Source organism: Scyliorhinus canicula, chromosome 2 (genome assembly GCF_902713615.1).
Source record: "Scyliorhinus canicula chromosome 2, sScyCan1.1, whole genome shotgun sequence".
In the NCBI taxonomy this organism is placed as follows: Eukaryota; Metazoa; Chordata; class Chondrichthyes; order Carcharhiniformes; family Scyliorhinidae; genus Scyliorhinus; species Scyliorhinus canicula.
The window spans coordinates 77112414-77400771 of NC_052147.1; the positions used below are offsets into that span (position 1 = coordinate 77112414).

General features: G+C 46.9%; 3 protein-coding genes across 5 annotated transcripts; 1 reads left to right on the forward strand and 2 right to left on the reverse strand.

The window, feature by feature from the left end:
* Positions 1 to 46674: 46674 nt before the first annotated feature.
* On the reverse strand, positions 46675 to 197908 carry sec23a (Sec23 homolog A, coat complex II component). Its single transcript, XM_038780953.1, has 20 exons — positions 197771 to 197908; positions 156383 to 156624; positions 155351 to 155408; positions 151521 to 151607; positions 149250 to 149486; positions 134089 to 134168; positions 117531 to 117675; positions 98466 to 98624; positions 95695 to 95810; positions 93539 to 93662; positions 91804 to 91884; positions 91163 to 91252; positions 63819 to 63925; positions 55198 to 55351; positions 55005 to 55082; positions 54635 to 54796; positions 51478 to 51564; positions 50999 to 51154; positions 49494 to 49559; positions 46675 to 47287 (listed from the first exon to the last, which is right to left on the reverse strand). The coding sequence occupies exons 2-20, from the start codon at positions 156601 to 156603 to the stop codon at positions 47198 to 47200; spliced, it is 2298 nt and encodes a 765-aa protein (XP_038636881.1). The 5' UTR covers positions 156604 to 156624; positions 197771 to 197908; the 3' UTR covers positions 46675 to 47197.
* On the forward strand, positions 66116 to 161597 carry LOC119955092 (histamine H2 receptor). 3 transcript variants are annotated; one of them, XM_038780974.1, is made up of 4 exons: positions 66116 to 67128; positions 79838 to 79988; positions 84063 to 84153; positions 161534 to 161597. In XM_038780974.1, exons 1-4 carry the CDS (start codon positions 66429 to 66431, stop codon positions 161573 to 161575), a joined length of 984 nt encoding a protein of 327 aa, XP_038636902.1. In that variant the 5' UTR covers positions 66116 to 66428; the 3' UTR covers positions 161576 to 161597. The 3 variants fall into 3 exon arrangements, with proteins under 3 accessions (XP_038636902.1, XP_038636894.1, XP_038636910.1); XM_038780966.1 differs by lacking the exon at positions 161534 to 161597 and having other exon boundaries at positions 84063 to 85072; XM_038780982.1 differs by lacking the exons at positions 79838 to 79988; positions 84063 to 84153; positions 161534 to 161597 and adding an exon at positions 156008 to 156372.
* Positions 197909 to 202790: 4882 nt separating the features above from the next.
* Positions 202791 to 228367, reverse strand: srp54 (signal recognition particle 54). Its single transcript, XM_038780995.1, has 17 exons — positions 228270 to 228367; positions 227982 to 228186; positions 227763 to 227868; positions 226286 to 226377; positions 225201 to 225285; positions 225017 to 225121; positions 224235 to 224301; positions 221357 to 221414; positions 220227 to 220377; positions 219992 to 220140; positions 218524 to 218624; positions 218357 to 218443; positions 218202 to 218275; positions 217880 to 217988; positions 215887 to 216057; positions 214518 to 214613; positions 202791 to 203362 (listed from the first exon to the last, which is right to left on the reverse strand). The coding sequence occupies exons 3-17, from the start codon at positions 227838 to 227840 to the stop codon at positions 203271 to 203273; spliced, it is 1515 nt and encodes a 504-aa protein (XP_038636923.1). The 5' UTR covers positions 227841 to 227868; positions 227982 to 228186; positions 228270 to 228367; the 3' UTR covers positions 202791 to 203270.
* Between the last annotated feature and the right edge of the window lie 59991 nt (positions 228368 to 288358).

Here is a 288358-nt window from a genome sequence, read left to right on the forward strand (position 1 = left end):
GCCTGACTCCACCCAAGCCCCCCACTCCATCCCCTCACCTCAGCCCCCACTCCACCCCCCACTCCATCCCCTCACCCCACCCCCTCACCCCAACCCCCACTCCACCCCCACACCCCAGCCCCCACTCCACCCCACCCCCTCACCCCAGCCCCCACTCCACCCCACCCCCTCACCCCAGCCCCCACTCCACCCCACCCCCTCACCCCAGCTCCCACTCCACCCCATCCCCTCGCCCAAACCCCCACTCCACCCCCACAGCCCCCACTCCACCCCCTCACCCCAGCCCCCACCCCACCCCACCCCCTCACCCCAGCCCCCACTCACCCCCTCACCCCACCCCCCACTCCACCCCCTCATCCCACCCCCTGACCCCAACCCCCACTCCACACCCTCACCCCAGCCCCCACTCCACACCCTCACCCCAGCCCCCACTCCACACCCTCACCCCAGCCCCCACTCCACGCCACCCCCTCGCCCCAGCTCCCACTCCACCCCACCCCCTCGCCCAAACCCCCACTCCACTGCTCACCCAAACCCCCACTCCATCCCCCCCAGCCCCCACTCAACCCCCTCACCCCAGCCCCCACTCCACCCCACCCCCTCGCCCAAACCCCCACTCCACCCCCTCGCCCCAGCCCCCACTCCACCCCCTCGCCCCAGCTCCCACTCCACCCCGTTGCCCCAGCCTCCCACTCCACCCCCTCGCCCCAGCCCCCCACTGGACCCCCTCGCCCCAGCCCCCACTCCAACCCTCACCCAAGTCCCCCACTTCACCCCCTCACCCCAACCCCCACTCCACCCCCTCACCCCAACCCCCACTCTACCCCCTCACCCCAACCGCCACTCCACCCCCTCACCCCAACCCCCACCCCAAACCCCACTCCATCCACTCCCCCTACCCCCACTACATTCCCTCACCCCATCCCCCACTACAGCCCCCCCACTCCAGCCCCTCACACCAGACCCCACTCCACCCCACCCCCTCACACCAGCCCCCACTCCACCCCACCCCCTCACCCCAGCCCCCCACTCCACCCCCCTCGCCCCAGCCCCCCACAACCCCCTCGCCCCAGTCCCCCACTCCACCCCCTCACCCCAGCCCCTCGCCCCAGCCCCCACTCCACCCCACCCCACCCCACTCCACCCCCTCGCCCCAACCCCCACTCCACCCCACCCCCTCGCCCCAGCCCCCACTCCACCCCACCCCACCCCCTCGCCCCCACTCCACCCCACCCCACCCCCTCGCCCCCACTCCACTCCGCCCCACCCCCTCGCCCCAACCCTCACTCCGCCCCAGCCCCCCGCTCCACCCCCTCACCCCAACCCCCACTCCACCCACTCCACCCCACCCCCCTCGCCCCAGCCCCCACTCCACCCCACCCCCTCGCCCCAAACCCCCACTCCGCCCCACCCCCTCGCCCCAGCCCCCACTCCGCCCCAGCCCCTCACCCCAGCCCCCACTCCGCCCCAGCCCCTCACCCCAAACCCCCAACCCCCACTCCGCCCCACCCCCTCGCCCCAAACCCCCACTCCACCCCACCCCCTCGCCCCAGCCCCCACTCCGCCCCAGCCCCTCGCCCCAGCCCCCCGCCCCAGCCCCAGCCCCCACTCCGCCCCAGCCCCTCACCCCAAACCCCACTCCGCCCCAACCCCTCACCCCAAACCCCCACTCCGCCCCAACCCCTCACCCCAAACCCCCACTCCAAACCCCCACTCCGCCCCAACCCCTCACCCCAAACCCCCACTCCGCCCCAACCCCTCACCCCAAACCCCCACTCCGCCCCCTCTGCCCCAGCCCCCCACTACACCCCCTCACCCAAACCCCCACTCCGCCCCACCCCCTCGCCCAAACCCCCACTCCGCCCAAACCCCCACTCCGCCCCCTCTGCCCCAGCCCCCCACTGCACCCCCTCGCCCAAACCCCCACTCCGCCCCAGCCCCCCACTCCTCCCCCTCGCCCCAGCCCCCCCTCCACCCCCTCGCCCCAGCCTCCCACTCCGCCCCCTCCCCCCACTCCAGCCCCTCTCTCCAACCCCCACTCCACCCCATCACCCCAGCTTCCACTCCACCCCCCACTCCACCCCCTCACCTCAATCCCCACACCACCCCCTCACCCCAGACGATGGGATGACAGCGGGCTCCCAGCAGCTGCAGACGCAGGTGGAGGACTCCATCCGCGTCCAGGAACAGGGAGTGGTGCCGGACATGGCTGCCACCCAGGCCGACATCGCACGGGTGGCATCCACGGTGGAGGCAATGGGAGCAACGGTGTCGGCCCTGGGTCAGGTCATGCAAGGAATGGGGCTACATGCGTCATCCATGGCCCAGGACATGGCTGCCCTCTCACAGGCAGCCATGTGCCAGAGCCAGCTGGACATTTCAGCCGTGCTCCGCAGTCTGGCCCAGTCTCAGCAGGCCATGACCCAGTCTCAGCAGGCCATTGCTAAGAGCATCGGTGACATTGCCCACGTGCTGGATGGCGTCGCACAGGCACAGGCGGAGATGGCGCAGTCCCGGATGGGGATGTCGCACTCCCTGAAATCCATCGCTGCTGATGTTCAGACCCTGGTCGATACCACAGTAGGTGCCGGTGGTGCCTCCGGGCTTGTCTCCGCTCAAACCCAGGGGCTGGGGACACCCCGAGTGAGGAGATGCTGGGGCCCGTGCCGGTAACTCCTGCAGGCGAGGTCCCGGAACACCGCAGCACCTCGGACTCCCCCCGTTCCGTCCCTGGTGCATTTGGTGGACAGCGGGCAGAGCAGAGTGGCACCACCCCATCCAGGACGCCCGAGGAGCAGGCTGGTCCATCCAGGTTGGGACGCCCCAGGAAACGAGCGCCAATGGGGAGCCAAGTTGCAGGGCAGGAGTCTCAGCAGTCTTCCTCCACTCATGCTGTACCATCTGGGGAAGCACAGAGACGTAGTGGTAGGGCCCGTAAGGCCAGGAATTTAGACACCTAGTAAGTTGCCACGGGTGCAGGGCACAGTTTAGTTATCGGGGCTAGGGCACCTGTACATAACCTTTCTAATTAAACTCACCGTTACACCAATGCAAGCTACCTCTGCGCTATGTCCGATGCTTGCGGGGTCGGGTAGGGGACTGAGTGCCACTGTGGTCAAGGGGTGATGGAACGCTGAGCCCCAGTGGGTGTAATGAGCGCGTCCTCCCCCGGACGTCCACGCCGCCCCGCCCCCAGCAATTCGACAGGGCCATCTGATGGAGTGTCCAGCCCGCATACATAGAACTTACTGTGCAGAAGGAGGCCATTCGGCCCATCGAGTCTGCACCGAACTAGTTAAGCCCTCACTTCCACCCTATTCCTGTAACTCAATAACCCCTCCTAAACTTTTTTGTCACTAAGGGTAATTTAGCAAGGCCAATCCACCTAACCTGCACGTCTTTTGACTGTGGGAGGAAACTGGAGGAAACCCACGCACACACGGGGAGGACGTGCAGACTCCGCACAGACAGTGACCCAGCGGGGAATCGAACCTGGGACCCTGGAGCTGTGAAGCATTTATGCTAACCACCATGCTACCGTGCTGCCCTTAATATCCTGTCAATCGCACCCCCCACCCCCCATCCTCCCTCTGCTGGGATATATTGTGCGGCACACAGCACAACGATACGGCTGACCCTCTCCGATGAGTACTGGAGGGCCCCACCAGAGCGGTCCAGGCACCTGAAGCGCATCTTCAGCAGCCCAAAGCACCTGTCGACCACACCACTGGTTGCTGCATGGGCCTCACTGTAGCGGTTGTCCATGTCGGTCCGTGGCCTCCGTATAGGCATCATCAGCCACGGGTAACCCCTGTCGCCCAGCAACCAGCCCTGCAGCCAGTTGGGGTGGTGTCCCTCGAAAATGGCTGGGATGAACGATTGTGCCAGGATAAATGCGTCATGTACACTGCCCGGGTACCGGGCGCAGATGTGCAGGATCTCCATCTGGTGTCACAGACCACTGAATGTTCATGGAGTCGGCCCCCTTCCCGTTCATGAACATCGCCCGGTTATCCGCTGGTGGCCATATGGTGACGTGAACCCCATCGATCGCCCCCTGTACCATGGGAATCCTGGCAACGGCAGCGGAGCCCGCTGTCTGGGCATCCTGGTGGGCGCGGTCCACCAGAATGTAGCGCTCTGCAATGTCATACAGGACATCCATCACTGCATGGATGCACCGGTGCACCGATGCCTGGGAGATGCCAGACTGGTCCCCACTCAGCAACTGGAACGATCCCGTGGCATAAAAGTTCAGGGCCACCGTCACCTTGATGGCCTCCGGGAGAACATGTCCACCCCAGAGCCATGCGGTGGCAGGTGTGCCATCAGGTGGCAGATATGGGCGACGGTTTCCCGGCTCATCCGGAGTCTCCTCCTGCATGCCCTGCCGGGCGGTCCTGGAAGGACATGCGGCGCCGGTAGACACGAGGCCTAATCGGGCGCCTCCGTTGCTGTGGTACCATCACCACCTCCTCCTCCTCATCGGTATCATCATCCTTTACCTCGCCCTCGCCATTGTCCTCCTCCTGTTCCTGTCGGGCGGGCGGCCCTCCAGCCTGAGCGGGTGCCACCTGGCCCTCTGCAGCCTGTCCCTCTGCTGCAGCCCATCCCTCTGCTGCAGCCCATCCCTCTGCTGCAGCCCATCCCTCTGCTGCAGCCCATCCCTCTGCTGCAGCCCATCCCTCTGCTGCAGCCTCCATCGCCTCTCTGAGCCGCCTGCACTGATGCTGCCACAAGGCTGCATGCAGGCAGCGGCCCCCGCCACGGCGGCCAACATCGCTGGCTGGTGCCCAAATATTATGATCTGCAGGGAGTAGGGAGGGGAGTGTTACAGGTTTAACCATGGCGCATGACCTGCTCCACAACCAGGTGCCATGGGCTACATGGCCGCCCTGGTTGGCAGCTTGCGCCACAGCCACGCATGCCCCCCACCCCTGCCCGCACACTCAGTGCCCCGACTCCTGTTGCCAGTCCCTCCTGCAAGCACCACCGTTGGATGGCAGTGCCCTCACTGGGGGCTGCGTGTGTGTGGCCCTGGACCTACCCGCCGGCGGGTGCCACTGGTTGGGAGGCCCCCCCCCGCTGGGGGGGGTCGAGCACCCATCCGCACGGCCGGGGGCTTGCCCTCAGCCAGCGCCCAGGGTCGGTGCCCATCAGCCTGGCTGCCATAATGGCATCCGTGGTTTTGGCACCGCCCCGCCATGGCAGGCCGTTCCCGGCCGTAAGGGGCTGTTCTCCCCATGCCCCTCCCCCCGACCTCCCCCCACCCCACCACCACTCCAGCCACGGCCGTGCCCGTCCCGCCAGCCATAGGTCCCTCCCACGCCGACAACTCACCTCCTGCTGCTGCATCGTGAACCAGCACGACTGGCTGATGATTTTTAAAAGCAGGTTAGATCGGCACCGGCGTGACCTCGGGTCACGACGTCGGGACTTGAGCCCATCCGGGTCGCAGTATCGCCGGGAGCACGGAGAATCGCTCAGCGGACCCCCTCAGGCGATTCTCCGGGCCGTGCAGCGCCGTTCCCAACCACGCTGTTTTCGCTTCCTCGGAGAATTACGAAACGACGTTGGAGTGGCGTCACGTGATTCGCGACCCCACCCCGGTGATCCTCCAAACCGGCACGGGCTCGGAGAATCCCGCCAATATTTTTTCCGGATCAATGCCATTGTTGGAGACGAGTGACAAACTGTGGGGTTACTGACAGCCGTCGGTGGACCAACCTATCCGCTCATCAAAGGTTTAACCCACCCCGATTTGCCAGATTCCCAGTTCTTTGCTGCACTATTAACACTGGTTGAGGAACACCTTAATCCAAAGCCGCCCGTTATTGTCTGCAGGTTACGCATCCATACTGCAACCCAGGCTGAAGGAGAGTCCAGCAACAATTTTGTGGCATGATGGCCGAGACTTGTGAAATTGGGCCTGCTCTGAATGATTCTCTGCGTGACCGGTTTATCTGCGCCATCCGTGATGCAGCAAAAACCTCTGACGGAAACTCACATGACACTACAGCAGACATCTGGCATTGCAATCTCCACGAGGCACTGAGCTGGGGGTACAAGAACTCCAAGGGATGGTAGTCCTGAGCCTGGGATGCCCGACCAAGAGCCGACCAGCTTTCTGAGACCCGAGGAACGGGCACCCGACAATGGGACACACGTCGCAGAGACGGGAGTCGCTGCCACAAGGCGGCCGAGGGCCACCAAGGCAGCTCTCCCGAACAAGGATACCAAGATGGCAGCAACAGGCAGCAGGCCGGACACTGGTACCTAGGCCCTAGATGGTCCCGCGAGGACCCAGCGCCCCACCGTCCCTCCTAACAAGAACGCTTCCTTCGTGACCGGCATACTATGTGGATGATGAGGACAACTCCTTTCAACAATTACACTGCGCAACCGCACTGCGAGTGGCCCTGATCCAGGTGACATTGTTAGTGCACAGGCAACATTCAAGATAGAACTCGACACCGGAGCAACAGTCTTGGTCATTAGCCGCCGCACGTTCAACAGAATCCGATCCGGCCTCCAGACTCTGACCCTGTGGAGTGATGGCCCAGATAAGCATGGACCCACTGGCACAGCCCTGTTATTTCCGTGCTCGACTGGTCCCGTACGCTTTGCAGCCGAGAGTGGACGCCGAGTTGGACCACTTGGCACGGTTGGGCATCATCTGCCTTGTTCAGTTCACCGACTGGGCCGCCCCCGTAGTGCCTGATGATTCCGTACGCCTGTGTGGCGACTGCAAGATGTCAACCATGTCTCCTGCCTGGACTGTTATCTGGTCCCCAATATCGAGGACCTTTACATCAATCTCAGTGGATCCTTTACAAATCTAGAAATGAGCCACGCGTACCTGCAATTGATTCTGAACCCCGGCTCCCGGCATTTCATCATAATAAACACTGACAGAGGGTTATACGAGTATACCTGACTGCCATACAGAGTTTCCTTGGCAAGCTTGATTATCCAAAGAGAGATGGAGAACATCCTGTGGGGTTGCTCAGGGTGGCGGTCTATCTTGACGATGTTCTCATTACCGGTTCGTCCATCCAGAAACATTTGGAGAACCTGGCCAAAGTTCTCCAGTGCTTCGAGTTAGCCAGCGTCTAACTTCGTCAGGAGACATGCATTTTCAACGCCCTCGAAATCACGTGCTTGGGTTATAGGATAGAAGGACATGCTTTCTGTACGCGAACGCTAAGAATCATTCCGAATGGCCTTTACGGGGTGCTGGGGACTGCCCCCACCACATAGGGTGATGTGTTGTCTATAGCACCAGCTTGGAAGGGTCGTAATGGGTGGGCATAGGATGGACAGACATGACTTATGCCCAGTGGAAGGCGAGGTATCAAACAGGCCCCTGTCCCTGGGAGTCAGACAGAGTTGAGTTCTTTCTTGGGTTTAGTTAATTATTATGGGAAGTTCATCCCAAATCGGGCGACTCTCCTCAGCCCCCTCCACCAGTTATTGAAGAAGGGGCAGCCTGGGGAATGGGGCCCAGCTACAACAGCAGACTTTTACTGAGGTGAAATGTCAGTTGCCCTACTCCAAGCTTCCCACCCATTACGACCCTTCCAAGCTCACGCTATAGACTTGCAACACATCACCCTGTGGGGCCGTCCGCAGCACCACATGGCGGCCATTCGGAATGATCCATAGCCTTCGCGTCCAGAAAGCTTGTCGACGGGGAACGCAATTACGCGCAAATTGACCTAAAGGCTCAAACCTCAAAGATTCCAGAGCTTAGCGTTGAGGACCGCATCATCCTGTGGGGACTCGGGTGGTCGTCCCAGAGCACGGGGCGCACCCATTTTGCTACACTGGCACCCAGGGGTGTCCAAATGAAGATGCTGGCACATAGCTATGTCCGGTGGCCCGGAATCGACAGGGATGTCGAGAAGCTGGCTCAGCTTTGTGGACCATGCCAAGAGAATCAGAAGGCTCCCCCAGCAGCGCGGGATTGGCCTGGCTGACCATGGTCTCGCCTCCACATTAATTTTGCCAGCCCTTTTCAGGGGGCAATGTTCCTGCTTATAGTGGATGCCCACACAAAGAGGTTGGAAGTCCACAAAATGGTGGCAACCACCGCAGAACGACTGTGGAATATCTACGGCACACGTTCAGCATCCACAGCATTTCTGAAGTGTTGGTCTCCGACAACGGGACAACATGCGGAGGTTGGGGCTTTTATCATTGCCATCAGTCACTTGCGAATTCCCCGTATCACCCGACCTCTAATAGGTTGGCTGAGTGGGGAGTCAGACATTCAAGATGGGCATGAAGAAACTGACCACCGGGACTTGGGAGGCACAGGTAGCCCGGGTTTTCTTTTGCTACCGAACTTTGCCAAACGCTACCATGTCGCGCCGGCCCGGCGAGTTCCACATGTGCCCATACCCAAGGTTTCCCTGACCATTCCCATAGGTGCAGCGAGGCCGAATGTGGGAACATCTGGTGCTCCAGACACAAAGGACACTGTTTTGCCAATTTCTCAATGTCAGTGTCACGCTTGAGCCACCAGGCTTGGCTTCTTGCGAGCATCTTCACCTTGGAGACCCCTGGTGACCGTTGTGTGGTTCCATCGAGATTGGGCACTGACCTGGGCACAGGATGACCATTCGGGCTCCCCATAAGATGATGCCATGTCCCACACAAAGAACAAAGAGAACAAAGAACAAAGAAAATTACAGCACAGGAACATGCGCTTTGGCCCTCCCAGCCTGCGCCAATTCAGATCCTTTATCTAAAACTGTCTCCTATTTTCCAAGGTCTACTTCCCTCTGTTCCCGCCCATTCATATACCTGTCTAGATGCCTCTTAAATGACGCTATCGTGCCCGCCTCTACCACCTCCGCTGGTAAAGCGTTCCAGGCACCCACCACCCTCTGAGTAAAAAACTTTCCCCGCACATTTCCCTTAAACTTTCCCCCTCTCACCTTGAAATCGTGACCCCTTGTAACTGACACCCCCACTCTTGGAAACAGCACAAAGGATATCCCAGGATGCAGGCCATTAGGTCTGGGAACTTGTCAGGGTCAAGTCCCATTACTTTTCCCAGCAATTGTCCTCGAGTGATTGTGATTGCTTTAAGTTTTTCCCTCCGCTTTGCCTGTTGATTTTCAATTACTCTTGGGATGGTTTGTGTATTCTACTGTGGTGACAAAACAAAATACTTGTTTAAAGTCTCCTCCATTTCCCTGTTTCCCATTATTAATTTCCCAGTTTCATCCTCTAAGAGAGAAATGCTAATTTTAGCTACTCTTTTCCTCTTGTATACTTTTACTGACTGTTTTTATATGTCCTGCTAATTTTCCCCATACTTTAAGTTTTCCCTTTGCCCCCTTCACCCTGGGCGCGATTCACCGCCCCCCCACGCCAGGTGGGAGAATAGCGGGAGGGCCTCCCGACATTTTTCACGCCCTCCCGCTATTCTCCCCCCCCCCACGCCATTTCTTCCATTTCCCTGTTTCCCATTATTAATTTCCCAGTTTCATCCTCTAAGAGAGAAATGCTAATTTTAGCTACTCTTTTCCTCTTGTATACTTTTACTGACTGTTTTTATATGTCCTGCTAATTTTCCCCATACTTTAAGTTTTCCCTTTGCCCCCTTCACCCTGGGCGCGATTCACCGCCCCCCCACGCCAGGTGGGAGAATAGCGGGAGGGCCTCCCGACATTTTTCACGCCCTCCCGCTATTCTCCCCCCCCCACGCCCGACCCACGCCACGAATCGGCGCTCGCCGTAAAAAACGGCGAGCGGCGATTCTCCGAGGCCGATGGGCCGAGCGGCTGGCCCTTCACGCCTGTTCCACCACGGCAGCAAACACACCTGCTCGCTGCCGTCGTGAAACAGGCGCCAGATGCCCGTTTGGGGCATCTAGAGGCCCGATTGGCATTGGAGCACCACGACTGTGCTCGGGAGGGGACAGGCCCGCGATCGGTGCCCACCGATCGTCGGGCCAGCGTCCAAAACAGACGCACTCTTTCCCCTCTGCCGCCCGGCAAGATCGTTGTCCAACCTGCGCATGCGCGGCTGACGTCATCGGCCGCGTCAGCCGCCGTGACGCTTGACGTGCGGCCTTGACGACCGTCGTCAAGGCCGCACCGCCGCGACGCACGGGGCCGCGCTCCTAGCCCCGCCCGGGGGGGGGAGAATCGGCCCCGGAAGTGGCTGTGAAGGCTGCCGTGGTCACGGTCTGTCCCACGGCAGCCTTTACGATTCTCTGCATTTGCGGAGAATCTCGCCCCATATTTTTAATCATCCTTTGCTGGTTTCTAAACATTTCCCAATCGTCTGGCCTCGCACCTAATAATAATAATCTTTTAAATAATAATCTTTATTGGTGTCACAAGTAGGCTTACATTAACACTGCAATGAAGTTACTGTGAAAAGCCCCCAGCCGCCACACTCTGGCGCCTGTTCAGGTACACTGAGGGAGAATTCAGAATGTCCAAAGCACGTCTTTCGGGACTTGTGGGAGGAAACCGGAGATCCCGGAGGAAACCCATGCAGACACAGGTAGAACGTGCAGACTCCTCACAGACAGTGTCCTGAGCGGGAATCAAACCCGGGTCCCAGTGCTGCGAAGCAACAGTGCTAACCACTGTGCTACCGTGCCGTTAAACTTCACAGCGTCGAAAGCCTTTTCTTTCAGTTTGATACCAGCCTGAACATCCTTAGTTAGTCACAGAAGTTACATTCTTCTCATGGAGTCCCTCTTTCTCAACTGTCTTTGCTGCAAGTTATGAATGATCCCCATAAATATCTCTCACTGCTTCCCTATCATCTTTTTATACTATTTCATGATTCATTTTAGCCAACTATGACTTCATACTCTTGTAATTGCCTTTAAGTTTAAAACATTAGTTTCAGACCCATATTTCTCACCTTCAAATTGGATTTGAAAGTATATTAAATCAAAATTGCTCTTGCCTAGATGATCCTGTACTACAAACTTGTTAATTAATCCTGCCCAATTACACATTACCAGGTCTAATATAACATGTTCCCTGGTTGGTTCCAGAACATATTGTTCTCAGAAACTGTCTCAAATACACTCTGTGCTCATTCAGCCCATCAGGTCACTCTTTTGAAGAGCAATTCAGTTAGTATTACTCCCCTGCCCTTTCTTATACAATCCTGAAATTTCTTTTTGTTCGTTTTTATCCAATTTCCTTTTGAAAACGATTGTTGATTGTGTCTCAACCACTCTGTCCAAGTGCATTCCAAATCCTAAACCACCCATTGAATAAAATATTTTTTTCTCGTGTCGCCTCTGGGGTTTTTTGCCAATATCTTAAATCAGTTATTAACACTTCAGTTATAGAATATATCCTACCTAAGCTCTGATGGAACCATCAATTCACTAGACACGTGCTTTAAGATATGAACAGTGGTTTTAATGTACTTACAACAGAGCCAGCGTGTTCCGCGTTGAACTCTCGATGAACTGAACGACTGGCTCTGAGCATTGGTATTTATACAGCAGTCCAGGGGGAGGAGTCGTAGGTGGAGCCCTGTACAAACTCCTAAGCATTCCCAGCGCTACTCCCCCTAGTGGTCGGGCAACGCAACTGCGCTTACAAATGCATGGTCTCATGTATATACAATAGTGTGAATTACGGAGTTACATTCACCACAAGCTCTTCATGATTTTAGCACCTCATCTTAATCATCTCTGTTCAAAGAACAATTCCAGATTTTCCAGTTTGTCCACGTAACGGTATCTCCTCGTCCTTCAAGCCATTCTACTAAAGGTCTCTTGTGCCCTCTCCAAAGTCTTCACATCCTTCCTAAAGTATGGTGTCCAAAATTGAGAACACTACTTGGGCCCAGACTAGTGTTCATATATGTTTGGTTGAACTTCCTGGTTTTTATATTTTATGCCTTTATTTATGAAGTCCAGGATTCCATATGCTTTAGTAATTGTTTTATTAATCTGCTCTGCCAGCTATAAAGATTTGTGTAGAAATAGTTCCAGATCTTTCTCTTGTTGCAAGTTTTCAACCCCTTTATAATTGTGCCATTTAGCTTGTATTGTCATCCATTCCACTAGCTTGTCTAAATTCTCTTGAAGTCTTATTATCTTCCCTACATTTCCAAGCATTATTTCAAATACCTAAATGGTGTCCTGCACGCTGCCACCCCCAAGTCGAAGTAATTAATGTATATTAAAAACAGCAATGAACCTAACAGTCAACCTTGGGAAACTCCACTGTACATCTCTCTCCAATCCAAAAAATAGGTATTCACTGTTTGGAAAGAGTCAATGTTCCTGCGTGCTTATGTTAGAATTGGAGTATTAATTGTTTAATAGACCACACTTATTGCTTGATGGACTGCACACATATATAAAGGGGATACAGGTGACACTGTGGTATTGGATAAAAGTGATTATAGAGCACAATAAAATTGGAGTAGGAGAAATCAAGACTTGCTTATCAGTTTTTTATTACAGAGATACCATCTGGGCTTAACATTCACCATAACTCTGTTTTCTATCCCTTTTGCATCCATGTGTCAATTTTGTCAACAAGCCTATTATGTCGTACCTCCACATTTATGCAATCTATATAAAAATACCAAAGATTCCACAGTGCTGGCAGAATCAAACATTCTCGTGTGATCATTTCAAAGTCTTGCGGAATTTGAGAAGGATTTTGGCTTTGGACAAAACCTTTTCTCTGTCCCTGCAAACCCTTGCATTAATAACCATTAATATTCTTACGTATACAAGTAAATGCAAAAACGTCATCCCCTTTGATTAGCACACCATCAGAAACCTTAACAACACAAAAGATATCAAAACAGTGCTATCTAATGGGAATTGCTGACTTCACATAGTGTGAATATGGTGACAACGTTTTAACAATACGCACACATTTTAGGAGAAGGTGTTTTACGCACACTCTCGCAATACAGGTAAATATACTTCAAATTGTGCATATTTACTGAACAAACATCTATCGCTGTTCCGTAACCAAGAAATAAAAAGTACTCACTCTGCGCAGGACTGCTGGTGTTCAATTCGAAGTGCATATGAAACAATATGAAATCCAAGAATCTGCCTTCATTATATATTGTTCATTAAAATATTCAGATGGGGCTTTAGATGAAATAGCCATATAGAGGTAATGGGTAAGAGCTTTGATTATCGCTGAGAAGCAACATAACATCAGAACGATATCTACATGAGGCGGCAAGGTGGTGCAGTGGTTAGCACTGCTGCCTCATGACGCCGAGGACCCGGGTTCAATCTCGGCCCCGGGTCACTGCCCGAGAGGAGTTTGCACATTCTCCCCATGTCAGCGTGGGTCTCACCTCAGTAGAGCATTGCTCTTCTTGGTTACACATTAAGGCAAGTGAGAAAAGAAGACAAAGCATTTTTTTAAACCAGTCTCAAATGGCCTGAAACACAGATTGAAGTACATGTGATACATGTTGTCCACAATTCTTGCCAAATATGAAACTGGAGTCATCAAACAGACTTTGGGACCCTATTGTACCGATCAAGTTGTGGAACGCTTTGTCTAAACAGGTGCTGTAGGTACTCAGAATTGGACACCTGGGATCCTGCCCAGAGATTGGTCCTCCCTCAAGTGCATTTCTCTCCCTGAAACAGGTGTGATGGGGAACAATTTCTTCTGCCACAGATCTCCAGCATTGGTTCAATTGTTCTTTCGGATCAAGTTGTAATTACAACTTTAGCATTTTTTTCATTAAAACCATGGAACGTTTTAGTTAAATGCAAATATTGTTGTCAAACAAGTCTACTTTTCCTTAATCGAGGCAGACACAGTTTTACGGTAGCACAGTGGTTAGCACTGTTGCTTCACAGAGCCAGGTCTCAGGTTCGATTACCACTTGGGTCGCTGTCTGTGCGGAGTCTGCGCGTTCACGCTTTGTCTGCATGGGTTCCCTCCGGGTGCACCAGTTTCCTCCCACTCGTCACGAAAGACGTGCTGTTCGGTAATTTGGACATTCTGAATTCTCCCACAGTGTACCCAAACAGGCACCGGAATGTGGCGACTGGGGGCTTTTCACAGTAACTTCATTGCACTGTTAATGTAAGCCTACTTGTGACAATAAGGATTATTATTATAAGTTCAGTCATAGTGAGCACAAAACATTAGTTCAGCCATAATTCATATACAAGCTGAGTCAGAGATCATAAAGGTACTTAGTGAGAAATGGAAAATAAGATTTAACATTTACTTATTAAAAACTTTTTCCAAATAAGGGGCAATTTAGCGTGGTCAATTCACCTACCCTGCACATATTTGGGTTGTGGGGGTGAGGCCCACGCAGATACGGGGAGAATGCGCAAACTGCACATGGACAGTGATCGGGGGCCGGGATGGAACCTGGGTCCTCGGCGCCCTGAGACAGCAGTGCTAACCACTGCGCCACCATGCCACTCCAAGATGTAACATTTACCACGAGTATCACCATTGAGTTCGGAATTATTTCAAATTATTGAAGGAGATTAATCTGTAGCTGGCCCAAATTATACGTGACTTCAGAGCACTTCTGCAGAAACCTGAGGGCTAAGATTGTGTTGGTGGAGCAGGTGCAGCACAACCAGTGTATCAGAGGGGCAATTCATGCAACCAATATAGGAACAGATCTTCTCAGATCTTATAAGGTACCACATTAAAGGTGAATGCACAAGATAAGAGCTCCGTGTTGGAGGTAATATATTAGCATGGATAGAAGACTGACTAACTGACAAAACAGAGGGTCATTTTCTGGTTGACAAACTGTAACTAGTCGGATGTCAGAGGGGTCAATGCTGGAGCCTCAAATATTTACAGTCTATATTAACTTGAATGAAGAGACTGAGTGTATAGTTGCCAAATTTGCTAACAAATCAAAGGTTGGCAGGAAAGCAAGTTGTAAGGAGGACACGAGGGGTAGGGCAGCACGGTAGCATTGTGGTTAGCACAATTGCTTCACAGCTCCAGAGTCCCAGGTTCAATTCCCGGCTTGGGTCACTGTCTGTGCGCAGGGCCGGCCCAAGGCACCGGCAACTCGGGCAGTCGCCCGGGGCGCCATGTGCTAGGGGGCGCCAGAGACTCGGGTCCCGCACATGCGCAGTTGGGCCGGTGCCAACCAGCGCATGCGCGGTGGCCGCCCTCCCCCAGGGCGGCCCCCTCCGCCCCCCCCCCTCCCGCCCCCCTCCGTCTGCCCCCCCCCTCGGCCCCGCCCCCGCGCCTCGGGCCCGCCCCCCCCTGCCTCGGGCCAGCCCACCCCGCCTCCGCCTCGGCCCCCCCCCGCCTCGGGCTCGCCCCCCCGCCTCATCCTCGGCCCCCCCCCCGCCTCGGGCCAGCCCACCCCGCCTCCGCCTCGGCCCCTCCCCGCCTCGGGCTCACCCCCCCGCCTCATCCTCGCCCCCCCCCCCCCCCGCCTCGGGCTCGGCCCCCCCCCGCCTCAGGCTCGGCCCCCCCATCCCCCCCCCCCCCGCCTCGGGCTCGGCCCCCCCCCCGCCCGCCTCGGGCTCGGCCCCCCCCCCCGCCTCGGGCTCGGCCCCCCTTCCCCACCTCGGGCTCGGCCCCCCTCGGCCCCGGCCCCCCTCGGCCCCGCGCCCCCTCGGCCCCGCCCCCCCTCGGCCCCCGGCCCCGCCCCGCCCCCCCACCCCCCCGGCCCCGCACCCCCCCCCGAAGGGCGCCGAAGGGCGCCGAAGGGCGCCGAAGTTCAGCTTGCCCGGGGCGCCAGCAACCCTAGGGCCGGCGCTGTCTGTGCGGAGTCTGCACATTCTCCCCGTGTCTGCATGGGTTTCCTCCGGGTGCTTCGGTTTCCTCCCACAGTCCAAAGATGTGCGGGTTAGGTGGATTGACCATGCTAAACAAATTGTCCTTAGTGCCCAAAACTGCCCTCAGCTTTGGGTGGGGTTACTGGGTTATGGGGATAGGGTGGAGGTGTGGACGTTGGGTAGGGTGCTCTTTCCAAGAGCCGGTGCAGACTCGATGGGCCAAATGGCCTCCTTCTGCACTGTAAATTCTATGATCTATGATTCTCCTGTCTCTGACGGCGAAATCACATTTGGTCATCGGCTGGAGAATCCATGTTGGCACCAAAATTGGGGTGGTGCCGTTTTCACGATGCTCTGTCCCCTCCAAAGTGGGGTACTCTATGTGCGGCCACGGACTTGCCAATTCTCCTCCCGTATCGGCAGCTAGAGCCAGGTGTTCTCCGCTGCGTGCCCGCTAGCTCCCCCACCAGACGGAGGATCGGTGGCCGTTTTGCGCTGTTTGTTCAGTCGTAAAAAGCCACCGTTCCCACACCACCCTCAGGACAAAGGGCGAGATTCTCCGACCCGGTGCAGGGTCGGAGAATCCCCGGGGAGAGGCGTGAATCCCGTCCCGACGCCCCAACGCCGGCTTCCCTATTTTCTGGCTCCGTTTTCCGGGCGCCGGCGGGATTCCCATTGCGCCAGTCGGGGGCCGTTGACAGCGGCTCCCCCGGCAATTCTCCGGGCCTCGATGGGCCGAGTGGCCGATGAGTTTTGCCCAGTCCCGCCGGCGTAGATTACTCACCTCACGCACGGCGGGACCTGGAAGGTGAGTGTGTCCTGGAGGGAGGGGCTGGGGGATCCGACCCCGGGGAGGCCCCCATGATGGCCTGGCCCGCGATCGGGGCGTACTGATCGGCGGGCAGGCTGGTTCCGTGGGGGCCTACTTTACTCTGCGCCGGGCCCCTGTAAGGCTCCGCTATATTGTTCGGCGGCCGGTGTGGAGAAGGGAACTCCCCACGGACGTATGCCGTTCGCCGCCGGCTGGAGCTGCGGGAGCCACTCCGGCGGCGACCTAGCCCCCATAGAAAGGGGAGAATTCCTCACTTTCAGGGTCCGTTGATGCCGGAGTGGTTGCCGCTGGTTTTCATGCCGGCGTGGGGACATAGTCCCATTGTTGGGGAATACGGCCCATAGTCTCCAAATCAGAGAATCCAGCCCAAAGAGTCTGCAAAGGGATATGGATAGATTTAGTGATGGGCAGAAATTTTGCAAATAGCGTATAATGTGGGGAAATGTGAGGTTGTCCACTTTGGCAGGAAAATAAGAAAGCTAAATATTATTTAAACGGAGTGACTACAGAATGCTGCGATACAAAGGTTCTAGGTTTCCTCAGGCATAAAACTTAAGTTGCTTGCTTGTAGGTGCAGCAAGTAATTGACATTGTAAGAGTGTAGACACCTTGCTGCAACTTTACAGGGCATTGGTGAGACCACACCTCAGAGTACTGCATATAGTTCTGGACTCCTTCTGCAAGGAAAGATACACATGCATTGGAGGCAGTTCAGCAAAAGTGTTGTAAAGGAGAGATTTAGCCATGTTGCTGAAGAATGTTCCAGTCAGTTGGACTGTGTTTGATTGGCAGTACCTCATCGAAAGGTTTGTGCAGAAAAAACACCTTTGATCACAAATCCATCAGGCAGTGTTCCACACAAAATGTCCTCAAAGCACTCATGAGAAAGGAGATGAGAGGTCTTTTCGGATGATTCCCTGAGCCGTTTGGAAGAATGTCTCATTTGGAAGAATGTCTCATTGCCACAATTTTCAAACAAGCACCAAAACGTAGCTTGGCTGGAGGTGAGGAGGCCACCCCATCAGATCCTTCATGCATACCTGGGTTCTCAGCATCACCACACGCTGTCCTTAAGGTGACTGAAGTGCCCAAGAGCCTGTTACCCAACTTCATCTGGAATGTGCACTTCCACAAATTGTATAAACGAAGAATATCTTTGAAAAGAAATGTTCTGGGAAGTTTCACTAGATTGCTTCCTAATCGTGTATTTGTCGAAGATGTTATCACCTCAGGAAAGATTGAGAAAATCATATTGGAAACATCTTCTCAACATCCACTCTATTTCAATATCCACAGTAATTCTGTAAGTTCCAATGGGATGCCCCCACATCCTTCTGAACTCCAGCGAGTACAGATCGCAAATCCTTAAACGCTCCTCATATGACAAGTTCTTCATTCCCAGGATCATCCTTGTGAACCTCTTCTGGACCCCCGACTACGCCAGCACATCCTTCCCTAGTTACAGGTCCCAAAACTGCTCACAATATTCCAAATGGGGTCAGGCCAGAGAATTATACATCCTCAGTAGTACATCCTTGCTGTTGTATTTTAACCCTTGAAATGAATGCTAACATTGCATTTGCCTTCCTAATTGCCAACTAAACCTGCATGTTAATCTTAAGAGAATCCTGAACTAGAACTCCTAAATCCCTTTGTGCTTCAGATTCCCGAAGCCTTTCTCCATTTAGAAAATGATCTATGTCTCTATTCTTCCTACCAAAGTGCATAATCTCACATTTTTCCACATTGTATTCTATCTGCCACTTTTTTGCCCACTCGCCAGGTCCTTCTGCAGCCTCTCCGCTTCCCCAACAGTACTTGACCCTCTACATATCTTTGTATCATCTGCAAATTTAGCAATAATGCCTCAGTTGCTTCTTCCAGATCATTAATGTATATTGTGAATCCTTGTGGTCCCAAAAGTGAACACTGCGGAACATCACTAGTCACCAGCTGCCATCCTGAAAAAGTCCCCTCTATCCCCACTGTCTTTTGCCAATCAGTCAATTCTCTATCCATGCCAGTACCTTGTCCATAACAACAATAAAGAACAAGAACAACAAACAAGAAAAGTATAGCACAGGAACAGGCCCTTCATGTATCACAGCTCCAAGGTCCTAGGTTCGATTCCGGCTTGGCTCACTGTCTGTGCGAAGTCTGCACATCCTCCCCGTGTGTGCGTGGGTGGGTTTCCTCCGGGTGCTCCGGTTTCCTCCCACTGTCCAAAGATGTGCAGGTTAGGTGGATTGGCCATGATAAATTGCCCTTAGTGTCCAAAATTGCCCTTAGTGTTGGGTGGGGTTACTGGGTTATGGGGATGGGGTGGTGGTGTTAACCTTGGGTAGGGTGCTCTTTCCAAGAGCCGGTGCAGACTCAATGGGCCGAATGGCCTCCTTCCGCACTCTTCCCTGTCTAACTTTCTCATTACCTCCTCAAAGAATTCTAACGGATTTGTCAGGCATGACCTCCCCTTGACGAAGCCATGCTAACTCAGTCCTATTTTACCATGCACTTCGAAGTACTCCGCAATCTCATCCTTAATAATGGTCGCTAAAACCTTACCAAAGGCCAAAGTCAGGCTAACTCGCCTATCATTTCCTGTCTTCTGCCTCCCTCCCTTCTTAAATAGGGGTGTTACAGTAACCATTTTCTTTTTTTTTGTAAATATTTTTATTCAAAATTTTTACATCATAAATAACAGAAAAGAAAAATAGAAACAAGAAAAAACAACCCCCCACCCCCCACCCCTGAACAGAGCAATGAAAACAGCAAAAATAAATAAACAACTAAACAATACAATGTACAATGAACAATAAACAATAATAGATTCCCAACCAAACATAGACAAACCCCCCACCCCCCTCCCCCCCACCCCCCAGGTTGCTGCTGCTACTGACCATCTCCTAACGCTCTGCCAGGAAGTCTAGGAACGGTTGCCACCACCTGAACAACCTCTGCACAGATCCCCTTAAGGCAAATTTCATCCTTTCCAATTTAATAAACCCTGCCATGTCATTGATCCAGGATTCCACACTTGGGGGCCTCGCATCCTTCCACTGAAGCAGAATCCTTCGCCGGGCTACAAGGGACGCAAAGGCCATGATACCGGCCTCTTTCGCCTGCTGCACTCCCGGCTCTTCTGACACCCCAAATATTGCAAGCCTCCAACATGGCTTAACCCTGGAGTTCACCACCTTTGATAGCGTCCTCGCTACGCCCCTCCAGAACTCCTCTAATGCTGGGCATGCCCAGAACATGTGGGTGTGGTTTGCAGAACCCCCCGAACATCTCATACACCTGTTCTCACTCACAAAGAATCGGCTCAGCCTTGCCCCGGTCATCTGCGCCCTGTGCTGGACCTTATATTGTATCAGGCTAAGCCTGGCGCAAGAGGAGGAAGAATTCACTCTTCCCAGGCAGTCGCCCACGTGTCCTCATCGATCGGCTCCCCCAGTTCCTCCTCCCACTTAACTTTTAGCTCCTCCACCGAGGCCTCCTCCTCCTCCTGTATCAACTAGTAAATTGACGAAATCCTACCCTCACCAGCCCACACCCCCAACAGCACCCTATCCTGAACCCTGCATGCCGGGAGGCATGCCACCTCCAACCTCTTACACGCCGCCCCCTCCCCCCTCCATTACCCACGCGTGCCATCTCCACGTTGGCAGCCCAATAATACCCACAGAGGTTAGGCAATGCCAGCACCCCCCCCCCCCCCAGTCCGCGTGTCCCCCCCCCCCCCCCCCTGTCCACGTCCCCGTCCCTACTCCACTCCAAAAACACCCTTCTCACACTCCCTGAGGATCCTCAACACCTCCGGCATTCCCCCATCGGGTCCGCCACATACATTAGCAGATCGTCTGCATACAACGATACCCGGTGTTCCTCCCCCCCTGCACCAACCCCCTCCAATTCCTAGACTCCCTCAAGGCCATGGCCAGGGGCTCTATCGCCAGACCAAAGAGCAGGGGGGATAAGGGGCACCCCTGCCTCGTTCCTCGGTATGGCCGAAAATATTCCGACCTCCTCCTGTTCGTAGCCACACACGCCACCGGGGCCTCGTACAGCAGCTTCACACAGCTGACGAACCCCTCCCCAAACCTAAACCTCCTCAACACCTCCCACAGGTATCCCCACTCCACCCCATTGAAGGCCTTCTCCGCGTCCATAGCTACCACGAGCTATCTCCCCCTTCACCGCCGGCATCATAATTACATTTAGGAGCCTGTGTACATTGGTATTCAGCTGCCTCCCTTTCACAAAACCCGTCTGATCCTCGTGTATAATCCCCGGGACAGAGTCCTCAATCCTCATAAGCAAAATAGGCCTATACGACCCGCACTGCAACGGGTCCTTGTCTCGCTTCAAGATCAGAGAGATCAGTGCCCTAGATGTCGTTGGGGGCAGGAACCCCCCCTTCCCTTGCCTTATTGAAAGTCCTAACCAGCAGTGGGCCCAATAGGCCCATGTATTTCCTATAGAATTCCACCGGGAACCCATTTGTGTCTTCCCCGCTTGCATGCTCCCTAGTCCCTTAACCAGTTCCTCCAACCCAACCGGCGCTCACAGCCCCGCCACCTGCTCCTCCTCTACCCTCGGGAACCTTAGCCGGTCCAGAAAACGACCCATCGCCTCCTCCTCCGATGGGGGCCTACACCGATACAGTCCCTCATAGAAGTCCCTGAAGACCCGGTTAATCCCGACCGCACTACGCACCGTGCTCCCCCCTCTTTCCCTCACTCCCCCAATCTCCCCCGCGGCCTCCCGCTTCCTAAGCTGGTGTGCCAACATCCTGCTGGCCTTCTCGCCATACTCATACACCGCCCCTTGCGCCTTCCTCCACTGCGCCTCCGCCGTACTGGAGGTCACAAGTCAAACTCGGCCTGAAGGCTGCGCCGCTCCCTGAGTAACCCCTCCTCAGGGGCCTCTGAGTACCTCCTATCTATCCTAACCATCTCCCCCACTAGCCTCTCCCTCTCTCTCCTCTCCTCTCCTTCTTTATGGGCCCTGATGGAGATCAGCTCTCCCCTGACCACCGCCGTCAACGCCTCCCAAACCACCCCTACTTGCACCTCCCCATTATCGTTGATGTTCAAGTACCTCTCTATGCACCCCCGGACCTGCCCGCTAACATCTTCGCCTGCCAACAGCCCCACCTCCAAACGCCACAGCAGGCGCTGGTCTCTCTCCTCCCCCAGCACGAGGGCCACCCAATGTGGGGCATGGTCAGAGATGGCTATCGCCGAATCCTCCGTGTCCTCCACCCTCGGAATCAGTGCCCGGCTCATTACAAAAAAGTCAATCCGAGAGTAGGCCTCATGAACATGGGAAAAGAATAAAAATTCCCTGGCCCCCGGCCTCGCAAACCTCCACGGATATACCCCCCCCCCCCATCTGGTCCATAAACCCCCTCAGCACCTTGGCCGCCGCCGGCCTCCTACCCGTCCTAGACCTAGAGCGATTTAATGCCGGGTCCAGCACCGTGTTAAAGGAACACCTGTCCTACCCACCCCTTCCTTAGCCTTACCTGATGTGCCACACGTAGATGCGTTTCCTGAAGCATGACCACATCTGCCTTAATCCCCTTCAGGTGCGCGAACACATGGGCCCGTTTGACCGGCCCATTCAGGCCTCTTAGGTTCCAGGTTACCAGCCCCCCTCCCCAACCGACTAGCCATAACCCTTCCAGGCCAGCCTTGTGTCCGCCCCCCCCCCCCCCCCCCCCCCCCCGCACTTCTCGTTCTTCCCAACGGCAGACCCCCGCCCAAACCTCCTCTACAAACTCCAGCTCCCCTTTTGGCCATTCCAGCAGCAACCTGGTTTCCCCCCCAAGCCAGGTTTCCCCCCTAGCTGTATTGCTCCCCCCATTGCACTCCCGTGAGACAGCGACTCCTGCTGACCCCGGCTATTCCCGCTGTTCCAACAACACCCCCCCCCCCCCAGCGTAGGAATCCCCCTTCCCCCCTCCTGTCCATCAGCGGGCACTCCCCGCCCCCCCCAACCCCACCTCTTCCATCTTTAGCGTGGGAAAAATCCCGCACTTTCTACCCGTCCGACCCCGCCCCCTCTGGCCTAGTTTCCCTTCCAGGCCCAGTCCCAATTTCTCCGGCTCTGGCCTCCCCCAGCCCCTCAGGGCCCCATCCCCAATTCCAGCCACCGATGCCCAAATGCTTTTACCTGCCCAACCCCCTACGAACCTGCCCGACAGACAAAGGATACACAGTGATCAACCCAACCACAAAATCCCCCCAAAACACAGCACAGCAGCCCCCCCCCCCCCCCCGCAGCGTCCCCTCGTCCACAGTCCTCAGTCCGAGTCCAGCTTTTCAGTCTGAATAAAGGTCCACACCTCTTCTGGCATCTCGAAGTAATAATGCCGATCCCTGTAGGTAACCCACAGTCGAGCCGGCTGCAACATGCCAAACTTCACCCCTCTCCGGTGCAGCACCGCCTTAGCCCGGTTGTACCCAGCCCTCTTCTTAGCCACCTCCGCACTCCAGTCCTGGTAGATCCGGATCTTTGCTGCTCCGCTCTTTCTTGGCCCACCTTAGCACACATTCTCTGTCCGCCAACCGATGGAACCGCACCAGCACCGCCCGCGGCGGCTCACTGGGCTTGGGCCTCCTTGCCAGCACTCAATGGGCCCCCTCCAACTCCAGGGGCCCCTGGAAGGACCCGGTGCCCATTAGCGTATTCAGCATGGTGACCACATAGGCACCCACATCTGAACCTTCCAGCCCCTCCAGGAGACCCAGAATGTGAAGGTTCTTTCTCCTCGACCGGTTCTCCATGTCCTCGAGCTTCGCCTGCCATTTCTTATGGAACGCCTCGTGCGTCTCCACCTTCACCGCCAAACCCAAGATCTCGTCCTCGTTTTCCGAGACCTTTTATCGGACCTCCCGGATCGCCGCCCCTTGGGCCGTCTGGGTCTCAAGCAGCTTATCAATCGAGGCCTTCATCGGCTCTAAGAGCTCTGATTTCAGCTCCGTGAAGCAGCGCTGGAGAAACTCCTGCTGCTCCTGTGACCACTGCTCCCAAGCTGCCTGGTCTCCACCCGCCGCCATCTTGGCCTTCCTCCCTCACACCTGTCTCTGCTCCAACTCCACTTTTTCACCACTCCACTCCTTGTCCAATCCATACAATTCCGGGGGAGTGATGTTATCCCCTTCCCACACTGGGGATCATCGAAAAAGGGCCCTAAAAAGAGCATAAAAGTCCAATTCTAGCGGGAGCTGCCAAATGTGCGACTTAGCTCCGCATAGCTGCAACCGGAAGTCCCAGTAATCATTTTCCAATCCACTGAGACCCTCCCTGACTCCAGTGATTCCTGAAAGATCACCACCAATGCCTCCACTATCTCCTCAGCTATCTCCTTCAGAACCCTGGGGTGTAGTCCGTCTGGTCCAGGTTATTTATCCATCTTAAGACCTTTCAGTTTCCCCAGAACCTTCTCCTTAGTGATGGCCACTACTCTCACCTCTGCCCCCTGATTCTCTTGAAGTTCTAATATGCCGCTGGTGTCTTCCACTGTGAAGACTGATGCAAAGTAACTATTCAGTTCCTCTGCCATTTCTTTGTTCTCCATTACTACTTCTCACATCCCTGTTACCTTTTATATATCAAAATAATCTCTTGCACACTACTTTTATATTACTAGCTAGCTTACGATCTTATTTCATCTTCTCCCCCCTTATTGCTTTTTTAGTTGTCCTCGGTTTTCTTTTAAAGGCTTCCCAGTCCTCCAGCTTCCCACTGATCCTCGCCACATTGTATGCTTTTTCTTTAGCCTTTATGCTGTCCTTGACATTCCTCATCAGACATGGTTGCCTTCCCCTCCCCTTAGCACGTTTCCTCCTCCTTGGGATGAATTTCTGTTCTGCCTCCTGAATAACCCCCAAAACGCCTGCCATTGCTGTTCCACTGTCTTACCTGCTCGGCTCCCCTTCCAATCAACTCTGGCCAGCTCCTCTCTCATGTCTTTGTAGTTACCTTTATTCAATTGTGAAACTTATATCTGATTCTAGCTTCTCCCTTTCAAACTGCAGGGTAAATTGTATCATATTGCGGTCACTTCCCCCTAAGGGGTCCATAATCAAGTCTGCCTCATTAAACATCACCAAATCCAGAATTGCCTGTTCCCTAGTGGGCTCTACCACAACCTTGTGATGTTCCTTGTAGAGTTATGTAGCTCAATTGCCTGTGGTCCAGCCATTGTTAAAAATAATGCAAGTTTTCTGTTACCACTAGCTGTATCTAAATTTGAGGCAGAGAGATACAGTTGAAATTGCTGCTTGAAAATTTTACAATTAACATCATTTTACCAGAAGTCCAGAACTGTTTCAGAGTCTGCAGTTTCTCGAGTTGATGTAACAGGGCTGAAAGCAGTCTCTACCGTCGAAGTCTGAGCACGTGCTGATATTCTTTCTTCTTAGATTCTATCTAATTTTAGCTGAATTACTTCAGTAATTATCTGGTACCATGTGAGAATTTTCCACTTCTGGTGGCATGTGATGTTCCTTGTATAGTTCTCCAAGATAGCTAAAAGTTGCAGTGTTTACAAAGAACATCAAGCTATGTATTTAGAACAAAGCTAGTTTATTTTACACTACTTTAAATGGTTCTTAGTAATAGCTAACAAAATAACTGTATGAATCTATGTTACAGTAATATATTGTGTCCCTCTAATACGGGGTGGGCAAACTTTTCCGTGCAAGGGCCACATTCAGAAATTCACAATTTTAAAGGGCCGCATAGTATATTAAGTAAAATAATTACTTCACCCGGTTATGATTCTGGGCGCAATGATTCTATAGAACATAGAACAGTACAGCACAGAACAGGCCCTTCGGCCCTTGACGTTGTGCCGAGCAATGATCACCCTACTCAAGTCAACGTATCCACCCTATACCAGTAAGTAACCCAACAGACCCAATTAACCTTAAAAAAAAAATTAAAAATTAAAAAAAAAATGTTTTTTTAATGACTTGGTGGGCCGCATAAAGACCTTTGGCGGGCCGCATGCGGCCTGTGGGCCGTAGTTTGCCCACCCCTGCTCTAATACAACCAACAGTCTATGTCAACCTCGCACTGTCCCTCTCCATTAGCGTCTCCCAGAATGCTTAGAGACTGCCTTTTATAAGACTACTCAGTGATGAGATATAGGAACATCATCTTGTTAACCCTTTACTCTCCTTAGATTATACATATCATTACAAAGCTGTTCCAAAATAACATCTTAGACATTCCACAAATTCCTTTTCTTGGGATCCGTTCCCAAACTGATTTTCCCAGTCCACCTGTATGATTAAGTTCCCCATGACTATTGCCTTTTGTGGTAAACCACTGTATTGATTGTGTTGTGTTGTATATGCCTGGGCTTGTCCCGGCTGGCTCCGCCTCTGGCTCCTCCCCTCGGGCTCATGTATAAAGGTGGCTAGTCTCCGCCCCCGCCCCAGTTCGGGACCAGAGGTCAGGAGCCTTACTGTTTAGTGTATTAAAGCCTCAGTTACATTCATCACTCGTCGTGTGTTTATTGATGGCATATCACCTTTCTTATATGCCTTTTCTATCTCCTGATTTATTTTCTGCCCCACATCCTGACTACTGCTGGGGGGCCTGTCTATAAGTCCCATCAGAGTATTTTTTCCTTTGCGATTCCTCAACTCTACCCACATAGATTCTACTCCTCCCGACCCTATGTCATTTCTTGCTACCAATTTAATTTCATTTCTTACTAACGAGGCTACCCAGCTCCCTCTGCCTGTCCATTCCACCCTGATCCCCTTGCAGCCACTTCTCTGTGAAATCCAAAACATACCTATCAATTCCAATGTGCACTACAAACTCATTTAGCTTGTTTCATATACTGCGCATATTTAAGTGCAACACTCACAGTCCTGTGTTGATCGCACCCCCCCCCCCCCCCTCATAGTTGTCCCCTTTGGATTCCTGCTGCTTTGTACACTCTGTACTATTACTGGTTCTGGAATCTTTACTAACCTCTTCCGAGCCTTGAGATGATATGCATCACTGCAAATACACAAGGGGTTAATATAAATCCACGTAGACTAGATAAACACTAGAGGGAGCACCAGAGACATGACACACAGACATTTGACCAATAGGCCAGTAAGATAGGACACGACCAATGGGCATTCATGACACACACAGAGGTGACACTACCACATTACACCAACCCATATATTTTTTTTTTCTTTTTTTAAAATAAATTAAGTGTATCCAATTAATTTTTTTTTCAATTAAGGGGCAATTTAGCGTGGCCAATCCACCTACCCTGCACATTTTTGGGTTGTGGGGGTGCCATTGCGGGTCCAAGAGCAGCTGAAATTCTTTGAGACCTTCAAATACTCAAAGGGGCAAAACTGGTTTAGCACACGGCTAAGTCGCTGGCTTTGAAAGCAGACCAGAGCAGGCCAGCAGCACGGTTCAATTCCCGTACCAGCCTCCCCGAACAGGCGCCGGAATGTGGTGACTAGGGGCTTTTCACAGTAACTTCATTTGAAGCCTACTTGTGCCAATAAGCGATTTTCATTTCATTCATTTCAAGAGCGATTTCCAGGCAGTCCTGGACAAATTCCAAGAATTCTGCGAGGAACAGACAAGAAAAAACGGTAAAAGAGGCGCCAAAACTCACCACGAGGTAGGCTTGCAACAACAAACAGCAGTTTTGATTTGCAGCCATCTCCAAGGAGCTGCACATACGCTGTTGCGCGAAGAGCGCACAGAACGGGAAGGTCCGTTTGCGCATGCGCAAGAAGCCACCCATGCGCAATTGCAAAAAAGGCCCCAAGTAAAGGACCAGCAATCTGCGCATGCGCAATCGCTTCCTACAACCTAAGTCACACGCTTCGTGATGGCAGAGGCCCCGGACCACGTCCACTTAAAGGGGAAATGTCCCAAAACATGGAAAAAAAGTTTTAAAACCGTAAAACCCGATTCTTTCACCTGGAACGACAGCACAATGCCTGAAATTCGGCCAGTAGCTGCAAGTAACCTCTGCAGAACTCTGAAACATGCAGTAAGCACCACCCTAGAAGATGATATGATCTTGGAAGACAACGACTCAGACGAAGATTTAATCTTGGGAGGTGGTTACCCCAGTACCAAATCCGAACCGCAACTAGAGGTGTTGTACAATGAAGACCCTGACGACAAGTTCTTCGGATTGGCGAATCCTCAGCCCAGCATATATGACATCCCGACTCGTGAGTGCAGGGTTATGCTGCAGCCTGACACCAAGAGACAGAGAGCGGTACAAGCCCACACAGAGCGGCCTGCTGCCACACAGAGAGTGGTCTACGCACCGCGAAGAGTCCCCGACTCCACACAGAGAGTGGTCCACGCACCCAGCCTCCACACAGAAAGCAATGAAAGACTCCACAGCGAGACAACAGGAAGTAATTCCAGTGACACAAGCCTCACAGTGAGCTCATGGACACCCTCCACGATGGATGGAACGCAAGACTCCAGAGCTTGTGTCACTGGAATTACTTTCTGTTGTCTCGCTGTGGAGTCTTTCATTACTTTCTGTGTGGAGGCTGGGACCCTTTGCATGAACAAGACCATGAGGGTCCAGCAACCTCCTCTGAGCAACCAGCAGCAGACAATGCAGGTCTGCCATGCTCAAGTGAACAACAGAAAGACTATGACAGTCTACCCCTCTCACGTGAACAACAAAGCGACTATGACAGTCCACCCAGATTCTTTGAGCCACCAGAAGAAGACTCTGACAGTCTACCCAGCTCAAGTGAACGGCAAGAAGACACTGAGGCTCCACCCACTGTATGTGCGACAAGTGACGACAGCATCCCACTTCCCATACCAAATGTGCAACGTGACAGATCTCAGCTATTGTGTACAGAGGAACTCGACAATCACAGTGAGATTACTGGTGACTCCGGTGCCACCAGGTTACTTCAAACCTCATTCGCTCGAGCCTCTCCACAAGCAAATGCATTCCTGAACGTTTTGACTCTGGACGTGGAGCATCAAGAAACCTCAGCTGATTCAAGTGAACCTGCAATGACTCCGGACGGGGAGCAGCAAGAAACCAAAGTTGATTCAGGTGAACCAGAAAGGGCTCCAGACGGGGAGCATCGATAAGCCAAAACTGACACAGGTAAAACAGACCAGACTTCAGACAGGGAGAATCGACAAACCAAAGCTGATTCGAGTAAGCCGGACATGACTCCAGATGGAGTGCACCACGAACTCAGTGACAGCACGCTCAGAGAAACAGCAGATGCCACAAAGCACGCTGACACGAGAAACTGTGTGAAGGACTCATATTATCCACAGAGTGTGGTCCTTGAGCGCAGCAAACACGGCAACAAAACCAACCAACACAACAACATCAAAGACAATAACAAGAAGCGTACCGAAGGCAACAACGTCGACAACAAGCACAACAAACACAACGCCACTGGAACTACAACTGGTACAACATAGTATGGCTCTGCAAATGCGGGACACTTACTGCTCAGCTCAGTACAATGACATACCATGGCAGGACGATGCATCTGACCAATTCCCATTTGCTATACTACAAACAGGCAACCCAGCTTTCAGGACAGATGCCATCAAGAATTGCTACCATAAGTATCGAAAGAAAAAAAGGCTCCAAATCAGTCAATGAAGTGATTTGAACACTTGAACACCTCCTGATGACCAAACATCAGGACACTGATGGCGTTCACAGTGGAATGACAACGTCACCACTGACACTTCCATACCAGACCATAAAATTCATGAACTTTGGACTCATAACTTTTATTTTGTATTGTCTTATCCTCAAAGTCATTGCAATTATTATTTGGTCTTGTATACTATTGTATAGTCATCATAATCATCATAACTTGTACATAGCATCACTTATCTACCTGTTTTTGTTCAATTTTCTTAAACACTGTACAGAACATATGTAACACGTAAAAAGGGGTGATGTAAGAACTGGGAGCAGGAGTAGGCCATCTGGCCCCTCGAGCCTGCTCCGCCATTCAATGAGATCATGGCTGATCTTTTGTGGACTCAGCTCCACTTTCCGGCCCGAACACCATAACCCTTAATCCCTTTATTCTTCAAAAAACTATCTATCTTTACCTTAAAAACATTGAATGAAGGAGCCTCAACTGCTTCACTGGGCAAGGAATTCCATAGATTCACAACCCTTTGAGTGAAGAAGTTCCTCCTAAACTCAGTCCTAAATCTACTTCCCCTTATTTTGAGGCTATGTCCCCTAGTTCTGCTTTCACCCGCCAGTGGAAACAACCTTCCAGCAACTATCCTATGTGGTGATATGCACCACTGCAAATACACAAGGGGTTAATGTAAATACACGTAGACTAGCTAGACACTAGAGGGAGCACCAGAGACATGACACACAGACATTCAACCAATAGGACAGTACGATAGGACACGTCCAATGGGCATTCACAACACACACAGAGGTGCATTACACCAACCCATATATTAGGACACAGCACACATGACCTTCCTCTTTCCGGTGGAGACACTTAGTCAGCACACAAGGTTGATTGAACACATCACACCCACCACGTGGATTGTAGCAGACTGGTTCGTCAATCTGAGTAGCTATAGCAGGATTAACAGGAGAGTCGAATCCAAGTAGGAGAATTGTTAACAGTTTAATAAATGTGTTAAAGCTATCTCCAAGTCTGAACTTTCCTTTATCAGAGTGCACATCAAGGAAGCAGCTTATGCTACGTCAAGAGCATAACAAAACAAGCCTTTAACTAGTTTAAAGTCCTCATCAATAATATGCACTCCTATCTTCTCCTTTAGCTTTGATTTTCTAATTGTCCACACAACTGAACCCCCTTAGACCTAAACACATTGCAGTTTACAAAATGAGAAGTGATATTATTGAACCATATCGGATTTTGAGGGGATTTGACAGGGTAAATTCTAGGATGGTACTCCATGTTAGGAATCAATAAATAGGAGGTTTAGTTCCAACATAAAGGGTTTCCCCTCTCGTAGAATTACTGCAGTTCAGAAGAAGCTATTTGGCCCAACGAATCTGCTGCAACCCTCTGAAGGAGCACCCTAACTTATCTTCCTTTCTGTATCTCCCTAACTCCACCCAACCTGTACATCACTGGACACTAAGGGACAATTTAGCATGACCGATCCACAGCACCTGCACATCTTTGGACTGTGAGAGGAAACCGGAGCACCCGGAAGAAACCCACACAGACACGGGAGAATGTGCAGACTCTACCCAGTCACCCAAGGCTGAAATTCAATGCTGTCCCTGGCACTGTGAGGCAGCAGTGACAGAAATAAAGATCAGACATTGAAGTCCCCCACCCAGAGCATATTCTGCGCCCTTGCCACCCTCAGTGCTTCCTCCAAGTGGTGTTCAACATGAAGGAGGACTGATTCATCAACTGATGGTGGCGGGTATGTGGTAATCAGCAGGAGGTTTCCTTGCCCATGATTAACCAGAGTTAATGTTGAGGACTCCCAGTGCAACTCCCACCCGACTGTGCTGTCACCTCATGGTGATAGTGGTGTCTGTAAGGTATGATTCTGTTAGTATGACTAAGTGAAGCTTTTGCTTAACTAGTCTGTGAGACAGGTCTCCCAACTATGGCACAAACCCCCAGATGTTAGTACAGAGGGCTTTGCAGGGTCAGCAGGGCTGGATTTGCCATTGTTGTTTCCGGTGCCTGGTGGCCCGTCCAGTTTCATTCCAGCTTTGCGTTTTCGGAGCGGTGAATACAACTGAGTGGCTTGCTGAGCCATTTAAGAGTCTGGAGTCACATGTAGGGCCAGGCCAGGTAAGGATGACAGTAGGACATTAGTGAATCAGATTAACCTTTACAACAATCGACAATGGTTTCATGGTCATCATTAGACTTTTAATTCCAGATATTTTACTGAGTTTAAATTCCATCACCTGCCGTGGTGGGATTCGAATCCGGGTCCCCAAATCATTATCCTGGGTCTCTGGATTACTAATCTGGTGACAATACCATTCAACCACCGCCTTCTTATGGGAGCAGGCAGGAAAATGTAGTTGAGGCCAAGGTCAGATCCAGCCATGACAACACTGAATGGCAAAGAAGGTTTAAGGGGCTATACGGTAACTCCTTATCTTCATAAATTCAACAATCTTGGTGGTTGACAAGTTAAAATCTGATGTTATCTCTGAATATTCTAGTCTGGCATAGCAAACACATTCATCTCAACCAGCTACTTACAGGGTATGTCTCCTCATCTTTGAACCGAAAGGCATTCGCCGTCGGGCGCATGCGCCGGCGGTGACGTCAGCGGCCAGCTGCCGCTGACGTCACCACCGGCGCATGCGCGATGTGGGTTTCTCTTCCGCTTCCGCCATGGCGGAGTCCGTGGCTGCGGCGGAAGAGAAAGAGTGCACCCAGGGCACTGGCCCGGAGTCTGAACGGGGGGCCCCGATCGCGGGCCTGGCCACCGTGGGGGCACCCCCCGGGGTCCGATCGCCCCGCCCCCCCCCCCCAGGACCCCGGGGGCCCGGTCGCAGCGCCGATCCCGCCGCCACCAGAGGTAGTTCAAACCTCGGCGGCGGGAGAGGCCTCCCAGCGGTGGGACTTCGATGTACGAAGCAAGTTTTTTACACAGAAGGTAGTGGTGCCTGGAACTTGCTGTCGGAAGAGATGGTGGAAGCAGGGACGATAGTGACATTTAAGGGGCAGGAAGTGTCGAAGATTTTAGTTTAGACGGGCAGCATGGTCGGCACAGGCTTGGAGGGCCGAAGGGCCTGTTCCTGTGCTGTACTTTTCTTTGTTGTTTGTTTTTTGGTTCAAGAGAGTGTCACAACTACCACCACCTTGGGCAGCACGGTAGCATGGTGGTTAGCACAACTGCTTAGGAGCTCCTGGTTCCCAGGTTCGATTCCCGGCTTGGGTCACTGTCTGTGCGGAGTCTGCACGTTTTCCATGTGTGTGCGTGGGTTTCCTCCGGGTGCTCCGGTTTCCTCCCACAGTCCAAAGATGTGCAGGTTAGGGGGATTGGCCATGATAAATTGCCCTTAATGTCCATAATTGCCCTTAGTGTTGGGTGAGGTTACTGGGTTATGGGGGTAGGGTAGTGGTGTGGGCTTGGGTAGGGTGCTCTTTCCAAGAGCCGGTGCAGCCTCAATGGGACGAATGGCCTCCTTCTACACTGTAAATTCTATGATTCACAAAGACAACTATGAAAGATCAATATTTTCTAGCCTTTCCATAGATGCCCAGATACCATGAATTAATAAAAATAACTCTGCTGCTTAGATTTACAAATTATGCTTTCACATTGTTTGGTTGTGTTCCTTCCATTTCAAATCAATAACTTAAGTTGAAATAGGCAGAAAAATATGGCACGGGCCCTTTAAATTACCTATTGACTGATGATGAAGGCAGGCTAGAGAAAGTGTTTTTCTCAGCTGAACACAAAATTGAATAATTTTTAATACATAAAGGGAGACTGTGAGGAAGCAATGAAATTTATACATTATATGGAAGTACACATGTTCTCATCCTGGTAACTGAACCATGGCCACAATATTGCTATTTATTTTGCATTTAAGTTCTATAAACACAGGGGTAGTAAATCATGACTTATACAGAATGTCTACTTACTGCAGTATTCATTAGCAGTGCGCCATTTACAACTTCAAACAGTAGCATCTGGTAGTTATTTCTAATTTGCTCACTGCCTAGTAACATATTGAAAGCTTTTTATACCTGACAGAGGTGGATTTACAATGAAACACACTATGCCTAGGCACAGGGCCCCGACCAATGGGGAGGGGGAGGGGGAGGGGGGGAGGGGGGGGGGGCGTGCTAGCTGGTGTCTGTGGGTACCACAGCCTGTTTACTCTGCATTTACTGAACCTATCAGCAGGCAATGCAGAGCAACATCAGACTCTGATTGGTTGAGTACTTAGAGCGGGAAAACCAACAGGTCCAACCACTGAGGTGGGTGCTTGCGTGCGAGGAATGAGAGGCGACTAGGCCAGGAGGGAGAAAGGCAGAGGCAGAAGATCCTGTTTTACTTTTGTGAAATAAGGTACAACCGGCAGGTTTCTCGACCTAGGGCTGAGGGCAGGCCAGCCACGGAAGGCACCGAATCAAGCCTAACCAGCACAATGATATGGCGAGTGAGGCAGGAGGCGGCCTTGAAGACCCCAAGCAAGCAGCATTAGTGAGAAAACAAAAGCACTAGCAATTTGAAAATAATAAGGGCCGCCATTTTGAGCAGGCTGCCCAATAGCGAGGCCCAGTGGCAGGGCTGCCTACTCCCCGCAATGCAATTCTGCCCCCCCTCATAATACGAGGGTGTCCTGATCACCCTCCCCTCAGCACCACCGGAGAAATGAGACCTCTGCCTGTTGGAGAACAGTCCAGACAGTGGAGATAATTACTGCTTTAATCATCACCTGATCTTTAAGACCCCAGGCAAGTGAGGGTAGTGACAAAAGTACTTTGATCTCTCACTTCCTCGTATTCTCTGTAGAAAGCACTTAACTGCCTTTGATGTGATCCAAGAGCTGTCAATCTTAGCTAGATGTTTATAAACATTGCGGACAGTTCAATAGCTGGGTACTCAAGCGTGAAGGGAAATGAGATTAAACAATCTACACAGCTGGCTGTGTATGTAAGCTGTCAATCATAGCTGAGTAAAATTAATTTCACATAGATGTGAATGAAAGTCTTGCAGATCAAAGATCTGAGGGGGTTTAAAACCAGCTTATGTGGTTTTCCCTTTCCAGGTGCTGCTTTCTCTGCCTGTGCCAGCAGATGTATTGCACAGTGAGTTTTAGGCAGTGATTTATTTCCTCCACTGTATCTTCTGGATTTTTCTCTGCCATTCAGTCAGAGGTCTGTGTAAGGAGAGGCTTCCAGGCAAGGGGCTTCCTTATGGGGTGGGGTGGGGGGTGGATTCTGGAATGGTGAGAGCACTTTCTAGTGGGGGGAGCCAGTAGAGTGGGCAGGATTTAAATTCTGGACGGGACCCTCCAATGGACTTTTGGGGCAACTCCCTAAAAGAGTTAGCCCCCAACCCACCACGCCAAGCCCACGCGGGGAAAGATTTGCGCCAAATCCCGCCCATGCAAATCCCGCCCCAGAGATTATCACAGGCTTGGAGAATCTGCTGCCCAGCCCGTTAATAGGATACAAATGGTAATATCCTCCCATTGCCACGTTGCCAGCAGGAATGGCATGAATCCCGTTTTTTGGCTGACGCTGGATTCTCCGCCATATCGGGAACTCCACTACTGGCAGTGGAGAATCCGGCCCCAGGTCTTTTATGAAATTGATGCTTTATTTTAAATGAAATGAAAATGAAATGAAAATCGCTTATTGTCACGAATGGGCTTCAATGAAGTTACTGTGAAAAGCCCCTAGTCGCCACATTCCGGCGCCTGTCCGGGGAGGCTGGTACGGGAATCGAACCGTGCTGCTGGCCTGCTTGGTCTGCTTTAAAAGCCAGCGATTTAGCCCAGTGAGCTAAATAAAGGATATTCTTAAGGCAATCACCTTTTTGAAAAAGAATTGATATGAAGGTAATATTGTTCGCATGCGTGACCTGATTTGTTAGGAACCCTGCAGTGAATGTTTGCCGACAGATGAATAGTGGGACAAAGCATCGCAAAACATTATAAAAGTAGAACATTTCAAATTCCTAAATGTGTAAGCACATTTGTATATTAGTGTATTTCTGTGGCATGCACCATCGAGTCTGTGGGGCTGGGAAAGGCATGATGTCACAATGGTGGGGGCAGAAATAAAGTGAGTGCGGGGCCCCACTAAGTGTAACTTCGCCTCTGATACAGGATGCATTTCAACACGAGCTACCCAACCAAAGTCCTGATTTCAAAAAATACACAATCATTATTACTATTTAATAATCAACATTGCACATCATTATTTAAGGTCACCTTTAGATCAAACCTGCCATGTCATTTTAACTAAAACCATTTTGTTTTTGTAATCTCATTCAGTATTTAAAACTGTCAAAGTGGATGACATGGATATCCAAATGCTGAGTAGGAACTACTTCTATGCAGATTTTTCATCACCAAAAGGTAAGACACCCAAAGCAATCTCAAACACTTCTTTGAAGTAAGCTCATGGGCGGCAAGAAATGAAGCCTTCCGGCAGCTTCACCTCCCCACTTCCTCAGACAATGCAACAAGCTGCAGGAGGAACGTAGAGTTCAGAAAAAGATAGCCAAAACAACTTCAAATATATTAAAACGTACAAATCAAGCATTTCCCCCCAAAGCCAGCAATATAGCATACTGGACAATTAATAGAATGCAATGCTAATTATGTTTTTAACTTCACAACCCCAATAACGGCTTCTTGATTTTGTTTCTCTAACTTCTCGTTTCAACAAACTTTGCAGTGGAGGAACCACAAAAACCTAGCACGTTTTTGGAAGACAATTCAGCAGCATAACACACCCATCTGTATCTCCAGATTGTTTTTCGATAAAGAGAAGCAAATTTAAGATGTATTCGGATTGTTGTGACACACATATTTTGCAGAGAACTAAACTGGCATGTTCTATCAATTTGTGTCCAGAATGCTTGCAGAGAAAATGGTTTCTTCTAGGTGTAGCCTGCAACATATTTGAGTCGCTTCATTCATGGAAGGACATGCCTAATTTTCTATTTTGCCAAGCTAAATATGTTTACCAACATGCATTCCTTCTGCAATCACCAGTGGTGAGGCTCCAGTTCCTTGCTACTATTTAGATTGGCATTCAGGTCAAATGGCTTGCTACCTTGAATTACTTTAAGAAAAACAATCAGTTACTCCCTCATATCCTTAAGCCCCATCATCAAACCTTCACTCATCATTGCTGGGTTACTTGGAAAACCATTGTATGTTACTTGAAGAATATTCTCAAAACGTGTGCCTCTTAAGTTACTGTCCTATGTTCTCCCTCATTCCCTTGAAAATCTTGACATGTTCCTCTTCCCACTAAAGTAATTCATTTTATTCATCAAATATGTTGCAGGACACGAGTTGAGTTATGGCCTATTGCTTCTTCATCTGTGATATTTTCCATTAATCAAACATTATCCATGTACCAAACTGCATTTGTTTATTGTATATTGTGTTTAATTCTATACAGGTGGTGGGCATTAATTGGGCATTCACTCAAGTAGCTTTAAATAGCCAGAATAAAACTGTGATCATTGGGGTTAGGATAAGTATGCTGGTAATGTTATTCAAAATGTATGGGTGTAAAGATTGACTCCAGTTCAACACTTCAGCAATTGCTTTCTGGATTAGAAAGTTATCATCAAGTATAAAAGCTGGATATTTGAATCTTCATCTGCTCCAGATCCTTGGATAAGCAAGGGAAATGTTTTTTCTTTTATTCTTCAAACTTAGCTTGTTCAGTCCTGAAATCTAACAAAATCTCACCATATCCTTTATTTGACAACATTCTTAGTTTCGATCTATAACTTCTACATCTCCATTTCTAAAGCTGCCTCCAAAAAGCAGTGTTTCCCTTTTATGCTAAACATTCTCCCCTCAACAACTTCAACTTTCTAGTCATGATCTGTTAAACATTCATATCCATTGAATCTTGTCATCATAACCTTTTTCTTCATTCATCCATAATATTGTTTGTTCCCTTTTGATCTACACGAGGCAAGCTATCCCATATTTCAAGTGTCAAATTCAGATATTATGGACACGTTCCTACGGCCAGGCTGTGCCCAAAAAGCAGCTCGCCATGGCCAATAAAAGCCAGGAGACTCCACTCCCAGGACCTACCCAGGTCGTAATGCCTCCCGAGTTCCAACACGATCTCGCGAGATGTGGTGATGCAAATCCCGCCTATAGTGGGTGGGATTACTTTTTGGCAAATCTGCATATTAGAACGGGACAGCTAGCCTCACTCGATGTGTAGATTCCAGAGGTACCTGAGGCTTTGGGATTCATCCCCTTCACCTCAGAGACCTCGGGCGAGTGCTGTTCAGTACTGGTCCCCGCAAGCAGGCACTAGACGGAACACTTGTGGGGGTCTCCGAGGGGACTGGAGGACTCCAGCTGTGTGGGCAAGGTGGCGCCACCTGGGTTCCAGCATGGCACTTCTAAAGTTCCCAGGTGGCATTGCCAGCTGGAATGGGCACTGACAGGATAACAGGTTGGCACTGCCAAGGTCTAAGCATTGTTTTTGCACGCGCGCGATCGGGCCAGGGGTGCCCTGTGTGGGTCTTGGGGGAGGGCCAGAGATTGCTTCAGGGGCCTCGGGGATCACGACGCCATTAAAAAATCTCTCTCGGCATTGGGGAATTCCGGCGAGCGGAGATCCCCACTGTACAAAATGGGGCTATGTGCGGCCTCAGCCACACGTTCCCGGTGAGGCCCCTGATACAGCGCGAGTCGTGTTGAATAGCCGTGTGTTTCTCGGCACTGTGAGCCCCTGGAAACTTGCAGCTAAGTGCGTTCGCTATGCAATTTTGTTCCCATTTGGGTGAATCGCACCCTTTGCATTCCCTGAAAGGGAATCTTTTCTTGTTCATTAAAGTTAATGCACTAATGCAAGAAGCTAATATGGCCACAAGGGTTGCAACAATGAGGCCTGTTCTTTGGGAAGCCAGTCACTCTGGTCATGTTGACCACTGACAGTACCACAAAAAATCCTGCCAACTGTACAAACACTTAAATATGTGATAATTCAGTGAGTATTATGTGGTAGCGTGGCTATAGCTGCTGCAAAATGAATTTGATCAGCAACAATTGAGTCTTGTCCAGATGAAAGAAGTGGTGGCCCAGTGGCATTGTCAATAGCAATCAAGAGACCCAGGGTGATGCTCTGGAGAATCATAGAATTTACAGTGCAGAAGGAGGCCATTCGGCCCATCGAGTCTGCACCGGCCCTGGGAAAGTGTACCCTACCAAAGCCCACACCCCCAAACTATCAAACCCTATCTAACCCTATCCAACCTTTTTTGGACACTAAGGACAATTTATCATTGCCAATCCACCTAACCTGCACATCATTTCTCACTGTCAACAGGGGTGATACCAGGGGATTGGAGAGTGGCGAATGTCGTGCCCCTGTTCAAAAAGGGAATAGGGATAACCCTGGGAATTACAGGCCAGTTAGTCTTACTTCGGTGGTAGGCAAAGTAATGGAAAGGATTTCTGAGCATCTGGAAAAACACTGCTTGATTAGAAATAATCAGCACGGATTTGTGAGGGGTAGGTCTTGCCTAACAAGTCTTATTGAATTCTTTGAGGAGGTGACCAAGCATGAAGGTAAAGCAGTGGATGTAGTGTACATGGATTTTAGTAAGGCATTTGATAAGGTTCCCCATGGTCGGTTTATGCAGAAAGTAAGGAGGCATGGGATAGTGGGAAATTTGGCCAGTTGGATAACAAACTGGCTAACCGATAGAAGACAGAGAGTGGTGGTAGATGGCAAATATTCAGCCTGGAGCCCAGTTACCAGTGGCGTACCGCAGGGATCGGTTCTGGGTCCTCTGCTGTTTGTGATTTTCATTAATGACTTGGATGAGGAAGTTGAAGGGTGGGTCAGTAAATTTGCAGATGATACGAAGATTGGTGGAGTTGTGGATAGTGAGGAGGGCTGTTGTCGGCTGCAAAGAGACATAGATAGGATGCAGAGCTGGGCTGAGAAGTGGCAGATGGAGTTTAACTCTGACAAGTGTGAGGTTGTCCATTTTGGAAGGACAAATATGAATGCGGAATACAGGGTTAACGGTAGGGTTCTTGGCAATGTGGAGGAGCAGAGAGATCTTGGGGTCTATGTTCATAGATCTTTGAAAGTTGCCACTCAAGTGGATAGAGCTGTGAAGAAGGCCTATGGTGTGCTAGCGTTCATTAGCAGAGGGATTCAATTTAAGAGCCGTGAGGTGATGATTCAGCTGTACAAAACCTTGATACGGCCACATTTGGAGTACTGTGTGCAGTTCTGGTCACCTCATTTTAGGAAGGATGTGGAAGCTTTGGAAAATGTGCAAAGGAGATTTACCAGGATGTTGCTTGGAATGGAGACTAGGTCTTATGAGGAAAGGTTGAGGGTGCTAGGCCTTTTCTCATTAGAACGGAGAAGGATGAGGGGCGACTTGATGGAGGTTTATAAGATGATCAGGGGAATAGAATGAGTAGACAGTCAGAGACTTTCCCCCCGGGTGGAACAAACCATTACAAGGGGACATAAATTTAAGGTGAACGGTGGAAGATATAGAGGGGATGTTAGAGGTAGGTTTACCCAGAGAGTAGTGGGGGCATGGAATGCACTGCCTGTAGAAGTAGTTGAGTCGGAAACATTAGGGACCTTCAAGCGGCTATTGGATAGGTACATGGATTATGGTAGAATAATGGAGTACAGATTAATTTGTTTTTAAGGGCAGCACGGTAGCATTGTAGATAGCACAATAGCTCCAGTGTCCCCGGTTCGATTCCCGGCTTGGGTCACTGTCTGTGCGGAGACTGCACATCCTCCCCGTGTGTGCGTGGGTTTCCTCCGGGTGCTCAGGTTTCCTCCCACAGTCCAAAGATGTGCAGGTTAGATGGATTGGCCATGATAAATTGCCCTTAGTGTCCAAAATTGGCCTTGGTGTTGGGTGGGGTTACTGGGTTATGGGGATAGGGAGGAGGTGTTGATCTCGGGTAGGGTGCTCTTTCCAGGAGCTAGTGCAGACTCGATGGGCCGAGTGGCCTCCTTCTGCACTGTAAATTCTATGATAATCTATGATTAATCTCGGACAAAGGTTCGGCACAACATCGTGGGCCAAAGGGCCTGTTCTGTGCTGTATTTTTTTCTATGTTCATTGGGCTGTGGGAGGAAACCGGAGCACCCGGAGGAAACACACGCAGACATGGGGAGAAAGTGCAAACTCCACAGCCAGCGACCCAAGTCGAGAATCGAACCTGGAGCGATGAATCAATTGTGCTAACCACTGTGCTACTGTGAGAGTGGGGATCGAATCACATCGTGGCAGATGGTGCAAGTTGATTTTTCGGACAGCACGGTGGCATAGTGGTTAGCACTACTGCCTCAGTTCAAGGAATCCGGGTTGAATTCTGGCCTCGGGTGACTGTCTGTGTGGAATTTGCACTTTCTCCCCGTGTCCGCATGGATTTCCTCCGGGTGCTCCGGTTTCCCCCCACAGTCCAAAGATGTGCAGGTTAGGTGTATTGACTATGCTTAATTGCCCTGTAGTGTCTGAAAGATTAGGTGGGATTAATGGGATAGGGTGGAGGCGTGGGCTTAGGTAGGGTGCCCATTCCATGGGCCGGTGCAGACATGATGGGCTGAATAGCCTCCTTCTACACTACAGGGATTTTATATGCCATAATTTATGCAAGCAGGCAGCACGGTGGCACAGTGGTTAGCTCAGCTGCCTCACGGCTCCGAGTTCCGATCCCGGCTCTGGGTCATTGTTCGTGTGGAGTTTGCACATTCTCCCTGTGTTTGCGTGGGTTTCGTCCCCACAACCCAAGATGTGCAGGGTAGGTGGATGGGCTATGCTAAATTGCCCCTTAACTGGAAAAAATGAATTGGGTACTCTAAATTTACAAAAAAAATTATTTAGTGCAGGCAAAGCAAAAGCCCAAGCTCCCAATGCGCACTTACAACAAAACAAACGTGACTGGGAAGGGCAACTGCTTTTTTGACCTTAGCTGCAGAACCAAGGTGAAGTTGAAAATCTCCCCCATTGTGCCCTATGTATGGTCGCAGCATGCACTGTAACTCATTAATGTTACTTTGCCAACCGTGAAATGCCTTGCAACCTCAATCAACAATAAAGAGGAGCAAAAATGTTGTGGGCATGCCATCTTGACTTGTGTAAATATTGCCACTTTTTATTGAGGTTGGATTTCTCTGCCTTGCACCATCAGTAAAGATTCAAAGAGAAAGTCCATCATCACCTCCTCTGGGAAACTAGGAATGAGCAATAAATGCACCTATGCTGCCTTCACCCACATGTACAAATAAATATTGCATCTTTCCCTTCTTTGAAAAAGTATGTTCAAGTGCTAGACCTTAGCATAGATTATCCCACTGGGCCCCTGACACGAGACAATAAGATACCTAAAGTGCACTGCTCCTCTTCAGTCTCAGGGTAGCCAACATATTCTGCTCTAGGCTACCTACAGGGCTCAAGTGCACCCCAGCACAGATTGACCTCACATGTCACAGCGCCAGATGATCAGAAAAATTAGGTGCAGCTTCAGGCAAAATCTTACAAATCAGCATATTTTGTCTACTGCTGGAATGAGCCTGGTTCCAATTGAGCATCCTTGGATACTAAAGTACTGAGAGCTTTACAGAAATCTTAGGCCTACCTCAGATACCCCACAGGATTTTCCACTGACTAGAATTCTGGAGGCAGGCCATTCATTCTGTTGGAGAACTGAACTGGCGTTCAATCCTCAATTGTTATCTTGTTTCGGGAGTTGGGTTTTCTTACAACACATCAAGGAGACTGGAGTGAAGTGTTTTTAAAAGATGAACAGGAATGCAGGTGTCGCTGACCAAACCTGCAATTATTGATCATCCCTATTTGCCCTTGAATCGTAGAATCCCTATAGTGCAGGCCATTAGGCCCATCAAGTCTGCATCGACCCACGGAAAGAGCACCCGACCTAGGCCCAATTCCCCCACCCTATCCCCGTAACCCTACTAGGGGCAATTTAGCAGTCAACCCACCTAACCTGCACATCTTTGGACTGTGGGAAGAAACCCACGCAGACACGGGGAGAATGTTCAAAGTCCAGTCACCCGAGGTTGGAATCAAACCTGGGTCCCTAGCGCTGTGAGGCAGCAGTGCCATCGAAGGTGGTAGTGAGCTGCTTTGTTAAACCATTGCAAGCATAAAAGTTTGGTGCAGCCATTGCAGCGGGTATGGAGTCACATGTAGGCCATGTCATGTAAAAGCAACATTTATTTATTTCCGTTCAGTTGTGATGATCGATTGGAGAGAGGATTTGAGAGCGATGTTCAAAATCATGAAGCGGCTGGACGGAATAGGTATGGAGAAAGTGTTCCTGCTCCTAAAAGGATCAAGAACGAAAGGATACAGATTTAAAGTGATTTGCTGAAGAAGAAAATGTGACGAGAAAAAACTTTTTCACAAATCAAGTGGTTCGGGTTTGGAATGCACTGCCTGGAAGTGTAGTGGAGGCAGGTTGAATTGAGGCATTCAAGAGGGCATTAGATGATTACTTGCATAGAAACAATTTGCAGGGGTATGGGGAAAAGCTAGGGGAATGACACTAAGCTGGTGCAGATACGATGGGCCAAATGGCCTCCTTCTGCGCTGTAACAGTTCTGTGATTTTGTAACTTTCGTGAACCATCAGTGGTTAACGATGAGCTTTATGACAACCATTACTATCTCTTTACCCCATAATTAATTGACGGAATTTAATTCTCCAGCTGCTGTGGTAGAATTTGAACTCGTGTCCCTGGATCATAATCCCAGCCTCTGGATTACTAATCCAGTAACATAACCATTATGTTGCCAAATCCATACTGTGCACAGGAGAGAATTTGAATTTGATACAGTAAAGTGAATAAGAACACAAGCACAGAAGTAAGAGAAATGATCTTTCCTAGAGTCAGTGGCTTTTCCACTAAGTCGCCTCCTCAAGCAGTGGGTGAAAATTCATTGCAAGCACTCACAGATGAACTGGTTAAATTGCTGGAGGAGGCTGATGTAAAAAAGCTAGGTGGGGATGATGTACCTCATGGTTATTCTAACTCCTGGAACTGATTTCTGGTCAGCTTCAGAGGTCAGAGAGAAATTATTTTTTTTCCAAATTGACATTTGGCTTTTCTTTAAATCTAATTTCCTTTCACTTGTCTAAGGAGTTGGTGTATGGGGAGTACTGCGAGTGGTCTTTGTTATCCAGTCTCATTACTGTTTACTAGGTCGATGAATGAGCACGTCTTTTACTGCATGAACTATTTTTTTCCTGTGTTCATATGTCAGTCTTGGATAGAGTGAACACAATAAAGATGACAAATATCCCCTTGCTCCTCTACTTTTTTCAAATATTACTCAAAGATGGGAGCGGGATTCTCTCACCCTAGGGTCGGGCTGGAGAATCACCGGGCTGGCGTGAATCGCGCCATACCGTCCCGACGCTATTCCACCGATTCTCTGCCATTGGCGCCAGTCGGGAGCCGCTCTACAGGGTCCCCGCGGCGATTCCGGGTCGCGCAGCCACTGAAAAAAAGCCAAGTCCCGCCGGTGCCATTCACACCTGCTCTTACCTGGCGGGACCTCGGCGTGGATCCATCTGGGGCGGCCTGGTTGGGGGGGGGGGGGGAAGAGGAGGGGTTCCTGCCCCGGGAGGGCCTCCGCTGTGGCTCCTGTAGCCCTACACCATGTTGCGTCAGGGCCGTTGTGGAGAACGGAGTCACTGCGCATGCGAGAATTGGCACCGGTCCCACTGCGCATGCGCAGACCCGTGGTGCCCATTTGATGCCGAGGATTGGCAACTAGAGCGATGTGGGTCGCTCCAGTGCCATGCTCGCTCCCTGTAGTGGTCAGAATCGCTGCTCCTGAGGCAATGTTGACGCTGTCGAGAAACACGATGGAATCCCGCCCTGGAAGCTACAAATTCCATGACACGTTCAGTCATACCTCCCAGCCTTCTTGGCAGGAAAAAGCTATTCAAAGATCTCCATATTGTAAGACAAATATGGTAAATAGCCACCTGAACCTGGCATTGTTAATGGGAAGACCAGATCTAATGGAGGCCCCTAACCACCTGACAAAAGTGTATGCCTGAAAGGCGTCATGCGAGAGTACCTTTAAGAAATGTACCTTTAAGAAATGGGTATTATCAGTGATGTCAGAATGTGGGTGGAGCTGGGCTGTCTGTCAGCTTTTTACTTACGTTTTAGGCTGTTTGCTGCAGGGTGTGTTTTAGTTTCATTTTCAGTGTTGGAGCTGAAGCTAGACCAAGCAGGTGTACTGCTGTTCTCTCTGCCATCAAAGGGCTATCTCTTGATCATTTGGTGAATTCAGAACTATAAATGTTCTCAGTAGTGAATGTAAATCTAATGTGCTTATGTTGAAAGGTGTTTCTTCTGTCTTCTGAATGTTGTTTGGAAAGTTATTAAGGATTACTTTGTGTTGTATTCTTTGGGGGTTGTATTTGAATTAATGATTGCTAAGATGTTCACTGTATGTTATAAAAGGTTAATTTGAGTGCATAGAATAAACATTGTTTTGCTTTACAAAATACTTTTCCATTTCTGCTGTACCACACCTGTAGAGTGGGCCGTGTGCTCCCCATACCACAATGTATTAAAAGTTGTGGGTCAGGTGAACTCCATGATACACTTTGGGGTTCTCTAAACCCTGGCCCATAACAAAAAGGGAAGTGGAGAAACTTTCCCCCACCCTCACTGTATGGTTGACCATTCATAAATGCTCAGAAGAGATCGAGAGAAACAGAAGTATAGTCACTGCAACTGCCTCAGGCTGTAAACAGGTATATCGAAAATCCTGGTTTAATCAGTCCTCGCCACCATCTGCACAATTGGGCATACCAAGGAGATTCATCTCCCACTAATGAAGAGGGTACTGCAAGAAAGGGATCCCATATTGTCCGGCTCCTGCAGATTTTGCCCCTCCACCAGTCATTCAAGAAATGTCACATCTCCAGCATGACAATAGCTGTATTTTCAGACAAAGCACACAATTCTCAGATTTCAATCTAAACTCATCCCTTTGGAATACAAATGCAAAATACTTTGGATGTTGAAAATCTAAAATAAAAACAGGAAATGCTAGAAATGTGAGAGTTCAGGCAACATGTGCGGAGAAAGAGAGAGTTGTTTCAAGTTGGTGACTATCTAACAGACCTTGACAAAGTTAAAGTTGCAACAGGCTTTAAGGAGGGTCAGAGATAAGGAGCGGAGGAAGGAAAACAAGGAGGGAGGATTTGTGAGAGGGTGGAAGACAGGCAAGATCAAGAGCCTACAATGAATTTACAAGGCAAACAAAAGTTGATTGCAAGTGGACCGTTAAAAAGAAATAAAGGGCTGATTAGCTCAGGCGGTTAGAGATGTGCTTAATAACACCAGACGTATGCGTTCAATTGTGACATAATGCTGGAGACAAAAATGGCAGAAGATGATCTGTTAAATGTGGAAATGGGTAAAAGGAGAATTATCATGAGTCTCGGAGAGGAAGGGATGGGAGTTAAAAATAACAGACACAGTCCAGGAGCCTTGCCAACCATGGTGGAGGGTATCGTTGGCTGAGGAACATACTGGAAGTATGGAAGGAGGCTTCATCACAACAGATGCCAAAGAGGTAGAGAAAGTGAGAGAAGGCAATAGCAAGTTTAGAGAAAGACGAGTGGGAGCAATTGTGGTCAAGGTATCTCAGGTGGTGGTCAGCAGGCTTAGATATTGGCTAGAGACAAAATAAACCATCTAGCAGTTATATACAAATTAAACCCCTATGTATGAACAAGCTTGGGTTTGGGGAAGCAGCACCACAGTTGTACACAAAACCCCAAACCATCAGCAAACTCCAGACACATACATAATATTCAACAGCTCCATCCGTTACTATATCTACCCATTTCTCTTCATTCCTTCATAAAAAAAATTGAATTGAGACAGCAATGAGATGCTGGAAAGGCAATATGCATTATCACATTTGAGGTTCAGAACAGTGTAAAAATAAATTTGAATCCTAACACAGATTATAGAATGAGTACTTTGCATTCAGTAAAATGACACTGTTTGAAAAATGTTTATCAATTATAAGCTGAGTTTTAAACTAATATTCATACTGTTTTACACCATTGAATGTTTAACATCCAATTAACATTCAACCGATTTTTATGCATTACAATGGAGACAGGTGGAAGTTTCATTCAAATTCTATGAATATATCTGTGCCATGATGAAAGCTGAATAAAATTGAGTATCAAAGTTTACTTAAGGTAAAGTTGGTGAGAATACCTTAAAATATTATGTTTTATCAGAAATATTGTATTTCTAATGCTCTATAACACACCACAGAGCTGTTTAAAACTGCAGCCAAAACAATAATTGTGGAATTTGGGAGAATTGTATTTAATGACAAAAATACACTACAATCTTTGTAAAGTCTAAATACTTCACAGGTCAGGTCTCTCCACAATATTCACAAATTTTATTTGATTGTTGATAAGAGCTCTGCATGAAGTTGCACTGTTATCAGTTAGAAAAAAAGAAATAGGAGCAAATGAGATACATTAAAAGTAACAATACTGATGTGGATATTTGTTTATCAAGGCAGAAACTGGAAACTCTGAATCAGTGATTTTCACTGTAGTGTATATGGAAGCACTAATTGTAGAACATCCCTAGGTACTAGATAGGACAAAAGCAATAATATATTATCCAATGAAGATAAGTGATTCATTAAGTCCTCCTTTGGTGCATTACCAACTCAGTGTAAATCTGTTGTCAAAAAAGCCAAGTTACACAGATGTAGATGCTGATGCTTTATATAATCTGCACGAATAGGTTTCTGAGTCTCTTTGTCCTGCTCGTTACAAGGGCCACATGTTATTTCACCGCCATTCTACATTCAGGTAGCACTAGAGACTGCTAACTTTTTCAGATGATCCATGAACACTTGCAGGCTGACATCATCTGTCAGGATTGGTGCTCCAGCCTCCTATGGAAAAGATTCACATAATGGAAGTTAATTATACAAACATAGTTGACACTTGTGACAATAAATCTGCTAGATTTTTGGGCACATGAAAGAGAGCACTGTTCTTCATGCTTTTAATAGATGTAAATAGCCTGCTATACCTTGATGAACTTTTATGCTCACTATATAATTATAAAGTCATATCTTAAAGAAACAAAACTATTATTCTAAAACAGTCCAGTATTGAGTGATTCAGTGCTCCTTACAAATATGAGGCAAAAGTCTTAGCTAACGATTAACTGATTAACACGAGTTTATTGTATTCCCTGTTACCAATTTATTGTGCTGTTCATGAATAAATATTTGAGATAATATCTTCATCTGATCAGTAAGTGTTTTAACCACCAAGCAGAAGTGAAACTAAATATGAATCCTTTTCTAAAAAAAATATTTCTTTATTCTCCTCCTTTTCGCATTTTCTCCCAAATTTACACCCACCAACAATAATCAGTAACAAATATGTCAATCCCCACATCAATAACAACGATCCCATCCTCCCACCAAACACAAAACATTCGCCCACATGTTCACTTAAACAACTGACAAAAACGAATCAGGAATTCCCTATCGCCCCCATTAACACCCATTGCCCCCTCCCCCCCAACCTATGTTAGATGTTATCCAGTTCTTGAACGTGCATAATGAATAATGCCCATGAATTGTAGAACCCCTCCATGCTTCCCCTCAGTTCAAACTTAACCTTCTCAAGAGTCAAGAATTCCAACAGATCCCCCCACCATGCCAGGGCACAGTGTAGAGAGATTACTCTCCAACCCATCACGATCCACCTTCGGGCGATCAATGAGGCGAAGGTTAAAACATCTGCCAAACCATGGCTGATCCGACACCCCGAATATAGCCTCCCGGGAGCCCGGGTCCAGTTTCCCGTGCACCACTTTAGAAATTACCCTAAAAACCTCTTTCCAGTAATCCTCTAGCTTTGGATAGGACCAAAACACATGAACGTGATTAGCGGTGCACCCCCCCCCCCCCCCCCCCCCCCCCCCCGCAACGTCCACACACATCTTCAACTCCTTCAAAGTATCGGCTCATCCTCGCCCTCGTGAGGTGTGCTCTGCATCAGCTCCAACCTCGCGCACGAGGTGGAGGCATTCACTCTCTGGCACACCTCACAGCAGAACCCATCCTCCATATCCTCGCCCAACTCTGCCTCCCACTTTGCATTGATCCCTTCCAGTGGTGCCTTCTCCTCTTCCAAAATAGCTCCGTAGACCGCTGACACTAACTCCTTCTCCAGTCCCCCTGTTGTCAGCACCTCCTCCAGCAATGTGGAGGCTGGCTCCTCCGGGCAGTTCTGTATTTCCTTTCTGGCAAAATCTCGAACCTGCATGTATGTAAACATTCCCCCCTGCTCCAGCCCATACTCCGCTTCCAGCTCCTTCAATCCTGAAAACCGACCCCCAAGAAACAAATCTTTTAGTGTCTCAATCCCCTTCTCCTCCCATATCCGAAACTTTCCATCCCACCTTCCTGGCTCAAATCTGTGGTTCCCCCAAATCGGCATTTCCCTTGACCCTGCCCCCAAGCCGAAGTGTTGGCGAAACTGCCTCCAAATTCTCAACGAAGCTATTATTACTGGACTCCCTGAGCACTTCTCCGGGGCTATCAGGAGCAGCGCTGTTGCTAGTGCTTTCAATCCTGACCCCCTGCACAAACTCTCCTCCATTCTGACCCACTGGGAATCAATTGCTTTTACCCAGCTCTGCGCCTTCTCCACATTCGCTGCTCAATAGTAATACATCAGGTTCGGAAGACCCAAACCCCCTGCCTGCCTTCCCCTCTGTGGTAGCACTTTTCTAACTCTGGCCACCTTCCCTCCCCATATGAACGACGTAATCCTTCCCTCAGTCTCTCTGAAAAAAGCCTTTGGCAGGAAAATTGGCAGGCATTGAAAAATAAACAGAAATCGTGGCAACACGTTCATTTTAACCGCCTGTTACCGACCCGCCAGTGACAGAGACTAAATATGAATCCTAATTAAATTTCTAACTTATTATTTAAAATACATAACTATGTCCCCAGATCAGAGTATGTCATACACAATGGGATTAAATCATTAGATCCTAAGTGATATTTTTTTAGTAAATTAAAGTAAAATCTATCAGTTCATGTTACAAATTAGTGTTTTAAAAATAAGTTGGTTTACCTGTCCCCATGCATACATGTTGTTGTGGGTCTGTGAAGGATTTACTTTGGACAACAAGAAACGAGCCTGTTTATAAAACATATATATATATATATTAATGAAAGAAAAAGGATTTGCACTTATATAGCACATTTCATAACCTCAGTAGGAAAGTACAATCAAGGAGTGTATTCACTGCTGTAATGCAGGACAAATAGAGTAATTGCTGGTACAGATGTCATTTGGCCCATTGAATCCATGTCAGTTCTCCACTGACTAATACAGTCAGTCCATTACCCCACTCTGTCCCCATAGTCCTGCAGGTTTACTTCAAGTATCCATCCAATTTCCTTCAGAAATTATTGATCGTTTCTGCTTCCATCACCCTCATGAGCAGTGAGCCCCAAGTTACCATCACCCACTCCGTAAAAAGGTCCCTCCTCACATTGCCCAGCATTTTCCACCCAAAACCCCAAGTGTACATTCCCTAGTCCTTGCACTATGAGCTAATGGAAACAGTTCTCCTTGGCCATCTTATCCAAACATGCCTCAATTCTATGAAATCTCTTTCAATGTCAATTGTACCAAAAAAAAACAGCTTTTCCCATTGAACCTTGTAGCTAAAATCCCACACATTCTTTTGTGCATGGTGCAGGCAAAGAATAAACACATATTTTGTTCCTTTAATGACCAAATAAAAACTGTCTCAATAAAGCTCCTGTAAGGAGGCCCGCTCTCATATTCTGTTCATGTTACAATTTAAAATCAGTTGTTCTAATAATCTTGGTTCCTTCACACCTAACTAGTAACTTATAAATCACTTTTACATTTGTTCAATATAACTCTGGGATATCCGAAAATAATAAATATCACGATGTCATTAAGGTTAAGCAGTTTCTCAAATTTTATCTGGAGCAATAGATAAACCCTAGCAAACAAAATTGTGAGATTAAGCTTTGGAACCAAAAGGTACCAGTGAAATTAACAAACTTTAATGGTATCTGCAATGTGCCACGATGGAATCAATAGAATCCTACAGTGCAGAAGGAGGCCACTCAGCCCATCGAGCCTGCGCCGACTCTCTGAAAGAGCACCCTAAAGAGCTCCCTATCTATGTCCATCCCCCCCCCCCCCCCTCCCCCCCCCCCCACCCTATCCCTGTAACCCAACCTCACCTGCACATCTTTGGGCATGAGGGACAATTTTAGCATGGCCAATCCACCTAACCTACACATCTTTGGAATGGGAAGAGCTGCTTTTAAGAAAGTATGGACAAGTAGAACATTCCAAAGGACAAAGCATCCATCACCTTCTGCATTTGTACAAGGGAGCTGGCACTAACACTAAATGTAGAATGTCCAGCATAGTTACTAATTTGCAACCTAAGAATTCCAGAAACAAAACAATAATTCTTGAGCATACTTCTTCCACCCCTCCAAATGCTTGCAATATAAAAGAAATACACAAAAACAGGAATTGCTAAACATTAATATCAAATTGTAAAATAACACAAATGGAGAAGGTACCTGGCTTCCTCCATGCTCTGTGTCAACATAACGTGGCATTGGGAATCTGCTATGCAGAATCTCTTGGGCATCGTCTACAGGTGCTTGTAGTAAATGTCGGAAATTTTCATACTCAGGCATGTCATGATAGCCAGCCTTGCGCCACTGAGCAATGGTCTAGGAAGAATGGTTAACTGCTTTGTTACTACGTACCATTTTAATTTATTGCCATAAAAAGGTAAAAATTATTTAGTAGCTACATGAAATGAACAGGTATTATCCTCCAATTACCTGTAAAATTAAGGTAACTTTAGTAGTTCATGGTGTGTAATAAATTGTGATACTTCAGTAATTTTTGCCAAAAATCAAATTAATTATACTTTTCAGGTTTTCTTTGAAGATATTATGGATTCTTCGTTGGTTAAGTTGAAATGAGATAATTCAAATAATGCTGACGATAATGTGAGTTTCTCAGTATGTTTAAAGTGATATGCTCTTACCTCTCCATGGTAGATAAGTATCTGGAAGAAAGTGTCCATCAGAAGAATTCGATCAGGGAGGATACTGCTGCTGTCCAGAAGAACAGGCTACACAAAAGCAGAGAAAAATAATTCATCACAACTTGCTCACGATTACAGAAAATCTCACGTTCCAAAAGGAATTAAGCTACCCTCAAATGTAAGCAAAATATGCTTTCTCATAACTGTTGGTGGGGATTATGCTCAGAATTGAATAAACTCATGGTTCCCAGTACTCAAAAGTCTCAAATTTAAAAGTTTTAACCATGTGTTTGGCTCCAACTTGTGCTGTACGTCTCTTGGCCCCCATAGCTGTCTCCACTCTACGACCTACAAATCCCGGATTCTCCATCTCTGGCCTCTTGCACACCCACACCACAAATAGACAATGGATTAAGTGCCTGTGTTCCACACTCTGCCATTGCCTCTCTAAAAAATTGTCATCTCATCTCCCCATGCTCCTGTAAGAGCCTCCTTAAAATCTATTGGATCAAACTTTGAGGTAACCCTTCTAATCTTCCTCCTTTGACTTGGTGTCAATTTTTTGGCCATGTTACATACCTTGGGGCTTTATGCCAACTTCTGCAGAATTGTGGGCAGTTTTGTATTATGGACTCTCGGGGTACCATTATACCACGGCTCTGAATTTTATCAATACTCTGTAGTGGGTAGATTAGGATGGGTGTTGCGTTCACAATGGGATTTGATATAGCATGAGCATGCCAACTCAAAGAAATTGCCCTATTCCTCCAGCCAAAACAAATGCTCATTCTATTTTGGGCAGGACAATTTCCATCCTATAAGCAAACCACAAATTCATAAAAGTAAAAATCCAAGGCAGCATTGAATGCCAAAGACATAAGGAAAAAAATGTGAGAATGTGGTTTTATGTCTTATTACAATCTCATGTGCCTGTCCATATGTAGGTAACACTCTTCTGTACTCACTCTGTGCAAGGCACAAGTTAGCCAGGAAAAGGAGCAGAGGCTTGGAACAAATTGGGTTACATTCCAGTTTCATCACATTCCCACCTAAAATGCAGCACTATCTCCTATAATTTAACATCAATGTGAAACAGTTTCTACTTTGCATCAATGCTTCCTTGTTTGACTCAATATAATTTCATGACAAAGCAAGGTTCACACGTGAGCCACATACATATAACCCTTTGACGATAACAAAGAACAGTACAGCACAGGAACAGGCCCCTCGGCCCTCCAAGCCTGTACCGGTCATGATACCAGCCTTGGTCAAAACCCTCAGCACTTCCTAGTGCCGCATCCCTCTGTACCCATCCATGTATTTGTCGAAAGATCCAACTGAAACCTGTTTAGACAGACAACAGTTATACAGTAGAGCAGGGCTTTTCAAAGTGGGCGTTGTGGAGCAATCGGTCGTAGCAGTCCCAACTGCAGGAGAAGTACCCAATAAGTGCTACTGGCATTTAAGTTGAAAACGGCAGCCGCTACCGAGCTTTTAACTAAGAACGAAATGAGACTGTGCAGCCGTCCGACTATAAACAGCAGTAGTGAGGTCATGAGCCCTGCATGTACATTTGACGTCAAGCGCCCTGTATGTACGTGTTTTTGCTGTGAAATCACGCAGGTGAGCTTCTTCCATTTTTTCGCTGTTAGCAAGCAAGGCAAGTGGACTTTGAAAGTGGATCATTTTGTTACAAGGAAGAGATGGCCAGAGCACAAACAGGTAGAGTACCTACTGGCCAGGATCACATATCTGAATTTGCTGGAGAGTCCATGGCAGGACAGAGCAGTGAGAGTGTTAGCTTTATACAAAGATCCAGAGCCTCAGGTGAACAGCTTTATACAAAGATCCAGAGCCTCAGGTGAACAGCCTACAAAGAAACATCAATCGAAGTTTCAAAGAGAATATTGGCGATTTCTTGGGGTATGGTTTTGTCAATTGTGCCACTGCAAATAAGGATGCAAAGCCCATGGGCGGGATTCTCCGAGCTAGGGACGGCGCGAAGATGGCCGTGATGCGCATGCGTGGACCAGCGCCAGCCGTGACGTGCATGCGCAGACACGTGTAGGGCCGGCTTTCAGTGCCGGAGCAGCGCACAGCACTCCACCGCCGTTCTAGCCCCCGGGGAAGGGGAGAACGACTGGGCCTATTGATGCTGGCGTTGCTCGCGCCGGTTTTGACGCTAGCGTCAACACTTGGCTGGGATTTCGGAGAATCCCGGCCCACGTGTGTCATATGCAGGGAAATATTGACGAGAGAAGTTTCAGATTTTGAACAAGAAGTGGTAGGTGAAAAAGTCTTTTTGAGGTTGAGACCCGAGTCAGGTATTAACTTATACCTGACACCAAATGAAAAGACTAAGCTGCTGTACCTGACCTGCGACAGCATATTTTAAAAAAGCCAAAAGTCCATGTGACTGTCAGCATTCTGGAGTACCATCTCCCAGGAACATCCAATGCTGAGTAAAACAAGAACTTTGGTTGCAATTGCCCTTCATGACGATCTACATGTGCGAGGTTGGATTTTCCATTCTCACAAAGGTGAAGACAGCACAAAGGAACTGGCTGAACTCTGAACCTGATATGTGCATTGCCCTTTCCTTCTGTGAACCCGATTGGAGTGAGATTGTGAGGACCGAGTAGGCTCCCCTTTCGTTATGCGAACGTGGTACGCGAACATGGCAAGTGTCGTGAAAGTTGGTCAGCGGGGGTCATGAAGGTTGGTCGGTTATCAAAAGTGGAACTCAGCAAAAAAGTTTGAAAAAGACTGCAATAATGCAACCCTGTATAGCACAAATTATGGTGAACTGTCCAAACACACTTCACATAGGATCCACACAATTTTTACAGAGGAAAGATTATTCATCATCAGTTTGGGTTGGATAATAATCAGTACCTCACACTGAATTGTGCATTCAGCTCCTCGAGCTTGTTCTTCCACTCAATTAGATCATGGTTGCTCTGCACCATAACTCCAACTACCTACCTCAATTCCATAACCCTCCCATGCCTCACAAAAATAAGTATGCCATCAAATTCTTGCTTGACTATAATTTTAGTGCAGATGAGCAATCTTTAGTGTTGCTGAATTTTCTCATACTTAAACTGACAATATGAAGCCCAAGAGCTGCTCAAACTTTTGGAAACAGTTTTCTCACCTCTGGAGGGCCATTGAAAGAATAGGCATAAAGGATGGGTTGAATCATGATGAGAGATTGTGTAAGATCCTGGCGCATGAAATGGTGACGGTAGTAAGAACTCTCATCCGGGCTGTTATTAAAAACTTGCAAGAACGGAGATCTTCTGAGATGAAACATAAACTAAAGCGGAAAAAAAAATAATTGGCATATTTATATAGTAAACCTAGGCTCCTGCTAACGTGGAAGTTTTGTTAATGATTGCAATGAAAGAATTTAAGCTCCCAGTGCACTGAGTACACATTGAAATGAATTTAACAGTTCAAAAGCTATTAATAAACTAAAATATATGAGAAAATGCATAGATGAAAATAGACTTCTCACTTCATACCTGAGGGTACAAAGAAAATGTTTCAGAAAATTTGAAAGAGGCTGGATCGTCTTTATGATAATCTCCAAATTTCTGACACTGTAAAAAGATGATAGAATTTATTACATATTATTTTTCAGAAGTATAATAACTTAGATCAAAGTAGGCATTTCTTCCCATTTCGCTCCCTCGCCGCCACAAAAATGTACAGTACCAGTCGTATAAGCTGTCTGTCCAGCCATCGGAGAACGTCAGGCCCCTCCTCAGTCTCTGCTCTGTAGACCGCCAGTCTTGCCATGAGAACAGCTGCTGCTTCCTGGTCAAAGGATGCAGCAATATTCTGGATCTGTGTTTGTGCATCTGCCCAGCTTTATAAAAGGGGAAAATAGAAGCAGAATTTTATAAACTAGAATCCAAAACAATATGAAAGGAAAAGAATTCACACAAATGTAAATTAGTAATGAAACGTATTGTCAGGATTTGGCTTCATGCTTTGGATTTCAGTTGAAATATTTATTAAATATATTGTATACAAAGAAAAGAAAACAATCTGTAAACAGGCTGGAAATAAATCTTCATGTTTATCTAAATGAATATGTTTACGTGGTCAAGACAACGGAGTCAAACTTCAGAACAAAAAAAAAAATTAATAGTTCCCACCAGAAACAATATTTTACAGGAACATTCTCCTCTACCAACTGAAAGAGCGGAGTACAAGAAAAACAGCATGGGAAGTTTAGAAAATAATTTGCCACACAAATGCTGGACCACTGTTCTGCAGAACACAAAGATTTAGTAAAATTCCATTCAGTGATCTGGTTAAGTTGCATGACCAAGTTAGAACAGTAGATATTAGCAATTTCATTAGGGATTGGAATGGGAACGGTGGCCTTATGTGACCGAACATTCGGTGCAAAACAGCTACTGATCCTCCGTTTGGCTGGGGACTAGCAGGAAAGCAACATAGAGAACCTGGTTCTAGCATCCGATATGGCCTGGAGAATTGCTGGGTCGTGGCTGCGCATGCACATGGCGGTGGCCTGCAGCGGCCGCGTCGTGCAACATGGTGCCGGATGCGCATGGACCCGGCCTCCAAAATAGTGCCCCCTCTTTGGCCGGCTTGTCAGCCCCAGGCCACCCCCCAACAGTGCCCCCAGCTCCTGCCAAAGTCCCACCTGCCTGCGGATTGGCTCTCCCCCGACTGTGGCTGCGCGTCCATGAGACCTATGCCGTCGGGAACTCGGATCGGTCGGGGGGGCACCCTCAGGCAACGTCCTGAGGCCATCGATATGGCGTGCGGCGTACTCCTAGAGTGTGCCACTTTGGAGGGGTTGGAGTATCAAAAAAATGGCGCCGCCCCCGATTTAGTCAGAAACGAGGATTCTCCAGCCGATCGCCGAACGCAATTGCCCATCATGTTAACAGGATGCGAATGGGTCAATTTGACATATTTGCATCCTCCTGCTGGTATGGGGCATGAGCCTCGTGCCGGCGCCAGTGGGGGAATGGGTTCAGCACTCGTTTGTTTGTACAAAAAACTGTCAGAGACAGGTTTTCCCACAATCTTTTTCTGCAAAACACTTGCCATTATCACCTGTCTTCTGTTTTCGACAGTAGTTGCTTAAAACGATCGATTATCCCTCACCTTTGAGGACATCCATACAAAAAAATGCAACGGTCACATAATTACTGCAGATTTGACACAGACATAGAACATACAGTGCAGAAGGAGGCCATTCGGCCCATCGAGTCTGCACCGACCCACTTAAACCCTCACTTCCACCCTATCCCCATAACCCAATAACCCCTCCTAACCACTAAGGGGAATTTAGCATGGCCAATCCACCTAACCTGCACTTCTTTGGACTGTGGGAGGAAACTGGAGCACCCGGAGGAAACACACGCAGACACGGGGAGAACGTGCAGACTCCGCACAAACAGTGACCCAGCGAGGAATCAAACCTGGGACCCTGGCGCTGTGAAGCCACAGTGCTATCCACTTATGCTACTGTGCTGCCCAATAGTTCTAGTTAATGACAGAAAATGCACGATATACAATATTATAAATTGTTTGAACTCGGCTTCCTACTTCAGGTATAATCAATAATAATCTTTATTAGTGTAACAAGTTGGCTTACATTAACACTGCAATGAAGTTACTGTGAAAACCCCCTAGCCGCCACACTACGGCGCTTGTTCAGGTATATTGAGGGAGAATTCAGAATGTCCAATTCACCTAACAAGCACTTCTTTTGGGACGTGTGGGAGGAAACCGGAGCACCCAGAGGAAACCCACGCAAGACATGGGGAGAACGTGCAGACTCCGCACAGACAAGTGATCCAAGCCTGAAATCAAACCAGAGTCCCTGGCACTGTGATGCAAGAGTGCTGACCACTGTGCTACCATGCTGCTATAACTGGTCACGATAGAAAATTTAAAAAAAGTTAATATAACTTGTATACCTTCCAGAAATAAATTGCAAATATCCAGCATTGTATTGATTCAATTGCATTATTAGTTAACACGTTTGACTTACATTCCTATGTGACACATTCATCAGTTACACATGTAATTTTCTGATCAGAATTCTAACCCATTGTTACAAAAGGCAAAGTGCAGGGCTAAATATGGGGTTAAGACTGAACAAAGATAATAACTTAGCTACATGGACATCAATTAATTCTGTATAACAAACAGAAGTTTAATAATAAAAAATAATGGGGAACTAATTAGTGACCCTTTGCGAGGGTCTCTTGTCCACTGGTGTTGCATAGACAAGGGGCAGGATTCTCCGAGCCTCCCCGCCGAAATCGCGCTCGGCGTGGGGGCAGAGAATGGGACGTCAGACCCGCAATCAGGTCTGGCAACCTTCCCGCGATTCTCTGGGGACCCGTGGCCAGAAATGCAGGGCCCCGTTTCGCCAGCTGGAGCTGCGTGGACGGCTCCGGGGCCCTGCTGGCCCCCTTCAAAATGGAGAATCACTCTGGACTTTCTCCACAAAAGTCCAGAGTGATTCATGCCGGTTTTCTCGCGGGCGTGGGGACACAGCCGCATTATCAGAGCCCTGGGTCATTCGGTTTAAAATTAGCATAGGAATTGGGAAAGGTAGAGATTGACTATTATTCCCAAAAATATGTTTTTCCCAGTAAAAGGGAGAGCATTGAAATTATTAATACTTCCATCAGGTGAATAAAACGTACAACTTTATGGATTTTGGATGTATGTAAGATAGCCAAAAAAGTAGTTTTGCGAGAAAGTGAATCTCCTTTTCCTAGTCAATGGGATTAAAATCATTCAAGAACTGAATGAAAGTGGACCATTAATTTACTGAAACAATCATATAGTTATGCCAAGGACATTAATTGATAAAGTTGTAGTTTCAACATGTATGCAGATTTTGCTCTAATTATTCAATACACTCGCACCTTTTCACTGGATAACAGGAAGCTGTTAAAATCACCAAAGAGCATCTCTTTTATGGCAATTTCATTCAAAATCAATTGTACTTCTGCTGATACTGCTAAGCAACTGCAAACAGGCTGTATTAAATTCTAAGCTAGTTTCTTCTTAAATATATTTTTTTATTGAGGTATTTCTTTGGCATTTCAACAGCAAAAAAATCAACAATATACATAACAAGGAAAATATAAACATAGTGCAAATTCCACCCCCCGCCCCCCCACAGGTCTTGCCATTAATTACCCCCCTAACCTACGCTAACCTAACCTCCCCCCCCTTTCTGCTGACGATTAATTCTCCGCGAGGAAGTCGACGAATGGTTGCCACCTCCGGGCGAACCCCAACAGAGACCCTCTCATGGCGAACTTAATTTTCTCCAGGCAGAGGAAGCCAGCCATATCTGAAAGCTAGGTCTCCGATTTCGAGTCCCTCCATGCCAGCAATACACGCCTCCGGGCTACCAGGGAAGCAAAGGCCAGAACATCTGCCTCTCTCTCCTCCTGGATTCCCGGATTCATTGCCAACCTCATATTTAATACCGTTGGCATGGCGTCAGCAAACGCCTGCCAAAAACCCCTCAGTTTAGGGCATGCCCAGAACATATGGACATGGTTCACTGGGTCCCCAGCACACTTCACACACCTGTCCTCCACCCCAAAGAATCTGCTCATCCGTGCCACTATCACGTGAGCCCGGTGAACAATCTTAAATTGGATCAGGCTGAGCCTGGCACATGTTGCGGTAGCATTGACCCTTCCTAACGCGTCCGCCCAGAGGCTCTCCTTTATGTCTCCCCCCAGCTCCTCCTCCCACTTTCGCTTCAGCTCCTCGGTTTGGGTCTCCTCCGAACCCATAAGCTCTTTATGTATGTCTGAGACACTCCCCTCTCCTATCCATCCTCTAGAGACCACCCTATCCTGAATCGCCCTTAGTGACAGGAGTGGGAAGGTTGGTACCTGCTTCTGCAGAAAGCCCCGTACCTGTAAACATCGGAATTCATTTCCCCCAAGCCAATGCAAACTTCTCCCTTCTTGATTATTTTTAAACAATTTAGATATATGCACAGGTTGCAGTGTTTCAATATGAAAAGCTATCCCCCAAATATAAAAATTGATGTAACTCTAGAATGTGGTAGCCATAAAAAAAAATTGTAATCATGTGTGTAACATCAAGCCATTTTTCAAATGGCAAAATTATTATTTTAGGCAATAAATCTTATACGTATAGGACATCCTTTGATGCCCATGCAAAGAATATTCATATTGGGAATCTATAAAGACTATTTAATATATAAAATATTTCAGGATTAAAAACCTCTCTTAACCTTTGGTTACATTATTGCATTTTCAAGTTTTATTATATTTCATCTACAGAGCATTAATTCAACAGTACATTGCATAATACAAAGCTTTTCATTGAAACAATCTACCTTATCTTTTAGGGATTGTTCTGAAGTTATGAGATATCATAAACACAATATAATTAAAATGGAAAAAAAAGTAGAGCAAATAAAATCTCCCTGGGCAACTCAACCCAAATAGACCTTAAGAACGATAAGCATAAAATTGTTTGCAATTGGTGAACATTTGCCAATAATTAATATCCACATACATGAGGCATTAGGTTATTGATTTAAGGCTACTAATTCTAGCACCATTAACATTAATTCACATGATTCCCAAGGCCTGATCATCAATATCAGCAAAACATGATTGTTTACTAGTTGTTCTGTGGTGGAACACATCTCTCCAAAATAACAAATTGCCATTTATATTAAAATAATTTTGCTTGGTGTTGAGCTTTCAAACTTTATGCCATCCACATAATTAGAAATGTCACATCCTGCAGCAGTGCATAATTAAAGCATTTTACTTATCACCCTGCTTCACATCACTGAGTGCTCTTTATTATTTAAATAAAAAATCAATTTCTTCACACAATTAGATTAATTCAGCAACATATTGCATGATTTCTTTATTGGTTCCTCGCTGTCTCTAGTTTCTTGCCACGTATCTTATATCTTCTGAATATTCGGAGCCAGTATTCAATTTAATTTGGTTTTACCATTTCCTTAGTCTTGTATGCAAACACCCTGGTGTGAATGACATCCTAAATGTAGTGATGACTGATATGGATGGATTCAAGACTTGGGAAACTGAAAACTGGGGTGGATACATGAACATGCTTAAGGCAAATCGGGCCAAATTTGGAGTCGTGTTGGGCAGGGGTGGCACATTGGCACAGTGGTTAGCATTGTTGCCTCACAGGGCCAGTGAACCAGGTTCAGTTCCAGCCTTGGGTCACTGTCTGTGTGGAGTTGTATGTTCTCCCTGTGTCTGCATGGGTTTCCCCCGGGTGCTCCAGCTTGCTCCCACAGTTCAAAGATGTGCAGGTTAGGTGGATTGACCATGCTAAATTTCCCCTTAGTGTCCAACAGTTAGGTGGGGTTAATGGGTTACGGGGAAAGGCTGGGAGCGTGGGCCTAGAGAGGGCGCTCTTTCAGAGGGTCGGTGCAGACTTGATGGGCCAAATGGCCTTCTTCTGCACTGTAGTGATTCTATGTGGCCATGTTTACAACAAGCTAAAACAAATAAGGTTCGAGTTGACGGGATTGCATCAAATGAATTTGGCAAGCACTGATGCAGATAGTGTATCCAGATGCAAGCACATTTTTTATGGTTATTGAGAATATATATATTACACCAGTATCCCAGGGAAAGAGTTAAATGATGCAATCACTATTTTATACCATGTTCTGAAATAAAAGGTCCACTCCCCAGAAAAGACCAGCAATCTAATGGGAAGGAAATCAAGGTTTGTGTTGTTTTTCTAGAACTGAGGCATTAAGCATAAAAACAATGGATTCACAATTAACTGTGCTATTAAAGGAAGTCTCAAAATTTGAAAGCAACTCATAAGCCATTCATGTGGCCTTATATTGAATAAAACTACAGTTAATTCAATAAACTAACCTTATTGAGCAACGAGTTAAGTCTAAACATCTAGAATTAGCACATTGTACTTAATTTCATAGTTTCATAGAATTTACAGTGCAGAAGGAGGCCATTCAGCCCATCGAGTCTGCACCGGCTCTTGGAAAGAGCACCCTACCCAAGGTCAACAACTCCACCCTATCCCCATAACCCAGTAACCCCACCCAACACTAAGGGCAATTTTGGACACTAAGGGCAATTTATCATGGCCAATCCACCTAACCTGCACATCTTTGGACTGTGGGAGGAAACCGGAGCACCCGGAGGAAACCCACGCACACACGGGGAGGATGTGCAGACTCCGCATAGGCAGTGACCCAAGCCGGAATCGAACCTGGGACCCTGGAGCTGTAAAGCGATTGTGCTATCCACAATGCTACTGTGCTGCCCCAGTTGTTTATTTTGTTTTAGGAGGAATGGATATTTTATTTCTCACTTGATTTGTGCCTGGGTAAGCCATTTGTAAGGCAAGTGATGTCGCACAGCAAAAATGGCCAAAGATCTTAGTCACTGCAAGTCCCACCCTCCACGATAGCTTTCTTTCAATCAGCAGCATGATTAACTTATCAATTTCTGTTTCTCAAATTTCTAGCTTAGTGTGCCAACTGACCTGCAATGTTTAAAACCAAAGCTAAAAAGTGCCAGTACATTTGTATTTCTGAAATTAAATGATTTACTTGTGTAATTTCACGAAATGCTTACATCTGCTACCGGATGTGATAATTTAACACACTATTACTGGGACATTTTTAAAAACTATTTACAGAAGGCCACTATCTTGAGGAGAGACAGCTTTGCACTGAAAATTTTGACAGAATTCTCCCATCCAGGAATATGTCCCACAACGGGAGCAGGGACAGGGCATGTTTCCTGTTGCACAGGCGGACAGGAGGCTGTGCCGATGTAATTAATTATGGATCAGGGGAGTTTGCAGCATCTTCCTTGGTGGGACGGGTCTGCTGGCACGCACCCTGCCATTGTACCCAGGTGTCATATTGAAAAGGCACCCAACATCACTGACCCAGTCAGAAAGAAGATGGACCTCCAAAAGAAAGAAGATGGACCTCCGCGAAGACACTGAATCTGGAAGATCCACCTGAAAAATGCTTCCCCCCCATCAGTGCTGTGGTGTTCCAGGGCCCCGTGTCATGGACAGCCCCCATGCCGAACTCCGAAGGCAGCCCCAGGCCTTCTTCAGTTAAGTCCTAAGTTTTGCATGCCACGTTGGTCCAGGTGTGTTCTGGAATGGCGTGGTTTTCCGCATCCTATTAGCGGGTGCAAATCGGTTTCATGAAGGATTCCTGACAGCCATGGTAGGTAGGATCAGATAATTCCTCTGTAAACATCAGGCTGGCGTGAAACCGATTTTTGGGCCTCCTGCCAAATTCTCCTCCTGCACCCTCCATTGATCCTGCATGGAGGGCATGGGAGAATTCCACCCATAACATCAGATCCTTATATTGACAATGTTTGAACTGTGTTATATATTCATCGAAAAATCATCAGAATTCAGCTTGCTATGAAATACAAATACAAAGGAAAACTTGAAAATTGGGTCCTTGTTTATAAAAACAACACAGATAACAAAGGGCAGGTGGGGGGAGGTGGGGGGGGGGGGGGGAGATGTTGAAATTCAAATTCCATAAAAATGTGCAATGAAAAGTCTAATGATGACCATGAATCCATTGTCGACTGTCGTAAAAATCTATCTGGTTCACTAATGTCCTTCAGGAAAGGAAATCTTCTGTCCTTACCTGGTCTGGCCTACATCCGGCTCTAGGCCCATGGCAATGTGTGACTCTTAAATGGCCAGCAAGCCACTCAGTTCAAGGGCAATTAGGGATGGGCAATAAATGCTGACCCAGCCAGCGTCAACCTCATCACATGATTTAGTGCATTAAAAAAATATTTAAATGCTTAAAATAAAAGGGTGGAACATAGTAAACGGAAGCAGCAGTTTCCAGTAGTTGAACGACCATGAATACAAGATTAAAAAGCAAGATCTAGAAGCGAGACTTTTTTGGACAGTATTGTGAAGCTGAGGGTGGTGAAGCAGCAATGGGAGATACACAAAAATAAAATCTCACACACCTGATGCAGAGAATTAGAAATCTAAATTAGATGCAGTGCCTCAGTGACTAAAAATCATAAGTAAACTCAAAGAATAAAAGAGCAACATAGCTATAGACTCGTAAATTTTAAATGGAATTTATAAAATTGGGAATGTGCTGATTTAAACAAAGTACCAGATTTGTACTAGCACAAACCTGCTCTGCATCTCTATTAAATTCGCTCAATAATGTGCACCTAAATTCTCCACTAAAAATACAAGTTAAAATTTCAAAAATAACTGGGATAGGCATTTAGGTTTTACATACTTACTTTCTGGCAATTGTGGCAACTCTGATGCGCCTTTGTCCACTAGAATGCTGAAACTGTGTCACAAACTGAATTGCACCTCGACCACCTTGAGGAATTGGAGCATTGTGCTGAGATTAACACAAAATAATATTTGGTGTCAGAAAGCTTGCTATATAAAAATGCAACAATCATGAAAAAAAAATCAATGGAATAAATTAGTGCATAACACTGTAGCATTCAATTTTACCTTTGGATGCAATGTTTTTTTAGTTCACCACCCACTTCTCACTTCCAGTTCATAAGCAGACTCACTCAGCTGCCTAGTGAATACGAGACTGGAGAGGATGCAACTCGTCTTATGATTGCTGACCCAAGGCATGTTCCAAATTACTGTTTATGTGAAATAAGTGTTTCTCAAATCAGTGGATTTACAAGGCATTAAGCATCCATGAAAAATTGAACTAGGGTTTGGATCTGCTTTTGTACGTTCTTCAGACTAAGAGTGAAAGCCGCTGTGAAAGAGGCAAACAAACCTGCATCTACATCATCTGTACGATCATTATTTATCCAGGTAAATTCTCAATTCTAAGTTACTTAAGGTCAGAACAAATGTATCAAAAATGTAAGATACACAAACATTTCACTTCGGTTTTACAAAAGACACGTTTTAGAAAGGAGCAATTCAGTATGGTTATTCCTGGAGAAAATAAATGAAACTGTCATACCTCACATATATAAATGTCAGCCATGTGTGGAAAACAAAAGAGTGATGCACACAGTAGAGAATTTAAAATATGTTAAGTCACTAAATTTCAAACAGCTACTCAGATCGCATCCAAATGAACACTTCAAATTTTAGTTTTGGCTTTGTGCGAGTAAAGATATACTCTGCATGATCAATACTTTAATTTGGAAAAAACAGATCTATCTATTGCAGTAATTTACAGAATTTTTAAAAAAAACTTTGTTCTTTGATCTTTATAAAAGGTCTTTTGGAACTTTACTAAATACTAGCTCATTTAAGTAGTGGAAAATAGGAGTAGAAATCAGGTTCATACCAGGGGCTGTTGAAAAATTCTACTGCTTTTCATCATTTTTATTCTCCCACAAAACCCTTGTTATTCCTTTACTCATTTAAAAAGACAATGCACCTAAAAATATTAAACAACCAAAATTGCTTTATGACAGTTTTAAGATTTATAAGTAGTATGTTGCAATAAGTTTTCATCTTCGTGACTGCACCGTAACAATTTTACAAAAATCTCAAATTTGCAATGCAAGTTACAATTCTGAAAATGCAGAAGAGCCAATTAGCTTCTTGGCTATTAAACTAAAACCATTACCAAGTGACAGCTGTTTTATCTATCATATAGTGCACTTAACTGCAAAACTGTCCATATTTATTATCCAACATGCTATTTTATCTCGACTCAGTATTTACACATTGATAAATATTGAACTGGAGAACAAAAATAAAACTGTGCCCTTTGCGTGCAAGTAATGCTAAAAAGTATTCAAAAATAATCTACAAGATTTGAATCTCTGTGCCAAGAGATTTTAGAGAAAAGATAGTTTACCATCTTCGGTGTTCATTTTTCAGTCTACCCCAGAAGCTTGCGCGTACATGAAGAATATTCAATGGTATAATATTGAAATAAAAACAAAATGCTGGAAACACTCGGCAGGTCTGACAGCATTATGTTTCTCTCCAGATGCCTAATTTTTTTAAACCGTTCTGATAGCTGGAGGTATAACAGATTTTAAGCTGGTGCATAGTAGGGAAAGGAGGGGAATGAAAAAAGACAAAAGAGATGGTCTTTGATGGGGTGAGAAGTGGAAAAGACTAATTGACAAAATGAGCGAAAGGGACTGTGTAACAAAAGCGAGAGATGTAATTGGTCAAACAAGGAAACAATTGATGAGTCTGAAGGAGGTATAAATGGCAATAGCAGAAATATCAATAGGTTCTCTCTGGAAAAATGGGATCAATGGCTGCAATCTGAAATTATTACATTCACCATAGAATCCAAATGGACATGAAGTGCATAATTGGAAGATGAGATGCTGTTCCTCAAGCTTCCAATAAACTTCATTAGTACAGTGTTAATAGGCCAAGAACAGAGTGATCAAAGTGGGAGTGGGTGGAGAATTAAATGACAGGCAACCGGAACCTCAGTCATGCTTGCAGTCTGAGCAAAGGTGTTCTGCAAAGTAATCACTCCATACATAGAGGAGACAGCATCATGAACAACAAATACAGCAAATTAAATTGAAAGAACACAAGTAAGTTGCTGTTCACATGGAAGGAGTTGAAGACTACTGGGTGAGGTTTCAAAAGGTTGTTGGTGCCTATGGAGCGGAATGTGAGAAACCTTTCCCTATTTTCCTGAATGTAGCATAATCTACACAATATGCAATTATTTTCGATTGAAGAAGTTCTGTTTAATTTCAGAGAGTCTACTTTTTTTTTTTAAAGTGCAGCCAAGGAGTACTGAATGATTCACAGTGAGACTTCAACAATAATTTCTAGCTGCTTGATTATATACTGTAGCTTCTGACTGGAGTACCTTTATCTGTGCGAACCAGGGTTGAAAAAACAACAATTTCTTCAGACCACTTAATGAATTTTTAATGAAGATGCTCTCCATTACAGTTCTGTATACCTGCCTAATGATTCTTACTTGTGTTGGATCCATTACGGCAAATATTCTATTGTTGTTCATACTTGGATTCAACCAAAAGTTGCAGAAGGACACATCAGTACTTATATTTAACCTCAGTATCTGTGATTTGATCCTGGGACTGTTAGTGATTCCTGTAGGAGTGCACAATACTCTGTTTGATGGAGCTGGTTATAGCAGACAAGATGCATGGTGTCAATTCTTTGCTTTTTTCTATGTACTGCTGCAACTTGCCTCTGTTCATTCTATGACCTGCGTGACAATCGATAAATTTGCTGAAATCTGTTTGCCTCTCAGTTATGTACAACTGTTTACAAGACGACGAGCTTGGGTAACCATTTTCTCTGTCTGGATCTACTGTATTCTAAATGCAAGTTTACCCTTTGTAGGTTTAGGACAATACACATATGAAGAACACAGATATATCTGTGCACCAAGTTTCAATTCCTCGTTAAAAGCCTATTGTGTGGTCACTATAGTCATAGGAATATTTCTTCCAATAATGATAGTCTGTTGCTTAGCCATTTACGTTGTACAAATTGCAAGACATCAAGCAATACGAGGAACATTTGAATGCAACGAACAACACTGTTATTCTGTGCCAGAAAAATGCTATCTGAAAAGCACAATCATACTGGTTTCAGCAGCATGTAAGTTGCCTTTTAAAAATCTGTTCTCTTTTGTATGACACTATAAAATCTTTTTTACATTTTGAGCAGCATGACCTATGCAAAGTAATGTTCTTTTGTGGACAACACTGGGGAAAAACCCACACTTGGCCAGATTTTCTTGTCTTGGAGGAATTGTAGTTTTCTGGAATTAAATCTTATTTGGTTTGGATTAAAGGTTGGTTGATGCATGTGTTTTCCAAAATGAAATTAAACTTCAAAGTGTGTTCAACTATCGTCATTAAGCTACAAAACCTTGACATTAAATCTCAAGGCTACATGAAGGATTGTTCGCAGAAAACAATGTTACTGTATTCCATTTAATGCCAAATCAAAATTGGAAGCTCAGCAACTTGGGGCTCAAAAACAGTTATTTAAAATGGCATTACATAGCTAGGTTTTCATTTTACAATGGTAATGTGTTTACCAATTAACTCTTGAATGTATTATTATTTAATTCATGTTTAAAATTCAAAAAGTCTCAGAAGTAGTTTTGGGTGGAAAAATAATCACTAACTTTCTGTATACACTGTAATCAATTAAATTCAGTAACATTGAAAGTACAATATTAGTTTGCAGCTAGGTCATGTAATACACTTTTATAATAAAAAGAGTATTGCATCATATAACATATGTAGTATTGCTCTTGTGCTATGCTAGCCCATCCCTTTAATGCCCCCAAATCGAACTTGTACAAATAAACAAGGCTTGATGTCAGAGTTTACAGTTTGCAAGGTCCTTTTAAATGAAGGGACCCGCACATTCCATTATTATTAGTTACCCTTAGAGCAGGGGTAGTGTAGTCTTAATTTCGGTTTGGAACTGATCGGGTTTAATTCTTCCACTACTATCTAAAACATGGCAATACAATTCTGTTCCTGGGACTTCACTCAAAGTTCAATTACCTCAATAGCAATACATCTGACTTTTTGTTGACAGAGTGTACATGTTATATAAATATACATATTAGACATAAAAAGACATACAAAAACATGCCAGTGTTGCATTCCAACGTTAGCCCTTATTATGCAATATAGTAGTCAAAGGATTTAGTTTTAATTGTCTTGATTAAGGAAAAAGTACTAACTATCTTCATATATCAGTAAGTCGATACCATATAACTGTATACATAAAAGGAAAATGATCATATACATAAATAGACTCTCTAGAAAATAGTAAAATCCTTTGAGGTTTTTTTGAGTTTGTCACGATTGAGGAATAATTCAGGTAACACCTATCACATCCCACAATATTGCTTTCAAAGATACATATTTCTGTCATGCTTGTAGTATATACTTAAATTAAGATACAGTTGTACTGTGTAATAATCCACAGGAGGCAGGAGTCCCGTCACACCAATATTTATTTCCAATAACTAGATACAAGAGCAGTTCCGAACAGTGCTGCTAGCATTCCAGTCAACTTAAGACTGGGGCACAAAGCCTACACAGGTGCTTATATGCGCCCCCTCAATGAGCTATCATTGAGGGAGCTCATACTCCAATTGGCCAACCAATAATGCCAATTGGTGGTCAATACACCCCCCCCCCCCCCCCCCCCCCCCCCCGAAGGTCCGAGGAATTAGGAATTCCTGCCAGCTGGCATTCCTCTGAGCTTCTTCCTGCTCCTCATGTCCGGGTCTGTCATCTCTATGTCGTCCGCCGAGTCGTTCTCCGACGTGGGCGGGGTGTACCTTATAGGTGTCCGTCTTTTTCTTGTCGACCTCCTTGGAAGTTGTTCTTCCTCCTCCTCGAGGAGAGGTGTCGCAGCGGCCTCGTCGAACGTGTCTATCTCCGACTCTGACGACTGGATGACGGGGTCTGGAGAAATTGCTCGGGGCTGGGGTGTGGGTATCTTTTCCGTCTGTGCCTCCAGGTGTGGTTCCGCTGCCCTTATTTGGTCTAGGTGTTTCTTCAGCACCTTACCTCCTATCGAAACTTCATAGGATATGGGCCCTGTTTAGGACTCTACCGTGCCTTTGACCCACGTTGGTCCATTCCCATAATTCTTGACCCAAACCGGTGCCCCCACCTGGAAATGTCTCTGCTGCCAACTATTATCATGCCCCCTGCGTTGGGCCTCCTGTTGTTTTTCCACTTTCCCCGTTAAATTTGGGAAAAGGAGACTCAGTCTCGTTCGCAGCTGCCTTCCCATTAAGAGTTCAGCTGGCGGTATGCCCGTTGTGGAATGCGGTGTGGTCCTGTAATCAAACAGCCAGCGAGAGAGCTGTGTGTCCATTGACGCTGCTGGCTGCTTCTTGAGTCCCGCTTTTAGTGTCTGGACCGCTCTCTCTGCCAGGCCGTTGGACGCTGGATGGTAAGGGCCCGTTTTGATGTGGCGGACTCCGTTTTCTTTTAGTAATTTTCCAAATTCCCCACTTGTGAATGCCGTTCCGTTGTCCGACACCAATACCTCCGGAAGTCCACGTGTTGCAAATGAGGCCCTGAGCTTTTCGATTGTCGATGCTGTGCTTGCCGTGTTTACCCGGTGGACGTCCAACCATTTGGAGTGGGCGTCCACTATCACCAAAAATATTGAGCCCATGAAAGGGCCGCGTGGTCAATATGCAGGCGGGTCCACGGTCTGCCTGGCCATTCCCACGGGTGCAATGGCGCAGCTGGTGGCACTATTTGCCCCTGTTGGCACTCCTGGCACTGACGTACCAAGGCTGCTATGTCTGTGTCCAATCCTGGCCACCAAACGTAGCTTTGAGCTAGCATCTTCATTTTAGACACCCCTGGGTGTCCGTGATGTAACTCGGTTAAGATTGCCCGACGGCCCTGAGCTGGGACTATTACCCGGGCTCCCCATAGTAGGATACCGTCTTCAACGGTTATTTGGTCCCTTCTGCTCCAGTATGGGTGCATCTGGTCTTTCCAGTTCCCCTGTTAGCAGTAAATGCTTCATCTTGGCTAAAACTGGGTCTTTGTGCGTCCACTGGTAGGGTGTCCAAAAAATTTAGAGTCATTACTGTCTCCTCTACTTTCAGTATTAGCGGCGGGGTGTCCGGGAGGGGAAGTCTGCTCAAAGCATCTGCATTTACTACTTGCGTTCCCGGTCTGTGCTCCAGAACGTATCTATACGCCACCAGTAGCAACGCCCAGCGTTGGATTCTAGCTGATGCGATCGGGGGTATTGACTTGTCTTCTTTTAATAACCGTAATAACGGCTTATGGTCCGTCACTATGGTGAATTTCCGCCCGTACAGATACTGGTGAAATTTTATTACTGCAAATATCACCGCCAGTCCTTTTTTCTCGATTTAGGCGTACCTTCTCTCAACTGCCCGCTTCCACGCTGGAAAATTTTCATCCAATCTAATTTTAGGCTTTCAGCCAGTTCCGTCCAATTAAGCCCTCTACTATCGTCAACGGTAATTTGAGCAATTGTTTCTCATATTCCACGAGTACATGAGTCGTGCCTAGAACTTCAAGGGGTTCCCCCGTGTAGGTTTTAAGTTTCGTCGATGTTTTTGTTAGGGTTAGTGGCTGGAGTCCATCTTTGCTTATTTTAAAATGCTGCCACTCCCATTACTGATACGGCCGCCCCCGTGTCTATTTCCATTATTGTCGGCCGACCGTTCACCCGTGGGGTAATCTTAATAGGTTCTGCTTTCTTCATCGTAATATTGTAGAATTGTTCCCCTTCGGAGGAGGATGGGGCGTCTAGGTTGTATACTTCCCTGCGTCCCCACCTGCTATTCCTCTTTTGCCACCTCCTTCTAGGGTTTCTGTCGCTGTTACCCCACTCTGTCTGGTGCCAAAAACGGTCCTTCTCTGTTGGGGGAGCCTCAGCCGGTACTTCCCTCTGTCTCCAGTTAGTCCTAGCAGATGTGGGGGCAGTTCTGGGGTTTTCCTTTGGCCCTCTATTCCTCAGGCTTTTCCTGAGAGCGGCTATCTGGTAGCTGGACCCTTTGTGGTAGTCCCTCTCACAGGTATCTACCTCCATTGGCGTGCCCTGTAGTTCCTGCGCCCCACTTGCTGCCTTTTCTAGGGCCAGTACGAGCTCTAACGCCTGCCTGCAGTCTAGCTGCGTTTCCGCCAACAGGCGCTTCTGTATTGTGAGGTTCTTTATGCCACACACTAACCGGTCCTGAAGCATTTCATTTAGCGTCGGGCCGAACTCACATTTTTCCACCAGCCTTCTCAGGCAGGTCAAGAAATTTGTGACTGACTCCCTGTCTTCCCGCTTCACTGTGTAGAATCTGTAACTACGCAAAATGAGGAGTGGTTTTGGGTCGTAGTGCTCTTTCACCAATTCCGTTAATTCTTGGAAAGAATTTGTGTCCGGCGCATCGGGATAAGTTAGACTACGTATAATGGTGAAAGCTGAGGGTCCGCACACCGACAGCAGGATAACCCGTCTCCTTTCGTCCGTAATTATATCATTGGCCTGGAAGAAGTAACATTCTCTCCGCATACTGGGACCAGTCCTCAATAGTCGGGTTGAATGCATCTAACCTCCCAAAAAACGGCATTTTTGAAATAGCAAGGCTTACCCTCCGAGTGCAGCAGCTGGTCTCCACAAAGTTCTTTGTTTACCTCGTCGCCACTGTAATAATCCACAGGAGGCAGGAGTCCCGTCACCACACCAATATTTATTTCCAATAACTAGATACAAGAGCAGTTCCGAACAGTGCTGCTAGCATTCCAGTCAACTTAAGACTGGGGCACAAAGCCTACACAGGTGCTTATATGGACCCCCTCAAAGAGCTATCATTGAGGGAGCTCATACTCCAATTGACCAACCAATAATGCCAATTGGAGGTCATTACATACTGCCTCAAGCCCTCAACCTGGCTTAGTCTTCTTCCCCACAGCAAGAATTTGAAAAACTAAAATTATATTTCTTGTTTGGAGGCAATGTCAAACAGATAGTTAGTAAGAAAACAAACTTTGTTTATAGATGTGGTATTCTACAAGCTTTAATTATGCAATTTAGATGAGGTGGTGGCATAGTGATGTCATTGGACTAGTAATCTAGAGGCCCAGGATAATGCTCTGGGGACACAAACTTCAAGTTCCACCATAGTAGAGTCATAGAGTCACAGATGTTTACAGCATGGAAATAGGCCCTTTGGCCCAGCTTGTCCATGCCACCCAATTTCTATCACTAAGCTGGTCACACTTGCCCGCATTTGGCCCATATCCCTTTATTCCCATCTTGCCCATGTAACTGTTTGTTTTTTTCTAAGGCATAAATTGTACCCACCTCTACCACTGCCTCTGGCAGCTCATTAGGGGCAGCACGATAGCATTGTGGATAGCACAATCGCTTCACAGCTCCAGGGTCCCAGGTTCGATTCCGGCTTGGGTCACTGTCTGTGCGGAGTCTGCACATCCTCCCCGTGTGTGCGTGGGTTTCCTCCGGTTTCCTCCCGCAGTCCAAAGATGTGCAGGTTAGGTGGATTGGCTATGACAATTTGCCCCTAGTATCCAAAATTGCCCATAGTGTTGGGTGGGGTTACTGGGTTATGGGGATAGGGTGGAGTTGTTGACCTTGGGTAGGGTGCTCTTTGCAAGAGCCGGTGCAGACTCGATGGGCTGAATGGCCTCCTTCTGCACTGTCAATTCTATGAAAAATTCTAGATGCTCACCACCCTCTTGTGTGAAGAAATTTCCCCTCTGGTCTCTTTTGTATCTCTCCCCTCTCACCTTACACCCATGCCCTCTAGTTCTAGACTCCTCTACCTTTGGGAAAAGATGTCGATTATCTACCTAATAAAAGCAAATTACTGCTGATGCTGGACTCTGAAACAAAAGAGAAAATGCTGGAAAATCTCAGTAGGTCTGGCAGCATCTGTAGAGAGAGAAACTAGCTAACGTTTCGAGTCTGATGACTCTTTGTCAAAGCTAACAGAGAAAGTTGGAAATATTTATACTATGGAATTCAATGTTCAACAACTTCAGATGATCAGCTCTACCCCACCTCGACCCATTTGTTTTCATCCCATTTCATTTTAATTGTCTTTTACCATTTCTTTCTTTCTTAATATATATTTAACCCCCCCCCCCCCCCCCCATCTTATCAACCTTTCTCCTCTTTGCTTCTCCTTCCCCTCCCCACACATCTACAGTTCATCCTCTGATGTTAGTTTTTCTGCTGTTTGGCCTTTCACATCTTTTGTTCTCTCTGGGGACTGATATTAGCACCCTTTCCCCTTGGTTTCTGTGGCCATTAGCACCCAATTTCCCAGTAGTTTCTGTGGCTATGACTCATCTTTCATTCTCACTCCACAGTATAAATATTTCCCACTTACTCTGTGTTAGCTTTGACAAAGAGATATCTTTTCTCTCCCTACAGATGCTACCAGACCTGCTGAGATTTTCCAGCATTTTCTCTTACATTTACTATCTTATCTATTTTATAGACCTCTATAACTTCACCCGTAAGCCTCCTATGCTCCAAGGAAAAAAGTCCCAGCCTATCCAGCCTCTCCTTATAGCTCAGACCATCAAGTCCTGTTAGCATCCTTGTAAATCACTTCTGCACTCTTTCTAGTTTAACAATATCCTTGCTATAATAGGATGACCAGAATTGAACACAGTATTCCATGTGTGGTCTTACTAATGTCTTGTACAACTTCAACAAGACGTCCAACTCCTGTATTCAATACTCTGACCAATAAAACCTTGCATGCTGAATGCCTTCTTCACCACCCTGTCCAACTGTGACTCCACCTTCAAGGAGCTGGAGCTATGAACCTTTACCCCTAGATCTTTTTGTTCTGTAACTATCCCCAACTCCCTACCATTAACTGAATAGGTCCTGACCTGTTTTGATCTACCATCATCTCACATTTATCCAAATTAAACTCCATCTGCCATTCATCGGCCCACTGGCAATCTTATATAATCTTCTTCACTATCCACCAATCTTGGTGTCATCTTCAAACTTACTAACCATGCCTCCTACGCTCTCTTCCAAATCATTAATATATAAAACAAATAACAGTGGACCCAACACCGATCCTGAGGCACACCGCTGGTCACAGGCCTCCAGTTTGAAAATACAACCCTCCACAACCACCCTTTGGCTTTGGTCGTCAAGCTAATTTTGAATCAAATTGGCTACCTCACCCTGGATTCCGTGAGATTTAACCTTTTGCAACAACCTACCATGCGGTAACTTGTCAAAGGCCTTGCTAAAGTCCATGTAGACAATGTCGACTGCACTGCCCTCATCTACCTTCTTGGTTACTCCTTCAAAAAGCTCAATCAAATTCAAAACACATGACTTTCCCCTTACAAAGCCAAGCTGACGTTCCCTAATTAGCCCTTGGCTGTAGATCCTGTCCCTCAGAATACCTTCTAAAAATTTACCCACTACAGAAGTAGGGCTACCACCAGTAGCTGGTGCTTTTTAAATTCATATATCTGAAATTAAAAGCTAGTCTAAGGTGACCACAAAACCATTGTCTATTGTTATAAAGACTCAATTAAGGAAATTTGCCATTCTTACCCTATGTTTGACTCCAGACCCTTGTGGTTGACCCTTAAATACCCTCTGAAATGGCCCAGCAAGCCACTCAATTGTATCAAACTTCTACAAAGTCTAGAAGGCAGCACGCCATAACCTTCTCAAGGGCAATTAGGGATGGGCAATAAATGCTTGCCCATCCAAAAATGCCCACATCCCATGAATGAATAAAAACATTCAAGCTGCTCTACACCCCAATGACACCCAGTGCCCATCTGCTATATTTTCTTCAAATTTGTTGTCATTGACATAATTACTGTATGGTCAACAGTCATCACAGGGCTGGCTGATTTTGCACTACTAAATTCGCACAAAATGAGATGACTGGTAAAATAATACAGCTGTTATTATTTTATTGAACCTATTTAGGCTTTAAAAAGTCAACATTTTAAAATGCCCAACCAATCATTAGTTATGAACGGCTCTCATTTTCCTTCATCCATTGCTGCGTCCTGAGCTTCCCTACTTGGGCTCTGCATCAACTCGAGTGATCAGAGATGATGCACTCTGTTATTTTTTCTCTTTTACACTTTTTGTTGCAGGTGTTCTATTGTTACAGACTTTGGCAATGTCGCAATCTATGAGGGTACCATTAAAAGTCTTACATATGGCACACACTCCTTATCTATAAACCTCCTAATTTTTGATTAACATTTCAACATTTATAACAGCAACTCCACATAACAGAATCTTGATACCAACAATTTACTGGTTACTATTATGATCCTGCACCAGACCCCAACAATGGCGAAGATACTGGATTGAAACCCCAATATTTAATTTTAATTTTGTAAGACTGTGAGAAAAGGATACGCCACCACAGGATTGATTTCACAAAGAAATAGGGAGATGGTATTTAAAACAAACTTTATTACTAACACAGTATTAAAATCTTTAACATCACATGAGAAAATAGCTTACAATTAATCCTTAAATAATACTACTCAACATAGTGAATACAATATGAAATGAAATAGAAAATCGCTTATTGTCACGAGTAGGCTTCAATGAAGTTACTGTGAAAAGCCCCTAGTCGCCACATTCCGGCGCCTGTCCGGGGAGGCTGGTACGGGAATACCCGTATATTCTACCTGTATTCCCACTTAAAAAAAAGAAAATAGACCATCTTAGCTCTCAATCCACCCTAAATACCAATGGCAGAGAGTAATACTGCTTTCCAGGGTTATTCTTTAAGAAATCTCTACAGAACAGATGTGACACTGGTCTGAACCCCTACAGGAACTCTGGCTGGATATCTTCAAATACTGTTTTCAACTGGCTTGTTTCAGCTTCCCCTTGTCCTCAGACACATCTGCACTGTTTTAAAGACAGTTTATCTCTCAACGCGATGGTGCACAACATCAGCTAGATCAGAACTCAACTGAAAAACATTTTCTCAAAAGTCTGAAGCCTTAGCTCCACCCAGCAACTACATCATCTCACTGAGCTGAAAACTAATCAACCCCTCAGGGAATCCCCTTAATCAAAACAAAATTGCATTACTCCAAGCTTTTACGATGGTTAATTACACCTTGGGCTCTTAAAAGCTCTGTTGTCTTCCAAATCAAGATTCTTTTAAAAACATGACTTAATCATAGAATTTACAGTGCAGAAGGAGGCCATTCAGCCCATCGAGTCTGCACCGGCTCTTGGAAAGAGCACCCTACCCAAGGTCAACAACTCCACCCTATCCCCATAACCCAGTAACCCCACCCAACACTAAGGGCAATTTTGGACACTACGGGCAATTTATCATGGCCAATCCACCTAACCTGCACATCTTTGAACTGTGGGAGGAAACCGGAGCACCCGGAGGAAACCCACGCACACACGGGGAGGATGAGCAGACTCCGCACAGACAGTGACCCAAGCCGGAATCGAACCTGGGACCCTGGAGCTGTGAAGCGATTGTGCTATCCACAATGCTACCGTGCTGCCCGCAATCAAACACACACTAATCCAGACTTTTAACCCTTACTTCACCAAATAATTACAATCCAATGTATCTAAAACTCTGCACTCATCACGTGACATATTCGTTGAATTGACTTAAATTACTTTGGATATATCAGAAACTGTAGTAAGCACAGAGAGATAGTGGGTTGGATTTTCATCATAGATCCAGGTAGCTTGAGTCATGGATTTTTCAGGTTCGACACTGCCACCACGAGGAAAAGTGCCCTGATGGGTGCGGCATGGAGTCAGGCCCTCCAGTACTGGATGCAGATAGGAGGCGCTAGGGAGGCTGCCGAGTGGTGAGGTAGGCCGTTTAAAAGGCCCACCTGGGTTCTCTGGGATCTTTTTGTTGAACATTCAGGGCAGCACGGTAGCATAGTGGTGAGCACTGTGGCTTCACAGCGCCAGGATCCCAGGTTCGATTCCCTGCTGGGTCACTGTCTGTGCAGAGTCTGCACATTTTCCCCGTGTCTGCGTGGGTTTCCTTCGGGTGCTCCGGTTTCCTCCCACAGTCCAAAGACAGGTTAGGTGGATTGGCCACGCTAAATTGCACCTAGTGTCCAAAAAGGTTAGGAGGCGTTATTGGGTTCAGGGGATAGGGTGGAAGTGAGGGCTTAAGTGGGTCGGTGCAGACTCGATGGGCCAAATGGCCTCCTTCTGCACTGTATGTTCTATGTTCTATTAGCCCTCTAGCTCTCATGCTCCTACTTTCAACCACCAGATCCCCCCAAGCCCATTCATGCCAACTCAGGCTTCTTACCACCCCCAATGGCCCTCATGCCCTCCATGCTAACTCATGATCCTTCCACCCTCAATACCCCCTCATATCATCCATAGCAACCCATGCTGCCAGCTACCTCAATGATCCTCATACTCTCCATGCCAACTCCTAGCACTTCCATGTCCATTCACCCAGTATACACACTATATATACAGAACAAGTGAACCTTATAGTAACAATTGTATGTGTAGAAATGCTTTAAAAAACAGCCATTCACAACTTTATTAAAATAAATGCTGATGGAGCAACCCTATTTTAAAAAGTGTCAATCAACCAGAGCTTTAATTATAATACCAGAAACTATTTGCACTGACACCTTTATAACAGTGACAAAATAGATTTTTTAAAAACTTGCCAATCAAGCAATATTTTTGTTTCTGTGCACCTGGTGCAACCAAGTAATGGAAGTCTGGGCATCCATAATAAAGCTTGGGTGTGGGTAGGGAGGGGAGGCATGGAAGGCGTGATGGATCATTGGTGTTGAGTGGGAGGAGCAAGAGGTGGCACAGAGGTTATGAGAGGTTATGAGAGGTGGGTAGGGGAATCACAGGCATGGATAAGACCTTTTGAAGCTATCTTTGAGAAGAGTTCCTGCATCCAGAGTAGAGTTTCACGACATCCCATATTCCTGTGGAAGCTGGCCCAACACAACAATTGTTAGAGATGGAGACTCAGTTCTTGAGAAGAGAGATCAACTCCAGAAAAACAGGGGAGACACATAGCATGAGAATGATACCAGAGTGAAAGTGTAGAGGGCGGAAGGGGACCGGGAAGGGCAGAGGGAAGGGGCCGGTGCTGGGGGATGGGAGGGGGTAGAAGAGAAGGGGCGGGAGAAGACAAGAGGGGTGGAGAAGGGGCAGGCGCATCATGCGTGGAGCAGGGGTTTGGGGTGGGGGGGGAAGACGGCGACGAGGGTGGGGAATGGGACAGGCGCCAGGGAACGTACATGTGCAGGAGCAGGGGATGGGAGTGTGGGAGGAAATAGTCAGGAAAGAGGAGGGTTGGGGGAAAAGAATAATAGAAGTGCGCAAGAAGTTAGATTGCCACTGCACTCCTGTTTACTTGCACCTTTTACACCCAACCTTCTGACTTGTGATAGATGTGAGAATAGTGCAGCAGGTTCCTGATTCCTTCGGTCGAGTGCAGTAGAGTCAGGGGAAAGGAAGCCATGAAGTAGTCAAGTTTAAAGGTGGAAAGGGGCAGTCAAGTGGCTGAAGGGTACTGAGTGGATAGTTGCGTTTTATTAAAGAATGAAAAAGGCCAGTAAAGAAAAGTTAGAAGACTGTGACCACAGTCAAAAAGTTAGCACCACAGTTAAAAGTAAAGTTGCAGGTGATCAGAGAACCCAACACCTGCTCATTTCAAGTCCAGTTAATTTATTTTTGAAAGTGCACCCAATCTTCTGGCCTCAAACGCACATTTTGAAGTTCCGAAGAAAGGAATTTATGGCAGGTGTCCCATTATTTTGGAGACAGGTCTTAATATTCCACAAATATGCAGTGCAACTCCAAAAATTAATCCTGTTTCAAATTATTGGAACCGTTCATATTTCCTCACAATTTGTAACTACACTGCTGTAAGAACTTTAAAATGGCTTCAGTGACTTCATTACAAAATAATTCTCTGCTGCATATATTTCTTTAAACTGTGGGACAGTAGAAAGTGTACAATCCTGCCTGGTACGTAGAGATCTATTTCAAAGAAGGGGCTTGTTGACTCAGTTGATCGTTCCACAAATTTTAGAAAAACGAAAGGCCATCTATATAATAAGAGATAATTTATATCAATTACCAATGTTTAATAGTATATTGCACGTGCATGGTTTTCATGACTGCACTACATCAAACATAATCTGTGCGTTCTACCTACTTGCTCCTACTTTAAAATAACCATTCGTCTAAGTGAACATGTTAGTATGGCGCTGTTTCCTAGGGCATACTCCAACAAGAAAAGAGATGCCTTCAGCCTGGAACTGCTATCCAAGACACTCAGTGCACCAGGTCAAGCTGCAGGAAAAAGATGACTTTCACATCCAACATGAGCATGAAGTATCTGGAGAGAGCTGAAACCATAAGATTTCTCTTCCCTGCCTAGTGAAGAAAAGTTTACCCAGGTCTAACTATGTGACGAAAACAGCGATAAACAGGAATAAAATAGAAGCTCTGATGGTTTAGCAGTTCTCGTGGGCATCAAGTTCAATGTGTTGAACTGCTGTGATTGTAGTTCTTAAACATTTTTCCTGTTAAAATGCAATTAACAAAAAAAAGTGCTGAGAAAATTAAATGCACTACACTGGAGATATTTCTGGTACATGGACGCAAAAAGTTAATTAGATGGATGGTCAGAATGGAGGGATATGCTGCCCTAAATATTGTTGCCATTTAAATCTGCATTTATGAGTCTGTGTACACGAAAAATAATCACAACAGCATGTATTATTTTCTTGAAATTGTTTCATTCTGTTTTTTCCCCTAGTTTTCCTTCTAATATGCTGGACACCATATATGATCATCAGCGTCTATGAAACTTTTGGAGGCAAAGCTCCTCCGTTTGCAGAAATGCTCTCCACGTGGCTTGCACTTCTCACCTCTGCTCTGAATCCATGGACCAATTCTCTGACACAGAAGTGCGTATTACCTTAATGTAATTAGACAATAGCGGATAGTGAGGGCTGTCACATTTATTTAGTTATCTTTTTAAGACCTTAGGTCAAGGGTTGAAATAAAACCTTGCATTTGAAGTTTACAATCAGAGCTTGGCATTGCCCACATACCTGTAACACTCAATTCTATCAAGCTACTTCTCAAATTTCAAGACTTACACTTTTGATGTAACTTGATGCTACAGTAGTTTAGACTATCATAGAATTTAGAATTTACAGTGCAGAAGGAGGCCATTCAGCCCATCAAGTCTTCACCGGCCCACTTAAGCCCTCACTTCCACCCTATCCCCGTAACCCAATAACCCCACCCAACACTAAGGGCAATTTTGGACACTAAGGGCAATTTATCATGGCCAATCCACCTAACCAGCACATCTTTGGACTGTGGGAGGAAACCGGAGCACCCGGAGGAAACCCATGCACACACGGGGAGGACATGCAGACTCCGCACAGACAGCGACCCAGGCCGGAATCGAACCTGGGACCCTGAAGCTGTGAAGCAATTGTGCTATCCACAAGGCTACCGTGCTGCCCCTCACCTTTTACCCTCAAATCAAACCCAAATCCAAAGCTGAGAAGTATTCTACAGTTACTGTGTGAAATGAGTTTGGGCAGATTCAACCCTGTTCCTACTGCAGAACTGCCTCGAACATTGTATTAAATTGGCACTCATTCAGAGACATGACAAAGTCTGGAGTGGAAAATGAAAAAGCACGAAAGCAGTTGATGATGCTGTAATGTTTTTAATGTCAGGGTTGACCTGGGAGTGCGCGGTGAAAACAATGCACAGGTTTCAGTTGTTCACGCGAGTTAACAGTCCCACTATTTAAAGAATAATCCATTCTCCCTTGTCAAAGAAACAGAAAAGTTGCTTAGTCTACATTTACAACATTTTGCGGACTTAAAAAGTCAAAATCATCAATAGGACAGGATTGAGTTCTTTATCACCTTAACTTCTATTTGTTAAGCACAAAGAAAAGCCCAGCCATGTATTTTTGAACAACTCTCCAGATCCTGCTACTTCCATTGATCCGGATATTTTATCAGTAATTAAAGTCCCAGAAGTGGTCAATCATTAATGCTATTATGAAATGTATGTTTACTTGATTTAAAACATAGGTGCATGTTAATGCAATTTAAATTGTAAATGTGTACAAATCTGTGATCAAAGTTGAAAAATCATACAATACAACAAAATTATGTCTACCAGGGTAGCTAAGTGCTGCATGGTCATTTGAAATGTCTGTAAGTGTTCATACGAAGAAATTTCTGCTTAGAATTAGTTTGAGAAAAATTGATTGGAGTCATTGATTGATTTCAATCGCTGATATTAAGTAGGTTTTCTGCCTACTAATTCTCATAAATGTAGCAAGCCTCAACAATTGTTTCTTTTTATATTTTTATTCTCCTTTTTCACATTTTCTCCCAAATGTACACCCAACAATAAACAATAATTAGTAACAAATGCAATGTCAATCCCTATATCAATAACAACGATCCTATCCTCCCACCAAACCCCCAAACATTAGCCTGCATGTTATCAACAAATGACAAAAAGGAATCAGGAATCATCCATAGTCACCATTAACACATACAGTCCCCCTCCCCCCAACCCTCACAGCACCCCCCCTAAGGGCAATTTATCATGGCCAATCCACCTAACCTGCACATCTTTGGACTGTGGGAGGAAACCGGAGCACCCGGAGGAAACCCACGCACACACGGGGAGGACGTGCAGACTCCGCACAGACAGCGAGCCAAGCCGGAATCGAACCTGGGACCCTGGAGCTGTGAAGCAATTGTGCTATCCACAATGTTATCACTAAGGAGGTAGTGATGGGCAAGCTAATGGGGCTAAAGGTAGACATGTCTCCTGGCCCTGATGGAATGCACCCCAGAGTGCTAAAAGAGATGGCTAGGGAAATTGCAGATGCACTAGTGATGATTTACCAAAATTCACTGGACTCTGGGGTGGTCCCGGTGGATTAGAAATGAGCAAACGTGACACCACTGTTTAAAAAAGGAGGTAGGCAGAGAGTGAGAAATTATAGGCCAGTGATCTTCGGTAGTAGGGAAGATGCTGGAATCTATCATCAAGGAAGAAATAATGAGGCATCTGGATAGAAATTGTTCCATTGGGCAGACGCAGCATGGGTTCATAAAGGGCAGATCGTGCCTAACTAATTTAGTGGAATTTTTTGAGGACATTACCAGTGCAGTAGATAACGGGGAGCCAATGGATGTGGTATATCTGGATTTCCAGAAAGCATTTGACAAGGTGCCACACAAAAGGTTGCTGCATAAGATAAAGATGCATGGCATTAAGGGTAAAGTAGTAGCATGGATAGAGGGTTGGTTAATTAATAGAAAGAAAAGAGTGGGGATTAATGGGTGTTTCTCTGGTTGGCAATCAGTAGCTAGTGGTGTCCCTCAGGGATCCGTGTTGGGCCCACAATTGTTCACAATTTACATAGATGATTTGGAGTTGGGGACCAAGTACCATGTGTCCAAGTTTGCAGATGACACTAAGATGAGTGGTAAAGCGAGAAGTGCAGAGGATACTGGAAGTTTGCCGAGGGATTTGGATAGGTTAAGTGAATGGGCTAGGGTCTGGCAGATGGAATACAATGTTGACAAATGTGAGGTTATCCATTTTGGTAGGAATAACAGCAAACGGGATTATTATTTAAACGATAAAATATTAAAGCAAGCTGCTGTGCAGTGACACCTGGGTGTGCTAGTGCACGAGTCACAGAAAGTTAGTTTACAGGTGCAACAGGTGATTAAGAAGGCAAATGGAATTTTGTCCTTCATTGCTAGAGGGATGGAGTTTAAGACTAGGGAGGTTATGCTACAACTGTATAAGGTGTTAGTGAGGCCACACCTGGAGTATTGTGTTCAGTTTTGGTCTCCTTACTTGAGAAAGGACGTACTGGCACCGGAGGGTGTGCAGAGGAGATTCACTAGGTTAATCCCAGAGCTGAAGGGGTTGGATTACGAGGAGAGGTTGAGTAGACTGGGACTGTACTCGTTGGAATTTAGGAGGATGAGGGGGTATCTTATAGAAACGTATAAAATTATGAAGGGAATAGATAGGATAGACGCGGGCAGGTTGTTTCTACTGGCGGGTGAAAGCAGAACATGGGGCATAGCCTCAAAATAAGGGGAAGTAGATTTAGGACTGAGTTTAGGAGGAACTTCTTCACCCAAAGGGTTGTGAATCTATGGAATTCCTTGCCCAGTGAACCAGTTGAGGCTCCTTTATTAAATGTTTTTAAGGTAAAGATAGATAGTTTTTTGAAGAATAAAGGGATTAAGGGTTATGGTGTTCGGGCCGGAAAGTGGAGCTGAGTCCACAAAAGATCATCCATGATCTCGTTGAATGGTGGAACAGGCTCGAGGGGCCAGATGGCCTACTCCTGCTTCTAGTTCTTATGTTCTAATGCTTGATGTAGTCCAATTCTCGAAAGTGCATAATGAATAACGCCCATGAATTGTAGAACCCCTCCATCCTTCCCCTCAGTTCAAATGTGACCTTCTCAAGAGTTAAGAATTCCAGCAGGTCCCCCCGCCAAGCCAGGGCACAGGGTGGAGAGGTTGATCTCCACGTTAACAGGATTCGCATTCGGGCGAACAACGAGGCGAAGGCTACATGTGCCTCCGCACCGGTTTCCAACCCCGGCTGGTCCCACACCCCGAATATGACCTCCCGAGGGCCCAGGTCCAGTTTCACATGCACCACTTTAGAGATTACCCTAATAACCTCCTTCCAGTAATTCTCCAGCTTTGGACAGGTCCAAAACATATGAACGTGGTTTGCAAGCCCCCCCCCCCCCCCCCCCAATGTTTACACACATCTTCCATCCCCTCAAAGAGCCGGCTCATCCTCGCCCTTGTAAGGTGTGCTCTAAATACAATGATTGTTTTTAAATGGTTCAAATAACTATGTGTAATATACAAGTAAATCACTTGATTTGAAAACAGCATAATTTTCAGAATGAAAGGTCTTATTTCATAATGCAATTAATGTTTACTCAGGAAATACAGAAATGCAATGTGTGAATGTTGGAGAAACCTCAAAAGGAGAGTTCTGCACAAAGAGGAACACTCAATTTCTTCAGCTAAAGAAGTACGTGTGAACTTCAGATCTCAAGAAATTCTACAAGCATCCACATTCATAACTAAAGTACTATGAAATAGTATTGCATAAAACCCGAAGAATTTAAATTAAAGACTGTATTCAAAAGAGATGAAAGAGCTGGTGAATGAATTTAATTAAACAAGTACAATACGGGAAGAAATTAATTTGTGTAATGCCACTACAGAGACTTATATCAATCCCTAAGGGGCAGGTGGTATTGTGAGCTATGACTTGCAGTGAACTCTTCATTGATATCATTGAAGCCTACTGGGCTGGCCAAACAGACAGTGGTCCAAAACCCTGCCAGCCCCTGGAAATTGACCAAGTCTGCTGAGGGTGCTAAGCAAACAAATTTCTCTCCTTACAAACATTATTAATTTTTAGCCAGTGTCAGTTTAACAATGCTTCTACAAGTTTGGTGCACACTATTACAGTATTGTGGTAACATTGTTCAGGAACCAAAGTTCCCCCCACCTCACAGAAGATGATTCATTCGTAAATTTCCATGATCTTTCATTTTATTGATTCTGACTGGCACACCACCATGGTATTCCCAGTATTTTCTGTTATTATTTATTTTGCCCAAGTTTCATCTGCCAGATTTTCATTAAAGGTTGTTTGAATTGTGAATCTGAAGCGCGCACAATTCTTTTCCAGATTAAGATTCACAGTATCAGGGTGCTAGATCTATTCTTATAAAACTTTGCATACATCCCAGGCACTGATTAAAATGTAATTGAGAACTTTGACATTTAATTATTGATGCTAACTTTAACCTGTTTAAACGTACAAATATTTATCTTCAACATAAAGAACATTAAGCTGGAGTGGCAGGTTAATGGTTGCCTTCTTCAAGGTTAATTCATACATGTTATGTGATCAATATTACATTGTTAGGACCAATCAAAAGAACTCTAGAAAGCAATGGTCAGATCCACAGAATGTTGTCGCACACTTCACTGTAATGATTCATCACAGACAAATTAATTGATGCTTATACCAATTATGCCGCTTGCGTCTGATTGGTTCCAGTTCCGGTTCCAGTTCCAATTCACCCAGTTCCATTGGTTCCAGTTCCAATTCACCCAGTTCCATTGGTTCCAGTTCCAGTTCCATTGCTCAACTCGGATTACAAAGCCCCTGTCTCACCCAACTTTCCTCAGCCAGGCTGGTTGAGGCAGGAACAGCGAAGCATCGGCATGGAACAAGTAGGGCTAAGAACAAGAGAGGTAAGAAACGTCCCCTTTGTACAGCACTGGCTACTGTAAAGGAAGTTTAAAGGGAGGGGGGAGTCACACCAGATGGGGGGCATCAATCCGGGAAGGAGTGGTGGACACCCTAAGGGGGTCGTGCATACGAGTGGGTGCTCAGAACGAGGCTGGGTCTGGTTTTTTTTTTTTTTTAAATAGTGACTCTGGGGTTGAGTGTGATTTTTTTCCTCTTTCAGGGTGGAAATGGCAGAACCATCCCAAGTTATCAATTTAAATTGCTTTTGTCGGATGTCTCCCAGCCCAGTGGAGTTGTCCAGAGGAAATTAGCACTTCTTGGCAATTTCCAGGTAAACTCTTATGTGGGAACATCCTCAAGGGATTCCCCAGTGCATCATTGGGGTACCCCCTAAATGTAGTGTTGGGGGAACCAGATAGTTATACATTATGTTATTCTCTGAACAAGGCCGTGTGCCTGTGTGTATAAATGATTTAATTAGGAAAGGTTGTCTGGAAGAAATGAGTCACGAAAAGGAGTGAAGGTACGAAATGAATGCATTTGTATTGAAACTATGGTCAAATGGTTTTCTAAGTAAATAGGGTGAATTTAGAAAGTTGTATCAGGAGATACTTAGAGCTATTTGTTTTCAACTGTTCAATTTCAAAGGAAAGTAAAAGGCTGTTATGCCTTGCAAAGACTTCATAAGTAAACAAGGGAAGTTTATTCAATTTTATCTGATCCGAAGTGGGGGAATAAAGGAAATCATGAAGAAAGATTGAGTTCAAAGAAGTGTGGCGGACAATAGAATCAGAGATGAAAGTTGCCCGATGCCAGAATCAGGAATGGCGATCGGGCAAAGAATGGGCCCCGTTGTCGAAATCGCAGCAGGTGCCGGTTTGACGCTGGGTCATGATGTCCCACCTCCTCCAAATTGGCGTAATCGAGGTACAAGCTGTCACAACCCCGTGTGAATATCATTATTGGGGGCTTCTGCCAGGGCTCCAAGGGGTGGAGGGGTGGCCAGAAGATGGGCTGTGGGGTCGGGGTGGATGGGTACGCAGTACGCACAGACCCGGCGATTCTCCCACTGTTTTCACGTGTTCCGCGGGTGTTTTACGTGCCACCGGTGCTAGCCTCTACCCGGTAGCGGAATCAGTGTGGGTGTGGCGCTGATTTTTCCATCGTGGAACACCACAGATACTCCATTGGCGTCAGCAGTTAGACGCAGGAATGAAGAATCCAGCCCGATATACAAGGGGAGATGCTGAGTTGATTAGTTGTTGGCTGTGTGAGGAAGATCTCTGAGAAAAGCTCTGAACTGGGAGAAGATGCAGTTTGAACCATCCAGCCTGTCAAAGCAAGAAAGTCTTGTTCTGAAGTCTTGGCTTTCCACAGCAGAGTGGAAGTGAGTTTTAGAGGTTGTGTGGTATGTCTTTATTAAAGCTATAGAGGTTTGCGAGGGTAACATTACTGTACTTTTTTGTTACAACATCTATCTGGGAATGCTGCCCTGAAGATGTTTACTTGCAGATCTGACCAAATAGGGAGTCTTTTTTTGCAGGGGTGATGGGGGAGGGGGGGGTTTAAACTAATTTTAACTGTGTAACGTAGTCTTGTGTGTTTGTGTTATTTTCTTTTTGTTAGTGAGTCTTTTACTTTTAATTTTAGTCCCAAAAATGTTACTGGACTTCTTTCTACTGGAACCAGTACTTTTCTTGTTTTCAGAATATAAATAAATGCTATTTCTCTAAGCCAAGTTTCCCTCTGGGATGCGGTTTGTTCAACAATTAACATCTGCTGTGGTCAAAACCGTCTTTAAAATTCAGGTCAGTGAACCTGAAAGATATCTTGGGCAGGATTCTCCGTTAGCCGACTGCAAATCGGGGCGGAGAATAGCTCCCAACGCCAAAATGGCGGCAGGCACCGGTTTGATGCCGAATTGCGATGCTCCGCCTCCTCAAAAACGGTGCCAATGCAAACCTCGCTGTGCATTGCTGCAACACCATTCGCATATCATTAGTGGGCCTACTCACGATGTTCTGCCTCTGATGGGCCGAGTTCACGACGGTGCGGTCCACGTGTGCACTCACAAATCATGAACCTGACGTTGTGTCTGCTGAGAGGTCATACGGACATTGTTCAGCACCGCTATACATCGCCGACAGCAGTGCCGCTGGCCGGGGGACTTCTGCAGGGGTGGGAATAGTGGGGGTAGCCAGGAGGTGAGCTGTGGGATCGGGGTGGACAGGTACGCAACACCATTATCGCAGCCAGCAGAGCAACCGTGCGGCTGCTCATGCTGCTGAGAGCCCGCTTTAAACCTGGTGCCCTGGGCCGTATAGCTCACCCCCCGCCCGGGTGCCCTCTGGCCCCAGCTAACCCATCAGCTGCATGGGTGCTCCAGCACAACCTGTCCCATCCTTTTCAGCCTCGATCAGGGTGGGTGTGGGGGGTGTATATGTGTGTGTGTGTGGGGAGGGTATATTGTTTAAGCTCGGCTGCAGCTTGTCAGCCTTGCGGGTATCGATCATGGAACCAGGGCATCCCCAACCGTTTTCATGGGAATCGATGGTGTTCCACGTGGCAACGGTGCTAGCCCCTCACTGGTAGCGGAATTGGTGCGGGTTTGGTGCCGATTATTCTGGCGTGAAAGTCCGTGAATTCGCTGTTGGAGTCAACACTTAGACTCAGAAACGGAGAATCCGGCCCCTTATATTTTCTTTCTTTTAAAAATATTTATTGTCCATAAACATTTATTTACATATTTTCTCTCTCGACATGATCAGAACAACAGTCCTCTCTGATAGCAATCAATTCCATAATAATCCAAAAGTGACCCAACATAATGAGATTTCAGAACTCAGAACCAACATACAGTGGGCTGGGTTTTACGGTCAACGATGAAGCAAAGGCATTTTCTACTGACCTTGAAGGAAGCCATTTACAATATTCTAGCGATCTCTGTGATGTGGATTGCCCTTTCTTGACACCAGTTTAAATCTGGTAGCAACTCACAGACATTGCTAGGAGCCAGCAGCAGTGATGTCAGCAAGCAGGGTAGAAAACTTCCATAGACAACAAATCAGGAAGTTAAAAGCAATGATTACCCTTCACTTAAAATTAAAATTTTCAGATAGTGGAATAAAGGATGATTGGATTTAGATCAAAGATAGAATATTAAAATTTGAAAAAATGCACAAATGCCGTGGACTTAATTATAATGACATTCTACAAATACTTACTTGACATTGGCATTATGAAATTAGCCTTTCAGACTAAGCCAGTGAGAATGTTTAGCAAAACATACCAAAAGAAACCCTGCTACAACTCATTCAATAAAGGTGTAACTTTTTCAAGGACTACTGCAGCAAGACTCACTGTCCAAGAATGGACATTTTTGTCAATTCACTGATTGCTTAAGGTTTACATTCTTGTGGGACTTGCTGGTGAATCTCAACAGTGCACCCTCTGAAGGAGCATAGAATCAATGACAGCAACTTCTGAATTTCCATGTTATTCTGCACGTGCAGTCTCCCAAAATTACTGTCAGCTTAGGTGCAGTAATGATAGCAAAGTCGACATTTCATGAGCACTACAAAATAAGCCTAATTTCCCCTTCCCCATTGAGTAAGCAAACAAGTGGCTCATGCACTTTCATCCCCCATTCCCTGGACAAATTTTAATGACCATCAAAAGAGAGTGCAATTTGTGAATTATTGTCACCTAATACACCAAAGACATCCCAAACATACAACTACATTTCTCACAAACATGTTCAACTGACAAGTTCACACCACAGATTCCAGAAAGATAACAAAGGTTTGTCATTCTGTGCCTTCACTACTTGGTCAATATCACAACTGGCAGCCACAACACAAACATTTCTCAAAGAGTGAAACAACTTCATACAATTCAGGAATAAACACATTCAACACCAAGAACATTTTAATATTTTCTATAAATGCTAAAGCAATGTACCAATTATATATATTGTATACCTAAAATAAAATAAATACTCTGAAATAGATGTAAATATCTTACATCTACTATTTCAGAGGAACTTACTTTTAATCAGAACTCTAATTATTAAACCTGTAAATTTATATTAAAAATGTTTCTACAAATTGAGATACGGGTGTGATTTTGTACGGACCATATAATGATATATAGATGATTTTATGGTATAGTTAGAATACATATACTCACTTTACATGTTCATAATATATATTTGATCATAAGACTGCATTAATATACCACCGTTTACAACCTCAAAATATTACGTTTTTGAAAGCTAATGAAGTACACTTGAAATATAGCCACTGTGAATTGTAGGAATATAAACAAATATTCACACAAACTGGTATGAAGTTCACATTCTTTTTAGAAACCCATCATTCACGTTATCAAAACTATCAATGGTATAACCCCTCTCCTTATCTTCTAACTTGTTTTGACCAATGCCACAATGATATGCACAAATGCTAGTTTACACCCTGTGCATTGTTCAAGACAAATAGGAGGGCATGTTTTTTCCCCCATGGGAAATATTACTTACATTAGCATGTTTGATAGCAAACTATGACTGAATAAGTCACATTAGGCTTGTGTTACACAATAATGTGTACATTCAGTGATATTTTGAGAAATTACATGATTAGATATACATTTGGCAGGAAATTGTAGATAAACAAATATATAAATATAACCAAGGCCATTGAAGTATGTAATTAATTTTAAAAGTTGAGATTACACAAAGTGGGTAGTGAAGATGATCTGCCACATAGGTTGCAAAAAAGGATATTCATACTGGGAAACTGGGGAAAGGAGTCTTACGATATGGCAGTAGAAAAGTGGTGGGGCGAAATTCTCCGCCCCCCACGACGGGTGGGAGAATAGCGGGAGGGCCTTCCCGACTTTTTTGACGCCCTCCCGCTATTCTCCCACCCCCCCGCCGAAATCCCGACACGAATCGCTGCCGCCGTTTTTTTACGGCCGGCAGCGATTCACAGCTGTTAGAAGGGCCGAAGTCCCAGCCCTTTACGACCTTTTTACGAACGGCAAACACACCTGGTCCTGCCGTTCGTAAAAACGTCGTGACCACCTGGAAAAAAATAACCATGGCACCGATTGGCACGGCAGTACCATGGCCGTGCCAAGGGTGCCATGGGCCCGCGATCGGTGCCCACCGATCGCGGGCAGCGGGCCCGATGCCCGCGCACTATTTGTCCTTCCGCCGCCCCGCAGTATCAATACGCGGGGCGGCTGAGGGGCAACCCGGACCGCGCATGCGCGGGTTTCGCGCAAAAACGTGATGACGTCACCCGCGCATGCGCGGGTGGCGTCTTCCCACCTGCGCATGCGCGGCTGACGTCATATGACGCGTCAGCCGGCGCTAAGTCCGACAAGCGGGTTTAACGATTTTCGTTAAGCCCGACTTGTCGGGGCCTCCGACGTCGGGCTGCTAGCCCCGACGGGGGACCAGAATCGGTCCCCCGTCGGGAAGGGGCGCGATGCCGTAAAACCCGCCCGGGTTTTACGGCGGTTTGACGATTTTTCCCGTTTTGGGAGAATTTCGCCCGTGATGTCTGGTACCTGGGAAAAGAGGAAATGTGTAAATGCTATTGGTATGAGATGGGGGGTGGGAGGGAATCCCAGGTTGTGACAATGTTGAGTGAATTAAATTGAGATCAGGGAGTATTGTGGTGGTAGTACAGGGGCCCGGGAGTATGAGGAGCAACAATCATGGGGAGGTATCAGATCTCTGCAATTTAATCTATTTTCCACATACCTGATTCACAACTTCAAAGTATATACCAAGAGTTGTATTGTGGTCCAGACCACAGATCTTCCACTGGCATGTACCACCTGTTCCAATTTCCTGTGAAGAAAATCATCAAAACTTATCTTTTTTAGCCTGTATATTATATTGGAATTTTCCACTTAAATTTGGGAAGTTTGTCCTATACTTATTCCAGTCTGCCCTCCCTCCCAACACTGCTCACCCCACTGGACACTGCTCACATCACCCCACAAAACTGTTCGCCTCTACCCATCCACCAACACTGCTCAGCCCGCCCACTGCAAAGGGCTCAGCGCAGCACCCCCACCGGAAAGGACTCAGCACCCCCCCCCCCACCAGAAAAGACAAGGCCCCCAGCATCCCACCCCAACTCTCGCCCCAGATGGGGCTCACCACCCTCCCGTGCCAACCCAAGTACACCTGAGACCACCGACCCAATGCAGCTCATCCACATTCGTCCCACCTCCCTACGGAGCTCACTGCCCTCCTGACATGACAAACTGTCCATCTAACTACAGATGATACCTTGCTGATATTCTTTTCAACACAAGCAGAACTGCACAATTGATCCTATTTTTCTGCTTATGAATCCTTAAGTTAAGAATCAATATAAACATAATACCACTCACATTTTCTGACACACAAGGTCCTTTAGCACAAAGAGATATACAGGGTCCAATGGCTCCAGAAATCTTTATTTCCCTTGATGTCTTTAGAAGAAATGAATTTTAAAAAATTATACATCTTTAATGCATTTTTTGAGCAATAGTTTAGTTCTATGGCTATGAATGCTCAGGGTATAAGTGAATCTAATTATTCTCATTGTGAAGTATTGAAACATTAAAAATAAACTTTCCAAATCCAATTTCAAAATGAGGTGGTCAAATTCTATTTTTCCATTCAAATCTATTTCCCTGCACAATCATGTGAAGAGCATTGAATATCGTAATCATTCAGGTTTTAAAATAAAGTTAACCTCTGGTACATCATTCTGCTCAGATTTACATCATCACATGCAGAATTGAAGACGGCATTCTAATTATCAAATGCAATATTGTATGTTCGGGTTCAGATTTCTCATTCAAAAATTAGCCACAACTTACTCAAAAAAGTAGTTAATCAATCTCCTTTGGTGTACAGTGAAAATATTCCTTTTTACTTAATTATAAACAAGCTAGCTGCCACAGGATAGAACAGACTAGGAAAATGGCTGTCAGATGCTTACAGCTGGAGTTCATTTCACAGACATTTCAAATTCTCAAAGCTACTTTGGATGTTAATATTTGTTACTGACTTCATCAAAAGTTGAGAAAGACCCTTTGAAAGGCAGGAGTTTACAGTCTAATCTGTAACATCCTGAACTAAAAAATCACTTCCCCCAGGTGACTAGTGGTGCAAAAACGAAAATAATTCCTGTTACAACAATGTAGAACTGAAGGATATCCAGCTAACATTGAAATGTGTTCTTTCTGATTTACGCAAAATATAGTTGATGTTTACAATTATATTACTTTAAAAGAAACTCTAGGCCAAGATCCAGTTCCATTTTGTTGTAACATTCATAGTAATTTACTTTCTGTAGAAATTCTTATCCAAGTGTAACATTACTTGCTAATATCATATTGTGTTTCAGCTAAACTAATGAACTAAAATGGAGTTAATTTTGCATTCCATTATAGAATATAGGGGGCTGGATTCTCCTATTTTGAGGCTGTGTCTGGAGGATGTGTCTGGTTTTAAGATGAAAAAGTCGGCGGCGCCCACACCGATGCTCCGCCTGGTGGGGGGCCAGCAGCAGCGCCACATATAACTCCCGGCGTTCCCGACATAAAACGGCCGGAGAATTGCCTGGTCCGTGGCTGCACATGCACGGCGACGACCTGCAGCGATCGCGCCGTACAACATGGTACCAGCCGCACGCAGACCCGGTCGGCCAAATACTGTCCCTCTGGACACCCCCTACCAGACCCCCCCCAGCCCTCGCCGAAGCCTCCCCCTGCCAGCAGCACGGTCCCGCCCAACTATGGCGGTACTGGACACAGTCCGCAGAGCATCAGAGGAGGGCCTCAAAGCCGCACACTGACGCTGTCGCAACGACATGCAGCGCGTGTCTCGATGATGCTGATTTGGTGGAGGCGGAGCATCCGAAAAACGGCACCAACCCCGATTCGGTCACAAACGGGGATTCTCCACCTGATCGTCGAATACGATTTCACCGTCGGCTAACAGAGAATTCCACCAAGAACTTTGAAAAAGACGTGAATTTTTTTGTGATTTCTGGAAATCTTTAGAATTCGGGAAGACAGCCTCCAATCAGAGTTAGTAATAATAAAACAGATTACGATGAGAAACTGCCACTATTACCTTAATTTCTAGTGTACCACCAAATGCCATTTTAAATTGCCCCTGAATATCCTTTGTAAACACTCGCTGAAAGGTTTGCTTAAATAGAGATGTGTTGAAGGAATCTCCCATCACCATGTAACCCCTGAAGAAAGGATAAGGAAAGAAGTTAGGATAAACACTGGCATTTTCTTCAAATGAGATGGAAAATGACATGAGAAATAGATTTTTAAAACAAAAAATGGAAGATCAGATGAAAGTGTTAGTTTGATTGCTAACTACAGCGTGAATGGAGTATCAACTAGAAGGTCAGAGTTCAAATACCACTCCTGTGGCATCAATGCTCAGATTTGCTCCCGAAGACATGCTGGTATTCAAGCTTTAGCATGTTAAGCAAGCATATATGATAGATAGGAGTTAGTCTTGTGGAAGGAAGCAAAGAAATTAGACAGGGAATGATTTGTTCTTCCATTGCTTGAAATCTGGTTATGGATAAACAGGAAGCTATATTCACGACAGCTATTTGCTGAACTAGTGAATGATCACAGAAGTTTACAAAAGAATGGAGGGGTAAGGAGGAGAACAGATGTAATTTAAAAGAAAATTTCAAACAAATCTGCACAAATGGGAACATTCACATATTTAAGGATTTCACACATCGAGAAACCCAACATGCTCAATCAGAATAACCCGGGAGCAAAGCAAACCTATTTCATGTGTTCTAAATATTCATCTCCTCAAGTCAACAAAATAGTCTCAACGTGGTAGAATTTGCAGTTTATAATCTCTGCCAGCTTTTATTCCCCATTAATACAACATGGCTTTATTTTTTAGGAAGCATTAAATATTCAAACTTGAAACGAAATCTAGCACAGTGACATGCAAAACATGGTACTTAATAGAGTATTAGATGACTAGGTGCTGCAACCGGAGGAATATATAATACGAACTGACATACAATGTGTTCGTACCACAATTTTAAAGAAGTACAAAGAGGTTAGACACTCTTTGCTCGATAATGATCTTATGGCAGTAGCTAAATACAGGTTATGGGCTCAATCTGGGCTCAATGCTCAAACTTACAGGCTTCTAAGAAAAACATGGTCTTAAAAGATGCACATATGTATAAAATTAATCTACAACAATTCACATCTGGATAGAAAGAAATACCCATGTTTGTTTATACATAAACATGTTAGAAAATATTAACCTTTAAAGGAGTGTGACAAGATTTACATAAAGTCTGAAAACAGAGCGATATTGCATCGGGCATCCTCTGACCTCAGTAAAGGCATAAAACGGAGAACAGCTGCAAATCTTTTATATATTTCTCAACCATCTACATATGTAACAGAATAACCATGTGCATTTTTTGGCAATCTTCCATCACATGAGATGATGTGTTGCCGGTTAAGGAACTTCATTTTGGCATGGCAGTCTCGGTCACATGTGCTGCACAGGAAGACAGTGGCCTGTGATGGTGCAGAATTTTCTGGCCACTGTTTTCTCTGGGCCCTCCAAACAGTCAGTCTCCAGAGGCCACAGACATCGGCGACTATGTCCCAGGTGTCTGTGCCAATGTCTGCCTCCTTCATATCTTGCTTGCAGATGTGCTTACAGCAGATTGATGGTGATATGGCATCATCCTGGATCATGACATTTGTCATTCTGATGCTGATGGTCAAACCGAACTCTTTACAGTGTGAGGGAAATTGTTCATTTGCTAAAGGTGGTCCTCAGTATGGAATGCTAGTGTTGCATCACCAACATACAGCATCATGCAATACTAATGAACTAAACCTTTGTAAATCTCTAGAAGCAGAGATTTCACTGGATTGCACTGGAAGGGTTCATTTAAACAGATAACGAGAGAAGTGTCTTGGTAGGAATTTAATCCTTTTCCTAAGAATTTAACTAATTTATTTTCAGCTTTCTTTTTCATACACTGACAAAAAGGAAAAGCAGAATAATGACTTGAGGGGATATAGATTTTTCTTGAAAAATTGTAATGGATCAAATTTTCTGGCAGTAACCTAGTCCAAACATATTCAAGACACAAACCCAGAATTTATTCGCTGTACTCGCATCTTTGTCTTTCTCACATTTTATGAATTATTTGACTTTGGCACTGTAGGGCTAGTAATTTGATTTGAATCTCCCACATTGCTTGTACTCACCCGGTATGATTTGGGCAGCATTTCATTTCATTGAGACCAGTCTGATCCAATGCACAGGCATAGATATCAATGACATGGCCATTTGCTGCTGCTCGATTTGACAAGGCTTCATAGTGCTATAATAAGAGTAAAGGATAAAATACTGAAATATTAAACCAACTCGAAGTCTCCTGCACACAATAAGCATGATACAAAAATAAATCCTCGACACTTACCACTTTTTTATTTAAACAGTTCTGCCAAATTTGTTGTCAACGGTTACGATATTAATGAATTATTTATAGAATACATTCATTTGAAAAGTATGCACTTTAGTCTTAACTTATGCCACAATATCTATAATACAAAGGAAAAGTTGGTTGGCATTATACAAGTGTGTGGTAGAGGTTCAACTTGGCTTCCAAAAAAAACAATGTGCAAGGAAAGGGGCTGTCCAAGTTGCGCTTGCAGAAAGCCAGCACAGATGTGACGGGGTGAATGACTTCCTTCTGTGCTGTAACCATTCTATGATTCTACATCTCAGAAGGTTAAGAAGTAGAATCAGTATAGGTGGAGATTAGGAATACCAAGTGTCAGTAAAACATTGGCAGAAGTAGCCTATTGGCCCCCTAATAGTGGTTATACTGTTGGATTTAAGGGATAAATAATTGAAACTTATAACAAAGACAATTGTGGGGGACTTTAATCTTCACAGGGGCTGGACCACACAAATTGGCAAAGTTGTGTGGCAGATGAGCTGGTAGAATGCTTTTGTGACAATTTGCTGGAGCATTAAGTTGTGGAACCAACTGGGGATAAAGCTATTCCAGATCTAGTATTGTGTGATAAGCCAGGATCATAGTAAAAGACCCTCTGGGAAAAGTGATCACAATACAACTAAATTCCCTATTAAGTTGCAAACTTAATATATCCCAAACAAGAGGCTTAAACTTAAATAGGTATGAGGGGGAGAGCTGGGCCAATTGGATAAAAACATTAAAAGGTATGGCCATAAATACATAATGGGAAATAGTTAAAGAAACAATTAAAAATGTTCAACAAAAATACATTCCACTGAAAAACAAAAACTAAGCCGGGCAGCACAGTAGCACAGTGGTTGTCACAATGGCTTCACAGCGCCAGGGTCCCAGGTTCGATTCCCGGCTTGGGTCACTGTGTGTGCAGAGTCTGCACATTTTCCCCGTGTCAGTGTGGGTTTCCTCCAGGTGCTGTAGTTTCCTCCCACAAGTCCCGAAAGACGTGCTATTAGGTAATTCGGACATTCTGAATTCTCCCCCAGTGGACCCGAACAGGCACCGGAATGTGGAGACTAGGGGCTTTTCACAGTGACTTCATTGCGGTGGATGCAAGCATACTTGAGACAATAAAGATCATTAAAAATAATATATTTTTTTTAAAAAGATCCATTCGTACAGAGGGAACTTAAGCATATTATTACATTAAAATAAGAAGCTATAATGATGTAATAAGATGCACTAAGTTTGAGGATTGGGTGTGTTTTAGAAACCAGCAGAGGGCCACTAAAAAGTTGATAGAAAGGGAAAAAATGGAATAGGAGAGTAAACAAGCCAGGAATATAAAAACAGAATGCAAGAGCTTTTGCAAGTATATTAAAATGAAGAGACTAGCAAAAGTAAATGTTGATTTCTTAGAGGCAGAGACAGGAAGAATTATGAAAATTGCAGAAACTTCGAACAAATATTTAGTGTCTACCTTCACAGTAGAAGGCACACATTCCACATAAATAAGAGAGAGTAATCAATAGGCTAATAAGAGTGAGGAACTCTACGTAATTAATATCAGCAAAGAAAAAGTATTAGATAAAAGTCAAGGTACTAAATATCCAACTGATGGCTTACATCCTTCGGTTCTAAAAGAGATGGCGCAGAAACAGTGGATATGTTGGTTATGATTATCCAAAATTCTCTAGGTCCCAGAAATTAGCAAATCAAACTCCATTACTCAAGAAAGGAGGAAGAGAGAAAATTGAGGGCATTTAGTCATCTGGAAAATGCTGCAATCTATTAAAGTCTCAACAATGCACTTAGAAAATCACAGCATGATCCTGGACTGCAGCAGAAGTGGCAGCTCACCACCACCTTCTGAAGGACAGTTAGTGACGCACATTAAATGTTGGCCTCGCCAGCAACACCCACGTGTCTTGAATAATTTTTTTCAAAAAGACAAAGTTAACATGGCTTTTACACAAAGGAAATTCTGTTGGTCAAATTTATTGGAGTTTTTTTGAGGATGTAACTAGGAACATAGATAAGGGAAACCAGTAGATATGGTATATTTGGATTTCCAAAGACATTTGATAAAGTGCCACATGAAAGGTCAATAGACAAAATAAATGCTCATGACATTGGAGTAATATATTAGCATGGTTGGATATTAGCATGGTTATTGGACAGGAAGCATAGAGTAGATAAACTGGGCATTTTCAAGCTGGCAGGCTATGGCTAATGGAGTGCTACAAGGATCAGTGCTGGGACCTTAGCTATTTACAATCTATATCAAAGACTTCGATGAAGAAACAGAGAGTAGCGTATCCACATTTGTTGACACTATAAAGCTGGGTGAGAATGCCAGCTGTGAGGAGTACACAAGGAGGCTGCAAAAAGATATAGACAGATCAAGCGAGTGGAAAACAAAATGGCAGGTGGAGAAAATGAGAGATTATTCATTGTGGTCATATGAATAGAGAACAGACTTGATGGGCTAAATGTTCAACTCCTGTTCCAATGTAGAATATGATGTATAATATTTACCTTCATGGCTTTCTTCATATATTTAATGTTGTCTTTCTCAATGTCATGCCAAGATCTGATGGGTGTCTTCAGGTCATCCCCCACAACCATTCCAGGTCCTTGTGTGGCTGGGCCCCCAATAAACATCATCACCCGACCTCCAGTATTAGGGAAAGTGCACTATTTTAAAAGAAAAATCAGATAAAAACATGAGAAAATATACCCAGCTCAGAAATTAACCAAAAACATCACAGTGCTACATGGCACTATATTACCACTTCTGTATGGGATTCAAGATACACCTCAAAGTTATAAAAATCCTGACCGATTTAGGTAATGCTTTTCTAAATCTTCTATGATCTACATATATTTCCAGGGACCCAGGCTCGATTCCCGGCTTGGGTCACTGTCTGTGCGGAATCTACACATTCTCCCCCATGTCTGCATGGGTTTCCTCCAAGTGCTCCGGTTTCTTTCCACAAGTCCCAAAAGATGTGCTTGTTAGGTGAATTGGACATTCTGAATTCTCCCTCAGTGTACCCCAACAGGTGCCAGAGTGTGGCGACTGGGGGAATTTTGCAGTAACTTCATTGCAGTGTTATGCAAGTCTACTTGTGACACTAATAAAAATTATTATTATTAATCGTGTATTGTTTGAAACTAATACAATATTATTGTGTCTTCAATAGGCTTCTCTGAATAAGTTTTAACTTTACCCTCTAGGGTAGAAGTCAATGTCAACAGTGTGAGCTCTGGTTCCCTCCCACAAAGATGTGCAGGTTAGGTGGATTGGCCATGCTAAATTGCCCCTTAAGTGTCCAAAGGTTAGATGGTGTTACAGGGATAGGGCAGGGTAGTGGGCCTAGGTATGGTGTTCTTTGAGGCTCGGTGCAGACTTGATGGACTGAATGGCTTCTTTCTGCACTGTAGTGATTCTATAAATTGCCCTTCTCTGGCAACCATCCGTCAATCTGACTCAAATCGCAAGCTTCAGCTAGTTCCGACAGTGTGACAGCACAAGTTACTCAGAAAAGTTTAGACTAATTAAAACTGCTTTGAGCTTCTGAGTAACTATTGTATGGATCTTCTACATCTGACAAGGGACCCGACTAACCTCCCCCGCCCAATGGAAGTCTCCCCACCACCCATGGGATCCCCCAATGCCAAGGGACCCCTGACTACCCCTAACGCCCCACCATGGGATTCCCCTACCACCACCAACCTGCACAGGTACCCTTGACTGCACTCCCCACAACTGGACCGCCTCCTTCCCAAGAACTTTAAACTTACCTATTTTCAGCAGTTAGTGCTGCAAAAAAAGGGGGAGGGGGCCTGGCTTCCTCACGCCCGACTCTGCAGCCCTCAACTGAAGACCTCAGGAGTACGCAGCACTACATAGTTCTCAACTGGCCTGAGTCAAAAGGTCAGATGAGAAAGAACCTCCTGCATTTTATGGTAGGAAAGTAGGAGCAAAGTGGTTAGCAGCCACTGATTGGGCCTGAACTTCTGTGGAGTGGCATTCAATTTTGTGACCCATGTTATCTATTGTATATTTTGTCTGGCTTACTGTACTTGCAAGTCAGTGCATTGTGAAATTGCAGGATCCATGTTTTATTAGTTTGACTGCAGCAGCAGTAAAAGACAGTTGTAATTTTAATCACTTCCTGTATCAACTTGTGTGCTCTTTGACCTTGAAAAAAATCAAAAACAAACTGCTGATGAGGATGACCGATCTTTGTGCAATGCCATTGGAAAAGTGAAATTAAAGGCTAGTTTAATTTTCACCTGAACCGCATCTTGGATTTTTACTGCACAACAGAAAAAGACTGTCAGTTGAATACTGCTACCTGCAGAATTTGGAACAAAAATAAAAATAAACTGTAGAGTATAGTACAATAGAGTATTATAGAAAAAAAAAGAATCACAGCTGTTTAGAAGAGTTAAAGGAAAAACTGCAATTAGAGGCGCTGTTGCTTTAAGTTAAAAAGAAAACCCAGAACATATCAAAAAAAAAAATAAAATAAACTAGTTAAAAGATGGACATGTGGGTTATGTTGATGAGACTGCTGAACAATTTTTTTTAAAATTAATTTATGGGATGTGTGCATCTCTGGTTAGACCAGCATTTATTGCCCATCCCTAGCTGCCTTTCAGAAGATGGTGGTGAGTTGCCTTCTTGAACCACTACATTCCTTGAGGTGTAGTGGGTGCATCCAGTGTGCTGTTAGGAAGGGAGTTCCAGGATGTTGCCCCAGCGACAGTGAAGGAACGGCAATATATTTCCAAGCCAAGGTGGTGAGAGACTTGGAGCGGAACCTCCAGGTGGTATCTGCTGATCTTGTCCTTCTAGATGGTTGTGGGTTTGGAAGGTGCTGCCTGAGGAACCTTGATAAGTTACTGCAGTGCAACTGTAGATGGTACTCACGGTTGCCACTGCTCATTGGTGGTGTTTCTGGAAGGGGTATTAATCAAGCAGGCTGCCTTGTACTGGATGGTGTCACTCTTCATGAGAGTGTTGTTGGAGCTGTAGTTAACCAGGCAAATGAGCTCCTACACTCAATGTTGAGTTCTTTGTTCTTGCAATTGCAATTGAAAATGCTGGAAAGGTGGCAGCTTTCTTAAGTGTGATGGGATCAAAGAGCTTTGGCTTATTAAGTTTGGTGCTGCGTGACCAATCTGGCATATAATCGTATAAGGGCGTTGTAAAATTCCTGGAGATGCATTTTCCTCCAATGTCATAGCAAAATGATTTAGGCTTCATAAAAGAAGCCAAGAGAAGAGTGAGAATTAATTGTGCAGTCTCACTGAACATTGTGAATCCAATTAAGCACTGAACGATATCCTCCGTGACAGGTTGGCCTGTTACCTTCGTAATGAAGCAATGCAGAACACCTCCTGACAGAGGCTAGCCTTGCCTTGCAGAAAGCCATAGACATTGCTGTCTCCATGGAGCTGGCTGCAAAAGAAGCACAGCAACTGAATGTGTCAACTCAACTGCCTAACGTGACAGCTGATCATGCACACAAGATATCCAACAGCAGAGAATGTTACCATTGTGGAAAGCCTGGTAACCATCCATCTGAATGTTGCTGCAGAGACTTTGAATGTCATCAGTATGGCAAGGGACCCAGTCCGAAAAGCAAAACAGGAAAGAAGCTATCTGCAGTCTGTCAGAACAAGAAGAATCAGTGTCGTACAGCAGGAACAGGAGGAGCAAGTCTGTCAGAACAAGAAGAATCAGTGTCATACAGCAGGAACAGGAGGAGCAGAGTGACACTGATTCTAAAAGGGCCCCTCCTCATCTCGTCAGTGGCAGCTAGTTCACAGGGATACTGGGTAACACCGCTGCTGTAGGGCAAACCAATACATATGGAGCTAGATATAGGGGCAGCAGCTTCCCCGATCCCAGATGCTGCAGAAGGAGAAGCTGAAATATCTTCCCTGGACACCTGCAAAAAGCGTTCTGAAAACATAGACAGGGAAGTGTGTACCTATGGTGGGCAGAATAGAGGTTAATTTGGAACTAAATGGACAGACTGCTAAGCTACCACTGTTCGTGGTGAAAGGCTACTACCCTGCTTTAATTGGACAGTCATGGCTGGAAAAGATCCAATTAAACTGGGCGAATGTATATGGCAGTGCCACAGAAGAAATTGGTCTGACAGCTTTGATACAAGTACATGGTGTTGTTTTCAAAGGAGATCTGGGAAGCAAGAAGGGAATTCCCTAACATTGAATATAAAATCTGATTCTCAACCAAAGTTTCTGAAGGCCTGAACCATGCCTTATGCCATAGGACTAAAAGTTGATGCTGACCTGGAGCATCAGGTGCCTGTCCCTCAGTGAATGGGCATCTCCCATCATTCCAGTGTGTCATGGGAGTGTCCCTTTAAGAAAGGTTTTTGTCTTATCACATGGCTTCAGCGATGTCATTTGGGTGGAGCTGGGCAGTGGCTGTTTGAGTTGTTTTTCTTTCATTTCAATTTTGACTGCTGTGGACTACAGACAGAGCAAATAAGTGTTTTGGCCTGTCTCTCTCTCTATTTTCATTTTCAAGAGCTGTTCCAGTAAAAAAAAACATTGATTATTGTTACCTGTTTTGGTAACTTAAAAGATATAGTTTGCTTTCCTGAACCTGCTGGCGAGATGGAGTCAGAATCTCAGGGAAAGCAAGTCTTATTCAAGTGAGAATGCAGAGTGCTGGGCTACATCCTTAAAAGGGGGTTTTGGTTTATGGGATTTTGTTTTTGAATTGGAACTGTTGTGGGGATTCATTAAGTGTTATACATAAATTATTGTAGCCGTGTGGTGTCTTTAACATTTGTAATTGATAACAATTCTTGCTGTTTGTTTATATATATGTTAACTAAGTTCTTAGAATAAAGCTTGTTTTGATTAAAAGTGTCTAGGTAGACTGTTGAATCACACCTGAAGGGAAGGCTCTTGAGCTCATCCTAGCCAAATTCAAATTAAAGGTTGTAGGTCAGGTGGACTTCATAATATACTTTGGAGTTTCTAAGCCCTGGCCCATAACAAAATATCAAAATAAGCATCTATTACGATTGTAAAATTACTGTTAATACTGTGTTGTGTGCTGAACAATACCCACATCTCCGGATTGAGGACCTTTTTGCTGGTCTGGCTGGTGGACAGAAATTCCACCTATTCCACGTCTATTCACAAATGCACACTGATGAGAAGTCAAAAGAGCATGTTACCATCAACGCACAAGGGACTGTACAGATATTGCCTTTTGAAATAACATCAATTCCAGCCTTGTTTCAGAGGGCAATGGACCAGTTCTTGTATGGCTTACCTAGAGTTCAGTGCCACCTTGATGACATCTTGCTAACAGTAAAGTCTGACGAGGATCATCTCAAAAACTTTGTGCCACCTTACAGAGGCTAGGAGCATAGCCTATGGGTTTTTTTTCAATCTCCTGTAGAATATTTGGGGCAGGTCATTGATGCTGCAGGGCTTCACAAAGTATCCTCCAAGATCAAGGCCATTGTGGATGCTCCAGCTCTTCAGACTATCAACCATCTGCCCCCATTCTTAGGGCTGCTGAATTATTATGCGAGATTCATACCATAATAAACCCTGCTGAAACCCCTGCATGAACTTCTGTGCTGGAACAAAGCATGGAAATGGACAGAAGCCTGTGTAGGCTAAAGCAGTAATGACGCAATTAGCCCTCCTTACCTCCACAACCTGCATGTGATGCTTTGGCTTATGGAGTTGGGGCTGTTGTCTCATATATAATGCCCTCTGTTGTGGAGAGACCCATAGTGTTCACTGCATGGACTTTAAATAAAGCAGTGAGCCAATGTGCTCAAATGGAACACAAAGCACTGGAGATCATTTTCCAGAAATCTCACCAGTACCAGTTTGGACAGAAATTTATGCACCAGACTGATCATCAACCACTCACCTCAATATTTAATCCACACACAAGTATCCCTTCTTTAGCTGCAAGCAGTAGCAGCGTTGGGAATTAATGTTGCGTGCTCACACATATGGCATAAAAGAGTGACAATCTACCTTGCATGGCAATGTGGATGGCCTTTTGAGGTTTTCCCTACCTGTCGGCCATAGGGGTATAGACACTGTTTTCTGTCACCAGGATTGAGAATCCCGAAGGTTGTGTTGCCTGCCTGGTGCTCAGGTTCGGAATATCTCATCTGGGCTGCAGAGGAACTTGGACTGGGAGGGTAAAGATCCAGTTGTCATGGTACCAATGACATAGGAAAACAAGAATAGAGATTCTGCTGATGGACTATGAGCAATTAAAAGAGGCAATATTAAAAGCAGAACCAAAAAGGTAATAATCTTTGGATTACTACCCGAGCCACAAGCCAATTGGCACAGGTAAGTGTGTGGCTCCAAGGTTGGTGTGGGAGAAATGGGTTTGAATTCATGGGACATTGGCACCAGTACTGGGGAAGGAGGGAGCTGTTCCAATGGGATGGTCTTCACTTGAATCAAGCTGGGACCAGAGTCCTAGCGAAACATATAACTAGCGCTGTAGATAGAGCTTTAAACTAATAGTTGGGGATGGGGGGGGGGGGTTCAGTTGTATGGAAAATTAGAAAACCGAAGTTAAAGGAAAAGGTGAGAGTGCAGGTTAATAATGAGGACTTTAGACTTCCGGTGGTGGCTACGAAGGAGTAAGTCGCACATTTGGTGGCTCCAGCTTGGGCCGGACTTCTGCCCCCGATTATTTACCGGACTCGATTTGAAAAATCGATGATAGAGGCAATTTTGTACTGGATTCCCACATCGGTGCATGGAGAGGAGGACTAGAAGTGCTCGCAAAGACGGAAACAGATGGACTGAGACGGCTTGGGCTGAAGCTGCAGTGGGAGAAAGCATGGCGTATGACCGGACCTCTAGCTTGTCGACCCAGCGGTCAACGGAGCAGCTGATGCAAGTTATCCTGGAGGGCTTCACCAAGCAGAAGCAGGACTGCTTGGACCAGATTAAAGAGTCAATTGCGCGGCTGGAGCTTTGATTGGATGCCCAAGATCGGGCGATCCAGAAAGTAGATAAGGCGCTGGCTGACCAGGAGGAACATCAAACTGCGGTGGAATTGGTGCTGGGGATGCTGAGAGACCAGCAGAAAAGACTCCTAGAGAAGGTGGAGGATCTAGAGAATAGGTCCCACCGGCAGAACTTGGAGATCGTTGGGCTCCCGGAGGGGTCCGAAGGAGCGGACGCTGGGGCAGACGTAGCGGACATGTTCGAGAAGCTGCTGGGGGATGGGGCATTCTCCAGACCCTTGGAGGTGGACAGGGCTCACAGAGTGCTCGTGAGGAAGCCCCGAAGGGGAGACCCCCCCCTTCGCCCCGAGGGCAATGGTGGTGAGATTCCACAGGTATTTGGATAAGGAGCGGATTTTACAGTGGACCAAGCAGACGCGGAGTTGTAAACGGGAGAACAGTATCCTGCGGATCTATCAGGACCGGAGTGCAGAGGTGGCCAGGAGAAGAGCGGGGTTTACCACAATCAGGTTGACCCTTTTTAAGAAAAAGGTGAAGTTTGAACTGCTGTATCCGGCCCGTCTCTGGGTCACGTACGAGGAGCAACATTTGTATTTCAAGTCGCCTAAGGAAGCACTGGACTTTGCGAAAAAGAAAGGACTGGTGGCGGACTGAGAACTTTTGAACTTTGCTGCAACGTTCATGTTTAAAAAAGTTTCTTGTTTTTTGTTTTGTGGACGCTATTTGTAATGCCTTCTGTATTGGTTTGGGGCTTGTTGCAGAGCTGAGTGAGTTAAACTTTACATTTGCACTGTTGGGGGATGGAGATGTGTTCGTTTAGATGCTGGATCTCTTGCTTCATCTTTTCTTTGTTTAGTGTTTTTTTATGTCGAGCAATTGTTTTGGGATTGTTTGTCATTTGAATATGTGTATGAGTGGGGGGGGGGGGGGGTGGAAGAGAGGGTGGGGAGGGAACAATAGGTGGGAGAATGTCTGGCGCCAGGGGTGGGGGCCACCAAGCTAGCTGGGCGAGCTAGCTCACGGAAGCGTAGTGGGGAGTGAGCAGATGTTAGACTTATCAAAGGGGTTGATTTATATTGTGCTGTTAGTGAGGGGGGGGGGGGAACGGAGAGAATGTCCTGCTGACGAGGGAGAGACTGTTGCTCAGGGACAGAGAGGAGGTTGGGAGCGGAGGCTGCCTGCGGGCGGGCCTGTGGAGACGCGGGCTGGAGACTGGCCCAAGAAAGATGATGGCTGATCGGCGAAGGGGGGGGGCGCGATGACCCCCCCAACTAGGCTGATCACCTGGAATGCATGAGGGCTAAATGGGCCGGTCAAGGGGGCCCGCGTTTTCACGCATTTGAGAGGACTGAAGGCGGATGTTGTAATGCTGCAGGAGACGCACCTTAAAGTAGCTGACCAGATTAGATTTAGGAAAGGTTGGGTCGGACAGATCTTTCACTCGGGACTGGACTCGAAGACTAGAGGGGTCGCAATCCTGATCAACAAGCGGGTGGTGTTTGAAGCGGGAAGACTAGTTTCGGATGTGGGAGGCCAGTACATTATGATCAGTGGGAAACTGGAGGGGGTGCAGGTGGTACTAGCAAATGTGTATGCACCAATTTGGGACAATGTGGAGTTTATAAAGAGGATGCTGGGGAAGATACCGGACCTGGATTCGCATAAGTTGGTCATGGGAGGGGACTTCAACAGTTATTGACCCTGGTTTAGACCGATCAAGCTCAAAAACGGGCAGGGTGCCAGCAATGGCAAAGGAACTAAAAGGGTTCATGGAGCAGATGTTTGGGGGGGGGGGGGGGGGGGGGGGGGGGGTGAAGGGTGAACCCATGGAGATTTGGGCAGCCGAGGGTGAAGGAGTTCTCCTTCTACTCACACGTGCATAAAGTGTACTCCCGGATTGATTTCTTTATTCTGAGCAGGGCTTTGCTGACGGGGGTGGTGGACACGGGGTACTTGGCGATCACAATCTCAGACTATGCCCCGCACTGGGTTGACCTACAGGTTAATAAAGACAGTAACCAGCGCCCAAACTGGAGGTTAGATGTGGGTCTTTTAGCTGATGAAGAGGTGTGCGAGCGGCTGAGGAAATGTATTTAGAACTACCTGGAAGTCAACGACACGGGGGAAATTTAATCACCGGTGGTCCGAAGGTGGTGGTTAGAGGGGAGCTGATCTTGATACGGACCCACAGGGAGAAAGTAGACAGGGCAAAGACGGACCAACTGGTAAAGGAGATATTACAGGTCGACAGGAGTAATGCGGAGACCTCAGAGGCAGGGGTTTTAAGGGAACGGCAGAGGCTACAGGCAGATTCGGCTTGTTAACCACAGAGAGGGCAGTGGAGCAGCTGAAAAAAGGAGGGGGGGTGATTTATCTGAGCATGGAGAGAAGGCTAGCAGAATGCTTGCACAGCAGCTTAGAAAGAGGGAGGCAACCAGGGAAAGTAAAGGACGGAGATGGAAACCTGGTTGGAGACTCAGCAGGGGTGAATAAGGCGTTTAGGGGGTTTTATAGTAGGCTGTATGGGTCGGAACCCCCAACGGGGCCGGAGGGGATGCGGCACTTCCTAGGGGGGGCTGAATTTCCCGAAGGTGGACGGGGAGCTGGTAGAAGGGCTGGGGGCCCCGATCTGGTTGGAAGAGATAGCGGAGGGGCTGAAGGCCATGCAGTCGGGTAAAGCCGCGGGGATGGACAGGTACCCAGTGGAGTTCTATAAAAAGTTCTCTGGGATATTAGGGTCGTTGTTGAGGAGGACATTCAATGATGCCAAGGGAGAGAGGGGTACTTCCCCAGACGATGTCGCAGGCCGCGATTTCGCTGATCCTGAAGTGGGACAAGAACCCGGAGCTATGTGGGTCCTACAGGCCGATATCCCTATTGAATGTGGACACCAAACTACTGGCCAAAATTTTGTCCTCTAGGATTGAGGATCGTGTTCCGGACGTTATTGGGGAGGACCAGATGGGGTTTGTTAAGGGAAGGCAATTGGTGGCCAATGTAAGAAGGCTATTAAACGTGATCATGATGCCCCTGGAAGGTAGGGAAGTGGAAGTAGTGATCGCAATGGACGCTAGAGAAGGCCTTTGATCGAGTAGAATGGGAATATCTGTGGGAGGTACTGGGACGGTTTTGATTTGGGCTGGGCTTTATTGACTGGGTCAGGTTACTGTATCAGGCTCCTGTGGCGAGCGTACAGATGAATAGGACAACATCGGACTATTTTAGGCTGCATCCGAGGACAAAACAGGGATGTCCCCTCTCCCCACTGTTGTTCGCATTAGCCATTGAGCCGCTGGCAATCACACGGAGAGCCTCAAGGGGCTGGAAGGGGCTGGTCCGAGGGGGGTGGAGCACAGAGTCTCGCTTTGCGCAGACTACCTGCTCCTGTACGTATTGGACCCAGCAGAGGGGATGGAAGAAATCATGAGGATTCTGGGGAAATTTGGCCGGTTTTCGGGTATAAACTAAATATGGGGAAAAGGGAGATGTTTGCGGTCCAGGCGAGGGGACAGGAGAGGCGACTGGGGGAGCTGCTGTTTAGGGTGGTAGGGGGATGCTTTTGGTATCGAGGCATCCAAGTTGCGCGGGAATGGGAACGGCTGCACAAACTAAATCTGGCCCGACTAGTAGACCAAATGAAGGGCGATTTTCGGAGGTATAACGCGCTCCCGTTGTCACTAGCTGGGAGGGTGCAGGTGGCAAAGATGGCGGTCCTCCCGGGATTCCTGATTGTGTTTCAGTGTCTCCCCATCTTTATTCTGTGGTCCTTTTTTTAAACGGGTCAACAAAGTGATCACTGGCTTTGTATGGGCGGGCAAGATCCCGCAAATAAAGAGGGGGATGCTTGAGCGGAGCCAGGGAGAGGGCAAGCTGGCGCTGCCAAACTTCAGTAACTACTATTGGGTGCGAATATAGCCATCATCAGGAAGTGGGTGGTGGTGGGGGGGGGGGGGGGGGGGGGGGGGGGGGGGAGAAAGAGAGAAGAGAGAGAAAGAGGGTCATCATGGGAGCTTATAGAGGCGGCTTCATCTAAGGGCACCAGCTGTGGGGCATTGATAACGGCGCCTCTGCCGTTCCCGCCAGCTCGGTACTCCACCATCCCCGTGGTGGTGGCAGCCCTGAGAGTCTGGGGCAATGGAGGAGGCATGTGGGAGCAGAGGGAGCATCGGTTTGGTGTCCAATCTGTAATAATCACCGGTCTGCCCTAGGAAGGATGGACGGGGGGGTTTTGGAGATGGCAGAGAGCTTGGATTGAGAAGATGGGGATATGTAGAGGGGAGCTTTCCTAGCTTGAGGGAGCTGGAGAGAAATTTGGATTAGCGAGGGGAAACAAATTCAGGTACCTGCAGGTGCGGGACTTCCTACGGAGGCAGGTTTCAACCTCCCCACTCCTACCACCAAGGGGAATACAGGACAGGGTAGTTTCCAGAGGGTGGGTGGGAGAAGAGAGCGTCTCGAACATTTACAAGGAACATATGGGTCAGAGGAGACGCAGACTGAGGAGCTGAAGCGCAATTGGGAAGAGGAGTTAAGAGGAGAGATAGAGGATGGTCTATCGGCGGACGTAGAGTAGAGTCAACACACCCACAACATGTGCCAGGCTCAGCCTGACACAATTCAAGGTCGTTCACTGGGCTCATATGACAGTGACCCGGATGAGCAGGTTCGTTGGGGTAGAAGATAGGTGTGCAAGGTGTGCGGGAGGACCAGCGAACCATGTCCACATGTTCTGGACATATCCAAAGCTTAGGGGATTCTGGGAAGGGTTTGCAGATGTCATGTCCACGATGTTCAAAACATGGGTGGCACCGAGTCCAGAGGTGCCGATTTTCGGGTTTTCAGAAGATCCAGGCATCCAGGAGAAAGAGGCAGACATTCTGGCCTTTGCTTCCCTGATAGCCCGGAGACGGATACTATTAGCTTGGAGGGACTCAAAGCCCCAGAACTTGGGGACCTGGCTATTTGACATGGCTAGCTTTCTCTGTTTGGTTCACCCTGAGAGGGTCAATGTTAGGGTTCGTCCGGAGGTGGCAACCGTTGGTCGACTTTTTGGGGGAAAATTAATCGTCAGCAGAAGGTGGAGGGGGGTTAGCTTAGCTTAGAGTAAGGGGTTAATAAAGGTGGGACCTGTAAGGGAGGAAGACGGCTTTTGCACTATGTTTATAGATTCATGTACGTTGTTTATTTTGTTGTTGTTGGAAAACCAAAAAATACCTCAATAAAATGCTTATTTTAAAAATAAATGATGAGGACTTTAAAAGGGGTTGAGGGCTCAGGGAAGGTTAGCAAAGTTTCCAGAACACCTCATAAAGCAGAGAGTTTAGAAAGCGGCAAGAATCTAACATCAGGCACAGCATAAAAGGGGACAACTGAGAGAAGGGCGGGGGGGGGTTTCAATGCAAGACTCAGGGTGTTGTACCTAAATACGCGCAGTATACAAAATGAGGTAAATGAGCTTTTTGTGCACATTAAAATTGGCGGGTACGATAATGTGGGCATCACAGAGACGTGGCTACATGGGGATCAAGGCTGGGATCCAAATATCCAAGGATATGTGTCCTATCGAAAGGATAGGCAGAGGGGGCAGTACAGTTCAGTTAGTAAGAAATAAACTTAAAATAGTAAGAAGTAATATAGGATCGTAAGGCGTAGAATCTGTGTGGGTTCTGTGTAGAGTTGAGGAATCGCAAAGGAAAAAAAAGAACCTGATGGGAGTTATGTATCGGCCCCCGAGCAGCAGTCAGGATGTGGGGCAGGAAATAAATCAGGAGACAGGAAATGCATGTAAGAAAGGCAATAATCATGGGGACTTCAATATACAGGTGGACTGGGAAAATCAGGTTGGCAACAGATCCCAAGAAAAGGAATTTGTGGCATGTCTACGAGATGTTTTTTCGGAACAGCTTGTGGTAGAGCCCACTAAGGAACAAGCAATTCTGGATTTGGTGCTGTTTAATGACGCAGACTTGATTATGGAACTTAAGGTGAAGGAACCCTAGGGGGCAGTGACCACAATATGATAGAACTCACCCTGCAGTTTGAGAGGGAGAAGCTGGAGTCTGAAGTAACAGTTTTACAATTGAATAAAGGGAACTACAAAGACATGAGGGAGGAGCTGGTCAGAGTTGATTGGAAGGGGAGCCAAGCAAGGAAGACAGTTGTAAAGCAACAGCAGGAGTTTTTGGGGGTTATTCGGGACGCAGAACAGAAATTCATCCCAAGGGGGGGACAAGGCAACCATGGCTGACAAGAGGAGAAGTTGAGGACAGCATAAAAGCAAAGGAAAAAGCATACAATGTGGCGAGGATCAGTGGGAAGTCAGAGGACTGGGAAGCCTTTAAAAGCTCGCGGAGGACAACCAAAAAAAACAATAAGGGGAGAAGATGAAATATGAATGTAAGCTAGCTAGTAATATAAAAGAAGGTATGAGAGAGGCAAGAATGGACATTGGACCACTGGTAAATGAGGCTGGAGAAGTAGTAAGAGGGAACAAAGTGGCAGAGGAACTGAATAGTTATTTTGCATCAGTCTTCACTGTGGAAGACACCAGTGGCATACCACAACTTCAAGAGAGTGAGGGGGCAGAGTGCAGTGGCCATCACTAAGAAGGTGGTGCTGGGGAAACTGAAATGACAGAAGATGGACAAATCACCGGGACCGGACGGACTACACCCCAGGCCTTTTGGAAATCCAAATAGATAATGTCCACTGAAGGAGATAGCGGAGGAACTGGTGGTTATCTTTCAGGAATCACCGGAGGCAGGGAGGGTCCCAGAGGATTGGAAAATGGCTCATGTAACACCCAAGAAGGGAGAGCAGCAGAAGAAGAGAAATTACAGGGCAGTTAGTCTGACTTTGGGGAGTCTATTATTAAGGATGAGATTGCAGAGTACTTAGAAATGCATGGTAAAATAGGACGACGTCAGCATGGATTCATCAAGGATAGGTCATGCCTGACAAATCTGTTAGAATTCCTTGAGGTGGTAATGAGGAAGTTAAGACAAAGGAGAACAGTGGACATTATCTATTTGGATTTCCAAAAAGCCTTTGACAAAGTGCTGTACAAGAGGCTGCGAAATAAGAAAAGAGCCAATGGTGTTAGGGATTAGGTATGGGCATGGATAGAGGATTAGCTGACTAGCAGAGAGTGGAGGTAAAAAGGGTCCTTTCCAGAATGGCAGTCAGTGACTGGTGATGTTCCGCAGGGATCAGTGTTCGGACCACAGCTATTCAAGATATAGATTAATGACCTGGAAGAAGGAACTGAGGGCATTGTTGCAAAGTTTGCAGTTGATACAAAGATATGTAGAGGGGCAGGATGTGTTGAGGAATCAGTGAGGCTGCAGAAGGACCTGGACAGGGTAGGAGAGTGGGTAAAGAAGGGGCAGCTGAAATACAATGTAGAAAGGTGTGAGATTTTACACTTTGGTAGGAAGAATTGAGGTATAGACTATTTCCTAAATGGCGGAAGGCTTTGGAAATCTGAAGTACAAAGGGACTTAGAAGTCCTAGTTCGGGATTCTCTCAAGGTTAACATGCTATTTGGAGCGGTTTTGGGACCCGTATCCAAGGAAGGATGTGCTGGCTTTGGAGAGGGTCCGGAGTAGTTTTACAACCTCCTCGGGTCCAGCGGAGGTTGCAAAGTTAATTACCTCCTATATCTACTTGTGTACTGATTGATTTTGAAAAGGTACCAGGAGCAAAAACACTGACCTAGTTCTGATGAAAGGTCATAGACCTGAAATGTTAGCCCTGTTTTGAGTATTGTCAGAAATTTCAGTTTTCAGTTCATATTCCATCAGCTGCAGCATTTGATTTTTTGCCCCATATATCGAATTCTAGATCATTAATATTTTCAAAAAGAGCAATGATCTTAATATTAACCTCCTGGAGAACAACACAGGTAAAAAAAAACTTTTCACCACTACGCTCAGCTTTCTGTCACTTAACCAATATTGTATCCATGCTGCCACTGTCCCTTTAATCCCATAGGCTATCAAAATTACAAGCAAATAACTCAATGCTTCACATTCAAAATGCAACAGTATGCAGAGAAATGGTAAACATTAACCGGGAATGTTATGGGTGATACGGTAGCACGTAGCACTGTTGCCTCACAGCGCCAGGGACTTGGGTTTGTTCTCGGCTTGGGTCACTGTCTGTGCAGAGTCTGCACGTTCTCCACGTGTCTGCGTGGGTTTCCTCCGGGTGTTCCGGTTTACTCCCACAAAAAGCCCCGAAAGATGTTCTTGTTTGGTGAATTGGACATTCGGAATTCTCCCTCAGCGTACCCGAACAGGTACTGGAGTGTGGCGACTAGGGGCTTTTAACAGTAACTTCATTGCTTTGTTAATGTAAGCCTACTTGTGAGACTAATAAAGATTATTAATATAAAAAGCCTCACAAAAGTAATGAGGTAAAATGGCTGAATGCAAGAAAGTATTCAAAATGTAAAGAAAAACTGAATCTTGAACATAATAGGAGATGCACAAACTTTTTAAACACAAGAATCTCAGGAAACAAGTATGTATAGTAAAAGCCAAATGCCTGAAATGGTTCTTTTAACTGTTGAAAAATGGTTATCCATTGAACTGCTGTAAGCAATTGTGCATGGCTGGCCAAAATGATGATACACAAATAATTATATTATAGCCCTTAGTGTCTGGTGCAAGAATGGTATATGCCTGCAGTTAATCCTGTTAGACCTTGTACAGCCAAGGAGAATGCTTTTAGAAAACAGACTGCTTTATCACAAGTGCTCTTGGTGCACAAGCTATTCAATTTAAAACAAAATTAGATAAAACATTTGAAAATGAAGATTTAAAAAAACTAGTGAAAGGGCAGGAAAATTAGATTAAAATAAATAGCGGGAGTTGAAGAGGAAGCTACTGGCATAAGCATGATATAAAGCAATGACCTACTTCTGTCCTGTAATTCATCAATCAGGAATATAGGAGTAGGCTACTCGACCCCTTGGGCCTGTTTAATTTGACAATGACTAACCTGTGATATGAAACTTGACACTTTCTCACAGGGAGTGGTGTGGGGAGGGGCACATGGGTGGAGGTGGAGGACTACAATTCCCGGCAGGCTGAGAGTTTTGGCACATGTGCTGTATACAGCAGTGTGTCTGGATGTGCATGTTCCTATTTGGGTTTCTCCTCCTATAGGTAATGGGCTCAGCCATCCTGACAGCAGTGTGTCTGCATGGAAAAATAGTGCAAGACTTCAATCTCGGGACCAAGCATGGTGCCATAAAAGGCGTCTCCAGACAATATACAGGAACCAGCGGAGGAACAGGGGAAAGTCTTAGAAGAGGAGCCCAAGACAAGTCTTAGAAGAGGAGCCCAAGACAGTTAAGAAAGAGAGAGGAGCAGAGAAAGAGGCTCCAAGCAGAGAGATGTCTGCAGTTTGGAGACTTTATGGAATGAGGTGTCGAGAGAAGCCCTGGAGATCGGAGAAGGCAGAAGGTTGATGACCCTTTGGTGCAGTATTGTTCTGCTTGGAAATAAAAATGAAATGAATGAAAATCACTTATTGTTACAAGTAGGCTTCAAATGAAGTTACTGGGGAAAGCCCTAAGTCGCCACATTCCGGCGCCTGTTTGGATGTGCGGCCAAAGAGCTAAAGTTGTGCTCAAGAGTTGGTGCTGGAATGCCGATTCAGAAATCATGGGGAACGGAGTCTCTGGAGATAAGCTTGAAGCATAGCAAGGTAGGCCAACATCGAGGCAGTCCAAGTAGGAGAAATATTTGGAGAGAAATTCCAAGGTCAGATCTTGGAAGGGAAAGACTGGAATCCCTCATGAGAGAGACAGAGCTTCAACCAGACTGGTTGACTCTGTGTTAATTACATCAGGATGGGTTGTTGAAAAATCCATACAATGTCTTGGTTGTGTCTGCCATTTATTGTGCAGTGTGGCGTGTTCGACCAGTTTGCCCATAATTCACACGCATTTCATATTAACCTTAAATATTAGAGCACGAGATAGATATTGTAATTTGGTTTATCTTTCTAACCTTGTATAGTAAAGTTTATATCTTTTCAAAACTCGTGGAACCTTGTTGCTTTATTCTCCTAGCAAGTCTCGAATCTTAAACTTTGTCTACTTTAAACAAAAGGTTTATGGTCCCCAACGGGATCATACCAAACAATTCAGGGCAAGGTCCAGGTCATAATATCAGTTATCAATTTTTAACTTGACCCATTCACCTTTAGTTTCAAAACCCTTGTCTAACAAAAATCAATCAAACTCAGATTTGAAAGTTTTCTGTTGACCTCCAGCCTCAACAAAGTTTTGGGGGATGGAGTTCCAGATTTCTACCACCCTCTATGTGAAGAAGTGCTTTTCTGACATCACATCTAGCTCTAACATTAAATGAAAATGAAATGAAAATCGCTTGTCACGAGTAGGCTTCAAATGAAGTTACTGTGAAAAGCCCCTAGTCGCCACATTCCGGCGCCTGTTCGGGGAAGCTGGTACGGGAATTGAACCGTGCTGCTGGCCTGCCTTGGTCTGCTTTAAAAGCCAGCAATTTAGCCCAGTGTGCTAAACCAGCCCCTGGATAAGGTTATCATGAAATTCCCACCACAGGACAGTTTCCTCTATATAGTCTATCAATTCCATTACTCATCTCAAACATTTCAATTAGATGTGGTTCATATCATCCCTTAATCTTCTACATAAAAGGAACACACTCTATGCAGCCAACCCTCACCTGATTATTTCCATTGTAAAAACTTTATGTTAGAACAATTGTAACTGCTGGGCAATTTGTGTTTTTTTTTTAAAGCTCAGGCTCTCCCTCTGCAGGCCTTATAAGACATCCTCTCTTTTTGTACAGAGGTAAAATAATAAAACTATTAAAATTGCAGCAAGAACAATTTTTTATAAAACATCGTTCAACTAGCAAAATGGCCAAAGTATAGTCAGGTAAAATTTGCAAAGGAGGAGATGACGACAAGCTTTGCTGAAAAGCTAGGGTTTAAGAATGGTCTAAAAAGATGAGAGAAGTAATAGAGGAGAAGGAATCTTCTTCCGACAAACAAAACAAAACCATTTTCATTAAGAATCAACACGAGAGATTTTTCTAACCTACTATTCTGATATTTGGTCAGAGATTGTTGTTAATTCTATAACTAAGATTAAATGTGTACAGATGGGAGGGTTACCATTGGTTAATTACTTGTGCACAAAGATACACTTATTGGCACTGATGGGAGTTGCAGGGTTAGGATTTGTAATGTCTCGCTTTGTAAATAAATCTAAAACGGAGTTGATTTCTGGTCTTCTTCAACTGATTATAATACAATTATTGAATTTCTTGCAAAGAACACAAAGTAACCACGCACCACTTTAGCAAATGCAATCCTGCCCCAGCATGGAAAGAGATAAGCACTTCATGTAGTTAAACCTGTGATGCTCAGCTCCTTCTTCAATTTGGCACACTTAGCTGCTCCCAAAAGAACGAGTAGAAAATTGACATGCAGGTGACATGAAATGAATGAAAATCGCTTATTGTCACGAGTAGGCTTCAATGAAGTTACTGTGAAAAGCCCCTAGTCGCCACATTCCGGCGCCTGTCCGGGGAGGCTGGTACGGGAATCGAACAGTGCTGCTGGCCTGCTTGGTCTGCTTTATAAGCCAGCGATTTAGCCTTGTGAGCTAAACCAGCCACATGAAATAGGCAATGCCACAATTTGTCAGTGAAGAGGCACTTGGGACAAAGACCTAGGCCTTAACGCAGCAAATGCAACAAAGTATCGAAACAGATCATCACAACCTACACAGAGGACAAGGACCTGACCAAAAGCATATATATATTAAATAGCTAACAATACACACAGAGCCACCAATTTTACTCTACCCTGATGGATAAATGCTGGAGGTACTGTGGCTACAAATACTTGCACATATTCCAGAATTACAAAAGGCAGGAGCATAACAGATCCAATGGACAATGAAAAATGATTTCACCCTGCACATAATTTTCATCAACAAGACCAAAACATGGAGAACATAACCATCGAAGCAGTTGAATTAGCAGTCTGCCCGGATCTGGAATTGCATCGGACTAATCTTGATATTCCTCTAATTCAATCCATCTAATTACAGAATAAGTTTCTTACCCCAAAGTTCAGCCTAAAGAGCAATTAAAGTCAAAATTGTAAGTCAACTAATTCAGGCAGGATACACATACACCACTGAAGAGGTAAAATAAGCCCTTGTCGTTTACACATTTCTAAGGGGCCAGAGGAAGACCTTCCTCACCACAGAATTTGATATTGCACGTGGAACAACAGAAGTTTGAACACAATTTAGATGATGCACAATTTCTTGCAAATCAAGATACTCAATATCTAAATGTGGTGGTGGGTGGTTGTGCAATCTAGCATGTTAACATACAGACAAATCACCAACTAACAATATAAAATAGTTACAATTCTAGCAGGGTACTTGATGTAGGCTAAATTACTATGGTTTTTACAAATTCAACTAAGTACTACTCTTAATTAACTTGCATGTGCATCTCTCTTGCCCGTTTAATGCACGTAAAATAGGATTGCGGAGAGAAAGGTTCCATACCTCCAATAGACCAACAGCAATGGATAAAGCAACTCCAGTGGATCTCAGTGGTCTCTTCCCCTGTGGTACAGGCCAAGGGTCACGTTGCAACTCTCCCAAAAGATCAGTCAAGTTCATGTCAATTTTTTGAACCGGTTGCAAAAATCTGTAAAATTATATATATATATTTTTTCAATTGAATATTTCAGGCACGGCAGGACAAATCATACTGCTTGATGTGGATGTTCAATTCAGCTCCCCAAAAGGTGAATCAATTGGTCAACACCGAAAATAAGAAAATTAATAAACTTTAAAATATAAAAATACTCAGATTCATAGAATTTCCAAGTTCCAAATAATATTTAATGCATAAAACACTTCTAATCCCTATCATTCTAATCTATTATTTTAGTTAAGGTATGGATGACAATTCCTCATTTACTCACCAGTCTGAACATTGGAAAGGCTGACTGATCATGGCGTATTTTCAACAAGGTTGTGTGCTGCTTATTTAAAATGCATGGGAATTGTTGTTTATATACTATTTAAAACAGTACCATGATTTAACAAAAGATAAAATATCCTGTCCAAATGGCAGGAAGAAAGCTACAAACCTAGTCTCAAAATGTTCAGCTAATAGTGGTGTCAGAGGTCCCAGGTTCAATTCCGGCTTGGGTCACTGTCTGTGCGGAGTCTGCACATCCTCCCCGTGTTTGCGTGGGTTTCCTCCGGGTGCTCCGGTTTCCTCCCACAGTCCAAAGATGTGCAGGTTAGATGGATTGGCCATGATAAATTGCCCTTTGTGTCCAAAATTGCCCTTAGTGTTGGGTGGGGTTACTGGGTTATGGGGGTAGGGTGGAGGTGTTGACCTTGGGTAGGGTGCTCTTTCCAAGAGCCAGTGCAGACTTGATGGGCCGAATGGTCTCCTTCTGCACTGTAAATGCTATGATAACCTCAATAGCTTGTTTTGCCATTCAATGGCTTAACTCCATTTACGATCCCTGGTTCTATATCCTTCAATATCCTTCCTTAACAAAAGTCCATCTATCGCAGTTTTGACACTTTTGATTGATCAAGCCTGAGGATTTTTTATTAGAACAGAGTTTCACATGCCTACCATCCTTTGTATGAAGAAATGCTTTCTGATAATACTCCTAAACGGTCTCGCTCTAATTTTAAGGTTCTGCCCTCTTGTTCAGGGATCCACCACCAGGGGAAATAGTTTCCTCTACTTAACCTTTCAAATCCTTTTATCATGTCAAACACCTCCATTATATCACTCCTTAATCTTGTATATATTTCCTCCTCAAGTACAAAGGGTGCAGAATTGAACATACTTGGCATACAATGATTTAGTCATGCATCATTTACCAGACTGTCGAAGTATCAGTACCAGACTGATTCCAGGGATAGCGGGGCCGTCATACGAGGAGAGATTGACTAGGTTGGGATTGTTCTCACTGGAGTTCAGAAGAATGAGAGGGGAATCTCAGAGAGACTTATAACATTTTAACGGGACTAGACAGAGTAGATGCAGAGAAGATGTTACCAATGATGGGTGTGTCCAGAACCAGGGGTCACAGTCCAAGGATTCAGGGTAAACCATTTCGGACAAATATAAGGAGACATTTCATCACCCAAACAGTGGTGAGCCTGTGGAATTCATTACCACAGAAGCAGTTGATGCTAAAACGTTGAATATATTCAAGGGGTGGCTAGATATAGCACTTGGGGAAAATGTGATCAAAGGCTATGGGGAGAAAGCAGGACTAGGTTATTGAGTTGGATGATCCTCCTGCTCCTATCTTCTATGTATGCATGTTTAAGAAGTCTGACAACACCAGGTTAAAGTCAACAGGTTTGTTTTGAATCACTCGCTTTCAGAGCACTGCTTCTTCCTCAGGTGAATGAAGAGGTGGGTTCCAGAAACATATATATAAACAGACAAAGTCAAAGATGCAATACGATACTTTGAATATGAGTCTTGGCAGGTAATTAAGTGTATAGGTCCAGACGGAGCAACTGGAGAGAGAGATAATCACAGGTTAAAGGGATGTGAATTGTCTCAAGCCAGGACACTCATGTGTGCGGAGCTTGGCTATAAGTTTCTGCTCGGCGATTCTACGTTGTCACGCGTCCTGAAGGCCGCCTTGGAGAACGCTTACCCGAAGATCAAAGGCTGAATGCCCTTGACTGCTGAAGTGTTCCCCAACTGGAAGGGAACATTCCTGCCTGGCGACTGTCACGCGATGTCCATTCATCCATTGCCGCAGCACCTGCATGGTCTCGCCAATGTACCACGCTTCAGGACATCCTTTCCCGCGGCATATGAGGTAGACAAAGTTGCCCGAGTTGCACGAGTACAAAGAACAAAGAAATGTACAGCACAGGAACAGGCCCTTTGGCACTCCAAGCCTATGCCGACCATGTTGCTCGTCTAAACTAAAATCTTTTACACTTCCAGGGTCCGTATCCCTCTATCCCCATCCTATTCGTGTATTTGTCAAGATGCCTCTTAAATGTCACTATCGTTCCTGTTTCCACCACCACCTCCGGCAGCGAGTTCCAGGCACCCACTACCCTCTAAAAACTTACCTCGTACATCTCCTCGAAACCTTGCCCCTCGCACCTTAAACCGATGCCCCCTAGTAATTGAGCCCTCTACCCTGGGAAAAAGTCTCTTGATATCCACTCTGTCTATGTCCCTCATAATTTTGTAGACTTCTATCAGGTCGCCCCTCAACCTGCTTCGTTCCAGTGAGAACAAGTTTGTTCAACCTCTCCTCATAGCTCATAGCCCTCCATACCAGGCAACATCCTGGTAAATCTCTTCTGCACCCCCTCTAAAGCCTCCATATCCTTCTGGTAGTGTGACAACCAGAATTGAACACTATATTCCAAGTGTAGCCTAACTAAGGTTCTATACAGCTGCAATATGACTTGCCAATTCTTATACTCAATGCCCCGGCCAATGAAGGCAAGCATGGCATTTGCCTTCTTGACTACCTTCTCCACCTGTGTTGCCCCTTTCAGTGACCTGTGGACTTGTACACCTAGATCTCTCTGACTGTCAATACTCTTGAGGGTTCTACCATTCACTGTATATTCCCGACCTGCATTAGACCTTCCAAAATGCATGACCTCACATTTGTCCAGATTAAACTCCATCTGCCATCTCTCTGCCCAAGTCTCCAAACAATCTAAATCCTGCTGTATCCTCTAACAGTCCTCATTGCAATCCACAATTCCACCAACCTTTGTGTCGTCTGCAAACTTACTAATCAGACCAGTTACATTTTCCTCCAGATCATTTATATATACTACGAACAGCAAAGGTCCCAGCACTGATCCCTGTGGAACACCACTAGCCACAGCCCTCCAATCAGAAAAGCACCCTTCCATTGCTACTCTCTGCCTTCTATGACCTAGCCAGTTCTGTATCCATCTTGCCAGCTCACCCCGATCCCGTGTGACTTCACCTTTAGTACCAGTCTGCCATGAGGGACCTTGTCAAAGGCCTTATTGAAGTCCATATAGACAACATCCACTGCCCTACCTGCATCAATCATCTTTGTGACCTCTTTGAAGTTAACATAGACATAGAACATTACAGCGCAGTACAGGCCCTTCGGCCCTCGATGTTGCGCCGACCTGTGAAACCACTACACTATTCCCTTATCATCCATATGTTTATCCAATGACCATTTGAATGCCCTTAGTGTTGGCGAGTCCACTACTGTTGCAGGCAGGGCATTCCACGCCCTTACTACTCTGAGTAAAGAACCTACCTCTGACATCTGTCCTATATCTATCTCCCCTCAATTTAAAGCAATGTCCCCTCATGCTAGACATCACCATCTGAGGAAAAAGGCTCTCACTGTCCACCCTATCTAATCCTCTGATCATTTTGTATGCCTCAATTAAGTCACCTCGTAACCTTCTTCTCTCTAACGAAAACAGCCTCAAGTCACTCAGCCTTCCCTCATAAGATCTTCCCCCCTCAAACCAGGCAACATCCTGGTAAATCTCCTCTGCTCCCTTCCCAATGCTTCCACATCCTTCCTATAATGTGGTTAGTGATTATAGTGGTTAGTGAGACGTGACCTCCCCTTCACAAAACCATGCTGTATCTCGCTAATACGACCACTTGATTCCAAATGGGAGTCGATCCTGTTTCGAAGAATTCTCTCCAGTAATTTCTCTACCACTGATGTAAGGCTCACCAGCCTGTAGTTCCCTGGATTATCCTTGCTACCCTTCTTAATCAAAGGAACAACATTGGTTATTCCCCAGTCCTCCGGGACATCACCTGAAGAGTATGTACCACGTACCTGGTGGGTCATGTTCCCACATGTAATGGTGGTACCCATGTCGATGCTCTGGCACGTCTTGCAGAGATTGCCATGGCAGGGTTGTGTGGTGTCGTGGTCGCTGTTCTGAAGGCTGGGTAGCTTGCTGCAAACAATGTTGCGCTGTTGTTTGAAGGCAAGTAGTGGGGGTGTGGGGATGGCCATGGCAAGATGTTCACCTTCATCGATGACGTGTTGAAGGCTACGAAGAAGATGCCGTAGTTTCTCCGTTCCGGGGAAGTACTGGACGACGTAGGGTACTCAGTCGGTTGTGTCCCGTGTTTGTCTTCTGAGGAGGTCGGTGCGTTTCTTTGCTGTGGCATCGATGAGTCGAGCTCCATATCCCGTATGAGAGCATCTTTCAGCGTCTGTAGATGTCTGTTACGCTCCTCCTCGTCTGAGCAGACCCTGTGTATACGGAGGGCTTGTCCATAGGGGATGGCTTCTTTAATGTGTTTAGGGTGGAAGCTGGAAAAGTGGAGCATCGTGAGGTTATCCGTGGGCTTGCGGTAAAGCAAAGCGCTGAGGTGACCGTTCTTGATGGAGATGAATGTGTCCAAGAATGCAACAGATTCTGGAAAGTAGTCCATGGTGAGTTTGATGGTGGGATGGAACTTATTGATGTCATCATGTAGTCGTTTCAGTGATTCTTCACCGTGGGTCCAAAGGAAAAAAGTGTCATCGATGTATCTGGTGCATAACGTCGGTTGAAGATCCTGTGCAGTAAGGAGTCTTGTTCAAACTTGTGCATGAAGATGTTGGCATATTGAGATGTAATTTGGTCCCCAATGCTGGGGATCAAAGGATCATATTGCATTTTTGACTTTGTCTTTTTTTATATGTTTCTGGAACCCACCTCTTCATTCACCGGAGGAAGGATCAGTGCTCCGAAAGCTAGTGATTGAAACAAACCTGTTGGACTTTAACCTGGTGTTCTCAAGACATCTTGTTGTGCTCACCCCAGTCCAATGCTGGCATCTCCACATATGTATTATCGGATCTAGCTGGGCCACATCACTCTTCTTTGCCAAAAAAGCAACTAGTCCAGGACCATCCTGGATTGTAAAGATAAAATTTGGTACCTTTTCCCCAAAACCAATCATTTTCAAGCCTCTTCCCCCTCACAAGGACTTCATGACTTCTTTATCACTCAGATGGAGACCACCCCTTTAGGTGGAGAGAACTGGAAATCCTGGAGTGGATTCCCCGTTTGGGAGAGTAAGTCCCCAAGCCGACGTGAAATTGGTGGTGTTTCACGCCAGGAAAACTGGCGTAAAACAGCCACCGATTCCCTGCTCCCGGGGCCTACCAGCCAGGTAGCATAGAGCTCCCAGCTCTAGCTCTAGCTTCCGATACGACCCGGAGCCGTGCTTCATGGCGGTCACAGCCCGCAAAAAATAGTCCTCAACGACACACACACACACACACACACACACACACACACACACACACACACACACACAGACACAGTGCCCCAAGCCCCGAATAAAGACCCCCCTGCCCACGGATCGGCCCTCCCGCAACTTCAATGGCACTGGACTGAGTCCGCAGCCGCCACGCTGAGTTCACGATGGCTGAGACCACATGTGTCCCACGCCGTCAGGAACGAGGCAGGTCAGGGACAGAGCATCGCGGGGCGGGCCTCAGGCAATGGCCTGAGGCCATGGGCACAGCGTGCGGCATACTCCTAGAGTACGCCGCTTTTCAGGAGGTGGCGCATCGCGAAAGCTCTGCCGCCCCGATTTTGCCGTCATCGGGGATTTTCCGCCCCATCTCCAAACGTGATTTCAGCATCGAGGATCGGAGAATCCAGCCGCCTATTTCCAGTTCTCTCCAATGTTGACAAAGAGTCACCCAGACTCGAAATATGAGCTCCCTGCTCTCTCCACAGTGTTGTCAGATCTGCTGAGATTGTCCAATATTTTCTGTTTTTGTTCAGATTCCAGCATCCACAGTAATTAGCTTTTAACCATTTAGCTGTCTCTGCTGCATCCTCCCTTTCCTCGCCCAGTAGTCAACCCCCCCAATTAAGTTGCCTCCTACACAATTCTCAATCCTGGGATCATTCACTAGTATCTCTCATATATATACTCATGCCTTCGCCTCATACATCTTTTATCCATGACACATCCATTCTGCTACTTTGACCACATTCCCACTTAACTGCTGACCATCCCGCATCCTAATTTGGTTCCCAGGTTAGCCAACATTGTGAACTGTTCCCTCTCCACAGGTACTACACCCATCCTTTCAAAATAAAAACCTCAAAAAATCCATCCCAACCCATGCCCCCAGTTCTAAATTCCTGGAACGCATCGTTGCCTCACAAATCACTTTTCAAATTTCTCGTGGCCAGTGCATTTCTAAAAAAAAGTATACCGTAGAGAATTATTTGCTGATGCACAGAGTTGTGCTCACAGAGCTGGAAATATCTGCTAAACTTGTTTCAACGGGAATTTGGTGAGCGTGAGAATTCGGTGCAGAGAGGTGGGAGGAGGTGTTAAGTCATTCAGATGATGGGCCAACAATAAAATATATAAATAATCAGAGTAATTAAGAGGATCTAAAGAGATGAAAATCGAGCAGGGTAAGAAGTGGCAGGCAGTGAAGGAATCCTCAGGGAATGCAGCACTCGCAAAATTGCAGTCTTGAGAGAATCCATTGCATGGAGGGGAAAATTACGAGCACAACTAGAAGGAACCTATTCAAGGTGGACAGGCTTCATCTCGAGAGCTGGAACCAAGATCCCTTTGGCAGAATAGATTTGCAAGCTCCACAACAACTTATCGATAATACCATCTTTAACAAAATAAAACACCCCACAGCTCTTCTCGGAAACATTATAAGGCAAAAGGTGACATGTAGCTCCATAAAACGAGATTAGAATAGATAGCCAAAAGCTTGGTCATCGAGGGGAGTTGTAAAGAGTGCTTTGAGGGAGGAAGTGAGATAGAGAGGCAGTGAGAGTATTCCAAAGGTGAGGTTCTATGCAACCGAAGACACCAATAGTGAAATAATGAAAATCTGGGAAATACAAGAAATCCGATTAAGAGGAGTGCAGTTATCTCGAGGGTTGTGGGGCTGAAAGGAATTAAAGAGATAGGGAAAGCAAGACCAGGACGATCTGAAACAAGGTTGAGAATTTTAAAATCAAGACATTGCTCGAGTGGGAATGAATGTAGGTCAGCGAGCACCATGTGAACGATGAACATGACTTGATGCATGTTTACGCATAACAATCTTTATTATTGTCACAAGTAGGCTTACATTAACACTGCAATGAAGCTACTGTGAAAATCCCCTAGTCGCCACAATCAGGTGCCTGTTCAGGTACACTGAGGGAGAATTCAGAATGTCCAATTCACTTAACAACATGTCTTTCAGGACTTGTTGGGGGGAACTGGAGCACCTGGAGAAAACCCATGCAGACACGGGGAGAACGTGCAGACTCTGCACAGACAGTGACCCAAGCCGGGAATTGAACCTGGGACCCTGCTGCTGTGAAGCAACAGTGCTAACCACTGTGCTACTGTGCTGCCCCATGGACAGAGTTTTGAATTGCCTCAAGTTTAAATGAATGTGGGAGACCAGTTCAGAGTGCATTGGAATAGTCAAGTCTAGAGATGATGAAGACACGAATGAGGGTTTCAGCAGGAGCGAAGTTCCAAACACAATGGGACTATGATATAGAAGCAATAACATGCACCTAGCTCAAAGAGGGGGAGGACTAGGAACTTAATAGTTTTTGGTACATGGCAAGCAGTAAAGAAAGGAAAGGAAATGGACAGACATGGTGGCAGTGTTGATCAAAGAACTATTATGCCATTGGAGAGTGATGAAGTTATTGAGGCAGAATCTATTCAGTTAGAATTAAAGAACAGAGTAGATATTATAGTGCTGGATGTACACTATAGGCAAGAGGTACAGAGGAGGGGTAGGAACAAATCTGCAAGCAAATTACAGAAAAATACCAGAGTAGAATAATAATAATATTAAGGAATTTCAATTATCCAATATATAGGCTACAAAAGAAACAACGTAAAGGGCAAAGATGAAAAGGAAGTCCTGAAATGGTTATAAGAACTTTCCTGATCAATGTTTTTCTACCCAATATGGAGGAAAACAGTGCTGGATCTAGTTCTGGGGAATTAATTGAGGCAAATGGAATGTGTATCAGTTGACCAAATTTGGGGACCAGTGGTTTCCCTTCGCTTCAACCACTCCCTGTGACTGAGTTCCATACACTTACTACTCTAAAGGGAGGAGGTTTCTTCCGAATTCCCCATTGATGGCCTTTTGTTATATCCTGCTCCAGAGTAGAGAACATTCTTTCTGTATCCAATCGATCAAAACCTTTCCATTTGCAGCCTTCATCAGCTCATCCCTCAGTTGTCTGTTTTTTGAGACGAGAAAGCCAACCTGTCAATTCTTTCTTGATATGTATACCCACACATTTCTGGTACCACCTTTGTAAATCTCTACATCCTTTCCAGTGTCTTTATGTTCTATATGGTGACCGGAATTCACGCATTAATCATAAACGCAATACATTAATCAAAAGTCAGAGATTCATAGAATCCCTACAGTGCAGGAGGATATTCAGCCCATTGAATCTGCACCGACCTTCCGAAAGAACATCCCACCCAGGCCCATTCCTTCACCCTATCCCCAGGATGATCCCACCTAAGCTGCACATCCTTGAACACCAAGGGGTAATTTTACCATGGCCGATCCACCCAACCTGCAAATCTTTGGACTGTGAGAGGAAACCGGAGAACATGGAGGAAAGCCACGCAGACAAGAGGAGAAAGTGCAAACTCCGCACAGATGGTCACCCAAGGCCAGAATTGAATGTGGGTTCCTGGCAGCAGTGCTAACCATTGCACTACAGTGCCATCCCAATCTAATACAGGTTTTGCATTATTTCCCTACTTTACAATTCTATCCGTCTATAAATAAAACCGAATGTTTGGTTTACTTTTTTATGGCCTTGCTAAATCTGTGATGTAACAATTAGTGATTGGTGTATTTATACTCTAAGATCCCTTTGGTTCTTTACCCAACTTGGGCTCGCACCTTACAAGTAATAAGTGACCTCTAATCTTCCTACACAAATGGAATAATTCAAATTTATCTGTGTTAAATTTCATTTTGGAACATTCGACCCGTCTTCAATGGAGAAGAGTGTGCTGCCAACTTAGTAAAGAGATCATAACATTATTCAATGTGATGAAATTGAATAAAGAGGTACTTTAAAGTTCTGCAGTTCTTATAGTAGAAAAACAACACATTCCAAATGGGAACTGTCCTTGGTTGCTGAGGAAAGTAAGGATGGAATTGCAGAAGTACTAGCCACAATCTCCCAATCCTCCTTGGTGGTACCAGAGGACTGGAGGATATCAAATGTCTTAAAGGGGAAAGAGGGATAAACCCAGCAACCACAGGCCAGTTGGCCTAAGGTGGGTGGTTGGGAAACTTTTTGAGACAATAATCCAAGACAAATGCAATTGCCATTTGGATGGGCAAATAAAAAGACAGCATCAAATTGTTAAGATAAATTGTGTTTGACCAACTTGATTAGGTTCTTTATTGAAGTAGAGAGGGTTGATGAGGGCAATGCAATTAATATTGTTTATATAGACTTTCAAAAGGCATTTGATACAAGTTTACCAAAATAGACCTGGTAACAGAACTATAGATTACTGCGACCCCAGATTTCCATTTACACTTTTCATCATCTCTCTTATTTGATGTCTTCCATTCACTGCTATTCAGTCTCCCTGAAGGACCACACTTAATGCCCAACACGCATGAAAGTTTTTGTTTGAAATAAAGCAGAGTCCATGCATTAAGAGGGAAATGCCACTAAATACTGAACAATAGACTCAGTAGATTCCAGTTTTTATTTATCTGGATATTCCTTACTGTTCACATTCTTCCTGGGTCAGTAGATGAAGTGAGGCACTTCTGTTAGCTACATCATGATGGAACGATGTGCATGTACATTGGCCATGCTGTCAGACATTCTGTTCAGCGATGGTGAACATGGCCTGTAGTGCAGCCAGTTTTACAGGAAGATTAACTGCATTATGCAATGCCAATGTGTACATACAAATCACTCGCCCAAGATCCAGGATTTAATGATTTATGTACCAAACATTAACTTGGTAGCAACAGCAGAGTGTTAAAGTAATGCAAATAAAAAGGGCATAAAACTGAAGTGCGCAAAGTGAGAAAAAAACAGCAAACTTAACAATACAACAATGAATCAAATTGTTTTTCTCCATACTGTCCACACTGCAAGTGTATGGTGTACAGGTAAGCACAATAAGATGGGGCCAATACTTTCACTCCATTTTTTTTCTCTTTAGAAATAGGCATGACTGTACATCAAAACATTTTGTACGATAATAGTAATAAAAGTAGCTATGCCCTCAATGGATTTGCTTTTATGTAGGAAGGACGATCCTAGAACATAGCTCAATATCCATAAAATAATTCACTGCAAGGAAAAGAATTGAAAATTTCAGAAAGGCAAAGCCAGTAGTTAGATTTGATCCAAAAGAGGGCATGTTCTTAAAATTAAAACGTCTGAAATTTATGAAGAAGCAAACTCACATACTGGAACAGAAAATTTAATTCCAGAGATTGCCATGCAAAAATTATAATATTGTATACTTGTGTAACAATGAAATTTCAAAACAAGAATTTTAAAAAAAGCTCAGTCTAAGGAATCAGTGAGGTTTGGTGAGAAGGAGAAATTGATGGAAATTAGTGTTACTAGAAAAATAGTGTTGGAGAAATGAATGGACTGAAAACTGATAAATCCCCAGAGCCTGATAATCTACATCCCAGGATACTAAAGGAGGTGGCCATGGAAATAGTGGATGCATGGATGTCACCTTCCAAATGTTTGTTAATTATCGAACTATCCCGGTAGATTGAAAGGTGGAAAATGTAACCATAAAATTGCAGACTGGTTAGCTTAACATCAGTCATAGGGAAAATGCTAGAATCTATTGTAAATGATGTGATAACAGGACACTTCGAAAATATATAAGAGATTAAACAAAGTCAACATGGATTTAAGAAACGGAAATAGTCTTTGACAAATCTACTGGAGTTTTGTGAGGATGTAACTAGTATAATAGATAAGGGTGAAACAGTGGATGCGGTGCATTGAATTTTTAGAAAGCTTTTAATAAAGTCCCACATAAGAGGTTAGTGTGCAAAATCTACGCGCATGGGAATGGGGGTAATATCTTGGCATGGTTTGAGAATTAGTTAGCAGACAGGAAAAGGAGAGTAGGAATAAATTAGTCTTTTTCAAAGTGGCAGGTAGTGACTAGTGGAGTCCCACAGGGATCAATGCTTGGGCTCCAGCTATTCACAATATACATCAATGTTTTGGAACCAAAAGGAATATTTCCAAGTTTGCTGATGACACAAAGCTTGGTGGGAAGGTGAGTGGTGAGGAGAATGTTAAGAGGCTTCAAAGTGATTTAGACAAGTTGAGTGAGTGGGCAAGAGATAAGTTGAGTGAATGGGCAAGTACATCGCAGATGCAGTATAATGTGGATAAATGTGAAGTTATTTACTTTGGACGAAGAAACAGAATGGCAAAGTATTATTTAAATTGTGATTGCTTGGGAAAAGTTGACGGACAAAAAGGACTTGGATGTCCGAATACACCATTCACTGAATGCAAGTATGCAGGTACAGCAAACAGTTAGGAATGCAAGTGGTGTAGCCATGTAAAATGGCCACCTGCAAAGGACCATGGGAATTGTGGTCAACTTGAGACACAGACAGGTACAGAGCCTCTTTGTATTGTGCAAAGAAACCAGACTTGGCTGAAACCTGTATCCATTAAGAGTCGGTCACCATTTCCCCCAGAACAATAGAGTTTGAATCAAGAGTTACAACAGCAGCAGACTAACCAACGCCACCCTCCCTCATTTGGAAAGGTTTACGTGCCTGGGACAATGATAGCTAGGACCTGCCCAGCTATCGAGGTATCCACCCCCTAATTGGCTGAGATCGATGAGGGTGATCGAGAACCCTATCGATCCATTGGACCTGGAGTAAGGACCGCCCAAAAGGGCAGGAAAGAGATAAAGGATAAAAAGCCCTGCGCACTAGAGATCGATCTCTTTTGGGACCGCCTGTGTGCGACCAATTGCAGCAGCACAACCAAGTTCAAGGACCCGCGACCATTCCTGAAGGACGAGCCCAGCTGAGACAAACCCAACGACATCCAACCGACCACGCGGACCCGGATAAAGTCCTTATCTTGCACAGTGCCGGTCACTCGAAGTTAAGTAAAGGTCATCTTAGTCGTTAGGTGTAGTTTAGTACAGAGCCGCGTGCGTTATTGCACAGAGATACAAGTCTTGTGTTATTGATAAACTGTGTTTTTGAGCCAATATATTGGTTGTGTGATCATTTGGTCGATATAAGAAACAGCTTGTGGTTCACCCAAAGTAAAGAAGACAACAGTGGCATGTTGGTCTTCATTGCAAGAGGACTCGAGTACAGAAGCAAGGATGTCTTGCTGCAACTATACAGTGATGTGTTAGGCGGTTTGGTTTGACATTGACTGCAGCTGGATGCAGGGAAGCTAGAAACAAACGTCTAACACCGGAGATAATCCAACACGGTTTCATTTTAACTACAAACTACTGTACATGTTCAGCTGTGGGTTGACAATCTATTAATCCTACTGACGACCTCTTACTGGTTCGACCAGACTTAGTAGCTACCATATGGCAATAACGTCCACTGACTTGTGCACTCTGACTGTCTCAGTGTCTGGGTCCCGAAAAGAGCGGGAGTCTTAATGCCCTGTGAGCTTTATAGTGGAGGTGTCTTGTCTGGTGATTGGTTGTTCTGTGTTGTGTGTTCATTGGTCATCCTGTGTGTCAATCACTGCCTGTATCTCATTATATACATGCGTGGATATTGTGACATACAGGACCTTGGTAAGACCAGACTGGAGTTGTGTGTACTTGTGGTCTCCTCATCTAAGATAGGATATATTTGCCGTAGAGGAAGTGGAGGGAGGGACGGAGGGACGGAGGGACGGAGGGACGGAGGGACGGAGGGACGGAGGGACGGAGGGAGGGAGGGAGGGAGGGAGGGAGGGAGGGAGGGAACACGAGGTCACAAGTGTCCGGATACCAGAGGCCATTTAGGACTGAGATGAGGATAAATTTCTTCACTCAGAGAGTGGTGAACCTAGGGAATTATATACCACAGAAGGCTGTGAAGCCCAAATCACTGAATATATTTAAGAAGGAAATAGATAGATTTCTAGACTCGACAGGTGTCACGTGGGTATGAAGAGAGTGCTGGAGTATGGCATTGAGAGGATCAGCCATGATCCTGTTGAATGGAGCTGGATCAAAGGGCTGAATGGCCTACTCCAGCTCTTTTTTTCTATGTTTCTATGCTTGTGGCTACTTATAGAACAATATATATTGCTGAAGCCACCATTATTGATGTATTTCAAACATTGAAACTAGCAGCTCAAAAAATTGAATTTACAACAACATCTTCAGTGAAGTGCGCTGTCAGTTTTCTAAATTTTCCAAGCTCTTTCACCAACTTAAAACCTGCTATTTTGAAGCTCACAGCTATTTCTTCCAAATCTAGATGGCAGCAAAATGCTGCGAAGAGAACACTCCGAACCTGACAAAAAATCTATCACTTAGTATAGTGTAAAAGTGGCAGAGGTGCGTGGTGGATTAATCAGACGCTTTATTGCCCATTCAAATCCAATCTGTCTGAGGGATGAAAGTGCCTTCTGTCTTCAAGGGTCATGTGTAAAACAAGAATAACATTGAACCCCTGCACAGTGCATAAGCAGGCTAATTGGCTCTTCCGAATCGGCACTGGTCCTTCGAAAGAGCATCCTAACGAGGCTCACTTCCCTTCCCTAACCCTGTAACCCCACCTAACCTGGACACGAAAGGGCAATTTAGCATGGCCAATCCACCTACCCTGCACAATTTTGGACTGTGGAAGGAAACCAGAGCACACGGAGGAAAGCAACGCAGACATGGGGAGAAAGTCCAAAATCCAGAGTCACCAAAGGCAGGAATTAAACCCGGGTCCCTGGTGGTGAGGCAGCAGTGCTAACCATTGTGTCATTTACCTGCCCCTAGCTAGTCTCAATCCGGATCCTGGGAGTAAGAATGAGACAACACAAAACAGCCTTATTTTGGCATACTCTGTCAGAAAGGTCATAGGAAATCTTTATATGGAAAATAGAAAAAATTTAAAATTCAGAGTTGTCCAGGTGTGTGGAAATTCATTGCAGGTTGTGGGCAGGGCAGAATAGATGGCGTTTTAACCTACATACACACAAAACCTTATAATACTTGATAGTGGCATTGGGTGCTTAAAATAGAAATCGATACATGTTTTAATAATAACATCCTTAGTAATTTGGAAGGTACATAACCAAAAATGTACAGTCTCTACAATCTGTTTTACAAATTTTTAAAAAATCTTTCAACTAATTGTCACTTCATCCTCAAATATTATCACTGTATTGCCCACTTTGGGGAGCTTCACCAACACTGTGGCAGGGCCAAAATTCTCAAAAATATTGATCAGAATGGTTTACAATTTAACAGCACTCAAAAGTATAATTTTGGAATGAAATTTATATTCTACTCAAATCATTGGAGCTACTTGCTCTTTCTCACTAATTTTATTGAATGTCATTTTACTTGCAATCTGAATATCTTAAAATGAAAATTCTCATACATAAAAAATGAAATGTCGAATTTAGCATGAACTAACTCAGCAGTTGTGTGCATTCTCTAAAACGTAATGTTCAATTCCCAGCTGGTGCTATTAAAATCACAGTCGTTGGCATTTTAAAAATAACATTTAAAAAAAACCCAAGAACAGGAAATAACCAAGAGAATCTTAGTTAATATGTCACTCCCCACATAAGCTATCCTTAGGATTTAACAATTTATGCATGGTTTTGTCCTGTGAACCCAGGCTCGCTCAAAGCTGCATGGTGAATACCCAAATTCACTTCATGCAAAATCCTACCTGTCTTAGTTGGATTCAAATCAGATCTTAAGAGGAGTCTGCTGTTCCAATGGCTTCCCATCAATAATTGCAACATTATATTGGGTGTGTATCAAACATTACTAAATCTTCAAAATTAAAAATATAGAAAAGTAACTACAAATATTTGTCCTTCTTAAATTATACAGGATATTATGGAGAACAGATGTCACACCTTTTGTTTGAAATTAAACTTGTACTTTTTTGAAATACTAAGATGTCTTACAACACCAGGTTAAAGTCCAACAGGCTTGTTTTGAATCAGTAGCTTCCGGAGCACTATTTTTTGAAATAGGCCAGTTACTCTGATCATGCAAAATATGAAACTATCACTTCCTTACAAGTAACACCCAAACAATTGCCCCGATCCTAAAAATGGTTCTTTTACTTAAAAGTTGCTTCTTCACCAAGTTATTATTTCAGTGATCACAAAACGTATTTCGAAAATCACATTTAAAATATGCCAGTGGCAACTAAAATGTTTGCTTTCTCGTGCAATAAGTTAATTGCCTGATCTTGCAGTCAGTGGTGAAGCAACTGTATTTGCCACTGACCTCAAAGAAAGTTGTCCACAAAGACATTGTGATCCCTGTCAAGCTCAATTAAGTACCTTTCAAGTTTAATGTGAATTTGGCACCAAATGAAATGAAATGAAAATCGCTTATTGTCACGAGTAGGCTTCAATGAAGTTACTGTGAAAAGCCCCTAGTCGCCACATTCCGGCGCCTGTCCGGGGAGGCTGGTACGGGAATCGAACCGTGCTGCTGGCCTGCTTGGTCTGCTTTAAAAGCCAGAGATTTAGCTGAGTGAGCTAAACCAGCCCCGTAACAGCCTCTGTTACAGTTTTCCTGTAACAGTGATTTCATCAAGCAGGTTAAGCAGCCAATCTCATTGAAGAATTCTCCGACAGAAAACCAGAAAGTAAAACGCAATAATTATGTTGCACTATAAATTTTTAGAGATTGAACTAAGGATTGGGAATCACCAAAAAGTTAGGAATTTCAGTGGTTTTAACTGTGCCTGCACAAACACCTGAAGTTGATGTCAGGATGGTGAACGCAGACAGTTTTGCTGCCTTCGCAAATGTAAAATCTAGGCCATTACTTTTACAGTAATGTCACATATTTAAGGTGAAAGTTTACCTGTTGGATGGAGGTGGCTGCTGAACCTGCGGTCCACGACTTGCTTGGGTGGCTAATGGTTTAGTTAAGCCCAGCATATCCTATTAACAGAATTAACAAGTGCAAATTAAAGCCATCAATCATGAAAGCAGAACTAGTGTCCACTCTTCCACTGAACAAATGCTATATCTATATTAGTACAAAAAAGTCATGCGGAAGTAGATTTCAATGCTGTAAATTTGCATGAAATTCTGGAACATTAGTCCTATGCAAATACATTTTCCTTGTAAAGTGATCAAAAAGTACAAAAACAATATTTTTATCAGTTGAAACTATATTTTTTTTAAACTAGAAAAGGCATCATTTATATTCTCTATCCCGGATTTAGCTTTAAAAAAATATAAGAAATCCAGGGAGTGTGTTGTTCGTTTTGTGCCTCAGATGCTAATAATAATATCAATCTGTCACAAGTAGGCTTACATTAACACTGCAAGAAAGTTATTGTGAAAAGGCCCTCAGTCCTCCACCCGTTCGGGTACACGGGAGGGAGAATTCAGAATGTCCAAATTACCTAACAGCACGCCTTTTGGGACTTGTGGAAGGAAACCGGAGCACCCGAATGAAACCCATGCAGACACAAGCCGGGAATCGAACCTGGGACCTTGGAGCTGTGAAACAGCAGTGCTAACCACTGTGCTGCCCATACTGCACAGGTGGTTCAGAAGTCTTTGTAATGGCTGGTTGAAACATCACCCATATGTACCTCATATTACCATAACTCACTTGCACATATCTTGGATGCAGAATTTGAAAACAAGTCGCACTATACTGTTTTCTATTGCCATTTCAGCATTTAGTTAGGTACAAGAATTTACAGTGCAGAAGGAGGCCATTCAGCCCATCATCGAGTTTGCACTGACCCTTGGAAAGAGCACCCTACGTAAGGCCACTCCTCCCACCCTAGCCCCGTAACCCAATAACCCCAGCTAACCTTTGGACACTAAGGGGCAATTTAACATGGTCAATCCACCTAATCTACACATCTCTGTGACTGTGGAAGGAAACCGGAGCACCAGGAGGAAACCCACGCAGACATGGGGAGAAAGCGCATACTCCACACAGTCACCCAAGGCCGGAATTGAACCCGGGTCCTTGGAGCTGTGAGGCAGCAGTGCTAACCACTGTGCCACCGTGCTGCCCCTGTACAATGACACAATCACATTATTGCAAACCAATACTCTATTCTAGAATCATAAGTCAGTTCCATCCAACAAATATGGAGTAGTGTCGCACATAATTCAATGGAATTTTACATTTGTTGCACCTTTTGATTTGCCACTATGCTTGTTGTGGATTATTTGAATTTGTTTCTCTGGAATGTTTGGTGTAAGTTAGCAATGGTGCACAAAACAACATCACTTGGAGAGTATGGCAAGCTAAACAACATTGCAGGAAATCTTGGACTTTTATCTTTTTGAATTAAATTTCACACATCAGATAGCAATACACATTCACTGACTTCACAGACTCTCAGAATTTTATGGCACAGGAGGCCGCTATTGGGCACATTGTGTCTGCATCAGCTTTCCAAACGTGCATCATGACTTAATGCCCTGGAGAATGCCTCTATTCAACGTGCCAGGCAGTGCATTCAGGACCCGAATCATTCGCTCTGTGAAAAAGCTCGTCATATTTTCTTCTTTTGTAAATCACTTCAAATCGGTGCCCTCTCATTCTTGATTCTTTTATGGGTGGGAACAGTTTCTCCCCATCTATTCTGTCCAGCCCCCTCATAATTTTGAACATCTCTATCAAATCTCCTCTCGGCCTTCTTCTCTTCAAGGAGAGCAGTCTAACCTCTCCAATCTAACCTCATAACTGAAGGTTCACTTCCCTGGAACTATTCTCGTAAATATTTGCACTCTCCCCAATGCATTCATGTTTCCTCTCATGTGGCACCCAGAACTGTACACAATATTTCAACTGAGCTCTAACTAGGGTCTTATACAAGTTCAACATACCTCCTTGCTGATGTACTCTATGCCCCTATTGATAGAGCCTAGAATACTATAGGCTTTATTAACTATTCTCTCCATCTGTCTGCCACCTTCAATGATCTATGCACAAATACACCCAGGTCCCTTTGCTCCTGCACACCTCAAGAATTTTACCCTTCATTTGATATTGTCTCTCCATGTTCTTCCTATCAAAACTCACCACCTCACACTTCTCTGCATTGAACATCCTCTGCCACCTATCATGCCACTCCGCCTGACTATGTCCTTTTGAGGTTCTACACTACCCTCTTTCACAGTTTACAATACTTCCAAGTTTTGTGTCATCTGCAAACTTTGAAATTTCCCCTTGCACGCCAAGATCTACATCAGGAAAAGCAAAGGTGCCAATATCGACCTGAGGAACACCACTATAAACCTTCTTCCAGACTGAAAAATATCCATTAACCGTTACTCTCTGCTTCCTATGAATCACCAATTTTGTCGTTAGTGTGCCTTTTATTCCATGAGCTACATCTTCTCTCACAAGTCCGTTGTGAGTCTGTTGTGCGGCACTGTATCGAATGCCTTCTGAAAGTCCATGCACACCACATTAACAGCATTACCCTTGGCAACCTTTTCTGTTATGTCCTGCAAAAACTACAGCAAGTTAGCTAAACATAATTTCCCCTTTAGAAATCCATACTGGCTCTTCCTAACCAACCCACATTTTTCCATGTGACTACTAATCATATCCCGAATAATTGTTTCTAGAAGGTTGCCTATTGATGTGACCATCAATTCACTAGAGACACGATTGAAAGTAAACTGTGGTTTTAATAGTCTTACAACTGAGCCTGCCTGCGACCAGAGGAACTGAGAGCAGGCTTACGGCTGCAGCACCTTATACTTCTGGTAGTGGGAGGGGCCAAGGGTGGAGCCCTGTATAAGCTCCTCATCGCCCCCTATGGGCAGAGCCGCGCAACGGCTCACATACAGAACCCACAAGGACATAATATAATGCAATGCAATACAGTGTGAATTACAATACAGTATAATTCACCACACCCACAATGGATGTTAAACTGACTGGTCTGTAAATGCTCGGGCTATCCTTGCAGCTTTTTTCAACAGGGACGTAACATGTGCAATTCTCCCATCATCTGGCACCTTCCCTTAGTGTAGAGAAGATTGAAAGATCAGGGCCCGTGCAATTTCCATTCTCACTTCCTTCAATATCCTTGAATGCATCTCTTTTTTTAAATTTAGAGTACCAAATTCTTTTTTCCAATTAAGCGTTGCCAAACCACATACCCTGCACAACTTTGGGTTGTGGGGGTGAGACCTACACAGACACGAGGTGAATGTGCAAACACCACACGGACAGTGACCCGGGGCCAAGCCCAGGTACTTCGTGCCGTGAGGCAGCAGTGATAACCACTGCGCTACCATGCCAACCCCCCTTGGAAGCATCTGATCTGGTTCCAGTGCCCCATCAACTTGTGCAAACAGTCTATTCAACACTTCCTCATCATCAATTTTGAACCCTTCTACCAAAGAAATTATCAGAAAGGAACAAGTAACAAAATAAATTCTCTCTCAGCATGTAGTAATCAAATTTAAAGTGTCAAAATGATAATAAAGTTTATAATTAACTTGAAAATGATTTTACAGGAGGTGGTTGCCATTGGCTAGACCAGCATTTATAGCCCATCCCTAGTTCCGGTAGAGAAGGTGGTGATGAGCTGTCTGCTTAAACCGCTAAAGTCTCAGAGGTGCAGTTACACCAACAATGCTGTTATGGAGGAAGTTCCAGGATTTTGACCCAGCAACAATGAAGGAACGGTGATATATTTACAAGTCAGGATGGGGAGTGATTCGGAGGGAAGCGCCCAGGGGTGGTGTTCCCAGGTATCTGCTGCTCTTGTCGGTCTAGATAGTAGTGGTTAAGGGTCTGGAAGGTGCTGCCTAAGGAACCTTCCAGAGTTCCTGTAGTGCATCTTGTTGGTGGACACAGCTGCCACAGTTCGTCAATGGTGGACCGACTGAATGTCTGTGGAAGGGATAGCAATCAAGTGGGCTGCTTTGTCCTGGCTGATGTCAAGCTTCAAGAGAGTGTTGTTGGAGCTGCACTCATCCAGACAAGTGGAGAGTATTTTATTCCAATCCTGACTTATGCCTTGCAGATGGTGGACATGCTTTGGGGAGTCACAGTGGTGAGTTATTTGGCATGGAATTCCTAGCCTTTAACCTGCTCTAGTAGCCACGGTATTTATATGGCTGGTCCAATTCAGTTTCTCACCAAGAGTAACTCCCAAGATGTTGACAGTGGGGGATTTCAGTGATGGTAATGCCATTAAATGTCATGGGGTGATGTTAAATCCATCTTGTTGGAATGGTCATTGCCTGGCATTTGTGTGGCACGAAAATTATTTGTCACTTTTCATCCCAAGCCTGGATATTGCAAGTGTTGACCACTCTGCTGCCATGCCGCCCCATGTGCCTTCTTAACCACTTTATTCACCTGCCCTGCTATTTTAAGGGACCGTGTGTGTACAATCACATCAAGGTCCCGCTGATTCTCTGTGCTTCCCAAGGTCCTGCCGTTTATCATGCTTCCCTTGCCTTGTTTGTCCTGCCTAAGCGCATCACCTCACACTTATCTGGATTGAATTCCATTTGCCACTGATCAGCTTATCTGACCAGCCTGTATTTATCCTCCTGCAATCAAAGGTTATTCTGCAATCGAAGGCTATGTCCTAAATTTTTATCACCAACCAATTTCTTTATTATCCGCAAACTTACTGATCACCCCTACATCTAAATCATTTATGTAAGCCACAAACAAAGGGCCCAACAATGATCTCACCGGCTTCCAGTCAGAAAAACACCCCTTGACTATCAATCTCTGCTTTCTGCCACTCAGCCAATTATTGATCCAATTTGCCAAATTTCCTTGGATCCCACGGCTTTTACCTTCGCTATCAGTCTCCCATGTGGGACCGCATCAAAAGCTTTGAAGTCCAAGTAGACCAAGTCAAATGCATTGTCCTCATCTACGCACCTGGTCACCTCTTCAAAACATTCAATTGAGTTGGTCGGACATGACCTCTTAAAAAAACCATACTGACTGTTCTTGATTAATCCCTGCCTCTCCAAATTCAGATTAATAATTCAGGTTAATAATTCAGGTTAATTCTGTCTCTCAGAATTGCTCCAATAGTTTCTCCACCACTGAGGTTGGACTGACTGGTCTGTAGTTTCCCTTCTTTAATTATGGTACCACATTGGCTATCCTCCACCCTTCCAATACCTCCCCTGTGGCCAGAGTGGAATTGAAAATTAGTATCAGTACCCCTGCTATTTCCTCCCTTGCCTCACTCAACAGCCTGGGTACATTTCATCTGGCCCCGGATATTTGTCTCCTTTACGCCTGCCATTCCACTCAGAACTTCCTCTCTGTCTATGTTAATTTCTTTAATTTTATCACAGTCCCATACCCACACTGTCCCTCTCACTAGTGAACATCAACACAAAGTATTCATTTAGAATCCTACCTACGCCCTCTGGCTCTATACACACATTCCCACTGTGGCCCTACTCTAGTTATTCTTTTACCCTTAATGTACTTGTAAACCTACTTAGGATTTTCCTTTATTTTACCTGCCGGTATCTTTTCATGTCCCCTTTTTACTCTCCTAATTTCCTTTTTGGCTCATCTTACACATTCTATACCCCTCGAGGGCTTTGCTGTTAAGAGCCCTCGATAGCTAACAAAAGCCTTCCTTTGTATTTTTATCCCATGCTGTGTATCCCTCGATATCCAGCGTTCACTGGATTTGGTGGTCCCACCATTTTTCTTTATTGGAACATGCTGGCCCTGTATTCTCCCTATTTGCTTCTTGAATGCGTCCTACTATTCTGTTACAGATTTACCTAAAAGTGTCTTCCCCAGTCCACACTTTTGTGGCCGCAAACACGCCTGTATGTTCCTCTTGCAATTGCGTCCTCTACCACTATAGCCCTACTGTTCTTCCTGCTTCCCTCTTATGCAGCAGACCCACCCATGGAGCAAAGAAGTTGGCTGCCACTGCTTTCCCCTGCACATTTCCTCCAATAGTATTCAAAATGGTAGATCTATTGGAAAGGGGGATGCCTGGTGGTCACCGTGCCCTTCTGCCTGTCCAATCGTCACCTGTGGTGTGACCACCTCATTGAACATGTTATCCAGGACTTGCTCAGCATCTCGAATGTTGCATAGTGAATCCACCCTCAGCTCGAGCTCTGAAATTCGGTTAGCCAGGAGCTGCAGCTGGTACAACCCGCACCAGGGACAACAGACGCTTCCATGATTTTCCACATCGCACAGGACCGCTTCACTGTGAGTTTTTTAAAATCGCCCACCAACATTCAAGGCTGGATGTAGCAGGACTGCAGAGCTTAAATCTGATCCGTTGGTTGTGGGATAGCTTAGCTCTGTCTTAATCTGCTTATGCTGCTTGGCACGCAAGTAGTCCTGTGTTATAGCTTCACCAGGTTGACACCTCATTGTTTTGTTTGCCTGGTGTTGCTCCTGGCATGCACGGCAGCATAGTGGTTAGCACAGTTGCTTCACAGCCACCGGGTCCCAGGTTCAATTCCCGGCTTTGATCACTGTCTGTGCGGAGTCTGCATATTCTCCCAGTGTCTGTGTGGGTTTTCTCTGAGTGTTCCGGTTTCCTCCCACAGTCCAAACATGTGCAGGTTAGGTGGATTGACGAAGGTAAATTGACCATAGTGTCCAAAAAAAAAAAAAAACAATGGTTAGGTGGGGTTACAGGGAGGGTGGAGGTGTGGGCTTAGGTAGGGTGCTCTTGGACTCGACTTCCGGGCGGCGAGCGAGGAGGTCGCAAGGAGAGGGGCTCCCGCAAGCGCCAGGAAGGAACCCCCCCGACAGGCCGGACGGCGGAGGAGGAGCGGGCGGCAACGGCGGAGGAGGAGCGGGCGGCAACGGCGGAGGAGCGGGCGACAATGGAGGAGGAGCGGGCGGCAGCGGCGGGCGGCAGCGGAGGAGAAGCGGAGGAGGAGCGGGCGGCAGCTGAGGAGGAGCGGGCGGCGGCGGAGGCGAGGAGCAACGGCGACAGGGAGGCCCAGCAGCGGCAGGTCCAACCCCTCTTCCCCCCCCCCCCCCCCCCCCCACGCGGGCCGGGAACGGAGCGGCAGCGGCGGGCCCTCTTTCCCCCCCCCCCCCCCAAACCAGCAGCGGGGACCCACCCCCCAACCAGCAGCGGGACACCACCCCCCCCCCCCCAACCAGCAGCGGGGACACCAGCAGCGGGGACACCATCCCCCCCCCCCAACCAGCAGCGGGGACACCAACCCCCCCCCCCCCCCAACCAGCAGCGGGGACACCAACCCCCCCCCCCAACCAGCAGCGGGGACACCAACCCCCCCCCCCCCCAACCAGCAGCGGGGACACCAACCCCCAACCAGCAGCGGGGACACCAAACCCCCCCCCCCCCCCAACCAGCAGCGGGGACACCAACCCCCCCCCCCCCCCAACCAGCAGCGGGGACACCAACCCCCCCCCCCCCCAACCAGCAGCGGGGACACCAACCCCCCCCCCCCCCCAACCAGCAGCGGGGACACCAACCCCCCCCAACCAGCAGCGGGGACACCACCCCCCCCCCCCCAACCAGCAGCGGGCCCCGGCCCACTCGCCCCTCCCCCTCCCCCCAACTGCAGTGACCACCACGTGGCAAGGACAAAGGGACTCTCTCTCTCTCTCCTGGGCGAGTGGAGAGAGAAAACAAAAGAAAAAAGAGACTTATATTTCTGTTCTTTTTTTAAAATAAAAACCCAAAAGAAAATTGGTAAAGAGAAAAGGGGTGAAATAAAGGGGTAAAGGAAAGAAGGGGGGAAATAAATTTTTCATTTAAAAAAAAAAATATATACATATATTTTTTTATATATATATATATATATATATATATATATATATTAATAAATAAAATTAAAATAGGGTGCGGAAAAGGGGGAAAAGAAGAACAAGGAGAGAAGAAACGATGAAGGGGAAGGGGGAGAAAAAAATGCTAGAAGGGACCCAAGAGAAAGGGGGCACCGGAGGTAGACGGGGCAAAGGGCAAACCAGCTTGGGCGAACGAGTCAACACGCGAAGCAGTGGGAAGAATGTATCGCCGCATCCAAAAGAGCTGGACGGGCGGGCAACCTCTCCCCTGGGGTTAGAGGGGGGCGTGAATTGGAAGGAAGCCATTGCCGAGGTGGTGAGGGAGCAGCTGCAGGCAATCAAGGCAGAGTTAAAAGCAGACACAGAGGCCGCAGCACAGGCAGTAGTGACCAGGGCCATGTCAGGGGTGCAGCAGGCTCTGACCAGAATGGAGGAGAAAGTGGATGCCCAAGGGAAGATACTGGAAGCCCAAGGGGCAACCATTAAAGAGCTGGAGAAGGCAGCGACTGACGTGAGCAACCGGGTCATGTCCCTGGAGAGGGAAATGGCGAAACTGAGTGCAACACAGGGGAGCCTGAAGGGCAGGGTAGACGACCAGGAGATCAGCTCGAGAAGGCAAAACATTAAGATAGTGGGCCTGCCAGAGGGGATAGAGGGTAGAAATCCCACAACATTCGTGGCTGCGATGCTGGGCTCCTTAGTGGGGCGGGAAACTTTTCCCACCCCACCGGAAATGGACAGAGCTCATCGGTCACTGCGCCCGAAGCCCAAGGAAGGGGAAAAACCGAGAGCAGTTATAGCCAGACTGCACCGGTACCGGGATAGGGAGACAATCCTGCGCTGGGCCAAGGAGAATAGAGCCTGCAATTGGGACGGGCACGCCATCCGAATCTACGAGGATTTTGGAGCGGACATAGCTAAGAGACGGGCGGAGTTCAACAGAGCGAAAGCAGCTCTCTATAAGAACAAAGTACGTTTTGGTATGCTGTACCCAGCAAAACTCTGGGTCACATACCAACACAAGGAATATTTCTTTACAGCCCCTGCCGAGGCGAATAGATTCGTTGAGGAGCACGGGCTGGAAAAACGCCATGGGAAGTAGGGACGAGGGGCCCATGGCAAGGAGATACGTCATGCCGACGGGGGGGTGGGGAGGGGCGAGGCAAAGCCAGCCCCCTCCCCCCTGGCAGGAACACCCAGGAAAAACAACCCAATGCCCAAGGGCCCGCTCCAGGTGGGAGGCCAGGCCCCGGCACGAGGGAACGGGAGTACTGGAGAGGGGAGAGGGGAAGGGGGACAGCAACCTCCGAGCGGGGAGCCACCGTGCTAGCGGGAAAGCTAGCGAAGGGGGCGCGCAACAGAGCAGGGCCGCAGCGCACCCCCAACAGGGGGGAAGGCGCCAGGCAGGGGAGGGGGGGGATCACCCATCAAAGGTGGGAGAGCAAATGGGGACAGGAATGGGGGAGAGAGGGGCAATGGAGGGGTACACAGGGGTATCCCCGAAAGGGATAGAGCGGGGGGGGGGGGGGGCACTCGGGGGGCGAGAGACCAGGGGGGGGAAATGCAGGGACGAAGGGACAAAAGAGGCCAGAAAGGGAAAAGGGCCACAAAGTGCCACAGACAAGGGCTCGAAACAGGGAACTGCTGCAAACACCCACCCAGTACGGTCTGTGGGTGAAGGGGCCCCCCGGAGTGCAGGGGACTACCCGCGTGGCGGACACACAGTGGACGGCCATGGCGGGTGTCCCCGGGACAAGGGGGAACCCCGGAGCGCAGGGACCCGACCGCATGGGGAGAGCAGTGATAGTGGACATCCTGGACGGCCCCCTAACAAAGGGAAACCCCAGAGGGCAGGGGCGCGTCCACCGGACAAATATGGTTAACCCCACAGGAGCAAGGGGGCAGAAGCCCCCCACCAGAATAGTCACCTGGAACGTAAGGGGACTTAATGGCCCAGTGAAGAGATCTAGAGTCCTCACCCACCTTAGAAACATGAGGGCCGACATAGTCTTCCTCCAAGAGACGCACTTGAGGGAGCAGGACCAACTGCGGGTAAGAAAGGGCTGGGTGGGACAAACCTATCATTCCTGTTATGGGGCAAGGGCCAGGGGGGTGGCGATCCTGATTGGCAAGAGGACAATGTTTAGGGCGACAAAGACGGTTACGGACCCAGGGGGACGGTATGTCATGGTCAGCGGGGCCCTGGATGGGGCGCCGGTAGTCCTAGTTAACGTGTATGCGCCCAACTGGGACGACACGAGCTTCATCCAAAAGACCATGGCAGAAATCCCGGACATAGCGACGCACCGACTAATCATGGGGGGGGACTTCAACTGTGTACAGGACCCAACGACGGACAGATCAAACCCCAGAACGGGGAAAACCTCAAACATGGCAAGGGAACTCAGTCACTATATGGAGCAGATGGGAGCAGTAGACCCCTGGAGATTCGCCCACCCGGGGGAGAAAGAATTCTCTTTCTTCTCCCCAGTACACAACGTGTACACCAGAATTGACTTCTTTGTGGTGGGGAAAACGGTGCTTCCAGAGATAGACAAGGTGGAATACTCCGCAATTGTGATATCAGACCACGCTCCACACTACATGGATGTGCGGCTAGAGACGGGAAGGGCCCAGCGCCCCAAATGGAGGTTGGACGGTGCCTTACTAGCTGACAAGGCCTTCAGCGAAAGGATAGCGCGGGCCATAGCGGAGTACACTGAGATCAACCAAAACGGGGAGGTCTCACCCTCCACGTTCTGGGAAGCGCTTAAGGCCGTACTAAGAGGGGAAATCATAGCCTACAAAGCGCAAAGAGATAGGGAGGAAAGGGTGGCTAGGCAGAAGCTGGTCGACTCCATACTGGAGGTAGACCATAAATACTCCGAGGCCCCGACCGTAGAACTCCTGGCGGAGAGGAAAGAATTACAAAGGAACTTTGACCTGCTCTCCACCAGGAAAGCAGTACACCAACTCCGCCAGGCACGCGGGGCCCTATACGAACACGGAGACAAAGCCAGCCGCCTGTTGGCCCACCAGCTGAGAAAGCAGGCAGCCAGCAGAGAAATTGCGCAAATCAGAGATACCAGAGGCACGTTGGAAACAGAACCAGAGAGGATTAACAAAACCTTCAAGGCCTTCTACCAAGAGCTGTACACCTCAGAGCCCCCAACGGGGAAGGCTGGGATGAACCGGTTTCTTGACGGACTGGACATACCAGTTGTGGGAGAGGGCAGAAAACGGGATCTGGAAGCACCACTAGCACTGGGAGAGATCATGGACAGCATTAGCTCCATGCAGGCGGGGAAGGCGCCGGGACCGGACGGATTCCCGGCGGACTTCTACAAAAAATTTGCGACAGCGCTGGCCCCGCACCTGCGGGAGATGTTCACAGACTCGCTAGCTAGGGGCACATTGCCACCCACGTTAGCACAGGCCTCAATCTCGCTGATACCTAAGAAAGACAAAGACCCAACGGAATGTGGGTCATACAGACCCATATCTCTGCTGAATGCAGACGCCAAAATACTGGCCAAAATCCTAGCCAAGAGGCTAGAAGACTGTGTACCTGAGGTGGTCACAGAGGACCAGACGGGCTTTGTCAAAGGTAGACAGCTTACCGCGAACATCAGGCACCTGCTGAACGTGATAATGACCCCCTCCGGGGAGAGAACACAAGAGGTGATCGTCTCCCTGGACGCAGAAAAGGCCTTCGACAGAGTCGAGTGGAAATACCTCATAGAGGTACTGGAGCGGTTCGGGCTTGGAACAGGGTTCACCGCTTGGGTAAAGCTCCTGTACAACGCTCCCATGGCGAGTGTACAGACCAACAATACCAACTCCCAATACTTCCAGCTGCACAGGGGCACCAGACAAGGATGCCCACTGTCCCCGCTGCTGTTCGCACTAGCAATTGAACCGCTAGCAATCGCGCTCAGGGCAGCAAAAAATTGGAGGGGGATCCGAAGGGGAGGTAGAGAGCACAGAGTCTCACTCTATGCGGATGATCTGCTCCTCTATATCTCGGACCCACAAAGCAGCATGGACGGAATCATCGCGCTCCTGAAAGAGTTTGGAGCCTTCTCGGGCTAAAAACTCAACATGAGCAAAAGTGAGATCTTCCCAGTACACCCGCAAGGGGGGGGGGGGGCAGCACTAAAGGGGCTGCCGTTCAATCAAGCCCGACATAAATTCCGCTACCTGGGGATCCAAATAGCCCATGACTGGAAAGGGATCCACAAATGGAACCTCACCAGCCTGACGGAGGAAGTTAAAAAGGACCTGCAAAGATGGAACACACTCCCGCTCTCCCTCGCGGGGAGAGTTCAGACGATCAAAATGAACGTACTGCCCAGGTTCCTCTTCCTGTTTAGATCCATTCCGATCTACATCTCCAAGGCCTTTTTCAAAGCGCTGGACAAACTCATCATGGCGTTCGTATGGGGGGGTAAAAATGCTAGGATCCCAAAGAAGGTCTTACAAAAAACAAAAACCAGGGGAGGGTTAGCCCTCCCGAATCTACAATTCTACCACTGGGCAGCAACAGCCGAGCGAGTAAGGGGATGGATCCAGGAGCCAGAAGCTGAGTGGGTGCGTGCGGAGGAGGCCTCCTGCATGGGAACCTCCCTTCGGGCCCTCGCCACGGCAGCACTCCCATCCCCACCCAAAAAACACTCCACCAGCCCAGTGGTGACAGCCACCCACCAATCCTGGAACCAACTGCGGCAGCAATTTCGCCTGACCAAAATGTCGAACAGGGCTCCCATCTGCAACAACCATAGGTTCACACCAGCACTGACTGACGCCACCTTCAAAAGGTGGAGGCAGGACGGGGGGACACTGACAGTCAGGGACCTATACACGGACGACAGGATCGCAACACTGGACGAACTGACAGAGAAATTTCAGCTAGCTGGGGGGAACGAGCTACGGTACCTGCAGCTCAAAAACTTCCTACGAAAGGAGACAAGGACGTACCCACAACCGCCACGACAGACACTACTGGAAGACCTACTGGACGCAAGTATCCTAGAGAAAGGGAACTGTAGTGACATGTATGACCGACTGGTAGATAGGGACGACACCGTACTGGACGCAACAAGGAGGAAATGGGAGGACGACCTGGGGATGGAGATAGGGTGGGGACTCTGGAGCGAAGCACTGCATAGGGTCACCTCCACCTCCACGTGCGCAAGGCTCAGCCTGACGCAACTAAAAGTGGTACATAGAGCCCACTTAACAAGAACCCGTATGAGTAGGTTCTTCCCGGAGGTGGAAGACAGATGTGAACGGTGCCAAAGAGGCCCGGCCAACCACGCCCACATGTTCTGGTCTTGCCCCAGACTCGTGGAGTACTGGACAGCCTTCTTCGAGGTTATGTCCAAAGTGGTGGGAGTGAGGGTGGAGCCATGCCCGATAGTGGCGGTCTTCGGGGTTTCAGAACAGCCAGATCTATTCCTGGGGAGGAGGGCGGACGCCCTTGCCTTTGCCTCCCTGATCGCCCGCCGTAGAATCCTGTTTGGCTGGCGGTCAGCAGCACCGCCCAGAGCTGCGGACTGGCTGTCCGACCTCTCGGAATCTCTCCAAATGGAGAAAATCAAATTTGCCATCCGAGGGTCGGACGACGGCTTCCACAGAACGTGGGAGCCATTCATGCAACTGTTCCGGGACCTATTTGTGGCCAATGTACAAGAGGAAGAATAGTCGGGGGAAGGTGGCGGGAGGGGGGGGGGGGCTACAGGTTCGGTACGGGGGTTCGATGGCTAGCTAAGGCCCAAAACCAAACTAAATAAACATGTTGAGGGGGGGGGGGGGGGGGCGGGCGCAGTTACCACTACGAAGATGCTTACCTGTAAATATGTATGTTAATTTTTGCGTGTTTGTTTGTTTTTTTTTGTTCTTTTTCTCTCCTAACAATTTGTAATTTGTTCAATATAAAATATGAAAACTGAATAAAAACATTTATAAACAAAAAAGGTAGGGTGCTCTTTCCAAGGGCCGGTGCAGACTCGATGGGCTGAATGGCCTCCATCAGCAATGTAAATTCTATGATTCGATGCCTCCTGCACTCTTCATTGAACCAGATATTGATCCCCTGGCTTGTTAGCAATGGTAGAGTGGGGGATACGCTGGGCCATGAGGTTATAGATTGTGGATGAATACAATTCTACTGCTGTTGATGGCCCACAGTGCCCCATGGATGCCATGGAGCTGCTATATCTGTTTGACATCTATCTCATTTAGCAAGATGGTAGTGTCATACAATACGATGGTGGGTAAGCTCAAGGACTGTGTGGTAGTCACTCCTACCGATACGGTCATGGACAGATGCATCTGCGGCAGGCAGGTTGTGGTTATTTTTCCTTCTTGTTGATTCCCTCACCACCTGCCACAGTCCCAGTCTAGCAGCTATGTCCTTTTGGACCCAACCAGCTCAGTCTGTGATGGCATTACCAAGCTACTTTTGGTGATGGACATCGAAGAGCCCCATCCACAGGGCAGGACATACCCAGGAACAGTGATGGTGTCTGGGACATTATCGATAAAATATATTCGGCAAGCATGACTATGTCAGGCCATTGCTTGATAGTCTGGAAGACAGCTGTCCCCATTTTGGCACAAGCCCACAAATATTACGAAGGAGGACTTTGCAGGGTCTACAGGTGTCTAAGTCAATGCCGGGTTGTCTGTCCAGTTTTGTAGCGGTTAAATACAACTGGAGTCGCCATTTAAGAGGGCATTTAAGAGTCAATCACATTTGTGGGTCTTGAGTCACATACGGCAGGTTTCCTTCCCCAAAGGACATTAATGAACAAGGCAAATTTTTATGACAATGGTTTCATGATCCTTGTTTAATTTCATCTGCTGTGGTGGGATTTGAACCCGGGTCCACAGAGCATTACCCTATGTCTCTGGATTACCAGTCAAGTGGCAATACCATTGTGCGCCACCTCTCCGTTACAACAGAACCTGTCACAGTTAAGTCAACAATTGTTATTTTTTTCTTGTATTTATGATTGATATAGACCCACCATTTGAGTCTCTATTCCTCCAGTTCCACAATTACCAATGAGGTATTGACAAATGTTCTGCCATTACTATGTTCTTCCAACAAACAATGTCTCTACTTTTAATTTTCAAATAAATCTTGAAGTTTAATTTCAAAAGTTAGTTTCAAACATATAATGAGGATTTAAAGTCACGAGCGCATAACATTTTTTCACACCAACACGAGTACTTACCTGTAGCTGCTTTGCTGTTAGGTCTTTTGTGCCTCTGAAGACATAACTCTTGGAAATACCCTCACAACCAAGCTCATGAACTTGCACCATTCTGCCAAATGTAATGAGACCAACCAAAGCTGTAGGCGGCAAAAGGCTCAAGGACATTTGCATGGATTCTTTCAAGGCCTGCAGATCTTCATCTTCCATGCAAGTATCCACAACATAAAGAAAGATTAAAGGCATTTGAGGGCCACGCTGTTGAAGAGAAAAAATAAGCTTTGCTCAATACAGATTTAAATGATCAATTGTGCATATTTTCTGAAAAACTTGAAGGTTCTAGGCACATTATGACGTAAATTTTAAGATTCCTGTTTACTAACAAACTTATTGGGTTAACTTTTGGCACTCAATGCACAGCAGAAAGTGGAATATAGCCCAACAATAAAATTAAAGATAAAAGTTATACCATCTGTTCCTTTGTTTTGAAAAATTAACAGCCAATCTAAGTAAATCAATTTCAACATTCTAATGATGTTCATGCATGCTCAAACTTTTGTTTCCAATTTGACATCATTAAAACTCAAAAATTGTAATCTTGCAAGTCCATGTAACCTACATCTGTGCCCTCAAACCCTTCAACTCTCCAAGAACTCTGTGTTCCAGCTTTAAAGTGAGATAGAAATTATCTTCTATTTTGCATTATTTGACATGCTATCAGTTATGTTAGTGCACAGCTATCAAATAATGCCAGGTCCACATTATTTTAAAAATCAGAATTCACAAACATGGGGACAAACAATTTATATAAATTTTATACACAGTTGTTTATGAAATAAATAAGGATTTTTTTTCTTCAGCACTGCCCCGAAAGGTACTTCCCAATGTTTGGGGATGTGGGGAAGAATTAGTTTTGTAAAGGTTTGAAATTCAAAATGACTGACCGACTTGAATTACACCAAGGTCACAGTGCAATTAATTCTGCAACTGGTTTTGCAATTTCTACTCATCAATTATCAAAACCCTGGAATTGTCTCAAAGAATCTGCATCACATTTTCTCCTTAAATTTACACTAATTCAATTTAACTTTCTCTGTAATTTCTTTGGCCAATATTTGATACCAGCATCTGAAACTCAGTCTCTTTCAATCTTTGTTTGTTTTTCTGTCTTTATTTCCTCAGCTTAGGTTTTCACATGATGTTGGTCCTTGCTGTAGTATTTTATGATAGCTCCTCATTCTGTATCTCCATACAACATTTTTCTTCCTCTATCTTGCAAGTTTTTATTTCTTATTGCTTATGTTTACCAGCCTCTCTCCTTTGGTTCTCTTCACATTGGCATCTATCAACAGCTGCTAATGGTAGTGATGTTTCTCCCGCGGCATTCACATTCCACTGTGTGGTCAATTCGAACAGCCTGCGCCGGGGGAACCCAGTGAGGTCCAGTGAAACAGAAGTGGGGAGATGTGCGAAAGATGTGAAATTTTAAATTGCAGGTGTCAAGAACACCCACCCTGAAACAATGGGATCCTCTTTACACACAGTTGCTATTCCCCAGCCTCCGGGTGGGGAAGAAGCGGGGAACAGCAGCCAGGGTCAGAAAGGCCCAGCAAGTTTAAAAAAAGGTTTCCTTGTGGTCAAGACAAAAAACAGGTATTTGCCCCACCCTTGACATTCCTCACCCCATTTCTCTTCCCTGTACCCCAACACCCACCACCTCCCCATGACCCGGGTTCCCCTTGGGATCAGTTGCTATGGACCAAGGGCCATTCACTGGATTTTAATGGCGGATCAGCACCTCCCCGGCCCTTTTTCATCAGGAAGTTATCAAGTTTCACGCTAATTAAGTTTCGCCATTATAATTGGTTGGGACTGCTTGCTCCTGGACTATCCAGCCATTCAACACTGCTGTCTAGAAGACAAAATGAAGTCTCATAGCTCCGAGGTGTAAAGTTATTCAGCAAATTGATCTGAACAGGGTTAACACACACCACTAGTATTACACTGGTATTGTAAAGTTTAATTGCATTGAAAGAGATAAGACATTTTAAATAGTTCTAGTTAAGCAATTGCAAAATAACAGACATATTGCATAATCTCTGAAGGTGGGGCAAATAAAAATGAAACTAGTAATTAAATGTATCAAATCACATAAAGAAGTTGAGGCACAGCACCACAAGTTAACTTAACAGTTTTGGATTGGAGACATTAGCTTTCCTTCCAGTGATTTTTAATTCAGCAATTTTCCAACAGTACAATCACCGAGTATAAATTGTGATTTAACAGTCCTACCTGGACTACATATTCAATTGTGGAAAACTGCGGTAAAAGCTCTGCTGGTTGGTTCATCTCAGATATCCCAGAATAGGAAGGAGGAAACTGTGTTTTAAATAAAGAAATTGCATCAAAATAGGTATTTTTAAAATTACAGATAAAAACCATCTCTTCCATGCAAAACATCTCTTTCACTCACTTAGTGAGTTTTTGACCCAGTAAGATACACCAGTGTTCTTCAAAGTCGGTAGCACGACCGGCAGGTGGGTTACGGGCGGGTGTCGGGAGGGTCGCGGAGCCGTTGTCCGCGGCGCTCCCGATCGCGTAAATCCACGTGCAGCAGCCGGCTTTTCATAACGTCGGCTGCAAGCGGCCGCGAACATGGTTAAAAAAAAATTTGGCTGCATTGCGCATGTGCACACGGTGATCAGCGCACATGCGCATTTAATCGGGCATGCATGCGCAGTGCAGCCGCTATTTTTTTTTTTAAACGGTTGCAGCTTTTTGTTTTACAAGTTCTGTAGTGGTTTTATTCATTTAATTTTTATTTTTTCATTTATTTTGTTCATTTTATTCTTTTTACAAGTTCGGGGGGGTTTTATTTGATAAAATTTTACAGGAACAAAATTCAGAACTTTGGACAGATGGAGACTCCATACTTTCTGACACCAGAAGGCTGCACCTTCATCCAACAGGTTCCATTGGAGGAGCGTGTACGAGGGCCAAAGGGACTCAAAACCATTTCCTCCATTTTTGTCAGTAGCAAACAAGGCAAGAGAAAATGGTGGGTTGCGCAGGTCGGCCGACGTGGGCCGCGCAGGTCGGCCGGCGTGGGCCGCGCAGGTCGGCCGGCGTGGGCCGCGCAGGTCGGCCGGCGTGGGCCGCGCAGGTCGGCCGGCGTGGGCCGCGCAGGTCGGCCGGCGTGGGTCGCGCAGGTCGGCCGGCGTGGGTCGCGAAGGTCGGCCGGCGTGGGTCGCGAAGGTCGGCCGGTTGGTAAAAATGGGTCCCCGGAAAAAAAGTTTGAAGAACACGGAGATACGCTGTATTCTGTACAACAAACTAGAGAAACGATAAGCGGATTAGGCATGGGTTCCACCTGAACTACGTTGATATGAGGGAGGAATAAACAGAGCAGGTGCAAGGACTTCAAACTGGCAAGAGGATAGTGATGGAAAAAAATTATATAAATAATAAACAAAAACAAACACAAGGGAAAGAGAGTAGAGTAACAGTTAAAAACTGCTTTAGGTACTAAGGGCAAAGAGAAAACTGAAGAATGTAATTATTCATAATAATAATAATCTTTTATTGTCACAAGTATGAATTTACTGTGAAAAGCCCCTGGTCACCATATTCGGGCGCCTGCTCGGATAAGCTGGTACAGGAATTCAACCCGTGCTGCTGGACTTGTTCTACATCACAAACCAGCTGAATAATCCAGTGAGCTAAACCAGCCCATTTAAACCAGGAAAGAAAAATTTAAACCATGTATGTGAAACATTAGAAGACAGGTTCGGGTGCATGGTGCTTTGACAGGTGAATGGAGTACAAAATACAATTTGAATGAATTGCGGAACATGGTTTATGCCCAACATACAATCCTCCAATGTTCTCTTGATTCCAGGACTGTTTCTTTAGGTTAGAAACTGCCCTCATGTCACACTTTTACTTTAGAAAGGTGGGAGTGGGAAACCAGGGAATTTAAAGTTAGCTTAACATCTGTTGTTGTTAAATTACTGGAGTCTATAATTAAGGTTTGGATCACTGAAAACCTTGAAACTTTTCAGCTGAACAGAAAATAGCCAACATGGATTTGTCAATGCTATTTGTGTCATCCCTGATGAACCGGATTGAATTTTATAAAAGTGTTAGATAGGGAATGCTGATGGATATCATTAAATGAACTTCCAGAAGGCACTGGTCCTTAGAAGAAAAGACTAGGTGGCATTGTGGCATGTGGGTGGCATCCCTGCCTCTGAGCCAGAAGCTCCGGGTTCAAGGACTTGATGACCACGGTTCATAACGCAGCCAAACCAGTTCAATATCAACTTGTAATTCCTTCCAACATATGCCAGTGGCAGGCAGTAAGAGAGGGAGATATTCCTGGTCAGCCATGTGATGGAAGAAATTGGAGCCTTTATCATCGCTATCCATAGCTCCAGGCTACAACCTGCGTGTACAATTGTACTTTGGCACAGCAACTCGGGTCTCCTTGGGGGACCAGTTTACTCAGCTGGTTGGATGGCCAGTGTGAATCAGATTGGTGCCAACAGTACAGGTTCAATCACCATTCTGGCTGGAGTGGGTTCGGGATCTGCATTCTTGTCCTGCCCATGGAGATCTTGTGCGGTGGGTTGGACCTGCCTTTGGGCAGAAAACATGAGAAGCAGAGGATACTGTTATCTGAAGCCGAATCTCATAGAATCAAAGGCAAATGATTAATCAGCTAAAGCAAGTGGCTTAGCAGCAGGAAACAAACAATAGGGATAATGGGCAAGATGTGACTGGAGGTGACTAGTGCCAGAGGGATCAGTGTTGAGACCTCAGCTATTGACAGCAGTCAATAATGATAAGAAAGAAAGTGAACTGTCCACATTTGCTAATGACACAAGATAAATTTCATTGTAAGTGGAAAATAATAAAGATATCAATAGATATCGAAATGAATGGACAAAACTCTGACAAATAGATTTAAATGTCGGAAAATGTGAGGTCATTCACTTTGAACCTAAATGTAGGAAAATGTGAGGTCATCCATTTTGAACCAAAAAAGGATAGAAGAAAGTAATTTTAAACGAAGAATGACATAAATGTCTAATTCCGGCTGTACAAAGCAGTGGCTAGATCACATCTGGGCTACTGCGACCATCAGTTCTCAGTGCCATACCTTTGGACGGATATGTTGGTCTTGGAGGGAGTGCAGTGTCAATGTACCAAAATCATGCCTGGACTCCCAAATTAAGAGGAGAGATGATACAAATTAGGGGTTGCATCCCCTGGAATTTAAATAGTTGAGGGGCGATTTGATCAAAGTTTTCAAGATATTAAGGGGAACTGATAGAGGGAAACTATTGCCATTGATTTGAAACTCTTAGAATAAATGGGGCACAAAAGAAATCAGAACCAGATCTGTCAGGAGTGAAATTAGGAAACACTCTTACACACAAAGGGGGATAGAAGCGATGCTGAATCCATTGTTATGCTTAAATTTGACCTGAAGGATACCTTTGATTAACCAAAATCTAAGGAATATGGGGTTTGGTCCAGATCAGTTATGAGCTGATTGAATAGCAATAGAACTAACTCAAGCACCAAACTCCTGTTCCTATGTTCCTACTCTCCAATAAAATGGTTGAATAACACATGGATCTAAAATCATATTTTTCCAGTAATTAGGACATTATCAAGGGTTAGATTCATATCATTAACACTTCCCATATGATATTTATCTCAGCACAAGTGATTAGCAATGTGGCTTCACAGCGCCAGGTTCCCAGGTTCAATTCCCTGCTGGGTCACTGTCTGTGCAGAGTCTGCACGTTCTTCCAGTGTCTGTGTGGGTTTCCTCCGGGTGCTCCGGTTTCCTCCCACAGTCCAAAGACATGCAGGTTAGGTGGATTGGACATGATAAATTGCCCTTAGTGACCAAAAAACGTTAGGAGGGGTTATTGGGTTACGGGGATAGGGTGGAAGTGAGAGCTTAAGTGCGTTGGTGCAGAATCGATGGGCCAAATGGCCTCCTTCTGCACTGTATGTTCTATGTTCTATGATATATTCATGTTATAATTTTTTTTTTTAACAGATAGTGTAGCAAACTATCATACTAACAACCATAAAGTACATCTTACCTGATTTCTCTGATAGCAGAAATTACAAGCCCACAGTTTTGCTTTGTAATCTACTTGGCTGAAAGCAAATACAAATCAGTTAGGAAAAAAAAAATCAGTAAAGCTTATTCAACCATAGCCTTACTCAATTTATAAATGGAGTCAGTTTTATCTAAAACTTTTTCACAAATCAGTAGCCATCGCTAATTTTCTCTCCTTAAGGCAATGACTCATACAGGGTATAGCTCTAATAGGATCACACCATAACTTGACCCGAATGCCAATTCTGCTGGTGTAAGCTAACACAGCATGTCAGAATACCAAATTGCCATCAAGGTCATCATGCAAAATCCACAGGTGCAAATTTCCAACTCGTGTGCGAAGTGGGAACACTTTCCACTTTACCACCTCCCTAGTAGGAGAACATTAGCTAAGATTAGGGGTCAAATATTGGACCTTTCTGGTTGTGTACGGCTCAGTGCCTCACCATATTATCCATTTATTCAACAAGTCATCATCAGTTCAACCTAACAGCCATTGTTGAGGTGCCAAGTTGTGTTAAAGCAAGCCTGAATTACTAGATTATAAACTTAAGTATATGAATTTATTAAAACATTGTGCTCAGAAGGTACATGCTCAAATTGTTAACTTGTCTTTTTTTAATTTTTATTCATTTAGGGGACGTGGGGGTCGCTGGCTATGCCTGCATTTATTGCCCATCCCCAATTGTCCTTGAGAAGTTGGCGATGAGCTGCCCTCTTGAACCACTACAGTCCTTTTGTTGTGGGAACATGGTGCTGTTAGGAAGGAAGCTCCAGGATTTGGATCCAGCGACAAAGTACAGCAATATGGTTTCAAGTCCGAAAGGCAGCATTTCCAGAATTTGCAATTTCTCCCTATTCAGCTTTACTTACTCAAATTGCAAGGATCTTGAAAGAAATGTTTAGAAATGAATTTCAATCCTTTTTACCAAAACAAAATTTGTGAAGTCTTTATTGACAGTTTATAACAAATACTTTGGTCAGTTCTTTTGCTCTTGTATTCCTGGCTTACCATAATGGATTCAAAACTGCGCGGCAGGTTGCTCGACTGCAAAGCACAGGTTCATATTGAATTGGTGGCAAGTCAGGTCGCTCTTTTAAAGGTGTAAACAAGGTACCCAAGGGAACAACCATTCGGGTTGCTTCCAAACGGCTTGACGGCCAAACATTCCAGCTTAACCGGACTCCATCCCGATCTTCATTCTGCTGAATGAACTCTATAAAAGTTGCCATTGTGACTGCACAATCGTAAATCTGAAAAAGAGAAATCCACTTTTAAAAAAGTGTCAAAATGAAGTTACCAGCACAGATATTCTGACTTCCAAAACAGCGTTTCCATGCTTGTCTGTTTTAATGTTAATGAAGGTACAAATTACAAAATGCAACATTTAAATAGTAGTTCTTAGCTTCTGTTGCATTTGAACTCATGTAATTTCAGATGTTAGAAATTTGAGCTGAGTAGCAAGAACTGAATCTTGAGCTATAAGAAAGTAATGGAAAATGATCTTGGTCAGAAGGATGTTCGATCTTGAAGAGCTGTTGGACAAGAGGTTTTCTTTCCCATAAAATACATACTTTTGCTGAGTAAAATTATTTGAAATCTTGGGAAGGTTTGGTGCTAGTGGGAGTTCAGGCTCACACTTTAATTTGACATGCGAATGCAAGAACCTTGATGACAAAAGTGAAATATGATATGCGGCTGGCTATGGCTCCTCTTGTGTATTCAAGAAGCAAATATTTACATTTAATTGGAAATTAACTGGCGGCACTGTGGAGCAGTGGTTCCTGCTGTTGCCTCACGGCACCAAGGACCCGGTTCAATCCTGGCCCCAGGTCGCTGTCTGTGTGGAGTTTGCACATTCTCCCCATGTCTGCGTGGATCTCACCCTCACGGTCTAAAGAGGTGCAGGGTAGGTGAACTGGCCACGCTAAATTGCCTTTTAGTTGGAAAAAAATTATTGGGTACACTAAATCTCGTCTACATCGTCGCATTGCAAACTGTTTGACTTCTAGCAGGTTCTCATTTTCCTGCTTATCACTGGCCTTGATTCGCTCAAGCGAGAGCACGACAAAGCCAGAGAATCACCCCCAGAGTGAGATAATACTAACAGAGCAAATCTGGTCCAATAAATCTGCATGGCTTGAATAACACTTCAATTTCACAGCTTGCTACAGTTTGCTCCACCAATAGTCACATAACAGGTTTTAAACTGGATTGGCCCAGGAATGGGAACCTGAGGGCAAATGCAGAGCAGGGTACGGGAGATAAGAAATGAGTGACTGGCTCAAAAACAGAAGGAGGACATGTTAAACAGTGTACAGCACAGGAATTTAGCAGTGTCAGAAGGCGGACATGTTAAAAACTGTACAGCACAGGAATTTGGCAGTGTCAAAAGGTGCATGTACATAAATGTAAGGATTATAGCAAATAAAATAAATGAGCTGATAGCACGGATAGAAACATGGTACAGTAGTATGATATCATCACTATAAACGAAACTTGGATTAAAGAATGGTGACAATGGCAGTTCATCATTCCTGATGAAGAGTTTTCAGGCAGGAAGAGGGGGGGATAGGAAATGCGGGTGTGTAGCATTATTGGTTAAATAATCAATTACAACTGTGAGGAGGGAAATTGCCCTGGTGTCCAAAAACAGTAGATGGAGTTACTGGATTAAGGGGATAGGATGGAGGTGTGGGCTTGGGTAGGGTGATCTTTTCAAGGGCTGGTGCAGACTCGATGGACCGAATGGCCTCCTTCTGCACTGTAAATTCTATTATTCTATTAAGGGGCAATTTAGCGTGGCCAATCCAACTAAACAGCACATCTTAGGCTTGTGGGGGGGGGGGGGGGGGGGCACCTACGCAGACACGGGGTGAATGTACAAACTCCACACGGGCAGTGACACAGGGCCAGGATTCGAACACGGGTCCTCAGTGTTGTAGATCCAGTGCTAAGCACTGTGCTACATGCTGCCTGAATTTGCAAAAGTTGACTGAATACAGCTACGAGAACAGAAAAATGTCAGTGGGAGGCATTCAAGAGCGAGATTCTAAGGGAACAGTGTAGACATTATCCCAACAAAGAAAAAAGGAGGTTCTTCTAAATCTCATGCTCACTAGATTAACCACAAACATACAGCGCAAGAAAAAGTTTATGACAGGAACAAAAAATTTAATACTGTAGAAAGCCGAGGAGTATAGAAAGTCCAGGGGTGAAGTAAAAATGAGAATTAGAAAAGCAATAGAAAGGATACAAAAAAACTGACAGGTAAAATCCAGTACACTAAGAGCAAGAGAATAACTAAGGGACGGTGAGGCCATCTAAAATGGCCGCCTGCAAGGGGTAATGGGAATTGTGGTCAAGCTGGGACACAGACAGTGCACAGTGTATTGTGCAAAGGAAAAACCAGACCGAACTGAAACTTGCACCTGTTAAAGGTCAATCACCGATTTCCCCAGGATAATGGACTCAAATCAAGGAATAGCAACAGTAGCAGACTCCCCGGTGCCGCTCCCCCTTATTTGGAAAGGCATAAACACTTGGAACAATAACGACGAGGACCAGCCCAGCCATCAATGTACCCACCCCTAATTGGCCGGTATCGATCAGAGTGATTGAGACTCTACCGATCCATTGGACCCCAAGTTAACCCCGCCCAAAAGGGCACGAAAGAAAGAGAAGGATAAGGAGCCCTGCGCACTCGGGATCGGTCTCTTTTGGGTCCGGCCTGTGCCCACACTGACTGCAGCATAACGACCAGCCAAGGTCAAGACCCGCAATCGCTATGAGTGAGGGACGAGCCGCAGCAGAGACGAACCTGACTATTTCCAGCCGACACACGTGGGGACTCAGATAAAGGCCTTATCTACCCGCACAGAGCCGGTCATCCAGAAGTTTAAGTAAAGGTCATCTTAGTTGATAGGTGTAGTTTAATATATAGCCACGTGCATCATGGCACATAGAAATAAGTCTTGCGTTTTGTAATAAAGTCTTTGGAACTAACTTTCTGGTTGTGTGGTCATTTGGTCAATACAAGAAACACGCTCGCTGCTTGTGGTCTGACAATAAAAGTGGCAATATTTATTGGCGACTCTGACGGGACTCGATTAGAAGTGACTTTGTTACTCCGAGAGAGAACCTGGAACTTTGAATTAAATTGGGAAATAGGAAAACAGACCACAAGAGCAAGTTTTGTTTTGACCAAATAACCGAATTTCAGATGTGTGCACTAACCGCATGCGTAACTAACAGGGAAGGGTACGGTAAACTCGTCAGACTTGCATGCAAATCTAGAGGGATTGTGAACCGGAATATAGCCGTAAGCCGTATCGTTCGATCGACTCCTTATCCCGCCTGTTCCAAATTAAAAGTAGAGAAGAGATGGCAGCGCAATTAGGAGAAAGGATCATGAATCCGCAACCCGAGGTTACAGTAGTCAATATGTCAGAGCAGTGCCCCTATGGGAGGATGTGTTGAGGAAATATTTAAGTATAGTTTAGAAAGCCAATGACAATAGTGCGCAGCTTGGCACAATTGCGAGTCAGCGAGGATTCCTAGAGACACTCCGTGGTCAGTTAAGAGAGGAGGAAGAAAATAGGAGAAACAATGAGGAATTCTGGGAAATGTTAGCTGTTAAGGAAAGGGAAATCGCCGATGTTAAACGCGCCCACGAGTCCTGTGTAGTACACCTTAGCAGCTTTCAGCCCCAGTATCACAAGGCCTATCAAGACACACAACGTGCGGTCTTGGTAAGAGAGGAGACTGAACCAAAGGTCACTCAATTAACAAACAAATGTGCCGACTTACAGGCAACTTTAAGAGCGCTCCACCTGGCCACTAAGGAGCAAAAGCAAAGTACCGCTGATCACACCAAGTGCCAGCGAGAGATAGACAGACTTCAATCGTTACTTTCGGTTAGGAATGGATTCATGTGTACCTTCTCAACAGCAGGGAAAGAGGAGGAAGAGACGGCTGATTGGGCAGAGTGAAAAGAGAGCGCACGCACACATACGTAGATGGAACTGAAGGTCAAAAGCAACCACCACCCATACCAAAGAGAAAAGCACGCAACCCAGGCTGAACAGACAGCACCAACCCCCACACGTAGTGAAATTTCCCCGGCACCCATAAATCCAGTCACTACAGAAAGAAGGATAGGGAATCATATAGGTCCACCTATCACCTACACCACCCCGGTCACAATAACCCAGTTAAGGGACGTCTGCAATAAGATAACACAATTTGAACCCACTGCAGACCCACATAGCTTCTTTGAGGAGGTGCGCCAACAAATGGTTTAGATGAGAGGGAGGAAGTAAAATTAATAGTAATGAGCCTTTGCCAGTCAGTAAGATCAGCGTTATCTGAACTCCAAAATGTAGGAGGAACCCTAGATGAAATGAAGGACTCCATATTAGCTGCTATCGGGTATAACAAAGGGGACCCAGTGGAATTACTAAACAAATGTAGGCAAAAGAAAGGAGACCACTTGATGGCTTTTGCCGATCACCTCTGGATCCATTGCAAAGCAGTTTTTGGCAAATTAAACCTCGCTAACCTAAATGATGAAGAAACCACTAAATGGTCCCAAATACAAGTTTCACATGCAACAGAAGCAGGTAAAAAGGCTTGTACAAGCTATGACCCAGCAGATCACACACATAATGAGGCATGGGTACTTAGACGTCTCTCTAGGGCATGGGAACAGTCACTACAGGAGCAGATAGATCAGAACAGATTAGAAGGCACCATGCATCCAGTCACACCGAGTTATGAACCCGCATGGATAAATGAAGGTAGGAGAGAGGAACAGTACCCCGGAGCACAAGGTTCACCTCACGCACCACAAGGGTCATGTTTTACTGCGGACAAACAGGACACTTCGCCCGCGATTGCAGACAAAACCCCCCCACCCAATCACCGATACGAGACCACAGGAGCGACCTATAACCCCCCCGCCCAAAAAAGCAATAGGCCAGATCACGATTGCCAGCCACGTCAGCAAGAAGGCAACTCACGCCTTGACTATACAGTCTCCATTTTAAAATGGGGGATTACACATGGTGACAATCATAAAGGGTAATTGGAATTAAGAGAGAAAGACTAATAAATACAGATATTAACCAAAATAATAACACAATGCTATGCTTTATTCCCTAGGAATACACGATAAAAGACAAAGACAGACAACATACGGAATGAATCTAGGACTCCGACTCTTCACACTGATCATCGCTGAAATCCGAGCACAACAAAACTTGAACTTATTATGGTTCACCCCACCAAGTGCGGGGCAATGTGAGGATGGTATTTTATGGGGAAAACCCAACAGAAGCATCCTATTTGGGTGTAACAATCAAAGGGCAATGTACAAAAGGCCCAACAGGAACACATCTGCATGCTACATTAGCACAACTGGAAAAAGGGATTGGCGGGAACTGATGAATGAAGGGTGCCCCAAAATTGGGTGTTTAAAGAGAAGCTCAGGACAATTAACTCAAATCAAGGAATAGCAACAGTAGCAGACTCCCCGGCGCCGCTCCCCCTTATTTGGAAAGGCATACACACTTGGAACAATAACAACTAGAGCCAGTCCAGCCATCAACGTACCCACCCCTAATTGGCCGGGATCGATCAGTGATTGAGACTCTATCGATCCATTGGACCCCATGTTAACCCCGCCCAAAAGGGCACGAAAGAAAGAGAACGATAAGAAGCCCTGCACACTAGGGATCGATCTTTTGGGATCGCTCTGTGCCCATATCAACTGCAGCATAACGGCCAGCCAAGTTCAAGACCCGCGATCGCTACCTGAGAGAGAGACGAACCGCAGCCGAGACGAACCCATTTCCAGCCGACACACGTAGGGACTCAGTTAAAGGCCTTATCTACCTGCACAGAACCGGTCATCCAGAAGTTTAAGTAAAGGTCATCTTAGTTGATAGGCGTAGTTTAATACTGTAGCCACCTAAGATGGACACTGGGTTACAAAATGGAGAACTGCTAAGGCTGCAGGGAAAAACAGTCTTAGCAAGGACAAGCAGTTTGCAGAAGACTAATTAGCATTCTGCACGTACAGAAACCAGTTTGTGGCCAGGTGCAGAGTCTCAGCCAAAGGTTTAAATGGCAACAAGATCTACATAGTAATGAGGTGATCCAGATCCAGACCCCACACAATAGAAACATTTAAGTATGAATGGATACTTTTGAGTAGACGCCCAGACAGAACGGCACCACTGTATCCAACACAAAGAACCATAGGGACAGCCCACCCATCGAGAAACGACCCTCAGATTGGGGGGTTTGGAAGATATTGATTGGGAAAGGCCCAATTGATACATGGAAGGTAAAAGGCCCGCCCCGAAGGGGCACGGACTTCTAGGGACTATAAGAATAGACCCCGCACATGGTTCGATCTGTTGCTTCCAGACTCCGGCCCAGACTTGTTACATCGCATCCTGACTCCAGTTTCAGCACCGGCCGTTGAGCATCAGCCATTGAACTGTAAGTGCCAATACAACGATCGCTACGTGATCCAGACCTTGCTAGATCCTGACAACTTTAAGTACCTGAGAGTTGCAGACCAAGAACGGGACGAAGGCCTTGTCCCCTGACCTTGCCTGTTCCTGTCTAGATAAGTATTTTAGTTGTTTAGTATTAGAAGTAAGTTAGTCTCTTTAGCGTATGCATGTGTATTTATTATATTTGGCATAATAAATATCAATCGTTTGGACTTACTAATCGGTGTACAGATTTATTACTTTGAACCTGACCTCGATATACTTGGGAGGTGTCTAAATACGGCACCTGGCGACTCCTGAGCATAATTACATACACAGAGCCATAGTAGTGTTAAGCACACGGCCTTTAAACGGAGGCGTGTTAATACACTCCAGTAAAACGAGCAACATTTAGTGGCGACATCCTGACGGGACGCGGTTACAAGTGGCACCCCCACTTCGTAGAGGACCCAGAAATTTGAATTAGAAATCTGAGTAAAGAAAAAGGAAAAATCACAAGTAATCAAGGTGTTCAAACGAATAAACATAATTCGGAAGTGCGTTTTGTGCATGCGTACTAACAGGGTTGTAAGGAAAACCTGAGAGCTTTTGTTGCGATGAACTTTCGGGAGTTTTGTGAACGGAACATAGCGTAAGCCTTACTCGTCTTGTAAAACATAAATTTGGAACAGGGGGTGTTGAGGTGAAGAGAATGACAAAATGGCCATGCAGGCAATGGAACGCCTCATGAACCCAGAACGGTTTGTGGTCGCAGCGACCAGCAGTAGCAGAGTAGGTCAGTGTCCCGTGTGGGAGCTGGAACTCCGCAAGTATCTGCAAGGAAAGGGATGGCCCCTTTGGAAAGAGTTCTGTATGAATGAGGAGACAGGTCCCGGAAGTATAGGACATACTTGGTGGGAGAACCTCTCTCAAATTCATAAGAAAAACCTTAGTAAATCACGCAAGCCGATGGCAACCGTGTCCTGTTTGGCACAGTTGCGAGGCACTGAGGAGGTCGTTCAGACGCTCCGGGCAGAATTAGAAGAACAAAATAGGATGAGCAAAGTGGATGTCAGGGACATCGAGAAAGAGAATATGGAACTTAGAGGGAAGCTGGCAGAGAAGGGTAGCGAGGTAGATGATGCCAAGAGGGCACATCAGTCATGTCTAGCCCATCTCAGCAGTTCCCAGACCCAGTACGAAAAGGTCTATCAGGACATGCAACGTGCCGTCCTGATAAGAGAAGAATCAGAGAAGCAGGTAGAGGCATTGCAGAGGCAATGCTCTGACCTAAAGGCAGCTTTAAGAGCACTCCATGCTGCCACCACAGAACAAAGACAAAGTACAGTGGATCATGCGAAGTGTAGAAAGCAGATTGCGGAACTGCAATCTCTGCTTTCAGTGCAGAATGGGTTCCAAAGTACTTTTGGAACACGGCTAGATGAGGAGAATGCCCCAGACTGGCATGAATTAAGTGAGACAGCGCAGCGTTATGTTCAAGGAACATGTGCGCCAGCAGCGCAGCAGAAAAGAAAAGCACCCCAACCCCCCACAGATCAGATAGTTACCGCACCAATGAATCCAGTCACCACCCAAAGGAAAGCAACCACAGAAGGCGCACCCGATATCACCTACACCACCCCCTTAACTGTAACCCAACTCAGGGACGCGTGTGAGAAGATCACTCCGTTTCTCCCTACCGCAGACCCCCACCAATTTTTCGCGAAAGTAAAACAACAGGCAACCATGTACGGCCTGGACGAGAGAGAGCAGGTTAAGCTCACGGTTCTGAGCTTAGACCAATCTGTTGTAGCAGCCCTCCCCGACCCACAGAACGTTGGCGGAGGCACCCTAGAGGAAATGCACACCTCCATTTTAGATGCCATAGGGTATAACCGAGGTGACCCAGTTGAAGGACTTAACAAGTGCCGACAAAAGAAAACAGAGCACCCCACAGCATTTGCAGGAAGGCTGTGGATCCATTTTAACGCAGTATTCGGCGATTTAAATAGAGCACATTTGAACCGTGAAAACATGGTTAAATGGACGCGCACCATAATTTCCCATGCCACAGATGCAGGACAGAGTGCTTGCAACAGTTATGACCCCTCAGAAGAGGCCCACAATGAGAAATGGGTCCTGAAAAGATTGTCCCGCGCTTGGGAGCAATCAGTTCAGGGCAAAGGCAAAGTAAAGTCCCCAGAGGAAGCTCAGGCTGCAGCGGACATTCAGGCAGTGAGAGCACACCAAAGCCCCACATGGGTAAATGAAGGAAAGAACAGCCCTCCACAGAAGTCGCTTGAATGCTACAACTGTGGCCAGTTAGGACATTGGGCTAAGGAATGCAATGCACCCCAAAGATCACAGAGAGGCCAGCAGACAGGCACTCTGAATAGAAATAAAGCAAAGCCGATCCATAGTATAGGGATACAGTCAGGACAGACCAATGTGGACGGGACGGACTGACGGTGTTCGGGCTCCCCCACTTGGGTCTGTGACACTCTTTGGGATCAATCCGGAAGACCGGTAGTCACAGCTAAGGTTAGAGGGAAGCCCATAGAGTTACTTTGGGACACAGGAGGGTCCCGCACCACAATTAATTCCACCACCACGGCACAGGCAGACACGTGGCCGACCACCTCCACCATCACACCTAGCGGTTTCACAGGTCACTCGCAGCAGGGACACATTACAGCACCCGTAGCAATCCAGCTAGGGAACATTTCCACCAAACACCCAGTCGTTTTAGTAAATCTTCCCCGTTCAGCAGAACACATACTGGGAATAGATTTTATGAATGCCCATAGCCTGTCGTTCGACCCAGTTAACTAGTGTGTCTGGCGAATGGCAAGATCAGACAGAGCACCCGCTACTCTCACAGTAGGAGAGTACGCTAATCGGATTAGCGCAGTAGGCGACTATTCATTTGACCTGACTACACTAAACACGGACAGACAAGTGAGAGCAGTTTTAAACAAACACAGGACAGCATTTGCCAGTCACCGGCACGACTGCGGCAGAATGACTGGACAAGTTCACGTTACCGGACCTGACCCCCGACCACAGAAACAATACAGATTTCCCCTAGAAGCAGAGGGAGAAATAGAGAAAGTAATAGGTAGCTTATTGGAGCAAGGTGTACTTAGAACAGTAGCCTCGACCAATAATGCTCCTATTTGGCCAGTGAGAAAGCCCGACGGATCATGGCGTCTGACCATTGATTATCGGGAGCTCAACAAAGTAACCCCAGCAGTAGCCCCCATGGTAGCAACAAGTCCCGAGACCATGCTCAAACAGGGACTCAACTCCAAATTCTTCACGGTATTGGACATTAGCAATGGCTTCTGGTCAATCCCATTGGCAAAGGCGTGCCAGTACAAATTTGCCTTCACGTTCAAAACACAGCAGTATACGTGGACATGCCTCCCACAAGGATTCCACAATTCCCCCTCCATTTTCCACCGACAGCTGGCGAATGATTTAGAAAAGTTTTCCCGCCCCGAATGTCTGGTACAGTATGTGGACGACCTATTACTGCAGACAGATACAAAGGCAGAGCACATTACGCTTCTGGCCGAGCTCCTGGAACTTTTAACCTCAATCGGATGTAAAGTTAACCCCAGAAAGGCCCAGATATTGGAAAATAAAGTGATGTATTTGGGTACAGTCATCACGCACGGCAAACGCGAGATCGAATTCAAAAGGATTGATTCGATTGTCAAATTGCCCCTTCCCCAGAATGTTTCAGCCCTCCGGTCGTTCTTAGGACTGGTTGGTTATTGTCGGAACCATATCGATGGCTTCGCGACAAAGGCAGCCCCACTCTCAGACCTCCTTAAGAAAGGAGCCCCTTGGGAATGGCTTCCGCAGCATACAGAAGCTGTGGAAGATTTAAAGAAAGCCCTTAGCGCAGCACCCGCGCTACAAGTCCCAGACCAACTCTCCCCCTATGCAATAGAGGTAGCGAGCACAGATCTGACCCTCTCGGCCGTGTTACTTCAGGAACGGCACGAGCAGCTAAGACCAGTGGCTTATGCCTCCCGACTTTTAGACCCAGTAGAACAAGGATTCTCAGCCTGCGAGAGGCACCTCCTTGCAGTTTTCTGGGCAGTTCAATAGTTTTCCTACACCGGACTCAACCCCATCACTATTTTGACCGAGCACACCCCCACACAGTTACTCCTAGACGGTCGACTGAAGGACGGTTCAGTTAGCCAGATTAGGGCAGCTAGGTGGACACTACTTTTACAAGGACGCGGCATTACGGTTAAACGGACCCGGACACACACATTTTTAGCCGACAACCTCCAATATCCAGGACAGCCCATGAATGTGAAATTGTAGCACCCCTACACAACACAGGACCGTTCATAGCGAAGACACCACCCAGGAAGATAGGGAACCCAAGACAAAGCCCCCAACACACAGACACGTGTGGCCCACTGAGGATATACGTGGACGGTTCATCCACGGTTTTAGATGGTGAGCGTATCACTGGATGCGGCATCTATGTCGAGGACGCGCAGGGTCGCGCACTCGAAGAAATAGCACTAAAATTGCCAGGTCACTTAGGCGCGCAGGCAGCAGAGCTCGCGACCATAGCTTACATAGTGGACCACCCCGATTCTTTCCCCAGCCCGGCAGACATATATTCGGACAGTCTATATGTCTGCAACAGCTTAACAGATTTTCTACCCCTGTGGAGGACACGAGGTTTTGTCTCCGCAGACGGGAAACCCCTTCCATCAGCCCCTTTGCTCCGCCACATCCTAGACAAAGCGAAGGATAGGACCTTTGGCATTATAAAAGTTAGAAGCCACCATAGGTCATCCCCCCCTGGAAATGTAAAAGCCGACGCACTGGCTAAAGCAGGTTCCAGGCGAGGACACTTTTGGACACCCCCAGCTAGCGCACCAGCTAGCGCCCCTGTGAGTGCAGTTCAAGTCTCACTGACAGACATTAAGGATTTAGCAGAGGCACAGAAGCAGGATGAAGATCTCAGGGAGATTTTTAAAGGGAATTTTGTGCCCCAGTATGATAAGTTCCGACACGCTCTGACCACACATGAGGGTGTGATCATCAAGGACCAGCTTTATGTGGTCCCGCAGCAGGACAGAAACCAAATGATTGCCTTGTTCCATGACAGTCATGGACATCAAGGGATCGACCCGACCACGAGGCACCTCAGGCAACTCTGTTGGTGGCCTAACCTAAGGACCGATGTAACCCATTACATTGAGAATTGCCTTATTTGCGCCCAGAATAACCCGGAGAGGTATTCCAAGAAGGCACAGCTTCGGCATACTCGACCAGTTAATGGCCCCTGGACAAACCTCCAGATCGACTTTATAGGACCATTGCCCCCTTGTAGGAATGGCTATAAATACGTGCTGGTTGTAATTGATACCTTTACCAAATGGGTAGAGGCATTCCCCTCAAAAACGAATACAGCTAAGACAGCTGCAAAGATCCTGACCCACCACATCTTCACGAGATGGGGTTTACCTAGAAGTATAGATTCGGACCAGGGATCTCACTTCACAGGACGTGTCATGAAGAACGTCCTGACCATATTCGGCATTAAACAAAATTTTCACATTGCGTATCACCCACAGCCCAGCGGGATTGTAGAGTGCATGAATCGGACCCTAAAATCTACCCTTAGAAAAATGGTTCAAGAGAACAATTCTACATGGGATTCAGTACTCCCATTTGCACTAATGTTTATCCGAAACACGGTTTCAACATCAACAGGATCCACCCCACACACACTCATGACCGGACGCCCTATGAAAGGTACAGAATTCCTTTTAGGACTGGACATGACGAGCCCCGAAGTGACGGCCCTCACACACGAGAAAGCTGTTAAAGACTTAGTTGAGACTGTGAGGTCTGCACAGATCGCAGCCACAGTTCAACTAGGAAAACGCCGCAGACAAAGCACAGCCTGCTTTAATAAGAACGTACACCCCACAGAATTCCAAGTTGGGCAACAGGTAATGCTATCTGTGTATAACCCCAGCAGTTTTTTGGCACCAAAATTCTCAGGCCCATATTCAATTTCGGACAAAATTAGCCCCTCAGTTTACAGGATAAAATACCCCAATGGAAAGACTGCGTGGTTCCATATTAACCAACTGAAGGCATATGGAACACAGTCTAACCACGCACACCATGTCCTGCTAGACGCAGCAGAACACCTCGCCCCGCCCACTAGAGACACGTTTCCACCATCCCCCTCACAGACCAGTTCATCATCGGACTCGCCCACGACTCCACCCACTGACCACAACAGACCACGCCCTGAAACGCCCACAAGGTGCCACAGCAGAGACAGCGATACTGACACTGACTTTGAGGACAGCCACAGCACACAACCCTACTGCAGCGACTATGACCCCGACTCTAGTGACCCCATGGAAGTCACCTATATCAAATATCCAGACCCACCACCTGACCCCGACTACCCCGACAATGCCCATTTAAGTTTGGACCCAACACTTTGGCACAGGGACAATTCATACAGACTTGTCCGTAACGATGAAAGTGACCCCCGGTCACATAATTCCAAAATTGCATGCCTGATCCACACAAGGGTGTGGGATCCGGGAGAGCAGGACGACACGGTGTCTGAATCCCGATACGGCAACCCTTTTGTGACCCTGTTCACAGAGGCAGAGGAAAAGTGAGGTGTCCAGATGATGTAAGATAGGAACCGCTTGAGGGAAGCGATGTCCTTTCTGATGGAACCTGCACGTATGTTTTGTTTGCTAGTTTATGTTTGTTTGCTTGTTGATATGTTAAGGGTTTTGATTGCAGATCTTTTCAGCTGAAAAGATTGTGACCACCTTACACGCACACTAGTTTCTCCGCTGAAACCTTTGAGAACCTCAGTTGTATCCTCTGGTGAACCGACACGGTTCACGACTTGTTCCCTGTTTTTAGATGTTGGAGCATCTTGGCTCCTCCCTTGTTTTTTAGGTGCCCCTCTATTCGGTGAATAGAGGCTGCAAACCCACGGTTAACACATTCTTGCCCATTCATTCCAGGTTACTCAGGCAGTGGAGAAATGGCATTGAGGACCCGCCCTGTCTGAGAACCCACTTTGGTCAGCCAAGCTCGGGTACGGCACAGCACGCCTTACCCGGGGATTCCATTCAAATCGTACCCGTAGCAGCCCATACGCAACCCATTCGACCTTTTGTTTCAAAATTTGTTTTCATTTTTCGTTAGGTAGCCCTTAGGCCGCCATCCCACATGCTAATTACATCCAGGAACATTCGGATGGTAAATTTGCAAGGCCTGCGAGACGGCTCGCAGGAGGAAAGTTGTTAGGTGTATTCTGTTCCTAAAATTCGCTTTTGAAAAAAAAAATGAGGGGAGTCACAGGGTGTGACTTGGCCAGTCATTTAAGGGTCAATTGGAATGAGAGGACAGATACACTAACAAGTACGGATATTAAACTGTGTATTGACAGATACTGTGCTTGATCCCATAGCTTTCGAAGAGTCGAAAGAGGGTTCACGGCAAGGATCGGCCATACAGGAGGAAGAGAACAAAGAGAACGAAGAGAAGACCATGATGGAAGCCTACCTATTACTGTTAAACGTTATATTTGTATATGTGGAAGCAAGTCACGTTTACCCCACAACCCCCGCCATCAATGTTTCCCTCACACCAACTCCCCCGTGCTCAGCTCTGATCAGCGAAGTTCAGACCTGGTGCACAAAATTTATGACATGGTATTCAATGTCGTACGTGATTGAATCACTGTTGGTGATTGCAATCCTCTGCGTAATTGTACAGACCCTCAGGTTGAGGAAATGGAGAAGGAGAGCCTCCCGTTCCTGCCCCTCAACCATCTACGGAGTTCAATCCCCTATTTTCGGTTTTCACCAATCCCCCCAGCCCCTCAATGAATAAAGCAATATGTTAATAAAGAAACCAATGTATTATATTGTTCTGAACTCGACTGCCGAGTCAGAAAGTGATATGTAATGTGGTGTGAATGGATAAGGTTTTTAGACTGTAATAAAATGTTTAAAGTAAGATAAGGATAGTACTTGTGATAGGTAGAGGTCCCCTTTGACATAGCGCCAAGTAGAAATGTCAGATAAAATTTTTCTTCCCATAGTTAAAGACAGAGTAGACGCCCAGGAACTTGCTACGGTCAGGGAACCCAAAGAGGGCACCCAAAGGCACTCGAAGAAACATGCATAGGTGATCCTTCACAATTTCTTGTGAGGATCACAAGGAGGGAATGTAGCCACCTAAGATGGACACTGGGCTACAAAATGGGGAATTGCTAAGGCTGCAGGGAAAAACAGTCTTAGCAAGGACAAGCAGTTTGCAGAAGACTAATTAGCATTCTGCACGTACAGAAACCAGTTTGTGGCCAGGTGCAGAGTCTCAGCCAAAGGTTTAAATGGCAACAAGATCTACATAGTAATGAGGTGATCCAGATCCAGACCCCACACAATAGAAACATTTAAGTATGAATGGATACTTTTGAGTAGACGCCCAGATAGAACGGCACCACTGTATCCAACACAAAGAACCATAGGACAGCCCACCCATCGAGAAACGACCCTCAGATTGGGGGGTTTGGAAGATATCGATTGGGAAAGGCCCAATCGATACATGGCAGGTAAAAGGCCCGCCCCGAAGGGGCACGGACTTCTAGGGACTATAAGAATAGACCCCGCACATGGTTCGTCTGTTGCTTCCAGACTCCGGCCCAGACTTGTTACATCGCATCCTGACTCCAGTTTCAGCACCGGCCGTTGAGCATCAGCCATCGAACTGTAAGTGCCAATACAACGATCGCTACGTGATCCAGACCTTGCTAGATCCTGACAACTTTAAGTACCTGAGAGTTGCAGACCAAGAACGGGACGAAGGCCTTGTCCCCTGACCTTGCCTGTTCCTGTCTAGATAAGTATTTTAGTTGTTTAGTATTAGAAGTTAGTCTCTTTAGCGTATGCATGTGTATTTATTATATTTGGCATAATAAATATCAATCGTTTGGACTTACTAATCGGTGTACAGATTTATTACTTTGAACCTGACCTCGATACACTTGTGAGGTGTCTAAATACAGCACCTGGCGACTCCTGAGCATAATTACATACACAGAGCCATAGTAGTGTTAAGCACACGGCCTTTAAACGGAGGCGTGTTAATACACTCCAGTAAAACGAGCAACAATACATAGCCGCGTGCATCATTGTACATAGATATCAGTTTTGTGTTTTACAATAAACTGTCTTTTGAACTAACATACTGGTTGTGTGGTCATTTGGTCAATACAAGAAACATACTCGCAGCTTGTGGTCTGATAATAAAAGTGGCAACAAAGGGTAGGACCTATCAGAGATGCACATAGCAAATTATACATTGATGCAAATTATGTGGTCAGGGTTCTTAATGAGTACTTTGTCTGCCTCTCTATTAAAGAGAGGGATGATGCAGACATTCTAGTTAAAGAGAAAGAATGTGAAATATTAGACAGCAAGTATAGTGAGAGAGGAAGTACTGGAAGGACTGACATCCTTGAATGTGGATATATCACTGGGGAAAATAGATTCTGGAAAGTGGGATTGTTTTCTCTGTTATTTGGCCAACATAGACACAATGGGCTGAATGGCCTCTTTCCGTGGTGTAACCTTTCTATGGTTCGATACTGAACTCTTCAAACAACAATGCAGTGAAGAGGAGAGAGGAAAGTAGTAATTGAACATTCAACCCATCAGTCCTGGATCCACTTGTACATTACAGAAGGTCACCATAACCAAATACCTGAGGTTTGTGGTCTATCCCTAGTCAAGATTTGATATTGGGTTTTTTCCAAGAAATGACATGGAATTTTAGTAAAACATACCAAGCATTTAAATATTCAGAACTATCTCACTTACAAAGGTGCAAAAGATCAGATCCTGAAAGTACCCACAGAAAATTTAAAATAAAACAAAATGGTGCATTTTTATTTTACTATTTTGGGTAACACGTTCTTTCTATTGACACTTGTACATTAACAGGACTGCATGACAATCTACTATCATATAAAGTGACACGTTGAGCTGAGTGTACATGAATTCAGACTTTGACCTTACAGATCACAAGTATTAAAAAACATCAGATAAGTTCCTTGAGCTTTGTTCATGGGGTGAACAAGACAATTAGATACTGTGACAGATGACTGTTGGATTCTCCTCAGACTACATAAAATTAGCAATCAATGTACTCCAAAGAGACCAATCAAAACTATGGATCTCAGCAGCACTCTCAGTCTACTGACACAAACAATCTTGCGGACATTTAATTATTTACTCTGTCAAACAAAATATCTTTGACACTTTGAACAACACTGAACTGACATTCTATAGCAGACAAATATTCATAAAATCAAAACTCAATCTGTCTCATTGTGGTGGTCGAGGGAAAGGATGCAACAGATGAAATGAGGGAAACAATTCTTGATACTACTCTGTAGAACAGACAGGTGGAAACTGTTCCCACAGTGGCTGAGAAACATATAGATCAAGGAAGGAGTCTTGGATGAATTCTAAAAACTGTTAACCATGTGTTTTGCCTTTATTCCAGAGTCTGGTGTGACTATCACCACGATAAATACATCAATCGTATTTTTATAATGAAAGAACATTATCATGCAATCATAAGACCATATAAATAGGAGCAAAAGTAGGCCATTCGACCCATAGAGTCTGTACCACCAGTCAATGAAATCATGGCTGATCTGATATAATCATTGACTCCACTTTGCGGCCTCATCTCCATAATCCTAGATTCCCCGATTGAAAATCTGTCCATCTCAGCCTTGAACATACTTAATGCCCCACCCTCTACATCATTCTGCGATAAAGAATTCCACACAATTTCTAACCTCCGAGAAGAAATTCCCCTCATCTCCCCGGTCTTAAATGGGCAATCCCCTTACTCGGAGATTATACCCTCTGGAACTAGACTCTCCCACAAGGGGAAACAACCTCTCAGCATCTACCCTTTCAAGTCCCTTGAGAATCCTATATGTCTTAGTAAGGTCACCGCTCATTCTTTAAAACTCCAATGAACTCAGGCCCAACCTATTCAACCTCTCCTCTTTTGAAAATCTCTCCTGGGATCAACGTAATAAACCTTCTCTGAACTGCCTCCAATGCCAGTATATCTTTCCTTAGATAAGGGGACCAAACCTGTTCACATTATTCCATGTGTGGTCAAACTAATGCCTTGTATAGTTTTAGCAAGACTTCCCACTTTTTATACTCCATTCCCTTTGAAATAAAGCCATACATTCCATTTGTCTTTCCTATTACCCAAAGCTGCATGCTAGCTTTTTGGTGATTTATGCAAGAGGACCCCCACATCCCTCTGTGTTGCATTTCTTTGCAGTCTTTCTCCATTTAAATAATATTCAGTTCCTTTATTCTTCCACCAAAGTGCATAATTTCACATTTTCCTACATTATATTCTATCTGCCAAGTTTCTGCCCACTTACTTAACCTGCCTATATCCCTCTGCAGATTCATTTTGTTATCCTCACCATTTGCCTTCCCACCAATTTTTGTCTTATCTGCAAACTTGGCAATAGTATATTCACTTCCGTTGTCCAAGTCATTAGTATATTTTGTGAATAATTATGGCCATAGCACTGATCCCTGTTCCACTCCACTCCCCAAGTTGCCATTCTGGAAATGCTCCTATTATCCCAACTCTCCGTCTTCTACCAGTTAGCTAATCCTCTATCCATGCTAATATACTACCCCAACTACATCTTATGTTATTAGGTAGCCTTTTGTGTGGTACCTTATTGAACGCTTTTGGAAATCCAAGTATATTACACCTACTGGTACCCCTTCATCTATTCTACTCGTTATCACCACAAAGAATTCCAAAACCAGGCCTGATTTACCCTTCATGAAGCCATGCTGACTCTACTGGATTATTTTATGTATTTCTAAATGTGCTGCTATGACATCCTCCATAATGGACTCCCACATTTTCCCAATAACAGATATTAAGCTAATGGCCTATACATATCTGTTTTTTGTCTCCCTCCCTTTCTGAAGGGTGTAACATTGGCAGTTTTCCATTGGGACTTTTCCAGAATTTAAGGATTGTTGGAATATTACCAGTGCATCCATTATCTCTGTAGCTATTTCCGGTGCTTTCACTATTTGTGTAGCTACCATTAGTTTCCCTAGTACCTTTCTCTAGTGATAATTATTGCACTTATTCTTCTCCTTCCCCACCCCCCCCCCTTAACCCCCTTAATTATTTGGTATTTTTGGAATGTTATTGGTGTCTTCCACTATGAAGACTGCCACAAAGCATTTATTCATCTCCTCTGCCATTTCCTGGTTCCCCATTATTTCCCCAGCCATTCTCTAAGAGGTTATGTTCACTTTGGTCTCTCTCTTCCTTTTTATACATTTAAATAAGCTCTTACTGTCTGTTTTTTTATTACTTGCTAATTTACTCTCATAGTTTATCTTCTTCCTCTTTATAATTTTTGGTCGTCTTTTTTTGGTTTTTAAAACTTTCCCAATTCCTCCAGTTTACCATTAATCTTTGTCACATTATGTTTTTTCATTCAGTTTAATACTATCCTTCATTTCCTTGGTGAACTATGGTTGATTTATCCCTTTCCTAGAATCCTTCTTCTTCACTGGGACATATCTTTATTGCGATCAAGAACTATTTACAGAAATTGCTGATCAACTGTTTTTCTGCTAAACACCTTTCCCAGTCCATTTCAGCCAACTCTATCTTCATTATTTTGTAATTACCCTAATTAGGTTCAGCACAGTTGTTTCTGTCCCAAGTTTCACGCACTCAAGCTGAATGCTAAATTTGACCATGTTACGGTCGCTGTTTCTGAGGGGACCTGTTACTCAGCTTGTTTATTAAACCTGCCTCATCACACATCATCAGACCCAAAATAGCCTGATCCCTGGTTGGATCCACAACATATTGTCCTAAGAAATTGTCCCAAATACACTGAATTTATCCTCATGGCAACCCTCTGCCAATTTGATTTTCCCAATCCCCATGAAGATTAAAGTCACTCATGATTAATGCACTGCCTTTTTTACTGCCCTCATTATCCTGATTTATTCTCTGTCCTACAGTATAGCTACTGTTAGGGGACCTATAGATCACTCCCCCCAGTGTCTTCTTCCCCTTGTTATTTCTCATCTCCACACATGGGATTGTACATCTTCTGATCGAAGTTCTTTTCTTGCTATCGTACTTATTTCATCTAATACTAACAAAGCTACCCGACCACCCTTTCTTTCCTATCTGCCCTTACAAAAAGTCATATTCCCCTGAATGTTTAGTTCCCAGCTTTTTTTCTAATTGTACTGATGTCTCTATAATGGCTATAAGATCATACCCATTGACCTCAATTTGTGCCGTTAATTCATTTATTTTGTGCCAGATACTGCATGCATTTAAATAAAGAATCAATTTTGCATTTTTACCATTATTTCCCCTTTTGATCCTAATTGCTGCTGTTTTTTAATGTCCGCCCCTCCCTTGCAATGCTGCCATGTCATTTTGCTTATCTATCCCCTCTACACAACCAGCCCCACTCTCTATTTAATTTAAAGCCCCCTCTACTTCCCTAGTTGTGCAGTTTGTAAGAATACTTGTCCCAGCACTATTCAGATGTGGGCCGTTCCAATGGTGCAGCCATCATTCATCCCTGTACTGATGCCAGCACACACGAACCAAAACTTACTTCTCCTACACCAATATTAATCTCTCAAATTTTACATATCCAATGCCAATTTACACACGGCTCAGGTAATAATCCAGAGATTATAACCATGGATGTTCCACATTTAATTTTGTGCCTAACTCCTCAAACTCTCTTCGCCAAACCTTTGTTCTATCTACGCCGTTGGTATCTACATGGACCACGACAATGGGATCCTCACCTTACATAACTTATCAAAAAGATTTGCATATATACTGATGCCCATCACATCTCCTTGAAATGTCCCAAAGCACGTGACATGAAACTAATTAATCGGATTCTATGCACAGTAGGTTCACATAAACAGCAATGCATTTCCAGTTAAGTTTATGGTACTGGTAGGTTGAAGAATTTTAAACTCTGCCATTAGATCTTTAATATTCGCCTGAACTACTGGAACAAGCAAATAAGCCTTGGTTTAAGAGTAACAACAAAGATACTTTATACAAATACATTTTATGATTTTCAATACAAGTTAAATTTTTGCATACCTTGTTAACTGGTGTTTCCCTACAACTTCTCGGCATGCTCATGTAACAACATTTCAATTCAGAGAAACCCCTATCCATGGCTTTGTGCCACACCATTCTAGCCACATGCCTAGATCTCCCTTAATTTAGTACTTTTATTTTTGCCATGTCATACAACAACCATAAACGGTGGCTGTTTATTACTAGTGAACTTTGTTCTCCGTGGTATCACATTTTGTTTTTTAAGAACATAAAGCAGTTTGGATAAATAGAGTTTCAGATGAAATGCAAGGCATTCATCCATTTGTTGCAAAAGTGTTTGCCTTATTTGTAAACGTGACATACTTGAGATCCTATCACTGAACCCCTTTCAATTTGAAAGTTAAATTTCACAGTATATTGCACATTGAAAAATTTGAATCACTTGGTTGCTATTTAACTCACAGCAATCTGTAAACTTTGCTTCCAAAGCAAAGCCCATAACTTCCTCTTGGGTCAGTGACTTAAGTCGCTGGTCCGCTGCACATGCTCTGCGAGACGACCCGGAAGTATGGGCATACGGGCAAACATGCTCAGGTGTTTTTTTGCCCCCTGCTTGAAGCCCTGTTGGAGCTGCTGAATAAAAAAATCCAGGGACAGCACTAACTTGCCCCAATGTCAGGAGAGTTTTTACACCTTCTTCATTGTACTTTTCACTTTTCGGTCAAGCTAATATTTTATATTATTAGTGTTTAGTGTTTCTCAAGATGTTTAAAATGCAAATAAAGTGAAAGGAAGATTTATTTTTATTAAACTTTGTCGTGAGACTCAATTCCATTAAAAGGGTACTTTGCTGTATAACATGAGTTCAGTCACAGAAAGTGAAAGAAAGATTTTTTTAAAACTTTGGTTTGTTATGAGGAAATTAATTCCATTAAAGGAACGATATGGATAGAATGCAATGATCACTCGCTAACGAGTATGATCATCCACCTAAGATACTCCGTGTTACTGGCCTCAGATTCTGTGGGTCCTTGCATGGCTGATGAACCCGATACTAGAGCCACATCTTCAGTCATTCATTTGGCAGGAGTTTCCAAAAGGTGGGATCAGTGCTTGGATGCTAGGTCGCGGGTAGTCCTTTCCAAGGCTCCTTTTCTGGACCTCGTCCTGCCGTCAGGTGCTCTCGAAGGATTGTGATCCTTCAATAAAGAGGTTCCTCCAAAGAAGTCTCTTCTTAGCAAAGGTTTTCCAGGCATTGATGTGTATGTTCCATTGCTTGAGATAAGCTATCAAGGTGTCTTTGAAGGGCTTCCTTTGTCCTCCTCTTGTTCGGGATCCTTCCTGGGGTTGGATGAAGATGATTCCAGTACATTAGATGGGTCGTTCTTTGTACAATGTGTGCAGGAGGGTTTCCTGATACAATATGTTGACAGGCCAACAAGAGGCGAGGCCACATTGGATTTGGTTTTGGGTAATGAACCAGGCCAGGTGTTAGATCTGGAGGTAGGTGAGCACTTTGGAAACAGTGACCACAATTCGGTGACCTTTACGTTAGTGATGGAAAGGGATAAGTATACCCCGCAGGGCAAGAGTTATAGCTGGGGGAAGGGCAATTATGATGCCATTAGACATGACTTAGGATGTGTAGGTTGGAGAAGTAGGCTGCAAGGGTTGGGCACACTGGATATGTGGAGCTTGTTCAAGGAACAGCTATTGCATGTTCTTGATAAGTACGTACCAGTCAGGCAGGGAGGAAGGGGTCGAGCGAGGGAACCGTGGTTTACCAAAGAAGTGGAATCTCTTGTTAAGAGGAAGAAGGAGGCCTATGTGAAGGTGAGGCGTGAAGTTTCAGTTGGGGCGCTTGAGAGTTACAAGGAAGCGAGGAAGGATCTAAAGAGAGAGCCAAGATGAGCAAGGAGGGGACATGAGAAGTCTTTGGCAGGTAGGATCAAGGAAAACCCAAAAGCTTTCGATAGGTATGTCAGGAATAAAAGAATGACTAGGGTAAGAGTAGGGCCAGTCTAGGACAGTGGTGGGAAGTTGTGTGTGGAGGCTGAGGAGATAAGCGAGATACTAAATGAATACTTTTCGTCAGTATTCACTCAGGAAAAAGATAATATTGTGGAGGAGAATGCTGAGACCCAGGCTATTAGAATAGATGGCATTGAGGTGCGTAGGGAAGAAGTGTTGGCAATTCTGGACAAGGTGAAAATAGATAAGTCCCCGGGGTCTGATGGAATTTATCCTAGGATTCTCTGGGAAGCCAGGGAAGAGATTGCTGAGCCTTTGGCTTTGATTTTTAGGTCATCATTGGCTACAGGAATAGTGCCAGAGGACTGGAGGATAGCAAATGTGGTCCCTTTGTTCAAGAAGGGGAGTAGAGATAACCCCGGTAACTATAGGCCGGTGAGCCTAACGTCTGTGGTGGGTAAAGTCTTGGAGAGGATTATAAAAGATACGATTTATAATCATCTAGATAGGAATAATATGATTAGGGATAGTCAGCATGGTTTTGTGAAGGGTAGGTCATGCCTCACAAATCTTATCGAGTTCTTTGAGAAGGTGACTGAACAGGTAGACGAGGGTAGAGCAGTTGATGTGGTGTATATGGATTTCAGTAAAGTGTTTGATAAGGTTCCCCACGGTCGGCTATTGCAGAAAATACGGAGGCTGGGGATTGAAAGTGATTTAGAGATGTGGGTCAGAAATTGGCTAGTTGAAAGAAGACAGAGAGTGGTAGTTGATGGGAAATGTTCAGAATGGAGTTCAGTTACGAGTGGCGTACCACAAGGATCTGTTCTGGGGCCGTAGCTGTTTGTCATTTTTATAAATGACGTAGAGGAGGGCGCAGAAGGATGGGTGAGTAAATTTGCAGATGACACTAAAGTCGGGGGAGTTGTAGACAGTGCGGAAGGATGTTGCAGGTTACAGAGGGACATAGATAAGCTGCACAGCTGGGCTGAGAGGTGGCAAATGGAGTTTAATGTGGAGAAGTGTGAGGTGATTCACTTTGGAAAGAATAACAGGAATGCGGAATATTTGGCTAATGGTAAAATTCTTGGTAGTGTGGATGAGCAGAGGGATCTCGGTGTCCATGTACATAGATCCCTGAAAGTTGCCACCCAGGTTGATAGGGTTGTGAAGAAGGCCTATGGTGTGTTGGCCTTTATTGGTAGAGGGATTGAGTTCCGGAGCCATGAGGTCATGTTGCAGTTGTACAAAACTCTAGTACGGCGGCATTTGGAGTATTGCGTACAGTTCTGGTCGCCTCATTATAGGAAGGACGTGGAAGCTTTGGAACGGGTGCAGAGGAGATTTACCAGGATGTTGCCTGGTATGGAGGGAAAATCTTATGAGGAAAGGCTGATGGACTTGAGGTTGTTTTCGTTAGAGAGAAGAAGGTTAAGAGGTGACTTAATAGAGGCATACAAAATGATCAGAGGGTTAGATAGGGTGGACAGTGAGAGCCTTCTCCCGCGGATGGAGGTGGCTAGCACGAGGGGACATAGCCTTAAATTGAGGGGTAATAGATATAGGACAGAGGTCAGAGGTGGGTTTTTTACGCAAAGAGTGGTGAGGCCGTGGAATGCCCTACCTGCAACAGTAGTGAACTCGCCAACATTGAGGGCATTTAAAAGTTTATTGGATAAGCATATGGTTGATAAGGGCATAGTGTAGGTTAGATGGCCTTTAGTTTTTTTTCCATGTCGGTGCAACATCGAGGGCCGAAGGGCCTGTACTGCGCTGTATCGTTCTATTTGCTTTGGCAGTCAGGACTCTGACATCCTAAGCATATGGGTGGCCCAGCGGAGTTGGTTTTGGACAATCATGGCCTCAATACTGGTGCTATGGACTCCTTCATGGACACAAATGTTAGCCCGCCTGTCCTCCCAGCTGAGACAGAGTTAAAGTACATTTGGATTTTGCAATGTATTTAATGCTGTGTTGTTTACGAATCTCCCTGATGTCATGTTATCCGTGCAGGCCTCAGTGATTACTTCAAATGTTGTATCAGAGTTTAATGCCTTTGTTGACATATGGAAGCTTCTGGTAAGCTAATGTGAACTCTCTCTCTGACAGTTATTACAGCGAATCAATTACCAACCCCTAAGAGTGTACTGCCAAAGGACATCCCACAATGATGTTAGAGTAGATGTGTGCCAGGACTTTGATCTTGTAACATTAACAATTGATATGTCAAAGCCCTCCCCTTTCCCTCTTACAAATAGACAGAACCATTATGTTTATGCGGGGAAATATATTTTATTGGCCGCTGTGTTCAAGTGAGAAAATATAGGTTATTTCAAGAAATTTGTAACAATTGAGGTAGTTTAATGTCATTGTTCCACTGTTAAATATTAACTGGTTTCGAAGTTTTGTATTTATAAAATTATTTGTTACTATATGTTTTACATTAAACTTTACAAGCTTCTATAAACATCTTACTGAAACATCAAAACACAGTGTTTAATTATTTTTTTTATTTTTATAAATTTAGAGTACCCAATTAATTTTTTCCAATTAAGGGGCAATTTAACATGGCCAATCCACCTAGCCTGCACATCTTTGGGTTGTGGGGGCGAAGTCCTCACAGACACGGGGAGAATGTGCGAACTCCACACGGACAGTGAACCAGGGCCGGGATCGTACCTGGGACCTCAGCGCGTGAGCCAGCAGTGCTAACCACTGCACCACCGTGCTGCTCTTACAATCTTTAATTATGAGATAATAATAAATGAAGATAACTGAAGGCAGAAACATAACAGCACAGTGGTATGCTGGTTAGCACTGCTGCCTCAACACCAGGGACTCGTGTTAAATTCGGACCTTGGGTGACTGTGCGGTGTTTGTACATTCTCCCCGTGTCTCCATGGGTTTCCTAAAACCATGGAATAGAATCATAGAATTCTTACAATGCAGAAGGAGACCATTCGGCCCATCAACTCCACACTGACCCTCTGAAAGAGTGCCATTCCAAGGACCACTCCCCTGCCCTATCCCCAGAACCTAATCTACAGATCCTTGGACACTAAGGGACAATTTAAGCATGGCCAATTCACCTAACCTGCACATTTTTAGACTGTGGGAGGAAACCAGAGCACCCGGAGGAAACCCACACAGGCTCTGGGAGAACGTACAAATTCCAGACAAACAGTTACCCAAGACCAGAATTGAACCTGGGTTTCTGGCGCTGAGAGGCAGCTGTTCCAACCACTGTGCCACCATACCACCACCGTTTCCTCCCACAATCCAAAGATTAGGTTAGGTGACAAAGGTTCTGACAAAGGTTAGGTGGATTGGCCTGGTTAGATTGCCACTTAGCGTCCAAACGTTAGGTGAGGCTACGGGGATAGGGCGGATGCGTGGGCCTGGGTAGCGTGCTCTTTTGGAGCGTCAGTGCAGGCTCGATGGGCCAAATGGCTCTTTTCTGCACTGTGGTGTTGCTGTAAACACAAAAATATCAGATGTTGCAAGGACAGTGACAGCAAAATGTCCTGGGAGCTTTGAAAATCTTGACACATTAGAAATTAAAACATACAAACACTTTTAAGCATGCCACATGGAAAGTTACATAATAATAGTGCAGATTTAAATAGTTTCACAGATTGTTTTTTTAAATTTAGAGTACCCAATTCATTTTTTCCAATTAAGGGGCAATTTAGCGTGGCAAATCCACCTACCCAGCACATCTTTGGGTTGCGGGGGCGAAACCCACGCAAACACGGGGAGAATGTGCAAACTCCACACAGAGAGTGACTCGGAGCCGGGATCGAACCTGGGACCTCGGCGCCACGAGGCAGCAGTATTAACCACTGCGTCACTATGCTGCCCTATAATTTCACAGATTTAAAACATATAACCAAACCTATGTTCACTTGTAAATAACCACCTTGAATCATAAAAAAATTAATTACTTTCAAAGAATCAATAACAACAGCAATGCCATAAAAGAAAGAGCAAAAAAACTGGTTAAAGAAAACTTCTACATATCTTTAGAATACTTCTTAAATATGCTGCCTGTTGCCTTGAATATAAATCTGCTGTTTAAATGCCTTCCCCAAATGAGAATTTCCAAGCTGGTCCATTCAAAGGAGGCAGAGCTGCATTACTTCTGCAACGCGCTGGAGCCTGCGGAGACCAGGGTGCTGGAGGCCCGAGGCTACCACACCGAGAGGAAGGTTGGGCACAATATCAGAGTGCAGATAAGTGTGTATTTCCCCCTTTTAAAATTGACGGCCTGTGGCCCCCCCACTGGGGTGGGGGAGAAAGAGTGGGGGGGGTTGGGAAGTGGAGGGGAGCTCCATTTGCTGTTGCAACCCCCGCCCAGCCACCTGATTGGCTAAGAGTCAGAGAAACGTCAAGAAGGACGCAAAGAGGGGAATAGGAAAAGACACCCAGGGTCCCTCCCAGTGAAGACTCGACTCAGGCAACGGAGAAGACGTGACGATGGACCAGAGAATGGACGGAAGAGATGTGCGAGACTCACCTTCGTAGACGAGGGCCCTGAGACGACTGAGGCTCAGAGGATTGAACCTGCAGCTCGATCCAGTTCATCGGCAGGGGCTATATTATAATCTTGGGCAGATTACATTTGGGATCCTGTGGGAGAATAACTGTTTTATTGTGTTTGTAAATAAATTTGGGTTGAATTGCGAAACTGTGTTTGTCCTTTGTTCAACTCGTCTGGTAAGTTACAAACAACAGTGGTGTCCCTGGGTGGGCTTCGGTAAGTGCCCAATTGCTCTGAATTCAAATCCACTAATCTTGTACTCTCCTGCATCCAGCCCGAGCCTGTATTGAGAAGGAAGTCATAAACCAGGTGTCTGTAACACGAGGTGAACAAACTATGTATTCAGAACTAGGCTAGTCAAGGGAGTTGGGTAAACTGTGGGAGGGAATTTAGTGAAAGCCAGATCCCTACCTCAGTCGATTCCCACATGATGCACCCAAGGTGGGGGCGAGAGAGATAGAGGCCAGGCCTTCAGAAGGCACATGGTATTGACTAGAGACTGCAACCAAATTACTTATCAACATCACAATGTCCAGGGCCATGAGCCACGGGTGAACGAATTAAGGGATTGTGCTGGTGGCCAGACATATATAAAGATGGGGGGTATTACATCAATAAATGTTTGGTCTGCGCCCAAAATAATCCCAACAGGTATATGTACAAAGGAGAACTGAGGCACACCTGACCTGTAGAAGACGCCTGGACAAATCTACAGATTGATTATATCGGTCCTCTAACACCTGGCACAGGAGGTTACAAATACATCCAAGTGGGTAGAAACCTTCCCCACTTTAATCAATACGGCCAAAGTCATGGCAGATATCCAAGTGCAGCAAATCTTCACGAGGTGGGGTGTCTCATAGTACACATTCGGACCATGGCACTCATTTCACTGCCCAGGTGATGTAATGGGTAATGAGCTTATTTCAAATCAACCAAACGTTCCACACTGCGTATCATCCTCAATCCAACGGAACAGTGGAAAGGATTAACCACACCCTCAAAGAAATGATCCGCAAGACCGTCCAGAAGAATAACCATACTTGTAACAAAGTCCTGCCATTTGTTCTCGTGATAGTACGGAACTCAGTATCCAGTTGCACCGGGTTCACTTCCCATGTACTCATGACAAGGCGAACTATGAGGGATCTAACCCTTGCTGGGCTGGAGTTATCAGAACCCGAGTTCTCAGCCACGAGACTGCAGTGAAAACACTGCTGGAAAATGTTCAAGCTGCAAATCCGGCAGCCGTTGTTGAAATGGGAAAAAGGAAAGCAGAGTAAAGCATACTTCAATGGCAAGGTGAACCCCTGGAGTCAGCGGTCAAGCAGAAGGTAATGCTCTCAGTTTTCCAGCCAGGCATATTCTTATCCCCCAGATACAAGTGACCCTACTTGGTGGTAGATAAGGCGATCCCATCCGTTTACCAGATACTGATGGATTCCGGGAAAGCAGAATGGTACCATGTGAACCAAATGAAGGCATTTGGCTCCCAAAACAACTACCGGCAGTACCATGTATTGCTAGAGGGAATTCAGGTAGCAGCCCACACCCCCGGAATCCCGACCCTGGTTCCTTGCTACCAGTTCCATCCCCACAGACCCCGGACGCAAAGCTCCATCTAATGTCCCGGAAGGGTAGAAATCGAGTCATTATCAAGCCACATACACTCGAGGGCACCTGCCGCAGGGATCCTGGAAGTGTTTGGCACAACGCTCAGACAGGCAGGTGGTGGAAGAGCAGGTCCCAAGTAGCCAGAGCCCCACCACTCAAATAGATCACCACCTCAGAAGAATCAAGGAACCCTACTGTCCCTAATTGTAAATAACATGTACAGTGTCCGTTTTCCTCTGAACAAGTCCCTCGTCTTCTTTCCCTTGATGCACATTTTCCCCCCTTCTTTCATCTCAGTGAGGAAAATCTCTTGAGATGACAGCAGGTACTGGTTGCATTTAATGAATAAACATCTTCCCCGGGTTCAGGTTTACCTGGAATTTTATATACGTTTGTTGTCTGTTACTTTGGGAGGTCAGTATAACCCTCCACGAGTTTCCACTTCAGTGCCATCACACAAAAATGGTTGGTGTCGATTACCAGCACGCCACCAGCACCAGTATGATTGGTAGCCATCAGCAACCCACATACCCTCAGATAACCTTATCACCCTGCACACGTCTGAGGTCGGCGAACCTCTGCCATCTTCTCTTCCGCTTTGCAACTCTGCATTGTCGTATTAGCCATTCAACTCATCGTCCCCAGAAGGCACTAAATTAAATACGGATGCCTGGCCACCTCAGATTTTGTGATAAAGGTATTATTTTAAAAAAGGAGGGATCAGTAAAGAGCGTGAGCCAGCATCTCGTGGGGCGGGATAAGGGGAAGGAGGAATCAGATATTGGGGAATAGCGACAGATGCTACTCAGATCTTTTTTCAGAATGTATTAGGCACGGTGGTGTATTGCTTGGGATTCTTCACCCCTGAATAGACACAAGGATAAAGACCCACAGAAGAAAGGAGACGCAACAGGAAGATCGAATTAACATGCCTTGGAGAAGGAACTAATTTGACGCAATTTATTTTCATATACAAGCAGTCTAATTCTGTATTATATTTCTGATGTCTACAGAATGCATATATGTTGGGCTAGGGATTGTTTGCCTGAAACTCTGGTACTTGCCCATCCAGGGATTCAGTTAGAGTTGTGTGATTGTGTTCGCTGATGCTCACCGGGTCAAGAGGAGGGAGGCCAACGGCCTGAATTTTAGACCCGACACAGAACAGAACACTGAAGATGAAGAATTGGACACTTTATTAAAGCCAGTCAGAACCATGCCTGATGGGAAGTCAAACAGCCAAATTCGACTTAAGTGGACAGAGACAAACAGCCGGGACAAGTACATGTGTGCACCTTAAAGAGAATGCTGCTTGCATCCTTCGTGACACATTCCTGCCTGCAGCATGACTGCTTACCCGTAAATTTAGGACCTCAGAAGATAATCGGCCCAATTCAAATAGATCAATGGTTGTGGATGGGCAAGATGATGCCAGACTTTCTAGCACCTAGATTTCCTACCTTTACCTTATATGGGATACGGTTACGTGTGGGCATGCACCGAAGGATGGACCCGGGGAGGGGGGGGGCAGATGCAGGGGAAGGTCCTGGTGTCCTGCAGAGTTGCAGTCGGCGACTCCATTGGGTGTGCGATCTAATTAGCTGAGGGCCAGAGAAACCTCTGGAAGGGCGCAAAGAGGGGGCAGGAGGAGACACCTAGAGACCATCCCCTGTGAAGACTCGACCCAGAGGTAAGGGAGAAGGCTCGCCGGCGGACCAGAGAATGGACAGAAGAGATGTGCAAGACCCACCTTTGCAGACGAGGGCTTTGAGATGACGGAGGCTCAGAGGATTGAACCTGTAGCTCGATCCAGTTCATTGGCAGGGGTGGTATTAGAATCTTGGGCAGATTAGATTTGGCATAATTTGGAAGAATAATTATTTTATGGTGTTTGTGAATAAATTTGGGTTCAATTGTGAACCTGTGTTTGTCCTTTGTTCAACTCGCAAATAAGGGCACCTGGGCAAATGTTTTAATAATAAACTGGTCGAAGTGTTTGATGATTTACAAACAACAGCCGAGGAAGTCTGCATTGGCTCTCTGAATGAGCATTCTACTTAGTCCCACTCTCCTGCCTGACCCCTGTAACCTTGCACATTCTCTCTTTTCAGATAGCAATCCAATTCAATTTTGAATACCTTCATCAAACCTATCTTCATCACCACCTTCTCAGGAAGTTTATTCAAGACTGCAACTAGCCTCTGGGTGAAATTCTTTTTCCTCATCACTTGTACTCCTTTTGCCTTTTGTTTTGAATCTGCACCTACTTGATGCTCTGAGTGGGAAGTTTCTCACTGTTTACCCTGTCCATACCCCTCAGGATATTGCATACTTCGATCAAGTCTCTCTTAACTTTCTTTTCTTTAAAGTTCTTTATCCCTGGAATCATTCTTGTGAATCTCCACTGTACTCTCTCCAATGCCTTCACATCCTTCCTCAAGCGCCCAGAACTGAATGCAGCAATCCAGCTGAGGCCTAACTAGTCTTACACAAGCTCAACACGATAGCCATACATATGTGCATCTTAAAGGCAATGCTGCTTGCATATGACTGCTTGTTTCCTGCATGGCACATTCCTGACTGCAGCATTACTGCTTACCCGTAAACATAGAGCAATGTTGGTTGGAACTAATGGCACTAGAAAAAGAAAATTTGGCATCTTGCAAAGGGAGTTTTGCAATTAGGAGATAGATTAAAGTGCAAGGCCTCAAAGGGTAATAACCTCAAGATAACTCCTAGTGTCATGCACTGGTCTGGTTAAGAATAGTAACAGGATGAAGTTTTCACAAAAGATGCAGTTACAAAATATCCAGAGTACAAACTTTACAAGAACACATTGGCCTAATGCAACAGCACTACAGAACATGTTCAAAATCGTGCCTCTGTAGGTTAGCAAATTTTAAGATGTCTTGCTCAGTTGCAGAAAGTTACATCCCATTGTTTACTGAATAATAATTGTTTTAACAAAAATCCCCAGAGGTGTTTTGAGGTATTTCAGCAAAAACATGTTTGTTAGTAATTGAAACCTCTATTTCTCCTAGGACTTCAAATGGAAATAGTTTATTAAACATACGTTGTCTTCTGGGATTTTGTTTGTTCTAAATATGCTCCAGCCCAGGTGTGTTTTCTTTGGAACACCTGCCCTTTACCTCCTCATGATCCAAGGCCCCAAGATTTCCTTCCAAGTGAAACTAGTATCTATGTGTACTTCTTTCCATTCAGTATACTATATTCACTGCTCACAATGCCATCTGATCTCTCTGGGGAGACCAAATGCAGATTGGGTGACCGTTTTGCAGAACACCTCCATTCAGTCTTCCAAGTGTGATTTTTGAGGCTCCGGTCTCCTGTCATTTTAATTATCCACCTTGCTCCCATGCTGACCTCTCTGGAACATTCTATAGGAGGCCAAGCGACAATAAAGCTCAAGACAAACTTGAGGAATGGAACGACATCTTTCAAAATAGACACTTTGCAGCATTCCAGGGTCAAAATATTGTGTTCAACAATTGCAGACTGCAACTTGTGTGAACGTTTTGTTTCCTTCCCCATTACATTTCTGGTTCTATGGTGTTTTTCTCATTTATTTGCTTTCATATGGCAAACTGTTGACTATTCTGTCATTCACACCTCCTCGAGACACTTCTTTCTTTAATCGTTCCATTACCACTCAGTGGTGGTATGATTTGCATAGCTGTCTGCCATTGGTGCAGAACACTGGCTTACCATTGGCCCTGGTCGGCCATGTGCCTCTCGACCGATTGGTTGAGACCAGTCATGTGATGGCTCCCCGATTGATTGAGAGGCTGAGTTAACCCCGCCTCCAGAGCAAGGTATAAATACCCAGAACACCCGGCGGGCGTCCATTTACTGTAGTCGACCTCAGGGCTAACTTCTAGCTTATTAAAGCCTAACATTTGTACAGCAACTCGTCTCGCATTCGATTGATGGTTCATCAATTTAATGAGCTAGAATTTTGAAGACGGAGCTCCGGATCAAGCCCGAATGCCTCCGCATCAGCCCGCAAACTCAGAACGCTCCAGAAATCTTTCAACATTGGCTGGCATGTCTCGATGGATACCTGGCGTCCACAAACAGCCCCCCCACCATGGCACAGAAGCTTCACAGCCTCCACTCCAGCGTGGGCACGGTAGCCTACGTGATGATTGCGGAGGAAAAAGATTACAATGCGGCCATGCTTAAGCTGAATGGACAGTTTCTTAAACCGGTAAACAGAGTATTCGCCCGACATCTGCTGGCTACCAGACAACAGCTCCCCGGTGAGTCATTAGACGAATTTTACCAGGCCCTCGCTGCCCCGGGGAGGAATTGCTCCTGCTTCCAAGTTTCAGCCACGGAGCACATGGAACTTCTGATTAGAGATGCTTACGTGGCTGGGATGCAGTCCGCCGCTATCCGCCAGCGTATGCTGGCGAAAGACGACCTCAGCCTAACTAAGGCACGGACTCTCTCCACCTCCCTGGAGGTCGCCGATTTAAACGCCCGCACCTATGTCCCCAGCCGCGCTGCAGCACCCTGGGCCTCCTGGCACGCTTCCCCACCGCCATCCGCCGCTCCCGACCCCCCTCAGGCCTGCGCCGCGGGACACCCTGACAAGTCCGCGGGGCCTCGCTGCTATTTCTGTGGGTTCGCTAAACACCCTCGCCCGCGCTGCCCGGCCCGCTCCGCCCTCTGTAAGAGCTGCGGGAAGGGCGGCCACTTTTCATCCGTCTGCCAGGCCAAATCGGTCGCTGCTGTACCACGCAGCGACCGGGGATCCCCCCCCTCAGGGCCCTTCCAGTACACCGCGCCAATCTCTCTCCCCCCCCCCCCCCCCCCTCCTCTGCACCCAGCCTGCGCGCCTCCCCTCTCCTCCGGGCCCTTCCAGCGCACCGCGCAACTCTCTCCTCGCCGCCCCCGGGCCTCTGAGCGCCTCTCTGCCCCCGCTCTCAGCCACTCCGGTCGGCCCGCCAGCACCGTTGTAGGTAGCCCCCAGCAACCACGAGGGCCCCGCGGGCGCCGCCATCTTGGGCCCCGGACGCCACGTGCGGGTCCTGGGTGCCGCCATCTTGGGGCGCCGACTCCACGTGCGGGTCCTGGCCGCCGCCATCTTGGGGCGCCGACTCCACGTGCGGGTCCTGGCCGCCGCCATCTTGGGGCCCCGAATCCACGTGCGGGTCCTGGGCGCCGCCATCTTGGGACCCCGACTCCACGTGCGGATCCTGGGCACCACCATCCTGGATTGGCACGCAAGTTCAACTCGACCAGTCACGGCCACGCATGCTCGCCAAAACAACGACGCTGATCCACCTCAACGGCCACGAGACGGGCTGCCTGCTGGACTCCGGGAGCACGGAAAGCTTTGTTCACCCTGACACGGTAAGGCGCTGCGCTCTCCCTGTCCATCCGGTAAAACACAAAATCGGGTTAGCCTCAGGTTCGCACTCCGTCCGCATCACCGGCTGCTGCATCGCGGACCTCACGGTCCAAGGGAAGGTTTTTAAAAATTACAAAATCCTTGTCCTCCCTGACCTTTGCGCACCAGCACTCCTAGGACTGGACTTCCAGTGCAAGCTGCAGAGCTTGACCTTCCAATTCGGCGGCCCTATACCCCCCCCTCACTGTCTGCAGCCTCGCGTCCCTCAAAGTGGACCCCCCCTCCTTGTTTGCTAATCTCACCCCCGATTGCAAACCCGTCGCGACACGGAGCAGACGGTACAGTGCCCAGGACCGGACCTTCATCAGGTCCAAGGTCCAGAGGTTGCTGAAGGAAGGGGTCATCGAGGCCAGCAACAGTCCCTTGCGAACCCAAGTGCTGGTAGTCCGGACTGGGGAGAAAAACCGGATGGTCAGACCATCAACCGGTTTACGCAACTGGACGCGTATCCACTCCCCCGTATTTCCGCCATGGTAAACGATATCGCGAAATACAAAGTCTTCTCCACTGTGGACCTTAAGTCCGCTTATCACCAGCTCCCCCTCCGCGCGAGTGACCGCAAGTAGACCGCGTTTGAGGCTGATGGGCGCCTCTACCACTTCCTTAGGGTTCCATTCGCTGTCACAAATGGGGTCTCGGTCTTCCAACGGGAGGTGGACCGAATGGTCGACAAGTACGGATTACGGGCTACCTTCCCGTATCTCGATAATGTCACCATCTGCGGCCACGACCAGCAGGACCATGACGCCAACCTCCGGAAATTTCTCCAAACCGCAAAACTCCTTAAAACCACATACAATAAGGATAAGTGCGTGTTTAGCACCGACCGTCTAGCCATCCTCGGCTACGTAGTGCGTAACGGAGTGATAGGCCCTGACCCCGAACGCATGCGCCCCCTGATGGAACTCCCTCTCCCCAATACCCTCAAACGCTGCCTGGGTTTCTTCGCTTACTACGCCCAATGGGTTCCCAATTACGCCGACAAGGCCCGTCCCCTCATTCAAACCACGACCTTCCCGCCGTCGACAGAGGCCTGCCAGGCCTTTAGCCGCATCAAAGCGGACATTGCAAAGGCCACGATGCGCGCCAGCGACGAGTCCCTCCCCTTCCAGGTCGAGAGCGACGCATCAGAAGTAGCTCTGGCGGCCACCCTGAACCAAGCGGGCAGACCCGTGGCCTTCTTCTCCAGAACCCTCCAGGCTTCCGAACTCCGCCACTCCTCTGTGGAAAAGGAAGCCCAGGCCATAGTCGAAGCTGTGCGACATTGGAGGCACTATTTGGCCGGCAGGAAGTTTACCCTCCTCACAGACCAACGGTCAGTGGCCTTCATGTTTGATAATGCACAAAGATTAAGAATGACAAGATCTTACGGTGGCGGATCGAGTTGTCCATGTACAACTATGAGATCTTGTATCGTCCTGGGAAGCTCAATGAGCCTCCTGATGCCCTGTCCCGCGGTACCTGCGCCAGCACGCAGCTAGACCGCCTCCGCTCCCTCCACCCTTCCCCCCCTTCACCACAGACCCCCCCCTGTTTTTTGTCCCCCCAGCGCCCCACCCCTTCCCCATCCATGGCGTCTCCACCACCAGCCCGGGTGACGGAGACTGTTCAAGGACCATCGCTCCCGGACTCCAGGACATCAGCGGAACCACCTCCATCGGCTGAACCAACGCCACCAACTCCACGGGCCACAAAAAGGCTGATCGAGTCCATTTAATTTTCAACAACTCCATGTACCTTGTATGGACAATATGTACTATTGTTAATTGTCTGGGCCAGTGGGAAGCCAACATTTTTTTTTTCTCCCTTCTCTGGCTGCTACTCATACCACCAGTTCTCCCCCCCCCCCGGCTCTCGTTGATAAACCCCCCCCCCCCGGCTTCTTTCTCCGCAAAGGGTGAATGTGGTGGTATGATTTGCATAGCTGTCTGCCATTGGTGCAGAACACTGGCTTACCATTGGCCCTGGTCGGTCATGTGCCTCTCGACCGATTGCTTGAGACCAGTCATGTGACGGCTCCCCGATTGGTCGAGAGGCTGAGTTAACCCCGCCTCCAGAGCGAGGTATAAATACCCAGAACGCCCTGCGGTCGTCCATTTACTGTAGTCGACCACAGGGCTAACGTCTAGCTTATTAAAGCCTAACGTTTGTACAGCAACTCGTCTCGCGTTCGATTGATGGTTCATCACACTCCTTTTGGCTTTGCACCACCTACCCTTTTGACATTTAACCTCCAGTCACCCACCCGACGTCCTTCTTCATATTTTTCCCACATATCCATTTCACTTACTTTTCACGATTCTGATGAAAAGGTCATTGAACTAAACCATTCATTCCATTTCATCTCTCCACAGATGCCAAACATTCCCAGTATTTCTTTTTTTTTTTAAAGACTCCCAGCATCTGCAGCATTTTGCTTTTATGTCTTCCTTCACACCTGCGTTGACTTCAACCCAAAAGCTACATAAGTAAATGTTCACCCACAATCATGAGTTAAAGAAAATGTAAAACATTATTTAGTGCATGATCTGTGTCAATTTATTGCATTACTAACATTTTTATACCTGACAAATCTCACCAATTTTGATTTAAAAGTGTCACTTATTTTGCTTTACCTCATTCTTAAAAAGAAACACATTCAGCATTTGTTTAAGTGGATCACTAATCAGTCGGTATTTTTTTAAACCACACAGATAAATCTCACAAACAGCTGGTTGCCCATGAAAATTTTTTTTTCATTCATCACATTGTATATTTTGTGATAGGGAACAATTCAATTCACTTAAATGCATGGGACTTGCAACAGACGGACTAGAATTTAGTATAAGCAGCTCATGTTACACTGCCATTTCTCCTCAACTCCGAAGAAACATTCCATATTCCAACTAAATTCCAAGTAAACTAAAGAATACTAAAACAACATGAAAAACACTGAGTGATAAGGATATTCAATATTAGACAGGGAAAGAAATTGGATTTTTGCATCACCTTTTACAACCTTGGGAAGTCCTGACCAATGAATAACTTTTAAACTGTAGTCAGTGTTGTAACACAGCTGCCCACAGCAAGATCTCAAAAACAGGAATGAAACAGGCAAATAGATCATCTGGCTGGAACAGTTAGTGAGAAATAAATATTGGTCAGGTCACTAGCAGGTTACCTTGCACTCTATCGACGAGTTCCTTATGATTTTTCACACCATCTTTAATGGCAATCAGATGTCGGTTTAACATCTCACCGGAAAGGGGACATCTCTGACCGTGCAGCCCTCCCTCAGTACAGTGGCACACTGTCAGCCGAGACTATGTGGTCCGGTGGGGTTCAAACACATGATCTTTCTGACTCAAAGGCAAAGATCTAGGATACACAGATTAAGCCAGTTCACTAGATCACTGAGGATATTAAACAACCATTCGATCTTGGGTTCCACACGCAAACGTCCGAGTACGTACTGAGAGAGCTTGAGGTGAAGAACACAGGCACCGCACACACCCGAGAGCCCAAGTACCCAGGGCACATGTATACACACCCAGAGCACAGTGATATCGGACACACACACAGCCTGAGCTCAGTGATACCCGGCATGTCTCACACACAAACACCCAGGGGCCAGTGATACCAGGCACCTCACACACACACACCCAGAGCCCAGTGATACTGGGCACTTCACACACACCCCCAGACCCCAGTGATACTGGGCACTTCACACACAGGCCCAGACCCCAGTGATACTGGGCACTTGACACACACACACCCAGAGTCCAGTGATATTGGGCATCTCACGCACTGATGAATGCAGGAAATGTTTATATATATTGTATTATGTGTGTTGCAGTAATGTTATTAAAGTAACTTAGCTTAAGGTATACAGATTTTAACTCTGCTAAAGCTGTGATGAAGGTGTTATAAGCTAGGCAGGCTGTGATGTCACTCGGGAGCTGGGACTGGATCTGTTTTGGTTTCGCTTTCAGCCATGCCCTGTGCCTGTTGTTTGTTTCACTTTTAGAGTTCTGCTCTAGAATCTGAGGAAAGGAGGTCGTGTATCTCAGACTGACTTTTGAAACCTTCCCCCCCCAAGGACTTTGTGCATAAATTTGTAAGCCACTGAGTATTAAGTGGTATTTGACCTGTGGGTGTGGATTTTGCTTAATTGAAAGTTTAGAAGTCAATGGGAAAGTAAGCTCTTGATTTTTTTTAAAAGAACTGTTCAACTTAATTGAAAAGCTGTTGTTTCCTGGATGTTAATGGGGTTATTCCTGTGTTAATAATAAAGTTTGTTTTAATATAAAAGATCGCTGGCTGTCAATGGAATCACTCCTAGAGCGAAGTATCCTTCCCTCAGTTTACAAATTGTGAAATTGTCGAGCTCTCATCTGGTCCAGCTACCTTTACAGAACACACACACCCAAAGCCCAGCGATACCGGGCATCTCACACCCAAAGCCCAGTGATACCGGGCATCTCACACCCAAAGCCCAGCGATACCGGGCATCACACACACAAAGCCCAGCGATACCGGGCATCTCACACCCAAAGCCCAGCGATACCGGGCATCACACACCCAGAGCCCAGCGATACCGGGCACCTCACACCCAGAGCCCAGAGCCCAGCGATACCGGGCATCTCACACCCAGGGGCCAGTGATACTGGGCACCACACACCCAGGGGCCAGCAATACTGGGCACCGCACACCCAGAGCCCAGCGATACCGGGCACCGCACACCCAGAGCCAGGCGATACCGGGCATCTCACACCCAGAGCCCAGTGATACCGGGCATCTCACACCCAGAGCCCAGCGATACCAGGCACCTCACACACACCCAGAGACCAGCGATACCAGGCACCTCACACACACCCAGAGCCCAGTGATACCAGGTACCTCACACACACCCAGAGCCCAGTGATACCAGGTACCTCACACACACCAAGAGCCCGGTGATACCAGGTACCTCACACACACCCAGAACCCAGTGATATTAGGCACTTCACACACACCCAGAGCCCAGTGATACCAGGCACCTCACACACACCCAGAACCCAGTGATACCAGGCACCTCTCACACACACCCAGAGCCCGGTGATACCAGGCGCCTCACACACACCAGTGTGCCTAGTGAAACCGGGCATTTCTCACACACACCCAGAGCCCAGTGATACCAAGCACCTCTCACACAAACACGCCAGAGCCCAGTGATACCAGGCACCTCTCACACACCCAGTGAACCCGGGCATTTCACACACACACACACCCAGAGCCCAGTGATAGCAGGTACCTCACACACACACCCCAGAGGCCAGTGATACCAGACACCTCACACACCCAGTGCCCAGTGATACCAGGCATCTCACACACGCCCAGTGCCCAGTGATACCGGGCACCTCACACACGCCCAAAGATACCAGGCACCTCACACACATGCCCAGAGCCCAATGATACCGGGCACCTCACACACACACCCAGAGCCCAGTGATACCGGGCACCTCACACACACCCAGAGCCCAGTGATACCGGGGCACCACACACACACACCCAGAGCCCAGTGATACCGGGCACCACACACACACACACCCAGAGCCCAGTGATACCGGGCACATCACACACACACCCAGAGGCCAGTGATACCGGGCACCTCACACACACACCCAGAGGCCAGTGATACCGGGCACATCACACACACATGCCCAGAGCCCAATGATACCGGGCACCTCACACACACACACCCAGAGCCCAGTGATACCAGGCACCTCACACACACCCAGAGTCCAGTGATACCAGGCACCTCACACACACCCAGAGTCCAGTGATACCGGGCACCTCACACACACCCAGAGCCCAGTGATACCGGGCACCTCACACACACCCAGAGCCCAGTGATACCGGGCACCTCACACACACACCCAGAGCCCAGTGATACCGGGCACCTCACACACACACCCAGAGCCCAGTGATACCGGGCACCTCACACACACACCCAGAGCCCAGTGATACCGGGCACCACACACACACACCCAGAGCCCAGTTATACCGGGCACCTCACACACACCCAGAGCCCAGTGATACCGGGCACCTCACACACACCCAGAGCCCAGTGATACCAGGCACCTCACACAGAGCCCAGTGATACCAGGCACCTCACACACACCCAGAGTCCAGTGATACCGGGCACCACACACACACACCCAGAGCCCAGTGATACCGGGCACCTCACACACACACCCAGAGCCCAGTTATACCGGGCACCTCACACACACCCAGAGCCCAGTGATACCGGGCACCTCACACACACCCCAGAGCCCAGTGATAGCAGGTACCTCACACAGAGCCCAGTGATACCAGGCACCTCACACACACACACACACCCAGAGCCCAGTGATACCAGGCACCTCACACACACACACCCAGAGCCCAGTGATACCAGGCACCTCACACAGAGCCCAGTGATACCAGGCACCTCACACACACACACACACCCAGAGCCCAGTGATACCAGGCACCTCACACACACACACACACCCAGAGCCCAGTGATAGCAGGTACCTCACACAGAGCCCAGTGATACCAGGCACCTCACACACACACACACACCCAGAGCCCAGTGATACCAGGCACCTCACACACACACACCCAGAGCCCAGTGATACCAGGCACCTCACACACACCCAGAGTCCAGTGATACCGGGCACCACACACACACACCCAGAGCCCAGTGATACCGGGCACCTCACACACACACCCAGAGCCCAGTGATACCGGGCACCTCACACACACACCCAGAGCCCAGTGATACCAGGCACCTCACACACACCCAGAGTCCAGTGATACCGGGCACCACACACACACACCCAGAGCCCAGTGATACCGGGCACCTCACACACACACCCAGAGCCCAGTTATACCGGGCACCTCACACACACCCAGAGCCCAGTGATACTGGGCACCTCACACACACCCAGAGCCCAGTGATACCAGGCACCTCACACAGAGCCCAGTGATACAGGCATGACACACCTGAAGCTCGAGATGTGATCGGTTCCCGGGAGATGCTCCGGTTCTGGCACAGGATCCGATGTCCCTGTTACACTGATGTAAAAACAGTGACTTACCGCTGCGAAAACCGGTGTGAGAGTCGCCGGGGCCCGTCTGCGCTGCCGGCCTCAGTTACTGCAGTAACCCGCTCCGCGAGCACAGCTGACGCGGTCAATATGGCAGATTCTGCCACGTAGCGGCAGGAGGCGGCGCCAACGGCGGGGGGGGGGGGGGGGGGGGCGGAGCAATACTGGGGCGGAGCTATCCTGGGGGGGAGCAATCCTGGGGCGGAGCTATCCTGGGGGGGCGGGGCAATCCTGGGGGGCGGGGCAATACTGGGGGGAGGCAATCCTGGGGGCGGAGCTATCCTGGGGGGGCGGGGCAATCCTGGGGCGGAGCTATCCTGGGGGGGCGGGGCAATACTGGGGGGAGGCAATCCTGGGGGCGGAGCTATCCGGGGGGGGGCAATCCTGGGGGCGGGGCAATCCTGGGGGGGCGGGGTGGGGAGGCGGGAAAAACCAGGAGGGCTGGGATTCTGGGCGGCATCAATCAGGAGGGGACGGAGCTTGGGATTGGTGCGTCTGATTAGTGGGCGTGACCTGCCACGGCACCGACACGGTAGACTGGGCCTCTCAGAAAGCGCTTGTTCAGCTGGCTCCTCAGCCCGACTTGCTGCTCTTTCAGCGCGGAGGGTCCAGCCCGCCGACCCTCGAGAAGGGCGACACTCTGCAGGTGGATAACACTGTCAAATCTGGAGGTTCCCTTCTGAATCACTGGACCTCCTTCTGTGCTGTAAAACTCTACCACCAGCAGCAAATGCGCACCGGTTGGTAGTTTATAGCAGTGTTTTTCAAACTTTTTTTCCAGGACCCAAGATTTTGCCAACCGGCTAATCTTCAGGAGCAAAGCCAGTCGAGCTTTGTGACACACATGCCAGTTTGCTTACCTTCAGTGTGACAGGTGAGCCTGCTTGATCCTCACAATCTCATTGCAACCATATTTACATGAGATGGGGTAATACACATATCAGATGAAGAGTTCAGCCAGTGCCTTTGCACCATCTTCACGAGAACTGAAAATTCAAACTCCCATGTAGGTTGTCGTGAAGGGTAATCGCAACAAAATGCTTGTTTTACTCAGCACTTGAACCTCCTGGGCAGAGCCTTATGGAATTTGCCATGTTTTTACTGTGCTATCACAGGTCAACATAGAACATACAGTGAAGGAGGCCATTCAGTCCATCAAGTCTGCACCGACCCACTTAAGCCCTCACTTCCACCCTATCCCCAGAACGTCTCCTAATCTTTTTGGACACAAAGGGCCAATCCACCTAACCTGCACTTCTTTGGACACAACAACATCTATTTTTCATTTGGAGTTAGCTGTAAATAAACAACGGACTCTGGTGTCTCAACCTCCAAAGGAATTTTGCACCACTACTTCTCTTTGAAAATCTGAACCTTCTACTCTCATTCACGTTTTTCCCTGCAATTGACACGCATGGGCTTTGCATCATTATTTGCATTTGAACACCCAGATCCACTCTCGTATTGCCCTCCCTGTATTGGACATAACTACTGTAATTGTTTCTTCGGCACCTAAATGTATATATATACCTCCCCAGTTTCTCTCTACCCTCCCCGCAAACATGTGTCTACTTATTTGTTAAAACATAATATTGCTCACTGGTGTTTTTTATACCAGTTTTTTTTATATTTCATTCTGTGTACATAACTAAATATACTATGTTCAAAACCCAAATTAAAAACATTTTTTAAAAATTTGCATTTACACAACTGACCAACTACGAAATCTTCTTTATACTTGATTCTGAGTTAAGTTTCTTCTTGTAGGCTGTTAACCAGAGGCACTGGAGCTCTGTACAAAGCCAACAGTAGCAACTGCTCTGTCCCACACCCTGGAATCTCCAAGGTAGCTCTCTCCAGCAGTTTCAGTTGTGTATTCCTGACCAGTAGGTACCCATTTGTGTCTCTGGTTGTCTCTTACTTGTAAGAAAACAATTCATCTTCACATGCCTTTTGCCATGCTTGCCAGCAGCTAGAAAATGGAAGCTCTGCTCTGTGATTTGGTGCAAAAAGCAGGTACATACAAGGCGTTTGATGTCAGGTGCACATAGAATCATAGAATTTACAGTGCAGGAGGCCATTCAGCCCATCGAGTCTGCACCGGCTCTTGGAAAGAGCACCCTACCCAAGGTCAACAACTCCACCCTATCCCCATAATCCCATAACCCCACCCAACACGAAGGGCAATTTTGGACACTAAGGGCAATTTATCATGGCCAATCCACCTAACCTGCACATCTTTTGACTGTGGGAGGAAACCAGAGCACCCGGAGGAAACCCACGCACACACGGGGAGGACGTGCAGACTCTGCACAGACAGTGACCGAAGCCGGAATCGAACCTGGGACCCTGGAGCTGTGAAGCGATTGTGCTATCCACAATGCTACCGTGCTGCCTGTGACCTGCTCACTATTGCTGCTTATGGTCAGAAGACTGCATACAGCCCAATTTCCTTATTATTTAAAAAGGTGGCAGCAGCCACCATTCCCAATAGAAATGCTGGGAGCTGATGTTGGGCCCTTCTCCCGTGATCAAGACCACTGCAGGAACCCTGTGACCAATCGCTCCGTGGCCTTCCAGACACCCGCCATGTTCACGATCTGCACTTTGAAAAACCCTGGTCTAGAATTCCATGATATAGAGTTATTTGTTTTAACCAGATTAGCAAAGGTTCTACAATTAGCTTCAGTACCTCCAGGCCAAGGAAGGAAATAAAGACAAAGGAAAAGCAGTCTTTAAAAGTTTAATAACTATTCCTGCCCCACTATTGAAAAATGGCCATATGATTGAGATTAGAATTGACCGAGAGAATCCCAGAGTCAAACAGTCTTCCTATTGAGCCTAATAGATAGAATGGCAACTTGATCAAAGTATGAGGACAACTAGTGAACCTTGGAAGCAAAAGTGAACCTCTATTTGCAGCAGGTGAGAAAACTAGGGAAACATCCAAATAAAAATAGAAAATGTACAGATCAATCAGCAAAAGCACTTCATGGTATAAAGTTTCAGGACTAACTCAATAATTAACCGGCTTTGCATTTTCAGCACAAAGCTGTTTGTTTTTTAACAAAAAGTACTATTTACCAAGTTAAAAAATGAGAAATTTAGAAATTAAAAACATTGAATGAGAATGCTAGAAGTATTGCAAATATGGAAATTGTAATTTGTCAAAGGAATAATAGGACAGTGAAGTACTTGCAAGATCCAGTCATGAAGAAAATGGCAAATTTCATGCATTTTTCAATCCAAAGGAGGCCCTAACATTTCTCCAATCAGCAGGCACCTTAAGCTCCATGTTCTAAACCGAAACATGATATTAAGGTATGCTTATTTTAGTTTGAATAGATTCTGAGTTTGTACAGCCGTCCTATTGTAAGGATATATGTCAAATGTGATTAGTACTGCACTTGGTGAATGTGGTACTAGTTGACCGTAGAACATAGAACAGTACAGCACAGAACAGGCCCTTCGGCCCTCAATGTTGTGCCGAGCCATGATCACCCCACTCAAACCCACTTATCCACCCTATACCCGTAACCCAACAACCCCCCCCCCCCCCCCCCCCCCCCCACTAACCTTACTTTTATTAGGACACTACGGGCAATTTAGCATAGCCAATCCACCTAACCCGCACATCTTTGGACTGTGGGAGGAAACCGGAGCACCCGGAGGAAACCCACGCACACAGGGGGAGGACGTGCAGACTCCACACAGACAGTGACCCAGCCGGGAATCGAACCTGGGACCCTGGATCTGTGAAGCATTTATGCTAACCACCATGCTACCCTGCTGCCCGTGGTACCCTCATTCACCATAAATAGGAAGGACACTTGCAGAGTGCATTTATTTGATGACATTGAAATATACCCAATGTTCCCCCTCATGGTCTGTTTCAAACGAAAGTGTCCCTTACATCAGAAAACAATGGCTTCTCCTCTCCCCATCTCTGTTCTCCTTCAGAGCCCAATCTCCCTCCAGAACAGGGCCACAGTGGTTAGCACTGCTGCCTCACAGCATCAGGGACCTGGGTTCAACTCTGGCCTTGGATGACTGGGTGGAGTTTGCACCTTCTCCCAGTGTCTGTGTTGGTTTTCTCTGGGTGCTCTGGTTTTCTCCCACAATACAAAGATGTGCATGTGAGGTGGATTGGCCATGGTAAATTGCCCCTTAGAGTCCACAGGTTAATTGGGGTTACGGGATTAGCATGCAGGGGTTCTATCAAGAGGTGTGATGCAGACTTGGATCTGGCCAAATGGCCTCCTTCTGCACTGTAGATAGTCTATGATTCGATGTGCAGGTTAGGTGGATTGGCCATGATCAATGCATGGAATTATAAGGATAGAGAGGGGAGAGTGGGCCTAGGCAGAGTCCTCTTTTGGAGGGTTGGTGTAGACTCAAATGGGCCGAAAGGCCTTCTTCTGCAATGTAGGGATTCTATGAATACTGGTTTCTTAAATAACATCCAAAGCCCTGGATGTCCCTTCCCTAACCACAACCTTTTTTGCGTCTCCACCATGTTCGCCTGTTAAGACACAGGCTCAAAACTACCTCTTTTCACCAAGTTACATTATTTCTTATTTTTTCTTATTATGCTTCTACAAAGGATATTGGAATGTTTCAGTGTGCTAAAATGGTGCAATACAACTGAAACTTGTGCCCTCCATGTTTAGAGAGAAATATGAAAAAAGTGGGCTAATATTTCCTACAACTTTTTTGCTACATGTGGAAGAGAGTTTGAATCACCTCTTTTCCTACAGGGGTACGGCCACCTCTTAAACCCATTAGAAGCATAAAATGGCTTTGCAGTTAAGGGGACAAAAACAGCCTGACACTTGTCTCTCAGCTACAAGAACGCCAATCATCTACCACTTTCCCATGATGCTCAGCCAAGCACTTTTACATGCGAGGAATTGTGACTGTGAAACTGTCAGCATTTCATGGTGCAGGAGGTCAATCCTCAACATGCTGAGGCATGAAAATTCTGTAAAGGCACAAAAAATTCACACAATAGTTTTTGTAAGAAGCAAATTCATTTATGAAAAACTTCATTGTTTTTGAACAAAGCATTTACAAATTATACATTGTTTGCTTCCTTGTGCAAACAATTTTCTTTCAGAAGTAAATTAATGTAATTCTACTTTTACATGATTAATTTAATTAAATGTTTTATATTTGTATTTTACAGCATAAAGAGAAACATACTTGGAAAATATTGGCTAAAGGAATATTTTATTTCACCCAATACTAAGTGAGCTCTCCATTCAGTGAAACTTTAGCCATTACAGAAACAAATCTCAATTTTTGTTTCTATTCAACAAATCCAAATGGAATACAAGGAAAGAAATTGTGTACCAATGTTATTCAATAATCTTGAAAGTTTAAAAATTCTTGACCACTTCCTCCCTGCCCCATATCCTCCCCCCTCCCAACAAATGAAAAAAATGATATAGTCCCAACTTCTACACTTGCCAGTTTATTTAAGGCATTTGTTTCAAAGGTTGTTAAACCCCATCATGCCTTTCATGTTGCCAGTAGCACCTTGCTGAAACTGTCTCATCATTGTCTGTAGACCAGCCATACCACCTAGAATGGAAGGAAAGAACCATTAGTACAACTTCTTCAAATGAAAGCAATCATAATCTTTCAAATTGCACAAATAGATCTTTTGTCATACAACTCAATGCCCAAAGATTTGTCAGCACTGGAGGAAGCCTGTGGAGAGGTCTCTGGATCTAATAATAGACTCAACAGGGTTACAGGAATTGGAAAGGTTTTATGAAAGCTGAGGTAGGTTTGAAATCCAAAATAATGGGGAGCAAGTCTCTGCCCCTGATTCAGTCACCTATTGCTGAAAACTCCAGACATGATTTTGTTGCGTCAAGTCTTGGGGCTATTCTATTGCTTTCTTGGCTGGTTTCTCACATTGCATCCTTGGCTAACTTGAGCACATTCAAAAAACTGTTGTCCCTCACCTAGTTCACACCAAGGCCTCTTCATCTACGGCCATTATGCTCACTGATATACACACTGATATACATGGGCCGTAAGTACAGAAAGTGGGGGGGAGGGGGGTGTGTACAAGGCCCCTGGGGGATCGGTGTGGGACTGTACAATTGTACCCCTTAAGCTAGAATTAGTTTGCATTTTCTAGCTGAGTAACTGCTGATGTAACACAGTCAGAACCTTCCGAAGTTTGTAATTTAAGTTGCATTTTCAGATGAGTCCCAGTGCAGGGCAATTGCCCATGGCAAGTCTGAACTTCCCAGGCAATTGTCGTGCAACCTGTACTGGAAACATCCTCCGTTATAACCTTACAGGAGGCCCAGGGATCTGCAAATTCAGAGTCCCTGTGACCTCACCGGTACCCTTTACCCAGATGGATAGCAGCCCCCCGCCCCCCCCCCGGGACTGCTGGGATTTAAATACCCCGGCCCAAGTGTGGGCCAGGCACAGGAGACTCTTCCGGGAGGTGGAGGTGTAAATAGTAAGGAGAATAAATCAAAATTTTTCTACAGCCATCGCTTCCGAATCGTTACTTGCCTGAGACTTTACACTCCCCAAAAATGACATATTGGAGCTTGGAAACTCTGACCCACTGTTTTTACATTCCTCACTTGTTTTCACATATTTTCATGGTCTTGCCTTCATCTTGGTAAACTCGCCCAGCCACATACCCCTCCAGATCTGGCCTTTTATGCATTCTACATTTTTATTGCCTTGCTACTGACAGGTTGGTCTTCCCCTCCTTAGGCTTAAGCTCTGTAACTTATTTTCTAAACTTCTCTTAGACAGAGGAGCAGCATGCCATTTCAGCTCTCCAAGCCCACTCTGTCATTCAATGAGATCATGGCTGATCTTCTACCTCTATACCATTTTCCTGCACTATCCCCATGTCCCTTGATGTTTTTAATATGTGAAAATCTTGTCTTCAACATACTCACCGACTCATTCTCCACAGCCGTCGGACAGAGAATTGCAAAGAATCACCGTCGGGAATTCCTCCTCATCTCAGTCCCTTATTGAGACGGTGTCCTTTGGTTACAGACACCCAGCCAGGAGAAACATCCTTCCTGCATCTATCCTGTCAAGCCCTGGAAGAATTCTGTGTTTTTGAGTGAAATCACCTCTCATTCTTCTGAACTCCAGAGAATAAAGGCCCAGTCTAGCTACTTGTCCTTCAAGGACAACCTCTCCATCCCAGGAATTAATATAGTGAATCTTGTATGGCAAGTATACCTTTCCTTGGGTAAGGAGACCTAACTACACACAATACTCCAGTTGCAGTTTCACCGGGGCTCTACAAAATTGCAGTAAGAGCTCTTTACCCCTGTCCTCAAATCCTCTTGCAATAAAAGCCAACATTCCATCAGCCGTAATTGCTTGCTGCTTCTACTCATTAGCTTTCAATGATTCATGAACAAGGACAACCAAGTCCCTTTGAAGTTGAACACTTCCTAACCTCTCACCATTTAAGAAATAATCTGTATTTCGGTTTTTCCAACCAAATAGATAACCTCACATTTCTCCACATTGTATTCCATTTGCCAAAGGCTTAGCCGCTCCAAATACCCTTTCAAGTGTCTTTGAATCCTCCTCACAACTCAGACTTCCACCTAGTTTTATGTCATCTACAAACTTGTAAATATAACCTTCAATCCCCACATCCAAATCATCGATATAGGTTGAGAATAGCTGGGGCCAAACTCTAATCCTTGCAGTACCTCACTATTCACAGCCTGCCAACCTGAAAATAACCAATTTATTCCTCTTCTTTTTTTCCATCCATTAGCCTGTTCTGAATCCATGCCAGTATATTACTCAGTAAGAAGTCTTACAACACCAGGTTAAAGTCCAACACGTTTGTTTCAAATCACTAGCTTTCGGAGCACTGCTCCTTCCTCAGGTGAATGAAGTAGTATGTTCCAGAAACAGATATATAGACAAAGTCAAAGATGCAAGACGATACCTTGAATACGAGCATTTGCAGGTAATTAAGTCTTTACAGATCCAGAGAAAGGGGTAACCCCAGGTTAAAGAGGTGTGAAATGTCTCAAGCCAGGACAGTTGGTAGGATTTTGCAAGCCCAGGCCAGATGGTGGGAGGTGAATGTAATGCAATAAGAATCCAAGGTCCCAGTTGAGGCCGTACTCATGTGTGGAACTTGGCTATCAGTTTCTGCTCGGCGATATTGCGTTGTTCCGCGTCTTGAAGGCCGCCTTGGAGAACACTTACCCGGAGAGCAGAGGCTGAATGCCCTTGACTGCTGAAGTGTTCCCCGACTGGAAGGGAACATTCTTGCCTGGTGATTGTGGCGTGGATGTCCATTCATCCGTTGTCGCATTGGTCTCGCCAATGTACCACGCTTCGGGACATCCTTTCCTGCAGCGTATGAGGTAGACAACATTGGCAGAGTCGCACGAGTATGTACCGCGTACCTGGTGGGTGGTGTTCTCACATGTAACGGTGGTACTTAATAAGATCATGTTGATGATCTGGCACGTATTGCAGAAATTGCCATGGCAGGGTTGTGTGGTGTCGTGGTCGCTGTTCCGAAGGCTGGGTAGTTTGCTGCAAACGATGGTTTGTTTGAGGTTGCGAGGTTGTTTGATAGCAAGTAGTGGGGGTGTGGGGATGATCTTGGCAAGATGTTAATCTTCATCGATGACATGTTGAAGGCTGCAAATAAGATATCGTAGTTTCTCCGCTCCGGGGAATTACTGGACAACGAAGGGTACTCGGTCGGTTGTATCGAGTGTTTGTCTTCTGAGGAGGTCGGTGTGGTTTTTTGCTGTGACGCGTTGGAACTATCGATTGATGGGACGTCCGGTTACGGTGATGTGGAGCTAAGCAGCACGTTCGGTAGCTCCCGCTATTTTCGGTCTTTCGGGCTCTTTTAAGGGCCTGTAGCGGTGCTGGCTGGACTTTTCCCAGTGTGGGAACACATCCACTGCGCTTATCTGCCGGTGGATGGACAGGAGTGGAGCGGTTAAAAAAAATCAGCTTTGGAGCAGAGGAAGGTGCGAGGCAGGAGAAACAAGATGGCGGAGTACGGGGAACCGGCAGCGTGGCAGCAGTGGGCGCAGGAGCAGCTTCAGAGAGCTGAAGGCTGAGCTTTTGGAACCGCTTAAGGCCTCGCTGGACAAGCTCATGACGACTCAGACGGCTCAGGGTGCAGAGAACCGAGAGCTACGGCAAAAGGCCTCGGAGAGCGAGGACGAACTCCTAGGCCTGGCAGTGAAGGTGGAGTCGCATGAGACACTCCACAAGAAATGGCTAGCGAGGATGGAGGAGATGGAGAACCGCTCCCGTCGGAAGAACTTGCGGATCCTGGGTCTCCCAGAGGGGCTGGAAGGTTCGGACTTGGGGGCCTATGTGGCCGTGATGTTGAACTCGTTAATGGGCGCGGGGTCGTTCCAGGGGCCCTTGGAGCTGGAGGGTGCCCATCGAGTGCTGTTGAGGAAGCCCAAGCCGAACGGGCCGCCTAGGGCGGTGCTGGTCCGTTTTCACCGCTTCGTTGACCGTGAGTGTGTGCAGAGATGGGCGAAGAAGGAGAGGAGCAGCAAGTGGGAGAATGCAGAGATCCGGATTTATCAGGATTGGAGCGCGGAGGTGGCGAAGAGAAGGGCTGATTTTAATTGGACGAAGGCTGTGCTTCACAAGAAGGGGATGAAGTTTGGCCTGTTACAGCCGGATCGCCTCTGGGTCACGTATCAAGATCGCCAGCTTTACTTCGATTCCCCGGAGGATGCCTGGGCCTTCGTCTAGGCGGAGAAGTTGGACTCGAACCGAGGACTGATGTGCATAGTCCGGAGGCCTTGTCCTCCTGGGTATCCTAACGTTTTTCTGGTTGTGCTTGTTGATGCTTTTTTGCTCTTTTGGGGCTGTTATTTAGTTATTCTGGTGCTTTCTTGTTTTTCACTGGTGGAGGGCTGGCGAGCTGTTCGCGGGCCCTCTGGGTCACGGGCCCTTCTTTTTCCCGCGTGTTGGATCGGGTGGGGCGGGGTCTAAGATGGAAGTACGGGCTTTCTTCCCGCTCTGGAGGCGCAGTTGGGGGGGGGGGGGGGGGGGGGGGGGGAGCAGCCGGGGTCACCAGGAGTCAGCTGACTTACGGAAGTACGATGGAAGGGATTACACAGCTAGGGGGGCCCTAGCTTGGGTGGGGGGGGGGGGCTTGGGGGTACCGGGTTGCTGCTGGAGGGGCCGAAGGGGAACTGCTGGTGATGGGGGGGGGGGGGGGGGGGGGTCTGCCACCGTGGGGAACGGGCCTGGGGGGTTCTGCGGGCACGTGGTGAGCCGAGGGGGAGCTATGGCTGACCGGCGCAGAGGGAGGGGGCAGACCCCCCAGATTCGGCTGGTCACATGGAACGCGAGGGGGCTGAATGGACCGGTGAAGCGGTCCCGGGTCTTGCCGCATTTGATGTGGCTGGGAGCAGACGTGGCTATGTTCCAGAAGACGCACCTTAAGGTGGCGGATCAGGTGAGGCTGAGAAGAGGCTGGGTTGGACAGGTGTTTCACTCGGGGCTAGATGCGAAGAATCGAGGAGTGGCGATTTTAGTTGGTAAGAGCTTGTCATTCGTGGCGTCGAGTGTGGTGGCGGATAGCTGTGGCAGATACGTAATGGTGAGTGGTAGGTTTCAAGGGGAGCGGGTGGTTCTGGTCAGTGTGTACGCCCCCAACTGGGACGATGCAGGTTTCATGCAGCGAATGTTGAGCCGGATTCCGGACCTGGAAATAGGGGGCTTGATCTTGGGAGGGGATTTTAATACTGTGTTGGACCCAGCTCTGGATCGTTCGAGGTCTAAGACGGGCAAGAGGCCGGCGGCTGAGGGGGTTTATGGATCAGATGGCAGGGGTAGACCCTTGGAGGTTTTTGAGGCCGGGAGGTAGTTTTCCTTTTTCTCCCATGTCCACAAGGCTTATTCCCGGATTGATTTTTTTTGTCCTCAGCAGGGCGCTAATCCCGAGAGTGGTGGGGGCGGAATATTCGGCAATAGTCATATCTGACCACGCTCCGCATTTGGTGGACCTGGAGCTGGGAGAGGGGAAGGATCAGCGCCCGCTGTGGAGGTTAGATGAGGGGCTTCTGTCAGAGGATGAAATATGTGGGCGGGTACGTAGGTGCATAGAGGGGTATTTGGAAGCTAATGACAATCGGGAGGTGCAAGTTGGGGTGGTCTGGGAAGCGCTGAAGGCGGTGGTTAGAGGGGAGCTGATATCTATTGGTGCGCACAGGGAGAGGGTTGAGAGGGAGAGGTTGGTGGAAGAAATGGTGAGGATGGACAGGAGGTATGCGGATGTCCCGGAAGAGGGGCTTTTGAGGAAGTGTCGCAGTCTCCAAGCGGAGTTCGATATACTGACCACCCGGAAGGCGGAGGCGCAGTGGAGGAGGGCGCAGGGGACGGTATACGAGTACGGGGAGAAGGCAAGTTGGACGCTGGCCCACCAGCTCCGGAAGCGGGAGGCAGCGAGAGAGATAGGGGGAGTCACAGATGCAGGAGGGAACCTGGTGCGGAGTGCTAGGGACATTAATGGGGTGTTCAGGTCATTCTACGAGGAGCTGGGAGGTGGGCGGGATGGACCGTTTTCTGGATAAGCTGGAGTTCCCAAGAGTGGAGGAGGAGCACGTGGAGGGTCTGGGGGCCCCAATCGAGTTGGAGGAGCTGATGGAGGCGCTGGGGAGCATGCAGACAGGGAAAGCACCGGGACCTGACAGGTTCCCGGTGGAGTTTTATAAGAAGTTCTCAGACCTGCTGGGCCCGGTGTTAGTGAGGACCCTGAATGAGGCGAGGGAGGGGGTGGGGGGCTTTGCCCCCGACGATGTCTAGAGCAATAATTTCACTGATTCTGAAGCGGGATAAGGACCCCCTCCAGTATGGGTCTTACAGGCCGATCTCGCTCCTCAACGTGGACGCAAAGTTGTTGGCTAAGATACTGTCCAGGAGGGTGGACAGATGTGATCCCGCTGGTTATCCACGAGGACCAAACGGGGTTTGTGAAGGGGAGGCAGCTGAATGTCAATGTGCGGCGGCTTCTTAACGTTATGATGATGTCGTCGGCGGATGGGGAGGCGGAAATAGTGGCATCAATGGATGCGGAGAAAGCCTTCGATATGGTGGAGTGGAGCTACCTGTGGGAGGTGTTGAGGAGATTTGGGTTTGGTGAGGGATTAATTAGCTGGGTGAGGCTGCTGTATAGTGCCCCGGTAGCGAGCGTGGTGAGGAATGGGAGGAGGTTGGAGGACTTTCGGCTATCTCCCCTGCTCTTTGCGTTAGCGATTGAACCCCTGGCCAAGGCGCTGAGGGATTTGAAGAACTGGAGGGGGATTGGGAGTGGGGGGGGGGGGGAAAGAGGAGCACTGGTTGTCGCTGTACGCGGATGATTTACTGTTGTACATCGCGGATCCGGCGGGGGGATGCCAGAGGTGTTGAGGATATTTGGGGACTTTTCGGGCTATAAGCTCAACATAGGGAAGAGCGAGCTGTTTGTGCTGAACTTGGGGGACCAGGAGAGGGAGATAGGGGAGCTCCCGTTGAAGAGGGCGGAGAGGAGCTTTAGATATCCTGGCTTCCAGATAGCTAGGAGCTGGGGGGCCCTACATAGGCTAAACTTTTCGAGGCTGGTGGAGCAGATGGAGTAGTTTAGGAGGTGGGATGCGCTGCCACTCTCCTTGGCGGGCAGGGTCCAGTCGGTTAAGATGACGGTGCTCCCGAGGTTTTTGTTTCTCTTCCAGTGTCTCCCCATCTTGATTCCAAAGGCTTTCTTTCGGAGGGTTAATAAGAGTATTCTGGAGTTCGTGTGGGCGCGGATGACCCCGAGAGTGAGGAGGGTATTCCTGGAGCGAGGCAGGGAGGTAGGTGGTTTGGCGTTGCCCAACCTGTGTGGGTACTACTGGGCGGCGAATGTGGCAATGATTCGTAGGTGGGTGATGGAGGGGGAGGGTGCCGCTAGGAAGAGGTTGGAGGTGGCGTCCTGTGTGGGCACGAGTTTGGAGGCACTGGTGACGGCCCCGCTCCCACTCCCCCCGGCAAGGTATTCTACGAGTCCTGTAGTGGTGGCTTCCCTCAAAATTTGGGGGCAGTGGAGGCGGCATAGGGGGGGGGGGGGGGGAGAAAGTGAAGACCTCAGTTTGGACCCCGATACAGGGCAATCACCGGTTTGCACCAGGGAGAATAGATGGTGGGTTTTTCAGTTGACATAGGGCAGGCATCAGGCGGATGGGGGACCTTTTCCTCGACGGGAAGTTTGTGACCTTAGAGGAGTTGGAGGGGAAGTGGAGTTTCCCCCCTGGGAATACTTTCAGGTATATGCAGATTAGGGCGTTTGTTAAGCGGCAGGTGGCGGAGTTTCCGCTATTGCCGTCAAGGGGGGGGGGTGCAGGATCTCGGGGACGTGGGTCGGTGAGGGTAGGATATCGGCAATTTATCAGGTGATGCAGGAGGGGAGGAGGCTTCGGTGGAGGAGCTAAAAGCGAAGTGGGAGGAGGAGCTAGGGGAGGAGATCGACGAGGGGACGTGGGCGGACGCCCTGGGGAGGGTGAATTCGTCCTCTTCTTGCGCACGGCTCGGCTTAATTCAGTTGAAGGTGCTGCATAGGGCACATATGACTGGGGCCAGACTAAGCCGGTTCTTTGGGGGCGAGGACAGGTGCGGGAGGTGTTCGGGAGGCTCGGCAAATCACACCCACATGTTCTGGGCGTGTCTGGCGTTGGAGGGGTTCTGGAAGAGGGTGGCGGGGACCTTGTATAAGGTGGCTGGTTCCAGGGTGGAACCGGGCTGGGGGCTCGCTATATTTGGGGTAGCATCGGAGCCGGGAGTGCAGGAGGCAAGAGAGGCCGGTATTCTGGCTTTTGCGTCTCAGTAGCCCGGCGTAGGATTCTTTTGCAGTGGAGGGACGCGAAGCCCCCGAGCCCGGAATCCTGGATTAACGACATGGCTGGGTTAATTAAACTGGAGAGGGTCAAGTTTGCACTGAGGGGGTCGGTGCACGTTCTTCCGGCGGTGGCAGCCTTTTCTTGATTTCCTGGCGGAGTGTTAGGGGGTGGTCAATCTCAGCAGCAACCCGGGGGGGGGGGGGGGGGGGAAGAGTATGGGCCTGTTAAGGGGGTTTGTTTTTGCAACTATGTTTGTTACTTTCTTTTTTGTTATTAATTTATTGCTTTGTATTTGGGGGGGGGGGGGGCTTTTTTTTCCTGTTTTTTCTATGCCTTGTTTATTTTATTGTTGGGAGAAAATTTGTTGTTGAAAAATTTGAAGAAAAATTATTTTTTTTTAAAAAGGAACTGTTGATTGATGAGTCGAGTGCCATATTCTGTTTGTACGAGGGCATCTTTCAGCATCTGTAGACGTCTGTTACGCACCTCCTAGTCTGAATAGATCCTGTGTATACAGAGCGCTTGTCCATAGGGGATGGCTTCTTTGCTTTTAGTGTTTAGGATAGAAGCTGGAGAAGTGGAGCATCATTGCGTTATCCGTGGGCTTGTGGTAAAGCGAAGTGCTGAGTTGACCGTCCTTGATGGAGATGAGCGTGTCCAAGAATGCAACAGATTCTGGAGAGTAGTCCATGGTGAGTTTGATGGTGGGATGGAACTTATTGATGTCATTGTGCAGTCGTTTCAGTGATTCTTCGCCGTGGGTCCAAAGGAAAAGAAATGTCATTGATGTATCTGGTGTATAACGTCGGTTGAAGGTCCTGTGCGGTGAGGACCTTCACAGTATATTACTCCTAATCTAACATTCTCTAATTTTGTTTACTAATCTCACATTAACCTTATCAAAAGCCTTTCTAAAAATCTAAATATACCACATCCACTGGGTTTCCCTTGGCTATTCCTTTAGTTACATCCACAAACAGCTCCAACAGATTTGTCAGACAAGAGTTCCCCTATTATAAATCCATGTTGACCCTGTCAAATATCATTATTTTCTAAGTGACCTGTTATCACATTCTCTATTGGAGTTTAGCATTCCCCTACAACTGATGTCATGCTGACAGGTCTGTAGTTCTCGGTCTTCTCTCTTCCTTTTTTCTCAAATAGTGAGGTTACATTTGCCAATATCCAATCTCCTGGAACCATTCCAGAGTTGAAAGATGACTACCAATGCATCTGGTATCTCTACAGCCACCTCTCTCAGCACTCTGGCATGTAGTTAATCAGGTCAACGGGACCTATCTACTTTTAAGTCCCATGAATTTCTCTAGTGCCTTTTTGTTTAAAACTATTCAGCAATAAGCTGTTCACTGGCACTCTGTTTGTGTTCCACTAGGATCACCTTACATCCTTGGTCCAAACATGCACAAAAGAGGTCAACTCGATAATGACTGCCCTTCACACTAGGGCAACATTTGACCGAGTGTTGCATCAAGGAGGTTTAGAAAACGTGGGAAACTCTTCACTACCTGGAGTCATACCTAGCACAAAGGAAGATGGCTGTGGTTTTTAGAGATCCATCATCAGCAGCAATATCCTGGGAGTAAGGAGTTCCTGAGGTTAGTGCCAACCCAACCATCTTCATCAATGACCTTCACTCCATAATAAGGTCAGAAGAGAGGGGGAATGTTTGCTCATGATTGCACAATGTTCAGCATCATTCATGACTCAGATACTGAAGCAGTCCATATCCAAATGCAGCAAGACCTGGACAACATTCAGACTTGGGCTGACAAGTGGCACGTAAAATTCAGGTCATAGAATCATAGAATTTACAGGCCCTTGCAAAGAGCACCCTATGTAACCCACTCCTCCACCCTATTCCCGTAACCACCTAACCTTTTTGGACATTAAGGGCAATTTAGCATGGCCAGTCTACCTAACCTGTGCATCTTTGGACTGTGGGAGGAAACCCGGGGAGAACGTGCAGACTCTGGACAGACAGTGATCCAAGCCGGGAATCGAAACTGGGACCCTGGAGCTGTGAAGCAACAGTGCTAACCACTGTGCTACCATGCCGTACCATCATGTAAGTGCCAAACAATGACCATCTCCAACAGAACAGAATCTAGCCATCTCCCCTGAACATTAATGGCACTACCATCGCTAAAACCCCCCACTATCAACATCCACAGAACCATAGAATTCCTACGGTGCAGAAGGGTGCTATTCAGCCCATCAAATCGGCACCGTCCCCATGAAGGAGCACCCTACCAAGGCCCACTCCCCCCCCCCCCCCCCCCCCCTCACCTATCCCGTAACAACATAGCCCCACCTAACCTGCACATCTTCGAACACCTAACTTGCACATCGTTGAACACCAAGGGCCAATTTAGCATGGCTAATCCACCTAACCTGCGCTTTGGACTGTGAGGAGGAAACCCACGTAACCATGGGGAGAAAGTGCAAACTCCACGCAGTCACCCAAGGCTGGAATTCAACCCAGGTCCCTGGCACTGAGTGCTGTGTCAACATGCTGTCCCTGGGTGGTTACCATTGATCAGAAACTCTCCATTGCCTAATCAGTGCAGTGGTACAAGAGGGTGGCTCACCACCTCCCGAACGCAAGTAGAGATGGGTAATAAATGACCAGTGACATCACATCCCATGAAAGGATACATTTTAAACCAAGTTTTAGAACCTGATAACCAGACTGGACCATTTCCATAATCAAAATACATTATAAATTAGGATACAGCTATTTCTAAATAGGAAAAGTTACAAAATATGCGACAGAATTCAACAATGCAAATTGTGTTGATAGGAAGGATATGCAAACAACATTTCAATTACATTATTGAGATACTTGCCCATGTGATGAAGAACTCTTGGATCCATCATTTTAGCCATCTGCTGATTGAGTTTGGCCATCTGAGATGGGTTGACATTTTTGGACATATCACCACCTACACAGCAAAAAGGTAGTTTTATATATTGCAAGAAAGTGCACTTGAATTATCAAATTTGATAAGAAACATAAGTAAATTACAAAAATCTGTGTTTTTAAATAGTCAAAATTCATGGGCTGCAATCGTGCTTACTACGCAATGCTTATGATTGCACTTTTGAGCCTCAGTGGCTTTTTAAAGGTGTCACTGGAAAGGCCAGCAATTTCTGCCCTAACTGCTCTTCAGAAGGTGGTGATGAGCCACCTTCATGAACCACTGCACTTCATCTGGTACACCCACTGTACTGTTAGGCAGTAAGTTCCAGGATTGAGAGTCAATGGCAATGTAGTTCCAAGTCAGAATATGTTGGAATTCTCTCCCCCAGTGGGCTGTGGAAGCTCAATCATTGAGCATCTTCACAACAGAAATAGACACATTTCTGGATACTAATGGCTTCAAGGGATATGGGGATGATGGAGAAAATTTGTGTAATTGTAGATGATCAACCATCATCTGTTTGAATAGCAGAGCAGGCTCAACAGGCCAAATGGCTGACTCCTGCACTTGTCTGGGGCCGGGAGGGGAACTTGCAGGTGGTGGTGTTCCCATAGGTTTGACCCTATACCTTGTCCTTCTAATGGTAGAGATCACGGGTTTGGAAGGTGCTGTCAAAGGAGCTTTGCTGCAGTGCATCGCACAGATGGTACATACTGCTGCCACAATGCTCCCAAGGTGGAGCAAGGAATGTTTAATGTGGTGGATGAGGTGCCAATCCAGTGAGCTGTTTTGTCCTGGATGGGGGTCAAGCTTATCGAGTGTTGTTGGAGCTGCACTCATCACACTCCTGACTTGTGCCTTGTAGATGGTGGACATCCTTTGGAGAGTCAGGAGGCGAGTTACTCAACACAGGATTCCTCACCTCTGACCTGCTGTTGCAACCACAGTATTTCTATGGTTAGTCCACTTCAGTTTCTGGTCAATAGTAGATCCCAGGATGCTGATGGTGGGGGATTCAATGATAGTAATGCCATTGAATGTCATGGGGAGTGGGTTGGAGTATGTCCTGTTGGAGATGGTCATTGTCTGGCACTCGTGTGGCATGAATATTACTTGCCACTATCAGCCCAAGTCTGAACACTGTGCCGGTCTTGCTACATGTGGATCTGGACTGCTTCAGTAGCAAGCGTTGTCTCAAATGATACTGAGCACTGGCAAGCTTATGAAGCCTTAATACAGTAAACATTGATCATGATTATTCTGAGTTCTACAGTGCTATGGAGATTTTACATACCTTTGAAAAGACCTTTGATTCCTCCCATTTTTTTGACCATTTGAGCAAACTTTGTATATTGTGTCAGAAGTTCCTGAACATCTCTGGTTGTAACACCAGCTCCTCGAGCCACTCTTTGGATCCTTCCTGGCTGTTTACTGAAGAGTTTAGCACCATCTTTACTGTCCAGTTCTGGGGGGTGGGGATGAGTGTGATAGTGTCAGTTAGTGACTAATCTAATTTAATGCACAATGTTTTTAATTCCAACCTCCTATGAATATGCTAATGGACAGATGCAGAAATAAGAGGTTAAAGTTGATTTTTATCTCAAAGGGTCTGTAATGTCAAAGGGAGGAAGTTGTGCTCACTTTATCTAGAGATGCAGGTTAGACAACATCTTGTGCACTGCTGAGTTCTGGTAAGAAGTAGCATATGGAGTTTGGTTGCAGATCAGCCATGATCTTGCTGCATTGCAGAAAAGGTACAGGATCAAAATGACCAATTGCTGGTACCCCACCTCAGTAAGGACATGCTAACATTGGTGGGATGTACTGCTGTTTCCTTAGAATGCTAGGGCTGAAAGGGTTAAATTGTGGAGGACAATATTCCTCGACCTGGCTCCTTTTCCCTTCAGTATAGAGGACCGACGAGTGATTTTATAGTGGCCTTTGACATAATAAATGGATTAGGTAGGTTGGAAATCTTGTGGGAAATCCAGAACAAAAGAGCACAATCTTAAAATTAAAGCCAGGCGATTCATGAATGTAATCAGAGAGCACATCTACCCACAAACGACTCTAGACAGAAACAGTAGCATCATTCAAATAAATCCTGGCTGATCTGCATCGTAACTCCATCTACTAATCTTGATTCTGTCAGCCTTAAACTGACTGACTAGGTTTACTGGCTAGGTGGATTGGCTATGCTAAATTGCCCATGGTGTCCAAAAAAAGGTTAGGTGGGGTTACGGGGACAGGGTGGAGTTATGGGCTTAGGTAGGGTGCTCTTTCCAAGGGCCGGTGCAGACTCGATGGGCCGAATGGCCTCCTTCCGCACTGTAAATTCTATGATGATTCTTAAACACTTGCCTTAAAAAAATTTAATTGACCTACCATCCAGAGCAATTTTGGAGGTGGATGGGTTGAGATTTCCATTTAATCCCTAATCAGAATCCCCAACTACAACCTCCACTACTCTGATCACCCCTCCCCCCCAAAAAAAATAACACCCCCACCAGTCCGATCACTACCCCTCTCCCAGCTGGTTCTGCAAAAATACTTTCTTGCCCTCCACTCTTCTGCACGACTCAAGGCCACGAGAACCTGCTGCACTGCACCTTTCTCACTTGGTCCAACATGCAAAGTCAGGTGAGAAAGGTGCGGGCGCATTTTAGTGTAAGTAACTAGGAACGATTTGTCAGTAAACTACAGTGCATGGAATGCGTCAATCCCAGTCACTTATAACAGTGCTGTTTCCAAGTGTCATTAACATAATTACCCAATCAACAATATTCTGGCTGGGAATAGCAGTCTCACTTTACCCACCTAGCCTTCTTTGATCCAAAGCAGATTACCTCATACTTTGAGAAACCTAACTCATCATAATAATAATCTTTAGTATTGTCAGCAATGTACACAACCACAAAGTTATTTGAAGATAATAGAGAAGACATATGGACAGGTCGAGGAAGATGAGGAGAGGTGATGCACCATGGGAACACAGCACAGAGGATGTCATTTGTGACTTTGGCTGTTTAGTGCTACAAGAGTGGAAGTTGGACTTGAAGGAATGGACTTGCAGGAGATAGATACAGAGAAAGGAGATGCTAAGCAAAGGAGGAGGAGATTCGAGACAGGGGCAATAGCTTGAAAGTTCAAAGATGAGTAAGGCTAAAGGAGTTCAAAATAAAAAACAGAAACCAAAATATGTTCAGCTTTTGTAAAACATTAGCAGTAACCATCATATGCCTATCTTGATCCATAAGTCCAACACAGCACACAGTGTGCTGAAATACCTTGGTCATTCATACTGTCCATTATGGTCATCAGTTTCTTTAGCCTCGCCATTGATTCTTGTTCATTGCCTTTGCTCATGAAATCAGTTCCAAAGCCGGGGATCATACCCTGAAACAAAACCAAATGCAACGATGACAGCCATGCAGTTACACAAGGCAATGCCCTTTCAGTACAAAATTATTCAGTACATAATTCTTGCAAATGCCAATGTGCAAGCATAATTTATCCCTTAAGATTTTTTAAAATAAGAATGCTTGTTGAATTTGTTACACCAGATTTCACTTCACCTATTTATAGGGTAGAAAACATTTAAAAACGCACCATTATCTGACTGAAAGGTCCCATCTTCATAATGTTTTGAAACTGTTCATACATATCTCGGAGTGTAAACTGGCCTATGAAACAAATAGCAAGCTATTACATTTTTTTGTTTCACATTCTTCTCTGCCCTCCTCCCATTTTAAATTAAAGCTTACCATGTTTAAGCTTGTCTATTAACTCTTCATTGTCATCCAATTTCAGCTCATTTACCTTGTCAATTAAACCTTCAATATCACCCATACCTGGAATAGAGAAAACTGACGTTTTAGTGAATGATATATTATTTACAAATATGTACACAAAACATTATTGGAAAACATACCAAGAAGTTTGCTAATGAAGGGCTGTGTTTTGAATGGTTCAAAATCATCTATGTGTTCTCCGGTACCGATAAAAATGATTGGACTTTTGGTGGCAGCCACACTGTAAGAAAATATGACACTTTAACACATGTCGCTTTTAACTCAGTTTCTCACAGGTGTCAACAAAACAAAGCAAGATAATTTGAAAACTTCAATTTGTTTCAAAATTCAACTAGTGTTCGGCCTGAAAATCAACTAAATCAGAATAAGGAGATAAACTTTGTATTTGCTGCTGTTTACAAAACGAAAGCTACCGGTTTAATCAGTACATATTTTTTCCCCATATGCACAGATTTTCTCAAAAAAGACTTGATAATTCTTAGACATTGTCCTCTGGATTTTCATTTGTTGAAGAACAGAATTGCTAAAAGGTGAAGAAATGTATTCCAGCACTTGAACTGTGTCAACAGTCCTAGAATAATTAATGCACATGACCAATATACACAATTCAAGTTCAGCTCACACCCTCACAGCTCGGGGCATGATTAACAAATTCAAACCCAGGTGTTTTGGAATCTGGAGGCTTCAAGTAAAACTTTACTGAAGTAGTTAAAAGATACAAGGCGATTCAATGGCACTGTGAAGACCAAGTCATTGAATTTCTTCAAGGTTTCGATGGACAGATTTTTGAACTATTGTGGTATCAAGGATTACAAGAAACAGTTGGGCAAATGTAACTGAGACCAGATCAGCCATAATGTTATTGAATAGCGGATTAAACTTGGATGGACTGTGAGATTTACTCTTGGACCCATTATGTATCTCCTTGAAATAAACTTTAAAAATTGCTGGGAACATAAATATAACTCTTTTGGCTAGGTTGAATTTTTAGCCAAAAAATAGCAGCAAAAGTCAATTATCTATGATTCACCATTTTGAATTTTGTTGCCCATTCTAAGAAATATGAACCAAAGATGACAAAAATAACTCCCGTTAAAAACACCTTTTACTCTTCAATGTTATTAAGCAGGGCAAAGGTTTTGTATTGAAGACCAAGGCCAACGTCGTGGAAGATCATGCCAGAAGCAAATGTCAGCCACAGGTAAATGCAAGTAATAGGTTGTGGTAAAATGAGCTTCAAAATAAGCGAATTAAAACAAAAAACAGAAAGCATGAAAGACAACACCTGAAGTGACAAATATGCGAGTCATGCCACAAGAAAATGCACCAACTTCATTCACTTTAAAAAGGAATGTCTTCCTTTGTCAAACTAGCACATTCACCGTTAAGACATGAACCTAGTATTAAGAAAAAAATCCATTGTATGCTCACCATATTTATAAAATTCTAACATTTCACCTACTAACTTGGATTCTATGAAAGCAAATTTGAAAAGGACTGCTGTATCCTTCATGACTGAACCACTTATGAAATTGCCACGCACAAAAATCAAACAATTTTTAATGGAAAGGAAACTGGATCACTTACGCACTGAGAGCACCACCTCCTTTCGCATGACCGTCGAGCTTAGTTACAATTACTGATGCAACGTCCACTTTATCTTTGAAAGCTTTTGCTTGTGCTTCACAAGCTTGACCGATTGATGCATCCATAACGTAAACAATGTTGTCTGGTTGCTAAAATGGATTTCAAAAGGTTAGACACCTATTTTCCACAAGAACAACTTTCTAAGTATGTTTTCATGATCACATTTAAAACTTACTATGGCATTTGAAACTTGCAACATTTCTTCAAATAAAGAATCTTCTTGTTTGTGTCGACCACTGGTATCAACAATTATTATCTCAAAGTTTTCTTTTTTAAACTTCTCCACACCTTCGGCAGCTATGATTACTGGATCCATTTCTGTATAGCTAATTAAAAGAATACAGGATTTATTTCTGATTTGCGCTTCCACAACATTTCCAACAATGAGCATACATGCTCACCACTAAGCAGAGATATTTCACTGCGAGGTGCTAGCACAAACTCTATTTGCACTTTGCCCCACATCTCTCCCCACCCCGCCCCCACCAAAAATCAACCCAACATTGTATTACCATTCCAATCACTACCTTCCCTCATTAGTTCTCAGAAAATGCCAAAAATCTGGCTGAATTATTGGATTACAAGAACCAGAAACATACTCAGACTTTGTTGCTTGGTTGCTAACAAAATACATTTGAATTCAGTTATAAGTTTTCAAATTTTACTTCAAATTCAAAAATAGAACTTGTGAACATTCAAATAAAGCTTTTAGAATATTAGGATGAAGCAATGATTCGGACTAAACTGTTGAAGCTGACTGACCTATGTTTCATTATGATAACAACCCTCAAGAGTAATGGTGAGATTACATTGCCAAACTCAAATTATAGGTGGGAGTTCTGATGAAAGGCCACAACCTACCAAGTTACTCTGTTTCCTTCTCTACTGATGCTGCTGTCAGACACACACAGTATTATCAGCTTTTGTTTTTAGAATTCGTAGTGGATTATTTTCTTTTTTAGTTTTATGACAATCAAATACTTCATAAGGGGAACATTTGTTTTGTGGTTTTTACGGAGGTGAATAGGAAGCTGAAATAGTAACTCTGAGAACAAATCATTGGGAACAAGAGGTTCTTGCACTATGATCTTAAAGTTCAATTGTTTCCCCAATATACCAAAACTTCATACGGGTTCTCTACACCTGCAACTTTCCAGCACATCTTACCAGCAGCTTCAAAAAAAAACTCTGGACAATTCAAACCTATTTACAAGTGCCATAGGTTACGACTAACAGCAGTTACACATAGTTTACTTACTATTCAATTAATACTACATATTAAATATCTTTGGTTAGAAAGGCTACCTTCCATAGAATGGAATTCTTGCTTTGGTTGCATTCTGCTTCAGTTGGTCAAATGCACCTGCAGGCCAGAAATATAAAAAAAAATTCTTTGTTCCAAGCTCCATCATCTTTTAAACTTAAATCTATTTTCATTGGTTCATTATAGGTTAATTGAAATGTTGCAAAGCAGGAGTCAAATTGTCGGCCTGTTCAGTTGAGGACATTGTGTATAAACATTTTATTTCCAAATGTAACAAAAAAACTTCAAAAGTTACTGTAAATATTCAACTTTTCACCACAAGATAGTTTTCTCCACATAGATTTCTCCACAATTAAGGAAGAACCCAGCTAAAGAGTCTTCTCCAAAATTCAGACCACTGGCTTTTTAAAACCAATTCTAATGTATGAGGCAATTTGACAATGGATATTCATTTTACTGCTTTTGTACGGGTACCAGATTTTTTATTTTTTTAAGTTTATTCATTCATGGGATATAGGCTTCACTGGCTATGCCAGCATTTATTATCCAACCCCTTTTGCCCTTGAGACGGTAGCGGTGAGTGGTCTTCTTGAATTATTGCAGTCTGTGGTGCAAATACACAAGAGTGCTGTTGGGGATGGAGTTCCATGATTTTGATCCAGCGACAATGAAGGAACAATGATATGTTTTCCAGGTCAGGATGGTGAGTGGCTTGGAGGGGAACTTACAGGTAGCCATGTTCCCCTGTGTCTGCCACCCTTGTCCTTCTGGATTAGTGGGTTTGGAAGATGCTAAGGAGCATTGGTGAGCCCCTGCAGTATATGTTGTAGATGGTGTACACTACTGCTACTGTGCATCAGTGATAGAAGGAGTGAATGTTTGTGGATGAGGTGCTAATCAACCAGGGCTGCTTTGTCCTGGATGGGGGTCAAGCTTAGAGTGTTGTTGAAGCTACACTCATCCAGGCAAAAGGAGAGCATTCTATCACACTCCTGACTTGCGCCTTGTAGACGATGTTATTGTTACGTATTTGACAAAGGGTCATCTGGACTTGAAACATTAGCTCTTTTCTCTCCCTACAGTTGCTGCCAGACCTGCTGAGATTTTCCATCATTATCTCTTTGGTTTCAGATTCCAGCATCCGCAGTAACTTGCTTTTATTATTATTATTAGATGGTGGACAGCCTTTGGGAGTAAGGAGGAAAGTTACTGGTCGCATGATTCGTAGTCTATGACCGGTTCTGGAAGCCAAAGTATTTATACAGCTAGTCCAGTTCAGTTTCTGGTCAATGATAACCCCCCCGGATGTTGATGGTGGTGGATTCAGGTGATTGATGGTAATGCCATTGAATATCATGGGGCGATGGCTAGATTCACTCTTGGAGACGGTCATTGCCTGGCACCTGTGTGGTATGAATGTTACTTGCCACTTGTTACCTCAAGCCTAGGTTATGTCCAGGTCTTGCTGCATTTGGACATGGACTGCTTCAACATCTGAGTCACCATCACAAATGGTGCTGAACATTGTGTAATCAGCAGCAAACATTCTCACTCTGACTGTATGATGGCAGAAAGCTCATTCATGAAGCAGTGGAAGGTGGTTAGGCCTAGGACACTAATAGCTGTATGATAAACCAAGTCCCATCAGAATGACAACGTAACGATTTGACACAAGGGCAGCACGGTGGCGCAGTGGTTAGCATTGCTTCCTACAGCGCCGAGGACTCAGGTTCGATCCCAGCCCCAGGTTACTGTCTGTGGAGTTTGCACATTTTCCTGTGTCTGCGGTTCACCCCCACAATCCAAAAATGTGCAGGTTAAGTGGATTGGTCACACTAAATTGCCCCTTAATTGGAAAAAAATAATTGGGTACTATAAATTTATTTTAAAAAAATTAATGACCTGATTCATCAGTAAAGAAGAGATATCCTAAACCACATGCAAAAATATTTTAATGTTGAAGTCAGTTGCAAGCAAAGTTAGCAATATAGACTTCGATGTGCAGAAAACCTTTAGTGCCAAGTAAAAGAACATTAATTTTCCCCTTTCTCAGGAATTAATGAGCAAGTATTTAATTACAACAAGTCTTTAAAAGCAGAAGATATTTCCCCCGGACATGTTCTTAACTACATGCAAGTAAATATGGAGAAGTAGTAATGTCCTTCCAAAAATCCCTATGTTTATAACCATCTATATATCTGTGGAAGTGACATCTAAGACTGAGATGGATGAACCATCCATAACTAGGGAAGTTAAAGATTATATCAAATTAAAAGAAAAAAGGTGAACAAGGCTGCCGAGATTAGGACTAAGCCAAGAAGATTGGGAACATTTTAGAAGCCAAAGGATGATTTTTAAAAAAAGGGGTCAAATTAGAGTATAAGAAAAAACTAGCAAGAAATATAAAGGAGTAAAAGGTTCTACCTGTATATAAAAAGGAAAATAACAGCTAAAGTGAGCAGTAATCCCTCAGAAGATGACTCCGGTGAGTTAATAGTGGGAAACAAGGGAATAACTGAGACTTAGAGAAAGTATTTTGCATGTCTTCACATTAGCTGCACTGTAGTAGAGTACACAGGAAGAAATAATGGGGACTTGTAAGAAAGGCACTGCAATAGTCATGAGTGATTTTTATCTTTATATATATATTGGATGAAACAGCCTGGAAGTGTGTTCGGTCCAATTTCTTGGAGCGGTAGGTTCTCGTGCCAACCAGGGAGCAGATTACTTGAAACATGGTAATGTGCAGTGAAACAGAATTCATTAATGACTTCATAGTAAAGGAGCCCAGCAGCAACAGTAATCATAACATGATAGAATTTCACATTTTTGAGGGTGAGAATCTCAAACTTAAACATAGAATTAAGTCTGATTAATTTTAGATCGTCAAGCATTTGTGTTGCATAATAATTTACCCACCTGCTCTAAATGTGTCTGCGCATATTAAACAAGTCTTCCAGCCTTTCCTTTGGAAGTAGTACGCTAGCTAGAAGAAAAGAGTTCAGAATTGGGCTTGACAGAAATTGAAAAATACCTTTGATTCAACACTAGCAAAGACAGCCTCAGAATTTTTATTAAGTTGTGTTTTCAATTTTAAAAGATCGTATTCCATATAAATAAATATGATGCAAGTGGCTCAGTTTCAATTTTACATTCTTCAAAATTAATACACTTTTATTTCGGATTCTACAAGTTGTAAAGCTCCAATTTTCAAAATTATTTCACGCAGAAATGATGAAAAAATGTTTTGGGAATCATTAGTTTGAAATGTAAAATCTCTCTGGGGAAAAAAGATGGGTTTAAGCTCATTTACTCACCAAAAAACTGAACTGGTTGCCTTTTATTAGAAAAATATATAAATTTAGAGGATCCTCTCTCATCTTTCAGGTTTTCAGCATGCAACTATTCAGCATTTAACATGCAACTCTCCAGCATATTTAGTAAAACAATCATTTTATTTTGTTCAATCCCTGGCTCCAAGATAGTCACATTCTTTCATCCTTACATTTTAACATGTTTGCACCATTTCTATTTCTAAACTTACGCCAATGGAGAATGTACAATCTTTGTTTTATTAGGGTAGTATTCTTTCTCCCCGTTACCTCCCAGTTGATAGGTAACAGTGGGAATTCAATTTCAAACCTCAACAAAGGAAATAACAGTTCAAAGAGACATTCCCAACAGTTAAGAAAAGCAAATACCTTTGTACATGTTGTAGTTTTACCACTACCTTGAAGGCCAACAAACATGATGACATTTTGTTTTCCTTTTGTGGGGGTCCATGCTTTAACTCCTGGATCTACAAGCTAAATAATAGATAAATGGCAATAGATTGAATTCATACTAGAAAAATGTATAAAATTGTTTCCTTTTTAGCTCAGATACCTTGACAAGTTCTTTAAATACAGCATGTTGGATCATTCGTCTTTTGTTGAGGCCAGAAGCCATCTCTTCCAAGTCTATGGCTGCTCTAAAATAAAGTTTAGCAAAACAACATAATAAACTTTTAAAATAATTGCCAGGTAACTGTTCAACTAATTATCTGTGTAAAGTTATGAACAGTATTGTAAACATGGTAAGCACAAATTGCTAAATGGAAATTTTAAGCAAATCCCAAATTTAGTTACAACAAACCACAGCCGAAAGCTCTCAAACAAATCTCTCAAATAGTATTTTGGAGGACAAATAACTGATTTGGCTCCTGTTTATTTTAGGAGCAATGTTCTCAAAGTACCATACTTACAACTAGGTAGCATGATCCATTAGATTGTTTTGACCACGTGTGATATTATGTGTACATAATGATTATATATGTGATATTACATATACATTTAAAAGAAAATAAATTTAGAGTACCCAATTCATTTTTTCCAATTGAGGGGCAATTTAGCGTGGCCAATCCACCTACCCTGCACATTTTTGGGTTGTGGGGGTTAAACCCACGCAAACACGGAGAGAATGTGCAAACTCCATACGGACAGTGAACCAGGGCCGGGATCGAACCTGGGACGTCGGCGCCATGAGGTAGTAGTGCTAACCACTGTGCCACCATGCCATCCCTATATTACATATACATAATCATATTACATACATAATTTTTGTTTGCACGGAACTGAGACATGATCAAAGTTTCTTTTCCATTTTTATGAACATTTAAGCTTACAATTGATATGTAGCGAGCACATATTAACAAGAGACTGCATTAAAATTGTAATGTAAAATATATACACTTTAGAGAATCGGTAATTTTTTGGTGAATATTGTTCATCTACTACAAAACTGTAAATCCCCATATCAACAAAGCTGAGGTTGTACATTGTCTTCTCCCAAATACTTTGCTCAGCGATAAAGAATTGAACTGCGCAATGATCAGTCTATAAAAAAGTCTGTATTTGCCAGCCTACCGATTCAGCTTAAGTAACTTACTTGACCATAAAGGAAAAACACCATTTTAAATTAATTTTACTTACTTGACATTTTCTCTAAGCTGTTTCACCAGTTTTATATTGACATCTGCTTCAAGTAAAGCTGTACATACTTCCTTTAGCATAGCATTCAAAACCTAAGGACAATATTAATAATTTTTAATAACTAACTTTAAGAACACAGAGCAGTTCAGGTTAGTGTTTTTTTTTTAAATCTCCCCACTATTCACTGAAATGTAGTTTAGCGTCAGTGCAGTTTGTTGACCTGTTGGGGGAGACGTACTTCAGCGATACAGGAAATAATTGCCACTCTGGGACAGTAATCAGTCATGTGGCTCCTAAACAGCAATCCCCACATTCCAAGCCTGTTTTGCACCATGTAGCCAGGCAGTTCCACATTCCCAGACTGCACTCGCACCTTAAACAGCTATCAAACATGATGTTTTTTTCCAAAACTTGCAACTTGTGGATTACTTGCTTGCTAACCTTCTGCACTGAATGGATTACTTTTCTATACATACCATTTCAAAAGTGCAAATTACAAATTCAACATAAGAAAAATCTATTTTGGTAGTCTCCTGGGGAAGGGACAGCAAAAGGATAGGCACAGGTAGGAGTACAAAACATATAGGAGGTATGCAACAGAGAAAACCTTAGACAGGGCAGAAGAAATAACAGATAGAAACAAGACAAATGCGTGGAAATTAGCAAAATGGCATACTTAATGTAATATATTGTTCTCTAATTTATCTTTTGACATTATAGAACCAGTGCATTACAGAATTCATACCATGTGATGACATTAAGTTAAGGAATTAATTACTGTATCAATACAAACATTTCAAAGATGACCTGAATGCTTATGGCTAATGCCATGCCACTCTGATTTTTATTTCAGTTATAAATGCATGAGAAAAGCAGAGGGAGTCAGAGAAGGAAGCAAAGAGTTATCACAAAGGGTTTGTTCTAATCTCTTGTGCCCAATTATATGTTCATGCCGAAATTCTGTTTCAGGTAACACATTTAGAATTACTTATCCAGCATATTAAATGAATAGCTGAGGCTACTTAATTAAAACATTTTTTAAAGGCTGTTATTGAATATTGTTGCCAACTTTTTAAGTAACATGCCTGCCTCTTCACAAATAATTTCATTTCAGCTGAAATTCTACATAATTCACCCCACACACGATGGAAATATTGTCAAATTGCACTATAATCGTCAATGTGCTTAACAGTTTTCAGCATTGAGGCATCACAACTTAAGATCTAATTTATAACTAGCAAGTCTTCTTAATTACGCTCGTCATAAAAAAAAGGTGCATCTGAAATTATTGCTGGAGTGTAATAGCCGTTATTTCAGATTGGCAATATTATGGAACTTTTGAATCCCATTATTACGAAGTCTTTAAATGCCCCAAAACTATGCGGCCCTGTCTATCCCAGGGAAAGGCGAGAATTGGTTTAGTTGGGTAACGATCGCCAAAAAACAGCATCCCTCCAGTGTGACGAAAAGAAAGTACCTCCTCATTGATGATGGTGGCGTTGCTCAGGGATCGCAGCGCGGAGGTAATTTTCCTCCCCAAATCCGCTAACACCATTTTCGCCGCTTTTCACGTTCAGCCCCTTCTGTCGGAACAAACAAGGCAGAAGATCTGACAGCAGTCGGTTGACGCCATATGGCGACATTTAAACAAAAAACACAAACATCAATCCGAATCCAGCTGCGCCAGCCGGCTTACCAGAGAGAAACGGGCCGGGAAGCGAGGAAGGGGAGAGGGAGAGAGGCCCTGCTGCGGTTCCACAACCTCGGGGAGGGGGTTCAACTGGGCCACTCGGCTACAACTGGCCGACTCTACTCCATTGACCCGGAGAGGCAACTACCAGCACCCGGAGCCCAGGCAGAGGAAATCCTTCAGCAGCCCGCCGTCCGCACACCAACTCGGCCTGAAACACAGACACACTCAAATAACACCCATTCCAACCAAAAAAACACCGCACGCAGGGGGAGGGGACGGCGTCCTCCTTACCCCAACACTCCGGGCCCGCTATTGCACTGACTAACAAACGTCACCATTAGCCATGACCTCCGACTGGCCACTTCCACTTCCGGGGTCAACCAAGCCCCGCCCCCATTGCTCACACGCTCGGGTTACCCTGAGCGAGCAGCTGGTGAATAGGAGCCGCCAGGTTGTGAAAGCAGACAGGCTGGAAGGCAGCCCCTCTCTGCAAGGGACGGTCACTTAGCTGAGTGTGCGGTAAGGGTTCGTACACATGATGTTAATGGGTAGGACAATTGAATAGATTAACAAAAAGTAACCACGGGACATATCCTAGTCGGAGCACAGCCCAAAAATAACAAAAGTGGAAGGTTGTTCACAGTTGTTTTGTTTCATATCTGGGGGCGGGGCTCAGTTCAAGGCCCTGGACACTGGGGGTCAGTAGAAGGCTCCTCACCCCCCTGGACACTGGGGATCAGTAGAAGGCTCCTCACCCCCTGGACACTGGGAGTCAGTGGAAGGCTCCTCACCCCCCTGGACACTGGGGGTCAGTGGAAGGCTCCTCACCCCCTGGACACTGGGGGTCAGTGGAAGGCTCCTCAGCCCCTGGATACTGGAGTCAGTAAAAGGTTATTCATTCCCCTGGACACTAGGGGTCAGTAAAGGACTCCTCAATACCCTGGACACGGGTCAGTAAAATACCCCTCAATACCCTGGAAACCAGGACTACATAGAACATTCAGTGCAGAAGGAGGCCATTCAGCCCATCAAGTCAACATGACCCACTTAAGCCCTCACTTCCACCCTATCCTGTTAACCCAATTATCCCTCTTTTTTTTGTTCACTAAGGGCAATTTATCATGGCCAATCCACCTAATCTGCATGTCTTTGGACTGTGGGAGGAAACCGGAGGAAACCCACGCAGACACTGGGAGAACGTTCAGACTCCGCACAGACAGTGACCCAGTGGGGAATGGAACCTGGGACCCTGGCGCTGTGAAGTCACAGTGCTATCTACTTGTGCAACCATGCTACCAGGGTTTGAGGTATCTTCAATCCCTTGGCTACTGGGGTTTACGAAAGGCCAATCAGAATAACATTCATGTCACACAAGTGCCAGGCAATGAACATCTCCAACAATAGAGAATCTAACCATCCATCTTGACATTCAATGGCATTATCATTACTAAATCCCCTACTAGCAAAACCCTGGGGGCTACCATTGACCAGAAACTTAACTGGACTAGCCATATAAACACTGGCTACAAAAATAAGTCAGAAGCAAGGAATCCTATGATGAATAACTCACTTCCTGACATCCCAAACCCTTTCCATAATCTACGGGACACAAGTCAAGAATGGATGGAAACTCTTCCGTTGCTTGGATGAGTGCTGCTCCAACAACACTAGGGAAGGTTGGCACCAGCCCGCTTGATAGGTATGGCAAGTCTCCAAAATTCAACCACATCTTTGTGGAGTAAAAGTGCTGGCTTATTCGGTCCTGGGTCTTTCAGTTACCCATGTGCCCAGCCATTGGGATTTCATGGGCGATCCTCAGGATTTCCCTTCGATATCTGAGAGGAACTACAAATTGGTGAATTACTATTCACTCCTCATCTGCAGAACACTGAGGATGTATCCACTTCCTCATCACTACCCCATTTTCAGATAATTACATTCAAGAACCCCTTTTGCTTCTGCCTTGGAAAAGGCGTCTGTCCTATTCTTTTTAAGTCTGGTTTGGCTGTTGTGTCTCAATCAAGATGCATCTGCTGAGCACCTCCATTCCCTCATTTAAATTTCCAAAACAAGTTTCGGACACCAGGCCTTTGGGACATACGTCCAAAGTACTGGCTTAATTCTCTCTCTTGCGGAGCTTTTTTTGCCAGGGAACTGGTTACAATAGAGTTATGGAATATTCCAGGGACACCCTCCTGTAACTATTCCATCTCCCCAACCTAATATACCTTGTCTAAAACTACCAGGGGGGTTGCCACTCTACCCCAGCTAAATCATTACTCTGTAGCAAAGCTACCCCAACCAAAGGCAGACTAGGGATAATCCCTACCATAACCAGTCCAGAAACCAGGTCACAATTAAGGTGGGCCCGATATGTACGGACTTTCAATATCCTTTACCAACATCTTAGCATTCTCCAAATTCTCTCTAGGATGGTGAGGCATTAATTATTGGGTGGCCTCTCTATCAATGAGAAGGACAACGGGCTTGATTGTTTCATTAAAGGGGCACCTTTCCCTTAATATCAAAACCCTGGTATCCCTAAGGGACTTGTCACTATTGCACCCATGGTGGTATTCCTAAAGGGACCAATCACCATGATTAGGGCCACAGACTTGTCCATCGTGCCACCTGTTAGAGCATCCTTTCATGGACTGTTTGTGAATCTAACAAAACCCATTATTTTATCCTTCAACATCAAGTTAACAGGTCAGTTAACGTGTGCCTTGATTTATGACAGTTTGGTCTTTGGGAATCATTACTACCTTCTGCTGCTTCCTTCTTGACCTGCTCAGGGCACCTGGAATTCTCATTATTATTATCCTTTTTAGTCCTACTCCATTGCTCGTCCCTCCCCCACTTTCTGTCCCTCCTAGTCCTCTGGGGTTTATAAGAGAAGGGGTTTCCTTGATTAAAGGCTTCGTGCCTGAGTTCATAATTAATTGTCACTAGCTGCATCCCTCACTTTTTAGACCTTTTGTATCTCAATATGGGACCTAATATTAATTAAAATACTGTTTCAGAGGAGACCCCAGCATAAAATAAAACTGCAATTGGAAATATCACCTCTTTCCAGGAAGCACTTCAGTACAAGGAAACAGCCTATTTAAAAGAAAATACGGTTACAAACAAAACTTGCCCTTTCTAGAAAGCGCAAGAACAAAGAAACAGCCTCTTCTTTATAAAAAGAAATACAGTTACAAATAACACCTCTTTCTAGGAAGCACTTCAGAACGAAGAAAAAGCCTTTAAAAAAACTATGTTTCAAAGCGGCACCTGCTCAAAAGAGGAATCACTCCAGAGTTAATAGACTATGAGTTACTATAAAAACAAAGCTAAACCCTTATTTGAAATTACCTGGATCTGTCAATCAAGAGCTTGTAAAAGGTAAGGCACCGTGAAGAGCTATAAAAACAAACAAAGCTAATCCCTCCTTTGAAATAGCCTGGACTGTCAAACAAAAGGTCTGAAAAATAATAATGGACCATGAATTTGAATGTAAACAATGCTGTTCTCAACAAACCCAGATACTTGAAAATGTTAAAGGAGAATGAAACTGAATGTTAAAAAAGAACCTCAAAGGTTTCCAACACACTAAAGGGAAGACCTATATCTGACAGATCTTTGACATTGACATGTTGGAAGAGATGTAAAGCTTTGCAGGCAATAGTGGGAAGACTTGTCACACAACCCCCATCCCGAGAAAGACCCCTGACCTGAGCCCCTCCAGCCCAGACCAAGCCCTCAGCCCCCACCTATGCTGAAAGAACCCCCCAACCCCCGCCACTGGCACCCTGGAGGGTACTCATCCCCTTGCTCCCTGGTCCTAGCTTTTAGGGATCAGTAGTATTCCTGCCTGCAGGACCTCCAACGGGAGTATAATGGGAGATCACAGCATTCCCCTTCAATTTCGCTAATGAGATTGAGGTCTTTTTTTAAATATAAATTTAGAGTACCCAATTCTTTTTTTTTCCAATGAAAGGACAATTTAGCGTGATCAATTCACCTACCCTGCACATCATTTTGGGTTATGGGGGGTGAGACATTGAATGTCATGGGGAAATGGTTAGATTCTCTCTTCTTGGAGATGGTCATTGTCTGGCACGAATGTTACTGCCACTGATCAGTCCAAGCCTGAATGTGGTCCAAGTCTTGTTCCATATGGGCAGGACTGCTTCAGGGTCTGAAGAGTTGTGAATGATGCTGAGAATTGGGCAATAATCAGTGAACATCCCCACTTCTGACCTTATAATGGCGGGGGTGGGGGGGGGGGGGGGGGGTTAGTCTTTCAAACAGGTTTCAAAGCTTTATTCCAAAGTAATAAAATGAAGGGGGAGGCAATCCACAACTGACTCTGAAGGTTTACAAGGGTTACCATTGATCAGAAACTGAACTGGACAAGCCATATTAATAGCTCCCCATTCCACAAACATTCTAATTCTCCACTACCCGACGAACAGTGGCAGCCGTGTGTCCCATCTACAAGATTCACTGCAGTAACTCACCAAGGTTCCTTCGACAACACCTTCCAAGCCCATGACCACTACCATCTAGAAGGACAAGAGCAGCAGATACCTGGGAACCCCACCACCTGGAGGTTCCACTCCAGTCACTCACCACCCTGACTTGGAAATATATCGCCGCTCCTTCACTGTTGCTGGAGCAACATCCTGGAACTCCCTGCCTAACAGCACGGTGGGTGTTCCTACAGCTCAAGGACTGCAGCGGTTCAAGGAGGCAAATCATCACCACCTTCTGAAGGGCAAACAGGGATGGGCAATAAATGCTGGCCTAACCAGCAATGCCCACATCCCGTAAATGAATAAAAATGGCAAGAACCTGACCAGAACTTATTAGTGTCGGGGCAGCACGGTGGTGCAGTGATTAGCACTGCTGCCTTATGCTGCCGAGGACCGTGTTCCGGGTTTGCACATTCTCCCTGTATCTGCGTGGGTCTCACCCCCACAAACCAGAAGAGGTGCAAGGTAGGTAGATAGGCCATGCTAAAATTGCCCCTTAATTGGAAAAGAAATTGGGTACTCTAAATTTATTTTTTAAAAAGGTGCTGTGGAACAGTTTGAGGAGAGTTCGCTCTAAAGGTGGTTAAGTTAAAATTGTGTTCTAATATATGGGTAGTTAGGAGCTAAGGCGGGGGGGGTAGTTGGTTATGTTATAATAATAATAATCGCTTATTGTCACAAGTAGGCTTCAATTAAGTTACTGTGAAAAGCCCCTAGTCACCACATTCCGGCACCTGCTCAGGGAGGCTGGAACGGGAATTGAACCCTCGCTGCTGGCCTTGTTCTGCATTGTAATATTGTTGCATGTGTCGGGCCGCTAGGCTGTTGAGAATGTTAATTTGTTAAATGGTGAAAATTACAAATGCCTCAATAAAATATTTTCTAAAAAAAAGTTACAATTGTTTGTAACTGCTTAAAATAGTGATATTGTGTACAGCCATTGTCTCAGTTCTAGTATAGTTCTAGTTTATTGTTGTTTATCCTCATAGAGTCATACACCTCAGAAACAGGCCCTTTGGCCCACCATGTCTATGCCGACCATCAAATACCAATCTATACTGATCCCATTTACCAATACTTGGTCCATAGTCTACTATGTCTTGGCGATTTAATTGCCCATCCAGATGACTTTGAAATGTTGTGAGAGTACCTGCCTCCGCCACCCTCTCGGGCAGCGCGTTCCATATTTCCACCATCCTCTGGGTAAAAAAATGTTTCCTCAGTTCCCCTCTCATCCACTTACTCCTCAACTTAAACCTATAGCCTCTGGTCTTAGACATCGCTGCCATAGGAAAAAGGTTCTTACGATTTACCCCGTCCAGGCCTCTCATCATTTTGTACAGATCCCCCTCAGCCTCCTCTACTCCAGGGAAAACAAACCCAGCCTATCCAGCCTCTCCTCATAGCTGAAACTTTCCATCCCAGGCAACATCCTGCTGAATATCCACTGCACCCCCTCCAGTGCAATCATATCCTCCCAATGATTTAGTGACCAGAACTGCGCACATTTAATAATTAAATGTTTATATTATTAATATAATCACAAAAGCTTTGGGACATCATTCTCTGGATTGCAAATCAATCCTCATATCAAATTGCAAAAATACAGTTGAGAGCAGCTGTTTCCCTTCACAGAACAACTCAGCATTTACAATCAGCCCTGTCCTGAACACCTTCTCTTCAATCAAAAGCATGAACTCATCTAAGAAACCAAAGGCCTGCCATAAAAGAGAGTCTGAGACAAAGATACTTACAATTATATATTTTTTTGTCTTCATCTGTATCTAATCTAAAGAGTGAACGTGTGTGTAAGAGGTACGTTAATGAGATGGTGCAAGTGTGGGATGATAAATAGCCTTCTTTATTTTGAAACTAACAAAAAGGTGTGCTGTTGGTAATATTTAATTTGGAACAACCACTCTGATGAAATTAAATTACACACATCTCAAATGAAAAGATAATTGGTCATGGACAATAAGAAAAGTTTTTTTGTGACAAAAATTACGATCCTAGACGAGACCTCAACAGAGGCTAGAATACTGGATTGAAAGCCCAATATTTAGTAAGACTGTGCGGAAAGAATGATTTTCTCCCGTAGTGATTGCATGAAGAAATAGGGATTTGGTGGGTTTTGTGAGGGCCACGAAGAATCCAGCATGCGTTTGTAGAGTTAAAAAGAAAATAACTTTATTTATAATAATATATACACAGCAGAAGTAGTTCACTACTGCTTCCTACTCTTGCTGGTACTACACTGACCAGCTCTATTTATACAGGTGAAACTCACTATGGGAGCTCATACTCCACCTGAGTAGCTCACACTCTGAGGTGCAGGAGGGGAATCTGTCTCTGAGCTCCTGCTGCCTCTGTAACCCTGCTTCCAGACCTGGTGTGCTATTCTGTATGCTGGCTGCCTTTTCTGGACTTCGAAGCCTGGACTATGGCAAGGGGAACGGTGTTGCGACCGGTTGAATGGTGGGAAAGGGAAGCCTGTTGCTGCTGCCAGTTGCTTGCAGGGGAGAGAGAGGAGAGTGCTTGCCTGCAATTGCCACACCTGGGACTCATTCTTGTCACTGGCTGCCTTTCTGCTGTTCAGCTTGGAGTGGAGCGAGGACCGGATCTTGGTTGGCCTGCTGTCGGGCTGAAAGTGGAGTGGAATGGACTCGTATTTGCAGTTTTAGACTGCATGGCGTCTGGAGACTGGATGTCAGAACTGTGAGAGCAGTAGGGCGGTGGCCCAATTAATTATATGAACTGTTTGTACTGATGTTGGTTGTGATTTATTGTTGGGGGATTGTATGATTATTAGTATATTTTTGTTGTGTGTTGTTAATTGGGCTTAGTGTTGGGTGCTCGCCAGTTGCGGCCATCCTACTTCTGTGCACTACCCCGTCAGCACAATACATCCATTTCAATGTGGACCAAGCCCACCAGGATGTCTGGGCAGTTGGGTTCGCGGTCATCGCTGAGATGCTCCGGGTCCATGGAGTAATCGACGGGGTGCATGTCACCCTATGAGCATCTGCAGATGACAGGCCGCTCGACACAAACTGAAAGAAGTTCCACGTGCAGCTGGTGTGTGACCATCGGATGTGCATCATGAACGCCTGCGCCCGATACCCGGGCAGTGCACACGATGCCTTCATCATGGCACATTTGACAATTCCCAGCCTCTTTGAGGTGCATCACTGGCTGGCGGGTTGGCTGCTGGCTGACAGGGGTCATCCGCTGCGGTCATGGCTGATGTCACCTATCCGGAGGCCGCAGCCGAACGCGGAGAACCACTACAACGAGGCCCATGCAGCACCATGGGCATGATCGAGCCTTGCATCGGTATCCTGAAGATGTGGTTCAGGTATTTGGAGCACTCTGGAGGGGTCCACCAGTATGATGCTGGGAGGCAGCAGTCTGCTCTGTCCTCCTCAACATCGCGCTGCAGAAGAGTGATCTGCTGGAGGAGGAAAACGTGTGCCATTCCTCGCCCAATGAGGCAGATGCGGGGAGGCCAAGGATTGACAGGGCATGAGGCCAGGGCAGGAACAGGAAGTTGCACAAAGTGTGCGCACTGGCCAATGGGTACGGGACATCTGATCACCTGCAGATTCACTGAATAGGGGTGGGGGGGAACTGGCCAGGAGCTTGGGCAATACATCCCACCCCACAGCAACCCCCTCCCCTAGCTGACCACTTTCCACCTGCAATCCCCTCCATGATACAAACATGCTGCAATATGGGGTGCGGGCCCTGGGGTGGCAGCAAGAGCAGGTCTGATCCATGGGATGGCGGATGGGGATAACCGCTCTGGGATGAGCTCTGTTGCTCAGCATCGTTTGACAACGCCTAACTCCTGCCCAAGGTAGCACTTTCCACCCTCCACCTGAGTGATCCCTGCATGCGATCTGGCCATTCCATCACATGGTCCCGTCGATTCCCTGGGATGGCAGAGGTGGGGCAATGGAGGGGGTGGAGGCAGTGGGGGTGGAGGATGGAGATGGGACACCCGCGCAGTGAGCGCTGGCTGAACAATACCCACCGAGCCAAGCCCCAACTTCCGCCCATTCCACACCACAGCCCCCTCACCCCCCCCCCCCCCCCCCCCCCCCGCACTACGCACCCTCTATGGCCATCCCAGACCAGCTCACCCCTCACACCCATCTGACAGAGCACCGAGACAGGTTGTAACATTATGCACAGGTGTTTTATGTGAAAACATATATATAGATACGTGCCCGAGCCCTTATCACTAAACTGTGCCCTGCACCCGTGTCAACTTAACTGGTGTCTACTTTTCTGGCCTTACGGGCCCTAACACTATGTCTAGGTGGATCCCCAGGCGATACATCAGGAGTGGAGGTGACCTGCAGTGATTCCTCTCCTGTGAACTGGGTGCCCAATTGACGGTCGTCTTCTGGGGCGATGTGTCCGGCTGCGTCTTGGGTGTACAGGGTAGTACCACTCTGTTCAGCCCGCTGTCCATCAGATGTGCCAGGGACAGGAGAGGGTAGTCACCGGCACGGGCCCCATCACTCCCCACCCTCAGTGTACCCAGTGCTCTCTGGGCTATTCCATGGGAGGTGGGAACCGGGCTATCCCCTGAGGCTTCCCCACCACCTCGCACTGCCAGTCCTGGAGGCCCACTGCCCCTCAATATGGACTGCATGCTCGCGGCCATGGAGCACAGGGAGTGGACCACCTCCGTCTGGGACTGCACCACATCACACATTGACTGTTCCACCGCCTTCTGATTCTGTGACAGTGACAGTGCCATCTCTCTCTAAGACTAGGCCACCCCTCTCTGTCTCTGTGCCACATCGGCCAGTGCCTGGGCAATGCCACCGATGCTTTCAGCCATGACCCGTTGTGACTGGACCCACTCAGGAGCACCACTGCAATGTCCAGTTGGCTCTGGCACATGGCTGCCTGTAAGGCAGTAGCCCTGTGCGGGGCTTCGGCCACCTTTGCACAGGTTATCCCAGGCCTTGGTCCTGCTGATCCATAGCGAAAATGCTCGCCCCCAAGACCCCCCACCGTGGACACAATCTGTGGGGTGTTGGCCTGGGTGGCACACAAGTTGGCACCACCTCCTGCTCCTGCATGCGGTAAAATTCCTCCAACAGCACCTGCAGGGTGGGTAGCTGGTGGCTTCAGTGGCCAGGGCACCCAGCAAAGGTGGCCGATACAGGTTCCGGCATGTAGTGAAGGATGGGGGTTCGGCCTACTGGTGAGGGGTAGGGCCAATGGTGTGTGGGATGGGAGTTGGTGCGAGGGGCACAGTGTTGTCTACTCATCCTGGTCGCTCTGAGGAGATCGTGCATTTTTTTCTTCTATAGCTGGCCGGTCGGGACAGCGTTGCTGACGGCGCTGACCACTCTGCCAGCTGCGCCCAGGAATGGCCAATGGCAGTGGCTGGCAGCCTCCTTCCTAGGCCGCAGGTAGCCCGCCTCTGCTCCACGGTGTCCAGCAGGGTCTCAAGCTCAGCATCCAAAAACAGAGTACCGCTCTCCTCGCAGCCATCTTGTTGGGGTGGTGTGTATATGCAGCTGCAGCTTGTCAATCACAAACCCGGTGAATCCCGGACCGTTTATCATTGAAATCAATTGCATGCCACGTGGCGCCGTTGCTAGCCTCTCAACGGTCGCTGAATCAGTCCAGCGAGGTGCCAGTATTGCTGTCGTAGAAGTCCACGAATCCTGCCCCACTGCCAAAACCCAGTCTCAGGAATGGAGAATTCTGCCGGATATTTTAAAACAAAACTTTATTATGAATACAATATTAAACAACAGCTTACAATTACCCCATAAACACTACTACTCAATTCCCTATTAAACAACAAGAAAAGAAACATACAGCTGTCAATCCATCTTAAAATCAGCGTGGCACAGAATAATACTTGCTTTATGATGTGACTCTTGTCAGAACCCCTTCAGACTCTGGCTGAATATCTTCAAAAAGCAGTTCACGTTCCGTGGTTCAGCTTCTTTCTTGTCCTCAGACAAGACTGCTCTGCTTTGAATATTATTACTCTTTTTATAACTATCTGACTGGAAGAAAATTGTGGATTCAGTGTCAGACAGATCAGATTTTACTTTCTCTCCAAAGCTTCCTCAAAATGTTTATCTGAATCCTTTAGCTCCACCCAGCAATGACATCATCTCCCCAAGCTGAGAAACAAATTAACTATCCAAGTTGAAAACACATTAATTCCCCAGGGACTTTCCTTAGTCAAACCACAGTGCATTAGCCCAGGCTTAAAATGCATTCTTCTGGTCAATTTCACCTTCTGGTTCCTAAGAAATCTCAGGTCCTGCAAAATTTTAAAAACATGGCCACTGCAGTCAAACATGCTATAACCCCAGACTTTTAAACCTTAAATTGCTCCAATATTTAGAATCCAATATTCTGAAAATCCTCCAACCGTCACACAAAATGTGTGTGAGTGTAGGATTGTATTGATTGCAAAGATGCCAATGATAATACTAAATTTTCAGTCCAGAGGTAATCATAAGTCGAACACCAGATAACTTCAAAGAACCTTTTATTTACCACAGGGCTACACGAGTGTAACTTCAGAGTTACAGCAAGTGAAGAGCAATTGTCTCTGAGTTACAGTTAACTATATACTTGTAAAACCCCTCAAACCCCTCCTTCATATAATTATTTCTTTCAATCATTAGCCACACAGTTAGCTCATTAGTTGCATCTCATAGCAATTCTTTATCAAGGAAGGAGTATCCCATCCCACAGTTGCGTTTCGTTCCCAGACAGTTCACAGGTTCCCACAGACAATTCACAGATTCCCACAGGCAGTTACGATCGCGTCAAGGTCATACCAAGCCAAACACAGAAGTAATTAATCTCACAAGGCACGTACACATATTACACAAACTTGACATTCCATTTCCCATCAAGCTCTGATTTTAACTTGACCAAACTCTCATTCCATTTCCCATCAATCTCTGATTTTAACTTGACCCAAACTCTCAGTCCCCCCTTTTATCATTTCATGATAACTTTTAATCCATAGCCACTTGCCTCAGTCTTTCCTATTCTATCTGCACTTCTATCATTTTCCTCCTTCTCTCTGCATCTTCTTTCTCATCCATTAGGCTCACTTCATGTTGCTGTATTAACTGTTGAGGAATTACTGCTGCACTGACACTTTTACACAAGCATTTCATTAGGAAGCTAAACATGATTATTACAAGTATTACAACTCCCAGCATCACTAATCCATGCACCAGGTAAGACCCCCATGATCCGCCCAGATACGTGTTTATATGTAATTCCCTTTTCTGCCTTTTGTTTACGTTATGCCTTGTCCTTTGAAGAGTTGATGTTTGATCCCTTTCACTTTCCTGCCAATAAGGGTTGTTCTTCACTAACACATCTCTCCCTTATACTTTTGTCTTGGCGGTACTATGCCTGTTTTTGCAACTATAGTCCCATCTACATTCAATCCGATGGCAGGGCAATCTTCCTTCAGTTCTTCCATCAAGGAGCAGGGTTTGGTGCGGTCGTCACACATAGGCCGAACATCCGTCCACCGGGGTCAAATTCCAGGATCCTCCTTCCTCAGGGTCGTTGTTGATGCAGCGTAAATTGTCCTCCCGATAAGGTGATGGACTCATTTTCCGCTGCCTCCACAGGTTGTTTGCTTGTCCTCCCTATTTGTCTCCAAGAGTCCCAGCAGGACTACGGTGTTAAGTAGGTACTTCATTCTACAGGCTGGGTAGAACTGTAACCTAGGACTTGGAAACAAAAAAGGTTACTTTTCATTTCACTTCGAGGCCTTACAATGATGGATGTGGATCCAGGCATTTTTCCCCAGTCCTTTCCTAATCCAATTACGAATCAGGACATACTCTCCCAGATTAATAGTGACAGAACTGGACAAGGGAGGTATTTCCTCATAAGCAGCTCGCACCCGTGAATGGAGGCCTTTCAACACCTTAGTTAAGGTTATCACATAGTTGGCCATTTCAGTAGTCATGTGGTGGAATCGGACGTCCTTGGGGTTTTCTTGATCCCAGGGAGTTCGAAAGGCTCTGCCGTATAGAATTTCGGCGGGACTCAGTCGTGTCTTTCCGGCCGGGGTTGCACGTATCTGGAAGAGGGCAATAGGCAATAATTTGAGCCAGGTGGCTCCAGTCTCTAGTCTTTGCCTGTAGTTTTGCCAGTTTCGTTTTTAATGTCTGATTAGCTCTTTCTACCATTCTCGCTGCCTGGGGTCGGTACGCGCAATGTAATTGTTGTTTTATTCCCAGCTGAGTACAAAATTCCTTATTGATCTGTCCCAAAGGCTGCTGCCTCCAAGGTTTTCCCGTCCTGATTTACTATCGCATATCCGGATAACCGCTCCCCCCTTTCACCGATGGAAGCACTTCCATCTGTGAACATGGTCAGGTCTGGGTCGTTAAGAGGGGCATCCAACAGGTCCTCCCTGACAGATGAATCTTCCTTTATAAGTGACATTGGAGCTTTGGATTGTTTAAGAGATAAATCTCATACTTTTTCTGTCGAGCCATGGTGAGATGCTGAGTTTGGAGTTGGCCTAGTAAGGCCGTGACTGAATGAGAGCCCAGCCTGGGAATAGCTTGTTGTTTTAGCGGATACTGCCTGTACATACCCACGCTTGGGTCTCATAAGACAGTTTACAGGGAATGTGGCTTGTTCAGCCATTTTGTGTCATTAATATCTAAGTTCTACCTTCGCATTCAACCTTTGCATGTCTAGTGAATTTACCATCGAAGTTTCTGTCTTAAATCAAGTCACTACATTATTGATTATACCTCTTCTAACCCTGTGTAGGTCGTCATGCCCTCAAAATCTAGTGGCACCCGCGTCATTGGCAGCCTGCTCCATAACAACCTTACCTAAAACACTGTACATATTTAATTCATATTATAAACAATACCGGAACGCGCGAGAAGCAGACATAAGTTGTATACGCATCCGATGTCTTTCCCCGAATGTAGCTGCAGCCAAGCATTAAAATAAGCTATATCCCTGGTCCAGTCTCTGACTGCTGGGATGCATATCCCATCAATAAATTATATAAATCCCCATAGTTCATATAGCTACATGTATCCTGTGAACGTTGTGAAGTCAATGATGTTCAAGTGCCTTGAAGTACTTGTAGTTGTTCTGAGATCTCAAGAGTCATCACAAGTCTCCACAGGTGCTGCTGCCATGCCAGCCTTTCCTGAATGTTTAACCTAAAAATTTAAAGGAAAAGTGTCCTGGTCGTCACCAGGTGTTAGATGTTGTCCGTATGAAACTCTTCCTGTATGGGCCGAACACTTGTGTTATGCAGGGGTTAGTTGTCCTTATATATATATATATATATATATATTCCAAACCTTTCATATCCATTTTCCTAGTTATGTTGCATTTGCCCGGTTAATTAGCCAGTTTATAATAACTCAACTATCTCAAATTCCTGAAGCTACTGCAAATATCGTGGCACTTATAATTACTTGTAAAGTTCTGTACTGTACGTCCTATGTTCTAACACCAAAGATCCATTCTGCATGGGTTAATTATCTGAATATATCTGAAAATTCAAAACTTAAGATTTAGAAGTTCCAACTAAAAATTAATCTTCAGCTGTTTTGACTTTTTATTACTTTTATCAAAATTACAAGGCCAGAGCTCAGTGTGGACAGGCAAACCAGCACGGGAGTGTTGGATTGCTGCCAAGTTCCTGTTATCAGGTGTCTGAGAACGATTTGTCTTTTGGAATATAGATTAGCTTTCAATCAGAGCCGTGTGATTTTTTTTAAATATAAAAACAGCTTCACACATTGTCTGAAGTTTTAATTTCCAAGTGTAATGAACTCCAATTGGCTTTATTGGTTGGCCAATTGGAGTATGAGCTCCCTCAATGATAGCTCATTGAGGGGGCCCATATAATCACATGTGTAGGCTTTGTGGGGCAGTCTTAAGTTGACTGGACTGCTACAGCACTGTTTGTAGCTGCTCCTGTAATATCATTACTGTAAATAAATATTAGTGTGGTGACGGAACACCTGCCTCCCGTAGATTATTACACCAAGCTAATTTTGAACAATTATTTTTAAATATCAAACACAATGTTATTGAATCTCTGACTGAACCAATTTTGCGCTGTATCGTGGTTCTTTCCCAGACGTCATGTTGTCATCATCCTACTTTTGTTTAAATTAGAAATATGATCATGGACATATTTAATTTACCCATCTGTTCTTTATACTTAATTCTGCAATCTCATAATTAAAACATCTGCGTTGTGAGACAGGTTAGTTTTACCCCACTGATGACTGCAAAGTATTTGTGTCAGGGAAGTTTTAACCCTGAACAAATGAAACACCGGCTTGATCATATGTCATATGAATTGCAACTTGTCATATGTATTTCAACTATCCTAACTTCCACTGAACACCATAAAACTAATATTTTCTTATTCTTACATACGTGATTTTGCACCCTGATTAAAATTCCTTGTGTATCAAAATTACCCCGGAAATGTCAATGATAGCCTTTGAAAAGAAAAAAATTGTTAACTGTACTCAACTATGATCTTTAAATCACAATGTCAGACAACACACCACAATAAGTTAGTGAAGGATTTTAGACTGTGTCAGTTGAGGGATTTTGAAACCATCAATTCAAGGTTACCAGCTGCACTTGCGATTACTGGAACTCAGTAGAAATCTAAGTTAAAACTTGTCAGGTGCAAATCAGAATTGTTTTATTTGTCTTCTATTGATTACAACTTGAAAGTCAAGTCAAAGTCTGAAGTTAAAGTCTGAAAATGAAATATGAATACAGAGAGACAGTGAATAGTTCAAATCAAAGTATAGATGCCTAAAACTCTTTTTCTCTCTCTCTGTCTATCTCTCTCCCTCCCTCTCTACGTAACTTGGTCTGTCTTTGGAACTCTTGTCGTTCTTTCTCTTTATCTACCTACTTCTGTCTCTGTCTCTCCCTGACTCGCTCTCTTTTGCTCTCTCAACTTTCGCTGTCTCTATCAGTCCCTCTCTCTGTCTCTGGCTCTCTCTCTTTCTCTAACCTAACCTAACCTAACTCTCTCTCTAAAATGGCAGCAAATTTGTCCATGGTATACTATTTCATATCTGTCCCAAGCGATCTGATCACACCCCAATACAATCCCAACTGGCCTGGGCCAGACTCAAACACATTTGATTTGACGGCATGCTGTCCATCTTCAATATGTAAAATTACTTCTAATTGTTGCCTGGCTGCCTTTTTTGTGTATGTTAAAGAATGCGATGTTGTGCTTTATCAAAGCCAGCAAAAACTGGTCTAATGCTGACCTGACTACTGTAACAGTGGAGACCTCATGCTATCTCATTATGTCATGCTGGACATGACTTCGAAATAATAATTCAAACCGTCTATTTCAATCTCGTAAAGTAAATTATGCTGCTTTTATAAAATTGTTGTTTTGAGAATGTTGGAATCATATATTTGATCCGATGTTCTAACTGTCCATTTATTAAAAACAAGTCAATCATAGTCTAAAATGTTTCAGCTAGTATAAATATGCGATTTAATTCACCCTAATCTCGAACGGCGTGAGAACCATAGAATCCTTCACTCCTACCGCCTCGTTGCCATGGATTCAGCCCTTGTCCTTGGAGAAATGTAATGAGAAGTGTCTTGTCTAATCAGACTTCTGTGTTACTTTTAAAATTATGACAATGAGTCTGCAAAATATGTGTTTTCTTTAATTTTAGAACTGGGAATTAATTTTTACGTTTAAACAGCTATTTTTTCCTCTATGAGGTGTCTTAGAAGCACCTGGCTTCTACAGTTAAGTAAAAATCCTTCTGGAGCCTATTCTAAAATTCCAGATTATAAATCCAAGGTTACTTTCTCAGAAGATAAATCGTAGCAGAGAGGTATTAACATTCACAGACCAAGCATACACACTCTCACAGGTCACAAATATCAGAGTAAAGAGACAGAAATTTCACAATAGCTCAATTAAAATACTGAACAAAATCTTTCATTCTCCTTTGAAAACTTTATCTGTGTTATTCCATTTAAGTCAATTTCTACTGATTAATATTAGAGACATTAGCTATTCTTAGAGACGTATATTTCTTTGTGCAGATGACCTGCTTGCTGAAATGGTAAAATTTTTGTACAGAATCGAAAGTGGTGGAGAACTTGGCATGATGCCATCTCCATCCCTTCCTTACTCAAATTTATTTTCTTGTTCTTTAAACTGAATTAAATTTTCAATGTTCACTATTTAACCAGTTTTTGGAAAGAGACATTACTGGATGTTTATTTTTCTTTTATTTCAAATGAACTGAACCACCGCCGAGTCTATCTGGACGGCCTGAAATGATCTGAAGTTATTCTAGACAAGAATCCATTGTTAAGTTCCTAACCTTAATATTGTATTGACTTTACTCCCCATTTTTCGTTTTGGGAGGGGGATTTGTCATCCTCAGATATTCCTGAACAAAAACTAATTGAGTGTTTTAGCCCAGTTCTGATCTTTTGGACTTTACTTTATTTGATTTTTTTTTTTTTCCTTGAGACATTCCAGGACAGTCGTTAACCGTAATTGTTGGCAGTTTTGTGATGTTTTTGCCAGTCTGCACAATTTGTACTGCCGCTATCTTTACTCGCTTTATTGCTATGCTTAAAGGAGTCAGAGCTCAGTTCCTTTAAACTAGCCTTTTTCCCAAATGGTGTGAAGGTTTAATTTATGTAATTTGTGCTTCTAACTTTATTTGTCTTATCTCTACTTCTGTGTATCTCACCATTTTTATCTGTTCCACAAAGATCACACCCATCTTTGATCATTGTTTTATTTTGTACCAGAGTATTTTGCTCTTCAAAAACCAAGAAAAATTTTAAACTGACTCTTTTACTCATTTGGCCTTGATACCAGATTCGTTGGATGTTACCTCACCGTCCGTCCGCCTTGCCGAGTGACTCTAATTTTTGGCGGTCGAAGGTTTGACTACTCGCCTTGTCCACCGACTCGAGCGGCGTCCAGCTCAGCAACATCCTTCCAGACTTACACCAAATATTAGGGGTGAAAATATTCACACGAAGACCTGAGTATCAGTAACAAAGCAGTTTATTATGTCAGAATTCTTGGAGATAAGATCTGGGGACTCCGCAGTCCCTGACAGCACCTTATCCCACTTAAGCTTAAACTCACATGGACTAGTATACAGATTCAAGGTGGATAGCCTAATGACTTGGTTCTTTTCCCATATGCGCATTCCTTTTTTCCAAGACCTTGGCTGTTTTAACTATTCCTTTCTCTGTCAATTTTATACCCAGTTTTAATGCATTAGTTTTCCCCCAGTGGCCATTTTTCTTCTCCTAAATTTTTATGCAATTCTCCCGATAATCTCAGCTGCTTTCCGGATACTGTTTACAAAGCGTTTTCAGTGCACTGCCGCTTTCAAAAGTGGTGTCTAACGTATTACCCATTACACCCTTTATCTGATGCCGGATGGTCCTTCCGATTACAATTTAATAGTGATCCTAGATCACTAATCCAATTTCGAATTTATTACAGGGTTGTCCTGCCCTGTTTTTCAATTGATTAAGGAGATTACGTGTGTGATGTTTTATGCCAGGGTCCGCAAGCTTTTGCCCTGTTTATGTGTTGTTAAGCAGAGTTATGCGCATCTGCAGGAGATTATAATTTAAATCACGGAGTAATCGCGCTCCGTACAAGCCAATTAACAGCTCGAAGGTGACACCGTAAAGATTCTATGTCACCCGTCTTACAAACTTTTATCGCGAAGGTAATAACAAGGACCATGTTGGCATCGATACCTCTTTACTTCTTTTAACTATTTCTTAAGGACTCCAACCCTTGTTCTTTAGAGGATTTTAACCTCAGGGACTCCAACCCAGCTCTTTTGAGGAATTTAACCTCAGGGACTCCAACCCGGCTCTTTTGAGGAATTTAACCTCAGGGACTCTAACCCAACTCTTTAGAGGAATTTAACCTCAGGGGCTCTAACCCAACTCTTTAGAGGAATTTAACCTCAGGGACTCTAACCCAGCTCTTTAGAGGAATTTAGCCTCAGGGACTCTAACCCAAGCTCTTTGAATTTCTGGGGTTCGCCAGACTGACCTGAATCTCGTAGGGATGTCTCCAGCAGCAGGCAGTAGGACAGGCTCGCGACCGGGACAGCGAAGGGGAAAAACCAAAGCGAAAAAATGCTCACATTTGGGGGCCCTATTTTCCCCACGTGTCCGGAGGCGATCTGCCGTTAACACCGTCTGCTTCTCGACGCACCAGAGATCCCAGTATGGGCCACCATATGATAATACTAAATTTTCAGTCTGGAGGTAATCATCAGTTGAACACCAGATAACTTCAAAGAACCTTTTATTTACCGCGGGGCTACACAAGTGTAACTTCAGAGTTACAGCAAGTGAAGAGCAATTGTCTCTTAGTTACAGTTAACTATATACTTGTAAAACCCCTCAAACCCCTCCTTCATATAATTATTTCTTTCAATCATTAGCCACACAGTTAGCTCATTAGTTGCATCTCATAGCAATTCTTTATCAAGGAAGGAGTATCCCATCCCACGGTTGCGTTTCGTTCCCAGACAGTTCACAGGTTCCCACAGACAATTCACAGATTCCCACAGGCAGTTACGATCGCGTCAAGGCCATACCAAGCCGAACACAGAAGTAATTAATCTCACAAGGCACGTACACATATTACACAAACTTGACATTCCATTTCCCATCAAGCTCTGATTTTAACTTGACCAAACGCTCATTCCATTTCCCATCAATCTCTGATTGTAACTTGACCCAAACTCTCACCAAATATGACTTGAAAGGAATTGGAAATAGAATGGAAAGGCAAGATAAAGGCACAATTGTTGAAACAGGAGACATATGCATTCCAACAGTAAGCTTGGTCCATACTGGTGTTACGATACCCTGGGTGAGGTGTGATCATTCCCAGCCCCACACCCTGGCGTCCAACATAAGTTAATGAACCAATAATTTGTGGTTTCCTGAGATCCTTGACCTCTGACTGTTCCATTGTGTTAGACACCAAATTTATAAGTAAAATTTTATCAAACTGTTTATTTCCAACAAGAGTAAAAGATGAACGTATAAAGTAAATAATTGGAACTATGGTCTACTAGTCTATCTATTCCCAAAACCCTGTCCCACCCTCCACCCAGACACACAGGCAGACACATGGTAAGAGGAGGGGAAGAATTAAAACAATGAGAATTCAAGGAAAAGGTTTGAGGTTAATCAAGGACCAGGTGAGACTTAAAAAGGGCTGGGTTAGTCAAGTGTTTCACTCTGGATTTGACGGAAGGGCTCGAGGGGTCGCGGTACTGATCAGAAAAAGGGTACGCTTCCAGATGGAGAAGGTGGTGGCAGATCAGAGGGGGGTAGATATGTGATTGTGACAGGGGCACTGGAGGGGACATTAGTGACGCTGTTAAGTGTATACGGTCCCAATTGGGACGATGTGGGATTCGCAAAGAAGGTGTTTGGGGCTGTCCCCGACTTGGACACACACAAACTGATTGTGGGGGAGGACTGGACCTTGGTGCAGGAGCCAAGGTTGGACAGATCATGGCCGCGCTCGCTGGTCCCATCAGGGGGGTGAAGGCGCTGGCTGGGCTAATGGTGGAAATGGGAGGGGTGCACCCTTGGAGGCTTCTGCACCCAAGGGAACGGGAGTACTCGTTTTTCTCAGCAGTCCATAAGGTATACTCACAGATCGACTTTGTTGTGGTGAGGAAGGCTTTGCTGGCTGGGGTTAAAGGGTCGGAATACTCGGCAATTGCAGTGTCAGATCATGCTCCACATTGGGTGGATATGGTACTGGAGAAGGGGGTAGCGCAGAGGCCGGGGTGGAAATTGGATGTGGACTTTTGGGGAATGAAGTGTTCTGTGAGAAAATTGAAAAGGTAAATAAGGAATATGTAGGTTTCAACTGTACGGTGAGGTGTTGAGGGCAGTTGTCTGGGAGGGTCTAAAGGCGTTGGTGAGGGGTGAGGTAATTTTGTTTAAGGCCAGGTTGGACAAAGAGGAGAGGTTGGAGCGGCAGAGGGTAATGGATGAGATGTTGGAGGTAGATAGGAGTTATGCAGAAGATGGGGACCCAGCGAAGCTGGAAAAGAGGAAGGAACTACAGGCGAGCTTCGACCGATTGTCTACCAGGAAGGCGGTGCACCAACTGAGACGAGCAAGGCGTGCAGTTTATGAACATGCAGATAAGGTGTATGTTAGCAGGTCAGCTCCAGAGGGAAGCAGTGGCAAGGGAAATTCTTCAGGTGAGGGACAGGGCAGGGAAGTTGGTGGTGGTTCCCGATCTGATTAACAAGGTTTTTGAGGAGTTTTATGAGAGGTTGAACAGGTCAGAGTCACCCGGGGGAGACTGTGAGATGCAGGAATTTCTAGATGGGTTGGAGTACCCGAGGCTTGGGGAGGGGGACAGGGCTACATTAGAAGGAGCAATAGTGGAGCAGGACATACAGGAGATAAAGGATGCGATTGGAAGGATGCAGTCGGGGAAGGTGGCAGGGCTGGATGGGTTTCCGGTGGAATATTATAAAAAATTCAAGGATAAGCTGGCACCCCTGATGGTGGGGATGTTTGAAGAGGCGATAGGGAAGGAGGTGCTGCCACAAACCTTGGGGCAGGCATCAATTTCACTGTTGCCAAAAAGAGATAAGGATCCGACGGAGTATGGGTCGTATAGGCCCATATCACTTCTGAATGTGGACGCAAAAGTATTGGCGAAGGTCCTGGTGGATAGGCTGGAGGAATGCCTCCCGAAGGTGATAGGTGAGGATCAGACGGGGTTCGTGAAAGGGAGGCAGCTTTTTTCAAACATTAGGAGGGTATTGAATGTCGTTATGGCACCGGCGGAGGGGAAGGAAACAGAGGTGGTTGTGGCATCGGACGCCGAGAAGGCATTTGACCGGGTAGAATGGGGTACTTGATGGCTGTTCTGGAGCGGTTTGGGATTGGACCAAGATTTGTAAACTGGGTAAAGCTACTCTATAAGGAGCCGAAGGCGAGTGTCTGCACAAACAACATCAGCTTGAGATACTTTTCTCTCCACCGTGGGACGAGGCAGAGATGTCCTATGTTGGCCATCGCATTAAGAAGTTCGGGAGCATGGAAAGGAATAGTGCTGGGGGGGATAGAGCATAGGGTGTCCTTATATGCCGACGACCTGCTGCTGTATGTGTTGGAACCGAGTGTGTCGATAGGGGGAATATTGGAGCTACTGCGAGTATATGGGCCTTTCCCGGGGTACAAGCTGAATCGAGACAAGAGTGAGTATTTTGTGGTGTCTTGGCTGGGGGTGGGGGCAGGGGTGGGGGGGCTGCCATTCCGTATGGCGAGGGCTGCCATTCCGTATGGCAGGGACTCACTTTAGGTATCTAGGGGTGCAGGTTGCCCGGGAGTGGGGGAGGGTTCGCAAGTACAACATCTCTAATTTGATGGGGAGAGTGAAAACAGATCTGGCAAGGTGGGTTGGTCTCCCTCTGGCGGATTGGGTACAGGCGGTTAAAATGAATGAGTTGCTGCGTTTTCTGTTCATTTTTCAATGCCTACCGATTTTTCTGCTGAAGGCTTTTTTCAGAGAGATTGAGGGAAGGATTACCTCGTTCATATGGGGATGGAAGGTGGCCAGAGTGAGGAAGGTGCTGCTGCAGAGGGGAAGGCAGGCAGGGGGTTTGGGTCTTCCGAACCTGATGTACTACTACTGGGCGGCGAATGTGGAGAAGGTGCGGAGCTGGGTCAGCGGGGTTGATTCCCAGTGGGTCAGAATGGAGGAGAGTTTGTGCAGGGGGTCGGGACTGAAAGCACTAGTAACAGCGCCGCTCCCGATAGCTCCGGGGAAATACTTAGGGAGTCCGGTAATAATAGCTTCATTGAGAATTTGGAGGCAGTTTCGCCAAAACTTCGCGTTGGGGACAGGGTCAAGGGAAATGCTGATTCGGGGGAACCACAGATTTGAGCCAGGGAGGTGGGATGGAATTTTTTGGAAATGGGAGAAGGGGATTAAGACGCTAAAAGATTTGTTTCTTAGGGATCGGTTTGCAGGATTGAAGGAGCTGGAAGCGAAGTATGGGCTGGAGCAGGGGGAAATGTTTAGATACTGTGTGGAGTCTGCACATCCTCCCCGTGTGTGTGTGGGTTTCCTCCGGGTGCTCCGGTTTCCTCCCACAGTCCAAAGATGTGCAGGTTGGGTGGGTTGGCCATGATAAATTGCCCTTAGTGTCCAAAATTCTATGATTAACCTAGGACAAAAGTTCGGCACAACATCGTGGGCCGAAGGGCCTGTTCTGTGCTGTATTTCTCTATACATGCAGGTTCGGGATTTCGCCAGAAAGGAGATACAGAGCTTCCAAGAGGAACCAGCCTCCACATTGCTGGAGGAGGTGCTGACGACAGCGGGACTAGAGAAGGGGGTAGTGTCAGCGGTGTACAGAGTTATTTTGGAAGAGCATAAGGCACCACTGGAAGTGATCAAAGCAAAGTGGGAGGAAGAGTTGGGAGAGGTTATAGAGGAGGGGTTCTGGTGTGAGGTGCTCCGGAGAGTAAATGCCTCCACCTCGTGTGCTAGGTTGGGGCTGATACAGCTGAAGGTGGTATACAAAGCACATCTCATGAGGGCGAGTATGAGCCAATTCTTTGAAGGAGTAGAAGATGTATGTGAGCATTGCGGGGGTGGGGGAATCACGTTCATATGTTTTGGTCCTGTCCAAAGCTAGAGGATTACTAGAAGGAGATTTTTAGGGTAATTTCCAAGGTGGTACACGTGAAACTGGACCAGGGTCCCCGGGAGGCCATATTCGGGGTGTCGGACCAGCCAGGGTTGGAAACGGGGGCAGAGGCAGATATCGTAGCCTTCGCCTCATTGATAGCCCGAAGGCGGATCCTGCTGGGATGGAAAGCAGCCTCTCCACCTTGTGCCCTGGCGTGGCGGGGGGACCTGTTGGAATTCCTGACTCTTGAGAAGGTTAAGTTTGAACTGAGGGGAAGGATGGAGGGGTTCTACAATTCATGGGCATTATTCATTGTGCACTTTCAAGAACTGGATAACATCGAACATTAGTTGGGGGGGATGGATGGGAGGGTTGGGGGGGGGGGAGGGGGGCTGTGTGTATTAAGGGTGACTATGGGTGATCCCTGATTCCTTTTTGTCATTTGTTTATGTAAACATGCGGGCTAATGTTTGGGGTTTGGTGGGAGGATGGGATTGGTATTATTATGGGGATTGACATATTTGTCGCTGATTATTGTTTGTTGTTGGTGGGTGTAAATTTGGGAGAAAATGTGAAAAAGTAGGAGAACAAAAATATATTTTTAAAAAAGGTTTGAGATTAATCTTCCCTGCTGGGGCTGGGGCTCTGTACATACCGGTCTTCTATGAATGCGACCCTCTGGGGAATAGATTTAAACAAGAGAGGTGCAATTTTGACCTCTGAGCACCAGGTGGAGACTTGCACAGGAGATTCAGATTGATGCAATTCTGACCTCCAACCATCAGATGGAGCCTTTGTCTCCCTGAGATATTACTGGAACTTTATACCTGAAGAATTACATATTTTCCATTCACCTGATCTTTGTGCAGAAACACCAGCTGTATTATAAAGATAGTTCTCAGTTTGGGTTCTTCCCAGCCATTCAGGCAGAGGATTATAGTATTACAATCCTGGTGAGAAACTCTTGCAATATTTCACAGTTCTTTTTTTTTTATAAATGTTTTTTTATTGAGTTTTCATATTTTATATATGACAAATTACAAGTTATTAGAGAGAGAGAAAAAAAAAAGGAAAACACAAAAATTTTTTACATGAATATTTACAGGTAAGCATCTTCATAACAATAATTGTGGCCGCCCCCTTTAGCCAGCATACATATTTTACATTCCCCAATATGGCCGAGGCACATGTTTATAGGCATTTATTTATAGTTTGGTTTTGGGCCTTGGCTTGCCATCAAACCCCCATACCGAGCCCGTAGCCCCCCCCCCCCCCCCCCCCTCCCCCCGGCTACCTTCCCCCGATTCCCGCCCATTTTCCCCTGGTTCTTGGCCACCCGACTATTCTTCCTCATGTACGTTGGCCACAAACAGGTCCCGGAACAGTTGCATGAATGGCTCCCACGTTCTGTGGAAGCCGTCGTCCGACCCTCGGATGGCGAATTTGATTTTCTCCATTTGGAGAGATTCCGAGAGGTCGGACAGCCAGTCTGCAGCTCTGGGTGGTGCTGCTGACCGCCAGCCAAACAGGATTCTACGGCGGGCAATCAGGGAGGCAAAGGCAAGGGCATCCGCCCTCCTCCCCAGGAATAGATCTGGCTGGTCTGAAACCCCGAAGACCGCCACTATCGGGCATGGCTCCACCCTCACCCCCACCACTTTGGACATAGCCTCGAAGAAGGCTGTCCAGTACTCCACAAGTCTGGGGCAAGACCAGAACATGTGGGCGTGGTTGGCCGGGCCTCTTTGGCACCGCTCACATTTGTCCTCCACCTCCGGGAAGAACCTACTCATACGGTTTCTCGTTAAGTGGGCTCTATGTACCACTTTTAGTTGCGTCAGGCTGAGCCTTGCGCACGTGGAGGTGGAGTTGACCCTATGCAGTGCTTCGCTCCAGAGTCCCCACCCTATCTCCATCCCCAGGTCGTCCTCCCATTTCCTTCTTGTTGCGTCCAGTACGGTGTCGTCCCTGTCTACCAGTCGGTCATACATGTCACTACAGTTCCCTTTCTCTAGGATACTTGCGTCCAGTAGGTATTTCACAGTTCTGACTGCTGTCTGTCTTTTAAAAAGGAGTGCATTCACAGGTCTGACCAGGAGTTTTTAAAATAGCCTGGCAGAGAGAGAGAGAGTGCCTTCCAGTTGCTTCCTGGCTGAATCTCTTCTCACTGAACTCAGGACAAAATGGAGCTCTTTGCATGACCCACCTTTCTTCCAGAAGATTCCGAATGGCTTCATCAATCGCAAGCCATAACAGGAGATGGCTTGGTATTCCAAACCCACTGATTGGATGCTTGCCATGTCTGTCAAACTGTCATCATGGCTCTGCCACCAAACTTAAAAGGGAAGTCCTGGGCTAGTACATCAGACCAGGGTTGTTTAGGTTTGCCTCAGACTGTAGTTTAAGCAAAAGTCTCAGTATGGCAGCAGCCCAGCAAGAACTGTAGATTAAAGGCAGCCAGCAGGACAGGGATTAAAAGGAACACAGAACAGACAAAGGGTTTTACTACAGTATCCTAATGCTAGCAGTAGTAAATAAGATGGCTACTTTTGATGTTTAAGCATTTCTGCAAAGACTTAACTAGGCATAAATTAGCATCCCTAAGCACACAACTGCTAAAAGCCATAGCTAAGCAGGGTGTGCTTCAACCATAAAGGATGGAGACCCGAGGTACTAAAAATTCTGGCAAGTATCTTGGCCTTGCTCCAAAATCAGAGCAGGTAGAAGATACCAAACCTAAAACAGACCAGCTTACCTTAGCCAAAATCTGTGAGAACTGTGGAGGCTAGAGTTAGAGTTCAAGGTGAAAGAAAGAGAAGCCCAGACGGAAAAGGAGAATGCAGGAGAAAGAAGAGGCAAGAGAATTCCAACAAAGAGAAAAAGTGAGCAAGTAGGCTTTCAAGCTTGGTATGCTTGAAAGAGTGTTAGATACACAGCATCAGGAACTGAGACCGATTGCAGCAGTCAGGGAGACTCTTATTTTGTCTGATGGTCATTTAAATACCCTTAACCCAGAGTCAAATTTTGATTTCCTGAAGTATTCCCAATGTGTCTGCAAGTTTGAAGAGGATGGTCTGAACACTTTCTTTATAGCCTTTGAGAACCTGGCAGTTCAATTACAGTGGCCAGTTGAGTTTTGGAACCCACTGATACAAGGTCAGTTAATAGGAAAGGCCTTTGAGGTTTATTCCATGCTGCCTCCTGAGGGATCTGCCAGTTATGACAAAACAAAGCCTGATATTATCAGTGCCAGTGAACTCTTCCGGAGGCATACCACCAATAATTCCAGAACTCCCGTAAAAAAAACCACAGACCTTCCTGGAATTCAACAAAATTAAACAGCTAGTATTTGACGGTGGGTCCGAGCTCTAAAGGTTGACCACACCTGTGAAGAAATAAATAGTACTGCTAGAGGAGTTTAAAAACTGTCTGCATTATAGCTTCAAAACTCACAGAGAGGAACACAGGGTTTCCAAAGTCAGAAACGCAGCTATGATGGATGATGACTACAATTCAACCCATGAACCTTTCTCCTTGCCTTTCCTTCCATCTTCTTCTGCAACCAACATCTTTGCCTTCTTTCCAATTCTATCACCAAAGGAAAAGAAAAGTACCACAGATGCCTTAACCCTGAAATAAAACCGAAAATTCTGGAAATATTCAGCAGAGTTAACACTTCAAATCAATTTCCTTTCATAGGGCAAGGTTAGAAATGTCATGGTTTCAGCAAGTGAATCAGGGAGGGTGAAAAAAGAACAAAAAGGAAGATCTGTGACAGGATGAAAGACGGGGAAGATTAAATGACAAGACGGCTGATGGTGCAAGGCGAAAGGGAGTGGTAATGGGACAAGAAACTAAAGATGTGTTGAGAGAAGGTGTGAATGGCAGGATTCTGAATAGCTCCAATTCCAAAATAAAAAGCAAGGAAAATCTGCAAAGAAACAGAATGGGGGCAGAGGTTATGGTCTGAAATTGTTGAACCGAATAATCAGTCCTGAAGGTTGTAAATGCCAAATTGAAAGCTGATGCGTTTATTCCTTCAGCTCACATTGATCTCATTGGAACATTGCAAGAGGCTGAGGACAGAGAAGTCACCGTCAGAGCAAGCTGGAGAATTAAAATGACAGACGACTGGAAGCTTGGTGTCACTTTTGCAGACTGTACATTTTGCAAAGTGGAAACCCAAACTGTATTTAGTCTCCCCAGTGAAGAGAAGACCATATTGTGAGCAGACAATTGAGTATTTATATTAAAAGAAGAACATGCAGTTTCACCCAGAAAGGTTTCACCTGCCTGGTAAAAGGTTAGCTGATGTAATTCCTGTAGTTACATAGCAAGGTACTGTGGGAAGGGGAAGAGGTGTTGGGATGATTGATGAGTGGATCAGGGTATCAGAGAGGAAACAATCTCTTTTTCACTCAAGACCATAAAGCAGTGAAAGAACAGTGGACCAGGTGAGCAGTGTCAGTGTGACAGTGCAGCAGAGCAGTGTGAGAATGGCAGACCAGCAGAGCAGTGTGAGAGCGGCAGACCAGCAGAACAGTGTCAGTGTGACAGACCAGCAGAGCAGTGTGAGAGCGGCAGACCAGCAGAACAGTGTCAGTGTGACAGACCAGCAGAGCAGTGTGAGGGCGGCAGACTGTGGTAAGCCACTGTTGCACCTCTATTAGAGGATGTGTGATAGGACCTGTACTACAGGCGTGTTGGTAGTCCCTGAGTATAAATATGTGTGTCCTCCATGCTGCTGCTATTTCGCCAGCTGCTGTGGGAGGCCACACATCTTAGAGCAATAAAGCCTCAGTTGTATCCAAATCAAGTCTTTGTGCAATTGATCATGCATCAATTTATTGCTCTAAGATTTTCAAAAGATGGACCTCCGTATCAAACTGGATCGCCTTACAAAGGGCAGCGCGGGCCGGGCAGCGTTGGCGTGGGTGTTTGCAGCTGGATCCGCAGTCAAGATCGCCTTCAGGTGGACCCGCAGTCAAGCGATGCCAAAAAGGGCTTTCAGCACTGGCTAGCTTGTTTCGAGGCATACACCAACTCAGCGCCCAGCCCTGTCTCGGAGGCTCAGAAGATACAGATCCCTTACTCAAGGTTGAGCTCCAGCGTCTTTCTGCTAATCCAAGACGCGCCGACTACACCAAAGCCATGATGCTTCTCAAAGAGAATTACGCTCAGAAGACACACATGCTCTTCGCCAGGCATGTACTCGCCACTCACTCTCAACGCCCTGGTGAGTCCATAGAAGACTTCTGGTGGGCCCTAATCCAACTCGTCCGGTTTGTGACTGTCAGGCCATTACGGCCACCGAACATTCAAACCCCCTCATGCGGGAAGCGTCTGTTACGGGGATTGGGTCGGACCTCATACGCCAGCGACTGTTAGAAGGGGCCACACTCGACCTAGCAGAGACAAAGCAGCTGGAGCTCTCTATGACGGTCGCCTCGCGCAACGTTCAGGCCTACAACCCCAGCCACGCGGCCCAACCCTCCTACGCATCATGGACCCCACAGACAGCCACCCCAGCGGGGGCCTTACCCAGCCAATATGCCTGCGCCGTACGCCAGCCAGCGAACTCCGGGGGTATCCGATGTTACTTTTGCGGCCAGCAGAAACACCCCCGCCAACGCTGCCCGGCCCGCGCTGCCCTTTGTAAGGCTTGCAGCAAGAAGGGCACTTCGCCACGGTGTGCCAGGCCTGTGCAGTCGCCGCTATCGCCCCCACCCCCCTCGTTTATGGACAATGGGCGCCGCCATCTTCACCTCCGCGGACCACGTGCAGCGAGTGGCGCTGCCATCTTCTCCCCCTCAGAATAAGCCCGGCCAGTGGGCGCCACCATCTTCCTCTCCGAGCAACACGTGCGGCCCATGGGCGCCGCCATCTTGTCCTCCTCAAGATCTTCAGGCGCCGCCTTCTTGTCTCCCCCACGGCACATGGGCACTGCCAGTGTTCCAGGACCTGTGCCCCTCCGGGCTCTCCATCAGCCGACACCAGCGACGAATGACCATGACTCACCTCAGTGACCATCGACCAGTCTTGCCCGCACAACCTGGCCACCGCATCGAACAGCGTTAAAATCAACGGACACGTTACCTCTTTCCTGCTGGACTCCGGAATCACCGAAAGCTTCATCCACCCGGATAAGGTAAGGCGCTGCTCCCTCGCGGTACACCCCGCCACCCAAAAATTCTTCCTGGCCTCCAGATCCCGTTCCGTGATGATCAGGGTACTGTACGGTCACACTCACGGTCCAGGGCGTAGAATTCAGCGGCTTCTGCCTCTACGTCTTCCCTAACCTCTGCGCTGCCCTTCTACTCAGCCTGGACTTCCAGTGCAACTTCCAGAGCCTAACCCTGAAATTCGGCGGGCCCCTACCACCCCTCACTATGTGCGGCCTCGCGACCCTAAAGGTCAATCCGCCTTCGCTCTTCGCAAATCTAACCTCAGATCGCAAACCCGTCGCCACCAGGAGCAGACGGGACAGCACACAGGACAGGGCCTTCATCAGGACCGAGGCCCAGCGGCTGCTTCGGGGAGGCATCATCGAGGCCAGCAACAGCCCCTGGAGAGCCCAAGTGGTAGTAGTTAAAACTGGGGAGAAACACAGAATGGACGTGGACTACAGCCAGACTATCAATCGGTACACGCAGCTCGACGCGTACCCCTTCCCACGCATATCTGATATGGTCAATCAGATTACACAGTACCGGGTATTCTCAGTGGTTGACCTCAAATCCGCCTACCACCAGCTCCCCATCCGTAAGGCGGACCGCCTGAGGAAGTGAGAAAACGAATAGGGTGGACAGTAGGACCCTGAGGGTAATGTGTTCACAGACAGAGAACAAAGGGGAGAGCAAAGCATGGCTCGGGGGATGGTAGCCTCGTGGAGAATAGTGAAAAGGATGCTGGGTTAAAAATGTGCCCAGGATAAAGAGAGCCAATTAGGATATAGGGCCAGGTCAGGAGGTGTGTAAAATGACCAATGGGAAGTTTGTATGCGAATCTTGATGTAATTTTGAAGTATATCTCCAGAGTTCTTTGTATTGAGAGTCTCTTACTCCTGGATTCTGCAGAAGACAGTATGTGTGTTCTGCAGGTCCTATGGATTGATGCAGCCTTGCAAGTTAGTTATTATTAAATTATATGATACCTGCAAATCCATCTCAGATTTTATTGAATCTAGACTGACAGCAAATTAACCAGGAATTAATACGCCTATACACTGCCTTTGAGGCAGACGGCCGCCTCTATCACTTCCTCAGGGTTCCCTTCGGCGTCACCAACGGGGTCTCGGTCTTCCAAAGGTAGATGGACCGAATGGTTGACCGGTACGGTTTGCGGGCCACCTTTCTGTACCTAGACAACGTCACCATCTGTGGCCATGATCAGCAGGACCACGAAGCCAACCATGCCAAATTTCTCCACACCGGCACTCTCCTAAACCTCACCTACAACAAGGAGAAGTGCATGTTTAGCACGACCCGCTTGGCCACCCTCGGCTATGTGGTCCAGAACGGAGTTCTGGGGCCCGATCCCGACCGCATGCGCCCTCTCATGGAGATCCCCCTCCCCCACTGCCCCAAGGCCTTCAAACGCTGCCTAGGGTTCTTTTCGTACCACGCTCAGTGGGTCCCAAACTATGCGGACAAGGCCCACCCACTCATACAGTCAACCTATTTTCCCCTGACGGGCGAGGCACAACAGGCCTTTGCCCGTATTAGAGCCGATATCGCCAAGGCCCGGATGCACGCAGGATCGAGACACTGCCCTTTCAAGTAGAGAATGACGCATCAGATGTCGTCCTAGCTGCCAAGCTCAATCAGGCAGGCAGACCAGTGGCATTCTTTTCCCGCACCCTTCATGCCTCAGAAATTCGGCACATATCCGTTGAAAAAGAGGCCCAAGCTATCGTTGAAGCTGTGCGGCATTGGAGGCATTACCTGGCCGGCAGGAAATTCACTCTCCTCACTGACCAACGGTCGGTAGCCTTCATGTAAAATAACACATGGGGCAAGATCAAAAATGATAAAATCTTGAGGTGGAGGATCGAGCTCTCCACCTACAATTACAAGATTTTGTATCGCCCCGTTAAGCTCAACGAGCCCCCAGACGCCCTCTCCCGAGGTACATGTGCCAGCGCACAAGTAGACCGACTCCAGACCCTGCAAGACAGCCTTTGTCACCCAGGAGTCACACGGTTGTACCATTTCATAAAGGCCCGCAATCTGCCCTACTCCGTCGAGGAAGTACAGACAATCACCAGGGACTGCCAGGTCTGTGCGGAGTGCAAGCCGCACTTCTACCAGCCGGACCGTGAGCGCCTGGTGAAGGCCTCCCGCACCTTTGAGCGACTTAGCGTGGATTTCAAAGGGCCCCTCCTCTCCACCGGCTGTAACACGTATTTTCTCAGTGTGGTCGATGAGTACTCCAGATTCCCCTTCGCCATCTCATGCCCCGATATGATGTCTGCCACCGTCATCAAAGCCCTCAACACGACCTTTGCGCTGTTCGGTTTCCCCGCCTACATCCACAGTGACAGGGGATCCTCTTTCATGAGCGATGAGCTACGTCAGTTCCTGTTCAGCAGGGGTATCGCCTCCAGCAGAACGACAAGCTACAACCTCAGGGAAATGGACAGGTAGAGAGAGAGAACGGGACGGTATGGAGGGCCGACCAACTGGCCCTACGGTCCAGGAACCCCCCAGCCTCTCGCTGGCAGGAGGTCCTCCCTGATGCACTACACTCCATTAGGTCACTACTGTGCACCGCCAATAACAATACGCCCCATGAACGTCTTTTTGCCTTCCCCGGGAAGTCCACAGGTGTCGCTCCTGACTTGGCTTACAGCTCCAGCTTAGGCACGTCCGACTCCACAAGGCGGACCCGTTGGTGGAGAGGGTGCAATTGCTCCATGCAAACCCCCAGTATGCCTATGTGGCGTACCCCGACAGCCGCCAGGATACTGTCTCCCTCAGGGACCTGGCACCAGCAGGTTCCACACATACACACCTCCAGCCCGGCGCCACCCTCCCCTCCCCCGGCGCTCCCAGAAGCAACCCTCTCCAGGACCATCCGTCATCCCCCTACCCACGCCCGAGGATGAAGAGGATTCCGGCACACTCCAGGAGTCACAGGACATCAGACCAGCATCGGCATCGCCGCCATCACTACGTCGCTCCCAGCAGCACATCAAGGCCCCGGACCGGTTAAACCTCTAACGGGTCCACTGGACTTCAAAGGCACTTCTTTTTTCTCTCTATCGAATATTGTAAATGTAAAAACCAACTGGCCCTACGGTCCAGGAACCCCCCAGCCTCTCGCTGGCAGGAGGTCCTCCCTGATGCACTACACTCCATTAGGTCACTACTGTGCACCGCCAATAACAATACGCCCCATGAACGTCTTTTTGCCTTCCCGGGAAGTCCACAGGTGTCGCTCCTGACTTGGCTTACAGCTCCAGCTTAGGCACGTCCGACTCCACAAGGCGGACCCGTTGGTGGAGAGGGTGCAATTGCTCCATGCAAACCCCCAGTATGCCTATGTGGTGTACCCCGACAGCCGCCAGGATACTGTCTCCCTCAGGGACCTGGCACCAGCAGGTTCCACACATACACACCTCCAGCCCGGCGCCACCCTCCCCTCCCCCGGCGCTCCCAGAAGCAACCCTCTCCAGGACCATCCGTCATCCCCCTACCCACGCCCGAGGATGAAGAGGATTCCGGCACACTCCAGGAGTCACAGGACATCAGACCAGCATCGGCATCGCCGCCATCACTACGTCGCTCCCAGCAGCACATCAAGGCCCCGGACCGGTTAAACCTCTAACGGGTCCACTGGACTTCAAAGGCACTTCTTTTTTCTCTCTATCGAATATTGTAAATGTAAAAACCATTTGTTGTATATAGTTCTCCACCACCCCCGCCGGACTTAATTTTAACAGGGGTGAATGTGGTAAACCACAGATGCACCTCTATTAGAGGATGTCTGGTAGGACCTGTACTACAGGTATGTTGGTAGACCCTGAGTATAAATATGTGTGTCCTCCGTGCTGCAGCCATTTTGCCAACTGCTGTGGGAGGCCACACATCTTAGAGCAATAAAGCCTCAGTCCCTCATCCTGATGGCCACCTTTGTGAGCGGCTGCATCAAGCTGTGCGTGGACCCCCGGCATACAAACACCAAGTGCCACTACATACTGAGGTTCTATCTGTCCCCGGTGTTACGAAGGATGGGCCTGACCTCTTTGCACGCTCCAAGTAGTTGTACCGTGCCATACCACCTGTCCCTCGTGGAAAAAGTTTTGAAGAAAAACACCTTTGACCACAAGACAATAAAGCAGTGGTCAGCACATAATGTCCTCGAGGCCCTCAGGGAAAAGGAGACTGTGGAGGACGTTGGATGGTTCCCTGAGCAGACTGTCAGAGTCATCTGGCAGAACGCCTCATCACCAGAACTATCAAACAAGCACCAAGACCTAGCTTGGCTGGTGGTGAGAAGGTCCCTCCCTGTCAGATTCTTCATGTACACCCCAAGGCTCAGCGCCGTTGCACGCTGCCCTCGGAGTGGCTGTGGGGGAGATGAGACGGTCACCCACCTCCTTGTGCAATGTGCCTTTGCAAAGAAGGTCTGGAGAGAGATGCAGTGGTATTTGTCAAGGTTCATCCCGAGCAGCTCTGTGACACAGCACTCTGTGCTCTACGGACTGTTCCCAGGGACACACACCGAGACAAACATCAACTGCTGCTGGAAGGAGTCAACTCAGTGAAAGACGCTCTTTGGTCTGCCCGAAACTTGCTGATCTTCCAGTGCAAAGAATTGTCCTCGACCGAGTGTTGCAGACTGGCACATTCCAAGGTCCAGGACTACGTGCTGAGGGACGCACTCAAGCTTGGGGCAGCTGCTGCCAAGGTGCAACGGGCGGGTAACAGCGTAAAACCCCTTGGTGTGGGTCATTAACACTCCAATGTATAAAAGAAACATGATGATGTAAATATTTAAGAAAGAATTGTAACATAAAGAGGGATACGTGTGTAATGTCATCCCAACTGAATGGAAGAAAGTCAAGGGAATGTGTAACTTTGATGGAAATTTACAGTCAAGACAATTTGAAATGTTCTGTCATGTTTATTATAGATTTTATGAATGAAGTATATTTTTTGAAAAAAAAATAAAGCCTCAGTTGTATCCAACTCAAGTCTTTGTGCAATTGATTGTGCATCACAGACCAGCAGAACAGTGTGAGAGCGGTAGACTAGCTGAGCGGTGTGAGAACGGCAGGCCACCAGTGCAGTGTGAGAGTGGCAGACCAGCAGAGCAGTGTGAGAGTGGCAGACCAGCAGAGTAGTGTGAGAGTGGCAGACCAGCAGAGTGGTGTGAGAGTGGCAGACCAGCAGCACAGCGTGAGAGCGGCAGACCAGCAGAGCGGTGTCAGTATGACAGACCAGCAGAGCGGTGTGAGAGTGGCAGACCAGCAGAGCAGTGTGAGAATGGCAGACCAGCAGAGCGGTGTGTGAGTGTCAGACCAGCAAAGCGGTGTGGGAGTGGCAGACCAGCAGAGTGGTGTGTGAGTGGCAGAGCAGCAGAGCGGTGTGTGAGTGTCAGACCAGCAGAGCGGTGTGGGAGTGGCAGACCAGCAGAGCGGTGTGGGAGTGGCAGACCAGCAGAGTAGTGTGAGAGTGGCAGACCAGCAGAGCGGTGTGAGAGTGGCAGACCAGCAGAGTGGTGTGTGAGCAGCAGAGCGGTGTGAGAGTGGCAGACCAGCAGAGCGGTGTGAGAGTGGCAGACCAGCAGAGTGGTGTGTGAGTGGCAGAGCAGCAGAGCGGTGTGAGAGTGGCAGACCAGCAGAGCGGTGTGAGAGTGGCAGACCAGCAGAGTGGTGTGTGAGTGGCAGAGCAGCAGAGCAGTGTGAGATTGGCTGAGCAGCAGAGCGGTGTGGGAGTGGCAGACCAGGAGAGCGGTGTGGGAGTGGCAGACCAGCAGAGCGGTGTGTGAGTGGTAGACCAGCAGAGCAGTGTGAGAGCAGTAGACCAGCAGAGCGGTGTGAGAGTGTCAGACCAGCAGAGCGGTGTGAGAGTGGCAGACCAGCAGAGCAGTGTGAGTGGCAGACCAGCAGAGTGGTGTGAGAGTGGCAGACCAGCAGCGCAGTGTGAGAGTGGCAGACCAGCAGAGCGGTGTGTGAGTGTCAGACCAGCAGAGATGTGTCTGAGTGTCAGACCAGCAGAGCGGTGTGAGAGTGGCAGACCAGCAGAGCGGTGTGAGAGTGGCAGACCAGCAGCGCAGTGTGAGAGTGGCAGAGCAGTGTGAGAGTGGCAGATCAGCAGAGCGGTGTGAGAGTGGCAGACCAGCAGAGCAGTGTGAGAGTGGCAGACCAGCAGAGCGGTGTGAGAGCGGCAGACCAGGAGAGCGGTGTGGGAGTGGCAGACCAGCAGAGCGGTGTGAGAGTGGCAGACCAGCAGAGATGTGTCTGAGTGTCAGACCAGCAGAGCGGTGTGAGAGTGGCAGACCAGCAGAGCGGTGTGGGAGTGGCAGAGCAGCAGAGCAGTGTGTGAGTGGCAGACCAGCAGAGCAGTGTGTGAGTGTCAGACCAGCAGAGCGGTGTGGGAGTGGCAGACCAGCAGAGCGGTGTGTGAGTGTCAGACCAGCAGAGCGGTGTGTGAGTGTCAGACCAGTAGAGCAGTGTGTGAGTGGCAGACCAGCAGAGGGGTGTGGGAGTGGCAGAGCAGCAGCGCAGTGTGTGAGTGGCAGACCAGCAGAGCGGTGTGAGAGTGGCAGACCAGCAGAGCGGTGTGTGAGTGGCAGACCAGCAGAGCGGTGTGAGAGTGGCAGACCAGCAGAGCAGTGTGAGAGTGGCAGAGCAGCAGAGTAGTGTGAGAGTGGCAGACCAGCAGAGCAGTGTGAGAGTGGCAGACCAGCAGAACAGTGTCAGTGTGACGCCCAGCAGAGCGGTGTGAGAGCGGCAGAGCAGCAGAGCAGTGTGTGAGCGGCAGAGCAGCAGAGCAGTGTGAGAGTGGCAGACCAGCAGAGCAGTGTGAGTGGCAGAGCAGCAGAGTGGTGTGGGAGTGGCAGACCAGGAGAGCAGTGTGAGATTGGCTGAGCAGCAGAGCAGTGTGAGAGTGGCAGACCAGCAGAGCAGTGTGAGTGGCAGAGCAGCAGAGCAGTGTGAGAGTGGCAGACCAGCAGAGCAGTGTGAGAGCGGCAGACCAGCAGAGCAGTGTGAGAGTGGCAGACCAGCAGAGCGGTGTGAGAGCGGCAGACCAGCAGAGCAGTGTGTGAGTGGCAGACCAGCAGAGCAGTGTGAGAGTGGCAGACCAGCAGAGCAGTGTGAGAGTGGCAGACCAGCAGAGCAGTGTGAGTGGCAGAGCAGCAGAGCAGTGTGAGAGTGGCAGACCAGCAGAGCAGTGTGAGTGGCAGAGCAGCAGAGCTGTGTGAGAGTGGCAGACCAGCAGAGCAGTGTGAGAGTGGCAGACCAGCAGAGCAGTGTGAGTGGCAGAGCAGCAGAGCAGTGTGAGAGTGGCAGACCAGCAGAGCAGTGTGAGTGGCAGAGCAGCAGAGCGGTGTGTGAGTGGCAGAGCAGCAGAGCGGTGTGTGAGTGGCAGACCAGCAGAGTAGTGTGAGAGTGGCAGACCAGCAGAGCGGTGTGAGAGCGGCAGACCAGCAAAGCGGTGTGTGAGTGGCAGAGCAGCAGAGCGGTGTGTGAGTGGCAGAGCAGCAGAGTAGTGTGAGAGTGGCAGACCAGCAGAGCGGTGTGAGAGCGGCAGAGCAGCAGAGCAGTGTGACAGCGGTGTGAGATTGGCTGAGCAGCAGAGCAGTGTGTGAGCGGCAGAGCAGCAGAGCAGTGTGAGAGTGGCAGACCAGCAGAGCAGTGTGAGTGGCAGAGCAGCAGAGTGGTGTGGGAGTGGCAGACCAGGAGAGCAGTGTGAGATTGGCTGAGCAGCAGAGCAGTGTGAGAGTGGCAGACCAGCAGAGCAGTGTGAGTGGCAGAGCAGCAGAGCAGTGTGAGAGTGGCAGACCAGCAGAGCAGTGTGAGAGTGGCAGACCAGCAGAGCGGTGTGAGAGTGGCAGACCAGCAGAGCAGTGTGTGAGTGGCAGACCAGCAGAGCAGTGTGAGAGTGGCAGACCAGCAGAGCAGTGTGAGAGTGGCAGACCAGCAGAGCAGTGTGAGTGGCAGAGCAGCAGAGCAGTGTGAGAGTGGCAGACCAGCAGAGCAGTGTGAGTGGCAGAGCAGCAGAGCTGTGTGAGAGTGGCAGACCAGCAGAGCAGTGTGAGAGTGGCAGACCAGCAGAGCAGTGTGAGAGCGGCAGACCAGCAGAGCAGTGTGAGAGCGGCAGACCAGCAAAGCGGTGTGTGAGTGGCAGAGCAGCAGAGCGGTGTGTGAGTGGCAGAGCAGCAGAGCGGTGTGTGAGTGGCAGAGCAGCAGAGCGGTGTGAGAGTGGCAGACCAGCAGAGCAGTGTGAGAGCGGCAGACCAGCAAAGCGGTGTGTGAGTGGCAGAGCGGCAGAGCGGTGTGTGAGTGGCAGAGCAGCAGAGCGGTGTGTGAGTGGCAGAGCAGCAGAGCGGTGTGTGAGTGGCAGAGCAGCAGAGCGGTGTGAGAGTGGCAGAGCAGCAGAGTAGTGTGAGAGCGGCAGACCAGCAAAGCGGTGTGTGAGTGGCAGAGCAGCAGAGCGGTGTGTGAGTGGCAGAGCAGCAGAGCGGTGTGAGAGTGGCAGAGCAGCAGAGTAGTGTGAGAGTGGCAGAGCAGCAGAGCGGTGTGAGAGTGGCAGACCAGCAGAGTAGTGTGAGAGTGGCAGGCCAGCGAACAGTGTCAGTGTGACGCCCAGCAGAGCGGTGTGAGACTGGTTGAGCAGCAGAGCGGTGTGAGAGCGGCAGACCAGCAGAGCAGTGTGAGTGGCAGAGCAGCAGAGTAGTGTGAGAGTGGCAGGCCAGCGAACAGTGTCAGTGTGACGCCCAGCAGAGAGGTGTGTGAGCGGCAGAGCAGCAGAGTAGTGTGAGAGTGGTGTGAGAGTGGTGTGAGAGTGGCAGACCAGCAGAGCAGTGTGACAGCGGTGTGAGATTGGCTGAGCAGCAGAGCAGTGTGAGACTGGTATAGACACAACTGTTTAAGAAGGGAGGGAAGCAGAAGAGGGGGAATTATAGGCCGGTTAGTCTGACTTCAGTCATTGGTAAGATTTTAGAGTCTTATTAAAGATGAGATCGCGAAGCACTTGGAAATGCATGGTAAAATAGGACTGAGTCAGCACGGCTTTGTCAAAGGGAGGTTGTGTCTGACAAATCTGTTAGGGTTCTTTGAGGAGGTAACAAGCAAGTTAGACAAAGGAGAACCAGTGGACGTGATTTATTTAGATTTCCAGAAGGCCCTTGACAAGGTGCTGCAGAGGAGACTGTTAAATAAGTTAAAACCATGGTGTTACGGGTAAGATCCTGGCATGGATAGAGGATTGGCTGACTGGCAGAGGCAGAGAGTGGGGATAAAGGGATCTTTTTCCGGATGGCAGCCGGTGATTAGTGGTGTGCCTCAGGGGTCTGTGCTGGGACCACAACTTTTGTGGTCCCAGCACAGTACTGAAGGCACTATTGCTAAGTTTGCAGATGATACAAAGATCTGTAGAGGGACAGGTAGTATTGAGGAAGCAAGGGGGCTGCAGAGGACTTGGACAAGCTAGAAGAGTGGGCAATGAAGTGACAAATTAAATACAATGTGGAAAAGTGTGAGATTATGCACTTTGGAAGGAGGAATTTAGGCATAGACTATTTTCTAAATGGGGAATTGCTTCGGAGAGCAGAAGCATAAAGGGACTTGGGAGTCCTTGTTCACGATTCTCTCAAGGTTAATGTGCTGTTTCAGTCAGCAGTTCAGAAGGCAAATACAATATCCAACGCCGGCATCTCCACATCAAATGTAATGTTAGCATTCATGTCAAGAGGACTGGAATACAAGACCAAGAATGTACTTCTGAGGCTGTATAAGGCTCTGTTCAGACCCCATTTGGAGTATTGTGAGTAGTTTTGGGCCCCATATCTAAGGTGTAGCATCTGGGATGGCCACTTCCAGAATACAAAATGGACGCTCGCAAAGAATATAGGGAACTGTGGACATTGCTAGAAAACAAGCAGGCACAGTGCCTGAATGTATATTCGGGAAGCAGTTACCAGACGGATTCGAAACTCTGGGTCGATTAGCATATTAATGGCCCATCTCCAGGAAACAAAGGACTAACATTCAGGTAGTTGATACTGTTGCAGACATCCCGGTGCCAGTTCCCCAAACCGAAAGCACAAACAAAGCCAGGCCAACGGCCACCTAGGACACGCCCAGCCATCAGGGCACCCACCCCTTTATTGGTCAAGATCAATACCAGTGATCGAGAAGTGGCCCAATTAATTGGGGCCAAGTTTAAGGCCCGCCTAAAAGCGCGCAAAGCCCCTCCAGGTATAAGAAGGAACCCCCCACGAGAGATTCGCTCTCTTGGACTTGGCTCTCAAAGCGTCCACCAGCGTCACCAGAAGCAAGTAAGTCCAAGGTCAATGCTCACTACCAGACAGACAACCTTAGCTGTTCTCCTGTACCCCTTCGAACCCAACAACCTCAGATCCGAACAACGGCCATTGTTCCTCTGACTGAGTGGGCACCCAAAGTTAAGTATAGGCGTTAGCATTAGAGCTAGTTTAGTTTGTAGTACTTTATGCATGAGTAGATCTTACTGTGTGAGTAAATAAATTGTATTGACTTTAAACTAACTAACTGGTGTATTGGCTTTTTGATCAGTGTTCGGAGGCATCTTCTTTGTTCTCCTCCTAAGTCGGGCACCCATAAGCAAGGACAGGCTCTACTCTACTCTGTCCTATCAATTGGAACTTTTACCTAAATTGCTTTATATACACACATCATTATAAAATTCTACGGGGCACTATGACATTCAGGCATGCTTTACAAAATAAAAACACGGGAACCTCTAACTATCCTTAACTAAACTATCCTTAATCAATGAAAAGCATGTACAACATTTTAAACTATACCGTAGCAGCAATACAGGGCTCTGTGGCTTGGCAGTCAAGAACAGAGGGCGCGATTCTCCGCAAATGCGGAGAGTCATGAAGGCTGCCGTGAAACTGGCCGTGTTTCACGGCAGCCTCCACGCCCCCTCCCGGGACCCGATTCTGCTCCCCGGTCCGGGCTAGCAGCGGGGCCCCGTGAACCTCGGCATCGCAGGCTTAGCGAACTTCGCTAAGCCTGCGCGCCAAGGTTAACGGCGGCTGACGCAAACAATGACGTCAGCCGCGCATGCGCGGATTGGACGGCTCCAATCCGCGCACGCGCAGATGACGTCATCACGCATATGCGTGAAACCCGCGCATGCGCGGGCCGTTATGCCCCTCAGCCGCCCCACGGACTGATCCAGCGGGGCGGCGGAAGAACAAAGAGTGCGCGGGGTTCGGACCCGCGCCCGCGATTGGTGAGCACCGATCGCGGGCCCATGCCACCCTTGGCACGGCCGTGGTGCGGCCGTGCCAATCGGTGGCATGGTTCTCCAGAACGATACTTTGCGGCCGTTTTCACGAACTGTGAGAGCAGGTGTGTTGGAGTTCGTGAAAACGGCCGTAAAGGCCTGGGAAATCGGCCCATCGGCTAGGGGAGAATCGCTGCTCGCCGTAAAAAACGGCGAGCAGCGATTCGTGTCGTGGGGCGGCCGTGGGGGGGGGGGGGGGGGGGGGGGGGGAGAATAGCGGGTGGTCGGGAAAATGTCAGGAAGGCCCTCCCGTTATTCTCCGACCCGTCGTGGGGGGCGGAGAATCGCGCCCAGAGTTTTACATTTCTATTAGAACAAGCAACAAATAAAAAAACTGAGTGTGGGGGGGACTTCCAGTGGCGGCTATGAGGGAGTAAGTCGCGCATTTGGTGGCTCTCGCTCCGGTCGGACTTTAAGACCTTTTTCCCTGACTTTATTGAACTTTTGAGCGCTGGAGTGAAAAACAATAGCACTCTAGATCTGAATCCATACAGAGTTGTATGGACTTAAGGAGCAGAAAGGAGCACAAACAGGCGAAGAAGGGGCTGAACAAAGGTGGTGTGGAAGCTCAAGTGGGAGGAAAGATGGCCGATGAACGGATCACGGAAAGGACAGTCCAAACAGCACTGGACAACATGCTGCAGGTTATGAAAGAGAGCTTCGCAGCACTGAAGCGGGATCATTTGGAACCGCTCCAGAAAGCGGTGGAGCGACTGGACCAGAGGCTGGATGCTCAGGATACTGGTCCAGGCACTGGAGAAGACAGTGGAAGAGCAGACGGATTTCCAAACGGTAGCGGACGTGGAAATTAGTAAGTTGAAGGAACAGCAATCAAGGCTGATGGACAAGCTGGAGGACCTGGAAAACAGGTCTCGCCGGCAGAATCTGAGAATCATTGGGCTCTCGGAGGGGGCCGAGGGAGTGGATGCCACCGCGTATGTGGCAGACATGCTGCAGAAGCTGGTGAGGGATGATTTCTTCCCGCGTCCGTTGGAGCTGGACAGGGCACACAGAGTGCAGGCGAGGCAGCCACGAGGGGTGGGGGGGGGGGTGCGATGGTGGTCAGGTTCCATAGGTTCGTGGACAAGGAACGGGTTCTACAGTGGGCCAAGAGCACGAGGAGCTGCTCATGGAACAACAGTGTCCTGCGCATCTTCCAGGATCTGAGCCAGGAGGTGACCAGAAGGAGGGCAGCCTATAGACAAATTAGAGATCCTGTTTAAAAAGGTCACGTTCGGGCTACTTTTCCCGGCGTGGCTTTGGGTCACATACCGGGAACAGCAACATTATTTTGATGACCCGGAGGAAGCGATGGACTTCGCTAAGGGGCATGGACTGGTGCCGAACTGAGGACCCATGGACTCAAGTTAGAGTGTATTAAGGGATGTTTGCATTTGTTCGCAGATTGCCCTTCATGTTAGCGATGTCGTTCGGCATGCTCTTTTACTTAAAATTGGGGGTGTTCTTGTGTTTGTCTTTGCCTGTTTGAAAGTTTTAAAGTTAAAGCCAAAGTTATAGTTAAAGTTTAGGTTGTTGGGTGCTGGGGGGCTGTTCGGGTTCTTTTTGCTTCTTTTTTCTGGGAGTATTGGGAGAGGGGTGGGTGGTAGCGCCCACCTCATTACACAGTTTGAATTGCACTACGGTGGGGGCGAGCTTTGTTCTTTGTTTGTTTTCTCTCTGTTTCGGTCCCGGAGCGATTGCTCGAACAGGGCTGTTCTGGGGAGGTGGTGTTGATGGGCGGGGGGGGGGGGGGGGGGGGGGGGGGGGGGGAGGGAGCGGGGGGGCAATAGGTGGGAGACATGGTGGTGCCGGAGTTGAGAGCCATCAGGTTATCTGCTTTGAGCTAGTCAACGGGAGCGAGGTGGGGGCTGTGTATACGGCCAGTATATGGCAGGGGTTAGGTTACAGGGGGTTGTTGCTGGGGGGGGGGGGAGATGATCTGCTGACGAGGGAGGGAACTGAACCAGATAACAGGGAAGGGGTCGGGGATGGGAGCTGCCAAGAGGTGGAACAGGGGAGGCGCGGAAAATGGGCAGGGGGTGGGCCCAAGAAGGGGGATGGCTGATCGGCATGGGGGGGGCAGGTCGCCTGGAATGTTAGAGGATAATGGGCAGCACGGTAGCACAGTGGTTAGCACAAATGCTTCACAGCTCCAGGGTCCCAGGTTCGATTCCCGGCTTGGGTCACTGTCTGTGTGGAGTCTGCACGTTCTCCCTGTGTGTGCGTGGGTTTCCTCCGGGTGCTCCGGTTTCCTCCCACAGTCCAAGGATGTGCAGGTTACGTGGATTGGCCATGCTAAATTGCCCTTAGAGTTCAAATTGCCCTTAGTGTTGGGTGGGGTTACTGGGTTATGGGGATAGGGTGGAGGTATGGGCTTGAGTAGGGTGCTCTTTCCAAGAGCCGGTGCAGACTCGATGGGCCGAATGGTCTCCTTCTGCGCTGTAAATTCTATAAAAATTCTATCTATGATTAAACGGGCCAGTCAAGAGGACACATGTGTTCGCGCACTTACGGGCTCTGAAAGCGGATGTAATGTTGTTGCAGGAGACGCATTTGAAAGTGACGGACCAGATTAGATTATGGAAGGGCAGGGTTAGCCAGGTCTTCCATTTGGGGCTTGACGCTAAGACCAGAGAGGTCGCGATCATGATTAACAAACGGATTAAATTTGAGGATAGGGGTGGTAGATTTCTCATGGTCCGGGGCAAGCTTGAGGAGGTGTGGGTGGTCCTAGTGAATGTTTACGCTCCAAACTGGGATGATGTAGATTTCATCAAAAGGCTGCTGGGGAAAGTCCCCGACTTGGATTCGCACAAGTTGATTCTGGGTGGGGACTTTAATACAGTCCTCGATCCCGACCTGGACCGGTCGTGCTCCAGAACGGGCAGGGTCCCGGCAATAGCAAGGGAACTGAGAGGGTTCATGGAACAAATGGGGGGGATAGACCCCTGGAGAATCAGCCAACCGACAGGGAAGGAGTTCTCGTTCTATTCACATGTTCACAAGGTTTATTCTCGTGTTGACTTCTTTATTATGAGTAGGGACTTTTTGGAGGGGGTGAGGGATACAGAATACTCGGCGATCACTATTTCGGACCATGCTCCACATTGGGTCGACCTGCTGGTCTGCAAAGAAAGTTACCAGCGCCCACAATGGAGGTTAGAGGTGGGATTGTTGGCAGAGGAGAGGGTGTGTGAGAGAGTGGGGAAATGCATGCAGGACTACCTGCAGGTCAACGATACAGGGGAAGTCTCAGCAGCGGTGCTCTGGGAGGAGCTGAAGGCGGTGGCGAGAGGGGAACTGATCTCAATCCGAGCCCATAGGGACAGAACGGATAGGGCAGAGATGGACAGACTGATGCAGGAGATGATACGGACGGATAGAGAATATGCAGAGTCCTCGAGGGCAGAGCTACTTAGGGAACGACGGAGACTGCAGGCGGAGCTGGGGGTGCTATCCACTGGGAAGGCCGTAGAGCAGCTCAGAAAGGCCAGGGGCGCGGTGTATGAGTATGGGGAGAAAGCCAGCAGAATGCTTGCACAGCAACTTAGGAAGAGGGAGGCGGCCAGGGAAATAGGGACGGTAGTGGACGGGGCAGGGAACCGAGTGGGAGACCCAGCAGGATTGAACAGGGTATACAGGGACTTTTCCAGCAAGCTGTATACCTCGGAACCCCCCACAGGGCCGGAAGGGATGAGGCGCTTCTTAGATGGGCTGACCTTCCCAAAGATGGGCAGGGGGTTGGTAAAGGGGCTGGGGGCCCCGATTAGAGCTGAAGAAGTAATGGGGAGCCTGAAGGTCATGCAGTCGGGTAAAGCCCCAGGGCCGGACGGGTATCCAGTGGAGTTCTACAAAAAGTTTGCGGGTATACTGGGGCCGGTGCTGGTTAGGGTGTTTAACGAGGCGAGGGACAATGGGGTGCTACCCCCGACGATGTCGCAAGCCACCATCTCACTAATATTAAAACGGGAGAAGGATCCGGAAGTTTGTGGGTCCTATAGGCCAATCTCCCATATTAATGTGGACGCTAAACTGCTGGCCAAGATCCTGGCATCCAGAATCGAAGACTGCGTACCGGACGTGATTGTGGAGGACCAAACTGGGTTTGTTAAGGGCAGGCAGCTGGTAGCCAATCTAAGAAGGCTACTCAATATGATTATGATGCCCCCGGAGGGCAGAGAGGTGGAGGTAGTGGTGGCAATGGATGCCGAATAGGCTTTTGACCGGGTGGAGTGGGACTATTTGGGTTTGGAGAAGGCTTTGTGGACTGGGTTAAATTGCTATATCAGGCCCCGGAGGTTAGTGTAAGGACGAACAGGACGACATCTGAGTATTTTACACAATACCGTGGGACAAGACAGGGATGCCCCTTCTCTCCACTGCTGTTTGTGTTGGCCATAGAACCGCTGGCAATTGCTCTGAGAGCGGCAAAGGGATGGAAGGGAATGGTCAGTGGGGGGATAGAACACAAGGTCTCGCTCTACGCGGATGACCTGCTTTTGTATGTGTCGGATCCAGCGGCAGGGATGGACGGGATTATGGAAATCCTAGAGGAATTTGGCTGGTTTTCGGGCTACAAGTTGAACATGACAAAAAGCGAGATGTTTGTGGTGCAGGCGAGGGGTCAGGAGAATAGGCTGAGGGAGCTACCATTTAGGCTGGTTGGGGAAAGTTTAAGGTATTCAGGGATACAAGTGGCGCGTGACTGGGGTAAGATGCATAAGTTGAACTTGTCTAGGCTGGTGCAGCAAATGAGGAGCAGGTTTCGGAGGTGGGATGCGCTCCCGCTGTCACTAGCGGGGAGAGTACAGATGGTGAAGATGACGATCCTCCCGAGATTCCTGTTTATTTTTCCGTGCCTCCCTATTTTCATTCCGCGGTCCTTCTTTAAAAGAATCAATAAAATCATCCTGGGATTTGTTTGGGCGAGGAAGTCCCCGCGGGTAAAGAGGGGGATGCTGGAACGGAACCGTAGTGAGGGGGGACTGGCGTTGCCGAACCTCAGCAACTACTACTGGGCGGCTAACATAGCCATGATAAGGAAATGGATGGTGGGTACGGGGCCGGTTTGGGGGCGGGTGGAGGCTGCTTCGTGCAGTGGCACCAGCTTGGCAACCCTGGTCACGGCTCCCCTGTCGCTCCCGCCGGCCAGGTACTCCACCAGCCCTACAGTGGTGGCGGCTTTGGGGCCAATGGAGGAAGCATGCGGGGGAAGTGGGAGCGTCGGTCTGGTCCCCAGTATGTGACAACCACTGATTTGTCCCGGGGAAGATGAATGGCGGGTTTCGAGCGTGGCGGAGGGCGGGGGTGGGAAGGATGGGCGCCTTGTTGCTGGAAGGGCGCTTCGCGAACATGAGGGCGCTGGAGGAGAAGTTCGGGCTGGCGAGGGGGAATGACTTTCAATACTTGCAGATGCGGGATTTCGTACGTAGACAGGTCCCGTCCTTTCCACGCCTTCCACCAAGGGGGGATCCAGGACAGGTAGTTTCCAGGAGTGAGGTAGGATAGGGGAGAGTCTCGGATATTTATAAGGAGCTTATGGGTGCGGAGGACACAGGGACCGAGGAACTGAAACTCAAGTGGGAGGAGGAGCTTGGTGGGGAGTTGGAGGGAGGCGTATGGGCAGACGCTCCGAGGAGGGTAAATGCAACCGCAACATGTGCCAGGCTCGGCCTGATTCAGTTCAAGGTGGTTCACCGGGCCCACATGACGGAGGCCCGGATGAGCAAATTCTTTGGGCTGGAGGTCCGAAGGCTTCTCAGTGAGGGGATTATAGAGGCCAGCAATAGTCCCTGGAGAGCTCAGGTGGTGGTCGTTAAGACCGGAGAAAAATTCCGCATGGCTGTCAACTATAGTCAGACCATAAATAGATTTATGCTCCTCGACGCATATCCCCTCCCCAGATTGCCCAGTATCGGCTCTTTTCCACGGTGGATCTGAAGTCTGCATACCACCAGCTCCCAATCCGCCCGGAGGACCGCCACTACATGGCATTCGAGGCCAATGGCCGCCTCTTCCATTTCCTCCGGGTTCCCTTCGGCGTCACTAATGGGGTCTCGGTGTTCCAACGAGCAATGGACCGAATGGTGGACCAGTATGGGCTGCAGGCCACATTTCCGTACTTGGACAATGTCACCATCTGCAGCTATGACCAGCAGGACCACGACGCCAACCTCCACTGTTTTTTCCAGACAGCACAGAAATTAAACATCACCTACAACAAAGAGAAATGCGATTTCCGCACAGACTGGCCATCCTCGGCTACGTCGTGGAAAACGGAGTCCTGGGCCCAGACCCGGACCGTATGCGCCCCTCTTAGAACTCCCATCCCCATTGCCCCAAGGCCCTCAAACGGTGCTTGGGCTTCTTCTCCTATTACGCCCAGTGGGTCCCTCAATATGCGGACAAAGCCCGCCCACTCTTTAAGGCCACACGATTTCCCCTGTCAGCTGAGGCACGCCAGGCCTTCAACTGCATCAAGGAGGACATCGCCAAAGCGGCCATGCGGGCGGTGGATGAATCCACTCCATTCCAGGTTGAGAGCGACGCCTCAGAGGTAGCTCTAGCAGCCACACTAAATCAGGCAGGGAGACCAGTCGCATTTTTCTCCTGTACCCTCTCCGCTTCAGAACTCCGACACTCCTCAGTCGAGAAGGAAGCACAAGCCATTGTGGAGGCTATTCGTTACTGGAGGCACTACCTCGCAGGTAGGAGGTTCACCCTCATCACCGACCAAAGATCAGTCGCCTTTATGTTTGGTAACTCGCAAAGAGGCAAAATAAAAAATGATAAAATTCTCCGGTGGAGGATCGAACTCTCCACCTACAGATATGATATTAAGTATCGACCTGGGAAGCTCAACGAGCCTCCGGATGCCCTATCCCGCGGGACATGCGCCAGCGCGCAGATTGACAGACTGAAAATCATCCACAACGACCTCTGCCACCCGGGGGTCACCCGGCTCGCCCACTACATCAGAGCCCGAAACCTGCCTTTCTCCAACGAGGAGGTAAAAGCGGTCACCAGGGACTGCCCGATCTGTGAGGAGTGCAAACCGCACTTCTATAGACCAGACAGGGCCCACCTGGTCAAGGCTTCTAGGCCCTTTGAACGCCTCGCGATTGATTTCAAAGGGCCACTCCCCTCAACTAACAAGAACGTTTACTTTCTAAACGTCGTAGATGAGTTCTCCCGTTTCCCATTTGCTATCCCGTGGCCCGACATGACCTCCCACACAGTCATTAGGGCCCTGCATAGCACCTTCATCCTGTTTGGTTTCCCCAGCTACGTGCACAGTGACCGGGCTTCGTCCTTCATGAGCGACGAGCTGCGTCAGTACCTGCTCGACAAGGGCATTGCCTTGATCAGGACTACCAGCTACAACCCCAGGGGGAATGGGCAGGTGGAGAGGGAGAACACGACGGTCTGGAAGACCGTCCTACTGACCCTCCGGTCTAGAAAGCTCCAAGTCTCCCAGTGGCAGGAAGTCCTCCCAGACGCGCTCCACGCTATTAGGTCCCTCTTATGCACAGCAACCAATCAGACCCCTCACGAGAGGCTCTTCATTTTTTCCAGTGGCACTACCACGGGGGTCTCACTTCCGGCATGGCTGAGGACGCCGGGCCCCGTACTCCTGAGGAAACACGTCAGGGCACACAAAACCGACCCCCTTGTTGAGAAGGTGCGCCTGCTCCACTCCAACCCCCAGTACGCCTTCGTCGAGTTCCCTGACGGCCGCCAGGACACAGTATCCCTCCGGGATCTGGCACCCGCCAGATCCAGCGCCCCCTCTACCCCCACAGAAGGACCCCTCACCCTACACCCCATGCTGCCGCCCCCTCGCGCTCCCAAGCCCACGAGCTCGCTCCACCAGTTCCGTGCACCCTGCGCCGGCCAGCCCCCAGCGCCCCCAGTCCCCGGTCGAACCAGAAGAGTATGTAGCTCGGACACAACCCTCCCTGGAGTCCGCCATTGTACCCCAGCACACAACAGCCATCCAGCCACCGCAAGAGGCTGCAACCCCGGTGCTCCACAGATCACAGCAGACAGTTCGACCACCGGACAGACTTACTTTGTAGACCACCACGCCCGCCGGACTTGATTTTTTTGCAGGGGGTGAATGTGGTGAATGTAACGTAGTAATTCACACTGTATTTACCAATACCATTGTAAGCACAGTAGTGTAATCCGACCACTAGGGGGAGTAGCTCTGGGAATGTTCAGGAGTTTGTACAGGGCTCCACCCTTGGCTCCACCCACGACTCCTCCCCCTTGACTGCTGTGTAAATAACCGTGTCCAGAGCCAGCCTGCAGTTCATCGAGAGTTCAACGGGTAACAGGCTGGCTCTGTAGTAAGTAGATTAAAACCACTGGTCATATCTTAAAGCACGTGTCTCGTGAATTGATGGTTCCATCAGGGATAGAGGCCGACGTTGTGACCTTTGCTTCCCTGATAGCCCGGCGACGAATACTGTTGGCCTGGAGGGACTCAAAGCCCCCAAAGACCGAAATATGGCTGTCGGACATGCAAGCTTTCTCGGCTTGGAAAAAATCAAGTTTGCCTTACGAGGATCACTATCGGGGTTCGCCCGGAGGTGGCAACCATTCATCGACTTCTTCGCGGGGAACTAATCGTCAGCGGGGGGTTGGGGGGTAGAATAGTGTAGAGTAGGAGGGAAGATTAGGCGGGTCTATTTGCGAGAGTGGTACTGTTATTTGCACTATGTTTTCTGTAATTGGTATCTGCACACTAATGTATATTGTTCTGTTTACAATGCCAAAAATACCTCAATAAAATTGTCTGTTAAAAAAAAAGTGTGGGGGGTTTGCTGAAGTCCGAAAATAGGGGTCTGAGGGTATATACCTGAGTGCGGGAGGCTTCCTCCGCCATTTCCTAAGTCTTAGTGTCTGAACGACACTCCAGAGTATTGAAATAACTAACAGTGCTTCTACAACGTAGGACAGGGAATACCAGGTGATGAACTTGTCACACCAGGTTGGTGAATCAGTTGCTGTCTCTGGGTGCAGGGATGGGAAACATTCACAGCCTGTGGGGTAGGGGGTCAGGAGGGTCGCGTCCGCGTGCAACTGTAGGGATCCTGCGAAGATCCAAATGTAGACCATGATGTCTGTCTTCGTCTTCTCTTCTTCTTTCCATGGTCTTCCTGTGCCTTCTGTTGTTCTGAATTTCCTGTGCATACAAGCATAATATCTGTTATTATCTTGCTTAACATCTCGTATGTCTCGAGGGTGGTAGGATCCAGGGCCAAGCCAGGCTGGGGACTCGCAATTTTTGGGGTTGCACTGGAGCCGGGAGTGCAGGAGGCGAAAGAGGTCGGTGTTCTGGCCTTTGCGTCCCTAGTAGCCCGGCGGAGGATTTTGCTTCAATGGAAGGATGCGAGGCCCCCAAGCGTGGAGGCCTGGATCTTGGATATGGCAAGGTTCATCAAATTGGAGAGGGTGAAATTTGCCCTGAGGGGATCAGTACAGGGGTTTTTTAGGCGGTGGCAGCCTTTCCTTGACTTCCTGGCAGAACGGTAGGAAAAGAGGCCGGCAGCAGCAGCAAACCGGGGTGGGGGGAGGGGGGGGGGGGGGGGGTTGGTTTTGGGGGAGGGGAGAAATGTGTACATGTATTTATTGAATATGCCGGGTGCTTACCTATTTCTTCTTTTTGTAGTTGCTGGGGGGGGGGGGGGGGGGGCTGTTGGTTTTGGGGGTTATTGTGTTTTTTCTCTCTTTTTGTGTTGTTAATACTGTTTTTGTGTTGTTATTTTCTGTTTTTGATATTTTTTGAAAATCTCAATAAACATTATTTCAAATAAAAAAAATCTCCTTTGTCTGTCTGTCTGTCCTTTTATTACCAATTACCCATTATAATTGGTCACCATATGTGACTCCCTCATTTTTTTTTAAACCAAATACTTTGGGACAAGACAATCGAGAAGAAAATACTGTCACAGCGCCAGCAGTCTCGCAGCCTGTGCGGTCGATGCGGTGAGTGTACCATCCCAATGTTTGAGGATGTAAATAGCATATGGAGAGCAACCTCAGGGTCACCGGAAAACAAACAAAAGAGTTTTGAACCAAAAGTTCCGAATGGGGTGCGTATGGGCCGCGGCGGGTAAGAATGGGTGAAATCCCCGGGTAGGACGGTGACCAGTGTCCTATGTGCCCTACCCGAGCGTAGCTGACCAGATGGGGGTCCTCAGGCAGGGCGGGGACCAGTTCCATTACTCCACTGCCTGAGTGACTGGACAAGAATGGTAAGAATTTTTGATTGTCGTGGGTGTTGCTTTTTGTGGCTAACTACAAATCAGGAGAGTAGTTATGATCGGTTGTCTGCAGTGGGCATTAAAAGAGTGGTGGCGTGGGGCCATGAAAAACTTTAAGTGCACAAACAACATTTAACATTCACAATAACAAATATTTAACATAACAAACTAACATAACAAAAATCGTTTAGGCTCCAGCAGAAAGGAAACCATAAATCTCCATTGGTTCCTTTTTACCATCATCTGGACACCTCATTGCTCTATAACGAACAGGGTCGCAAAGGGGCTCGTCTGGAGCGAGTCAGACTCTAAGTCATCATCTTCTCCCGGTTGCCATACTCGTGACTGGAGTAGTTGTGCCAAAGCTGCTTGGGGCGAATTGGGGACCATCTCATCATTCCGGATGAGCCTGTACGAATTGTCTCGGTGCCAATGTTTCGTGTCGAGGTTGGAGATGCTAGGGGGCAATCCATAATTGTCGGGCGGTGGGTCTGGATCAGGGGTTTAATGTACATGGTCTCAAAGGGGTCGCTGGAATCTTGTTGGGAGTCGCTGGGAGTGGGGCCTGGTGCAGGAGTGTAATTGTGTCACGGTGCTATGGAGCTGTCGCTATTGCTGCTGGTTGAATGAAGGGAGAGGCGGAGTCGTGCCTCTGGGGGTGGAGTCGAAGTAGTGTCTGAGGATGGGCTGGACTGGTTGGGGGAGGGTAGAAATAGATTGTTCGTGGGTGGGGTGTGCTCATCTGCTGCTGCGAGCGAGATGTGGTATGAATGGTTGTTCTGCGAGCAATAAGCCTTAAGCTGGTTTATGTGAAACCATCCAGACTTGCCATAGGGGGTGTATCCTGTCGACGCGTATACCGTGTTTCTTATGAACATCAGTGCAAAGGGGAGAACTGTGTCCCAGGTGCTATTGTGCTGTTGCACCATTTTTCTTAGGGTTGCTTTTAAAGTCCTATTCATTCTCTCTACTATTCCGCTCGATTGGGGGTGGTATGCAATGTGGAATTTTTGTTTGATTTCGAAAAAAATTGTAAGGACGTTTTTCATCACTCGTCCTGTAAAATGTGAGCCTTGGTCGGACCCTATGTTGCGGGGAAGTCCCCATCTTGCAAAGATGTGCTCAGTGAGGATTTTGGCCGTCGTTGTAGCTGTATTTGTTCTGGATGGAAAGGCTTCCACCCATTTTGTGAAGGTGTCGATAACCACCAACACATACTTAAAACCATTCCTGCAGTGGGGTTGGTGTCCTATATAATCGATTTGCAAGTTCGTCCAGGGGCTATTAACGGGGCGGGTGTGACTAAGCTGACTTGTCCTTGCATATCTGTCCAGATTGTTCTGGGTGCAGATTGAACAGTTTTCAATGTAGTACGTTATATTGGCTTTTAAATCGGGCCACCAGCAGAGAGGCCTGAGGTGGGCGAGGGATGCTTCTATCCCATGATGTCCATGGTTATCATGGAATTGACAAATAATCTGATTCCTGTCCTGGCTGGGGACTACATGAATTCCTTCTTTTAAAATCACACCGTCACGTGTTGTCAATGTGTTCTTGTATTTATTGTAGCGGGCTGGGAAGTTGCCTTTTAAAACTTCCCTGAGCTGTGCGTCTTTTTTTCGGGCCTGTGCTAAATCTTGAATGTTGGTCTGTGAGACCTGAACCGCGTGTACTGGGGCACTCTCGGGGGGATTCCAAAAGTAACCGTGTCTGGATCCTGCCTTTGCTCGGACGTCTGCCTTAACGTTATCAGGATGGGTAAGAACGATGGTGGCTACGAACTTTAATAATCCCATATTTCCGGTCTTTTGCTGTCTTTAGGATATGTTAGAGTAATGGGGCTGAGGGTAGGCGTTTTCCGTCTGCGGAAACAAATCCTCTAGATTCCCACAGGGGTAGGAATTCTGTTAAACTATTGCAGAAATATAGACTGTCGGAATATATGTCGGCTGGGGTCGGGAACGAAGTCGGGCTGCTCTAGAATATACGCTACGGCAGTGTTCTTCAAACTCGGGGGGCGCGACCCGTGGATGGGTCGTGGGCGGGTGTCGGGAGGGTCGCGGAGCTGTCCTTCGCGGCGCTCCCGATCGCGCAAATCCCCGCACAACAGCAGGCTTTTAATAACGCCGTCTGCATGTGACCTTTAAAATGGCCACGAACATGTAAAACAAATTCGGCCGCGCATGCGCAGTGCTGCCGTTATTGTTTTAAACGGTCGCAGCTTTTTGTTTCAAGTTCGGGGGGGGTTTATTCATTTTGTTCATTTATTTTTTACAAGTCCCTCGTCTGAGGGGTCGTAATTTGCGCAAGCTCTCTGTCCTGCCTCTGTCGATTGAGAGACTAGGATGCGGGTCCATTTGGCCATATTGTCTGGGTTCAAATGGGCGTGGGCTAACTCTCCAAATACCGCTGTGAAATGAATCCACAAGCGTCCAGCAAACGCTGTGAGGTGCTCTGTCATTTTCTGCCTACATTTGTTTAGGCCTCCTTTGTTGTAGCCGATCGCGTCTAGGATCGCTGTGTGCATTTCTTGGAGGGTGCCTCCTTCTACATTCTGTGGGTCAGGAAGGGCTGCCACGACTGAGGGGTCGAGGCTCAAAACTGTGAGCTTCACTTGCTCCTTTTCATCCAGGCCGTACATGGTCGCCTGTTTTTTGACTCTTGCAAAATAATGGTATGGGTCCGCTGTGGGTAGGAACGGTGTAATCTTATTGCACGCGTCTCTTAATTGAGTGACGGTTAATGGGGTGGTGTATAGAAAATCTGGGTTTCCTTCCGCTGTGGCCCTGTGCTGTGTGGTTACAGGGTTCATAGGGGTATGTTCTGCCTGTGCAGTCGGGGGGTGGGGGTGCTTTCCTTTTCTGTGGTTTGTCCTGCATACATGTGCCATGTACATATCTAAGGGCAGTCTCATTTAACTCCTGCCAATCGGGGCCATTTTCTTGGTCTAACTGGGGTCCAAATGTGCTCTGGATTCCATTCTGAACAGAAAGCAGAGATTGCAGGTCTGCAATTTGCTTCCGGCATTATGCTTGATCTACCGAACTCTGCCTTTGTTGTTCCGTCATGGAAGGGTGGAGTGCTCGTAGGGCTGCTTTTAGATCGTTACGTTGTTTCTTTAATTGCTCGACTTGGTGTTCTGTCTCTTCTCGTACCAACACCTCGCGTTGCGTGTCTTGGTAGGCCTTATCATATTGCGACTGAAAGCTGCTTAAATGGGCGAGACAAGATTGGTGTGCCCATTTGACACCAGCCATCTCCTTGTCCTTCGCCACTAACTGCTCTCTCAGTTCCCTGTTTTCTTTCTCATACTCACTCACGTCTCCCTCACTATTCTTATCTCTCTCTTTGATCTCTCTGCGGAGCGTCCTCACGAACTCCTCTGTGCCTCGCAATTGTGCCAAGCAGGACACGATTGCCATCGGCTTGCGAGCTTTCCCTAAGCTCTTTTTATAAATCTCTGTCAGGTTCTCCCACCAAGTATGCCCTATACTTCTGGGACCTGTTTCATCATTCGCACAAAATTCACTCCAAAAGGGCCATCCTTTCCCTTTGAGATATTTTCTAATCTCTTCTTCCCATATGGGACACTGTCCTACTCTACTGGTCGCTGCGCCCTCGAATTTCTGGGGGTTCATAAGGCATTCCTTTGCCTTCATTGCAATTTCTATTGCTATCTCTGGTTTCTACTGAATTTGGAACAGGGGGTGATAAAGTGGTGATGTAAACACGGGTACGGCTTACGCTATTTTCCGGCCTACAAAACATCCCGACAGTTTTATGCAACAAAATCTCTCAGGTTTACCATATATCCCTGTTAGTACGCATGCAATCTCTCTGCTTTTTTTCCTAACATTGTCCACAGTTCCCTACATTCTTTGCGCGCGTCCATTTTGTATTCTGGAAGTGGCCATCCCAGATGGCTGCAAAGAAAGGAGGTGCTGGCCTTGGAAAGGGTCCAGAGGAGGTTCACAAGAATGATCCCTGGAATGAAGAACTTGTCGTATGAGGAACAGTTGAGGACTCTGGGTCTGTACTAGTTGGAGTTTAGAAGGATGAGAGGGGATCTTTACATAGTTTACATAGAACATACAGTGCAGAAGGAGGCCATTCGGCCCATCGAGTCTGCACCGACCTACTTAAGCCCTCACTTCCACCCTATCCCCGTAACCCAGTAACCCCTCCTAACCTTTTTTTTGGTCACTAAGGACAATTTATCATGGCCAATCTACCTAATCCGCACATCTTTGGACTGTGGGAGGAAACTGGAGCACCCGGAGGAAACCCACGCAGACAAGGGGAGAACGTGCAGACTCCGCACAGACAGTGACCCAGCAGGGAATTGAACCTGGGACCCTGGCGCTGTGAAGCCACAGTGCTAATCACTTGTGCTACCGTGCTGCCCACTGTGCTACCATGCTGCCCACTGTGCTACCGTGCTCCCCATCTTATTGAAACTTACAAGATACTGCGAGGCCTGGATAGAGTGGACATGGAGAGGATGTTTCCACTTCTAGAGTGGTGTGAGAGCGTTGTGAGAGCCGTGCAAGAATGGAGAGCGTTGTGAGAGCCGTGCGAGAGTGGTGTACGAGTGGTGTGAGAGCGGTGTGCGAGTGGTGTGAGAGCGTTGTGAGAGCAGTGCAAGAGCAATGGGAGAATGGTGTGAAAACGGTGTGCGAGTGGTGTGAGAGCGTTGTGAAAGCGGTGCAAGAGCAATGTAAGAGCAGTGCAAGAACGGTGTGCGAGTGGTGTGAGAGCGGTGTGCGAGTGGTGTGAGAGCGTTGTGAGAGCGGTGCAAGAGCAATGTAAGAGCAGTGCAAGAACGGTGTGCGAGTGGTGTGAGAGTGTTGTGAGAGCAGTGCGAGAGCAATGTGAGAATGGTGTGAGTGATGTGCGCGTGGTGTGAGAGCAGTTTGAGAGGAGTGTGAGAGCGGTGCAAGAGCAATGTGAGAATGGTGTGAGAACGGTGTGCGACTGGTGCGAGAGCGGTGCGAGAGCAGGTGGGGGAGCGGTGCGAGAGTGGTATGCGAGTGGTGTGAGAGCAGTGCGAGACTGATGAGAAAGCGGTGTGAGAATGGTGTGAGAGCAGTGTGAGAATGGTGTGAGAGAGGTGTGAGAGCGGTGAGAGAGCAATGTGAGAGCGGTGTGACAGCAATGTGAGAACGGTGTGAGAGCAGTGTGAGAGCGGTGTGCGAGTGTCGTGAGACCCGTGAGAGAGCAATGTGAGAACGGTGAGGGAGCGGTGTGAGAACAGTGTGAGAGCAATATGAGAGCGGTGTGCGAGTGGTGTGTGAGCGATGTGAGAGCGGTGTGAGACCCGTGAGAGAGCAATGTGAGAGTGGTGAGGGAGCGGTGTGAGAACAGTGTGAGAGCAATGTGAGAGCGGTGAGGGAGCGGTGTGAGAACAGTGTGAGAGCAATGTGAGAGCGGTGAGGGAGCAATGTGAGAGCGGTGTGAGAGCAATGTGAGAGCGGTGAGGGAGCGGTGTGAGACCCGTGAGAGAGCAATGTGAGAGCGGTGAGGGAGCGGTGTGAGAACAGTGTGAGAGCAATGTGAGAGCGGTGAGGGAGCAATGTGAGAGCGGTGAGAGAGCAATGTGAGAGCGGTGTGAGAGCAATGTGAGAGCGGTGAGGGAGCGGTGTGAGAACAGTGTGAGATTAATGTGAGAGCGGTGAGGGAGCGGTGTGAGAACAGTGTGAGAGCAATGTGAGAGCGGTGAGAGAGCAATGTGAGAACAGTGTGAGAGCAGTGTGAGAGCGGTGAGGGAGCGGTGTGTGAACAGTGTGAGAGCAATGTGAGAGCGTTGAGGGAACGGTGTGAGACCCGTGAGAGAGCAATGTGAGAGCGGTGAGGGAGCGGTGTGAGACCCGTGAGAGAGCAATGTGAGAGCGGTGTGCGAGTGGTGTGAGAACAGTGTGAGAGCAATGTGAGAGCGGTGAGGGAGCAATGTGAGAGCGGTGAGAGAGCAATGTGAGAGCGGTGTGAGAGCAATGTGAGAGCGGTGAGGGAGCGGTGTGAGAACAGTGTGAGATTAATGTGAGAGCGGTGAGGGAGCGGTGTGAGAACAGTGTGAGAGCAATGTGAGAGCGGTGAGAGAGCAATGTGAGAACAGTGTGAGAGCAGTGTGAGAGCGGTGAGGGAGCGGTGTGTGAACAGTGTGAGAGCAATGTGAGAGCGTTGAGGGAACGGTGTGAGACCCGTGAGAGAGCAATGTGAGAGCGGTGAGGGAGCGGTGTGAGACCCGTGAGAGAGCAATGTGAGAGCGGTGTGCGAGTGGTGTGAGAACAGTGTGAGAGCAATGTGAGAGCGGTGTGAGAGCGGTGTGAGAGCGGTGTGCGAGTGGTGAGAGAGCAATGTGAGAGCGGTGTGAGAGCGGTGTGAGAGCGGTGTGAGAGCGGTGTGCGAGTGGTGTGAGAGCGGTGAGAGAGTTGTCCGAGAGTGGTGTGAGAGTGGTGCGAGAGTGGTGGGAGTGCGGTGCGAGAGCGGTGGGAGAGCGGTGTGAGAGTGGTGCGAGAGCGGTGTGAGAGCGGTGCGAGAGTGGTGGGAGTGCGGTGCGAGAGCGGTGGGAGAGCGGTGCAAGAGTGGTGTGAGAGCGGTGTGTGAGTGGTGTGAGAGCGGTGTGTGAGTGGTGTGAGAGCGGTGTGTGAGTGGTGTGAGATCGGTGTGAGAGCGGTGGGAGAGTGGTGCAAGAGTGGTGCGAGAGCAATGCGAGAGCGGTGCGAGAGCGGTGCGAGAGTGGTGTGAGAGCGGTGCGAGAGCGGTGCGAGAGCAGTGCGAGAGCGGTGAGAGAGCGGTGCGAGAGCGGTGGGAGAGCGGTGCGAGAGTGGTGCAAGAGTGGTGCGAGAGCAATGCGAGAGCGGTGCGAGAGCGGTGCGAGAGTGGTGTGAGAGCGGTGCGAGAGCGGTGCGAGAGCGGTGTGTGAGTGGGTGTGAGAGCGGTGCGAGAGCGGTGCGAGAGCAGTGCGAGAGCGGTGAGAGAGCGGTGCGAGAGCGGTGGGAGAGCGGTGCGAGAGCGGTGCGAGAGCGGTGTGAGAGCGGTGCGAGAGCGGTGTGTGAGTGGTGTGAGAGCGGTGTGTGAGTGGTGTGAGAGTGGTGTGAGAGTGGTGCGAGAGCAGTGCGAGTGCGGTGTGAGAGCGGTGTGCGAGTGGTGTGAGAGCGGTGTGAGAGAAGTGGGAGAGCGGTGCGAGAGCGGTGTGAGAGAAGTGTGAGAGCGGTGGGAGAGCGGTGGGAGAGCGGTGTGTGAGTGGTGTGAGAGCGGTGTGAGAGTGGTGCGAGAGCGGTGTGAGAGCGGTGGGAGAGTGGTGCAAGAGTGGTACGAGAGTGGTGCGAGAGTGGTGCGAGAGCGGTGCGAGAGCGGTGCGAGAGCGGTGTGTGAGTGGTGTGAGAGCGGTGTGAGAGTGGTGCGAGAGCGGTGCGAGAGCGGTGTGAGAGCGGTGTGAGAGCGGTGTGAGAGCGGTGCGAGAGCGGTGTGAGAGCGGTGTGAGAGCGGTGTGAGAGCGGTGTGAGAGCGGTGCGAGAGCGGTGTGAGAGCGGTGTGAGAGCGGTGTGAGAGTGGTGTGAGAGCGGTGTGAGAGTGGTGCGAGAGCGGTGTGTGAGTGGTGTGAGAGCGGTGTGAGAGCGGTGTGAGAGTGGTGTGAGAGCGGTGTGAGAGCGGTAGGAGAGCGGTGTGAGAGCAATGTGAGAGCGGTGCGAGAGCGGTGCGAGAGCAGTGCGAGAGCGGTGAGAGAGCGGTGCGAGAGCGGTGGGAGAGCGGTGCGAGAGTGGTGCGAGAGCGGTGTGAGAGCGGTGCGAGAGCGGTGTGTGAGTGGTGTGAGAGCGGTGTGTGAGTGGTGTGAGAGTGGTGTGTGAGTGGTGTGAGAGCGGTGTGTGAGTGGTGTGAGAGAGGTGTGCGAGTGGTGTGAGAGTGGTGTGAGAGCGGTGTGAGAGTGGTGCGAGAGCGGTGTGTGAGTGGTGTGAGAGCGGTGCGAGAGCGGTGTGAGAGCGGTGTGAGAGCGGTGTGAGAGTGGTGTGAGAGCGGTGTGAGAGTGGTGCGAGAGCGGTGTGTGAGTGGTGTGAGAGCGGTGTGAGAGCGGTGTGAGAGTGGTGTGAGCGGTGTGAGAGCGGTGTGAGAGCGGTGTGAGAGCAATGTGAGAGCGGTGTGAGAGCGGTGTGAGAGCGGTGTGAGAGCGGTGTGTGAGTGGTGCGAGAGCGGTGTGAGAGCGGTGTGAGAGCGGTGTGAGAGCGGTGTGTGAGTGGTGTGAGAGCGGTGTGAGAGCGGTGTGAGAGCGGTGTGTGAGCGGTGTGAGAGCGGTGCGAGAGCGGTGTGTGAGCAGTGTGAGAGCGGTGCGAGAGCGGTGTGTGAGTGGTGCGAGAGCGGTGTGTGAGCATGTATGAGGGGTGGGCGGGGGTGAGAGTGATGGTGAGAAGCGGTGTGTGAGTGGTGCGAGAGCGGTGTGTGAGTGGTGTGAGAGCGGCGTGAGAGCGGTGTGAGAGCGGTGTGAGAGCGGTGTGAGAGCGGTGTGAGAGCGGTGCGAGAGCGGTGCGAGAGCGGTGTGAGAGTGGTGCGAGAGCGGTGTGTGAGCAATGTGAGAGCGGTGTGAGAGTGATGTGAGAGCGGTGTGTGAGTGGTGCGAGAGCGGTGTGTGAGTGGTGTGAGAGCGGCGTGAGAGCGGTGTGAGAGTGGTGTGAGAGCGGTGTGAGAGCGGTGTGAGAGCGGTGCGAGAGCGGTGCGAGAGCGGTGTGAGAGTGGTGCGAGAGCGGTGTGAGAGCAGTGTGAGAGCGGTGCGAGAGCGGTGTGTGAGTGGTGTGAGAGCACCGAGGAGACGAAGACTGATATGCAGGCTGCGGCCAGGGTGACGGTCACGGAAGCTCTGGCGACCATGCAGGTGGCACTGGACAAGGCGGAGAGGCGATTGGATGCCTAGGAGAACACCACAAAGGATCTAGAAAAGGCCTCAACAGACCAGAGTGACCAGATCACCACCCTGGAAAAGGAAATAACAAGGTTGGTTGCGACGCAGGGGAGTCTGAGGGGAAATACAGAAGATTAGGAGAACTGATCAAGGCGCCAAAACCTACGAAAGTGGGCCTGCCGGAAGGGATCGAAGGCAGGTACTCCCCAGAATATGTGACACAATTGCTGGAATATTTGGTGGGAAGGAATAGCTTCCCCTATCCTCATGAAATAGATAGAGCCCACCAGTCACCTGCCTAAGGCCCAAGGCTGGAGAGCAGCCGAGGGCGATAATTGCCAAGATGCACAGGTACCAAGACCATGAAAGAATCCTGCGCTGGGCAAGGCAAACAAAGATCTGTAACTGGGAAGGTCACCGGATCTGGATCTACC

Excerpts from the sequence above, each read along its gene's own strand:
- LOC119955092 (XM_038780966.1), top strand. The coding sequence starts at position 66,429 with ATGAAGATGCTCTCCATTACAGTTCTGTATACCTGCCTAATGATTCTT. Across the intron at positions 67,129-79,837 it reads CATACTGGTTTCAGCAGCAT|TTTTCCTTCTAATATGCTGG; the intron begins GTAAGTTGCCTT and ends TTTTTCCCCTAG. Across the intron at positions 79,989-84,062 it reads ACCAATTCTCTGACACAGAA|GAAATACAGAAATGCAATGT; the intron begins GTGCGTATTACC and ends ATGTTTACTCAG.
- sec23a (XM_038780953.1), bottom strand. The coding sequence starts at position 156,603 with ATGGCAACTTTTATAGAGTTCATTCAGCAGAATGAAGATCGGGATGGA. Across the intron at positions 91,253-91,803 it reads GACCTTGTGTGTCAGAAAAT|GAAATTGGAACAGGTGGTAC; the intron begins GTGAGTGGTATT and ends TTTTCTTCACAG. Across the intron at positions 51,565-54,634 it reads CTTTCAATGGCCCTCCAGAG|CCTGTTCTTCTGGACAGCAG; the intron begins GTGAGAAAACTG and ends GCTTTTGTGTAG.
- srp54 (XM_038780995.1), bottom strand. The coding sequence starts at position 227,840 with ATGGTGTTAGCGGATTTGGGGAGGAAAATTACCTCCGCGCTGCGATCC. Across the intron at positions 220,378-221,356 it reads AGAATTCCATTCTATGGAAG|CTATACAGAAATGGATCCAG; the intron begins GTAGCCTTTCTA and ends TCTTTTAATTAG. Across the intron at positions 220,141-220,226 it reads TGCAAGTTTCAAATGCCATA|CAACCAGACAACATTGTTTA; the intron begins GTAAGTTTTAAA and ends AATCCATTTTAG.